This window comes from Myxocyprinus asiaticus, chromosome 9 (genome assembly GCF_019703515.2).
Source record: "Myxocyprinus asiaticus isolate MX2 ecotype Aquarium Trade chromosome 9, UBuf_Myxa_2, whole genome shotgun sequence".
NCBI classification, from domain to species: domain Eukaryota; kingdom Metazoa; phylum Chordata; class Actinopteri; order Cypriniformes; family Catostomidae; genus Myxocyprinus; species Myxocyprinus asiaticus.
This window is the reverse complement of record NC_059352.1, coordinates 40,758,593-41,046,950: the sequence shown is the minus strand read 5'-3', so window position 1 is coordinate 41,046,950 and position 288,358 is coordinate 40,758,593. Positions and strand designations below refer to the sequence as shown.

The 288,358-nt window shown below is 39.6% G+C and overlaps 6 protein-coding genes and 2 long non-coding RNA genes across 23 annotated transcripts in view; 5 read left to right on the top strand and 3 right to left on the bottom strand.

Moving 5' to 3' along the window:
* pcnt (pericentrin) overlaps positions 1-42,671 on the bottom strand; it is an 86,852-nt gene extending 44,181 nt beyond the window's left edge. For 4 of the 6 annotated variants that reach the window (XM_051707021.1, XM_051707022.1, XM_051707023.1 and 1 more), the window contains exons 1-22: positions 42,455-42,671; positions 39,918-40,091; positions 35,399-35,587; positions 21,941-22,090; positions 21,518-21,613; positions 19,329-21,341; positions 16,932-17,120; positions 16,626-16,721; positions 16,373-16,516; positions 15,768-16,023; positions 13,907-13,986; positions 12,560-12,791; positions 10,332-10,432; positions 10,125-10,236; positions 9,627-9,873; positions 8,819-8,897; positions 8,202-8,418; positions 6,734-6,933; positions 6,015-6,460; positions 4,472-5,087; positions 3,670-3,879; positions 3,351-3,503 (exon numbers count right to left, since the gene is read on the bottom strand). In XM_051707021.1, the coding sequence (XP_051562981.1) occupies positions 3,351-3,503; positions 3,670-3,879; positions 4,472-5,087; positions 6,015-6,460; positions 6,734-6,933; positions 8,202-8,418; positions 8,819-8,897; positions 9,627-9,873; positions 10,125-10,236; positions 10,332-10,432; positions 12,560-12,791; positions 13,907-13,986; positions 15,768-16,023; positions 16,373-16,516; positions 16,626-16,721; positions 16,932-17,120; positions 19,329-21,341; positions 21,518-21,613; positions 21,941-22,090; positions 35,399-35,587; positions 39,918-40,091; positions 42,455-42,502 (6,048 nt within the window). In that variant the 5' untranslated portion in view covers positions 42,503-42,671. Of the gene's footprint in view, positions 1-3,350; positions 3,504-3,669; positions 3,880-4,471; positions 5,088-6,014; positions 6,461-6,733; positions 6,934-8,201; positions 8,419-8,818; positions 8,898-9,626; positions 9,874-10,124; positions 10,237-10,331; positions 10,433-12,559; positions 12,792-13,906; positions 13,987-15,767; positions 16,024-16,372; positions 16,517-16,625; positions 16,722-16,839; positions 16,883-16,931; positions 17,121-19,328; positions 21,342-21,517; positions 21,614-21,940; positions 22,091-35,398; positions 35,588-39,917; positions 40,092-42,454 lie in introns of those variants that run through there. The other 2 variants (XM_051707025.1, XM_051707026.1) reach the window with 2 other exon arrangements.
* Positions 42,672-43,664: 993 nt separating this feature from the next.
* Positions 43,665-52,145, top strand: zgc:112416 (uncharacterized protein LOC550509 homolog). 3 transcript variants are annotated; one of them, XR_007898175.1, is made up of 9 exons: positions 43,665-43,908; positions 44,070-44,127; positions 50,045-50,118; positions 50,272-50,469; positions 50,671-50,782; positions 51,095-51,228; positions 51,322-51,531; positions 51,843-51,890; positions 52,030-52,145. XR_007898175.1 is itself a non-coding variant. In XM_051707007.1 (7 exons), the coding sequence occupies exons 1-7, from the start codon at positions 43,852-43,854 to the stop codon at positions 51,508-51,510; spliced, it is 822 nt and encodes a 273-aa protein (XP_051562967.1). In that variant the 5' UTR covers positions 43,665-43,851; the 3' UTR covers positions 51,511-51,759. The 3 variants fall into 3 exon arrangements, 2 of the variants coding, with proteins under 2 accessions (XP_051562967.1, XP_051562969.1); XM_051707007.1 differs by lacking the exons at positions 51,843-51,890; positions 52,030-52,145 and having other exon boundaries at positions 51,322-51,759; XM_051707009.1 differs by lacking the exons at positions 51,843-51,890; positions 52,030-52,145 and having other exon boundaries at positions 51,310-51,457.
* A 26,176-nt stretch (positions 52,146-78,321) lies between these two features.
* LOC127445839 (sentrin-specific protease 2-like) lies at positions 78,322-91,038 on the top strand. The gene is made up of 17 exons (XM_051706263.1): positions 78,322-78,822; positions 79,358-79,413; positions 79,572-79,678; positions 79,769-79,838; positions 79,957-80,017; positions 80,367-80,529; positions 80,685-80,791; positions 80,931-81,010; positions 81,194-81,251; positions 81,361-81,439; positions 81,641-81,796; positions 86,016-86,147; positions 86,375-86,581; positions 86,816-86,895; positions 88,206-88,290; positions 88,432-88,527; positions 89,619-91,038. Exons 1-17 carry the CDS (start codon positions 78,659-78,661, stop codon positions 89,682-89,684), a joined length of 1,767 nt encoding a protein of 588 aa, XP_051562223.1. The 5' UTR covers positions 78,322-78,658; the 3' UTR covers positions 89,685-91,038.
* Positions 91,039-99,562: 8,524 nt separating this feature from the next.
* LOC127445859 (pejvakin-like) lies at positions 99,563-107,486 on the bottom strand. 2 transcript variants are annotated; one of them, XM_051706299.1, is made up of 6 exons: positions 107,276-107,486; positions 102,552-102,747; positions 102,259-102,400; positions 101,843-101,960; positions 101,568-101,618; positions 99,563-99,924 (listed from the first exon to the last, which is right to left on the bottom strand). In XM_051706299.1, the coding sequence occupies exons 1-6, from the start codon at positions 107,484-107,486 to the stop codon at positions 99,563-99,565; spliced, it is 1,080 nt and encodes a 359-aa protein (XP_051562259.1). The 2 variants fall into 2 exon arrangements, with proteins under 2 accessions (XP_051562259.1, XP_051562260.1); XM_051706300.1 differs by lacking the exon at positions 101,568-101,618 and having other exon boundaries at positions 99,563-99,864.
* A 2,612-nt stretch (positions 107,487-110,098) lies between these two features.
* Positions 110,099-162,783, top strand: col5a2b (collagen, type V, alpha 2b). The gene is made up of 54 exons (XM_051706215.1): positions 110,099-110,423; positions 118,594-118,806; positions 119,082-119,098; positions 119,256-119,288; positions 119,428-119,460; positions 119,562-119,615; positions 125,060-125,149; positions 125,715-125,792; positions 125,895-125,939; positions 126,309-126,362; positions 126,534-126,587; positions 126,717-126,770; positions 129,740-129,793; positions 130,579-130,632; positions 130,745-130,789; positions 130,920-130,973; positions 131,111-131,155; positions 131,307-131,360; positions 131,536-131,634; positions 131,728-131,772; positions 131,892-131,990; positions 132,080-132,133; positions 132,600-132,707; positions 132,853-132,906; positions 134,170-134,268; positions 134,621-134,674; positions 135,638-135,736; positions 136,021-136,074; positions 136,452-136,505; positions 136,665-136,718; positions 138,202-138,255; positions 138,388-138,432; positions 139,328-139,426; positions 140,920-141,027; positions 141,372-141,425; positions 141,903-141,956; positions 142,135-142,188; positions 142,315-142,368; positions 142,453-142,560; positions 143,919-143,972; positions 144,116-144,169; positions 144,346-144,507; positions 145,240-145,347; positions 145,567-145,674; positions 145,797-145,850; positions 145,949-146,056; positions 146,229-146,282; positions 147,054-147,161; positions 147,243-147,296; positions 147,416-147,523; positions 148,394-148,712; positions 156,774-156,961; positions 159,799-160,041; positions 161,976-162,783. Exons 1-54 carry the CDS (start codon positions 110,333-110,335, stop codon positions 162,120-162,122), a joined length of 4,494 nt encoding a protein of 1,497 aa, XP_051562175.1. The 5' UTR covers positions 110,099-110,332; the 3' UTR covers positions 162,123-162,783.
* Positions 162,784-162,916: 133 nt separating this feature from the next.
* Positions 162,917-256,063, bottom strand: gulp1b (GULP PTB domain containing engulfment adaptor 1b). Of its 8 annotated transcripts, XM_051706286.1 has the most exons (14): positions 255,641-256,060; positions 212,627-212,714; positions 190,562-190,661; positions 186,325-186,408; positions 179,158-179,219; positions 178,554-178,625; positions 175,091-175,189; positions 172,829-172,966; positions 172,609-172,725; positions 171,875-171,970; positions 171,443-171,619; positions 169,822-169,960; positions 169,316-169,410; positions 162,917-163,997 (listed from the first exon to the last, which is right to left on the bottom strand). In XM_051706286.1, the coding sequence occupies exons 4-14, from the start codon at positions 186,350-186,352 to the stop codon at positions 163,926-163,928; spliced, it is 1,095 nt and encodes a 364-aa protein (XP_051562246.1). In that variant the 5' UTR covers positions 186,353-186,408; positions 190,562-190,661; positions 212,627-212,714; positions 255,641-256,060; the 3' UTR covers positions 162,917-163,925. The 8 variants fall into 8 exon arrangements, with proteins under 8 accessions (XP_051562246.1, XP_051562247.1, XP_051562248.1 ...); XM_051706287.1 differs by lacking the exon at positions 190,562-190,661; XM_051706288.1 differs by lacking the exon at positions 212,627-212,714.
* Positions 201,789-209,516, top strand: LOC127445869 (uncharacterized). The gene is made up of 3 exons (XR_007898059.1): positions 201,789-201,857; positions 207,685-207,849; positions 209,436-209,516. It is a non-coding gene; the product is annotated as an uncharacterized LOC127445869 (long non-coding RNA).
* Positions 256,064-257,326: 1,263 nt separating the features above from the next.
* On the top strand, positions 257,327-259,656 carry LOC127445868 (uncharacterized). The gene is made up of 4 exons (XR_007898058.1): positions 257,327-257,528; positions 258,384-258,543; positions 259,249-259,383; positions 259,534-259,656. It is a non-coding gene; the product is annotated as an uncharacterized LOC127445868 (long non-coding RNA).
* Positions 259,657-288,358: the final 28,702 nt, after the last annotated feature.

Sequence of the window (288,358 nt, the reverse complement as noted above, 5' to 3'; positions counted from 1 at the left end):
TTACTAAACAACATAACCAAAATGCAGAAAACACAAAAATCACCAATCTCTTCTGTATATACTTGCACACATACACAAACCTCAAATCCTCATTCAGTCATCTCTCACATGTCCCTACACTTCCTCCCATCTGTAGGATTATTACTGATAGAGAGGAGCTCTCTAATGCTCCGGTGGGAAAGTGGCCAACCAACAAACTAACGACCAGAGTACGTCAAAGGCCCTGAGCTGTGAGAGTTCAACTGGTCCATGGGACAGTTTTCCCCTATAAGCTCAAAACAGGTCTGAAAGCATTCCAAATCAGAGGAAGAGAAAAAAATTTCTGTGAATGGTGAGAACCACTGTACATAGTACAGGGTGGAGATTAGTATTAATTCAAGCTTAACTAGTGTGGACTGCCCCCCGCTCCAGATGTTACCACCCTCCCCCAGCATGGCAAGGGGTTTAGCTATTGTTTAGAACAGAGACTGTGAGATATAGGGCCCTATTTTAAGACTGCAAGCATTAAGTGCAGACTTATGCCTTAAGTCATAAGCACAAAGTCAATAGGCATGGCCATGAAGTTTTGGTATTTTCGTGCAAGCATGCGCCAAGTATAGGCCCAAGCAAAAAAATGCCCACGCAACGCGCAAATAGTCTGGACTGAGAGAAATTTCTTCTCCGGTTATTCCAGCGTCTGCGTCCTATTATAATGTCCATTTCCTCAAGCACCAACGATTTAGAAAATTTGGAAAAACAATTGAAAATTACGTTATTTTGTGCATTTACTGCATCCTTGATAAACGTCAGGCATAGTTCTATGACAGTGACACTCTCCTTTTGTATGCATGGAAAATGTGATTGTCAGCTGAATTTGGATGTATGCTCCATTAAGTAATTATTATTTATAATTTTCATCTACTGACACACAAATCACGGCTAATATTAACAGTGATTGTATTGGCGCGCACTTCACTTCTACCGGTCGATTTTGATTTTGAAAATTAAAATCATTGTCGAAAATATTTAACCAAAAATATTTCTAAATTAAAATTACACTTCAAATTAAACAAAAATATAATAAAAATAACGAATAAAACTAATCATACTAAACTCAAACATTTTACTCTCTCCAGTCTTCTGACTCTTACTAGTCAAAATGAAATACTGTATATACAATTGTAAATATACAAGAATAATAATACATATAACAATAAAAAAATAAAAAATAAACCAAGACCTCTAGCAAGTTTAACACAAATCTCATACTTTGTGTCAACAAATGGCTTCAACAGCGATTGAAGGGACATAATTTAATGTTCTGTACTTTCAGAATTTGGACATGAACTTCACCTGCTGATGGAATCTCCAAACTGCAAATGCAGGAACTGAATTTGGACTTTGCGCTGAGTAAAGAGATGGTACTGAAATGTCTTTGCGCAACTGACATATTTCTCCGGAAAATAGCAAATTGCACTTTGCACTACTTCATTTACATACAATACACCCTTAGTTTATGCGCCTCCACCCATAGCAGCACAAACACTCCCTCCAAGGCCCACTTTTGCAATTAGAATTAGCGCTCTCACGAAAATTGGATAAGACGTTGTGCACGGTCATAGCGCGTAGCGCTGCACTCACGAAAATAGAGCCCCAGTTTGTCTTTATGCATTTAAGAACAATAACCCTGTACATAATAGATTTCAGAGAGCCCATATCATGATGTCTCTTGGTCTTTTCAAATAGAGCGTGACATACTCTTTATATGAATGGCCATATTTACGCATCAATGCTATTCTGTAAAGCAAAGCACAAACTCAACTAAATGGACATTTGTCCCGACTCAAACTACGATCCGGAAATTCATTCACAATTCTATGCACATTGCAACAGGAGAGTTTATTTGTGATAACGTCAATAAACAGCTTAACCATTTGTCATGCAATCTGATACTTTTAGTCGCAAAAACTAAATAATGACAAGTTTTAAGATGTAAGAAGCCCTGACTAGAATAAGAAGACTATTTCCCTTGATGTAGAGCTGTTCAGGTTGTAGCCACAAATCCGGAAGAGAATTCGCCATGGGTTCCCTTCGGGATTTTCTTACGGGTTTTTATAATGGGATTTTTCAACTTATGAGTAAAATAAGGTCTTTGGTAAGCATTACTTGACAATACATGGACGTTTTGTTTTACAACATAAATGATACACTTTCATACCTCAAACGTGGATTTTGAAGCCGTATTGAATTGCATACTTTTTTTTTTTTTTAAAACACACGGTGGCTTAAAAATTTACGTATAAAAAGGTATGAAAGTAAGTAATTTATGTTGTAGAAATAAAACGTCCACATATCGTCAACCAATGTTTACCACAGACCTTATTTTACTCATCAATTGAAAAATCCCATTATAAAAACCCATAGGAAAATCCCAAGGGAAGCCATGGCATATAGGACTTCCAGGTTTGCCTACAAATTGATGTCACACCTGAACAGCTCTATTGTAATCACGATTACTATTGTTAATTTATTAGAATTTACATTAAAATACTTTTAGTGCAACTGCCTTCCATATTCTTTACGTGGGCTACATAAAAGCCGAGAATCCTCTCTGAATTACTTTATTGCTACTTTAAACATCAGTAAATTCAGTTTTACTCACCAAAAACAAAACATTTAAATACATTAAAACTGATGAGGTATCAGGAATATAAAGTCAACCTAAGTGAATCAAAATTATAATGCACAAATCACACTACATGACCTTATAATCAATAAAGATTAAAATAGGTGTTTTTACACTTGAGTGCTCGACGATTCAACATCTCCAGTCACCAATATGGCCTTAGCTAAAAAAAAATCTAACACCTGACCAAATATCTTAATATATTGCCATATGCCATCCATTTTTCATGTTTGCAGCTGAGAGACGAAGTCGTTGCTATGGTTATCATATCTATCGTCTCAGTTTTAAAAGTAACACCTGTATTTCATACACGCTTTTAATTAAGGGGAGTGTCTGGTGACGTTTCTTCAGCACTCATTTTCGTGTGACACCACAGACTAAGTAAAACAAAGCAAACATCTGTGCATCAGACCACTTGAAACTCGCTCAAAGGAACCAGTTATTACTAAAAGGCCAATACAATTCAAATGCCTCCATTTTGCTATTGCATTGTTTAACAGACATTTCAGATCTGCATAAAACAAACATTTAATAATAGCAGAACTAAACAGAACACAATTAAATGGAAGCAGCAGTAATTATAATCATTTTTTTTTTTTTTATGATACATGATACTAGATAAAAAATAAAATAAAAAAAAAAGTAGTGAATGTGACTCCTAAAACACACATTTCTTTCTTCTGACCTTTAACTGTGCAATTTTCTGCTGTAGCTGCTCCTCAGATTGGCACTTGAGAAGCTCTGCCTCTTCCAGGAAACGGAGTTGTTGTCTTGATGCCTCTTCCTCCAGTTCCCTACGCAGAGCCTCCAGCTCCCTTGCAGACACTCCTCTCAACTCCTGAAATACAGAGAGGCAGAGAGGGTAGTTTATTTATTAAAAGAAGCCCTTATGTCCTTACGGTTCCGACAGAAGACCAACACTTAAGGTTAAACATATCTGAATGAGCGAGAGAGGGTCACTAAATACCTAGGCTTTTGTTTTTATTGCCTTCCTGAACACATACCTGTATTTGTTGCTGATGCTGGGTGGTCAGCACATCCAGTTGTTGCTTTTGTTTCAGTTTCTCTGCAGTGGCAATTTCAGTGATCTCCAGTAGAGCAGCACTATGCTGCTTTTCTAGCGCAACCACCTGCTGCTGAAGAGCTTCCAGAGCAGAGCAATGCTCATCCTCCAGGGCAGCCCTCTGAGAAGAGAGAACGTCAGACATCTCTTCCTGCAAGTGCAAATAAATACACACTAAAGTTGCAAACTTAAACATTGATGTACAGCACAGCTCTATTAAAACATACAAATGTCATGAATTGAAAAATGAATTGCGATATTTACAGGCTTTGTAGTGCAAATGGTCCACCACAATAAAAGAAATGAGAGGTACTAAATTACCCAACACGCAATTTACATAGAACCAGCTTGATTACGCCTCCGGTGACAGACACACAACCACAATTATCAGGGGAGAGTGCAAGACTCTCTCTCTGTGTCTCACTCACACAATGGGAAAAATGGTCTCTCCCATATATGTGTGATGGGGAGGAAGATGATTGTGGTTGGGGAGAAAAAAAACATAACAAATGTTCTTGCAACGCAATAGAGGAGCCACAAAAATAACGGGATCACAAACGAGATCACCAATCTGCACCGCACTCTCTACACTACTTGCAGGATCAACATGTGGTTCAGTCTTTTTGAATGAAACTCTGTATAGCAATTAAACTCTTCCCAAACACTTTTAGTAAACTCAAAAAAGATCAAAGAAAATTCTGAAAAAACAAAAAACAATTTTATCCATCCTTTAAAGTGCTCACCTGATGAGCTTGACGTAGCTCCATTGCCATGGCACTGAACTTGTCCATATGGACCTTTGCAAGCTCACTCCTGAGCTCCTCTCTGATGGTTTGCTCCTCCTTCCTCACCCTCTCAATTTCTCCAGTAAAGCGTTTTTCCAACGAGGCCTGAAGGTCACACAGTTCTGCTTCCCCCTCATCCCGTACAGCCTGGATCTCTTTCAGGTAAGTGCTCTCCAGTGTATCCATGTTTGCCAACAGCCTCTCCTCAAGCTCCTCCCTCTCCTGTTTGTGCCGTGCCTGTAGCTCTGCCTCTTGAGCTTCAAGCTGCGCCAGATTGGTTTCCTGAAGGACTGCCTCCAGTTTGTCAAGTTCCACCTTGTGTTTCTCCATAAGCTCAATCTTCAAGGTATCTAAGGCTGTTTTGTGATTTGTCCTCAGGTACTCCAGTTCCGCCTGGTGGTTTAGTTTGTGTTCCTGATACTCCTTCTCAAGACATTCTAATTGAACAGCACGCTGGTCCAAAAGAGCTTTCTGGGCCTGCAGCTCCACAGCATGCTGTTCCCTCAGTTGACCCAGGGTAGCATCTCTTTGATGGGTCAACTTCTCTTCCAGTTGCCGTTGTTCTTCTTGGTGTCTACATGAACAACATACAGACAATAAGCACAAACATTCTAATGACAAACTTTCTCCATTATGTTCAACTTTTTCAATTAAAAATGTGCTTCTGAAGAAAATGTGAGTGGTGCCTCCCTGTATAAAAGCAAAGTCCCTTTCAAAGCAGGCCAGTCGATTCGGCCGCCAGATATTTTCTATGGATACAAGTGGCGTGAAAGTATAGCTCCTATTTATTTGAATGGGGAAAGTTAGAAAACTCCGATGGTCAAGATTAAGATCTTGCATATTTCAAGAGCATATTTCATTTCAGCAGTAAAATCTAACAACAATAATTTGTGCTTCTTTAGCTAATAGAAAAAAAAAAATAATTTCAGGCTGGTTCAGCTAATGCTCATGTGCATTCTCGAGTTGACTGCCAGGCAATGTCTGTATCTAAGAGGTGATTGGCTCTTTTACCTGTTAGACGGAACTTTCTTTTCTTTCCACCAAGAAAAGACCAAAATAAGCAAACAAATGGTAGCTTCAGTCTCCACCATGTTCATTTCGAGGGCTAGCTAGTCTCCAGAGTCTGATACCTCAGCTTGAGCTTCCCTCTTGCTTGTGAAATGGGCAGATTTTGGCCCAAAAATCATGGCTTGAGGTCCTAAGCTATTGGCTCCGGCTGACCAGTTGATAGCCCTGGCTCGCACTGGCCCGAGTGGAAACGAGGCTATTCATGCCAAGCGTTGCAGGACGAGTTACGCACTGAAGTTTAATAATTGGGATAAGGGATTTGTTCAAATTAATAATGAGCAAGTTGTAGTGATGCAACAACAACAACTGTTTTCATCTTTTTACATTTTTTTATTGCCACTTTAGGTGGTCTTGGTGGTTAATCCTTCAAGCTAATTCTCTGAAAAGCATTGAACAAAGGCATAAACAATGTGGTGTAATAGCAATCCCTGACCTGCAGATGGCCTCCTGTAGCTTGTTCTCCATTTGATCTTGAAGCAAAGCATTCAACTCTTTCACCTCTGCTGCCATGGCGCTCTTTGCGGTGCACATCTCTCTGTCGTACTGTGCCTGGAGTTTCTGCTTCAATGCCACCAGCTGAGGGTTCTCCTCACACTCAAGACTCTTTTGCAGGTCTTGAAGCCTCTCCCTTTCCACATCAAGAAGGTTCTGAACCTCAGCCAGCCTCTGCTCCAACTCCCCTTTCTCTTCCAAGGTGGCTCTCTGAAGATCCTCTCTCTGGGAGGCCAGATGCTCCTCAGCCTGCTTCTGAAGCTGCTCCCTCAGCTGGGCCTGCTCCTCAGCACTCCTCTGGGTGAACTCCTCACTCACACGATGTCTCTCTTCCTTCTGCACCTCCTCAAGGCGCACTCTCAACTCCTCTGCAAAGTCCTTTTGCAGCTTTAAAAGGAGGAAGACAGTTCTCAACAAAATGAACCGAATTCACAAAAATACTACTGCTGGAACAAAACAAGGTACTACGAATGTTACAGTATTGCCTAAGGGGCTCAGAAATAAGAAAATCTTCATGAGACTGAGTTTCATGAGACTGGTTTAAAGCATGACCACCATTTATTTGCCTTGTGATGGTGCTTGATACCAGCCTTCAGCAACAAGCTCCACCAAAGACCTTTTGTAAAAAGCATAAAGGCCTACTGTAATATGCACACTCACCGTCTCCTCCATCTGTCTGAGCTGCTCTCTGTGCCGTTCTGCCACTCTCTCCAGTTCCTTTGTGTGTTTTAGGGAGAGATCGGATAAGTGGGTCTCCAGCTGGGTCACCTTGGCCTGATGGTGCTTTGACCGCTCTTCCACTTCAGCCTCCACCTGCCTTGCTACTTCCTGTGCTGACTGTAGCCGTAACTTGGTGATTTCTGATGTGGAATATATTTTTTTTAATTATAAAATAATTTTTATTCTTATGGATAATAAAAGCCTGATATTTTAAATTCAAAATGAAGGTAAAAACTAAAATTTATTTGAAGATATCAGTAGCCGCTTTTCAACTATCAGGCCAGTGCAAGCCAGGGCTATCAAATAATCAGCCGGGACCAATAGCCTTGGACCGAGCTGCGAGAACAAAATCGATCTGCATTCCTACCATCAGGTCAATAGCCTCACAGCGTTGCCCTATAACCCACCCTTAATATGCCACCCTGGTGCCAACGTCACACATCCTGCCAATTTCACAAGCATGACGAAAACTCAAACTGAGGTATCAGACTCTGGAGACCAGCTAACCCTTGAGATTAACACTGATTTGTACTGTGCCTGCAATTTTCATCAGCCCAAATATTCAGAAGAGCCCTGATTTAGTCTATTGACCAGTACTGACGATTCTTCGTTGATCTGTATGAGGCAAGCTGGTAGCTAGATATGAAAAATTGGGTAATGAGTATCTTTGTGCTGAAACCTCTGAATTGACTCAGCAAAACTCCACCTTTGACTAAATCCCCAGTTTGTCTTCTTTGGCCTAAGGGTATTTGGCGGGCCAGGGCGTTTGGCCGTTGGCCCCGAGAAAGCCCCAGTGAGGCACGATGAAGCCCTGGAAGTGACAGTGGGAACACAACTATCCCTGGCACGCACAAGTACGCTCTCATTTTGCCCGATAGTGGAAACGCGGCAAATATACCCTGATATTAAAAACCTCTACTGCAGCCCATGAAGAGGTCCAAAGAAGCCTAGGTTGTGAAAGATTTTGAAAACACTTATAACAGCTGATAGTGTTGGAGTTTGTTGAATTCAGTTACATTGGCTGTAAATTATGATGTTATTTTATTATTTTAGTGTCATAAAATCTGGGATTTACCAGCATTACTGCCTTTTCCAGATTTCAGGGTTTATCGGCATTACATCGTCATGAAAGTGAAGTTGTAATATTATATATAATTTACACAGATATGGAAAAGCAATTTTACTACACTAAAATCCTGTTATCACATACGTTTATGTCTTGTGCGTGTACCTTTGAAATAGTATGCATTTTAATGTTTATGGATGCTACACTCCACTCATTGGTCTTGAGTGGATTTCTTCCAGGCCAGTGGACACATACGGTTAAGTTTTTAATAAGGACATCAATTAATTCGCTTTCACACCAGTGAATAATCAGTGCCCCTGTAGCCGGTGAATAAAGCTTCACCTTTGATATGGTTGTCTGAGAGTTTGGCACGGAGCTGCTCAAGTTCATGGGCATGTTTGGTGTTGAGCTGGTCGATGTCTTTATAGTATCGGTCAGCTAGCTCAGTGCGAGCCTGCAGTAATTCTTCCTTATAAGCCAAAGCCATGCTGGACCGCAACTGCTCCAATTCCTGCTGGTGTCTCTCCTCCAACTGCAGCCGCAGGGAGTCCAGCTCCTCCTGCACCAACACACACACACGCACACACAATTACAGTACGAACAAAGAAGAGTGGAACAAACCACGTGAGTGTATCAAACTCATTGCCAATAAATTAGTGAGATCAATACTGTTCTATTTTTTATTTTATTTTTTTATATACTTCTGAGCTTAAAGGAATAGTTCCCCCAAAAATTAAATTTTCAGTCACCATTCACTTTCATTAAATGGAAAAAATGCAATGAAAGTGAATGGTGACAGAGGCCAACATTTTGCCTAACATCTCCTTGTGTTCCAGAGCAGAAAAAAAAAAGTCATCCAGGTTTGAAAGAACACGAGGGTGAGTAAATCATGCCAATTTTCATTTTTGGCTGAACTATCCCTTAGAATTGCACAACTCGCCAATGTATACAAAATCTACCTTGTGTTTTTCCAGTTGCCGTGTGATCTCTGCCATAGCGTCACCCCTTTCTTCGTCAAGCTTTTCTTCAGAGAGAAAGCTACAACACACACAATAAGTTATTTATTAATTCTACTTTCAAAGGAGTCATCATGAGAAATCAAAATTCAAAATCTTGTGATAAGAGCTTGACATACCATGAAAACACTTCAGAACACAAAACTTCCTCCCTAGTTCAAAAAGAGCATTTAATGCAACTATGCAGCACTTCCTTCTGCAACTTTGTGTCAGATGAATACATCAACACGACCATCCACTTCCAACATCAATTATGCTTATTGGGCGATCAGACACTTGGCCTGCCCAGTCATGGTGAAGTTATTTGGAGAAAACAGGATATATGGCATTATTCTTAAACATCAAAATAACCAGCAAAAAGTTGTGCTGTTCCTGGCTGTGTGTAGCTACTGCAACTCTGCACAGCCTTCTGAAGGGATGTTAGAAACAAGAGGTACTAGCTTGGACAACTTAGTAATTTTCTGCAAAACTTGATGCATTACTAATGTAACAGTCACCATTGGATGAATCACTTTTGTACTATTCCTCACTTGTAAGTGAATTTGGTTTGTATGTTTTTAAATGCCATGCCAGCTTCTATGACAATTTTCATTAAGAAATCCATGTTAAAATCTAATAAAATGTGTAAAACAGGGTCTTTGCCTGCTAGTAAAAAGATTTTAATCAAAGCCACTATCCATACTAAAATGCAGTCTTGACCTGGACTAGCCTAAACTCCATAACCTCCAGCCATAAGAGGTCTACAGCAAACCTTGCATCCCCGGTGTTGAGCACAGAGTCCTCCAGGGCTCCCTCTATGAGTCGCAGCTGGAAGAGTGCAACCTCTTCCCGATGACTCTCTTCTGCGGCCTGGAGTCTCTGCTCGAAGTAAGTTCGGAGGTTCTCCAGCTCCACCTCGTTCTGTTCTTTGATTTCCTGCCGCTGATGAGCAAATTCCTGCTTCAGCCGCTCTATGTCATCAACCCGTGATGAGCGTGCAAGTAACTGCTCCTTCAGCTCTAAAGACAGAAATTTAAGGGCTATTTACATTTAAGCGCCGAGCTAGGCTGAGAACACAGCAAATGCAATTCATACGAATACAAAACTATATTTTGCTATGAATAATTAATAAGCAGAATGAGCTTGGCTGAGAATACAGCAACTGCAATTAAGAGGGATACAAAACTATAATATTTTGCTATAAATAATTAAGCAGAACAATACAGCCCACAAAAGCATTTCAAAACCAGAATACAGCTCAAACGCTTGCCTCCGAGCTCCTGTCTGTTGGTTCTCATGCACTCCAGCTGGGACCAAAGGTTTGAGATCTCCAGTTCTGAACTGGCCTTTATTTCTTCCCTTTCTGACTGCAGACGTTCAACCTTATAGAAAGATTGTGCCTCAGTACAAAAAGAGAGGACAACATCGCATTTCAATGTACAGTATGTGTTGCCCAAATGCAAGGTGTGCATGGTACCTCTTGCTTCAGAGTGTTTTCTCTCAGTTCCAAGGCTCGGGCACGCTCCTGTTGCTCCTGCAGTGCCACCTTATGACAAGCAACCAACTCCTCAACTGCACCTGATAAACAAACAAAAAATGTTAAAATAAACACTTTAAATGGGTGCACAGGTTAAGATAACCACATCACTGCCATTACGGCTGTCTCTTCAGCTCCAGTTTACATTCCGGGTGGATAACCCGTTTGGCCAGTGTTTTATAAGCCGCGTTTTCATTATGGGGCCGAATGAATGCAGGCTAGTGCGTGCCAGGGCCAGTTGCATTCCCACTGTCACTTCATCGTGCCTCCTCGGGGCCAACGACCAATGGCCCGCCAATTACCCTTGGGCCAAAGAAGGCCAACTGACGATTAAGGCAGGGTCAATGTCAAAGGAGGAGTTTTGCGGAGTCAGGTCAGAGGTTTAAGCACCAAGATACTTATTTCCCAAATTTTCATATCTAACTACCAGCTAACCTCAACCGATCAGAGAAAGGAGAATCATCATTTCTGGTAAGTAGACTAAACCAAGTAATTTCAGAATATTTGGGCTGATGAAAATGTGCAATGTCAGATCAATGGCATCTGCTGAATGAAGACATGATCATGTATACTGTCGCCAAACTTGCCAAGTTGTGTATTCAGTGCACAACGATACAGGTTCTGGAAAAAGTAAAAACAGCACAAATCAGTGCTCATTTCAAGGGCTAGCTAGTCTCCATAGTCTGATCCCTCAGCTTGAGTTTCCCTCTTGCTTATGAAATGGGCGGGGTGTGGAATGATGGCACCAGGACGGCATATTAAGGGCGGGTTTTAGGGCAGTGCTGCAGGGCCATTGGCCTAATGGTGGGAATGCAGATCGATTTTTGTCTCACGGCTCGAGGTTAGAGGCTATTGCCCGGTTGACCAGTTGATAGCCCTGGCTCGCATTTGGTTTTCTGCAAGTCTAGTTGGGTATAATATAGATGAGGTTTTGTCAGAAGTGCCAGAATGATGTGTGATAGGATTGGGAGAATTAGCTAGATGGGTTAAAAATTCAACAGTATGCAATGGTTTTTCAGAAAATGTATCTTGAATTTATAGTGTTCATGTAATTAAATTATAGCTAGGGGTGTAACGTTCACTCATCTCACGATTTGGTTCACAATACGGATCTCACGTTTCAGTTCCTTTCACGATTCTTTAAACTAAGCCTGAATCAAGAAAAGTTAAGATTGAAAGTTTTTATTTTATTATTATTACTTTATAGACATATGCAAAAACAGTTTGTTTCCTTAAAGTTGTAGCTAAAAGTACTGTTCTTAAAAGTGCTAAATGATTAATCAGAGAACAGCCCAGAACATGGCAATGGTGAAACCAAATGGAAATATTAGCTAATAATTCTGCTTACTAAAAATACTGAATTATGTTAGATACAGATGCTGCTTACAAACGGTCACTGATTACATACATTTACACTATTTTAAATTAAAATTGTATTTTTCTAAAATAGTATTGTCTCTGATTACATCTAAATATTCTTTTAAAAATTCATATTTAATGGAAGTGCATGCTCATCCAGTTAAACAATTATTTACTGATGAAATCAAATCACATTTGCCATTAGGATAATATTCCCCCCATAGCATTATTATACATAATATTCAGCATTATATGTAGTAGATTAATATGGCACTATCATTAAATCTCTGCAAACTTTAATTTTCTCTCGTGCAGCGTCAGAGCACATCAGTCTCGAACTTCAAATGGACATTCAATCCCTCGCACTGAAAAGGCGCATCTCTCTCCAGCTCCTGGTTTCACTTTCGGCCGAACTCATCCTACAACACCTGTGGCTGCTAGTGTGCAATTGTATTTTAGAGCTCCTTGTGCCAATGAAGCGATTTCCATTTGTATGCCCAAGTTAAGTAGGCATAGGATGTTGCATGTATTGGATAGAACTGACGCTAAAATTATTATTAAAAAAAAAAAAAAAAAAAAAAATTTCCCATCTCCAGGATGTACATAGTCACATTTTTCAACCATGATGCATTGTGCCACGATTAACCATTACATCCCTAATTATAGCTGTAAAATTTCTGTATAATTTAAATACATTTCTTTCTGACATATACAGTGAACTGAACTACTGACCCAACCAAATCCAGCAGAAAAAAAATAAGTCATTGTTGAGCTCTGAAATTGCATAACACTATTTAATTGACACTCACAAGCAGCAGCATCTCTGTCAACCAAGGCTTGGTTGAGGTCTTTCTCCAGGTTGTTGTCCTTCTCTCTGGAAAGCTGCAACTCTTCTAGCTTACCCTGAGTCTCTGCAAGAGCTTCCCCAGCCTTACTGAGAGCTGCCTGGGTTTCACTCAGCTTCTGATCGGTGTTATTTAATCGAACCTGGAGTTCTGTCCTGGCCTTTTCTGCCTCCACAAACCACTCAATCTTTAAATCCTTTGGAGACAAGAAAATAAAACTTAAGCACAGTGTGACGAGGAGGAGGGCGTGGCCGGGCCATGTGGACGCACGCCCGGCACTGAATTGTCCTAATCAGCCGGGAGGAGGATAAAGAAGAGCCGGAGGTGCCAGTTCGGGAGGGAGAGAGAGAGAGAGAGAGAGAGAGAGAGAGAGAGAGAGAGAGAGACACACACGTGGCCGCTGTGTGTGTAAGTTGATTTATGTCATTAAAAGTTTCGTCGACTGCTCAGCTGGTTCCAGCCTCCTCCTTGCCCATCCCTACTCATTACAATTGTGCCGAAACCCAGGAAGGAAGAGGGATGCACTGTTGTGGAGTCCTCTCCGCTGTCGTCCGTCAGGGGAGGAGCCGCGGACGTCCGCCAGGGGACGGAGGAGTTGCTGCCGTCCCTCCTCCGGCTGGCCTTCCCCACCTCCTGGGAAACTAAGAGAGAGACATGGGGAGGGAGATGGGAGAGAGAAAGAGCAAGCTGGAGAGACAGAACGAGAGAGAGAAAAAGTGGTTTGCCGGTTCCCTGATACACTGTTGCCTGGACCTCGGCCAGCGGTCCTCCGCGACGCCGGGCGATGGCACTGGACATCGCCTACTGGTGGATGGCAGCAGGCTCCTCCGCCTCCCGGCAGACGTCAGCGGCTCCTCCGGTACTGGCAGCGGGCTCCTCCGCCCCCTGGTGAATGGCTGCAGTACCACCGTACCATACCTCCTCGGTGTTGCGACCCTCCAACAGTGGCAAGGGCTCTCAGACAGCGCATCCCTTCTCCTTCCCGGGTTTCGGCACCAATGTAACGGGCAAGGATGAGCAAGGAGGCGGCGGGAACCGGCTGAGCAGTCAAGGAAGTTTTAATAAAATTAATCAACTTAGACACACACACAGCCGCCACATGTGTCTCTCTCTCGAACTGGCATCTCCGGCTCGTCTTTATTCCCCTCCCTGCTGATTTGAACAATTCAGGGTCGGGCATCCTCACAGCCCGGCCACACCCTCCTCATCATCACACACAGCAATTGAGGTGCATTGCACATTAGGGATTACTAATTGAAAGGCAAGCAGCAATGTTTCAAGCAATTTTCATTTAAGAGCTGAGAATTTCACCTCCAGTTTACTGGCCTGCAACCTTTCTACTGAGCTCCTTTCTTCCATAACTTGCCTCTCCCAATCCTGATTCAGATTATCTACACAATGAGAGCATACACACACACACACACACACATTACATATACATATGCTATACTTAATCCATGACACACAAGAGATTTAACAGTTTCCAATCACTCAACATACTTGAGCAATTACAGTGCATTCAGAAAGTATTCAGACCCTTTCATTTTTTCACATTGTTATGTTGCAGCCTTACACTAAAATGCTTTTAAATTATTAAATTTTTTCACATTAATCTACACTCCATACCCCATATGACAAAGCAAATACCAGATTTTTGATAACTTTGCAAATTTATTGAAAAGATAAAACTGAAATATCACATTGACATAAGTATTCAGACCCTTTGCTATGTCACTTGAAATTTAGCTCAGGTGCATCCCATTTCTCTGGATCATCTTTGAGATGTTTCTACACTTTGATTGGAGTCCACCTTTGGCAAATTCAATTGACTGGACATGATTTAGAAAGGCACACACCTGTCTATATAAGGTCTCACAGCTGAAAATGTGTATCAGAGCAAAAACCAAGCCATGAGGTCAAAAGAACTGCCTACAGAGCTTAGAGAAAGTTTTGTGTAGCAGCACAGATCTGGGGGAGGCTACAATTTTTTTTTCGGCTGCATTGAAGGTTCCCAAGAGCACAGTGGGCTCCATAATTCTTAAATGGAAGTTTGGAACCACCAGGACACTTCCTAGAGCTGGCCACCTGGCCAAACTGAGCAATCGGAGGAGAAGGGCCTTGGAAAGAGAGGTGACCAAGAACCCGATGGTCACTCTGGTTGAGCTACAGAGATCATGTGTGGAGATGGGAGAAACTTGCAGAAGGACAACCATCACTGCAACACTCCACCAATCTGGGCTTTATGGCAAAGTGGCCAGACGGAAACCTCACCTCAGTCCAAGAAAGCAAAAAAGCACCTAAAAGGACTCTCAGACTGTGAGAAACAAGATTCTCTGGTCTGATGAAACAAAGATTAAACTGTTTGGCCTCAATTCCAAACATCATGTCTGGAGGGAACAAGGGACCATTCATCACCTGCTCAATACCATCACAATGGTGAAGCATGGTGGTGGATGCATCATGCTGTTTTTTTTTTTTGTTTTTTTAAGTGGCAGGGATTGGGGGACTGGCCAGGGTTGAAGGAAAGCTGAATGCAGCAAAATGTAGAGAAATCTTTAATGAAAATCTGTTTCAGAGCGCTCAGGACTTAATGTCCTTGAGTGGCCCAGCCAGAGCCCGGACTTGAACCCAATCGAACATCTCTGGAGAAACCTGAAATTGGCTGTCCACCAATGGTCCCCATCCAACCTGATAGAGCTTGAGAGGATCTGCAGAAATGGCAGAAAATCCCCAAATCCAGGTGTGCAAAGCTTGTCGCATCATCCCTAAAAAGACTTGAGGCTGTAATCGCTGCCAAAGGTGCTTCAACTAAGTACTGAGTAAAGGGTCTGAATACTTCAGTGTGATATTTCAGTTTATATATATATATATATATATATATATATATATATATATATATATATATATATATATATATATATATATATATATATTATTTATTTATTATATAATAATTTGCAACGTTATCAAAAAATACGTTTTCTGCCTTGTCATTATGAGGTATGGAGTGTAGATTGATGTGCAAAAAACATTTATTTAAAGCATTTTAGCATCAGGCTGCAACAACAAAATGTGAAAAAAAATGAAGGGGTCTGAATACTTTCTGAATGCACTGTAAGTAACACTAAAAAGAATCAAAACTTTCAGGCAAAATCCTGTTCTCTTCACTCACCGATCTCCTGTTGGTGCAGAGTCTCAGCTCGTTCCTCCTTCTCTCGGCTCTGCTCACAGAGTCTTTCCAGCTCAAACTGTTGCCGCGTCTGCAGCATGGCGCTCTCCTGTGCCCATTTCTCCCGCAGCATGGTTTGCAACTCGCTGAGGGCTGCCTCCTTCTCTTTCTGCATGTTGGCTTGAGAAAGCTCTAGCTGAGCTGTATGCAAGTTGGTTAAACTCAAACGCAAGGCTTCAAGCTCTAGGTTGTGCTGGCTCTGTTTACAGGTAATAAAACCAAACAACCATTTAGTTGATGACCTAGCTGAAATGTGGATAGAATTTAACTGAAGGAAAGTAGATGTTAACACTAGGAGTATGTTCAGAATGGCATACAACCACACTGCTACAAGGAATGTAGTATACTCGCTCCGCACAGAACAATATCAACCAGTACAACACCTCTTACTTAGGTGACTACTTAAAATGTTTATCACTGCATACTGTATTACATTTCATATACCATTAAAAATACACAGTATGTGTTTAAGTATATTGTGTAGTATGCAGTGTTACTTTCACATTCCACAATTTCCCCTAGAACAAGCAAAAAAGGTCAAAAAGTACTTGTATTTGGAGTAGCTCAGCCTGGTGTGCAGCTTCCAGGCCATCACGCAGCTCCCTGGAGAACTCATCCTTAAGTCTGCCAATTTCCTCACTCTGTTGGGCTCCCAGCTGAGACAACTCCCTATCGTGCTCCCTTTCATGGACCTTGTAGATACAAAGACGAATGTATGTGGCTTGAAAGACAGGATTCATATGAAAGGGTGGACTAAACAGCTCAGGTAAATAGTTTAAGGTAAACAATAGGTTGTTTAACCTGTTTAATCAAGCTGATCTGCCTCTTCTGTTCATCTTCCATATGAGCTTTCTGCTCTGAAAGTTTTCTCTCAAAGAGTAGATTCAAATCTTCAACCTGAAGGTAGGAAGACATAAGAGTTCATTAGTTATGATTGTACAACATTTCATGCAAGCAATACAACTCCCATCGATTACTTACTATACATAACTTTTAAATGCAGCTTTTATTATACCTTAATAATAGTTAGATCCAGGACCTTGCCAAGAACTGGTAATCATTCATCATGCTTTCTATTGATGCTCTCCCCAGATACTGCTTTTTTACCTCTCTCTGGTGTTTCTCTTCCAACTGTCTCTGCTGCTCCTCATGTTCTCTCTGTCTTTCTAGCAGATTCTGTTTGACTACGACAAGTTCTTTCAGCAAAGAACTCTCCTTTTCCATGTACTCCTCTTCTGCCTTCTCTTGTGCTTCCCTAACTTCCTTGAGCTCTGCATCCTTAGATTTAAGATGTTGCTAAAGTGAAAGGCACATGTTATTAATCATAACAGGGCTTTCAATGGATTAAAATTATTAATCAAATTAATTATGAGATGCCGATTAATAAAAAAATAGCAATTAAATCGCATGTCAATATTTGCTGAGAAAGCCCCCCCAAATAATATATATATAAAATTATAATTAAAATAATTTAAACTTTAGATTACTGTTGCAGATGATTGATTAGACAATACAAAAAGTGGCTTTAGAAATCAATACATTGTTTATACTGTTATTGCCTTCCATTTCCATTTCATTGAAGGTTAAGCCCACTGACTTAAGGGCTGTTCTCACAGGACGCATCTTGCGTCTGCGCTAATTTTTGTTGGCTTATGTACATACGCGTCAGACAGATGCTTTTAGAGTGACTCACATCTATTTGCTATGTTAGACAGATAAAGTTTGTCAGAGCATATTTTTGCAGCTCAGCAGACGGTGCGGTGGTGGATTGTGTCTGTTGAGTGTTGATTTCACGCTATGTTGTTACCTAGATGGTGAGAGACAATGCTGGAAAGTAAATAAAGTCCATTATTTGCTCTCCGTGAAAACAAGCTTATAGCTAACTAGCTAACCACGTAGCTACTTTCATTGACTGTCAGCTGAGTGGAAGCTAATGTGTAAACATGCATTCACCAAACTGTTTTATTCAGGATTCGCAGTTTGTAACCCCCTTCAACCGAACATTTCCAGTCGTTGCATTTACAAAATGTAATATTTAAAATTCTGGTTTTCCACCACTGAAAGTTTACCCTGAACTTGTATAGCAGGATACGGTGTAACACCCCTGCCGCTGTTTATCTCTTGACTCAGCAGGCATAAATGCTTCTTGTTTTACAACCTGCCCCTAACTGTCTGGCAGTATTAAAATAGTCAGCATTTGACTGACGCTAAACAGTGCTACTTATGTTTATTTAGCTATTTCTTTTATTTTTATTTATTCTTTATTTAAACGATCAGCAATTGACTGATACTGAACATACAGTACTGATGTTTATTAAGCTATAATTTTAATTTCTTTTTTTAAATTGTCAGCAACTGACTGATCCTAAATATTCAGTACTGATTTTTATTTAGCTATTTATTGTATTTTTACTTCTTTATTTAAATGGTCAGCAACTGACTGATACTAAACTTACAGTACTGGTGTTTATTTAGCTATTTATTGTATTTTTATTTATTCTTTATTTTCTCAGTGTTCATTTTTAAAATTTGTTGACAATGTATAATAATAATGTCAAATATTCTTTGATAAAAGAAATTGTTTAAGAAAGCAGCCTTCTGAGTACCTTTGCATAGTCATATCGGTGCACAATCCACATAGAAAAGGTTTTCATTCCAGCTCAAAAATTAACAATATCGGCCACCATATCGGTAATCGGTGAATTTTCCCCCTCTAAAATTGGTATCGGTCTCAAAAATCCCATATCGGTTGGACTCTAATCACAGCAGGTGCACTGAAGGTCAGATTATACATTATCAAACATATAATATATTTTTAATGTGTTTATAATGATTGATTATGATAGATAAGATGCGATTGCGAATGCGCGCCCCCATATGGTTTACATGCAATGCAAAGTGGGATTCTGAGTTCGTGATAGAAGCATAGAAGGTTCTAAAAACCTAGCCCTTCCACTTTTCCAGCACCGGAAGTGGTTAGAATGAGTGAAGGACTGAATGGGAGAAGGCTCGAGTGTACCGACTAGTTTGTATACTATTTGTTTGACATTAGAAAACATGGCCGCATCGCTGCATCAAAACAGTGCGCTCCAATGGTAACAGCTTTAAACTTTTATTTAGTGATTGTTTGAATGTTTGTAACATAAAAATAAAGATATTGTGATGTTGAAAAGACTATGAGCAGCTGGTTCATTATGACAACCACCTGAGTCCCTCTTTTGCTGGTAAATAGCAGCAGAAATGCAGATCACACTGCTTTGATCATACACGTCTGAGCCGAGCTTATTGTAATCAAACCGGTTTGAATGAACGTGTGAAAGGGTTAATGTGTTAAATTGTCAGCCTTAAATATTTTACGCAATCTGAAACGTTTTAGATTCTGAAAAGTTTTACGCAATCTGAAAACACAAAAGGGCATTTCTGATGCATCTAGCAGTTTTTTCAGGCAGTTATTGGTTGAATATGCTAAATCTTTTAAAAGAGCAAGTTGATTAACATTCAAACCTCAAAGTCCTTCAGCTCTGATTCTAGAACCTCCTCCATGCTCTTTGCTTGGTCCTCCAAAGCTTGGAGACGTCTCTCCAGGGCAGCCTTCTCCTCCTCCATGTTTGTGAGGTTCTCTTTAAGGCATGTTAATTTAGACTCGAGGTCAGTTTTGTCCTTCTCCAAATCTTGCAACCTTACAAGATTCTCCTGTACCTCAGCTTTGAGTTGCTGAAGCTCCATATTTGCTTGGTCCACCTCTAGTGTCCTTTGACCAAGCAACACTGAGGTAGCCTGGTTTTTTTCCCTTTGTTGCTCCAGCTGAGAAAGAATATCATCTCTCTGACCTTGCAAAGATGAAAGCTGCCTCCCAAAGAGAGTGTGAACCTCACTACTCACAGAGTCACCTGCTGCTTTCTGCTCATGGACATCCCTCACTAGCTGCTCTTGTCGTTTGAGCTGTAGCACCAATTGTGCCTTTTCCTCCCTTAGTTCCTTCAGCAGCTCCTCTGTTGTTAAAGTAGAGTTCTTACCATTGGAATCAATGTTGTCAGGCAACATGCTTTCATTGTCCTGACGCAATAGTTGTTTTTGGCTCTGCAGGTGGCTAAGTATGTTCTTTAGGTTGTCTTCCTGATGCATTTTCTGGCTGATAATATCCTCACAATTTTCCCTTTTCTCCCGTTCCATCTCCAGTTCCCACTTGGCTTCCTCAAGCTCCTCTGAAGCTTTGCTCCAGCGCTCCCGCGCCTCCTCGACCTCTTCTGCAGAGCGGCGGACTTCCTCTTGAAGAACCTCAAGTTGTCGTTCCCGGTCTTCTAACTGTTCCGACAAGTCTCTGCATTGCTGGATCAGAAGCTCTTTTGCCAAGTCCACAGTGCCTGCACTCTCATTCAACTCTTCAATGACTGAGGTTGAATTTTGCCACTGGACATCAGTGAAGGACATTTCACCAGGTGGGTTCTCATCAATGCTTGGATCTACAGACAGTCCTTGCTCTGACTTATCCCAATCAGATGTGACGTTGTTAGGGTGATCTGTCATGTGAAATATGACCTCACTCTCTAGCTCAAACCTGGACATTGATTTCTCCATCAGGCTCCGTTCTTCCAGACTGCCTTCAATTAGTGAGCTTTCTTGAAGCCCTTCAGAGGCCAAGTAACGCTCCATCAGCACATCCTGGAAATCACCTGCAGAGACATCAAAGCTAAAAACGTCCCTGACAGCACACTCAATGGCCGTCTCCTCTTTGTGGTGCCCTTTGAAGACATTGCTCCATTGTATTTCTGCACCAAAGTCTTCAGAAACACTTGTATGAGAATCGACATGTTGCCGTCGGGCTTGGTCCAGAAGCTCCTGAATGCGACTGATCTCATCCGAGTGATCCTCCTGAAGCTGCTTGAGCGCAGCCTTGTGAGTGTCGGTAAGCTGGGCGAGATTCAACTCCCTTTCCTCCTCTAGAGTCTGAAGCCTGAGATCATAATTGGAAATATCAGCTTCATATTTAGAACGTAAATGGAGTCCCGATTTCTCCTCTTCCTGAAGACGATTTTGAAGCTCCTTGACATGGTTGTCCAGTCTGGCCATTTCTCGGTTCAGCTCATCTTTCTCTGCTTTATACTGCTGGGCCTCGAGGGCTTGTTTCTCAGCAAACTTTAGTTTTGCCTGAACCTCAGACAGATAAGCTTCCATCACAGTCCTCTCATTCTCCAAACTCTGCACCTTCTTATGAAAGGCATCTACTTGTTCTTGAGCTTGCCGGGTGTTTTTACGCTCTTCTTCTAGCTCGGCTCGAAGCCTTTTCAGTAAAGTGTCAGAGTTTGAGTCAAGACTGTTCTCTGGGAACAGAGGGCTCACAGTACATTCATCCAAACCAAAGAGTTGGTCAAGTCTTGGCTCCAATTGATCAGGGTTTCTCTGGGTAAAAGCATGTTGAAGCTGAGAGAGGGATTTCTCCATGACACCCAGTTTCTGTTGCAAGTCTGTGATCTCAGCTTCCTTTTGGGCTAAGAGGCACTGTTGGTCTTTGGTCACCTATAAAAAGGAAGGAATGCAAAGTCTTAGGAAAAAAAAAAGTGTCAGTGGAGCTTAATATGCTCAAACCAAGTAATCATACATTTATAAATGGCAATTCTTGAATCTAAAATTGCCAGAGATTTTGAATAATATTTTGAATAACTTTTGTTATTAAAAGACACAGGTTGACTGACCTGTTGTGACTCCTCCAACTGTAGATGCAGCTGGTTTTGAGCAGCCTGGGTCAGATCCACACATCCTTGACTTTTACTACACAGGTATTCTTTTGTCTGGGAAAGAAATACATTTTCAACATTTCACATCTGAGCATCAACACAAAATGTATTCAGATACTTCTTTAGTGCCATGGCTAGTTCAGTCAATTTCAAACCGAAACTCTTGAGAATGCTGCCATTATGAAAACATACCGGGAACTGAAATAACTGATTCATAGCAAATTAGGAGGATAAGAATAACAATTTACATTATATAATTTTTTTACATTTAGGCCAATTTAAGTTAAACTAGTGGATGTCAATCCAGCTACTAGTATGACCCGACCTCCATCTCCAGGAGAAGGATTGAGAAATATTAATGTAGACCTATTAGGCCTTTACCTGCTGCAGCTGCTGCTGTAGAGCCTTAATCTGACCCGTGAGCTGCTGTGCCTGCAGCTGTACCTGGTCTCTGCTCTGCAGCGCCACCTGCAGGTTCTTGCTCAGCTGTGAAATGATCTCATTCCGCTTTTCCACTGCAGCCTGTAATTGCTATATGAAGCATTAAAGGGTTAGAAAAATACTGCATATTCATCCTCATGTCATTCCAAACCTGCTTCTGTAGATCACAAGAGCAGAAATTAAGAATGTTAGCTCTGCTCTTTTTTCCAGTTAATTCAAATAAATAATGACAGAGGCTGTTAGTCCCAACATTCTGCCTTAAACTCACTTTTGCATTTCACGGAAGAAATAAAAGTCATGAACAACATGAGGGTGAATTTTCATTTTGGTGCAAACTAGTCTTTAACACGTCATTTCAACAGTATAATTTAATGCAGACAGCTGAATTAAGCTAACATGAAATAACAATTAATACTTTTACAGTATTTATTAATCTTGGTTAATGTTCATTTCATCATATATTTTTAAAAGTCATACATGTTAACATTAGTTAATGTATGGAGCTAAATTCATGACTAAAGTCTTTGAAGCATAAAAGCATGGTGAATTGCTCTAATCGAAAAAATTAATGCATTGTATTATCAGCGCTTGCATTTAAATGCGTTGCATTTACAGTGCTTGCATTTTGGGAGGCTGAAATTTAACATGGTTACAGAAACAAGAAAATAAAATAAAATATTACAATAAAAATAATAAATTAATGAAAAATTAATTAGACCTAAATCAATAAACAATAGGCCTACCTTTGTGCATGAGTTGGTACAAAGTGACCACATGATATAGTATTAAATTCAGAAGGAATGATGTCGATGTTATACTGCATCTACTGGGAAATTGTCAGTCTTGGCGCGTCTTTCCATTAGGGTTGCAGCAGTATACCGGTTTCACAGTATACCACAGTATGAAAATTGACGGTTATCATACCTTGTACATTTGCTTATCTACGGTATTGAGAAAGAAAAAATGCAATTGGACGGAGAATCTCACCTGTGCGTGCGCATCTCCTTTCCTCCTCGACTGCCTGTCAGACTCGTCAACTTGTGCCACACACACACATGCAGCGGAGAAAATGTCAGAGAGAAGCGAGGCGAGGAAGTGAGTGTGTGTGTATGTGTTAAAGCAGTGTTTCTCAGCTGGTGGGTCGCAGGTCTATTCGGACTGGGTCACGGACAGCAGGGAAAGAATAATGACATGGTTCTCCCATTGAGGATATTTCGGCGGTCGCCAGGGTGATAGCCTATTTAGGACTGTCAAGGCAGATTTAATGATAATCTCACAATCAGCTAAAGGCTTCTCATCTGCACTTTCGCACAAGAGTAAAGAGCTCACGATCATGATATGGTCTTCTCTCTGGCACGCGCGTGCAACAACCGGGCTTCCCTCAATATTGCGGAGCACAGACCTCAAAACCGATGTGACCAATTTAAATTCTAGTGAGACTTTTCTAGTTTAAAGTGTTACGGAGGAAGTCAAGTCAAACCCATCAAACAGTTGGCAGCCCTGACATGCCAAACAGCACTGAGGAGGAAAAGAGCAACACTGTGCCATGCGCTAAATTTTTGTTTCATTATAAAATAAATCACCTTTACGAAATTGTTTCACGATTTTACATGAGTAAAAGTAACTTATATTTTGACAAAATGTTATAGTTTCATATGAAATAATCTAAAAGGTAGAATCTATTAGACCTCATTTTATATCAACAGTGGCATTTTTCAAGATGTGTTTCAGCTAGTATTTATTATTTTTTCATAAATACTATAATTTGTTATTATTACTATTATTTAAGACTAGCTACACTGACCATGGTAATGAGGAGCCTTTTCTCCTGTGTAATATGTATGTTCTGTTTGAAATATGTTTGAAATTAGAAACAAACAGGATAATAATGGGCTCATGTAAGTAAATATGCTCTTCAATTTTTAAAAGGGGGGACAGAAAACTTCCTGTAGCTTTTGTTGACATCAACTACAAAAATAATGTCACTTGATGCATGTACTTGTACTTGAAAACCATGAACAAAACAGGAAATGCGACCCAGGATACATTAAATACAGGTTACATGTATTTACTATGGTTGGTCGCCACTTGATTTCCAATGTAAAATCTGGGTCCTGAAGCAAAACCAGTTGACAACCACCGAGTTAAAGGTACAGACAGGAGCAGTCTGGCTGTGCTGTCGCACACCTACAGTGTATGTTAATTATTAATAATCATAGGACATTACTTTAAAAGCTCACACAGCTAATGTTATTTTTCATTTAGTAGTTAATTGAACATGCTCTGCTAACATATAAACTAACATGCTTTAGTTATATAACATGTTACAGTTACATGCTTTTTTTTTCATGTTTATAATTCGGTTTATTATTATAATTTATTTTCAAAAGGGAGACTTTTTTTTTTTTTTTTACACATCAATAAAAAAAATAGTTAAGTTTCAATTATAAATATAGCTGCAAGCAGCGATACCGGGGTCAAGCCAATTATTGGCACCATGAGCAGCAAAAGCAGCTGTGACATGTTTTTGGTTAGAGTCCGATGAACAGTGTATGAGGAGTTAGAAAAAGTAAACTCTCAATCATAAAAAAAAAAAAAAAGATTTATTTTAAAATTAACAAAAAATAGCTAGTTCTCAGAACTTTTGTCCAGTATGTGGCGCTGTTCTAAAACTGCTCAGGTAGTATCTGGGCATGATGGTTATCATGCAGGAAAGTGTTCAAGAGTGATAAGCCAAAATATCCATCTCCTGACCAGTAGGGGGCAGTGCATCAAAATGCTGCAGGTAACTTCAGGGCCTAATGGTGATGACACATACCAAGTTTCGTCCCAATCCCTCAAAACGTTGCGGAGATACAGCCTCAAGTTCAATTTTGTGCGTTCTCCATCTAATCTGTTTAAGCGCCATTCGAAAACGATATGGTTTATCAAAATTCTGTGAATAACTTTGTTGTGAGTGCCTCTAGATGATGCAGGCCAATTTTCGTGCAAGTCGGACAAATGGTCTAGGACGAGTTCGAAAAAGTGGGTTTCAGAAAATTCAAAATGCCGGAAAAATTTTAATGACAGAAAATGACATCATAGGGTGCATTAAATCGTCGTGAGCCAAGGAATCAGAGGAAAACAGAATTTTGTTTCTAGGACTCACGGTTCATAAGTTATTAACAAAGTGAGTGCAAATTTGAGCAGTTGTTGGCGCTAGAGGGCTTGAGGTTGAGATGCCAAATTTGCTGTGGTAACAAATCAGACTGTCCTCTACCTGTGTGCCAAATTGCATAACTTTCCCGCAAGCAGTTCTATGGGCTGCCATAAACTCAAGAGCAGAATAATAATTTTAATAACAATAACACTAATTATGTTTTAATTAGTGTTCGTTAACTTCTTTATACTTTTTATGTAGTCTTCACAGACCCAAGAAGCTTGCACCCCGATGGTCGACCTACAGAAGATAAATGAAACTATGCAAATGCACATTTCATGAAAAAAAAAAAAACAGTGATTGTGTAAAAACAGTAGATTGTAGCCTCCAGCACAAAAATAATTCCAAAACTATGTATTTAATTATATAGTTTGATTATTTAAGAAAATAACTTTGAACATTTCTCAGTGAGCTAAATTACAAGTATTTATAAAGTTATGCACAACTCTGTGAATGAGCGACACTATACAGTCAGATTTCAGCACTTCACAAAGGACAGCAAAGAAGCATTTAAAAGTGCGTCGCATGTTTGTGTTAAGTTCAGGTTTGGGAAACGCACGAGAAAAAGGAAAGAACGTTTGCAACTCAGCATGTAGAGAACGCTCATAAGAGCTAAGACACATAGTTAAGCACGCAGCCTTTGTTTCTCATGATCATCGCACTTGGCTGGGAGCACTCTCCGTTTCAGTTAAGTGTTTAGAAGCAATGGCATGCAAAGAAAATAGTGCAAAACAATGAACATAAATTGAGATATAAAGCTCTCACTCCCTCATTACACATGCATTTTGTGTAGTGTAGGTGGTGCTCGCATCACGGTTTCAGGGGTGGCCGTTGCCATATTTATAATTAACAAGAACTCCATTGCGCTAAGTCACATACACACACATACAGTATATGTATTTACTAAAATCAAGGTAAGTAAACACAAATTTCATTATCCAAAGTTGTTTTGGATCGGTTTTACCTTACCTCAAGGAGAAATGCCCTGTCAACACACTTTAATATGCAGTTGACCACAGATTTTAAACTGGGCTCACTGTTTCTTTAACTGTTGCACTTCATATAGCCTAGTAGTTAAATAAAATCAGCAGGTAGTCAGTTAAACAATAGAAGTCAGTTGTCAGTTGATAAACAAATGATAAAATAAAAATGGCACTTGTGTTTATTATTTATATTTTTTTCAATTTTTATCCCCTTTTCTCCCCAATTTGGAATTGCCAATTCCCACTACTTAGTGGGTCCTCGTGGTGGCACGGCTCACCTCAATCCAGGTGGCGGAGGACAAGTCTCAGGGACAGTTTACACGACAACGTTTTCAACTAAAAACTTTATGCGTTTTGGCTGTTTGGGCCTGAAAACGCAAACTTTTGAAAACGTGTTTCAAAGTGCACGTTTTTGAAAACGATGCCGTTATCGTATCCATGTAAACATATGGTTTAAATAAACAATTTGGTTGCTTAGGAGACCTGGCCGGAGTCACTCAGCACACCCTGGATTCAAACTCGTGACTCCAGGGGTGGTAGTCAACGTCAATACTCGCTGAGCTACTCAGGCCCCCAGCACTTGTTTATTGTTGATTTGTCTGTCTTTGATTTGCCTACGTGAAACCCTGATGCAAATTTAGCCCAGCATTTATTTTTATTTGTTGTTTATAATTTCATTAGAATTAAGTGAAATATTTTTGGGTATGGTTTATGATTAACATTGACGACATTTAACCCATTGAAATCAATTCATTTTAAAATTAGGTTTCATTTTGCAGTTTATTTTAACCTGGCAAATCTATTTGTGCACGCATAAGCTCCCAAGCCCTGGCTTTCAAATAATCTTTATGAGATTTCCAAAGAATCGTGTTGTTCCGGAATTTTAATGACGTGTATCTTTTCTTCCATGTTTTCAGCAATCTGATATGAGCTCAGTAAATTGTTGCCTTTCAATGACTGCTGCAGCGGCTCAGAAAAATATTAAATATTTTCACCTCTTGAGCGCCGCCTCCGTGCTGCTAGCAAAACCGCCCGCGATTTGCCACTTTCCACGTGCCTCTCATTGAAAATGAACTAGATACTCATAAAAGTTAACGTTCTAAAGGCTTGCTGGTGTGGAACGGCTTTTAGAACGTTCGCTTTGACGCGTCCAGTGGAGACAGCTTCAAGCCATTGGGGCGCATTGCGCACCCGGTGTAGACAGCAACATTGCTTATGCCAGACAATTGGCCAGAAGTCCGAAAAAAAAGGACAGGCTCATGTAAAAGAGGATGCTGTCAGCCTATTACTGCTCATATGTGGCTGTTGTTTGTGTGTTGGATGTTAAGGAGCCTACTTGGATAGAGACAAAATGTGATCAATTATCTGCCGAGCGAAACAGACTGATTCGGTGAGAAGCGCATCACGACCTCAATTCACCAAAACCATATACATTTTCTTATTTGAAATAAAAACAATTGTCTAACTACATTTTCTAACAGGAATATGATGATTATCATATAAAACCTGCGCTTTAGGGACATTCACCAATCAAGAGGTCTGCTCATTACTCCTAGAGGTGATAATGGTGACAAATGTGGTGCTGCACAACGCTTGGTGCGGGTGAGAGCACACTTGGGTGTCCGAAAGGAAGAGGAGATGATGAGAAAAGTCACTGACATTTTTCTGCTCTCTCTGATTTTATCTATTCTATGCATTATTATTATTATTATTATTATTAACCTTAGCTGGGTTTCCCGAAGCACTAAGTAGGACATTAGTAGCACTTTAGTGCTTAATCTCAAAAGGTGCATTTCCCAAAAGCATAGTTATCCAAGTAGTACGTAAAAACGTTCATAAATTAACGCTCTTGAACTGCTCTTGAACTGAACTTAAACATATCTTTCTGGCATCTTTCACAGTTTATCAAAGACAATGGGACATTTAATAAATTGTATTAATATATTTTGATCATTGGAAAGCCATTGTAAACTATTTCAGAGGATAAAAAGTGTTGCAGAAAATCGCTATGAAATCAATAGGCAGTCTCCACGGTCTGTGCACGCAACGTGATAGGTCTAAATTTACATGAGATTTAATACAGTACAACATTATATTAGCCTTCATTGATTGGCATAATTGTAATGGCAATAGAAAGACGACATGTTCTTATTAAACAGATTAAGACGATATGCGAGTAATGTGACCATGCAGTTTAAAAATGTAATAAATATACCTTAATATATAATTGAAATATGGTTAAAAGAGGAGATTAGAGCGAGAGTGTGCAATGAGAGATTCCCTCTCCTCCTCTTCCTTTCTTCCTCCAATGGCTGGTTCAAAACGGCTCGACTACAGTCTTTTTACAAGGCAGTAACAAATTGCATGATGTATAATGATGCCTAATTTCTTTAATTAAATTCTGTAATAGTTAGGTAATAAATTTTGGAGCCTCGACAAGGTTACAAACAAAATGCATGTTTGTCAGTATTTCCACCTTATTTTCATGTTGAGAAGACAAACTCCTGGACATACTGGCCAAGTGATCAGCAAAAGCTGATCGTTAGGGGGCCTGGGTAGCTCAGTGGTAAAATATGCTGGCTACCACCCCTGGAGTTCACTAGTTTGCTACTTCGAATGCCAGGGCATGCTGAGTGACTCCAGCCAGGCTTCCTAAGCAACCAAATTGGCCCGGTTGCTAGGGAGGGTAGAGTCACATGGGGTAACCTCCTCGTGGTCGCTATAATGTGGTTCGTTCTCGGTGGGGCTCGTGGTGAGTTGGGCGTGGATGCCGCAGTGGATGGCATGAAGCCTCCACACATGCTATGTCTCCATGGCAACGCGCTCAACAAGCCACGTGATAAGATGCGCGGGTTGATGTTCTCAGATGCGGAGGCAACTGGGATTCATCCTCCGCCACCTGGATTGAGGCAAATCACTACACGACCACGAGGACTTAAAAGCACATTGGGAATTAGGCATTCCAAATTAGGGAGAAAAAAAAAAAAAAAAAATGAAAAATTAAGATGTTCTGTAGGATTACTCCTGAGCACTCGTAAATCTACGAGCATTTTCAAGTTATGATGGCTTTGGGAAACAGGAGGCAAAACTTAGATGAATCATAAGATGTATTCTACTATCTAGGCTTTTGTGAAACGAGGCTCAGAGCTGCGCAGTGTGCTCACATCTGCAATTTAAAATGTATGATTAGAAATTTGAACCCATTCACATGTGAGCGATAAGCTTTGTTTCTATCTTGGAAAATCCACAAATGTAGCATATTGACAGCATTGCAACAAAAAAAAAACCTGTAAAATGCTCTGATGTCTACTTTGCTATCGCAAAATCTCGGACTCGTCTTCTGGGTGGAGGTGATGTTTCCTCTGTGCTGTATCTCGTAGCTGTGCTCAAGAGACGCAATCCGTAATTTAATGAGCTGTACGCAAAAACGAGAGCAGGAGAAATTGAGAGGCAATCAAATAAAATGCAAAATATTATTCTGTTTGCCTAACAAGTCATGCATGTGAGTCCTCTATCTAGATGTGAGACTTAAGGAGAACAAGCTTAAATATGTTGAACTTTGACACAGTAACACTGAATTCAACATGTTTTTTTGTAGAAACATCATGCCATGTGTTCCTCTAATAGACTTCATATTAGTAGATGACAGATAATGTATAAATTAATATAATAACAATGAATATAATGTATAATGAATGTTAATAAAAATATTTATTAAAATGGTTGTATTTATTCTTGCAGTGTTTACTACAAAGCAGAAAATAGGAAAATACATATTCTTTGGTGTGTTGGAGTTTCAGAAATGGCTAGAATTTATCTGAACATGAATATTAATAGTAATACAAGTATGTCATTATTATTTCAAAACGTGGTATGATATGGGATTGATTATTTAGCACTCTCTATATTTTAGTTTCTGTACTTGTAAAAAATGAAACAATTTAGTCAAGAATGTTTGAAGGTGAATTTAATTTGGTCAATGCTAAGGGTTTTAGTCTCAGTCAGCAGGAAATGGCCAGAGACCATTCACAGCAAGCATGATGTAAATTGCAAGAGCTGTCAGAAAATCCATTCTGATTGGTTGGCAGCTCTTATGAGTTGCACAGGTTATCATCACTTCATCAGATAACAAAATGTTGTTTAGAATTTACCAGGCTACAACAATAAGCACCTCTGTGGAAGAACTATAGTCAAAAACGACTTGACTTTTGATTAGATTTGCCAAAGCTTGCAAAAAAAAAAAAAAAGAGCAGTTAAGAGTACTGCTTTAAACCGATAGTTAAGCAATTATTTGAATGAACTACCACTTTGTGGTATGTTATGCCACATTAAATAAAGTAAAAAAAACAAAAAAAACATTTAGGGTGCCTCCAAAAGAAATTGCCTAGGGTCTCTCAAAGTCTATAACCAGCCCTGAATCACTGATTGCTGTGTAGGTAGATATAAAGCAGGTTGACCAGTTTATTAAATTAATACGTAAAATGCAATTTTTCCTTTAATATGATTTGCTGGAACATATTTATTTTGTTTTTTTACATTGTACCATAGTGAAAACTGAGCCTTGTTTATTTATTTGCGTTTCCTGAACTACGTCAATATCTGCGTATTAATGTCCGGTGCTGAAGTAAATTATTCCAAATAACCAAGGACTTCTACACAGTTGAAGATTTTTAAAATCAGAAATGTAATTGACAGACATAAAAAATTAACAAAAACTCAAATAATCTTATCTAGGCTAACAGTATATTAATTTCTAGCAAAGACATATCTGCCTATCTTAATTAGTAAATGTCAAAGCTCAGTTTTCAGCTTTTCTAATGTTAGATAATAATAAATAAATAAATAACGTTTCTGGGATTGGCTCCAGTACCTTCACGACCTTACTTAGGATAAGTGGGAATAAATTGTTTTTTTTTTTTTTACAACAACAAAAAAGATATATAAGCTGCAACTTTTACTCAGCGCGTTTACTCGCTTCAAAATCAAAATGCAACACGGGTCAATTATCAACACAGCTTAATCATAGCAGCATGAGCGCAGAGCAGGTGCGGTAATTCGCAGACTGGTCTCAACTGCACAGATTATTTTAAATGCGCTAGTGAACCAGTGAGATGCACGGCGGGGAAAATCGCAAAGCCCGTTTGAATGCGGTACAGAATTGTCTGTTGCAAAACTCTTACACTGGCGGCCAAAAGTTTGGAATAATGTACAGATTTTGCTGTTTTGGAAGGAAATTGGTACTTTAATTCACCAAAGTGGCATTCAACTGATCACAAAGTATAGTCAGGACATTACTGATGTAAAAAACAGCACCATCACTATTTAAAAAAGTTATTTTTGATAAAATCTAGACAGGCCCCATTTCTAGCAGCCATCACTCCAACACCTTATCCTTGATTAATCATGCTAAATTGCTACATTTTGTACTAGAAAATCACTTGCCATTATATCAAACACGGTTGAAAGCTATTTGGTTTGTTAAATGAAGCTTAACATTGTGTTTGTTTTTGAGTTGCCATAGTATGCAATAGACTGGCATGTCTTAAGGTCAATATTAGGTCAAAAATGGCAAAAAAAGAAACAGCTTTCTCTAAAAACTCATCAGTCCATCATTGTTTTGAGGAATGAAGGCTATATAATGCTTGAAATTGCCAAAAAACTGAAGATTTCATACAAAGGTGTACACTACAGTCTTCAAAGACAAAGGACAACTGGCTCTAACAAGGACAGAATGAGATGTGGAAGGCCAGATGTACAACTAAACAAGAGGATAAGTACATCAGAGTCTCTAGTTTGAGAAATAGACGTATCACATGTCCTCAGCTGATAGCTTCATTGAATTCTACCCACTAAACACCAGTTTCATGTACAACAGTAAAGAGAAGATTCAGGGGTGCAGGCCTTATGGGAAAAATTACAAAGAAAAAGCCACTTTTGAAACAAATACAAAAAGAAGAGGTTAGAGTGGGCAAAGAAACACAGACATTGGACAACAGATAATTGGAAAAGAGTGTTATAGATCTTTACCCCATTGAGCTTTTGAGGGATCAGCTAGACTGTAAGGTGCATGAGAAGTGCCCGACAAGACAGCCACATCTATGGCAAGTGCTACAGGAAGTGTGGGGTGAAATGTCACCTGAGTGTCTGGACAAACTGACAGCTAGAATGCCAAGGATCTGCAAAGCTGTCATTGCTGCACGTGGAGGATTTTTTAGATGTGAACTCTGTAGTTTTTTTTATTTATTTATTTTTTTAATAGTAATTTTTTACATTATTAATGTCCTGACTATAAATTGTGATCAGCTGAATGCCACTTTGGTGAATAAAAGTACCAATTTCTTTCCATAAGAGCAAAATCTGTCCATTATTCCAAACTTTTGGCCTCCAGTGTATGTTTCGGTGACGAAACTAAACTCAGCAAAAAGAAATGTCCTCTCAATTTCAACTGCTTTTATTTTCAGCAAACTTATCATGTGTAAATATTTGTATGAACATAAAAAGATTCAACAACTAAGACATAAACTGAACAAGTTTCACAGACATGAGACTAACAGAAATGGAATAATGTGTCCCTGAACAAAGGGGGGGTCAAAATCAAACGTAACAGCCAGTATCTGGTGTGGCCACCAGCTGCATTAAGTACTGCAGTGCATCTCCTCCTCGTGGACTGCACCAGATTTGCCAGTTCTTGTTGTGAGATGTTACCCCACTCTTCCACCAAGGCACTTGCAAGTTCCCGGACATTTCCAGGGGGAATGGCCCTAGCCCTCACCCTCCGATACAACAGGTCCCAGATGTGCTCAATAGGATTGAGATCCGGGCTCTTCACTGGCCATGGCAGAACACTCCTGTCTTGCAGGAAATCACGCACAGGAGCAGTATGGCTGGTGGCATTGTCATGCTGGAGGGTCATGTCAGGATGAGTCCGCAGAAAGGGTACCACATGAGGGAGGAGGATGTCTTCCCTGTAACGCACAGCATTGAGATTGCCTGCAATGACAACAAGCTCAGTCCGATGATGCTGTGACACACCGCCCCAGACCATGATGGACCCTCCACCTCCAAATCGATCCCGCGCCAGAGTACAGGCCTCGGTGTAACGCTCATTCCTTCGATAAACACGAGTCCGACCATCACCCCTGGTGAGACAAAACCGTGACTCATCAGTGAAGAGCCCTCAGTCCAGCCTCTCTCAGCCTATTGCGGACAGTCTGAGCACTGATGGAGGGATTGTGCATTCCTGGTGTAACTCAGGCAGTTGTTGTTGCCATCCTGTACCTGTCCCGCAGGTACGATATTCGGATGTACCGATCCTGTGCATGTGCTGTTACACGTGGTCTACCACTGCGTGGACGATCTGCTGTCCTTCCTGTCTCCCTGTAGCGCTGTCTTAGTCATGTCAGGATGAGTACAGACATTGCAGTTTATTGCCCTGGCCACATCTGCAGTCCTCATGCCTCCATGCAGCATGCCTAAGGCACGTTCACACAGATGAGCAGGGACCTAGGGCATCTTTCTTTTGGTGTTTTTCAGAGTCAGTAGAAAGGTCTCTTTAGTATCCTCTAAGTTTTTATAACTGTGACCTTAATTGCCTAACGTCTGTAAGCTGTTAGTGTCTTAACGACCGTTCCACAGGTGCATGTTCATTAATTGTTTATGGTTCATTGGACAAGCATGGTAAACATAGTTTAAACCCTTTACAATAAAGATCTGTAAAGTTATTTGGATTTTTACAAAATCATCTTTAAAATACAGTGTCCTGAAAAAGGGACGTTTCTTTTTTGCTGAGTTTAGTTTAAAACAAACAGCCCCCACATTCTAAACGGCACTGACAAAGAAAACAGGAGAAAACATAAATAAGAAGGCTTTTCAATTCTCAGATCACAGCGCTTGCAAAATGTTACCATGGATTTACTGCAGTAACACTAACTGTACTGTATTACCTATGGTAGTTGTGGCAGAAAAACTTTCTAAATGTATTTAGACTGCTGTTTTATTTTCATTACAAAAACGTCATACTTCTTTATATAGAAACCATAGTTACTAACCATCATAGTGAGGAGCCATGCATGGTTTTACCTAAAGTTGCCATGAACTATTACAAATATCATTGTTAAAACTATGGCTACTATGGAAGAACTATGGTGCATTTTCATAATTATGGACCAAGCTATCAGTTTTCCATCTGTATAAAATCTGTACACTTGTAATGCTCTCTAATTGTAGGAAAATGTAAGTTGTTTTGTTTGCCTTCAGAAATTCAAAAAGATGACTGTATTTTTATCAGTAGGAGCCTGATGAAAGGAATCTGTAAAGACCCAACTTATTCACACTGTCAGAATATTTAAATTTAGCCATATAACAATGTGGTGTTTCCACAGATGTTACTGTTGTTAATATCATAATTTTCATCTGCATCCCAACCTCAAAATCAATGCTGTACTGTCAAATGTGCATTTCAATGCACATAACATGTAATATTATTTGCATGTGTGCTACAAAAGCAGGTGCTGGTGCCACATTTTCAAAGGACCCTTTGAGGGCACAAATAAACCCTGATGTGGCCCAGGCTGAAATGGAGTTTGACACCCCTGTTTTAATCTATTGTTTGCTGAAAAAAACCACTCTTAATTAGAATAATTTTGGTGACTTCTACCCTCCTGAGTAAATTTTCTCTATCATATATTTGCTATAGCTGTGGTTTGATTAAGAAAAGGGTGAATTATATTATGAAGGCAGATTTTTTTTTTTTTTCTTAGGACAAATTTATTTTACATGAAAATCTAGTGGTAGCATGTGGTCACATTTTTACTGGGGCAGGTTGTAACATGTTTTAAATGTCATTAATTTCCACAAATTATCAATTACAATATTTGTAAGCCAAAACAACATGCTACTGTTGTACGTTACCTTTGCATTTGTTTCATGAATAGTTTTGTGCCTCTCAGTTGTTTTACATTTTTCTGAAAAGTCTATAATAGGCGGTTTAATGCAGGCATAGATTTAATTGCAGCCATAGATTTAAAGAGGCGTAGATTGTTTTTGTGGTGGTGGGTAGACATGGGAAAACTATGCCACTGGTTTAATGGTAGGTTCCATTGTGACAACTTACCCCATACAGTGTGCCAACATGCCCCACTATTTGGGCAAGTTGTCACAAAAGATAAACATGTGTTCAGTGTCCAAACATGTATGGCCAAATGTCTAAAGGTTTACCTTCAGTTGTTCTTTGCCAGTGTGTGCAACTATGATCGTTTCTGCAAGTTCGTCTTCTGCCTGATCAGGCAGCTCTGACTCTGCCAGAGACCCAGAGGAGGAGCTCTGTTCCTGGGAATCATCTGCCTCCCTGTTGCCTTGATGGACCTCTGGAACACCCTTGTCTGTGCTGTCAGGTCTGAGTGACACCTAAAGGTTTAAATAAAGATGCATTTTTCCACAGTTTGTTACCATGACTACATTCCCTGTAGCAATGTTATTCTAGCTGACCTATATTCTAAAGGGGTGGGAGAAGAAACACACACACAATTGATGTGAATTTTACTGTAAAGAGACTGCATGTGCTACATGTAAGCATGTATAATGTATGCTACAAGTATGTATTAAGAATAAAGCAGATCTACATAACTAGAGCTGTCAACTTAACATGTTAATTTTGTGTAATTAATTATATTAAAAAAAAATAACAATTAATCATGCCCCCTGGAGGGGGGTGTTTCTTTTTTTTTGGCAACGCAAAGTCTCCGCTTTCAAATTCTCTCACATAATTTTTCTGCTTTCATCAAAAAAAGGTTGTGAACCATGGTCTAGTAATTAATGCTTAACTCTTCTGCCACAGTAAAGCAAAATAGTTCTGAATTATTTTTATTACAGGCCCTACATATTATATTTCTAATTATTTTGATTATTATGTATTAATTAAATATCTTTATCTTTATTCGGGGGCCTTTCTAAACAAATATTGATGTATGTGATTAACTGCGATTAAAAGGAATATTTTGCGTTCAGTACAAGTTAAGCTAATTTGTGCATAAGCTCAATTAGCATCTGTGGCATAATTTTGATTACCAAAAAAATATAATGTTGACACGTCTGTCCTTTTCTTTAAAAAAGCAAAAATCGTGGTTACATGAGGCACTTACAATGGAAGTGAATGGGGCCAATTTTTGGAGAGTTTAAAAAGGCAGAAATGTGAAGCTTATAATTTTATAAAAGCACTTACATTCATTCTTCTGTTAAAACTCATGTATTATTTGAGCTGTGAAGTTCAAATCTTCATTTTTACAGTCTTTTTAGGTTAAGGTTTGTTGACAATTACATCATGGCAACAAAGTTGTAAAATTGGCTGGACCGCCTTTAGCTTTGATTACGGCACACATTCGTCATGGCATTGTTTCGACAACCTTATGCAATGTCACATTTATTTTCGTCCAGATTTGCATTAATTTTTGGCCGGGATCTTGTATTGATGATGGGAGAGTCGAACCACTCCGTGAAGTCTTCTCCAGCACATCCCAAAGACTTTCAATGGGGTTAAGGTCAGGACTCTGTGGTGGCCAATTTATGTTTGAAAATGGATTCATCATTCTCCCTGAACCACTCTCACAGTTTGAGGCAGATTAATCTTGGCACTGTCATCCTGGAATATGCCCGCGCCATCAGGAAAAAAAAAAAAATAAAAAATCACTTGATGGGATAACCTGGTCATTCAGTACATTCAGGTAGTCAGCCGACTTCATTTTATTGCCGCATAACGTTGCTGAGCCTAGACCGGACCAATTGAAGCAACCCCAGATCATAACACTGCCTCCAGAGGCTCGTACAGTGGGCACTATGCATGATGGGTGCATCACTTCTAGGGGTTTAAATCGGACGTTTCATCACGATACGATCTTGAATCGATTTTCTTGGCCTGCGATCCGATATTTGCCTATACTTCAAAGTCTGCCGCGATATGATTCGATTCAGGGGCCTGCGATCAATATTCCAATATTATGTGCCTATTTTACATAATCAATTACAGTTGAAGTCAGAAGATTACATACACCTTAGCCAAATACATTTAAACTCAGTTTTTCACAATTCCTGACATTTAATCATAGAAAACATTCCCTGTCTTAGGTTAGTTAGGGTCACTACTTTATTTTAAGAATGTGAAATCTCAGAATAATTATAGAGAAAATTATTTCAGCTTTTATTTCTTTCATCACATTCCGAGTGCGTCAGAAGTTTACATACACTTTGTTAGTATTTGGTAGCATTGCCTTTAAATTGTTTAACTTAGGTCAAACGTTTTGGGTAGCCATCCACAAGCTTCTCACAATAAGTTGCTGGAATTTTGGCCCATTCCTCCAGACAGAACTGGTGTAACCGAGTCAGGTTTGTAGGCCTCCTTGCTCGCACATGCTTTTTTAGTTCTGCCCACAAATTTTCTATCAGATTGAGGTCAGGGATTTGTGATGGCCACTCCAATACCTTGACTTTGTTGTCCTTAAGCCATTTTGCCACAACTTTGTAGGTATGCTTGGGGTCAATGTCCATCTGGAAGACCCATTTACGACTGAGCTTTAACTTCCTGGCTGATTTCTTGAAATGTTGCTTCAATATATCCACATAATTTTCCATCTTCATGATGCCATCTATTTTGTGAAGTGCACCAGTCCCTCTTGCAGCAAAGCACCCTCACAACATGATGCTGCCACCCCCATGCTTCACGGTTGGGATGGTGTTCTTCAGCATGCAAGCCTCACCCTTTTTCCTCCAAACATAACAATGGTCATTATGGCCAAACAGTTCAAATTTTGTTTCATCAGACCAGAGAACGTTTCTCAAAAAAGTAAGATCTTTGTCCCCATGTGCACTTGCAAACTGCAGTCTGGCTTTCTTATGGCAGTTTTGGAGCAGTGGTTTCTTCCTTGCTAAGCAGCCTTTCACGTTATGTCAATATAGAACTCGTTTTACTGTAGATATAGATACTTGTCTACCTGTTTCCTCCAGCATCTTCACAAGGTCCTTTGCTGTTGTTCTGGGATTGATTTGCACTTCTCGCACCAAACTATGTGCATCTCTAGGAGACAGAATGAGTCACTTTCCTGAGCGGTATGACGGCTGCGTGGTCCCATGGTGTTTATACTTGCGTACTATTGTTTGTACAGATGAACGTTGTACCTTCAGGCATTTGGAAATTGCTCCCAAGGATGAACCAGACTTGTGGAGGTCAACAATTGTTTTTCTGAGGTCTTGGAAAAACAAAATTATTTTCCCATGATGTCAAGCAGAGAGGCACTGAGTTTGAATGTAGGCCTTAAAATACATCCACAGGTACACCTCCAATTCAGTAAACCTCATATCAGAAGCTAATTGGCTAATTGTCTAAAAGGCTTGATATCATTTTCTGGAATTTTCCAAGCTGCATAAAAGGCACAGTTCACTTAGTGTATGTAAACTTCTGACCTACTGGAATTGTGATAGTCAATTAAAAGTGAAACAATCTGTCTGTAAACAATTGCTGGAAAAATTACTTGTGTCATGCACAAAGTAGATGTCCTAAACGACTTGTGAAAACTACAGTTTGCTAATATTAAATCTGCTGAATGGTTAAAAAATGAGTTGATTTCAACCTAACTGTATGTCAATTTCGCAGGAAGCCCAGTTGATGCATGCGCACACCGCACGGATAGCAGAGCACAACTTGGCTTCAAAGACCCCACACACATCCGTGTCCCACATGAAAAGCATATTTAGTGCTCAAAGTCAAATGAACGTAATAAGGTTGCTTCATCGCCTGACGGAAGTGCATATGGTCATGACTAAGGTGCATCTTAAAAAAATGTCTACATCGATATAGACATTGTATCGATAGCATTGGATCATTGGATCGATGGATCGTTACACCCCTTATCGCTTCATGCGCTTCCCTTCTTACCCTGACACACGTGCCCATCGCTTTGGAATAGGGTATATCTGAACTCAGACCACATGACCTTTTTCCACTGCTCCACAGTCCAATCTTTATGCTCTTTAGCAAATTTAAGTTGTTTTTTTCTGATTAGCCTCACAAACAAGCAGCTTTCTTGTAGCCACACTGCTGTATAGTCCCAATCCTGTAAGTTCTCATCACATTGTGCATGTGGAAATGCTCTTACTTTCACTATTAAACATAGCCGTGAGTTCTGCTGTCGATTTTTTACGATGTGACTTCAAGCGTTTTAGTGATCTCCATTCACGATCATTCAAGATTTGTTTTTTTTTTTGCCCACATTTCTTCCGCAAAGCTGACAGTTCACCACTACCCTTCTAGGTTTTAATAATGTGTTGGACAGTTCTTAACCTAATTTCAGTGTATTTCAGCAATCTCCTTAGTTGTTTTCTTTGCTTGCTGCAGGCCAATAATTTACCCCTTCTGAGACACAATAGCATCTTTTCAACAACCACGGGATACGTCTTCCGACATGGTTGTTTAAGAAATGAGAAGCTACACACTGCTTCAGTTAGGGTTAAAAGAATTGTTGCCAGCTGAAACATTAATCACTGCAATAATGATCCAATCATAGGCTCTTAAGTATCTGCTTATTTAAATCCAAATGGCAACTTTTTTTGGTCAAGCAGTGTATATTTAATATTTATTGCTAATTTATCAGCTGTAAGAAAAAAAAAAAAAAAAGAAAAAAAACGACAACCTGGTGAATTAAATTAACTTTTGTAAAAAAAAAAAAAAAATTAAAAAAAAAAATCAAACCTCTGAGAGTCCCTTGTTAATCTCTCCATGATATTGGCTTGTTTGTGGTTCCTCTAGGAGGTGCTCTTGTGCTGATCGGTCATTCGTCTGGACAGTTTGGCCCTTCCTCTTCGCCGTCTTTTTCTGCGTGCTCGAACTTTCACTTTTCGCCCAGCGCTGTCTAAATTGAGCAAGCTGCGCCACAGGTTGAGGGACAGGTAGAGGGAAACATACGTCAGGATGAGGTAGCAAGAACATAGAATCAGCATGCTGCAGGGCTTTGAAGACATGTCATGTCAAAGGTCAAATGGATGCCTCAAAAGAACCAAGCATTTCCCGCTTGGGCTGACTAATGCCTTGCAAACTAAACTAATTAAAATAATGTCCAATGGACAGAACCCCACGAGAGAATAAGGTAACTAAAGACAAAATCATCTGAAGAGACTTGTTAGTCCACAAAGACTGAAGCAAGAAAATCAGGTTAAAAAGCCAGTATCCAAACAGATGATGTTTCTCAGAGCAGAAGAGACGGCCCTTGATCTTCTGCTAATCATACTCTCCTCTTCCTTCTTTGGAGAATTCCTTATCCTTAAACATGGAAACGTGATGACATCCAAAACACGCACAATTCTGCAAAAACGTTTCTCACAACTGCCTTAAGAAGCTTAGTTCAGATTAAAGCAAGCTCAAATGAGCTCTGCTGGGCAAAATATGACAATGGTGCTTCCATGAATAAACATCAGCATAACCACTGCAGCTGTTAAATTCACAATGATGTGACAACAATCCACAAGCCAAACAGAACATCATATGATTCCAGGGCAGGTCAACAACTAAGAGAACTAGGACCGCAAAGTGCAAAGATGTTCTTTGAATAACCCAATCAGAAACAAAGGAGAATGGAAAATGAAGAGGAGGTGGATGAAGAGGAGGAGCAAATTCACACAAACCATTCACATAAACGTGCATGCTTTGATCTAACTGGACTAGTCCTCTGACCCAGATCAGAGTACAAAAACACCTGAAATTACAGTTCTGCATGATTACATTTGCCCTGCTTTAAAAAGCAGGGAGTTTGTTTGTGTATCACCCACTGACTGTCACATCACATTAGATGGTGATATGAAGAGAGGCTGGGGGGCACAAGCCATAAACACTGCCTGAAACAGTGGCTTAGATGCAATATTAAAGACATTGTCTCAGTCACATACACCAGCATGTAAAATATAATTTCAAATGTTACACACATTTGTTTGCATTTCTTGTTCTTACATTTCCTCAGGTTTTAGCATTTTTAAAAGAATACCTGTAATTTAAATTAATTAACTGGCAAAGCTGTACTATGGGTGGATAGTTGATTGGTGACCAGTTATGAACAAAAGCCACGACAACCAACTGCCTTCTAAGGCACCCAGTGAGGCCATCTAAAACAGGGTCAACTTTAAGACAAGTGAATCTGCCAGATTACAATGATCATCCATACACATCCCATAAACTAATGTTTTTCAAAATTGAAAATTTTAAAAAGTGCCGTTTTAAAAGCATGTTTTTGGACTGAAGTTACAAAATGAAACCGAAAAAAAAAAAAAAAAAAAAAGAGTCATGTTCAGTCAGTGTTGACAGTTTAATCGTGTGGTGCCTCCTACAGGTCGCTACGTGAATAACAGCCTGAATAAAGCACATCACTGAACAATTAAAAAATATATATATATAAAAAAAAAAATTAATGAATAGTAAATACAGTATTGTACATTATTTCCAAACATTGGTCTCTATATAATTAACTTCAGAAACTTCAAATCATAAGAAAATTTCAGTCACCCAATTTCCATTTCTATCAATGCAGATAGAGTGCAGCTCCCGTAAGCTCTCAAGTTAGATTTAAACAGCAGATACCTTTGAGCTGAAGTGATCCTGCCCAAAGACAGAGCTGTCGTAGATTCCTTCATACTCAACAACAAATATCACTTCATTTGCAGCAACAACAAAACAAAAAAAAAGAAAGAGAGAGAGACCTAACCCTTTTGGTTAAAAAAGAACGCATTTTACTGCAAGGCCAATAAGTTTTGCATACCAAGTTTGGTCGGAACGTAAAACCCCAAGAAATTCAAAGCAAACATTTAAATGTATAGAATAGTAGAATAGATGTTGTTTTTCAACAAGTGAATATCAATCTTATGAACGACAACTACTGCAAACCAACTTGGCACACTAAATGTTTACATTTAGTCTAATATGGACTATATCTCACTGATAATGTATTGTGAGACATTTGGGTATATTTACATACGTATATAAATTGAAGGTAGGTCAGCTCGTCATTATGTGAGTTTATGTACTGAAACAAGTTTATTATACATTGTACATCAGGAACAATAGAAGCGACTGTGTCGTCTGTGGCTGCTGAAACAGAGGTGGTTCTCAAAAGAAAGCCAGGAACCACAGCCAAAATATATATATATATATTAATGATGCGCTTTTAGATTTTAAGAAAGCTATACGAGTCTGTTCATAATCACAAGCCTATGAGAAGATACTGTGCTAATGTTAGCGCCTACCTTTGCTCGTCCGGCCTCTAATTTTCTCTGCCTTTCATCCTGATCCATCTTCTGGATCAAGGAAATTCATGGGAGTGAGGGAACCTCTCGAGTGGGCGAAACGTAGACTGCAACTGTGTTTCTGTAAAAACTCCCAAAACAATTTTTCGCAATGTTTTGTGAGTTCGAAGATTTTCCTAAGAAGTAACTGTCACAGAAAATTTCAACATGGCCGCGAAGTCTGTTTATCCCCGCCCTTGTCGGATTGACAGTCTGCGAGAACGTATAGAAACAAAGCATGAGAACTTTCCAGCCAATGGCATTTCCAGTTGCAGAAATTCACCTGCTCCTTGAAAACTCCCTCGTTTGAACGCAATGGCCTGACTGACCAATTATAAAGCGCATGTAGTCGTGACCCTTTGATTGACAACTTCTAGACCCTATTATGGCGCAGATATAGCTGGAGGTCGTGTAGTTGTTGCGGCAGTTGTGTTTCCGAACGTTTGAATGGTTGTGATTGACAAATTAAAGAGGCGGGTAAAAGCCCGGGTAAATTAGAGTAGACCAGTAATAATAACCAAAACAGGCTTAGTTATTTTCATCCTTCAAGCAACAAATATAAGTTAAAATGTATTTATTTATATTGTATAATATACACATGTGTAATATAAAATAATATACACAAATATTACAATAATTTATATTGTTATTTAAAAAAATCTAAAAATAATAATAATAATAATTGTTTGAAACAAATAATTTAAATAAACATAGTGCACATTTAAAATGCTAGAAATATCAACTTAAATACAATTTAAATATTTTAATTAATATAAATATACCAGTAAGTAGCCTACACCTTGTATGGATATAATTGAAATCATTTTTGTGGCAGGTGCTGAATGCCAGCAGAAGATACAATGCTCTTGTCTCCGAAGTACATGAACAGCCTTATGTACATGCAGCAAATGATAGTCATTGGTGGGAAATGCTTTGCTTTGATGGCTTTAAATGCAAATTATTCTAAATGCAACTATAATAACAATATAATAGAAAATTATAGCCATGATTGAAAAAGTGTACTGTTTCTATTTATGTTCTTCTATTTCATCTGTGTTTGTTTAGCTTTGTGTTTAGAATTCGTAGAATGGGGCCATATTACAAAACGCCTCAGTCTGGCTTGTAACATAGCAACTAGTGGGTTGGGCAAGACTCCTCAAAGGAACAGGGATCTGTTTTTGGCAACGAAGGTTTTCTACAGCAAACATGGTCAAGCAGGAATTGTGAGGTACTTTGACACTGTACAGAGACAGATAAATGCAAGTGAGAATGTAGCCTATAACTCAAGAGTAACTTGAACAATAAACTGCATTAGTAGATATACAAACTAACAGAGCAAACTTAAAAGGGCTTTTAAAATGGCAGATCCAATGGTTGATCAAATGACAAGACTGAGGCTGAAACTGCTGGAAAAGGTGAGTTGGTATATTGTTATTTATATGTAACATCCATCCATTAACTGACAAATAGTATTTGAAACCATAATGATTCTGACAACATTCTCTGTCAGGAGACCACACGTGTCTATGAAGAGACTGAAGCATTATTATTCTATCTTCCTTTTGGTCCCCTTTAGAGACTGGAAAATGAGAGAAATGACAACCATGAACGAGAGGGTTCAGCATTTTCCACAAGTAGGTTACTTCTGAATACAATTTCAGATGGTTATGTTTTGTGTAATGCTTTATTGTAGTTTTAGGATTTTAGGTTTTTACATATAAGTCTCCCTAATTTTGATCCCGAAGCTTGAGATGTCATTTTCAAATCATTTAAAAAGCAATGGTCCTGCTAAGCTGTGGCTCACTGTAAACCCAAATGTTGTCATTATTTGACAAATCAAGTTGTCTTACTTGAAATGTCAAGTTTTTTTGCTCATAACTCAAATATTTATGTTCCTGGAACTTATTTTTCTTAAAACTCCATAGACTTAAGATTTTAACTTAAGACTTATGATGAGTGAAACTATTGAGTGCAAATTTAAGGCCATGGGGAATACCCATACTGCCTTGTGCTTAAAAGGCAAGAGTGGAAAATGATCAGCAAAAAATAATTTCATGTCACTTTCTATACAATTTGGACTTAAGTAAAACATATCCAAAGGAATTTTTTATATATTTTGAATTTTATGAGTTGTATTTCCCAGGATACATTGTCCTATTAAGGTACAAAAAAGTCAAAGTCATCAATATTTCTGTGTTTTATTTGACGCAAAAATGATGAGTTTCTGACTTCCCCTCTTATTTTAAAATATATCATGCGTGTGTGTGTGTGTGTGTGTGTGTGTGTGTGTGTGGTCGGGTTTGGTACAGGTTTTTTAGGTTACAAACTGGTAAATATAAGGGTATTATGCATAAATGTGGTTTATAAGGATATTTCTAGTGTCCCCATAATTCAAATCGCTTAAAAAAACATATTAAACAATGTTTTTTTGAAAATGCAGAAAGTTTTTTGTGAGGGTTAGGTTTAGGGATAGAATCTATAGTTCATACAGTATAAAAATCATTATGTCTATGGAGAGTCCTTATAAGGATAGCCGCACTAATATGTGTGTTTGTGTGTTAGTGTGTGTGTGAGAGAGAGAGAGAGTGTGTGTGTGTTGTGTGTGTGTGTGTGTGTGTGTGTGTGTGTGTGTGTGTGTGTAAGTGAAAGAGAGAGTGTGTGTGTTTGTGTATGTGTGTACCCAGTGCAGGGCAGATTACTTGTGAATTGTAATCAGATACAATCAGTAACATAATCTTGTAGATTACATTTTTGGGGGTAATCTAATCTAATTACATTTGGATTACTGCCAGCCTATTTCTGTTTTATTTCATGTCACCTACATTTGAGTAGGATAACCTTTTTAGTGAAGTAAGATTAATATTAAGGATGTAACGGTTCTCGGTAAAAAATTTAACCATACGATTCGCCACCCACAGTTCAGTAAGCATTTGCACCGCAGTTCATCTAAAGTTTAATGATCCATCTGGATCATACAGTTTGGTGAAGAAAATAAAGCGCCAAATAGACATGTGCAGTTATAACCTTCGCTAATGCACCTGTATCGCTCTGTCTGTTTCACATGGGTCAACTTTCTACAGAGAGAAGCTGTCCTACTAACTGTGAGTATGTTAAATCAGTTGATGACATCACAGTTCTGCATGCGTTAGTGTGAAGTTGAAAATGGCAAGTTGAGAAAACAGGCCGCAAGATAGAGAAGCCCCTGCATCATTCACGTCTCCAGTCTGGGAATTTTTTTCTTTTTGCAGTCAATCATAACAGTGATGGTCATAAAACCTTTACAAAACAGACATTGTTTGCAGACATTGCCCGACGCGAGTGCCGTATACTGGTAATACATAGATGTTTGATTAGTTATTTACAGGGGTGTAAAAAGTACTCAAAAATGATACTTAAGTGAAAGTAAGAATACTGAGTGAAACATTTACTCAATTAAAAGTACAAGTGTCTAGCCAGAAACATACTTGAGTGAAAGTAAAAAAGTACCATATTAAATTGTATTTAAGAATTTAAAAAGTAAAAATAGCATAGCAAGAATGAAAACAGATTTGATGGCAGATTTTTTAACATTTCCTTGGTGAGTGGGAGGCACTGGAGACACTTCATCTTGTATGAATCCTTACTAACTCCACTAAAGGAAAATAATTCACTAAGCTAGAGCCTAGGGCTGGGTATTGATACAGATTTCCCGATTCAATTCCAATTCAAAAGCTCTCAATTTGATTCTATTTCAATTCTATATCGATTCATATGAGTATATTTCAGATATAATGTCCTTTTTGCTTACATGTGAAATAAATTCTCTCTCAGCTAATGCTGTGAATTATACAGGGGACCTTCTAACTAGGTACATTATTAAGTATATATTTTTTCTAGTGAGATTTTATTAGTTTTTCATAATTTGTCACATTTTAGCTTTTTAAAACTGAACAAATCAATGTATTTAATCAATAAATATGATACTATATTGCATATATTATATTTTGTTACACATTTATTGTTTAATTGCACAGAGTAAAAGATCGATCCATGGCTTTTGAAAACCGATATCTGTAAGGGGTTCAGGATGGCAAGGAGGAGGCGGGAATTGGCAGGACAGTCAACATAACTTTAATGACATAACTGAACTTAAAACAACATAAAACAAACATAAACACACACACACACAGCATGGCCGCATGTGTCTCTTTTTCTCGAACTGGCGCCCCGGCTCGTATTTATCCCTTTCTCAATTCGATATTGTGACGAGGAGGAGGTCGTGGCCAGGCCATAAGGGTAGGGCTATGGGTGCTCTTGCTTTGGTGACTGAGCTTGGACCGTGCTCTCAGTTGAGTCATGTTTATCCATCTTCTTCTGCCAGTGATTGTTATTTGTCTCAGGCACAGGTCAAGGTGCTGTGCATTGTGGTGAGACGTGATGTCGCTTCTCAGTGACCAATGACCATGTTGTGGCCAATTACATTTTATGTTAAAACGGAACTAATTGGCAGACTAAATATAATTTAACTTAATACTAACAAACCAATCGAATTGCACTGATGCCCAGTTTAAGATAAGACGAAAGAAAATGATCTGCAAAAAATGTAACATGTACTTTTTAAGTTAAAATTGTTAGGAGTAAAAAGTACAATTTGTTCTTTGAAAATTTAATTAAGTAAAAGTGCAAGTATTCAGTTTAAATTGCACTCAAGTAAAGTACAAATCCCCAAAAATAATACTTAAGTATAGTAATGAAGTATAATTACTCAAATACTTTACACCCCTGGTTATTTTAAACCGACATCACCCGAGGATAGATAGCGCACGGTGCACACAGAGCCGCAGATGAGCCCGAAACTGCACACAGACACACCCTTCCGTCTTTAAGGAACTCAATGCTAGTTCAGACATATAACAATAACTAAAGCACTTGGAGTGTTCATTGCCAAAGTTATGTTGCCCTAATCCGTTGATGAAGATGTGAGATTTCCGCATATGATTAAAACACTCGTGTTGCGTTACGACATCCCTTCTAGCAACCATTTTAACAGCAAGGTTTTTCCTTCTATAGTGATGTACAGCTTCTGAATGTTGAATTTATGTTGAGTTGAGTATGAAATGCACTTTATGTTGATGCATGTAGCATAAATGCAGGTATTAAGTTAAATGTTGAGTTAGTAATTAGATAATTTTTTTTTTTTTTTTTTGTAGTTAAGGACACTTAGGAAAATTAACCATGATTTTATTAAGTAATACTGTAGTTGCCATATAGTAACCATGGTTTTACTATAGTAATATTGTAGTAGCCATGACTGAAGTAACAATGACTGCTGTCACCACTGGCAGAAATCATAGTTTTGATACAATTAACCATTGTTTTACAACAGTAATACTGTAGATTCAATAGAGTGTGATTTTACTATAGTATTGTAACCATGACAGTAATCATGTTAATTTTGTGGTTACTATGATTTTACTAAAAATACCATGGTTAAACTATGGTTACGGTAGTAAAACCATGGTGATTTGTAGTGAGGGCAAATCTCTTGAAGACTTCGTTACCAAATAGAATATTTTTACTTTGGATTTGGCAGTAATATTTTTTTCTTCTAAACATAACAAATACCAAACCGTACTGAAGCCGTGACCCTATAACTGTGATACAAAACAGAACAGTGAGAAATTTGAACTGTTACACCCCTAATTAATATATAATTAATTATCACAAAGTCAGCAAGTCCTGCACCATGGGTGGCCATGTTGATTTTAGGTCAGGCTGACTTAACCATCACAGAAAATTTGAACCAAGTCATGTGACCCACATACTCAAAACAGACCCAACTATGATAAATGATAAGAAGATTGGGTGAGAAACTCTTTCTCATACCTCCAATAAGAAACTAAAAAGTATGTATCTTGTGGTGCATGTTGCCTGATTTAGATTTAAATTATTTTAATATGTTTCCTTGGTCAAAGGGAACATAGGGTGGCATTTAAATAGTTGTTATTAAGAATTTATAGAGGTTTTAGACCTTTTTTGTTGTTGTATTGTTGCAAATAGTTGTTTCTTGTGATGTCACCATTAGGGTGACCTGTGTCCGCTTTGCTTGTGCTGGACCCTGTTAATGCTATTTCGTGTATCCTTGTGCATGTGCAACTGGTACAGCTGTGTGTGCATTTCTGCTGTTTATTTTATGATTGATCTAGAATCAGTTATAATCTTCTTTATTTATGCTGTGTTATTGTAACACATAAATTAGAGTCCTTTTTAATTAAAGCTGAAGTATGTAACTTTTGTTTGTTAAAATACTTTCTCCTATCCCAGCTTAATATGCAGAGACAACTATTAGTAAGCAATTCATAGGTTAATTTTCTCAAAAACGTGTTTCTGTTGCACTATGAAAATTGCTCTGATTGTTTTGAATGACCCGCTTAGACCTGCCCCAACAATGTTACTCAACCAATGGCGTGAGTTGGGGGCGGGAGTATCTCTTTGGTTGCCCAATGGCAGAGAGGTGGCATACTCAGAAATCTGTTCTAAAAACAAAGCAATTCCGTTTGGTGGTGCTAGTGGCACAGAAATCTGAGTTAAGTCTCCTTGCATCTTGTTACCTTAATTTAAATAGTTAAATTCATTCTATGATCCCCAAGTTAAGTAAATTTAATTATACAAGTTTTGAGGGGGCCTGGGTAGCTCAGCAAGTAAAGACACTGACTACCACACCTGGAGTCGCAAGTTTGAATCCAGGGCGTGTTGAGTGACTCCAGTCAAGCTTCCTAAGCAACCAATTGGCACGGTTGCTAGGGTGGGTAGAGTCACGTTGGGTTAACCTCCTCGTGGTCGCTATAATGTGGTTCTCGCTCTCAGTGGGGTGCGTGGTGAGTTGTGCGTAGAGTTGGAGAATACCGTGAAGCCTCCACATGCGCTAGGTCTCCGTGGTAACGTGCTCAACAAGCCACGTGATAAGATGCGCAGATTGATGTTCTCAGACGCAGAGACAAATAAGATTCGTCCTCCGCCACCTGGATTGAGGCGAGTCACTACACCACCACGAGCACCTAGAGTGCATTGGGAATTGGGCATGCCAAATTGGGGAGAAAAGGGGAGAAAATCAAAAGTTAATCAAAAGTTTTGGAGACACCATTACTCAATTCAATTGAGGGAATAAATGTACTCAATCGAGTAGTCATCTTATTAGGGTTTTCAGTTTAAGGGGTCATGGCAAACTTTCATGGGGCCTAAATATGACTCAAAATTAACAAACATTATGTTTTATAGTTGAGGTCTTGTTTTCTAGAAATCAGCAGTTTCTGCTGTCTAACTTAAAGGTGCTGTAAGCAGTTTTAGCATTCTGAAGCTTTCATGTGACTGAGCATTTGAATTAGCCATGCTAGTGCCATTTTTAATACTTTTCCAGGAAAAAAATAATTGCTTACAGCACCTTTAAATGTTTAAAGAGAAAGTTATTAATAGGAATTAATAAAGTTATTAGAGAATGAAAAAGCAGATTTATTTGAAGTTTTTGCATTACACACAAAATGAAGCATATGACTGAATCCTTGTTCGTCACAGGAAGTTATGATGGGGAGGCAGATGCATTACACAGTGCTCTGAGACGGAAGAGAAACCTGCTACAGAGACTAAGGGTATTGTTCCATCTGATAACTCCAACCAAACAGATAGCCACAAAATAATTGTAGCACTTCACGTAGAGTTTCTGTTTAGTTTGTATTAAATTCAAGGCAATCTTGAACAAAACTGGTGTTCAAGGAACAAGGTGTGATTTGTGTATGCAACAGGATCAGCATATGATGGAGGATCTAGGAAGGCCACACACATGGGGTGGATCTCACAGGCCATATCAGTATGAACCTCTGTATTGGCCACCCCAGCCAGTGCCTCCCATCCATATCCACCAGAGTCCACAACCTGCACCTGCACCAGTCTTTCCACTCCCTCCTCCTGCCCCCCAGCCCCCTAGAATCATTCAACACACCGTATGAAAACTTTTTTCAACCTTCATCTGTTGTCAAACTGCCCTTATTATGCATAGAGCAAATTCATCTATTCCATCCCAGTTCACCTGCCTTTATGGATGTTCTAAAAATATACATTTAAGCAAATAGTGTCTGTGTGTAATACACAGAAGTGTTGCTCGGTTTATTTCTTCCAACAAATCATATTTCTCCTTCCTTAAGGTTCCCCAGCAGCCAGCCACCATAATCCAGCAGTTACCACAGCAACAACCTCTCATAGCACAAATTCCACCCACACAAACCTCCCACTACAGATCAGGAAGTATTAAAGAAGGTAATATATCTATTACAGAGAGAGAATTTTTTTTTTGTACATTAAGCTGAGTAAAGGAATTAGAGTGAAAGAAAAACTACAAGATTTACACTTACAGAAACTTTTCTACTAAAGCAACTTATACGAGGGTGCATAAATTGTGTTTTTGACTATTATTCAAGCAGATCACAAAACATGCAAATTGTATGACTATGGCATTAAGAGATGCATAAATTGCATATTAAGATGAGGACACATCCTCAAATGTATCAGTCAAGAATTAAGCTAAGCCAAGAGTTTGTAATCTCCTCTATATTGCTGTTTTGATGACAGACATGGTGGAGTTGATGTTAATGCAGAATGCTCAGATGCACCAGATCATAATGCACAATATGATGCTGAAGGCTCTTCCACCAACGGCTATTTCCCCAGGAGGAGGTGCCGCTCAAGCCACACATTCAGGGCAGGTAATCATCTAGAGATGTTGTGTTTATCATAACCCAAGGAGACATTTAGTAGATTACCTCACAACAAGTTACAATGCAAAGTATGTTGTTTAGGAACTTTATTCCAAATTGAGAGGAGGGGCCATCCATCATCACCATCACTATGGCTCAAATGGACCACCTCTCCCTCCAATTGGCTACTCTGTTTGGCCCTCTTTGATGCCAGCAGGACAAGGCGGGACTTATCAGCCATCAGTGCAGCATGTGATTGGTCCAGGAACTCTGCCCCCTTTAAACACATAAGATCGTCAATGTATTAATACAGTATGTATACTGTATACTGTGTAAAGTAAAAATAACCTGACATTTAACATTTAAAAATGCATAAGAAACGACTTAAATCTTAAAATCTTGTCTAGTTTACTAGCAGGACCTCAACTCCACCTTATCATTAAAAAACATGGTCTTAGCATGTGGCCTTAACATATGGCCTTACAGTCAGCTGTCACCAGAAGTGAAGAAAATGCTCAAACTAATAATTTAAACAATATAAATAAATTATATACCACATAAGAGTTTTTGTGAAGTCATATTTATATATTTATTTCAACTTGTTTTACCATGCCTTGTATTAGAATGACGGATTGATGGAGTGAAATCCAGAGCTCCACTTGGACTCTAAGGTAAACAGAAACACAAAATATTCCCTTTTTTTCTATATATTTTTGTTCACATTTTTCCCATTTCTATGATTTTCTGCCATACTAGCACCTGTCCAGGCAATGCTCCTAATATTAGATTTCCTCTCATTCCCCATTCCAGCCAAATTACCAAAAGCAGACAGATCCCTTCTTTACCTGCAAAGGCAGCTTACACATTGACATTGTTTTTTAACTGTAATTTAAGGGTTTTCACACTTACAGTTTGCAATATCTGGCACAATACTTCATGCTTTCAATAGAGATGAACTGTTATTTTAATATATTATACTTGTATTAACATTGATTTTATGACTAATAAATTTTATTACAGTTATAATTATACTTACATTATTCTGTATTCATTTATTTCTTAATAAGTGACTGGTATGTCCTAGTTTTTCTGCTATTCAATAGACATATTTAAATTTTACATCTGATTATTTACTTTTTTAGCTTTGTCATACGTCATACGACTTTATCGCTTGACGTCGCTAATGGGCGTTCCTACTGCTGTCGCTCTAACATTATTGGTGGACTGCACGTCTGGCCATGTCTTTTGAAAATATGATCACAGATGAGGCATTTTGCTAGTAAAACTACGATTTCGTTCTAATTTAACAAGGAATCCGTTTTCTTGTCCCTAACATTAATAAGATGAACAAACTATCAATGAACGAATCAAACTCACTCAGACTGCCGACAATTTCTTTTCCACGCACCATTTTTTTTATTATATCCACGTATGTGGTTAAAGACGAATCATATAGAACAGTGAAATCGCCCACAGAAACGTAACTTCTCTGTCTTGCTTGCACACGACTCCATTATCTTTAAGGAGACGGATGACCTGAGCTCCACAGACAGACACAGTCTTCACTCCTATTGGTTGTCGCTCCTCATTTGCATCAAGATCAACTTTTCTTAACTTTGTCGTGTCGCTCGTGGCGCCCACATTTAGTCGCCAGAGGTCACTGTCGCTCGTGTCGCCAGCTAAAATTTCACAAGTGTCGACATAATATCTCGAGCGCATAAACTCTGTCGATACTTCAGATGTTGTGAAAAACTGGTTTGGAAACACTTTTTGTCAAGAAAATTTGCATTAACGCAAAAATATAGTTTCACATGACAGAATTTACCCCAATCGTTAGCCTGTGTTAATCATGACGAAGGCATACATCCTTGAAAGCCAATTTATTGGACATGATTATGGATTGATCTTAACGGCATGTAGATCCGATGCTGCAAACATGACACTTCCAGGAGTGCCAACGCAAATACAGGTGCATCTCAATAAATTAGAATGTCGTGGAAAAGTTCATTTATTTCAGTAATTCAACTCAAATTGTGAAACTCGTGTATTAAATAAATTCAATGCACACAGACTGAAGTAGTTTAAGTCTTTGGTTCTTTTAATTGTGATGATTTTGGCTCACATTTAACAAAAACCCACCAATTCACTATCTCAAAAAATTAGAATATGGTGACATGCCAATCAGCTAATCAACTCAAAACAGCTGCGAAGATTTCCTGAGCCTTCAAAATGGTCTCTCAGTTTGGTTCACTAGGCTACACAGTCATGGGGAAGACTGCTGATCTGACAGTTGTCCAGAAGACAATCATTGACACCCTTCACAAGGAGGGTAAGCCACAACAAACATTCATTGCCAAAGAAGCTGGCTGTTCACAGAGTGCTGTATCCAAGTATGTTAACAGGAAGTTGAGTGGAAGGAAAAAGTGTGGAAGAAAAAGATGCACAACCAACCGAGAGAACCGCAGCCTTATGAGGATTGTCAAACTAAATCGATTCAAGAATTTGGGTGAACTTCACAAGGAATGGACTGAGGCTGGGGTCAAGGCATCAAGAGCCACCACACACAGATGTGTCAAGGAATTTGGCTACAGTTGTCGTATTCCACTCCTGAACCACAGACAACGTCAGAGGCATCTTACCTGGGCTAAGGAGAAGAAGAACTGGACTGTTGCCCAGTGGTCCAAAGTCCTCTTTTCAGATGAGAGCAAGTTTTGTATTTCATTTGGAAACCAAGGTCCTAGAGTCTGGAGGAAGGGTGGAGAAGCTCATAGCCCAAGTTGCTTGAAGTCCAGTGTTAAGTTTCCACAGTCTGTGATGATTTGGGGTGCAATGTCATCTGCTGGTGTTGGTCCATTGTGTTTTTTGAAAACCAAAATCACTGCACCCGTTTACCAAGAAATTTTGGAGCACTTCATGCTTCCTTCTGCTGACCAGCTTTTTAAAGATGCTGATTTCATTTTCCAGCAGGATTTGGCACCTGCCCACACTGCCAAAAGCACCAAAAGTTGGTTAAATGACCATGGTGTTGGTGTACTTGACTGGCCAGCAAACTCACCAAACCTGAACCCCATAGAGAATCTATATTCTCAAGTATTGTCAAGAGGAAAATGAGAAACAAGAGACCAAAAAATGCAGATGAGCTGAAGGCCACTGTCAAAGAAACCTGGGCTTCCATACCACCTCAGCAGTGCCACAAACTGATCACCTCCATGCCACGCCGAATTGAGGCAGTAATTAAAGCAAAAGGATCCCCTACCAAGTATTGAGTACATATACAGTAAATGAACATACTTTCCAGAAGGCCAACAATTCACTAAAAATGTTTTTTTTTATTGGTCTTATGATGTATTCTAATTTTTTGAGATAGTGAATTGGTGGGTTTTTGTTAAATGTGAGCCAAAATCATCACAATTAAAAGAACCAAAGACTTAAACTACTTCAGTCTGTGTGCACTGAATTTATTTAATACACGAGTTTCACAATTTGAGTTGAATTACTGAAATAAATGAACTTTTCCACGACATTCTAATTTATTGAGATGCACCTGTATATCGTATCATGCACATCGACAAGTGCACGGAGAACAAATTAATGGCCACTCATTGCGATTAATTTTAATCCATCCGTTTATTTATTACAGTTTTTCTCACTCGCTTTGGCACAATCGTCGAATGACTATTAAACTTCGTCAAACTATATGACTAACTATAGGAACATTTGGTCATTTGTTCACATGACTAGTCATTTATAATTGCTTTGGCACAAAATGCATCGAGTAAGCTTTGCAGATCAAAATAGTTTGCATTCATTTGCTATTGAATGATATTACTCTCAAATGCAATTGATACACATGTTCATTTTGTAAATCCCTACATGCTAAATAGAACAACCAACAATCACAATAACCTGTTACACATATATTAGATACATAATAGTTATGCGGTATTGTTGTAATAGTTGTCAGATGGATAGACTTAGGCTAGATGGGGAACAATTCAATTTCCTCACAATTTAGAGCAACCAAAACGCAAACGCTGTCCAATTTAGCTGACAGGTGAAACTCATAACCTATCAATTCTCAAACACATTTATACTGCAAGGGTAAGACTGAATTTTACAGCTGTGGAATATGGAGCAGGCAGGAGACAGACATAGGTAAGCGTCTGCTCGTGCAAGAGGAAGGGGCATTAGCGTGTGACTTGATATGGTGAGGGGAAGAGGAAGAGCCAGAGAAAGGCACAGAGAAATCTCAGATGAGATACGGGCAACAATTACAGACCATATCATCAACCACGGCTTAAGTATGACAGAGGCTGGTCGTAGAGTGCAGCCTAATCTGGGCTGGTCCATGGTGTTGTCAATAGTCCAGACATTCAGGAGAGAAAACGGGTGTGTAATCAAATTGTACTGCAATATTCCTTAACATTGGTGTTCCAGTAAACCTCGCCAATGCATGTCTCAATTTATGTAGAATACATTGACTTTACTGTGTTGTATTTTCTGTCTAGGATTGAGCATCTGCCCTATGGTGGTAACAGAAAATCAGTTTTCACTTCTCAAGAACTTTAAATCTGTAATATGGTCCTAGCAAACAATGCTATTAGACTAAAAATTATTCAAAGTGCAGTCATACAAGATGACGGCATCTTTCAAAATGTCAACACCGTCAGCCTCTCCACAATTGGAGTAATCTTAATATGGTTGTGGTCCCTTTAAGAAAATGTCGCTGGCTCGCGCCTGTCCATTCAGTCAATCAGTGTGAGAGATTCGCGGTTCCCTCAGCTGCGTTCCGACAGCATCGGGATATCTTTCTCTCTAGAATGGAGTTGGGGAAGATGCCTACAGCTCACTTAAAGGAGCTACTTCGGTTTAGAAGTCACGGAAGAGGAGAGGAAGACGTTTGAGGGCGAGTATAAAAGTTACACGCTGAAACGTCCTTGGAAAATTAGTGTTGACCACTATTTAAGCTTTGTACTACAAATGGTTAACGGCACATAACCTTGGCCTTATAACTAAGGCCAACAGGAAAAAAAAAATCAGTTCTGGCAGTTTCTGTCTCAATTACTTTTCGTCAAACAAGAGACTCTGAAAGCAAAGGGTTGTTTAATTGCACTTTGGTGTTAAGGCGCTTGCAAGTTTTGGCGGGCAAGTGGGGCCCATGAAGGTTAAGTTTGGTACGCTTATGCTTATCAGTTTAGTGTATTTACAACTGTGTCTTAAAATGGGCAATGTATTTCTACTTTATTTCATAGTCTTGTAAAGTGGTTCTACAGGTGTGTGTGTGTCCCAAGTTTCCTGTAGCTGTTCAGACTAAGCTGGACAGAACCGATCGAATCAAAATCATAAGAACACTGTATGAAAGCATTGCTCCGTTTAAGATGCAAGTTCTTAGTAACTGTGCCCAAGTAGTAAAGGTTTACACTAAACTTGGTATTTAAAATCACAATGCTAAATATTTTTACAGGTATCCATCTAATCATTTCTGGTGATACAGTGATATGAGTTGCTCATATGAATGATATAAGGGGTCTGTGTATATTCCAAGCGCTGTTTACAAGTGAAAACCGTCCAAAACGGTTGTAAACAAAGATGTTGTTTGATTTTGATGTGAGAGAAGAGAATGCCATGTTGGATGGCATGAGGGTGAGTAAACGATAAGAGAATTTTCGTTTTTTGGGTGAACTTTTCCTTTAATGTGGACATAGCCTTAGCATTAACTTCTGGGACATTGAAACCGTATAAAATTACATAATTTGACAGGAAATTGCTTATGCTTAACTATTTGCAGCTTTATCAAGAAATTGGTTTCCTGTATAAATCTCAATGTTTGCTGCTGCTTTTGAGAAGGGTTTTGGAAACATTGCATCTAGTGTGCTACGGCTTGTGAAATGTGAGGAAGACTGTACTGTCCTCTCACCAGGTCAGGAGGCTGATTTCCAGGCACTAGATACATGTGGTGTTGACGACAAATTGTTTGTTGGCACTTGGTATTCCTGCTGAAGGGGGAAAAAAACCTGCACTATACTGTAACCCTAAAAAGGTGCAGTACATGTATTAATGTAGGGTTTTTTCTTTTCTCCTCCCCCTAATTTGGAATGCCAATGTGCTAAAGTCCTCATGGTGGCATAGTGACCCGCCTCAATCTGGGTGGTGGAGGACTAATCTCAGTTGCCTCGAGTTGCGCGTCCGAGACGTTAATCCACGCACTTTATCCAGTGGCTTGAGTGCGTTACCGCGGAGACTTGGCGCATGCGGAGGCTTCACTGTATTCTCTGCGGCATCCACGCGCAACTCTCCACTCTGTTTGTGTTCTTTGTCTGTGTTCTTCACATTTCTACAATAACTCTTGCAATGTTTTAATGTTTGTCATTTAATGCTCATTTTAAGTGACTGCTTTGTATTGTATGTAGTACTTATTGATCCACACCTGCTGTTGAGAGATGAGCAAAGTTATGAACAATGTAGTTCTTTTTGTAAAGAGATGGATAAATACAATTGAATATCTGTAAACCTGTGTCAATGCCACAAAGGATCAAAATGGCTCAGTCACTGGGGTGGTACCCTAAAGGTACCAAGTTGTACCTTTTTAATAAGGTCCATTTTTCTACCTTCTACGTAGAGCGCACAATTGTACCTTTTTTAGGGTGCAAAATTGCCTCATGGTACAAAGTTATAAGGTACAAATTTGCTCCTCAATTAAAGGTACCACCCCAGTGACAGGCTTTTGTACCTTTTTAAAAGGTACAGTTATGTTCTGAGTGTACAATGTAAGCAATTGGACAATATTTCATAGTGGGTAACTATCACACTTTCAGAGTACACTGTCATTTGACAAGATGTCTTTGCATTTTCTTGGTCTAAGATAAAGGAACATTTTGGTTATGACGATGTTTTATTCATTGGATTTATTTACATTTAAAACATGAGTTAATTGAATAATCACCTTTTGCAGGTCACAGATTGGTGTGCTGAATGTACCATGTGATGTAAGTTTTTAGTTTCAGTAAATGTGCCAAATCAATTGAGGGGGGAAAACTGTGTAGTTGCGTTTCCACACCATTCAAAATAATAGATGGCTGTCATGGAATTAGCCCATAAAACAAAATTTTATGCACAAAGATGTTTTTAATAAAAATACACAATACTAGTAAAGTGTGTTGTTTGGGGGGGGGTTAAAATACTTTTGAGAAAATGCTGGCAAAAATTCCCTGTTAAATTGGCCTACCAAATGAATAAACCATTAAGTAGAATAATTACCAAATGAAAACAATTGTATTTTAGACCTATATATGCCTTTTTTACACCAATTTAAATTTGCCTTACCCTGCTCTGTAGACGAAAAAAGTCGGCCAAATGACATTCTCAAGTTCTACTAAGTCTATAAACTATCAGAAGTATTTGTCCAATGCTGAGTTTACTTTCAGAAAATGAGCGTTTGAAAATTTTAAAAACTTAAATATTTTGAATCTAACCCTCTTTACCTCGGATTGCATTTGCTGAGCTTCTTCAGAATCTGTAAATTGCATTATGACACTAATTTTAGATGACAATCAAGTTCAGTTGGTTGTTAAAAGTTGCTGGACAAATATGCAGGACATAAAGCAGTTGTGACAATGCTTTAGATGACAAAATAGCCTATTGAATATCAGGAATGTATTCTATGTAAAGCCTGATATTACGCCGTATCAATTTCTTTAATGGCTGTGCACACAGCAAATACACATTGATGGATGGTCCTTATACTAAGACTGAAAGTTTTCCCCACTACTTGGTGCAGGTTGTCAGCTTGAAGGGCCATGATGATTCGCTTTCGAGTCGGAACCGGTGGCAACCTGCGACAGGCGCAACATCAGGACAAATATTACAGTCCTATCAGAAGGGCAACAGCTCCCTTTTGATTGAAATTCCATCTTCTGATTGCATTTATTTGTGAAATTAAAATGACAGTAAGCTGTCTAATTTCAATGAATTGTCTCAATACTCTTCCCAGTTCTCCGAGGGTGCTAAGCACCTTCAAACGAAACTTAGAGCACCCTCAATTGCAGACATGGGCAAACTACTGCCCGCAGGTTGATTTATCATGAACGTTTTTTATTAGATCTTACATTTATCTGGCTTTTGGACCTAGTGTATCCAGAAGCTTTTAATATGCTCAGGGTTGCCAGATAATATATGCAGCACCCCAATCAGAGATTTATACTGGCACAAAATTGAAATATTTAGCCTTATGTCATAATTTATGCAATCTGGCAACCATACATGCAAGTGCACATGCTTTCTCTCCACAAAAAAACAAACAACTTAGTGCTCAATAGTGCACAGAGGGGACACGCGAGTAAAACCAAGTGAGAGAGGAATATATTTTTTCTTTGTGTTATTTGTAAAATGCTGAAGTCCCTTACACCTGTATGTGAATGTTACTCTGGCAGTAATCATTTATCAGTGCCATGCAGCCTGTTTTATTCAGTGGTGTGCTGAATGGGTGCCAAACATTGACAAGACCCACATCATGACCCATGAGCATGTAAACAGATTGATAATGTTCTGAGAATAAAACAAGTAAATGGGTCCACTTTGCGGCCAACATTAAAATAAGCTTTTAGAGTCTCTTTCCTGAATATTTTATTTGACTTTTAAACCAGACTCGATATAGGGTGTTAAATTGAATACTAAATTACCATTGCATTGAAGTATGGTAAAATATTCAATTAATAATTGTATTCAGCCTTTTATTCAGTTTTACTAACACATGATAGAAAGTATAGCAGCAAAACTTCAAGCAATCGCATAATGGTCCAATCAGAATACACTTCAGAAAACTGTGCATCATTCATTGAGTGCATGTCTGGGCTTAAAAGATAAAACTATGCAGAACTTTTTATCTTTTCTGTTCCATGTTCTACTTAACGGCTGATGTGGCCCCAGTACCAAAATAATTGCACACCCCTGCTCAACTGAATATGTAAGACTAATACTGGAAATTGGCAAGCAAATTTTCTTGAATACCAGCAAACACAAAAACCCTTGTATTTTGTGAATGCACAAAATGCTGCATCAAAACTTATATGTTTTGTGTATGATTTTACAAATCAGTATGTCCTAATCTGCAAGCGCAGAATTTTGCTGTCATTTTCAGTGACCGATCATGGGGGGAAAAAAACCCAAAGTAATAAATGTTTTGTACATGGAAAAAAATGAACTTTTCTTTACATTGTTTAAGTAGCATTTAAACATGATTTAATCTATTAAAAAATTTGTAATTATGATACATCTCCACTTTATACAGAGCACCCCCACTATTTTCAGAAGCATCCTCAGTGATTTTGATCTGGAACCGGGCCTGACTCTTCCCATTTTACCAAAACTTTGGAGGAAAAACAATTAGGGACATCTGGGAGGCGAAAGGTATACAATTAGCGATAAACACACATTTCTGTATGGAAACGGCTTAAGGGCAGATTTCTTTTGCGATAAACCGAAACTTATGCGACAAAGTGGTTTTTTTAGGCATGACGTCATCACGCACACCATTTTTATCAATAAAAGGCCATTTGAATGGAAACAGGCAGAAGACGGCAAATTTCCAAATTTTTTTTAATGCATTTTCACTTTGTCGATAACAAAATAGCATGAAAAGTGGATGGAAACTACAATGAATGAGATGAGGCTGCTTTGTCGCTGGAAGTCGCTGCATGTGTGTGTGAAGCCCCGTACACTAGTGATGGGTCATTCATGAACGATTCGTTAATTTTGAACGAATCTTTTATGTGACTCAGAAAAACGAGTAGTCTCAGGGAGTGATTCGTTCATTTTGTGTTGGTCGCACATGCGCATTGCGCAACATCCGTTTGTTAGTTATGTGAGAACCGCATAGTCGCTGTACAGGAAACAGAAATTATTAGTTCACCTTTCAACTCTTTTGGTCCGAGTCGCTATGCATAGTATATTCGGCTGTCACGTGGCAAAAGAACGAACGATAGCATATACGGCTGTCCCGTGACAAAAGGACGAATGACTGGGATTCCAGAGGTGAACTAAACTTTCTGTTTCTCATTTGTCCTTGGTTGCATTATCATTTTTTCCTTATTGGGACTATAATCAAAGTTTGCGTAAGTAGACGTGTTGGAGGGGATTTGGCTGTTAAAAATTTTACATTTTAATTTAATTCTGCTCAAATGAACGAAATGACTTGAATAAAGATTCGTTCATTTTGCTGAAGGAGACTCAAGATCCAAGTCAGTAAAATGATCCGATCTTCCCATCAATACAAAGGAGACCAGTGATGTGAGCTCCACTGACACAGTCTTTACTCCTATTGGTTGTCGCTCCTGAAAGTCGCTCCTCATTTGCATAAAGTTAATCTTTTCTCAACCTTGTCTGTCGCTCGCCATGCCCACATCTAGTCGCCAGAGGTCACTGTAGCTCGTGTCGCCAGCTCTCATTGACAATAAATGAGATGAGGTCGCTTTGTCATTGGAAGTCGCTGCATTTTTATTTTATTTTTTTATTTTTTGTAAATCACTGCATGTGTGTACGGGGCTTTACATGGTACTGACGCTTTGAATCTGAACAGCTGCTGAACTTGCTTTGTGTCGAGCCACACACTCCCCTCCAAACATGAGTCCCGCCTACTTTGATTTGATTGGTCATCCCAATTGACATTGATTAGCAGCGTTAAATCACTAAGTATGTTAAATATTACATAAACATTTTAATCAATGAAATTCAAATGACATGAACTGATCGCTTCAACAAAGGCATATACAATCGATGAACAACCTCGGAGCTCACAGTAGGTCGTCCTTTAAAGGTTTATAAGTTATAGTTGAAAATCAGTTAGTTTATGGAAATAATTCATGGAATTTTTACTTTCGGAACCTTTCGCTCCAGCTGTAAAGCTAGTCACTTCACTAAAATATCAGAAATTTTAATACTATTTAAAAGCAATATTAACAGAAATCACCAAAATGTTTGAAATAAAATCAAGCACATTAAACTGTGTTTCTGTCTTAATAAAACATTTCTTCTTTTGTGCCATTTTATCAACACTTTTAGTACACTAAGTACTAACTGTTAGCTGCTCTGATGCGCCCCTACTGGCTGTACAGTGGAACGTCAGCAGTGGAGAGTGGGCGGCAGTTTATTTATTTATTTTTGTATTATTTTCTTATTGAAGACAAAAAAAAGCTAACAGATATTGCATGTATGCATCACTTTTATACAAAGAGTAAAATAAATAAATTGACAATGTACAATAAGTAAATAAAAGAGATAAACAAAGTAAATCAATTAAAAAAAACAAAAAAACATTCACATTCTTCAGGAGGCAGGGGTGATCTCATCATAACAAAATAAAATTTTGAAACAAGAATAAGAAAATTGACAGTGTTTTCCAGAGATTTATTTTTTCAAAATAACAAATAATGTCTTTGATACTAAAAGCATAATTAAACTTTAATTTGGAGAATCAATGGATACTTAAATCATGCCAAAAAGCAGATATAATACCACAAAACTTCAGCAGTAAACGAGGAGCTCGAATCAGCTGGCAGCCATAGGGCGTTTTTCAAACTGCATTTTTGCTTCTTAGAAGGGCACTGTGGGAAAGGGACACCACACTTAGTGTCGTTCTCAACTAAAGTAAGAAAATTATTTTTTCACGAATTCAGGGCCCTACCGCAAGACTGTTAGCGAAGGGTACAATCACATGCTCTATAATCAAGAGTTCTGTACTTTGGAGTGAGTATAGGACATAGGAATGATCACTTTAGATTGGATTTTGCCAACACAAAGACAAACACTGCCAGACAGACATGTCTACACACCTGCGCATGCGCAACTTTGAGGCCATCTCAGGAAAAAGGTAAGCGTAAATTTATTCATCAATTTACACAGTGGTTTGTACATTTATCATTGAGTATCACTTTTTAGTTGAAATGTTTTATCCCCCAGTGTTTTAAAAACTTTCCTACTTCGTCATTTTGTTATTTTAAATTGCCTCTTTGTGCACTGCCAGTCTTTTGTGAAACAGCAGGTAACCAAGGTAAATTTCCAGTAGATAATTCACCATGTTGGACTCATTTCAGTTATTGTACACTGGCAGCCAAACATTTGGAATAATGTACAGATTTTGCTCTTATGGAAAGAAATTGATACTTTTATTACCAAAGTGGCATTCAACTGATCACAATGTATAGTCATGACATTAATAACATGAAAAATTACTATTACAATTTGAATTTTTTTTTAAACTACTTCAGAGTTCTCATCAAAAAATCCTCCACATGAAGCAATGACAGCTTTGCAGATCCTTGGCATTCTAGCTGTCAGTTTGTCCAGATACTCAGGTGACATTTCACCCCACGCTTCCTGTAGCACTTGCCATAGATGTGGCTGTCTTGTCAGGCACTTCTCGCGCACCTTACAGTCTAGCTGATCCCTCAAAAGCTCAATGGGGTTAAGATCCATAACACTCTTGTCCAATTATCTGTTGTTCAATGTCTGTGTTTCTTTGCCCACTCTAACCTTTTTCTTTTTGTTTTTCTGTTTCAAAAGTAGCTTTTTCTTTGCAATTCATCCCATAAGGCCTGCACCCCTGAGTCTTCTCTTTACTGTTGTACATGAAACTGGTGCTGAGCGGGTAGAATTCAATGAAGCTGTCAGCTGAGGACATGTGAGGCGTCTATTTCTTAAACTAGTGACTCTGATGTACTTATCCTCTTGTTTAGTTGTATCTGGGCCTTCCACATCTCTTTCTGTCCTTGTTAGAGCCAGTTGCCCTTTGTCTTTGAAGACTGTAGTGTACACCTTTGAATTAAATCTTCAGTTTTTGGCAATTTCAAGCATTGTATAGCCTTCATTCCTCAAAACAATGATTGACTGACGAGTTTCTAGAGAAAGCTGTTTCTTTTTTGCCATTTTTTACCTAATATTGACCTTAAGACACGCCAGTCTATTGCATACTGTGGCAACTGAAAAACAAACAAAGACAACATTAAGCTTCATTTAACGAACCAAATAGCTTTCAACTGTGTTTGATATAATGGCAAGTGATTTTCTATTACCAAATTAGCAATTTAGCATGATTACTCAAGGTGTTGGAGTGATGGCTGCTGGAAATGGGGCCTGTCTAGATTTGATCAAAAATTACTTTTTTCAAATAGTGATGGTGCAATTTTTTACATCAGTAATGTCCTGACTATACTTTGTGATCAGTTGAGTGCTACTTTGGTGAATTAAAGTACCAATTTCCTTCCGAAACAGCAAAATCTGTACATTATTCCAAACTTTTGACCGCCAGTGTAGATTGACAACGTCTACATGATCAGTTTCACACCTAGAATATTCATGTTTTCTAAATATTAGCTTTAGTTCATTCATTTTTCTGACTTCCACTCGTGAATGTCCTATGATGCGCGCATGAGCCTGCATAGTGAGTCAGTAACACACAAGGTGAATAGATGTTAAAACATCTCGATTACGTACGTAACCTCGGTTCCCTGAGACGAAGGGAACGAGACATTGCATTTATTAATGCATACGGGGAGTGCCTTCTTACATGACCTAGTTGAAGCCTCTCTATAATAATGGCAATATTCTAATATTGGCTATGGTGTTTGAGCCCCGCTTGTTTTGGCACGAAACTGTCTGCTATAAAAACGGGTGCACAAACACAATTTCCTCAGAATTTCTGACTGAGAACAAGGAGCGCATCACTCGTGCCTCGAGTCTTGTAGCACAGCTAGTGTTCACACTGTCTCGTTCCCTGCGTCTCAGGGAACCGAGGTTACGTATGTAACAGAGTCGTTCCCTTACGACTCTGTAAACTTGACATTGTGTTTATTAACGCATATGGGGAACAGAATCCCATCACTGCGCACTGCACGACATAACCTCCCAGAAAGGAAGCATGACCCGCAGTCTCATGGGATGGTGACCGACATGAGTATGCCACAGTGAGTGACCCTTGTGTTGGGCCAGGAGGGGAGCACTCGGAATGAATATATGAACTATAGTCATATAGTATGAATTAACTCCTTCACGAACCCAGTCGGGAAGGGAGTTTATTTATAATGTAAGTGCTTGTGACTTATGGTAAATTACAACGGCCTGAATGCAGGCAGTTGCGTAAAAAGATGGGGAGCTCGTCCTTAAAGGGAGGAGAATAAGTATATATATTTGGCCAATGAATAGCAAGCTCTCTAAACAGAGGACTTGTGAAGAGAGAGACGTTACATCTAAGTAAAACCTTGTTTTGAGAATGTATGTCTTGTAAGAATACAATTCGTCCATGCCCATGAGGAGGCCATGCCTCTAGTTGAGTGTGCTTTAACACCAATTGGTCAAGCCTTACCCTGCGACTCATAAGCTAGGGCAATTGCATCGACAATCCAGTGAGAAAGTCTTTGTTTGGAGATGGACATTCCTTTCGTGCATCATCCTTAGCATATAAAGTGCTGATCAGACAGTCTGAACTGGCGTGTTTGCTCAACGTATGCGTTTAGCTCCCGCACAGGGCATAACAAATACAATGATTGTTCCTCATCCGAATTAAATGGAGGAGGAAAGAAGGCCTGAAGGTGAACCACCTGCACTCTGAAGGGCGTAGTTAGAACCTTTGGCATATTACCTTTTCTGGGTTTGACAGTAGCTTTTGAAAGGCCAGAGCCAGCAGTAGTGCAGTCTTAACGGAGAGCATGCACAAATCAACAAAAGTCCAAAGGCTGGAAGGAGGGCCCTGTGAGAGCTTTTAGGACTAAAGTTAAGTCCCAAGTCGGGACTGTAGCCGGCCGAGGTGGGTTTAATTGTCTTGTTCCTTTAAGGAACTTTATGATTAAATCATGCTTGCCTATAGTGGCGCCGGCTTCATGTGCGTGATGCGCAGATATAGTTGCCACATACACTTTGAGCATTGATGGAGTGAGTCCTGCGTCTAATCGCTCTTGAAGAAATATGAGGCGGTTTAATGGGTCTTTGCCGTGTGAGAGACACCAATCAGTGAACACATACCATTTTAGCGTGTAGAAGCATCTCGTGGTGTTCATGACTGAATGTGTCAGTTCTGGCACATTTAGTGTGCTCCGTTCAGGGGCCACATATGCAGGTTTCACAGCTTGGGCTGGGGATGCCAGATTGTGCCTTGCGCCTGAGAGAGGAGATCCCTCCTCAGCAGTATTTCCCATGGCAAGCTGTACAGCATCTCTGTCATTTCCAGAAACTATGGCTGGTTGGGCCATTTCAGCGCAACTAATAGAATCATTTCCTTGTCCTCTCGGACTTTGCATATGACAGAGTGAAACGGGCACACCGAGGGAAACGCATATTTGCATTTCATCGGCCATTTGTGGGCCATTGCATCCGCTCCCAGCGGGGCTTGGTACTTCGAGTACCAGAGGGGACAGTGGGTATTCCCCACTGAGGCAAATAGGTAGATTTCTGCTTTGCCGAATATTTCCCAAATCCTCAATACAGTTTGAGGATGAAGCCTCCATTCGCCTGGTATCACCCCTTGGCATGACAGTAGATCCGCGCCATAATTCAGGCAGCCTGGGACATATGTCGCTCTCAGGGAAAGGAGATGACGCTCCCTCCATAGGAGGAGGTGACGCATCAGTCTCAACAGTGGCGGTGAATGAATTCCACCTGGGCGGTTTATATATGCCACAACTGTCAAGTTGTCTGAGTGAACCAGGACATGACCGTTCACTATTTCTGACTGAAAAGCCTTTAAGGCTAGGAATACAGCCGATAGCTCTAGGCAGTTGATGTGCCATGCTTTCTTCGTACCTGTCCAGGTGCCGAAAGCCGGGCGTCCATCGCACACCACCCCCAACCTATGTTGGAAGCATCCATAGTCACCACTTTCCGCCTGACAACTTGCCCCAGCGCGACACCTCCGTGGGAAAAGGCAGGAGCTGTCCAGGTTGCTAAAGCAGTTATACAGCGGCGGGATATAGTGATGTGCATGCGCCCTTGGCGCCAAGCATGCCGTGGCACACGGCACTTGAGCCAGCACTGAAGAGGTCTTGTATACGAGACCTAATGGAATGACGGATCCCGCCGCCATAAATCCCAATGCCTTTTGAAACAGCTTCAGTGGAATTGTCCTCCCCAGTTTGAACTGAGACTGTAGGATGGCCTGAAAGCGCTCACTCGTGAGATGCACGCTCCTGCTCGTGGAGTCGAGGCGGACTCCCAAAAAGGAGATTTGTTGGCTGGGGGAGAGCGTGCTCTTTGTCCGGTTCACATTGAGGCCCAAGCTGTTTAGATGTTGAAGCAGTAAATCTCTGTGCTGGCATAATAGAGCCTCTTATTGTGCCAGTAACAGCTAATCATTGTGGTAGTTCCAGATGCGCAATCCGCTCGGTTTCAAAGAGCCGTGAACCGTATCAATGCACTTTGTGAATGTGTGAGGAGCCAGAGACAGTCCAAAGGGCAGGATTTTGAATTTATACGCTGTTCCCTCGAACGCGAATCTCAGAAAAATCCTGTGATGTCGTACAATTTGGATATGAAAGTACGCATCCTTTAGATCTATCGACGCAAACCAATCATGTGGCCATATATGCGATAAGATCCGTTTGAGTAATCATTTTGAATGGGCGCTTTGTGAGTGCGCGATTGAAATGTCTCAGATCCAGGATCGGCCGAAGCCCGCCGTCTTTGTTTGGGACAAGAAAATAACAGCTGTAAAACCCTTTTTGGGCTATCGCGCTTTTCACGAGGAGATTGTGTATTTCGGCTCGTAACACTGCTGCGTCTTCAGTTGAAGACAGAACGCTGTTGAAATGGGGTGGCCGGCATGCAAATTGGATCGTATAACCATGTTTGATCATCTTTTGCACCCATTCTGAAATACCCGTTAGGGCTCGCCACACGTCCGCGTAAAGGGACAGAGGGCAATTTGGTTTACTCGCCTTATGACATAAGGCGTCGCTCACCATAGGGAAGCGGTTGCGCATAATGTGTGTACTTTGAAGAGGAAACAGGCTCTATATTGAGAATGTGTGAGCATCTTGTGCATTTGCAATGAGTGCTGTATTATTTTTTTGCATTCATTTGAGTGCAAAACGCAGAAACAACATTTTTAACAATATTGTGAACAATATTCCTGTCCCAACAAACAGCAGTGGGGAGATGTGGAACAGTGTTTTGTGTCTCCAATCGAGCCTTCTTTGGAGCTAACCCAGAGGGAACCGCGGGCTCTCTTTCCGCTTCAAAGGGCTGTGCCCATCAGGAGCACTTTTGCTGTGTGTGGGGGGGGGGGTTTGTTCCGCCGGTGCGAGACTGATACGGCTGCTTACGTTTGGGCCACGGCTTACATGGCCTCACCGGTGGCTCGGCGGCGGCGGGTGCCAGCACTGAGGTGGCAGGTATGGGGCTTTTAGTCGGGCGTTGGCTCGAAACAGAGCGAGGGCGAACTAGCTATGATGTATTCCATTTGGGCATAAAGTGTTCCATAGCCTGTGACTGCTGCTGAGTTGCAACGTAACGCTCCGCAAACTTATACACAGAGCCGCCAAAGAGGCCGGCTGGAGACACTGGAGCATCCAACAGAGTGGCTTTTTCCCTATCAATAATTTCTGTGATGGTCAGTCATATGTCGATCCAGAACTGCCAGGATGCCCATGGACTTGCCGATGGCCTGCGCAGTGACTTTTGTGGCATGCAGCGCCAAGTCTGTAGCAGTGCGGAGCTCTTTGAATGTCTCTGGATCGAAGCCTTGCTCGTCCATTTGCCTGAGGAGCTTGGATTGAAATACCTGGAGCACCGCCATTGCGTGGAGTGCTGATCCAGCTTGTCCTGCCGCTGAGTAAGCTTTTCCAGCCAATGCAGACGTTTGTCGACATATCTATATTTATATCACACAATATACAATACACAATATACACTTGCTTTGTAAGGATACACAACACCTGCTGAAGCGCTGCGGGGAATCCTCAACAGAGCCACCTCATCACTGAATGGTAAAGGCATTGATTAAAATTTTCCAGCTTTGCAAGCTTTTGTATCTAACCAGAGATGATTTGTAAATGCATGAATGAAGCATACATGTTGCAGAATAAAACAACAGATGTCAATAGAAATAAATGTTGATTGTACACTTACAATCATCTAAATAACTTGAACATAAATTGCTACTTTGTAGAAAAAAATATTTTTAAAATATTTTGTTAGCCTGCTGATCATTAACCCTTAAAGGAATGTTCCAGGTTCAATACAAGGTAAGCTCAATCGACAGCATTTGTGGCATAATGTTGATTACCACAAAATATAATTTTGACTCGTCCCTCCTTTTCTTTAAAAAAAGCAAAAATCGACGTGACGCCATGTGAGGTTCGGATGTGTGAATGGCGAGTTCTGCGCACTTTGCTAGTTTTAACACTATTAATGAAATAAACCAGTGAGATTTGATACACTCTGTTCCATAACTGTTCTAGGAGGACAATATGTCAAAGAATTCAAAATCCTTGGGCTCTGGAGTCATTAAAAGACACTTGCGTGCTCGAGCTGATACCCCCGAGGGAGCCTTGAGCCAGGGAGCCAATCTGGTCAGAGAAATGAGGGAAATTCGGCGAACATGTTGAACATGGTGGCAATGCTGACGAAGGTCGTTGCTGACTTGGAGGATCTTGCTGTAATATGTTGATCGATCACTGCCATGGAGACTAAATTCACTGAGGTGGTTACAAGAGTGGGGGATGTCAAGAAACAGATGAATTATCTGGAGTCATCGGAGAGGGAATTAGCTGCTAATCCGCTAGCGACCAAGGTGGATTTGGAGCATATCTGGGAGAAGTTGGAGGATTTGGAGAACCATAGCCAGCCAAATAACGTCCGAATCGTCGGAATTCCTGAAGCCGAAGAGGGACAGGATATGGTGAAATTCCTGGAAGAGCTCTTTCTGCTTGGCATAACAGGCCATAAGTTGGAAATCGAGCGAGCTCACAGGGTTCCGTCTAGGCGATCCGCTGAGGGAGACAGGCCCCGATCAATTCTGGCCAAATTTCTGAGATCATCCAATAAAGATCTGGTGTTACGTGAGGTGAGGAATAAAGGAAGGCTTTTTTGGAAGAACCACAGGATTTTCTTCTTCCCAGACTTTGCGAATTCGACAAGAGAAACGTGATCGATTCAAGGAATGCAAGAAACTCTTACATCAACGGAAGGTCGCTTTTGCACTGATGTTCCCGGCCAAATTGAGAATAGATGCTAAGGTTGGCTGTAAAACATTCACATGTCCCCAGCAAGTGAAGTCAGTGGAGTAAGTTATTTTGTGGTGCTCAAGTTGTAGCCGAATGGACCAACTAACTGAACATTCACTTGACTATTCAAGGAAACTGAGCGCCTTTTTTGTTTCTTTTTGTGCTGGTTCCGCCTAGCGGCTGGAGTTTGTTTTGTAGAGTAACGCTCCTTCGGGACTGTTTTGTGGATGAATCTGCGCGTTCTTTGTGCTTATGCATCCTATTAGCTGGAGTTTGTTTTGTGGAGTATTTCTTGCAAGACATTGGAGTGATTGTCATTTGTTGCACTCATGTAGCAGCCGAATGGGCAGACTCACTGAACATTTGTTTGACTGTCCAAGGAAACTGAGCATTTTTTTTTTTTTTTTTTTTTGTGTACTGGTTCCGCATAGCGGCTGGAGTTTGTTTTGTGGAATAACACGTCTTCGGGACAGTTATGTGGATGAATCTACACATTCTTTGTGTTTATTCCGCCTACTGGCTGGAGTTTGTTTTATAGATTATCATTTGTTGTGTAACTCTGTCTCACAAAATATAGAAACACCAGACTTGAGCAATCCTATGGCAAAGTTGTCACGGGGGCTCTTGTAGGCATACATGGACTGTTTGAGTTTAGAGGGATGGACGCCAGTTGGCGCTTTCGTGCGTGGGGTTAATGCACATGTTTTTCTTTTTTCTGTTTGTTTGGTTCTGGGGTTAGTTCGAGGTTTGATTGCTGCACTAATGTTGGAATGTGGTCTTTATAATTTTGTTTTTGACACACAATCTATTTTTTCTCATATGTCAAAATGTCAAGTGTTATTATGAGTGGATTGTCTCTCTCCATGTGGAATGTGAATGGGTTGGGGCACCCCATAAAAACAAGGTAGGTTATTTCTCTTAAGCATAAGAGATATGATAGTGTTTCTTCAAGAAATGCATCTTTCCCAAAAAATTTCAAAAGCTGAAAAATTTGGGAAGATATGGGGTGGACATGTTTGCTTTAGTGCTGGCTCAAATAAGAGCAGGGGAGTCATTACACTAAGTAAGCATCTACAATTCAAATGTCTCAAACAGATTAAAGATATATTAGGAAGAGTCATCATTGTTTTAGCAGAAATTCAGGGGCAAAATCTTATTATGGCTAATATTTACACACGTAACGCTGATGATCAGATCAGATGATTTTATAGATCTTGAAGGGATGTTGCAATCCGCTGGCACCCCTCATGATATAATATTGGGAGGAGACTTTAATCTTTTGATGGACTCGGTCCTTGATCATAGTGAAGCATAAGTGTGCAAGCCCCCTAGAGCAACACTGATGCTTCACAGGATATGTAAAAATCTTGGTCTTACAGATATTTGGAGACTTTTGAACTCATCTGGTAGGGACTATACATTATTATTTTTTATTTTTTTTATCAGTCATAAGATTTATTCTAGAATAGATTTATTTATTTATATCTAAGTCCCTCATTTAATCTGTTGTTGATTGCTCAATTGGAAACATTTTAGACTCAGATCATGCCCTGGTGAGTTTAGAAGTGTTGCCACAAGGAGAAAAGGAAATCGTATAGTTGCCGCTTTAATGTATCCCTTTTTTCAAAATTCTGAATTCCAACAAATGTTAAAGGCCGAAATCAGTGTTTATATGGAGACCACCTGGTCCTCAGTATCCTCTGTGGGCGTGGCTTGGGAGGCACTTTAGGTGGTTCTTAGGGGCCGGATCATACAGTATGCCTTATTCACCAAAAAATCCAAAGTACGATAACTGGTGGAGTTGGAAAGGAATATTAAAAGTGCCGAGGCAGAGCTGAAGCGCCAAATGTCATCTGATGGCCTCAGAGAATTGACCCGATTTAAATACAGATATAATACTATTTTATTGCAGAAGGTGGAGTTTTGGCTATTCAGGGCAAGACAGTCATACTTTGAATCAGGGGACAAGGCAGGAAAACTTTTGGCTAGATATAAAAAACAGAGAGAGTCTTTTTCTACCATTCCCTCAGTGAAATCTGCTGGTGGTGATATATTTACCTCAGCCATTGATATTAATAATGCTTTTAAAGAATTCTATCTTGATCTCTATAGTTCCACGTCTTCGTCTACTGATGAGGATATTAGAAACTTTGTGGAACCATTAGAACTTCCTAAACTGACAGCTGAGGAAAAAAAATTCTCTTGATTCTGAGATAAACTTGGAAGAGCTTGGCAAGGTAATTAAGGCCTTGCCTACAAGCAAGGCTCCAGGGCCAGATGGCTTTGCTTCTGAGTTTTTTAGATCTTATGCTACAGAATTGGCTCCACTTTTGTTAGAAGTTTATACGGAATCATTAAAGAATGGAAAAAATTCCACCAACTGTGACGCAAGCCCGGATCAGTCTGATTCTTAAAAAGGACTAAAATCCAAGCGAGTGTAAGAGTTGCCGCCAATTTCCTTGATCCAGCTAGACGTTAAAATATCGTCAAAAATTTTGGCTAACCGATTAAGTAAAGTTATGAAATATCTTATACATATAGATCAGGTAGGGTTTATTCGGAGCCGTAGCTCTTCTGATAACATTAGGCGTATATCAATATCATGTGGTCAGTGGCGAATGATCAGACTCTGGTCGCTGCCATCTCACTTGATGCCGAAAAGGCGTTTGATATGGTAAAATGGGATTATCTTTTTAAGATTTTGGAAATGTACGGGTTCGGGAATACTTTTATTGGTTGGATTAAGTTACTTTTATACAAGCGGTACAAACGAATGGATTAATTTCACACTATTTTACTTTCCCCATTATTGTTCTGTCTTGCCCTAGAACCATTAGCAGCCATGATAAGAAAGGAGGAGGATTTTCCAGGGGTGGTGGTGGGAGGTGTGGTGCATAAGCTTTTGCTTTATGCAGATGATATTTTATTATTCATCTCCGACCCTACTAGATCTATGCCTTGCCTCCACAGAATGATTAATTCCTTTTCTAAGTTCTCGGGATACAGAGTTAATTGGTCTAAATCTGAAGCTTTGGCTCTGACAGCGTACTGCCTGGTAATGGCTTTTCAGCCGGGTGCCTTCCAGTGGCCCAAACAGGGCATTAAGTATTTGGTATTTTATTCCCAGCAAATTTGAGTGGTTTAGTTAGTTAATTTTGACCCTTTAATAAAAAGGTTTTCGAGCGATGTGGCAGGTGGGCTTCATTACATTTATCTATGATTGGGAAGGTTAATGTTATTCAAATGAATTGTATTCCAAAATTCAACTACCTGCTACAGTCTCTCCCTATAGATGTCCCCCTCTCTTATTTCAAGCAATTTGATAGCATAGCGAAGTCCTTCATTTGGAATGGTAAACATCCCAGATTACATTTCAGTAAATTGCATAGGCAGATTGACAAAGGTGGGCAAGGCCTACCCAAGATTTTGTTTTATTATTATGCATTCGGTCTCAAACATTTGGCTCATTGGTCGCTTCCACCTGAGAGAGCCCCTCCCTGATTCTGTATTGAACAGGAAGTTCTTGCCCTTATTTCGCTATTGAAAAGCCTTTCTATCAAACTAATCTGAGAAGTTAAGTTACACCCCGTTATCTCGCATTTGCACTCTGTATGGACAAAAGTGTTCAGTGTGTTCAATTTGGACATTTATTTAAATGCTGACTCGAGCATATGGCTGAACCCAAAATTATGTATTAATAAGTCCCCTTTCTGCTGGTCAGAGTGGATTGTGAGGGAGGTTAATACACTCGGTGACCTATATGAGAGTGGAGTGTTGAGATCCTTTGAAAATTTGGTTCAACATTTTGGGATTCCCAGATCTCAGTTCTTTAGGTACAGCTGTGCCACTGGCTCTGTACTATTTTTGGGAGTAGCATACACCCCCCTAAAGCAGAAGATACTCTGGGAGTGGTGATTACTGCTTTTGGAAAAGGTCATGAGGCATCAGTGTATTACTCCCTGTTAATTCAGAGTCTGGGGGATGGAGCTTTAACTTCTATCAAGAGATTACGGGAGAAAGATTTAAACTTGGTATTGGAGGAGGGAGTGTTGGCTAGGATTCTAAAAAAAGGTCAAGTCTGTATCTATAGATGCAAGGGTGTGCCTTATGCAATTCAAGATTTTACATGGATTCTATTGGACCCCCTCTAGATTTTATAGGCTTGACCTTAAAGACACACCCACCTGCTGGCATTGCCAATCAGAAGATGGAGACACGACACAACCCATGTTTTTTGGTGGTGTGTTAAGATCCAAGAATTTTGGTTGAAGATTCAGAGTTTTATGTGTGACGTATTGGGCACTCAAATTTCATTTTGCCCCAGACTCTGTATTTTAGGCGACGGGGCGGTCATCAAGATAGGGGACAAACACATAAAAAAAATCGGGTCCTGACCAGTGTTATGATCAGCAGACAGATTGTTTTAAGGGGATGGAAGTCGGCTGGAGCGCCCTCATTTGGCTACGTTTGATGGGAAATGGGGCAGTTATTTGGCATTTTTAGGGGGCTCTCGGGAAGGAGCAGTGGAGAGAGAAGCATAGTTTTAAATGTGTGTGATTTATTAATGTGTGTGTGTGTGTGTGTGTATACTTATGTGACCACAGGGATATTTGTTGAGGGTGGTGGTGGGGATTGGGCAGGGGAGAGGTAGTGGGTGTTATATGTTGATTCTGTGTACATATGTTTTGCTTTTCTTTGTTATCTGTATGAATCAAAAAATTTAAATCGAAGTTACAGTGTGGAAGTGGAATTCATGGAAGTGAATGGGGGACATTGAATGTGGCCAATTTTTGGAGGGTTTAAACTTTAAATATGAAACTTATAATTTTATAAAAGCAATTGCATTAATTCTTCTGTTAAAACTTGTATTCGAGCTGTAAAGTTGTTTATATCATCACTTTTATAGGGTTTGTTGACATTATTTCATCATGTAACCAAGTTGTAAAATTTGATATAACTTTACACAGAAAAGGTTAGTAAGTGATTTTATCAAACTAAAATAATTTTTACACTCATATCCTTTCTGTCTTGGGGCTATACTTTTGAAACGGTGAGTATTTTAACATTAACAATTGGCCACATTCACCTCCATTGTAAGTGCCTCATTGTAACCCATAATTGTTTTTTTTTTGTTTGTTTTTAAGACGTGGGACGAGCCAAAATAAATGTTTGTGGTAATTAGTAGTGTGCCACAAACGCTGTTGATTGAGCTTAACTTGTAGTGACCCTGGAATATTCCTTTAAAAGGACAAGAACATAAAATGCCTCACAAACTAATTTATAAAAACATGTTTTTTTTTTTTCTTCAAAGTACTACTTTTATTGTCAAATACATGCTGTAAAACTTTCATGAAAACAACATGTAAAAGCTGGGAACATTCACCACAAGGTCAGCGGACTTCTAAAGCCCAAAGTATACTTTGATTTTGACATGAACGCTCAGCGTCTGCATACAGTTGAACGTGAGCCTGTCAAAGTATGCTCCATTTGACTGCGCACATACACGGGTGGTTGGTGCATGCGCAACTGTTGTTGTTTTTACCTTTGTTTCCTTTTATTTGCTGCCGATTAGCAACGGCTCAAATTTGAGTATTGCCACCTTGTGGATCCACTAATTCATACAAATAATTCCAGGCGCATGTGCATTCAAAGACGCAGTTAGAAAAATCAGGCTGCACGTGGTCAGTGATGACGAGATTTGTGTCATGCATCCTGTGAGTGTCCGTGTCTAGCCGAACTATACTTTGAGCTTAAAGGGTTAGTTCACCCAAAAATGAAAATTTTCTTATGATTTACTTACCTTTAAGCCACCTTAGATTTGTATGACTTTCCTTCTACAGCAGAACCAAAATTAAGATTTTTATAAGCAGATTTCTGTTCAGTTGTCCATCCAATGCGTGTAAATGGGTGCCATCAGTCTACTGGCTGTTTTACAGTCCAAATGGTATGTTTAGGCAGCATAAGAGTAATCCACATGACTCCTGTTGATCAATTAATGTCTTCTGAAGCAAATCAATAGGTTGGTGGAACATACAAATCGCTAATTAATAAGTTTTTAACTTTAAGTCATTGCTTCCAACCAGCGCTGTATTTCTGTTTAAAACAAACTAACTCTCACATGACGTTCGTTCCTCTGTTGTATACAAAGCATATGCTTCCAACTTCTCACGTGAATGCGCCACTGCGCTTATGTCACTGATGTGTCGACTGCTGGTAGGAAGTTTTTTTTTTTTTTTTTTTTTTTTTAAGTTAAAAACTATTGATTTTATTTTTAACACAAACCTATCGATTTGCTTCAGAAGACATTAATTGATTGACTGGAGTCTTGTGGATTACATGTATGCTCCCTAAATATGCCTTTTAGACCGTCAAACTGCCAGGAGACTGATGGCACCCAATTACATGCATTGGATGGACGACTGTGCTGAAATCTGCTTATAAAAATCTTAATTTCGGTTCTGCTGAAGAAGAAAAGTCATACACATCTGGGATGGCTTAAAGGTAAGTAAATCATGAGAGAATTTTCATTTGGGGGTGAACTAACCCTTTAACAATGCTGTCATGTTTCTTTAAAATTAAGATTGTGAATTGATGCCAGAGTCTCTATACAAATTCATGTGACCTCACTATTTGCAGGGACTCCATTTTCAATAATATTCACAGAAATTTGGCCAACTTACTCAATGCTCTTCTCACTAGCCTCTCAAATGCTTGTGTCCCCCTGGATACAAAAACCATTGTAGGGATATTAAAGGAAGCAGAAGAGTTGTTACAGTTATTGGAATACTCCTGTGACCAGATACGATTAATATTTGAAATGAATATGGCTGTGTTTGAATTGTATTGTTTTTATTGCATGTTTGCTGTGAGCCCCAGCTGAAGACACAGAGAACTAACAGATGTTGACCTTAACATGTGTCAACCTGGACAGATGTCTATTCCAGTCCAACCTACACCACACCAGACTTCTCTCTGTTTTTATATGGATGGCTGTCTACTAGGAAGTTCTCTTTAGAAATAGATGTATGTAAATTTAACTCAGGGACATAAAGAACTGAATATCGCAAGAGCAAAGAAATTGCCTTCAGAAATAATTGGTAATTGCAAAGGGAAATAATTTTATCCATTATTGCTCTCTGTCCTCCATTTTCAAGGGTAACATTTCTTTATAAAGTGCCTACTGTGTGAGGGATAATTAAATCCTGTCATCTACTCGCACTTATGTTCTTCCTATGGAGCCCTTTCTAAAATAGTTTTGCATGCCCTTGCAATAAGTTTTCCTTGTAATACATTGACCATAGTTTTAATTGAGTAATATTGGATTAACCATAGTTAATTTTGTGGTTATGCACAAAAAAGATGCAATAAATTGAATTTTGATTGAGATTCTCTGTCCCTTCTGCCTTTTGCATGCTACAGAATAAAAAGTCATAAAGGTTCAGAACAACAAGAGGGTGTGTATATGATGACAATTTACATTTGTGGGGGGTGAACTCTTTAAATCTGTAACTGAGACTTGTTAAATTTACCCGGTAATTTGTTTATTATATGTTCATCTGTAATTGCACCAGTGTGGTTTGGTTGTTTCCAGTAGACTTTAAGATTTATGTATTGCAGGAAAAAAAAAAAAGATTAAAAGTATTTGGGATTTTAAAATGAAATTGAAAATGTATTTATTGTATAACATAGTTTTACCCAACTAAAATTAACAGTTTCAACAAGGTAAGGAAATCATTTGAATCGATTTTATATTTTCAATGGTGTTCACGTTGATTCAACGTGACGTTCAAATGATTGTTAGCGAAAGTCCCCGAATGTCCGCTGGAAGTATTGCGAACGTTCCCAGAGGCCATTCATGGGACGTTCTGGGGACCTTTTTTTTTTTTTTTTTTTTGTTAGCTGGTTAGAAACTCGAGAGTGTAATACCTGACGAATGAATTTATTATTACAGATTTTACTCAGTGAAGAAACAACGTCTAAAGTGAGTTGGGGGAGCTGTTTATTCTCTCCATTACTTAAACTTGTTTTCATCAAATGCTTTACACCCAACGGAATAGCCTTAGTACGAGAGTGGGCGGCAGTATTGTCGCAGTTGACATATCAGTGACGCAGGAAACGCATGGAAACGGAAGGCTATTGAAACACGAGCTGCTCATTATTTTGATTACAAATCCTTCAGTATAGACCTGGCACTAACAAACGAAGGAGAGTCTTATTCATCGTGGTGGTTTGTAATGTATGGATGGATAGTTGACGGATTATCGTCGCTCTTCGTGCCCTTTTCTGGTGGGAAATCCGCAGCCTGGCCTAGTGAGCGCGGTAACGCTGAAGCGCGAGCCGCGGACATAGACACGCAGCGTCAGGAGAACAGCAGGCCCGCCAAACGCAACTATCAAAGGTAAAGTATTGGTCCTTTTGTTTTCGTCTTTTCTGAATGCACCAAATCACTCTAGTTTCGATATTACTCCACAGACAACGCATTGTTTTGGTTTGGCTCTTGTCTGTTTGTTTATAACAGTCAGTGTTTGTCATTAATTCAGTTTAGTATACGCAGTTAATCATATTTGCTACAATTACACAATGACAAACTTTGAACAGAATGGAGTCACTAAATGAACATTAAACAGTCGAATATACAATAGACTGCTTGCTGTAATTAGACTGTAATATTTTTAATTCGTCATTAAATGGTCTGTATATTTTTTTAGTCCATGTACATTGTAATTTGCCAGTTGGCCAATACTGTCTTAAATAATTTGCTTTAAGAAGCCCATGTTACTAGTATAATCTAGGTTTTTAGATGTCAGAACTCTTAGCAAATGCAACTTATGTTCTAGTGAATTGTTATTGCTGATTTTGATTATATTGGAGATGTTTGGTGACCCATCAAAGTGTCCATGTCTTCAAGTGTTTCATTTTCTCTTGTATTGTAGTGTGTACTCTGCTGATGGTGCAGCGGAATATCCAGAGACCAAGAGAGCAAGACATGGTAAATATTTAGATGAGATCTACCATAAACATCTGTCCTCTAGCATTTATAGTGTTAACCTAGCTTGTCCAGAATTTAGCAAGGCCTTTGGATATTTTTCTGTCACCTGCCATCAAGACTTTTTAAAATGTATTCTCTCTCTCTCTCTCTCTCTTCAGATGTGATTGTCAGAGTTGTGAAGAAAACCTTTGCAGGGATCGCTGGGCTGTTCCGTTTGAGACGCCACAGAAGTGCTGAATATGAAAAGCAGAAAGCCTATACACAGGTGTGATTGTATGATTATCACCGAGTAGCTAATACCTCTTTGTTTACAAAATCCCTGTTTCACACATTGTTTTGCTCACTGGTGGCCCAGGTTGGCATTATGGGTATTGACGACATACACAGCAACAGCCTGATTACATGGCATGAGAGCGGTGAAATGGGTAATCCCGCATTCAAAATCCTTTTCCAGTTTCTCTATGTATTCATTCTGAAGATTAACACACATGCACAGAGTCCATATAACTAATACAGTTTCCTGTGTTATGGTTTTCCCCTCAGATACGCAAATGGGAACAGCACCCAATGTCCACCACAACCCAAATGCTTTGAGGAAACCTGAGTAAGTGTTATTTATTTAGTTAATTTATTGTTATTCTTGAGCTGTTTCTCTAAGAATGTGTTTTATAATTTGATAATGAATAAAAAATGCACTATAATTGTACTTTAAAGGATTTACTGTTTATTTTTACCTCAAAACATTTAAAAAAAAATGATTTGTTTTCATTGCCTTGTGGCGTAAATATTATTATGCCACACAATTACATAAATACAATTTAATTTGAAGTAGAGAATAAAAATCTGTAATCTCATATACTTAACGGCACTGTCAACAAGTTCCTTTTCTTTATGATAAAACTGTTGATACTCATTTGTCATTTAACAATCTTGGAATTTGTCTCCTTGAACAGTGGAGTAATAATGTACAAGGGAAGCCAGGATAGAGCCAGAGATCCGCCCCAGCGCAGATCCCTGAAGCTGATGCCGTCTTACGCCTCCCAAGGGCTTAGCGCAAGGCCGCCTGAGATGGAGCCCTCAAGCCGTACGCACAAACCTTGCCTGACCGTGGAGGAGGTGAGAACTGGATTTTATTGAACTTTTTGTCTCTCTGTCATTGTATTTATTGTTTAGCGAAATCACTTGTTTGCTTTGTTTGCTAAGTATAAACCGAGATGCCTGGGAGATTGATGACCTGATGATCTCTCTCCCTGTGTTGGCGTTTGGTGCAGGCACTGCGAGAGAGTGATCGAGAGCACTACAGGAAGCTGGTAGAGATAGCATCAGAGAAATATTCTAAGAGTAAACCGCTGCCATTCGGACGGATGAAGCCTCTGATGTAAACACATGAGTCTTTCAATTGGCATTTTGTAATGAATGTGAAAAACCTCATTCATTCATTTTTATCCAAACACCACATTTCTGTCACAGATATAATTCTAAAAGAGGACATTAACAATATTTTCTCAATTCTTTAGCACAACTTTTCCCCTCGATGGACACAAGGCCTCCTCTCTCAGTCCCACTACTGACATGGGCAGATCTGCTTCAGTGAGAGGTGAGCTCAATTATGATCTGTTGTGCACCCAGCTAACAGTGGCCCATCCCTGATATTTGTTAAATTTGTTTTTGCTTCATGTTGTTTTCCCATCTGTCCCTAAAACAGTTCTATCCTTTTGATGAAAATCTCATGATGGTTTTTCAAACAAATTAAATCAAATATTTCTATATTTGACTTAAGCCATCTCCAACATGTCTGTGTGGAGGGATCCAATATCACTGACGCAGACTAAAGAGAGGTAATGTTTACTATGTCATCTTAAGTTGTTTTACTGCCTAGTTTAAAACAGCCTACCTCCATTTTATTGGGTTTAAATTGTTTTATTTGTGTTTCTTGCTCTATTACAGAATGATGGATGTTAATCGGAACACATCAGGAAGTGATGTAAAGGAAAGAGGACTGGATGGGCAAACGGCAAGAAAAATCGTAAGTGAAAAATCATAGTGACCAACTAGATTGTCACGCAAGGGTTGGTGGCCACGCATTAAAACTATGAAAAATATTAAATTGGAGATCTTTGTTTTAAAAACTAGGTTCAGGTGTGTTTAAAAAAATAAATAAATCTATGTCGGACATGAATAGTTATTTCAAAACTATATACACACTAACAGAACTCTCTCTCTTCAGCCCGTTGATGTGGATCTGTCGGCGGAGGTTGAGGCCAGGTTGAATCTTAAGGAGAAAGACAGAGCAGCAGGGCCTCAGCACTTGTTACCATCCAGACCGGAACTGATTACAGACACAATGAGGCGCAGTGAGGAGGAGTTTCCAAGACTGACCAAGGTTAGCTTTTGCAGGCCTTTGTAACTTGTGTTGTTGTGTGTTATAGCTTTTGCATTTATTATAATTATTTTTTTTTTTTTGTGGCCCTGTTTACACCGATCCATCTCAGGTGATCTGATCACCGCCATTTACACCTGGATGCTCAGCTGTGTGTCCTGTGACAAATTGTGTTAGGATTTCGAGGGGAGGGTCTTTGATTTCATGGCAGCATAAATCACTCACATCAGAGTGTTATTGTATGATGATACTGTGCAAAAAGTACCCAAAAAAACAAAACAATCTGAGCACTTTTTTTCTAGATGTACTTGAAATGTAATCTAAAATCAAACTTTATTTTATTATTATTATTTTCTCCCCAATTTGCAATGCACTCTAAGTCCTCGTGGTAGCGTAGTGACTCGCCTCAATCTGGGTGGCGGAGGACGAATCTCAGTTGCTTCCATGTCTGAGACGGTCAACCCATGCATCTTATCACGTGGCTTGTTGAGCGCGTTACCGCGGAGACATAGTGCGTGTGGAGGCTTCACTCCATCCACTGCGGCATCCACGCACAACTCGCCACGCGCCCCACCGAGAGCGAACCACATTATAGCAACCACGAGGAGGTTACCCCATGTGACTATCCTCCCTAGCAACTGGGCCAATTTGGTTGCTTAGGAGACCTGGCTGGAGTCACTCAGCACACCCTGGGATTCAAACTCGTGAACTCCAGGGGTGGTAGTCAGCTGCTTTACTTGCTGAGCTACCCAGGCCCCTAAAATCAAACTTGAGTTTGAGCAGAAGCTATTTGGTGGAGTACCTGTTAAAAACTGAGTAGTAGATGTGGGTACTTCATTCCACGAAGTCGTTCTGTGCAGTCTTGTGCATGTTTATGCTCTTTATTTCGATTTTACCAATCAATCAGTTTTTCCTTTTTTAAGCTGCAATTAAATGGCAGAGTGTAAAACTCTTGTTTTAGTGCAGTGGTTGATTGACAGGTGAGTGGGTGATGCTTCGCTGCTGTCTGGGACGCATCTGGTTGGATTAGCATTTGCAGCTCAAATGTGATTTGGTCCCATGCATTTTTGACCACCTCCATATGTGGTTTAAGTGATCTGATCACAAAACGTTTTGGACCCAGTTTACACCTTTATTTAGCATTGTGATTGGTAGTTGCCGACCGATATTGGTTTTTCCATGGCCGAATTGATATCTAGAGAGCAGGATGGCCGATATGCAATATAAATGCTGATACACAAATGTACACAATTTCTAAAGTGAAACAAACACTTATTTTATGCCTTATTTACTCAGATTTGCATAAACATTACAGAAAGTGTTGACTATCCATTGAAAAATCGATTGGTAGATTTCGGAACTGACATAAGGGAAAGTTTACACTTTTGCTAATCAGCCAAGTGAATCCGGTTATCAGACGGAATACGGTTATCAGCCGATGGCAAAATATTGACCGATATATCATCTATCACTAGTGATTTGATCACCTGAAGCACATCTTAATATCAGGTGTTAATGGGGTCACTTAGATACAAACTGCATCCGAATTCCCATACTGCATTTGATGAATTTATTTTTAGACCATTAAGGCCCCGATATACACTAGCGACCAAAAGTTTGGAATAATGTACAGATTTTGCTGTTTCAGAAGTAAATTGGTACTTTAATTTACCAAAGTGGCATTCAACTGATCAAAAATTATAGCAAGGACATTACTGATGTAAAAAGCAGTATCATCACTATTTGAAAAGTCATTTTTGATCAAATCTAGATGGGCCCCATTTCCAGCAGCCATCAGTCCAATACCTTATCCTTGAGTAATCATGCTAAATTGCTAATTTGGTAATAGAAAATCACTTGCCATTATATCAAACACAGTTGAAAGCTATTTGGTTCGTTAAATGAAGCTTAACATTGTCTTTGTGTTTGTTTTTGAGTTGCCACAGTATGCAATAGACTGGCATGTCTTATGGTCAATATTAGGTCAAAAATGGCAAAAAAAGAAATGGCTTTCTCTAGAAACTCATCAGTCAATCATTGTTTTGAGGAATGAAGGCTGTACAATACTTGAAATTGACAAAAAACTGAAGATTTCATACAAAGGTGTACAGTCTTCAAAGACAAAGGACAACTGGCTCTAACAAGGACAGAAAGAGATGTGGAAGGCCCAGATACAACTAAACAAGAGGATAAGTACATCAGAGTCTCTAGTTTGAGAAATGGACGCCTCACATGTCCTCAGCTGACAGCTTCATTGAATTCTACCCGCTCAACACCAGTTTCATGTATAACAGTAAAGAGAAGACTCAGGGGTACAGGCCTTATGGGAAGAATTGCAAAGAAAAAGCCACTTTTGAAACAGAAAAACAAAAAGAAAAGGTTAGAGTGGGCAAAGAAACACAGACATTGGACAACAGATAATTGGAAAAGAGTGTTATGGATCTTAACCCCATTGAGCTTTTGAGGGATCAGCTAGACTGTAAGGTGCATGAGAAGTGCCCGACAAGACAGCCACATCTGTGGCAAGTGCTACAGGAAGCGTGGGGTGAAATGTAACCTGAGTATCTGGACAAACTGACTGCTAGAATGCCAAGGATCTGCAAAGCTGTCATTGCTGCACATGGAGGATTTTTTGATGAGAACTCTAAGTAATTTGAGAAGTTCTGAATTTTTTTTTTTTCAAATTATAATAGTGAGTTTTCACGTTATTAATGTCCTTACTATACGTTGTGATCAGTTGAATACCACTTTGGTGAATAAAAGTGCCATTTCTTTCTATAAGAGCAAAATCTGTACATTATTCTAAACTTTTGGCCACCAGTGTAATTTCTGAGAAATTATTCTTCGTTCAGGGTTAAAAAGAAGTTCTAAACAGCTAAGCAACGGTATACTGTTTGTGAACATTAGAGACCGGTCACACCGCTGTGTGAGGAATTTAGATGAGCATTTAAATATTAGGACGCTCAGTAAAACCTTAACTAATGTGACATTTAAAATGTGTTATCAATGACTTAATGCCTTATTCTATGAGTACAATTCACATGAGGTCAGTAAAAAGTTGTTTTAACCACTCAATGATGATTTAAAGTAATATATATGCAGTAGAAAATTTATAATTGTCTTGTTTATATTGTGAATTCATGACTCTAATGTGCGGCCAAAATATGCGCCGGTCACACTCTGTTATTGTAATTTGATGACACTGATACTATTGCAAAGATGAGTGTATAAAAGTGTTACTGTGCTGAATAAAGACAAAAGAATGATGATTGGCTTACTTTGGGCAGATGTGTGAATGGCTTTCACTGCAGATGGACCATTAAGTGAAGTAGCATATAAAACAAAAGAGTGAATGGGCACTTGAGAGAATTTGAGTAGATTTTATTCCTTTTGTAGACTTGTTAAACAAAACAAAAAAAAATTGCATGACATGGTCTTGGAAAATGTCTGTGTTAAAGATCATACAGATTTAGGTAAATTTGCACCAGCTTGCTAATAACTACTTGCCAGTGTGTTCTTGTTGACTGATTTTGACTGACTGAACAAGATAAACTGAATTAGCTGTTGACCTCAAGGTAGGTGGAGCTTCAGGTCACACCTACTGATGATGTGGACCAATGGCAGCAAGAAGGTGTTTAGCAGCTGGTTAGAAGTTTTCCTAAAATTTCACCCAGGCAAGCTGTTACAAACCATCAAAACAAACACTGTCTTTTTGGACAGAGTTTGTTCTAAATGAAGTCACCCCATATATCTTGGCCTTTAAGTAGGTTCCCTAGGTATGCAGGTGTGTAGTATAAATGCATTCCTAGGCATAATACATCTGGGAATGTGGCCATTATCCTGTCCTGTGTTGGTTCGCATTTTTTTTTTTTTTTTTCATATTTTTAATTCAATGTTTTATTCTAACAGCTCCTTCACACCTATGGCCATATGGGATTGTAAGGTGTTTAGTGGTTGCACACTTAAGAGTTTCTGCAGAATAGGTCACTTGGGTATTTTTCGTCTACTGTTTCATAAATACTAAGGATTTGGACGTTGCATGTTATATAGTAGAGAAGTATGCATATTCGCACATGGGTGTAGTTACTCAACACCTCGAGTTCGGCAAGCATTTATTCCAAAAACTGAATTTAGCAGGTGTCATTAATTACCACTTAATTTTTACTCCTGGCTTCTTTCCCTTTAGTGTGAGTCACAATGTTGTGTGTGAATTATGTAACAGGAGATGCAGCAGGAAGTGAGTGCTGCTCTTGCCCAGAGTGATCCAAACCTGGTTTTATGCAGTGCTTTCAAACTGCGCATCACACAGAGGGATCTGGCAACCCTGCAAGAAGGCAGCTGGCTCAACGATGAGGTACTGTCTGAAAGTTATATATCAAAGAGGTTTTTATGTGTCATACTTTTAAGGTCAGATAAGTCTGATCTGTCATTAATTACCTGGTTATTTCCTTAACTGTTAAAACGCAAAGTAAAAAAAAAAAAAACTTGATGCTAATGATTTGAAAGTTTTTGAGAAACATTGTTATTGATGGAACATGGAACTCTTGTCATGCAATGACGTATGAAAATGTCCTTTCTCAGGTGATCAATTTCTACATGAATCTCGTGATGTCACGCAGTGAGCAGGAAGTTGGGTGCAGGAAGGTCTACTCTTTCAGTACGTTCCTATTTCCCAAGCTGCATGGTGGTGGATATACTGCAGTACGGCGCTGGACCAAGGCTGTAGACCTCTTCCTGTATGACATCATCCTGGTTCCCCTTCACCTGGGTGTTCACTGGTCTCTTGCTGTGAGTAGTGAACTTTCAGTATTATAATTTCAAACCAACTATTCCAGCACAAATTAAAATTGTATTCTTTTCATGGTGCACAAGCTTTCACTGTTTTTGCTCAATGAATAGTGTGGTTACTCATATTCACGATCTACATTTTTTAAAAAAAAATTTTTTTTATAGCTTTTAATTTAATTTGTGTGTGCCTCATAAGGTCTCAGTTGTCAAAGTTTCATTTTCTTTCTGTTGAAGGTTGTTGACTTTATATCAAAGTCTGTACGATCATATGATTCCATGGGTCAAAGGCATGATGACATCTGCAACATGATTCTGTAAGTGATAATTAGGACTGTGCAGATAAGGTCTTACATCGATACATTGCAGTTGTTTTTCTTATATAGATATTGTTTAATGTGTGCATTCGTACCATTTCTTAAAGGAATATTATGGGTTCAAAACAAGTTAAGCTCAATCGACAGGATTTATGACTTGCCCCACCTTTTCTTTAAAAAAAAAAAAAAAAGCAAAAATCTGGGTTCCAGTGAGGCACTCACAATGGAAGTGAATGGGGCCAAACATTAAAATACTCACTATTTTATAAGTTTAACCACAAGACATAAACAATATGTGTGTGAACATGATTTTAATGTGATAAAATTGCGTACTAACCATTTCTGTGTGGTTATATCCAATTTTACATCTTTGATGCCATGATGATGTAATGTCAACAAACCCTAAAATGACTGTAAAAATTAGGATTTAAACAACTTTACAGCTCAAATAATTCATGAGTTTTAACTGAAGAATTAAGGTAAGTGCTTTTATAAAATTATAAGCTTCACATTTCTGCCTTAAAACCCTTCAAAAATCAGCCCCATTCACTTCCATTGTAAATGCCTCACTGTAACTTCGATTTTTGCTTTTTTAATGAAAAGGACAGACAATTCGAAAGTATTTTTTGTAGTAATCAGCATTATGCAACAAATGCTGTCTGTTGAGCTTAACTTGTATTGAACCTGGAATATTCCTTTTAAGATGCAAGATGTTTAAAATCGAATGTCTGAACCACATGAGACATATTGAAACTGATCCTGCCTGTTCACGCTCTCTCGCGTGGACAATCTAAGAATCTTTAGATTTTTTTTTTTAAACGTAGATTTTTATGTAGTCCAACCAGTGTTAATCTCATCAATTAGCCTAAATGACTTATGAAAATGTTCTGTGCAAAGATTACATTTTTTTTATTTGGCAACAACAACGAAGACGAGATGTAAAAGACGCATTATGACGATAATTAAATTACAAAAAAAAGAATAATACTGCAAGATATTAACACTAAACAATATATTAGAAGAAAAATCTATGAAGAATTCAAATTATATAATACAGTCTTATATATTTGATACATATTTAAATTAAAAAATGTTTATAGATTTTAAAATATTTGAATATTTGTTTAAAATTTGGGCTAAAACTGTATAAAAAAAAATAAAAATAAAAAAAAACAATAATGATCAGCATTTGGTTTAATTGTGGTGTTTGCGCTGGTGAGATTAATTGAAAGAGAAGAAAAGCACCCCCCCCCCAAGAGTGGACTACACCTCAATATCTCATTAACCAAATAGCAATTTCTGTCCAATAGGCTTTATCTGAAAGAAGAGTTCAAGGTGAAGAAGGGCAGAGATTTGGACATCTCTAAGTGGACAGTGAGCAGTCTACGACCTACCGTAAGCAATTGTATAATATATAATGCCTTAAAAGATACAGCTTGTAGTTTACAAACACAGTATTTTGTAAATGAATCTTGAGACCTGACATAAGACACATACTGTTTGAGTTAGCAAATCATAAGATGACTTTGTTTGCAGGAGATTCCTCAGCAGAAGAACGGAAGTGACTGTGGTGTTTTTATTTGCAAATATGCTGATTATATCAGCCGAGGATGCAACCTTACATTCAGACAGGTACTGCTCATCTCTCTCTCATACACACATGTTAATTAGTGGTGCTGTGGGCGATTTTTGGTATGGCACGCATAAAATGTCCCAATTACCATAATGTTACTGTAAAACGGATGTCCTGAAATATTACCCTGTCTCTGTAACAACTCTGTAAACAGCAAAACAAAACTGACCACTGGCTGCAATCAGAATCTTTTAGACAATCTGATGACTTTGAGGTACTTTCTGCCTGTCAGTCATTTGCATGTGTTTCGTTTGCAGGGCAGTCCATGTATGGGAAGCCGAGATCTTTGCTGCCATCAAATTTTTTTTAATTTTCCTTACCTTTGACATTATGATGTGCTGCTGTCCTTCATGTCTGATTACAACGGTCTCTTCACATGTTTGTGTATGTGCATCTCTTTAGAGGGTGTGGTTTTGGAAAGAGGGGACGTGTCTAATTCATTGCTACGGAGTTTTTTATGCATATGTGTTTGCGTGCAGTCGAACGCTCTAGCCTTTCAAAGTATACTCCATTTGACTGTGTGCGCGTGTGCATGCACGCTACAACTTTTATGTGATACTGGACTATTTCTCTTCAGGAGCTTAGACTCTTAAAGATGTCTTTATAGTCTTTCAGACTTCAGTTATACAAATGCAGGTATCTCCTGACCTCCTCACACACAAACTCTTAACATGCACATCCACTTTTGTGGTTTTCACCATCGTCTCCTGTTTTTCACCAGCATTTACGTCCTCTTGGACAACTTTGTGAAAGCATCGGGCATCAGCCCAACTTTTCTCACCTCGAGGACCCACTAGTTCAAACAATTACAGGCACATGCACACATATGCATACAGAGTATGCACAGTGAGAAAAAGCAGGCTATGTGCATACAGTGCTTGATAATGCTAATGATGAAATTTACATCACTCGCTAGTGTATGTGTACAAACCAAAGTATACTTTGGGCATATGGCTACTTTGGGCATAAGTCTAGCGGTAGTTCCAGAACGGCTAACATTGTTTACAGCACCTTTAACACAGCTTTAGAATTTTATTTTCATCTTGGGTTCTATAGATACACAATAATCTTTCTCTTTTTCTCTGTGTAGAATCATATGCCGTATTTCAGGAAAGCCATGATCTGGGAGATTCTCAACCAAAAGCTGCTGCAATAGGAATGTTGGAAATGACGTACTGACTGAATCCGATTGACCAATACAAAGGACCACCTATGTCATATGTCTGTCCCTCATGCTCTTTTTGTAGATGCATTTTGGCTTTATTTTAGCCTCTTGCAAAATTTCCCCCAGTTGTTAGGATAGTTGATTGCTGGTTCCAGGGCAGGTTATTCAGCACAAATAGCTGTCCCCTCTACTGTAAAAATCCAAACACTAGAAGTGCACATATGGAGCAAGAAGCAGAACACTGGACTGGGGTCAGAATGGGTGTCAGCAGATGGAAGCCTCATTAGCAGTTTTTGTGAGGCTGACACCATTGTCGTTCCAAGAATGTAGTCTTATCACCCCCTACTGGTTACACTTTGAGCAGGTCCCAGTTCACAGAAGTTGTAATAAAAAGTTACAAGATAGAACTTGTTTTCAGTATACATTATTGTCAGGAGTTTCTTAGTGGGGAGGTTGTTAGCATTAACCAGTCTATTTTTACATAATTTTTGAATTAGTAAGAGATAAGTTTGAGTTCTAAGAAATGCAGTATTGTCAACTTAGTATGACAAGACTTAAATGTTTTAAAACCAACAATCATACCCATCAGTTTCAAAGCCATCTTTAATAATGTCATAGTTTATTGTGAGTGGCAATGATTTACTTGTACTGAAAGCAGCAGTATTCCGTGGATCTGGTTTGTTTTTTGTGTTTAAAAACAACTGGCCTCAAGTGCCTTGATCGTAGCACACCATATTTTGAAGTCATAAGTAAAATTGTCGTGTAATAACATTACGGCTTCAAACCTAATATTACTGAGGCATCTGACATGCTTGTATTAAAGTTGTCTGTATAGGGAATTAACAGGACTTACTGCAAGTAAAACCAGAATTGGATGTCAGGGAGGGGAATGTGTTTGTTTTCTTTTAGATACTAAATAATATATTCATACTCCCAGTGGCTGTATTAGGCATTCTTTTGATTGAACTGGAAATGAGGAGCAGTGAAGTTGTGCCAAGCGGACATGTTAGTGGTTCATTTCTGCAATTCTGTTCCTCTGTCATCCAGTAATACAAGATCAAAAAGTGCTTTAATTCTAACTTGAAGTGAAGAGAAGAAAAAAGGTCTATATTTATTTGTTTCTATGTGGTTTTTTCAGATTTTGTTTGAGCTTGAACGCATATCCTGATGTGGATTTATTTGTGAGATTGAAGAATGTGTTTTGATTGCTGTTGAATGAGCAGAACGTGTTCTGATAAGAGCTTTAATATAGAAAATGAAAAGGCCCACTGCATATGCACGATTTGTGTCATTAATGCAGAATGTTGGTCATTATTTTTGTAAGTAATAAAGATGAGAAATGAAACAGTCTCCTTTTCATCTTTTTTTTTTTTTTTTTTATCCTTAATGTAAAAATTGCTGTTTTACTGTGTCAACTCAATGGTAACACATATCATGTCCATGACATCTTCCATCGGATGGCGCTGTTTTATCAGTTTGATTGGTAGTTGAAGTGCCTTATACACAATACAATACCACTGTATTTTCCCTAAAGGGCAATTTAGTTTCATACATTGTGCTGATGCTGTCTTCTAGGCTTCATTCAAATTAAAAAAACTATGACATTGTGAATTTGTTCTCTAGAGAAATGTTAAACTTGAAGGTATATTCTGAGTTCAATTAACAGCATTAATGGCTGTCATAATGTTGATTTCCACCAAAAAGTATTTAAAAAAGCAAAAATCGCAATTAAAGGGAAGGTTCACCCCAAAAAATAAAAATTCTTTCATTTACTCACCCTCATGCAATCCCAGATATGTATGACTTTTTTCTCCTGAACACAGATTTTTATAAGAATATTTCAGATCTGTAGGCCCTCACAATGTAAGTGAATGGGTACCAAAATTTTAAGGCTCCAAAAGGAAATAAAGGCAGCATTAAAGTAATCCATTCGACTCCAGTGGTTAAATTCATTATCTTCAGAAGCGAGATGATTGATGTGAGAAACGGATCAATATGTTATTTTTTACTATCACTCCACTTTCACATTCTTCTTTCTTTTTGATTTGCATTCTTTGTACATATCGCCACCTACTGGACAAGAAGGATAATTTATGGTAAAAAAACAAAACAAAAAAAAACTTAAATATCTTCTCACCCACACCTATCATATCACTTCTGAAGATATGGATTTGATCACTGGAGTCATATGGATTACTTTTAGGCTTCATTTATGTCATATTGGAGCTTCAACATTTTGGTACCCATTCTCTTGCATTGTGTGGACTTACAGAGCTGAAATATTCTTTTAAAAATATTCAATTGTGTTAAGCAGAAGAAAAGAAAGTCATACACATCTGGAAAGGCATGAGGGTGATTAAATGATGAGAGTATTTAGAATTTTTGGGGAATCTATTCCTTTAAGACACTTAGGGTGGAAGTGAATGGGGCCAGTCCATAAAGGCTAAAATATTTCAACAGCATAGCCACAAGATGTTTACATACCAGAACATTATACATGATTTTAGTGTGAAATTGCTAACTAACCTTATATGTGTTAAGTTATATCCAATATTACAACTCCGTTGACATGACAATGAAACCCTGTAATCCCAGTATTGGATATTATTTTGCGCAGATAAGGTTAAGCAATTTATTTACACTAAAATCTTGTTAACATGTATAAAGTTTACGTCTTGTGGCTATACTTATGAAACAATGTGTATTTTAATGTTTATGGACTGGCCCTATTCACTTCTATTGTAAGTGCCTTGCTGTAACCTCGTTTTTGTTTTTTATAAATGAGGGGCGAGTGGTAATTATTTTTTGTGGTAATCAACATTATGCCACAAATGCTGCTAATAGAGCTTAATTTATATTGAACCCAGAATATTCCTTAAAGCTGGGGCCCAAAATTACAATTAGTTTTATTTAAAACAATTAAAGTAAACCACATGATACAGCATGATAGCATGATACATCTTATCGTATTTCAATTATTTTATCAAAATACACAGATAGATGTGAACTCTTTTAATTTCATAATAAAATTGATAAAACATTTAAATACAATAAATTAAAATGAAATAAATTCCTTACAAAATGTTGCAAATGTTTTCTTCTTTAGTTGTCATTATGAATGGGCTTTACAACTTATTTTCTTTTCAATCCGATACCAATAATTTCAAATCCTAAATCGTCAATACCGATACCAAAACCAATACATATAAAAACCGATACCGATAAAATGGGTAATTTAAAATATTATTTTTTTTGTCATAATTCGTAATTTTTTTTTTTATAAACATTTGTGAGCCTAAACAGAAAATTATTAGACTTCTGTTTTGTTTACCCTTACCTACCCCCCCACCCCCCCACCATAAAAAAATAAATAAATAAAAAATAAAACATGCACCTGATCTCTAAAATTCATTTATATACTGTACATATGTAAAAAGTGTAAGAAATGTATTTTTTCCATTAAAAAAAATGACTTGTAATTATAGTCCCACATAAACTTACAAAATGTATATCAGGGTAAGTTTCTTGCTGGCATGATGTAGAGTACACTGCTAAGAACAATGGTTTGGTAACTTCATGTTAAATATGTATTTAAATGAATAGGTGTCATTAATGTTCTTTTTATTATGCTACTATGAACATGTATAATACTTTATTATTACTCTAACTAATAAACTAATTCATTATACGCAATAAACTGTTAAGCATTGTAGCTAATATGAGTGTAGTAATGTTCACATTAACACGTTATCTTGTATTACCATATATAGCCTACATAAGAATGAACAGTTATTTGTTTTATGTGCTTTTCTATGTATAGTGAAATTGTTTTCCTACTTAGAAATATAAATTTAAATGATTTGATATCACGAGAAAAAGGCACCTCGGACAGCATTAAAAGGCCAAAAAAAAAAAAAAGCATCAAAAACTAGCAGGGGGGCAATAACAGTATTTTCACAAAGTTTAATTGCATAAGTAAAATTTAAATGTACAGGTGCATCTCAATAAATTAGAATGTCGTGGAAAAGTTCATTTATTTCAGTAATTCAACTCAAATTGTGAAACTCGTGTATTAAATAAATTCAATGCACACAGACTGAAGTAGTTTAAGTCTCTGGTTCTTTTAATTGTGATGATTTTGGCTCACATTTAACAAAAACCCACCAATTCACTATCTCAAAAAATTAGAATACATCATAAGACCAATAAAAAAAACATTTTTAGTGAATTGTTGGCCTTCTGGAAAGTATGTTCATTTACTGTATATGTACTCAGTACTTGGTAGGGGCTCCTTTTGCTTCAATTACTGCCTCAATTCGGCGTGGCATGGAGGTGATCAGTTTGTGGCACTGCTGAGGTGGTATGGAAGCCCAGGTTTCTTTGACAGTGGCCTTCAGCTCATCTGCATTTTTTGGTCTCTTGTTTCTCATTTTCCTCTTGACAATACCCCATAGATTCTCTATGGGGTTCAGGTCTGGTGAGTTTGCTGGCCAGTCAAGCACACCAACACCATGGTCATTTAACCAACTTTTGGTGCTTTTGGCAGTGTGGGCAGGTGCCAAATCCTACTGGAAAATGAAATCAGCATCTTTAAAATGCTGGTCAGCAGAAGGAAGCATGAAGTGCTCCAAAATGTCTTGGTAAACGGGTGCAGTGACTTTGGTTTTCAAAAAACACAATGGACCAACACCAACAGATGACATTGCACCCCAAATCATCACAGGCTGTGGAAACTTAACACTGGACTTCAAGCAACTTGGGCTATGAGCTTCTCCACCCTTCCTCCAGACTCTAGGACCTTGGTTTCCAAATGAAATACAAAACTTGCTCTCATCTGAAAAGAGGACTTTGGACCACTGGGCAACAGTCCAGTTCTTCTTCTCCTTAGCCCAGGTAAGAACGCCTCTGACGTTGTCTGTGGTTCAGGAGTGGCTTAACAAGAGGAATATGACAACTGTAGCCAAATTCCTTGACATGTCTGTGTCTTGATGCCTTGACCCCAGCCTCAGTCCATTCCTTGTGAAGTCCTTGTGAAGACAATCATAAGGCTGCGGTTCTCTCGGTTGGTTGTGCATCTTTTTCTTCCACACTTTTTCCTTCCACTCAACTTTCTGTTAACATGCTTGGATACAGCACTCTGTGAACAGCCAGCTTCTTTGGCAATGAATGTTTGTGGCTTACCCTCCTTGTGAAGGGTGTCAATGATTGTCTTCTGGACAACTGTCAGATCAGCAGTCTTCCCCATGATTGTGTAGCCTAGTGAACCAAACTGAGAGACCATTTTGAAGGCTCAGGAAACCTTTGCAGGTGTTTTGAGTTGATTAGCTGATTGGCATGTCACCATATTCTAATTTTTTGAGATAGTGAATTGGTGGGTTTTTGTTAAATGTAAGCCAAAATCATCACAATTAAAAGAACCAAAGACTTAAACTACTTCAGTCTGTGTGCATTGAATTTATTTAATACACGAGTTTCACAATTTGAGTTGAATTACTGAAATAAATGAACTTTTCCACGACATTCTAATTTATTGAGATGCACCTGTATATACTAGGGCTGCACGATTATGACAAAAATCATAATTGTCATAACAGTCATTATTCTTTTTAATTCTTCAAATATAAAACTGATGTTACAGACAAAACAGTGGTAAACATTTGAGGCAGCACAGGTCATCAATTTGTGGAGGCAATCTTTTAAAATAACTGCTATACATTCAAGTTTTTATGGTATGCTTTGTCCATCCATTAGACTGTTCTGGCCAATAGGGTCAACTGGTGTCAAATAAGCACACAAATGTAACCTTGCATTATGCAGGCCTTCAGCTTTAAAGCGCTAATTAGAACTACTGTGCCTGGAAACAGGAACAGAGTGTACTATTCAAAAAAGACAACGAGCCATGATGCATTTCCTGCTCTGTCATCACGTGATCCACATGCTAATTTATTGATAGGCCTGAATTATTCAAATGGTTGAGTGTGTTCGAGAACTTAGCAGCTGGTCTTCACGTGTTGGAAATCTTAACAGTTTTGGCTTTTTGCCTGACTGTATCTGATATCCACTAAGGCAAGAAGCCCATCTCAAAATTCCTATAAATTCACAAATATGATATGTAAACAAAGAGATTTAGCACCAATGAAAAAGTCATGTTTTGTGTCTGGGATCAGTCTCTGTCACCATGTATTACTGTATATAAAGTATATAATTAGTAATAAAGTCACCAATAATACTGTATAATGCGTATTATATGTATGTAATTTTCCAATTACACTGGTGGCCAAACGTTTGGAATAATGTACAGATTTTGCCCTTATGGAAAGAAATTGATACTTTTATTCACCAAAGTGGCATTCAACTGATCACAATGTATAGTCAGGACATAAATAACATGAAAAATTGCTATTACAATTTGAAAAAAATGTTCAGAACTTCTTAAACTACTTCAAAGAGTTCGCATCAAAAAATCCTCCACGTGCAGCAATGACAGCTTTGCAGATCCTTGGCATTCTAGCTGTCAGTTTGTCCAGATACTCAGGTAACATTTCAGCCCACGCTTCCTGTAGCACTTGCCATAGATGTGGCTGTCTTGTCGGGCACTTCTCACGCACCTTACAGTCTAGTTGATCCCACAAAAGCTCAATGGGGTTAAGATCCATAACACTCTTTTCCAATTATCTGTTGTCCAATGTCTGTGTTTCTTTGCCTACTCTAACCTTTTCTGTTTGTTTTTCTGTTTCAAAAGTGGCATTTTCTTTGCAATTCTTCCCATAAGGCCTGCAACCCTGAGTCTTCTCTTTATTGAAACTGGTGTTGAGCAGGTAGAATTCAATGAAGCTATCAGCTGAGGACATGTGAGGTGTCTATTTCTGAAACTAGAGACTCTGATGTACTTATCCTCTTGTTTAGTTGTACATCTGGCCTTCCACATCTCTTTCTGTCCTTGTTAGAGCCAGTTGTCCGTTGTCTTTGAAGACTGTAGTGTACACCTTTGTAGGAAATCTTCAGTTTTTTTTGGCAATTTCAAGCATTGTATAGCCTTCATTCCTCAAAACAATGATTGTCTGACAAGTTTCTAGAGAAAGCAGTTTCTTTTTTGCCATTTATGACCTAATATTGACCTTAAGACATGCCAATCTATTGCATACTGTGGCAACTCAAAAACAAACACAAAAACAATGTTAAGCTTCATTTAACAAACCAAATAGCTATTAACTGTGTTTGATATAATGGCAAGTGATTTTCTAGTACGAAATTAGCAATTCAACATGATTACTCAAGGATCAGGTGTTGGAGTGATGGCTGCTAGAAATGGGGCCTGTCTAGATTTGACCAAAAATGACTTTTTTCAAATAGTGATGGTGCTATTGTTTATATCAGTAATGTCCGGACTATACTTTGTGATCAGTTGAATGCCATTTTGGTGAATTAAAGTACCAATTTCCTTCCGAAACAGCAAAATCTGTACATTATTCCAAACTTTTGGCCACCAGTGTATGACAGCAATAATGTTTCTGTATACAGTGCAACCGGAAAGTATTCACAGCGCTTCACTTTTTTCACATTTTGTTATGTTACAGCCTTATTCCAAAATGGATTAAATTCATTATTTTCCTCAAAATTCTACAAACAATACCCCATAATGACAACGTGAAAGACGTTTGTTTGAAATCTTTGCAAATTTATAAATAAAAAAAAAAAAAAAATAAATAAAAAACACATGTACATAAGTATTCACAGCCTTTGCTCAATACTTTGTTGAAGCACCTTTGGCACCAATTACAGCCTCAAGTCTTTTTGAGTATGATGCTACAAGCTTGGCATACCTATTTTTGGGCAGTTTCTCCCATTCTTCTTTGCAGGACCTCTCAAGCTCCATCAGGTTGGATGGGGAGCGTTGGTGCACAGGCATTTTCAGATCTCTGCAGAGATGTTCAATCGGGTTCAAGTCTGGGCTCTGGCTGGGCCACTCAAGGACATTTACAGAGTTGTCTTGTAGCCACTCCTTTGTTACCTTGGCTGTGTGCTTAGGGTCATTGTCCTGTTGGAAGATGAACCTTCGCCCCAACCTGAGGTCCAGAGCGCTCTGGAGCAGGTTTTCATCAAGGATGTCTCTGTACATTGCTGCATTCATCTTTCCCTCGATCCTGACTAGTCTCCCAGTTCCTGCCGCTGAAAAACATCCCCACAGCATGATGCTGCCACCACCATGCTTCACTGTAGGGATGGTATTGGCCAGGTGATGAGCGGTGCCTGGTTTACTCCAGACATGACGCTTGCCATTCAGGCCAAAGAGTTCAATCTTTGTTTCTCATGGTCTGTGAGTCCTTCAGGTGCCTTTTGGCAAACTCCAGGTGGGCTGTAATGTGCCTTTTACTGAGGAGTGGCTTCCGTCTGGCCACTCTACCATACAGGCCTGATTGGTGGAGTGCTGCAGAGATGGTTGTTCTTCTGAAAGGTTCTCCTCTCTCCACAGAGAAATGCTGGAGCTCTGTCAGAGTGACCATCGGGTTCTTGGTCACCTCCCTGACTAAGGCCCTTCTCCCCCGATCTCTCAGTTTGGTCAGGTGGCCAGCTCTAGGAAGAGTCCTGGTGGTTCCAAACTTCTTCCATTTATGGATGATGGAGGCCACTGTGCTCATTGGGACCTTCAATACTGCAGAAATTTTTCTGTACCCTTCCCCATATCTGTGCCTCGATACAATCCTGTCTCGGAGGTCTACAGACAATTCCTTGGACTTCATGGCTTGGTTTGTGCTCTGACATGCACTGTTAACTGTGGGACCTTATATAGACAGGTGTGTGCCTTTCCAAATCATATCCAATCAACTGAATTTACCATAGGTGGACTCCAATCAAGTTGTAGAAACATCTCAAGGATGATCAGTGGAAACAGGATGCACCTGAGCTAAATTTTGAGTGTCATGGCAAAGGCTGTGAATACTTGTACATGTGGATTTTTTTTGGGGAGGGGGGGATTTTTCCCCTTTTTCTCCCAATTTGGAATGCCCAATTCCCAATGCGCTCTAGGTCCTTGTGGTCGCATAGTGATTCGCCTCAGTCTGGGTGGTGGAGGACGAATCCCAGTTGCCTCCGCATCTGAGACTGTCAACCCACGCATCTTATCACGTGGCTTGTTGAGCGCGTTGCCACGGAGACATAGCACGTGTGGAGGCTTCACGCCATCCACTGCGGCAACCACGCTCAATTCACCATGCGCCCCACCGAGAACAAACCACATTATAGTGACCACGAGGAGGTTACCCCATGTGACTCTACCCTCCCTAGCAACCGGGCCAATTTGGTTGCTTAGGAGACCTGGCTGGAGTCACTCAGCACGCCCAGGGATTCAGACTAGCGAACTAGCGAACTCCAGGGGTGGTAGTCAGCGTATTTTACCACTGAGCTACCCAGGCCCTTGTTTTTTATTTTTAATAAATTTGCAAAGATTTCAAACAAACTTCTTTCACATTGTCATTATGGGGTATTGTTTGTAGAATTTTGAGGAAAATAATGAATTTAATCCATTTTGGAATAAGGCTGTAACATAACAAAATGTGGAAAAAGTGAAGCGCTGTGAATACTTTCCGGATGCACTGTACATGGCAAAAGGATTCTTTAACAGTTAAGATGCCATGTGGATATTAAAATACGCTCATTTGATGCAATCGTTATCGTACCAAATCAAGGAAAAAAATCACGTGATAATATATTATAAGATCTGTAACCAAAATCTTTTAAATCATTATTGTTTGTTTCTTAAAAAGCAATTTTGCAGGAATGTAATCACCTTTACATCTTGTGCTTATATTGCACAGTATGCAAAAAAAAAAAAAAAAAAAAATCGCTTGGACGTAACTTCAGGCCATTCCTTACCTCATGGTTTTGTGCCAGAGGTCAAAACATGGAACAGCATGAAGACGGACGTATTTGTTTCCCCCCGAAGAGCATTCCAGGCAGCCATAGACAGTCTCACGCCTTTGGTGCCCCATGCCACACAGGGCGCAGGGCCCTTTAGGAATGTTATGGTTGAGTAGATTAACGCGTGTGTGCTTCTCATCTCGCAGGTAAGTAGTGGACAGATCAGTCATGCTGGCGGCCTTCTCATAGTAGTCCGTCATAACATCATCCATGTACATGTCGGACTGAGTGAGCTCCTCAAATGTCCTGTCATCTGCAGGAAGCACAAAGGGATAGTTCAAGGGCTGTATTTGGTATATGAAATACATAAGTTCTTATGCACCGTCTGGAATGTGTCTCCCTAAAAGCTAAGGGTGTTTCTTCAATTTTAGACACATTTAGCTCTGGGAATGAAGCATTTTCACTAGTTTAATTTGTATACTAACGATGTGCAACAGTGTATGTACATGTCATTTTTTATGAAAGCCATAAAAAAAATCCCATCACAGTGTCATTTCTGTCACATCTCAAATTCTGTATTGTGTTTAATAGAACTGCATGGTGGAAATGGTCATGATGGAAATTACATTTTTATGTTTTAGTAATAATAATAAAATGGCTAACTCTTTTGTTTTGCTAAGGCTAATTTCATAGCTAACATTTTATGTATCCTAAATACACTCAATTCAATACTACACTTTCAATACACTTTTTGCATAATTTTGAAAAATGACAGCTTGATTGGAAATGACCTAATAAAAATATTCCGCTCATAAGTGATATTTACCTTGATTTTTAGTTGTCTCATCACTTGTCTCATATTTCATCTCAAGCATGTTTTTCACTGACAATTTTGTTGACTGAAATGGTTTGGTGTGGTGGAAATGATGCCACAGTTGTAGAATTAACAGAAATCATTTTAACACAATACATATTTGTTATGTTTATTTTACTCTGTTTAAATTATCATAGTTTTAACAGAGTGACTATTTGCACTAGGTGTAAATACTACCTGCCACACAGTCGGCTATTTGCATTCCAAAAGTCTGGTGGAAACACAGAAGTTAAAGCCAAATTTCCCCCAAAGTGTTGCTGCAATAGCGTAGTTGGTAAAGTTGGCATGAATGAATTTTTATCAAGCTGATGACCCGGGTTCGATTTCCCCATTTGTCCCATGTTTTCCCATCTCCACTCGTAATATTTCCTTAAATACTACTTATTATAATAAATGAAAATTAATATAAAGGTTGATTTGAGAGAAATGTCTGATGCGGGTAAAATTAACCATGATTTTACTATAGTAACATTGTCGTATCCATGCATTTTAGCCATAGTTTTAATTCAATTAACCATGGTGTTACTACAGTAATATGGTGTTAATATAGTTACCATGTTTAATTTTGTGGTTTACTATGATTTTACTACAAAATACCATGGTGATGCTGTGGTTACTGTAGTAAAACCATGGTTAATTTTTATAAGGTAAGGTTAGGGTTAGGTTTAGGGGTAGAAGTTGGTGTAGGGTGTCTGTGGGACTCTAAATAAACATAACAAATAAACTGCAGTGATGCCCCTATACTGTATGTTAGTGTTTAGGGCAAAGAAGATGCTTTTTGTTGCTATTTGCACTTAGTGTAAATAGCCACTGCCTAGTTTTAAACATGTAATAATTTGTATTTTTATAATGGATTTTTCATAGTTTAACATTAAAATTCTGTGCCTGGGACAAGGAGAAAGATAAATCTACACATAAAAAGTTTTTGAAAAGTACAAAAAAATAAATGATGAAGCCATGATAAAAAGTTTCCAAGTCAGTTTTAACATTACCTTACAAGACAGAATTACTAGGCATCATAAAGAACACAATCGACTGTATGATCTTACCAGCTCTGAAAGGATTCCCATAGATGATTCCCGACAAAAATCTTCTGAGTCTGCCCACAGAAAAGCGGCCAATGAATCCTCCAAGCTGCTGACGTATTTGTTCCCTCTCAAAACCTCCCACTGACTCTGGTGCTACACAAATGTCTAACCAAAGTTACAACAAATGTCATTCGTTAAAGGAATAAACCAGATGTACAGACTATTCTTATAGCAAAAATATTATTATAATTGGAAATAACTGAAAATGAATGTTTACATCTGAAAGCCTCCATTAATCTAAATTGGCTTTACCCGATAGACATACATAGAATGATATAGTGAGAATACTGAATATATTAATGGATTTATCCAGAGTTCTATTTACTTACCAAGACGTCCATCCAGATGAACATAAAGCTCAAATACACTGAATGCTATGGTGGTATGGGCTGGAATAACAATAGCTTTATCTCGACCTTTAGGATTTCGACCATCATCTATCTGGAACTGTTTGGGGTGAAAGAGAATAGTGCTAGAGATAGAGGGCATTTTCAGTCATTTTTTTTTACCTGAATGAGGACATATTTGTTTTTTTAACAATAGAAAATATATATTGTGTCCTATCCTTTTATGCCAGATACTTTAATTAAATGAACTTTTAAACAATTAAAAAATTCAAACAAAAACTTCAATTGATTAACAAAAATGTTCTGAATAAATACAATTAGAATTTAGTACTTCCTACGATAAAACCAACATCAACTCATTTGATTTCAAATCCTGGTTCACACATCCATTTGTTTACCCTCATGGTAGTTCCTCGCATTCCAGCATGGACAGTGAGAGAACATTGTCGAGTAGTGCGGATGCTCTCCATGACAACACACAGGACTGTCCGCTTACTCACTTTGGATTGACGGATCAGGCAGTGATCCAAGTCAACTTTCCTGATGGAAATGTAAGTAAGAGAAGAACAGAGGGAAATATTTAGGGGGGAGGTGAATGTGAGATAGAAAGAGAGAGAGAGTCATATTAACCGAAACAAGTGCCTTACAAACAAACATCTAAACATCCAAATGTTTACTCTAGGTTCTTTACCTTGAGTTGAGTTCCCTCAGTAATGTTGGAACCTCCACCTCGTGCTTGGTCACAATTCCAAATGAGGCTTTCACCGCTACTGAGTCGGAACCACTCACGTTGATGCCCACTTCATGGATCAAATGGTTGCCCAAAGGCCCATTTAGGGCTACATCAGACTTGTCTTCATAGTTGAGGAGCTGATAAGATGACACCCCTGTCATTCAGAGAGAGATACAGAGAGAATAACACCTATAACCTATATAAATGTTTCCTATAACCTTCAGTATTTATGATATACCCCTCTGACATCACTTACAGCATGTAATTCATACAAAAAGGACTTCCCTTTAGATAAACAACAGACTACGCATACTGTATAATATTAATAATTTAATAGTTCATATTAACTATTTACTTTGTATGTACATATCAAATAAACATGCACATACAATTTTTACTATGAAATTGTAGATATGATTGAAGGCATGAGACTAACTCAAGTATTTGGGTGTTTGAGTTGGGGCTGAATTTTAATAAAACAAACAGATTTCCATTTTTCTTCTCCTTTATATGATGGTCACATTAGAACTGACTTTTTTTTTACCATGCCATCATCATTTATTTTTGAAATTTTTCAAATGTTTTTTTATGTATAGATTGTATTGTTTTAGCCTCATCCAAGACCCAGACTTTAAATATTAAACTATGACAATCCATCATAAAGCATAAATTATTACATGTTTAAAACTCTAATGTTCAAAACAAACGACTTCAATATTTATTGTGTTAAAATGATTTCTATCATTAAAAAAAAAAAAAAAATTTATTCTGATTTTGCCACAGTGTCACATCATTTCAACCACACCAAACAATTTTGGCACAAATTCTTTTTTCTCAGAAGTTAGTGTACTTGTTTACCCAGCTGACAAAAGTGTCAGTGAAGAGCATGCTTAATACGAAATATGAGACTTTGAGAAATTATGCAAAAAGTGTGAAAATATTATTTAATTGTGTGTATTTACAGTGCATCCTGAAAGTATTCACAGCGCTTCACTTTTTCCACATTTTATGTTACAGCCTTATTCCAAAATGGATTAAATTCATTATTTTCCTCAATTCTACAAACAATACCCCATAATGACAATGTGAAAGACGTTTGTTTGAAATCTCTGCAAATTTATTAAAAATAAAAACGGAAAAATTCACATGTACATAAGTATTCACAGCCTTTGCTCAATACTTTGTTGAAGCACCTTTGGCACCAATTACAGCCTCAAGTCTTTTTGAGTATGATGCTACAAGCTTGGCACACCTATTTTTGGGCAGTTTCTCCCATTCTTCTTTGCAGGACCTCTCAAGATCCATCAGGTTGGATGGGGAGCATCGGTGCACAGGCATTTTCAGATCTCTCCAGAGATGTTCAATCGGGTTCAAGTCTGGGCTCTGGCTGGGCCACTCAAGGACATTCACAGAGTTATCCCGTAGCCACTCCTTTGTTATCTTGGCTGTGTGCTTAGGGTCGTTGTCCTGTTGGAAGATGAACCTTCGCCCCAGTCTGAGGTCCAGAGCGCTCTGGAGCAGGTTTTCATCAAGGATGTCTCTGTACATTGCTGCATTCATCTTTCCCTCGATCCTGACTAGTCTCCCAGTCACAGAGAAATGCTGGAGCTCTGTCAGAGTGACCATCGGGTTCTTGGTCACCTCCCTGACTAAGGCCCTTCTCCCCCGATCTCTCAGTTTGGCCAGGTGGCCAGCTCTAGGAAGAGTCCTGGCGGTTCCAAACTTCTTCCATTTATGGATGATGGAGGCCACTGTGCTCATTGGGACCTTCAATGCTGCAGAAATTTTTCTGTACCCTTCCCCAGATCTGTGCCTTGATACAATCCTGTCTTGGAGGTCTACAGACAATTCCTTGGACTTCATGGCTTGGTTTGTGCTCTGACATGCACTGTTAATTGTGGGACCTTATATAGACAGGTGTGTGCCTTTCCAAATCATGTCCAATCAACTGAATTTACCACAGGTGGACTCCAATCAAGTTGTAGAAACATCTCAAGGATGATCAGTGGAAACAGGATGCACCTGAGCTAAATTTTGAGTGTCATGGCAAAGGCTGTGAATACTTATGTACATGTGATTTTTTTCGTTTTTTATTTTTAATAAATTTGCAAAGATTTCAAACAAACTTCTTTCACGTTGTCATTATGGGGTATTGTTTGTAGAATTTTGAGGAAAATAATGAATTTAATCAGTTTTGGAATAAGGCTGTAACATAACAAAATGTGGAAAAAGTGAAGCACTGTGAATACTTTCTGATGCACTGTATTATACATACTATAAAATGTTAGCTTTGAAATTAGCCTTAGCAGGACAAAGGAATCAGACATTTTATTTAAAAAATTTTTTTAAAATGTCATTTCTATCACCGTCATTTCCACTTTATATTTTTATTAAACATAATACTGAATTTAAGATGTGGTGGCAACTACACTGTGGTGGGAGTTTTCATGACTTTCAGAAAAAGAGACAAAAATTACACACTGAAAACCCTAATATGTTGACTTGTACTCAACTGATTGTGTACACTCATTCCCTCAACTGAATTAAAAAAATGGCATCTCCAAAACTTGAGTAATTAAGTTCACTTAATTTGGTGTTCATATAGAATGAACTTAACTAAGTTTAAGTTAAGGTAACTAGATGCAAGTAGACTAAACTCAGATTTTCTATTTAAATACTGCTGTTTCTACCTAATATTTTTAACTGAAATTACTTAAATTTAGATCATACAATAACAGCACAAATACAGAAGATTATAACTGATTCTAGGTGAATCATAAAATAAGCTTAATATGCATTCTACAAAGATCACTCGAATAGCGACATCACACGAAACAACTATTTGCAACAAAAAGCATAAATAACACTACAAAACAACTAAAACCTTTTTTCTTAATATAAATTATTTAAATGCCTCCATATGTTTCAAGGATACATAATTAAATAATACAAGTGCAAGGGATTATGGGTATTCCACATAGCCTCAATTTTGTACTAAATTGTTTGAGTTATTAACACTTAGGGCCCTATTTTAAGAGTGCTAAGTTCAGCGCTGTGCAATTAGTCATGCACGCTATATGCAATGTCAGTGGGCATGGCCATGAAGTTTTGGTATTTTTATGCAAGCATGCGCTAAGTCTAGGCGCATGTAGCTTTAGTGAAATTGTGTATGCAAAGTGTTAATGGGCTGGGTCAAAGGCAATTAAATTCTGAGGTTCCTCTCCGGTTATAGCACTATCTGCATCCTATTATATAGTCCATTCCCTGTCAAGCACCAGCGATATAAGCAAAGACAGCACATTCATAAGAAATTGGTTTAGGAAATGGGCTATGCAATGAATTAGAAGAATAGAAATATGGATTTACGTTCTTTTGAGCAAGCACTTCACTTCTACTGGTCTATTTTGCTTTAAAAATTAAATTCATTTATTGAAACATAATATTTTTTAACCAAAAATATTTCTTAATTCAAGTTCACAATAGTTCACTTCAAAGAAACTTTGTTATAATATAATCAAAATTAACAAAAAATTGTATATAACCACCTTCCCAAATCCAAACATTTTACCCTCTCTAACTTTTTCCACCGGCTCCTTTTGCAGTGACTTAAAAAACACTCTACGACAACAGGTGGAAAAATACCAATACCAATTTTATCATAAAAACAATTGTGGATGTTCCTATATTTTCTGAGTTTGAACATGAACTTTATTACCACCTGCTGGTGGAATATCCAGACTGCAAATGCAGGAACTGAATTTAGACTTTGCGCTGAAAACAGAAGTGGTTCTGAAACATCTTAGTGCAATTATGTATTTGTGGCGAGCAGGGCGGGGTCGAGCAGTGTCTGGGAAGCCGGTCCCAGCTTCCTCCTTCCCAGGTCTAGGCACCAGTGTAACAATTCAAGGATGAGAAAGGAGGAAGCTGTGACCGGCTTGACAAAACACGAAGACATTTATTAACTATAAAACACTTTTCAGTGGTCCCTGACACATGCTCTTTTCAGCAGACACATTAACACACACACACACTCAGATAGCTTAGTGCGTCTCTCTCTCTCTCGTCTGCCGCTGTCTCCTCTCCTTAAATACTCCCGCCACCCCTCACTGGAATGTGAGACCAATGTGGCAGACAGGTGGAACTCATTCACCACTTATCTTCCCGGCCTCGCTCTGCCCAGTCGCCGCTCGGCCCCACCCTGCTCGCCACAGTATTTCTCAGGAAATTAACAAATTGCACTTTGCGCACAATCCACCCACAGTGTGCACATATACACCCAAAGATAGCGCAAACACTCCTGCCCATGCCCACTTGGCATGAAAATTGCACTTAGAATTAGCGCTCTCATGACATTCAAAGAGCATAGATATTTGAGTTACGAGCACAAAACTTTTCAAGACATTTCAAGTAAAGTTTCATTAAGGCAACTTGATTTTTCCAGTAATGTCAACAGTAGGGTTTACAGTGCATAAATCCCCTGTGACGCATGTATAGTACATACACTACTGGACATTGTTATGAGAATAATTAAATAAACTAGTGAGTGTGAAAAATATTTTTAAAAGAGTTTACTTTCTAGAAGACCACAGGGCTAAATGGGACCATAGTTGAAGAAACACCCTCATATACACTCATCTAGTTTGTTATTTGGTCTAGTTTTTAATCTAAAATTTCAAATTTACCTGCGGTGATCTCCTTCTCTCCCACGAGTATGTCTTTCAGTGAGAATGGGGTCGAGGCATATTTGGTCTTTGTCCAGAAATATCGTCTCCTCCTCCTTGTCACCAGGCTGAGAGGTTGATAGCGGTCCGCTTCACTTAGACTGGGCACAGGGACCAGCCGTCCAGTGTCCCCTACCTGCTTCACAAAGTTCTTAGTCGCTGCTGTGAACATGACTGCTGTTCAACACAACATACTTCTAATATGAATGTTTATTCGTAGTTGTTTGAATTTGAGATGGTGCCGGTTGTGGCAACATTGCTGCCTAGGTTTGGCCACCCTGATCATAAATAATGAAGTGGCTGTTACCTGATTAGGGTGTTCTCTGCCATATGTGCAGTGATGTCTTCTACCGTGTCTTATCAGGTTCATCTAAAGGCCTGACACCATCACTTCTATGTTACAAATAACTCCCTTCAAAGCAGAATATATTGTATTTATGAGTTTACAGTGTGTATAATTGCCTTGCTAATGCTTGTCAATTACTGTATTGTTTCATTTTGTAAACAATACTTACAGTAATTAGTTTGACAGATGTTCTGTAATTTCTGGCATAGTTTACATTACTTGTAATGAGGTTTGTAAGTCATTCAACAACAAAGCAGATCTGATGATATTTTCTAAACTCCTGTGCAGCAAAAGGTCAAACTAGTCTACATGAATAATGTTTGTGGTTAACTGTATGAGTTAAACCACATTCATAACACATTTATACATTTTCTGTTAAAAACAGATCGGCTCAACTTCAGCCAGAGAATTAATAAATATTTTAGGCAATGCCAAGTGGAACAGAAACAACATATGTGAGGGATAAATCTTATGTCAGGTTTAACTAGAATTACATCTGAGGAATAACAACTTCTGGTCAGAATGAGCTGAAATTTCTGCATGCTATGGTTTGTTATATTTAAAGATCTGGACCTGCTAATCTTCCATCTGCACTGCTACTAAGTAAATCCATTTTTAGCACAATGAACCAAAGCCTCTATGACTTTCCATCTTCCGTGGAACACAAAAGGAGATGTTGGCACTAGCAGTATGTTAGTCTCAGTCACCATTCACTTTCATTGCATCTTTTTTTCCATACAATGAAAGTAATAATACATCTATAAACTTATTTGTTATAGCTATATAGAAAGCTATGTAGTATATAATAATAAAGGTACACTAATAAAGCATGTGGGTATTCACTACTGTGGTGGCAATTACTTCTCACAGTGAAGCTGTGATGCTGCATAAAGCAATTTGTTAAAATATGTTTATTCCTCAGTCGACAAAGTTCCTCTGACTAAATATATTTATGGAACGATTCAGTCATGACCTCATGTGGCTCTCCTTTAAGTTCACTGAACTGAGGTCTGTTACTGTTGAAGCCAGGCACACTGGTTAAACATTAATGGTAAAAAAGAGCTTTTGTAAAGAGTTGTTTATAGTTAGTAGAACACAGTCTGTGCATATGTACAGTAATACTTTGTGGTGTTAGCCAAGAACATCCCTGAGGTCACTGTGTTAGTCGGGCAATTATGACGATAAAGTGGGAGAATGTTTGCAATTGGAATAAATTGCTTAGTATGAACTGTACAAACAACTGAGAAGGACATGAATAGGTAGTCTCTACTTGTCTTGAAATAATTTGCCTTTGCAGATTGCAGAAAAAGTAATCAATTAGGTAGGACTGAAGGACCAATCAGACTTTTTACAGGATGTCTACTCTGGTTTCAAAATGAACCCCCACCCATCAGCAAGTTACTTTGTTAAGTTAACCTATATTTCTTATATTGGAATTGATGCATTATACAATGATTCTTTTTTAATGAAACATGTAAGTTTTGATAAGAAATCAAACAGTAACACTTAAATGTGGCAGTGGCATATGACTCCTTTTTCACTATAAATCTGGACTTCAGCAGTCTCCTTGCGATCATAATTTCAAGCTCGATTACACTTCCTAGCGCCATCTAGTGCTCTGCGCATGCGTCAAGCACTAAGAAATGTAATCGAGCTTGAAATCTTGATCACGCCTAGAGACAACAATCGTAAGATGATGAGCAGTGAAAAAGGAGTTAAACGTTAGTCAAAACTGCTTGGATCACTTCAGAAGACATGGATTAAAGCACTGAGGTCTTATGAATTACTTTTATGCTGTCTTTATGTGCTTTTTGGAGTTCGTTTGACTGAAAGGTTGAACTGTGTTGTCAGGACAAGATCGGTTGTCACATTAACACTGGAACAAGTTGTCACATGTATATCATGATCACACAAGTAATCGTTGCATTAGTTCCGAATGTTTTCCACCTAAAGACGGACCCAATGTGCCGAATTCGGGGCAGGCGCCACGACGCGGCCAATGTTCTTGCCTCGAAAATGTTAAATGCGACAATTCACTAATTATAATTTATTTTAGCCCAAAACAACGTTTTGTTTTTGTTTTGTTTTTTTGTATGTTACCTTTTCCATTTTTGCTGTAAGCCTTTTGTTCCTGGGAAATATCAGTGGAAATGTTAATATATATATATATATACATTTTTTTTTTTAATTCTTCAAGGCTACTCTATACATCAACAAATGACCAGGCACATGACCCATTAGATAATGTTCACTGGGCTGTTCTACGCGTCTAAGATATATAATAAACCATGCGATTTCACTTGCGCTGACTGGTAAAATCATTACAGTTTTCCTTTAATTAAAAGCCTGTGGTCATCTGCGTCATGCTCGTGGGCTTTGTGTTCTGATAGTGATACATGATACATTCTATTTCATGCTCTTCATAAGCGTGCATCACGTTAGAGAGGACTCGATAGAGTTATTTTAGCTCCAGATGAGAGGCTGGAAGAAAGAACCACAGGGCGGGGGTACACGCGCAGTCTTAAATTTTCAAACTGCGAGCGTCTGCGCGGAGGCTGGCAGCTGCGCTCTCGGATAAAGTGGGCATCTCTGAGAGCGCATGGTAAAACTGATTTTCCATTCACTACCTCCTCTGCTAGGCACGGGCAAGGCCCGCGCCCCCTCTTTTGAAAATGACGGCAATTCATCACCTCAGGATATCTATATGGCTGGCGATCGCTGTAACACAGGTGTTATTGATTACGTGCCAGAACTTCAAGACCGGTGAGTAACCTGCCTCACGTTTCACTAAACTGACAGAACAGGTCTTCATCACTGATGACCTGTATGTCGAGTATTATGATATTCTAATACATGGGAACTAGATGTAGGAACAGCTTGAAAAAGATTAAATAGGCTAAGTTATGCTTTAGTTGAACTTGGTTCACACCTGAATAATTCTGCACCAGCATACAATTGTCTGAGCCCTCTTTCACTACAATATTTGCAGAAGGAGCTGGGTGAACAAGCAGCAAGTTGCAACAAACTACAATTGTGACCTTAAGGAGCTATACTTTTTTATATATAACCCTTAAAAAAATGTGTTGTTGTAACCTAATATATTCAGACTGATTCAGTGATGTTAAATCATTTTCAACTTGAAAAAAAAACAACAAAAAAACAAAACAACAACAACATCAACAACAAAACAATAATTTAAATGGTACCACATAAAGCACATTTTTTGGCTAAGATTTTTTTCAGAGTTACTATATAGGGTATTGTTACAACTGGGAAAAGGGCTTTTTAAGGACATACATTTTTTTTATTGATTTCCCAAGTATCAGCTGACATTGGTTCAAATAAAATGAAAAATTGAAATTGAAAACTCTTCATGAAATTGTCATGAAGTGGTTCATCTGCATGAAATAATAATACAAATAATGACTCCTGACAGAATTCTTAAACTTGCATTTTGCTGGGAATATGTAAGTTATGTAAATGATTTAAGTATTAATTAGGATCAATAATATTGGATGTCGATGCAGTCTATCACAAACTGCTATTAGAACAAAAAAACAAACAAAAAAAAAGATTTGTGGTGACAGAAAAGTCTAGATATTTCTGTAGGAAGTTAATGCAGTTAATAAGTACTAATGTATAATATGTAATAATATGTTTTAGTTGAATAGCATCAAAACTTAAGGTTGATTTTTAATGCATGAATACATTCCTGATTTCATCAACTGGCAAGCTCAATTGTCCGAATCTGCTTTGCCAGCTCTATTTGAATTGGAGAATTTCATGGCCTTGCGTGTAAAGATGTGAGGTTTTCATGGACCAAAGCAGGCCACCAATTGTGGTCAAACACTTCCCAAGGGAGAATGCTAGGCACACCCTATCATGCGACAGATGCATTTGCCTGAAAATCAGCTATGCTATTTTCACATTCGTTTTAGATTAATCCCATTAAAACAGAGTTTAATTGTTTAATATTGTTGAGAAGCCCAATAAGAATTGATTGAGCCTTGCTTTAAAATCTAGAATTATCTAGAATCCTAGAATTTTGCATGGTGAATTCATGCTGCCACACTTCAGCCCTTTGAGTCTAATCTACAGTCTATATCTACATCACATCGGTCTGGTCTGATATACATAAAACAATGTGTGTGACCTTCTCATAGTTATTATCCCATATGGAAACATGTCTTGAGAGCCAGCTTGTACTGTTTTAATAAGGGGAAGATGATATGTCAATCACAGGGTCTTTATACAAAATATAGCCTACAAAGTCCATTCTATACATGTCTCTGAGTATATAGTAAAAACTTTGGACAGAGGGTGTGCCTTTTTGCTTTGACAGAAATAAAAGTTGCCCACAGGCTAGAGTTAAGCACAGCCTATAATAGAGGCTGCTGTGGTTTTCCCAAAATAACATCTGCTCTTCCACTAAATTGGTACTTACTGTCTTTTCAAAATCGTGCTTTAAAAAAGGCCAGTTTCATAGAGCTGAATAGCAACAGGTGCTGCTGTTAGTAGTTTCACTGCTTCAGTGCCTTACAGTCAATACAGAAAGCTGCAAATTTAGATGTGTTTTAGGTTTTCAACATGGTTGCAGGAATTTTTTATTGTTGACAGATCACTGATGATGGATTACTATCTATCGCCTAATTCAAATCAGGGACTAAAAACTAAATGTTTTTTCATTTCGGTTTGTTCCATTATTTTTGTTGGATAATGGATAATAACATTCTTTTTTAAATTACTCGGTTGTAAGGGTGGGTGATATACTAGTTGCAGTGTAGCCAGATCTCGCAAGAAAAACAAAAGCGACCTAGTCTGGAAAAACAAGCTCAAAATAAGGGACTTGCCTCAACCAAAATAAGCAAAAATATAAGCAATTTTTTTTTCCGCATGTGGGGGAATAATCAGCATAGAAATCATAACAAGCAATGTATACAGTAGCCTATATAAAATAATGTTTTTTATTTTGCAAAATGTAAATATATCCCCAAAAATATTTCAAATTTAGCCATCTAAAATCACTTAACAGCCTAAATCTTTCTCTTTTGCATACACGCACAGACTGCATGTTTGAAATGTACTCGTGCATGTATATGTAGTAATTATTTATAGTTGCCAAAAAGGTCTTCAGCGTGTCTTGGAAGGCTTCATATTCCAGCTGCTCCCATTAGGGGTCACCACAGCAGACCATCTGTGATCTGCATATTTGACTTGGCACAAGTTTTATGCTGGATGCTCTTCCTGATGCAACCTCCAGTGGCTGGGGGACTCTCACTCACAACTATGGGGCAATTTTAGAGTCTCCAATTCAATTAACTTGCATGTTTTTGGACATGTGGGGGAAACTGGAGAACCTGGAGGAAACCCATGTGAACACAGGGAGAACATGCAAAATCCACACAGAAAGGCCTTATTGAGCCTGGACTCAAACCCAGAACCATCTTGCCATGAGGCAACAGTGCTACCCACTGAGCCACCATGGAAGACTATATCTATAACATGCATTTAAGCAAAGAAATGTGTGTTGCAGCAATTTCCATCAGGATCAAAGCACGTGATTATTATGTTCTACTAAAAAGAGTAAAGCCCCATTTTTTGGGCAACAGGAAGTGGTGTAATTCCGAAAATTTACTGTGATAAACCATTTAGACTTTGATTTCATGAAAAAATTATTGGAACGAAATTAACCGGATATTAACTGGTTACCAGCATTTAAAAATAATGTTTTCACTCTGAAACAATTGAAAGGGACTTTGTACTTGTTTACGTTTACATTCGGCAAAAACTTCCGTTTGTTTTCGGTTTACGTTTTCGTTCCTTGAACCGTTTTTAGTCCCTGCTTCGAATACATTCAAGATGAGGACTGTTAGCTGTTGCTATGTAATGTCCTGGTTTGGCCATCATGTTCCAAACGTTCATTTACAAATTGCAATCTATGATTAACTACTGCAAATTATCAGCTATTCATTTATTAATTATTAGCAAACAAATTATTCATTCAGTTTTCATGTCCTCATTTTAATGATTAATTATTAATTATCAGTAAAATGTTTGTTATTAATATGTCAAAGAAGTAATTTTACACATTGCAAATTTTAACATATGTATTTTTATCACTTAGCTTTCAGAATTTTGGAAAGCAAAGTGCACGGGAATTCCACTCAGTCTTCTTAATTACTTGGAATGTCTGTATGACATAATTTGGGGCTTTGCTGAAACAATTACAGCTGTCACAAAACTTTGATAAGAGAAGGGCCAACAAATGTTTTTTTTAAATAATACTTACCTTCCATAATGCTGTCTGGACTCCTATGTACATAGATTAAAGCATTTAAAACAGCATTAAAGACCTTTCATACCGTCATACACATTATCACATAATGACAACCCTCAGGATAAGAATTTTACTGTCATCTCTGTCATGCTACAGTGTCTAATCAAGAGTTATCCCTGTCTGGAACTGTCTCTCACAGCCACAGACAAACTCAACACAGACACTTTCTACTATGTTAGATTTATTTACCTAGTTTGCACATGCTAAATACTTCCACTGTTTTTATAAAATAGAAATAATCCTCTGTAACAGAAAGAAATGAAGGTTTCAAGCTGCTCAAACAAAGAAGTAAATTCGACAGATAGGAAGAAGCCCCATCATCTGGCGTTCATCTTTTGAAGGATGATGCCTTGAAGTGGAACAGGAATGGGGGCATTATAGGGCTGAGAGAAAAATGGCTGAAGGTCTCCAGCTGCAGACCTCAATGATAGGGTGTGGCATATGATGCGATCAACAGTTTAATGAGGGCAAATAGAGTGGTATGAATGGTGACCTTGGTCTAGCTCTCAGAGAGTTTAAAATATAGCCTACTACCTGATACTTTGATTTATAGTTATGTTACCTACATGACTTCAGAATTTGAAGGATCTGAAGAGATTCTGTATGGAGGAATGGTCTCAGATCCCTTGCCATGTGTTCTCCAACCTCATTATGCATTATAGGAGAAGACTCAGAGCTGTTATCTTGTCAAAGGGGGGTAGCACAAATTATTGAATAAAAGGGTGCCAATAATTGTGCAACACATATATTTGACAAAAATACTTGTTTTTTGATAAAACTTGTGTTGTGTTTGCAATTGTTTGATATCCATTAGAAGATATATTTTTGTGAATATTTTGAATGAAAGATCAAAAGGATAAACAATAAAGACATATTTATCAAGGGGGCCAATATTTTTGGCCACCACTGTAACAGGACGGTTACTGAGATTAATGGTTCACTGATCACAAAATCAAGGTTCTACCATGGCCATCCCAGTCTCCTGACCTGAATCCCATAGAAAACCTGTGATGTAAACTGAAGAGGAGAGTCCACCATATGGACCTCGGAATTTGAAGGATCTATAGAGATTCTGTGGTCATGATTTTCAGCATATATTGCAAAATTACAATTCATGTCTTTAGGAGTTTTAATTGAGGAACAAACTACTGAGTGCAACTTTAAAAGATATTACTTAAAAGATCTCACTTGTCTTTATATAACAAGCTCTGTAAACCAAAAAAATAAAAAATAAAAATAAAAAATAAAAATACCACAACCCACGTGTTAGTCAATCAGAAAACATGGTCTTAATGGCAGTTGCTCGGTTGGCGTATGCTTTGCTTGTGTGCACTAAGTTCCGGAGACAGGTATTTTTGAGCCAATCACCTGAGCCATAAATGCCAGTCACTCTGAACATGTTGTCAAAGTTTCAAGTTTTTATTAAAAAAATGCTTTTAAAAGATTAACTGCATCTTTTTCAACAAAAAAAGTTTGATTTAAAAAAACACAATGCAATGCATTCTTTCAGTTTTCACTTTTTTTTTTTGCTGAATAATGAAAAGTTTAAAAAAATAATCTGAATGAACTTTTTTGTAACTAGGACTACATTGTTATTTTCTGTTACATAAATACGTAAAGCTTTTAATAATGCCTGTATACTTGTAAAACATCCAAAAGTAGAATAAATAATAAGAGCAAGTGCTGTAGGAGCAATGTTAATATATAATAGCTCACCCAATTATTTACATTTCTGACATCCTTTACTCACCCTCCCACCTTAATATACAAACAGTGTTACAAATGAAGATTTTTAAAAGAATGCTTCAGCTCTGTAGGTCCTCACAATGGAAGTGAATGGGTACCAACATTTTGAATCTCCAAAATGCACATAAAGACAGCATAAAAGTAGTTCATATGACTCCAGTGGTTAAATCCATATCTTCAGAAGCGATATGATATGTGTGGGTGAGAATCAAATCAATATTTAAGTCCATTTTTACCATAGATTTTCCTTCCTGCCCAGTAGGTGGCAATATGCACAAAGAATGCAAATCACCAAAAAAACAAAAGAAAAAGAATGTGAAAGTGAAGGTGGAGATTGAGGTTGTGTCTCATTTGGAAGGATGCGTCCTCCAGAGGTCGCGTCCTTTGAAGGCTGCAGTATACCGAGTGTCCTCCTTTAAACAAGACTCGTTTAAACGAGACGGCCTTCGTAGGACAAACGGAAACGGAACTTAACATGGTTGCTATGACAGCACGCCACTCTTTAACAAGTGCCAGCACTTTGAGTGAGAAGGGAACAATGTCCCTTTAGAAGGGAATGTATGAGGTAAATTTTAGGAGAGTTATAATGATGTAAAGAGAAAAGAAAATAGATTTTACAGGTGTACTTTTAGTCTAATACTTTATTTTAATTATATATTAATATAATTATACATATTATATACTCTGCACCCAACTACTGAGGTACTTCAACTTGGGAATTAACATTCCTTGCGTTTGAACATCATATTTGCGGGCAAATTGACGTTATTTTTTTAGACATTTCCGTTGAAGCAAAGAATTGTGGGTTATGAGTGCCCACGAAGGATACACCTCATGCATCCTCCGAATTCCCATGAAAGAAGGTCGCATTTGAAGGCTGCATTCGAAGTGACCTACTCGCTTTTCTGAAACGAGACAGCCTCAATGATGTATGCAGCTGACAAATGCGACCTCCGGAGGACGCATCCTTCCAAACGAGACACAGCCTGATTGTAAAAAGGACTAAAATATTGATCTGCTTCTCACCCACACATATCTTATCACTTCTGAAGATATGGATTTAACCACTGGAGTTGAATGTATTACTATAATGCTGCCTTTATGTCCTTTTGGAGCTTCAAAATCATTCGAAATCACTGAGATCACATTTTTTCCGCATTCTGATGGTTGATGTGAACATTAACTATAGCTCCTGACCCTTATCTGAATGATTTTATGCATTGCATTGCTGCCACACGATTGGCTGATTAGATAATGCATGAATAAGTAGGTGTACAGATAATAAAGTGCTCAGTGAGTGTATATCATGCCTTAAAGTAATAGTTCACCCAAAAATAAAAATTCTCTCATTTACTCACCCTCATGCCATCTCAAATGTGGAAGGCATGGCTTTCTCTCGTCTGCTAAACCCAAATTAAGATTTTTAGAAGAATTTAGAAGTGATCAAGATTTCAAGCTCGATTAAACTTCCTAGTGCTTGACACATGCGCAGAGCACTAGATGGCTCTAGGAAGTGTAATCGAGCTTGAAATTATGATCACCAAAGAGACTGCTGATGTCCAGATTTATAGTGAAAAAGGAGTTATATTTTGTTCTGTTCTCACTCAAAACCAATGGACCTACAGAGCTGAGATATTCTTTGTTTGTGTTCTGCAGCAGAAAGTAAGTCAAACACATCTGGGCTGGCATGAGGGTGAGTAAATGGTTTTTTGGGTGAACTATCCCTATCCTTTTGAAAAGAAAATCATACAGATTTGGAACAATATGAACATGAGTAAATGATGACAGATTTTTATGTGAAATATCCCTTCAATAGTCACTGGCAAAACATCTACCACAGTAAAATGAAATAGTTCACATTTATATGTTGCTTGCAAAAATGTAATTCAGGACATATGGTATGTATATACTACTCTTCAATGGCTGTCAATGGAGAAAGATGCTTTTTACCCCCATGATGGTGTAGTTACAGGCTTACTGCCCTTGCTAGCCAAACTTTGACCACTTGGTTTGTCCAAATAACGACAGAAGGGGTATGATTGATTGATTGATTCATGACAGTGGTCAATACCAAATTCCTAGTTTTATGTAGACACAATAACTTTTGTAAACTATAGTGTTTTGGTGGGAATAATGGTTACCATGGTACATTTTGTAAGGGCTGTTTGCTGACAGCTTACTTTCAGACATGTCTGTGAATAATTGTGATATATGTCAGTGTCAAGTAATAGAGTCTGCCATTCCACACACAGTGTTAACCTCACCGAGGGAGAATATGAAGCAGTAAGCATCCAAAGGATGTTATTTTCTTCCAGACAATTTTCTGCCGCAGCCCTGGCAGTAGAAGACCAGAATGGCATCTAAGGATTAAAAAACAAATTTAAATGAAACTATGATTTTTACTGTGAACAAGAACCAAGTTCCCTGGCTCTAGAGACTGACCTCTACTGGCCCCTTTGCTGAGTAAAGACTGACTCGGTAGACAGTGCGCTTCTGTTTAGCCAGTGAAGAAAATAAACTGGACAAAAATCAATCTGACCACAAAAAGAACAAGTTACAATAGCCTTCTAGAAACTGGCTCCTTTGAATTCACAATAATCTAAATTTGATGGAGAAAGTAAACATTATAGAAAAACACAAACAAATAAACCATTTCAACTGGGAAAGAATTGTGAAGGCTGAAACTTGCTTCTGCCTTATACACTTCTAAATAAATAAATGGTGCATTTTAACTTGACATTTTGAATGTTTTGATGGGATAATCTTGTTTTTGTGCATCTTGTGAAGATAATATTATATAGGTAATATTATAAGATATGTTTGTCGGTTTTCTTTTTCATCTTTGAACAGAGGATACGAAAAGTTGTAAAGAGGGTGAGCAGACTTATTCGGATAATGAGATCTGGAAGCCAGAGCCATGCAGGCTGTGTGTATGTGATAATGGTAAGGTGATCTGTGAGGAGATCCGCTGTGAAGAACTAAAAGGATGCGAAGAATTCATGATCCCAGAGGGAGATTGCTGCCCAGTGTGTCAAACCTTTGCCAGTGCACATGGAAAGATCAGTGAGTAATTCCCGCAGTGGACGGCAGAGGGCAGGCGTGAATTTGTCAGAATCAGGATTCAGAAAGTGAATTAATGTGGATGAAGAGGGAAAGAGTCAAGTTTATCATATCAGTTATTAAAAAAACTCTTATTTAAAATGTGATTAGCAAAGTTTACTTAGTTTATTTATTATTTTTTATTTTTATGATCTAACATGAATTATGCATATTAAATGTAATCTGTTGAATTACATTCAATTATATTTTTGATATCTTTTGTGTCTTTTAATTTTCAGAAACAATTGCATTTAAGGTATGTGACTTCCTTTAAAATTCAGGCATATTGTTTAACATTTGTTTAATAATATGTTAATCAGAAATCAGTAGATTTATTAATGAAGTAGTTTTGAATAGGCCTATGTGTGTGTGTGTGTGTGTGTGTGTGTATGTGTGTGTGTGTGTGTTTTCAGGGCCAGAAAGGTGAACCAGGTGACATTCCTTATGTGAGTTTAATGCTGCTGTCTATTTTTCATGCAGTATCACATACCAGATATAAGATATAAATAAAACGGTAGTGTTAATCTTGCTTTATACGAAGTAATACTAGTTCAGTATTTTAAATGTGTGTATTTGTTTGTACAGATTGTGGGAGTACCTGGACGCCCAGGACCAATGGTGATAAAATAATGCTTTGCGTACCACAAACACACACACACAAAAAAATTCACAATACTATTCAAAGTGGTCTTCACTTCCTTTTATGCCATTTCATACAGGGTCCCCCAGGAGCAGATGGCCGACCAGGATATCCAGGGAGCAAAGGAAGACGAGTAAGTTAAGACATAACTTTTCACATATACTATCTATCTATCACCATGGTTTGATGATAAATGCAAGACAGCAATAAAAGAATGGAAGAAAGCTGAAAGATTATTCTTCAGAAGGCCAACAAATGAAAATCTTGTTAAGGTTAAAATAAGTAGGGCACAAGCTCGAAGAATAATAAATGAAGCTAAAAGGAAAAGTTGGAGACAATTTATATCTGGTCTGACATCAAGTACCTCAACAAAAAAGGTCTGGAATTTGATTTGAAGGATGAAGGGCAGGAATGATGGAGCTCAAATTCAGCACATCAAATATCAAGACTGTATTCTAACTTCAAAACAAGAGATTGCAAATACCCTAGCAGAAACTTTTGAAAAGAACTCCTCCATTGAAAATTGCCTTCATGCCTTCCAAGTTTTCCTAGCACAGGACGAGAAGAAAGGTATCAATTTTTCATCTATTACTAAGGAACCCTATAATCAACTGTTTACAATGGAAGAATTGACACAAGCTATAAACAGAGCAGTTGGACCAGCTGATATTCACTATCAGTTTTTAAAAAATTTGCCTGTCTCTACTGTTAAAACTTTTTAACTCTATTTGGATATCAGGAAATATTCCACTCTCTTGGAAAGAAGCGATAATCATTCCCATCCGAAAAGCAGGAAAAGATCATAATGACCCTAACAACTATGCCCAATAGCCCTGACAAGTTGCGTATGCAAAACCATGGAGAGAATGGTTAATGAACGTCTAGTATGGATCCTGGAATCACAACATCTCATAAGTAAAGTTCAGTGTGGCTTCAGAAAAGGAAGAAGCACTGTAGATCACCTCATCAGTCTTGAAAGCTACGTACGAGATGCTTTCATCAGAAAAGAAGTCTTTTTTGACTTGGAGAAAGCTTATGAAACCACTTGAAAGTTCGGTATTTTAAAGGATTTATATCAACTTGGCTTTAGAGGACACTTACCCATTTTTTTTGCTAATTTTTTATCAAACAGACATTTTAAAGTCAGAGTAGGTAATACCCTATCTGACACACATAAACAAGAGCTAGGAGTACCACAAGGAAGCATTTTATCAGTTACCCTTTTTAGTATCAAAATCAACAGCATTGCAAAAGCCATTGGGTTGGATATCCAATGCAGTCTTTATGTGGATGACATTGGTATTTGCTACAGAGGCAAATCCATGAATAACATTGAACAGAAAATCCAGCTGACAATTAACAGAATGCAGTCCTGGTCAGTATCAAATGGTTTTAAGTTTTCAAAGACTAAAACTGTTTGTATGCATTTTTGCCAGCTACGCTCTCTCCATCTTGACCCAGAGATATTCATGGATTGTGAACACATCAGAGTTGTTAAGGAAACCAAATTCCTTGGAATAACTCTTGACAGCAAACTGAGTTTTATCCCTTACATAAAGATTTTAAAAGATAAATGTCTTAAACCCATGAACATTTTAAAGGTTCAAGCTAAAACAAAATGGGGTACAGAAAGATCAGTTCTTTTAAATCTCTACAGAACACTAATTCGATCACGCCTGGATTATGGAAGTATAGTGTATGGATCAGCCAGGAAATCGTATATCCGTCTCTTGGACACAGTATATCATCAGGGCATACGTCTGGCATTAGAGGCCTTTAGAACATCACCAACTCAGAGTTTGTATGTAGAAGCAAATTAACTTTCTCTGGAGAACAGATGCCTCAAACTAGCCCTACAATATACAACAAAGCTGAAGACCAACAAAGAAAACCCAGCTTACCATCCTGTTTTCTCAACCCCTTCTTCAAGCCTATACGAACAAAAACCAAGACATATCCGACCTTTTAGTCTATGGATCAAACCACATTTACAAAATCTCAAAGTAGATCTGAGCATACTGGAACAGATACACTTCTGTAAAATCCCCCCTAGAACTTTAAAAAACCAAAAATAAACTTAGACATAACAACAGCCTTAGACTTTAAACCTTAGACTTTCAACAACAACTCCTCTACATTAGAGAAATATTTCCATCACATACCCCTATATATACAGATGAATCAAAATTTGAGGACCATGTATCATCTGCATTTGTGATCAACCACCAAAAAAAAAAAAAAAAAAGGAATATCCATCCCCAATCACAGATCAGTTTTTACAGCAGAGGCAAACGCTATCATCTTAGCACTGGACTTCATAAAGTCTATACAACAGAGAAACTTTCTGATAATTACAGATTCAAAATCATGTCTTCAAGCAATGTCATCTCTAAAAAATTATCACCCAACGCTTGTAAAGATTCTATGCAAACTGCTGGCTCTGGAGGCCCAAAATGTTAATATCTGCTTCTGCTGGGTACCTGGACACTGTGGAATCCCAGGAAATGAGGAAGCAGACACTGCTGCTAAAGAGGCATTATCAGTGGATCTCAAAAAGTGTCCAATACCTCCCACTGACCTAAAACCCATAATAAATTTGTATATTAACAACAAATGGCAAATTGAGTGGGATCAATGCACCATGAACAAACTCCATGAAATCAGCCCTATTGTTGGCAAAAGAAGCTTCTCTCTGTTTTCAAACCGCTGGGACCAGGTTGTCTACACCCGCTGTCAAATAGGTCACTCCAGGATGACACACAAGATTTTAATATTAGGAGAAGATTCACCAACATGTACCTTCTGCCAGAATCCATTATCTATTTATCTATCTACTGTATATACTTTAAATATTTGTATATATGTTATATATATGTTATGATATGTCTGATTTGTGTGTGTATATATATATATATATATATATATATATATATATATATATATATATATATATATATATATCACACAGTGCATTCAGAAAGTATTCAGATCCCTTCATTTTTTTCAAATTTAGTTATGTTGCAGCCTTATGCTAAAATGCTTTAAATGATTTTTTTTTTCACATCAGTCTACACTCCATACCCCATAATGACCAAGCAAAAAACTGATTTTTGATAACTTTGCAAAATTCTTTAAAAGAAAAAACTAAAATATCACATTGATGTAAGTATTCAGACCCTTTGCTATGACACTTGAAATTTAGCTCAGCATCCCATATCTCTAGATCATCTTTGAGATGATTCTACAATTTCATTGGAGGCCACCTGTGGCAAATTCAACTGATTGGACATGATTTGGAAAGACACACACCTGTCTATATAAGGTCTCACAGCTGAAAATGCATATCAAAGCAAAACCAAGCCATGAGGTCAAAGGAACTGCCTGCAAAGCTCAGAGGCAGAATTGTGTCGAGGCACAGATCTGGGGAAGCTACAAAAAATGTAGGCTGGATTGAAGGTTCCCAAGAGCACATTGGCCTCCATAATTCTTAAATGGAAGAAGTTTGGAACAACCAGGACTCTTCCTAGAGCTGGCCAAACTGAGCAGTCGGGGGAGAAGGGCCTTGGTAAGACAGGTGACCAAGAACCCGATGGTCACTCTGGTTGAGCTCCAGAGATCATGTGTTGAGATGGGAGAAACTTGCAGAAGGACAACCATTACTACAACACTCCACCGATCTGGGCTTTATGGCAAGCCTCTCCTCAGTGCAAGACACATAAAAAAGCACCTAAATGACTCTCAGACTGTGAGAAACAAGATTCTCTGGTCTGATGAAATGAAGATTGAACTGTTTGGCCTCAATTCCAAGCGTCATGTCTGGAGGAAAACCAGGCACCGCTCATCACCTGTGCAAAACCATCCCAACGGTGAAGCATGGTGGTGGTAGCATCATGCTGTGGGGGTGTTTTTCAGTGGCAGGGAATGGAAAACTGGTCAGGGTTGAAGGAAAGCTGAATGCAGCAAAATACAGAGATATCCTTAATGAAAACCTGGTCCAGAGCACTTAGGACCTCAGACTGGGCCGAAAGTTCACCTTCCAACAGGATAATGACCCTAAGCACACAGCCAAGACAACACAAGAGTGGCTTAGGAACAACTCTATGAATGTTATTGAGTGGCCCAGCTAGAGCCTTATCGACTTGAACCCAATCAAACAGCTCTGGAGAAACCTGAAAATGGCTGTCCACTGGCAGTCCCCATCCAACCTGACAGAGCTTGAGAGGATCTGAAGAGAAGAATGGCAGAAAATCCCCAAATCCAGGTGTGCAAAGCTTGTCGCATCATACCCCAAAAGACTCAAGGCTGTAATCGCTGCCAAAGGTACTTCAACTAATTACTGAGTTAAGGGTCTGAATACTTATGTCAATGTGATATTTTTTCTTTTTAATAAATGTGCAAATTTATCAAATATCTGGTTTTTGCTTTGTCATTATGGGGTTGTCAGGAATGGTAGAAGGACTCATACAAAGTGAGAAGAATGAGCTTTTATTTAATACTCAAAAAATAAACAAAACAAACAAAAATTACCCCAAAAGGGAAAACTCTCAAGGGTCCAGGGCAGAACGCTGCAGAACAGACTGGGTTCAGTGCTCCAGGCTGGAACAGACATGACAGGGCAAGACAGGAACTGACACAGGAGACCCTAACAGGGTGATAAACCACAACGAAATGGCACAAGACAAAAAACACAATGGGGTTAAATAGGAAAGAAAACGAGGAGGGTAATAAGGAAAGCAGGTGAAGCAAATTAACTAATAATGAGGTAAAAAGGGGGCGGGGTCAGGATGAGAGACAGGAGAGCATATGACAAACTACTTAACAAGAACCATGTGCTCACAAAAAACTGAGCACATGGTTGTCTTGACTGGACAGGAAGACCACATGACACTGGCCATGTGCTCAAACAAATACAAAGACAAGACAATAAAGCACATGGCAACTAAGCCATCATCAGCCATGTGCTCAAACAAAAAGACAAGACCAGACAAGAGCGCATGGCAAGAGAGCCGAAACCAAACACGAAGCCATGCGCTCACAAAGACAAGACATAGAGCATGAGTGTCCAGATTTTGACTTAGAAACAAGACTGAACCAGACAGAATAGTCAGGATCCAGACACCATGCTCTGAACATGAAACGCAGACTAGACAGATGAGCACACAGCAAAGAAAACAACCAAAGCTGTGCACTCACACAGAGACATAGAACATACATGTCAGGATTCTGTCACCACAATAAACCTAACTGACATAGGTGACAGGATCCTGACGGGTAGATTCAATATGAAAAAAAATATATCTTTTTTAAAGCATTTTAGCATAAGGCTGTAACATAACAAAATGTGAAAAAATAAAGGGGTCTGAATACTTTCTGAATGCACTGTATATATGGCTTCACATCAGAAATATTATCACAGAAACAGATCAAAGATATGTCCTGTACAATTAGCGTCTTTCTTGTTTATCATGGGATGTAAATTATGGCTCATTGCTAATCAAGTTTAATCTAAATGCACATTCTAGATATGGAAAATGTTGACTAAATCATTTAAAAACTAACGTGATAATTTTTTTTAAGGGTGTCTCAGGTCCACCTGGTTTTGATGGGGAACCAGGTGTCCCAGGCATACCTGGTGAGCCTGGTCCTTTAGGCACATCACTGCCGGGGGTGAGTCATATTACCTGTCCAGGATTGTTATTAGTGCCATTGTGTCCTGTTCTTGTTAGATCCCTAATCAGAGATTAAAATTCAAAAATGTGTTTCTCTGATCTGAATATATAATGAATATTATTATATTATTCAACAGCATAATGACCGTTCACATATGGTAGAAAAAATGATTTTGAACCAAATATGTTCCAAGAAATTATATAGAGATGTTAATGATGTATAATTTCTAATTTGTTTCAACAAAGCGCAAAAACAGAAATGCAGAATTAGTAGGCATTTAGCACGCAAGACACTTTTACAAACCCCTAAAACTTGTCCAAAATCTCTCATTTACACCATTATAAGAATTAAATTGTGCAACTGCTTCTGGTCAGTAGTTTGTGGCCTGTGTGTTCAAAATCATTCTTTGGGAAATCGATCATAAGTTTCCCACCATTTGGAATTTATTATGGGAAAACTCAGATAGCATGGATCTGTAGATCTTTAAATCTACAACAAAGGGTGTGGCAGCAAAGAGTGCCCTGTTTTCAGTTCAGATATTAATTACATTGATATTTTACAGAGTCAGTTTGCATCTCAGATGGCCTCTGGATTCCAGAATGGAAAGCATGGAATGGCAGGGATGGTCTCAGGAGCACCGGTAGTGATTTTTCCACATTCAGTAATGACTTTGTAGTAAATATTTTGATGCCAAGGCTTATAGAACCACTACACAATGATAGAATGTGTTTGTTGTGATCAGGGTGAAGCAGGAGCAAGAGGTCATCCAGGCCCAGCAGGTTCACCAGTAAGTGCACTTAAACTTTGTATAAACTGGGTGTCTATAATTATTTTGTACAGTTGCATCTTTTCATCTGTAGATCTTTTGGAATTTTTGTTCTTCACAATTGCAAGTCTCATATTGCTTTTATACTATAATGGTTCATCAAAAAAAGTGAATAATATGTTTGAGAATATGAGTGATAAAAAAGTGAAATGTCCCAGTGCTGTTTACAAATGTATTATTTGAATATTATGATTTTTAAGCGCAATAGTCAGATCTGGACAAAAAATTAGCGTCACACACTTGACCACTATAACAAATGGCCTGTTGACCACTTTGAAGTTTCTGTCATGTTTGCATGCTTATTAAATTATTATTATCTCTGTTGCTCAGGGGCCAACAGGAGCCCAGGGTGCCCCAGGAGACGTGGGTGATCCTGGACCCATGGTAAGACCAAAAAGATAGCTAATACATAAAGCGCATGATAAATAGTCAGAAACTATTTCATAACAGGCAAAAGTTTTTATTGCATTTGTAGAGTGCTAACATTCATTAGAGACATTTTCTTTGTCATACAGATGAATATAGATGCAAAACATTTTTTTTTTCTGTCTTTAGGGCTCTTATGGTCCAAGGGGACCAGATGGTCCTCCAGGGAAACCTGGTCTAGATGTGAGTTGACCAACAATTTGCCCAATGACATTGGCTCTCTTTTCATGATTTAAACATAGTAAAACTGTGAAAATAGTCCCTGTGTCCCTGTGATTTCTGATATCACAAATCCTTTTATTTCTGTAACAGGGCGAAGCCGGACCTCCAGGAAATAAAGGAGAACAAGGGTATCCTGGCTCTCCAGTAAGACCTGTTCTTATAATTTTTAAGCCCTTACTAAAGTGTTATATTTCTGTTGTTTCTTCAATTATTTGCAGATTTTCTTTTTTTTTTTTTTTTCTCAAGTCCATTTGGTTCAAATGGTTCAAATCTAGGCATTAGCTTGTCTCTAGGTATGTCAATCAGACAATAAACATTTTACAATGATGGTTTGCTACTCAGACTTGAGCATGGTAGTCATGTCTGAGTAACAAAGAAAATGAAGAAATTTATTGAAACCAGTTCTTTTAATGATTCAGTTAAAATTAGGAAATTACCTATTTAGTTACCCATTCAGATTAGTTCAAACCAATTAGGAAAGTGTTCGCAAATCACTGTAAGGCAGAACTTAGTTAACTGTGGTGATATGTTGGAACATATATAAACATTTGAAAGTGTTTTTTCCACAATCTTCTTTTAAAAATAAGACAATGTAAAATGCCAGACATGGGCCTTTGAGAACACTACTTAGTGATGACTTAAAGGGGTACTCAGTAACTTTTGTCTTTGTATCATCTTGGACTTACACTGACACCTAGCGGCTTGGATGCAGCATCATTTTAAATCAATAGTTTTCGGTTTCAGATGCCATTATAGAAATTTCATATTCACAGTCAGCCATGATTACTTTAATCAATGAGTGAAAGTGTCAAATAACAGGACGGTTACAGAGATTAAGGGAGTAGATTTCGGCGGGTCATGTGATTCGAACATGGCAGCCCCCATTCAACGTTTTGGGTAGCCTTCTACAAGCTTCTCACAATTAGTTGCTGGAATTTTGGCCCATTCCTCCAGACAGAACTGGTGTAACTGAGTCAGGTTTGTAGGCCTCCTTGCTCGCACACGCTTTTTCAGTTCTGCCCACAAATTTTCTATCAGATTGAGGTCAGGGATTTGTGATGGACACTCTTAATACCTTGACTTTGTTGTCCTTAAGCTATTTTGCCACAACTTTGGAGGTATGCTTGGGGTCATTGTCCTTTTGGAAGACCCATTTGCGACCAAGCTTTAACTTCCTGGCTGATGTCTTGAGATGTTGCTTCAATATATCCACATAATTTTCCTTCCTCATGATGCCATCTATTTTGTGAAGTGCACCAGTCCCTCCTGCAGCAAAGCACCCCCACAACATGATGCTGCCACCCCCATGCTTCACGGTTGGGATGGTGTTCTTCGGCTTGCAAGCCTCACCCTTTTTCCTCCAAACATAATGATGGACATTATGGCCAAACAGTTAAGGTTTTGTTTTATTAGACCAGAGGACATTTCTCCAAAAAGTAAGATCTTTGTCCCCATGTGCACTTGCAATCTGTAGTCTGGCTTTTTTATGGTGGTTTTGGAGCAGTGGCTTCTTCCTTGCCGAGCAGCCTTTCAGGTTATGTCGATATAGGACTTGTTTTACTGTGGACATAGATACTTGTCTACCTGTTTCTTCCAGCACCTTTACAAGGTCCTTTGCTGTTGTTCTGAGATTGATTTGCACTTTTTGCACCAAACTACGTTCATCTTTAGGAGACAGAATGCGTCTCCTTCCTGAGCGGTATGATGGCTGCGTGGTCCCAATCAGTGCTGCTTATCTGAATGGGAGGTTCTTGTCAGGAGTGAATGAACGTAAAAGGAGACGCTGTTTGATGCGCAGCGAGCAGAATGATGGTTCTAAAAGATTTTACTTCATTGCACACATGAAAACTCAGTGATTAGTACAAGGTTACAAAAACATTCAGGGGTTTTCCTGAAACATCCAGGGCTTAAGCCCGGTAAGCCCACTCCTAGTGCTGTGCCTGGTTTCAAGACTTTCTTTCTTCTGCTGAACACAAACAAAGATTTTTAGAAGAATATTTCATGTCTGTAGGTCTATACAATGCAAGTCAAAAGGGTCCAAAACTTTGAAGCTCAAAAGCATATAAAGGCAGCATAAATGTAATCCATAGTCTCCAGTGGTTAAATCCATGTCTTCAGAAGAAATATGATAAGTGTGGGTGAGAAACAGTTACATTTTTAAGTCCTTTTTTTTTTACTATATATTTTCACTTTCAAACAGCCCTTCTAAGCGCTCTTTTCTCTTAAGAGTTCTTTTTCTTTTGTTTTGGGCAATTTGTATTCTTTGTGCATATCGCCACCTACTGGGTAGAGAGGAAAATTTATAGTAAAAAAGACTTAAATGTTGATCTGTCTCTCACCCACACCTATCATAACACTTCTGAAGACATGGATTTAACCATTGGAGTCGTATGGATTACTTTTATGCTGCCTTTATGTGCTTTTTGAGCTTCAAAGTTTTGGACCCTGTTGACTTTGTATGGACCTACAGAGTCTTCGTTTTTGTTCAGCAGAAGAAAGAAAGTCACACACATATGGGATGGCATGAGGGTGTGTACATGATTAGAGAATTTTCATTTTTTGGTTTACTAATCCTTTAACACAGAATGCAAGACTCCATGGTGCCAACTAGTGGCTCACAGACTGAACTAGCCCTCATCACACAAATGAAAATACTGATGCGGAGTGAAAACAGATCATCAATATAATGCAGATACGAGGAGATTTAAAGAAGGGGATAAAGACTTATGTGGAAAATGTATCTAGAAATACTCACAGATGACATCAAATCTATAGTTCACTCACTAACCTGATAGCACACGTACATTACCCAGAGGTCTATTTGATGTATGTGTATATTTTGTTTACATTGTTTGCTCATCTGCAATACATCTATAAGACGTACAGTATATCAATAAGTATGTCTCAGATTTCAATAAGACATTCAGCAGATGTCTTTGAGAAGTTTATGATTTAGAATGTTTGTAAATCTGATCTTTTTAAGATGTTTAGTAGATGTTAATTAGATTGTGATGCTTTCCAGATGAAAAGATCTAAAACAGACATCTCAGAGATGTCCGTGTGATATCTGGCAGAGTTTAATGCATTCTAATCAATGATGCTTTGTTTCATAGGGCTCCAGAGGGTTCCCAGGATTACCAGGTCAGCCAGGGATGAAAGGTCACAAGGTGGGTTAGATAAGGAGGACCTTCTGTCTGATTACTTTACGATTCCCATGATACACTGATCACTCTTTAAAGATACTTATAATTTAACCATTTTAACATGTTATGATTCTTGATTACTGGGACAAAACAGGCTACAGAGCTGAAAATAAATAAATAAACAAATAAGTATATGTACCAAGGAATTACATTGGATTAATCTGTTGAACATGTTCAGAGGTATTCACCTACATGTACATGTATTCTACGACATTCACCTACATGTACATGTATTCTACGACATTCACCTACATGTATATAACCACCTACTTTTTCCAGTTTTTACCTATGACTCAGTATAAACTGTAATTTTTTTACACTATACTTAAATGAGAGAAATTATCAAAAAATATCAAACGATTACAATTTTGATGACTGATATATATCATGGTTGTGATGCAGAAACTGTAAGCACTATTACCTAAATTATAAAAGAACTATAAAACTTACCAGAGCCTATGTGCCCTTTTTTACTTACAGGAGGTGAAATATTAAAAAGGACCCTCAGGGTGAAGACTGACTTTGATATGACCTGATTTAAAAAATGTTGTTATAAATATTTGAAAGTTTTAACAAAAAGTAGGGACATAGCTCTGAAACCTTAAAAAAAAGTTATGTATTTTTTAAATGTACCGTCTTATTTCTGTCAGGACATGGTAATGTAACTTTTCAAATTCATGTGCTTTAACTGTGTTTTAAAAAAGATTACACACACAGAGTAAAACTGATGAATCCCATCCCTATCTTAGGGCCATTCAGGTCTGCAGGGTGCAAAAGGTGAACCAGGTGCCGTGGGGTCAAAGGTCAGAGGTCGCAGATTTGAAGCCAACAAATTCACATGACAGTTTTCATGTACTTATATGTGTCCCTGTGGTTTGTTGTGTTAGTAATGTTACTTTATTTTCATTATCAAAGGGAGAATCGGGATCTCCTGGTACCATGGGACTTGTGGGTCCTCCGGTAAGAAGCACTATCTGATTTTTATGGCAATTGATATTTCATCCAAATTGCACTTTTTTGGATTATTATTATTTTTTATTTTTTTTGTTCTAACCAAAAACTTTTATCATGCTGATATTGCTCTTTGAAGGGTCCAATTGGGATGACTGGTGAGAGAGGGCGCATCGGTCCAGCAGGACCAGTGGTAAGACAACAGTGTCCTCTATGTGTATGTGCTGTGAGGTCCATTAATTCTGACAAATGTTGATCTTGAGATGAGAGTTATGTTAATTTTGCTTCAATTAGCTTTTCATCAATAACTCAAATATTTTCTGTTTGTAGGGCAAACGCGGCCTTTCGGGAAATGTGGGAAAACCAGGTCCATTGGTATGTGAATAACAGTACCCACTATCTATCCATTTGCTTCTAATAAAATATCATTAAAGACATATGTCTGCCATTATGTTCAAAGATGTGCAGCACATTTTATGAATAAAGACTAATGTACCATCTTATAGCAGACTTCTGTTATTTACAGGGTCCAATGGGAATTTCTGGAACTCCAGGATTTCCTGGTGGTCCAGGCATTAAGGTAAGCCTGATTCATGTTCACTGTAATTGCAATAAATGCCATCTATTGTTCTAAGAAAATATTCAGGAAATTGTCATACATAAAAATTGTTTTACTTGGAAATGGTATGTTGATGCCAAATATGACAAAAGTGAATGATCTATGAAATATATCCTTTTTCTGAAACATTACGCAGGGTCAGGCTGGAGCCACAGGCCCTCGAGGTACCAGTGGACCCCAGGGCCCAAGGGGTGAACCAGGTCGGCAAGGCTCACAAGGACCACAGGGTAATCAGGTACGGGCTCACCTGTCCTGCTCTTAAGAAAAAATACTATATTCTTATTGTTTGTGCTCTGAATGATCTCTATAATGTTAACTTCATATTTAGGGACCACCAGGAACAGATGGTACTCCAGGACTTAAAGGACCACCAGTAGGTTCCTAAAAACCCTTCCAAGAATGCTACTTAATGAATTAATTATCAAATTGTGAGATTCTTTGCATCATTGGGGATTATTAATGTGCAATATCATCATCTGCTCTTTTTTGTAGGGGATCCCAGGTGTACAGGGCCCTGTTGGACTGATTGGACAGCCTGGTCCACCTGGACCTCAGGGGTCAACTGGACTTCCAGGGGCCAAAGGCCAATTGGTAATGACATATTTATCAATGTGACAGTGCAAATTGTAGTAACAGAGCTATAATGACAATCACTTTTACCTTGTTTCTTAACATGCCAGGGTGACTTGGGGTCCCCTGGATTTAAAGGAGAACCTGGAGCTAAAGGAGAGCCTGTAAGTACTAAAAAAATATTCAGAAACTTGCCTAGTAATTAACAAAAGGTATGTAGTGGTGCTTGCTAAGGCTAAGGATCTGAACAAACCTCTAACCTTAAATGTTAAACTTTGGCACATAATTTGTCCCACACTATTTGTGCTACGGACTTGAATGATACCTCAAATCTCGTTGGTTATTGAGGAGAGCTATGCTATTACTTCTCTGACTCATGTTTTTCACCTGGTGGATGATTAAACTGGTGAAAAATCCCATATACTTACATTAATGGAGGGCCTCATTTGATTTAGACTAATAAGCAAGCAACTAGCATACACACAGAAGACCCTTGCATTGTGACAGCAGGCTTTGCACCACTTTCTTCAGAAAATTAAAAAATCTATTTGGTCAATGTTAATATTTGTGCTCTGTACAGTTTGACAGAATGTTGTCATTGTTTTTGTCATGGTATGTCTGTTGTTGAAGGGCCCTCCTGGAGCTCAGGGAGAAATGGGGCCGATGGGAGAGGATGGAAAGCGAGGTCCAAGAGGAGACACAGGGGCCATTGGATCCCCAGGCCCAGCTGGAGAAAGAGTGAGTGACATTCCATCACTGTGAACGGTTAACATTCATGTTCACTCTAAACATCAAAAGCGATTCAGTGCAAGAGATTTTTTTATGTGGCTGCTTTACACGTTTTCTTCTTTACATCAATTTTCACTGTGTTATATTTTTCCAGGGAGCTCCAGGTAATCGTGGCTTTCCAGGAGCTGACGGTTTGCCAGGCCAAAAGGTTAGAAACATACAAAACAGTGCTCAACCGATATAGGTTTTTCAATTGCCGATAATGAGAAAATAATCTAGTAAAACTGTAATCTGGTAACACTTTACAATAAGGTTCTATTTGTTAACATTAGTTAATGCCGTAGGTGCCATGAACAAACAATAAACCATATTTTTAATATTTGTTTCAGCATTTATTATTCTTGCTTAATGTCACTTTATGAAAATACAATGGTTCATTGTTATTTCATGTTAATTCATAATGCATTTACATTATTAAAAGATTAGTTCACCCAAAAATGAAAATTCTCTCATCATTTACTCATCCTCATGCCATCCCAGATGTGTATGACTTTCTTTCCTCTGCAGAACACAAACAAAGATTTTAGAAGAATATCTCAGCTCTACTGATCCATACAATGCATATAAATGGTGATCAGGCCTTTGAAGCTCCAAAAAGCAGATAAAGTCAGTATAAACATAATTCATCATACTCCAATGGTTTAATCAATGTCTTCTGAAGCACTCCAGTTTGTTTTGAGTGAGAACAGAACAACATATAACTCATTTTTCATTGTACATCTTGACAGCAGTCTCCTTGGCGATCATGATTTCAAGCTCGAGTACACTTCCTATAGCGCCATCTAATGTTCTGCCCATGCGTCTAGCACCAGGAAGTGTAATCAAGCTTGAAATCATGATCTTGCCTAGAGACTGCAATGGCAAGATGCACAGTGAAAAAGTTGTTATTTTGGTCTATTCTTAATAAAACCCAACTGGATCGCTTCTGAAGACATTGATTAAACCACTGGATTCATATGGATTACTTTTATGCTGACTTTATCTAATTTTTGGAGCTTCAGAGGCCTGATCACTATTTACATGCATTGTATGGACCTACACAGCTGAGATATTCTTCTAAAAATCTTTGTTTGTGTTCAGCAGAGGCAAGAAAGTCATACACATCTTAGGTGGCATGAGAGTGAGTAAATGATGAGAGAATTGTCATTTTTGGGAGAACTATCCCTTTAATGCTATGATAACATTAACTATTAATGTTCTATTTACAATTGTAAATTTTGAAAATATATTAATATATGTTGAAATTAACATCAACCAACATTAATTAATTCTGAAGTAGTAATGCTTATCTCTAAAACAGCTGTTAACAACACCATCACATATCTATGTGAATTTAACATTATCCAGTTTATTTGTTTTTATCAATGTAATCTCATTCCTTTCCCACACTATATTCTTCCTCTGTCTCTAGGGTGCACAGGGTGAGCGTGGTGTTCCAGGCTCATCAGGGCTTAAAGGTGCAACTGGAGACCCTGGACGAACTGGGGAAGCAGGAATTCCGGGAGCAAGGGTTGGAAAAAATTTATATTATCTGTTTTTTGTTTTGTTTTGTTCTTTCTTGAAATGTGACCATGCAGTTACAAAGTATGCAACAATTCCATGCTATGATTGCAAAGGCTTGTGACTTAGTTCGCACATTGGAACAAGATATTGCTAGTAGTTCTTCAGGGCCTGGTTGCAAGAAACCCCTTATGTTAAGAAAACCCTTAGATATAATTGTAAGTGTACTAAGGGTTTTCTTAGCCCATGTGGTTACTTGCAACCAGGCCCAGACCCTTAAATGTTAAATGTTAACAGTTTTCTGGTCAGAAATTGAGTCCAATTTATATACTGTTTCCATGTTATATTCCATGTCTCTTTAGGGTCTGACAGGCGTGCTGGGAATGCAAGGAGCAGAGGGGAAAATAGGACCACAGGTAATGCACCTTTCACTTAATGTAATATTGTGATATTAAAGACATAAAAACATTGTATAAGATCTTTAAACACACATAATTAAAGGATTAGTTCACCCAAAAATGAAAATTATGTAATTATTTACTCACCCTCATGTCGGTTCAACTTTCTTTTTTCTGCAAAACAGGAGATATTTTAAAGAATGTCGCAATTGGGGGACCTGGGTAGCTCAGCGAGTATTGACGCTGACTACCACCCCTGGAGTCGTGAGTTCAAATCCAGAGCATGCTGAGTGACTCCAGCCAGGTCTCCTAAGCAACCAAATTGGCCCGGTTGCTAGGGAGGGTAGAGTCACATGGGGTAACCTCCTTGTGGTCATGATTAGGGGTTCTTGCTCTCAATGGGGTGTGTAGTAAGTTGTGCGTGGATCGCAGAGAGTAGCATGAGCCTCCACATGCTGTGAATCTCTGCGGTGTCATGCACAGCGAGCCACGTGATAAGATACATGGATTGACTGTCTCAGAAGCGGAGGCAACTGAGACTTGTCCTCCGCCACCTGGATTGAGGTGAGAAACCACACCACCACGAGGAACTACTAAGTAGTGGGAATTTGGCATTCCAAATTGGGAAAAAAAAATAAATTTTTCACAATTGCTGATTTCAATACAAAAGCAGTGAATAGTGCCTCAATTTAAAGCTTAAAAAAAGTTTGTCCATGCGAGGTGTGCATCCAAAGAGTCCAAATAAAATATGGCGACACATCTATATCCTTTTGTGTTCAGCAGAACAAAAAAGTCATACCGTTTTGAAATGACATTAGGGTAAGTAAACAATAACAGCATTTTCATTTTTGGATGAACTATTCTTTTAAACCACTTTGTATTTAAGAAGCAGAATCTTCACAGCGTTGGATTTTGCAAAGCTTGACTTAATTGTTTGTTAATGTGCATATGAAGATCAATGTAATCTGAATGTATTCTTAGGGAGCTCCAGGAGATGATGGGAATCCAGGTGTAGCTGGGCCAACTGGTACCAGAGGTGCAGCAGGACCTATGGGTCTGCCCGGACCTAAAGGCTTCAGTGTAATCTATTAATATGTACATATTTATAAAATAGCCATATAATAATTATTGTTAAATAAAATATGTGTCATGTTGTATAAACAATGAGTAAATCAATATTGAAATATGTGTGAAAAAGAATGCATAAGAAGAAGAGAAGCAATGACATTGTTGGCATTGATTTAAACACCTTTTGGTGTACAAAAAATAAAGACGTTTTTACTTGGCCTATGAATTTTCATTAAAACATTTATTTCTTTGGCTTGCATGCTCTCATTATGAACTTGTTTGCTCTAAATATCCAGGGTGATCCAGGGAAAGCAGGAGAGATAGGGTCTTCAGGAGCTCCAGGACAAAGAGTGAGTCTAGCTTTAAAATGTACTTTTTATGTATCTTCTATTTTCTTTATCATTTTTATGTAAATCACTTTGAATTGCCATTGTGTATGAAATGTGCTATATAAATAAACTTGCCTTGCCTTACCTTATAATCTTAGTGCCATTTAATGCACAACATTGCAATGGTAGCTTTGAAACTTAGGTTAAAGTTAAAACAACATTAAAACAACATACTGTTTAAACTTTTTAGACTCATTTTCTTTTTGTGTTGCTTTTTGTTTGAGGGCCTCTCCTGCAGTACTTTAAACGGCCTGTTAGTGTTGCCTGGCTATTGTGTAAAACTGTGATTTAAAAGTCCAGATCATTTTGATTTGATATGATGGATATGATTCCTCTAGGGTGCCAATGGGAAAGATGGAGAGGAAGGACCAGCAGGAACTCCAGGACCGCCTGTGAGTTTTCCAATCAATCATTTCTATTACACATTTATTTTTAGTAAATGTCTCTGGTAGAGATATATGTGACAGTACTTGAAAATACATCACAGTGTTGTGGTAAAATGTTCAGAAATTATTATTTTTTATTTTTATTTTTATTTTTTTTTCTTCCAGGGAGTGGCAGGAAAGAGAGGGGAGCAGGGACCTCCTGGACTAATTGGCTTCCAAGTATGTACTTTAAAGTTATGTTTTCAATCAGAGGAAACTTTGAACAGTACACTATACACACTGTCAATAGTCGCCTTCACACATACAGCCTTTTCCAGAAAATTACCTACAATTTCCAGTTTAGAGGTCATGTGTAAATCACCATTCACACATACTGTGGACTAATTGCAAAAAAATGGTCTAATTTTTCAGAGAACTGCCCAAATAAATAAAAAAAGACTCCAATTATTCATAAATAATATTGTATGCCTTTTTTTTTTGTCCTTACTTTGTAAACATGTTCACTCAACCTCACTTTGAAAAGTCTCATTTTATTCCACTAGGTGGCAGAAAGCACTAGAATTTGTTTTCTCTATCACATTCCATTACAATATACAGATCTGAAATGTTTGTGGCGCTCTAATGCATTTTAGCCCTCACAGATGTGCTCGTCCATAGACATTCAGTCTAATTTTCAGTTCAAGCACCACCCTTGTTGTTTCATTGAATATCTTAGCCTCTGAGTGGACTAGAAACTCAATCTAGGTGTCATTAGAGAGCTGAGATCCTCCTCTTTGCGAAAACATATTTATGGTGATTAGTTTTACATACTTTTCCTTGTGGATGGCATATTTTATTCTGGAAATTTAAGATATAACATTGGATTGTTCAGCCAAGCAATCTCACAGACATGTAAACAATGGCTCATTGGTTAGAGAACTTTCTAAGGTAAAAGCAGATATAAAGTATTTCACTTTGTGGTTCTTTTGAAAATCTTTCGAACTGTGGTATTAGAGCAACAAAATTTACTGTACAGTCACATTCCTGAGTGAGAGCTTTCATTTGATATATGACTAGTATATTTATGTGCTATGTGAAGGACGTTTATTTTTATATAAATATTTCTACCCCATTACCTCTGAGGGGCGCTAAGTTACACCGTGAATATTTTGATATTCAGATTCTAAGCTTTCAAATGATACCTCAAATGCCTGGCTTATGTATACGTAGACTTTAACATTTTAAGTGTAAACTTTTTTTCGCGATATAGAGTTTCCCTATAGAGTTTAAGGGGAAGTTGTATCATTACCTATAAATTTTCATATTGATGGTTTGTGTGAACAGCACATTTGGAACATTTACCAGTAAAGGCAACCCAACGATTTTCCTGGTTGCATGTGTGAACAGGGTTATTGTCAGGTTTGTGTGCTTTGCTTTGTGTGAGGAACAGACTGAAATTTAAGTCGATATCCACTGATAATGTTTCCATCCACCATAGCTTTAAAATGTAATTTGTATATGCGCATATTGAAATCTGGCGCATCACGATGCATCACAAAGTCCCATGTTTGAATGTGTGGAAGTGCAAATGAGACTTAAGAGCTACAGCAGAGGGGAAGATTATCACTGAAGAAAGAAAATTTGATTGTTTTGGAATGACATTAGGGGAATTTTCATTTTTGTTGAAGGGCTGAATCCATTATTAATTATGCAAAATTTGTAGGGTTTGCCTGGACCCCCAGGCCCACCAGGAGAATCAGGAAAACCAGGTGACGAGGTGAGTTCATAATTTCTCAGAGGTCAGTGACCTGATCTCCATATTCCTGTCTTTCCAGCAGAAATGACATGCAGGAGAGGAAGAACACATATGGAATGAGAATAAGAGCAGTCTATGTTTTGTTTCCCTCAGGGTATCCATGGGGAAGCTGGTGGCGTGGGGCAGACAGGTCCAAGGGTGAGATTATTATTGTATTTACACTGCAAGTAGGCTAGGGATCAATACCTTTTTCAGATATAAATAAGGCTGCTCATGGCACAATAGTCTTTTTTTTTCAAACGGCATTTCTCAACACAACTTTGGTAAAGTGTGAGCAGCAGGCTAAATTAAAGGGGTTTATAGCACACCAGACAAGTCTAGCAGATGACATGGTGCATTTTAAAATTCTGACAGACAACAAGTTACGACTCCAGAGACTGCACAATTTTGCAGTGCTACTGAACGCAACTCGCTTAGTCTTCCATTAAATTAGACCCAAATCATTATCAAAGGACAAAGATTATTTACTCTAGCCATCATTGGATGATAGTGTGTATATGTATCTTTCATATAGCCCACACAATGTATTTTCAGTTACAAGTATGTCTTTTGTGGTTTGACAGCTTGGATGAAACTTATTCAGTGCTGCACACAGAAAAATTTCATAATAAATGTCGTCATTTCTAATTGTTCAGTTTGCACATTTAAACCAGTTTCATAAACTTACTGTACCTGCAAACTCATCAACGTCATTTTTGAAAAAGTACAAAAACCTTTGTAACTTTTGTGTGTATAGTGATCCACCACAACCTAGTATGGACTGCAACTGTGTCTCTCCTACCGGCGAGCAGCGACCGGCTTCAGTAAATGTTATATCTCCCCCTTGTGGTTTCCCAAAGCTATTACTCCACTAGAAAGCACACAAATTAGGCTTCTAATTTAAATGTTGGCTAATGTTACTATATTGATGCCTCAAAAATATATCAATAACATGCCTATCAGTAATCGATATATCAATATTTGTTGACATCCCTAACTGCAATGTATCAGAACTTAAGCATTTTCACATTATTTCTACCCCTCTTCTCTGTAGGGTGAGCGTGGAACCCCTGGAGAGAGAGGTGACCCAGGATCTAATGGGTTACCAGGACCCAAAGGAGGCCCAGGCACCCCTGGACCTGATGGTCCCAAGGTTAGAGTCAGATGTTTCCTCTCTTACACTCACACCACTAATGACATGATAAAGTCACAAGTGATAAAATCTCTTTTTTCCATATCGATCTGTATTTTTGTCCTTACTGTCCTTGACTGCGGCTGTCTATCTCAGCCCAGAGTAAATTCTTATTTGTCCAGAATCCTGTGCCACATAACATTATAATAAATATCGAATGAGTACTGATATGTAGCATTTTCGCTTTCAGTGTGGACAGAAAAATTACTTGTTTCCTAAAGCTTGTGTTGTCATTTGTCTCAGTGGTTGAGCTACAAATAAACACTGTCACTTTGAAGGACTGATTTGTATAAATTTTTTTTATATACAAAAATATATTCTTTTCTCCCCAATTTGGAATGCCCAATTCCCAATGCGCTCTAAGTCCTTGTGGTGGCGTAGTAACTCGCCTCAATCCGGGTGGCGGAGGACGAATCTCAGTTGCTCTCAGAATCTCTGAGACCGTCAATCCGCACATCTTATCACGTGGCTTGTTGAGTGCGTTGCCGCGGAGACCTAGCGCGTTTGGAGGTTTCACGCTATTCTCCGCGGCATCCACGCACAACTCACCATGCGAGAACCACATTATAGCGACGACGAGGAGGTTAACCCAACGTGAATCTACCCACCCTAGCAACCGGGCCTTAGGAAGCCTGACTGGAGACGGACTGATTTGTAAAATTTCCATCATAATATATTTTTATCCGTCAAATTAGTTTTTTATTTCTTAGATTATGGCACTCCATTTGTGTGTGTACATTTGACAATAATTGAACATTATAATTCATAGTCAAAGACCATTTACCTGGGCCTATATGCTTTTCAAGACATAGTCTGTGTTTAAGCCTACAACGACCGGGACTTGGTAAAACACAGGCTACAATTTAACAAAGATTTAGAAAACTAAAGTCACGTTAAGACTGGTGAAACAAGTTCTATTTATTAATTCGCAAAGTTGGCGAATGTTACTTTTTAAAAGTAGCATATTGCATCATTACATTACTGATAACAATAATAACAAATGACATCATGTTGGAGGGAAAGTAGTTTGTTGGTTACTTTTGCGTTATTGTGTGAGTGCATACCATGTAAAGATAGTTGAATTGAAAATGATGCACTAGATTTAAATTGTTTTCTTCTTTGTTTTAAATCTGTCAGAATGATGGACATCATTTGGAATGATCTGTTAATGTTTTTAAAATGTGGAAATTAAAAAACATTTTTGGTAACAACTGCTGTTCTCACCAATACTGCCACATTACAGTCTATACATTTAGTACATAAAAGATGATAGACTAACATCATTTAACAGTAACGAATTACACATTTTATTACTGTAATCATTATAATAATCAATTTGCCTGTTTTATTTGAAGTTTGTGCACTGTGTTCAACATGTCATTAACATACACAGAGATTATGTACAAGCCTGCTTATAGCTACAATGAGTTTGGTAAATGTTCTTGGCTTTGCAGGGCAAACCAGGTCCAGCTGGATTTGGAGGAGAAACAGGACCACCTGGGCTACAGGGTATGCCAGGAGAGAGAGGGATTTCTGGACCAGCCGGGCCTAAAGGAGAAAGTGTGAGTGTGGCTCTGCATGATAAGAGAAATCAAAGGCTCTGGCATGTTAAAATGTGCACATGCATAATAAACACAGTACTTAAAATCATGCTTTTGCAATATGTGCAACAATATTGTATATATTAAAGGCATGACAGCTTTCATATACTGAATGACTTGTTCATATCTTCAGACTAAACATTAATATTCCTTGAGAGTGATGCAAGAAATTATCTGTGAAAAATTATTGTGTGAAATTACTGTGAAATAGTCTCACATCAAGCAAAATTCTCAATATTGGTTTTTTCTTATCGATTTGTTGGAAACCTTGTGTGTTTTAATACTCTTTATCTGTTTTTTTTCAGGGTGCAGTGGGAGACAGAGGGGCAGAAGGGGCAGCTGGCAATGATGGGGCTCGAGTGAGTGACAGACACATAATTAACTGCATGAACTACCAGTCAATCATTCTGTGTAAAAAATTTCCAAATTTCAAAGTCTTAATACATTTTTGAGTGCTGACCTATTTCTTAAAAGGCATAGTTCTCCCAAAATGAAAATCTGTCATAATTTACATGTTCCGAACCTTTATGGCTTTTGTTCTTCAAGGAAACACAAAAGATGTTAGGCAGAATGTAACCTTCACCTTAATTGCAATTTTTTTTTTTTTTTTTAACAATGGGTGTGAACAGTGACTGAAGCAATCAGTCCCCAACATTCTGGCCAACATCTCATTTTGTGTTTCACAGTGCAAAGAAAGTAATACAACATGAGGTTTGGAAAAACATGAGGGTGGTAAATTATAACATAATTTTCATTTTTGGGTGAACTATTCCTTTAACAAAACAGGCTTTAGGAAGACAGTATTAATAAAAAAATATATTTTTTGCTGTCTGTAGGGATTGCCCGGTCCTGTTGGACCCACCGGACCAACTGGGCCACCTGGGGAGAAGGTAAGATGATGTTTTTATAAAACTTTTCTTAAATGGCAGTTTGATCTGCCTCGTAATGGTTTATTTAGCCATACTCAGACTTAATTGTTTCATCAGTTTCTAAGTAGAACTGATTAAAAAGTAAATTGTTACTGCTGTTGCTGCTCAGATGCACTCTGAAATGATTATACAATTACAGGGTGAACAAGGCCCAAGAGGTCCTTCTGGATCTCCAGGCTCAAGAGCAATGGCTGTGAGTACAGCATTTGTAACAGTAAAGCATGAGCATATACGTAAATTATGAACCTAGTGAAAGACCACTGTAGTTGTTCTTTAGTCATTTAATAGATAATTTCATTACTCCTGTATTATTTTTCAGGGCTCATCTGGTGAGCCAGGTCCTACTGGTCCTGTTGGGTTTGCTGGACCTCCCGTAAGTCAGTCCATCCATCCATCCATCCATCCGCATTTTTAATATGATCTGATATATGTTCTAAATATTATGTTTTTTTGATAGGGTCCTGATGGTCAGCCTGGAGTTAAAGGTGAAACTGGAGAGGAAGGAGCAAAGGGAGAGGCAGGGTCTCCAGGGCCTCAGGGAATGGCGGGAAAACCTGGACCTCAGGTGAGTAAGGACATGTATATATGTAAGGAATAATTGACGACAGACCATTGAATTATTGAAAAAGAATGCACACCTGAGGTGGTAATGTGGTCACGATGCGCAGCATTATTTTTCAATAATTCAATGGGCCGGAGTCAATTATTCCGCTTATACCACGGTTACCATACCTTAAGACATCGTTTAGGGTTTTATCTCAAGACATTTTCTGGTTTTCATCCCTAAAATGCTCTTGTGAGTGGAAATACTTTATTCCGCAACGGATTCAGCATCTTGCTTTGATACAGTCTGAGCCTTCGTTGCTAGTTCGAAAACGTCACTTTAGAACTAGCAACGGAGGATAGCTAGGCTTGCGCTGCTTTACTGGAGTACTTACTGGAGTAATAAGGTAGTGTGTTTGTGTGTGTGTGTGTGTGTGTGTGTGTGCGAGAAAAAGAGAGAAATTGAGAGAAATCGCGTGTGGAATAACCTGTGTTTAAAGTGGCTCCCATCAGGAATAACATCATTTCAAATTGCCAAAGAGTAAGTTTAAGTCTCAGCAGCAGCGAGTGTCGCCATTCTTGTACAGCTTTTCCATTGCTAAACAACTGTTTACTATCCCATTGAGTCACGGGGGTGCGCTGACTTTGCTCCCGAGAGAGTTTGTGTGAGAGTGAAAGAGAGGGGGAGGGGTAGCATGGTGCTTTCCACTATAGCTATGTGAGGCTGATTAGGGCAAAATACATTGAAACATAAAAAGTTTCACATATTAAAAGTTATTTTGGATAATAGAAACTGTTGTATTGATCAAGTCGTGGGGGGTGCGGCTCTATTTGTTGGTCGCGACTCGAGTCTCAATGTGTGTGTGTGTGTGTGTGTGTGTGTTTGTGTGTGTGGGTGAGACGAGAGTGAAAGAGCGAGAGAGAAAGAGAGGGAGCCCAAGGACGCTTTTCAGTTGAAATTGAAATAAATTTAGAATATTATAGACATTGTTTGTCATTCTTATCCGATGTACTTAACCAATGTCTTTGTTTTAATTGGTTATTTTGTTGTAGTAGCCTGTAGGGCTCTTTAAAATAACAGAAATAATTTAACAAATCTTTATGCGGTCAAGACCTGGAACTACTTCATAGCTGTGCATTTACTGGAAAAATTATTGCACACCTTAGAACGTCCGTCAACCAATCAGAATCAAGCATTCAACAGACCCATGGTATAAACTGAGATATACACAGTATATGTGTATGCATATATAAATAGATTTTATAAATAGACTTTAAATACGGAAACAGACATTATTGAATAAATTAACAGACTTCATTGATAGCATTTATTTAAAGGAACCCTTTTGAAACATGTATACATTTGTTGTTAATTTTTAGGGCTTGGCTGGAATTACTGGCCTAAAAGGTGGCAGAGGAACTCAGGGAGCTGCTGTAAGTCACATACAAAATTGTTGTATCATAATTGCTATTGATCATCTTGGAAGTGCTCAGTTACTTGTGCTGAATCGTCTTGCTTTCTTTCTTTCTTCCTTTCTTGTGTGGAATCATCTTTGGTTTATTCCTCTTTCTAAAAGGGCCCCAGTGGTTTCCCAGGATTCCCAGGAGGTGTCGGCCCAGTTGGCTCTTCTGTGAGTGATTCCTTAATCATAATTCAGCCCACAAAGCACTCCTCAAAAGCTAGACCTTCAATTAGTATTTGCATTGCTAATATTGTGTTATAAAATACTTTTTTTGACACATAAAACAAGAGAGTTGGCCTCTTATGTACTATTTGGACTCTGGCTTACATTGATATATTTACTAGGGTCCGGTTGGTGAGCCTGGTCCAATTGGTGCCCCAGGTAAGGAGGGCCCACCTGGACTTCGGGGAGATCCTGGAGGGCCTGGGCGTCAGGGAGAGCGTGGAAACCCTGGACCTGCCGGTAGCCATGGAGACAAAGGGGAATCTGGAGAGGATGGACTGCCAGTATGTTTTTCCTTACGCTTGATATCAAATAAAGCACCAGTAACAAGTTCTTACAAAATCGTATGCAGTGTATTACAATCGTGTTCATTCTGTGCTTTTCATATCTAAAACAGAACTGTGATTTTAAAATAAACTATAATGGTTTAAAACTACAGAATAAATAATAATACAACTTGATATTGTATCTTAAAACCAGACCGATAGCGCTGTGAATTTTGTGACAGCAGGTCAAAAGTTATGCGGCTGAAATCAGTCTGTTCTTACCGAAATTCAAACCACTGCCCCTAGTGGCCGAAGTAGGAAGTGTTGTTGAACATATTGGCAAACTGCATATCTAGTTTCTGTGTTGACTGTCCACAGATGGCACCAAAAGCAAGTTGTATTTTTAGTTGTACATAATGTAATTCAGTCAACAAGAGTGCATATTTTATAAACTCTTCCCCCTAACCCTAACCCAAACCCCAACCATAAACCTAAAAATCAGTGGAGTAAAATTTTTATTTTAGAGCAATTACTTTAAGGTTTCCATGGGATTAGACGTTATGTCAGTAGTGCCAGAAGGAGAGGTAATCATGTTTTAATTGATGCAAAAATGTCTTATGGGGGATGTCATTTGCTAGTAATTTGGCAGAATGGGGTCAATTTCAGGGTACAAGTACTTTCGGAAGCAACATGTCGAATTCCTTTGTGATCATGTTGCCCAAAGCTCATATTCTCATTTAATTTTCCAAGGGCCCAGATGGACCAACAGGCCCTGCTGGAACACCAGGACAGAGGGGGCTTGTGGGTCTTCCTGGGATGAGAGGAGAGCGTGGTATGGCTGGCCTTCCTGGACCTGGGGTAAGTTACCACCTCTACCAACTTGTCATGCTAGAAAATATCCGGAAATGTATCTTTGTAGAAATCAATAACCCAGGACATTTGTGCTCTTCGTTGGTTTTTTACTTGGTATAGATGACTCATAGGCACAAGCAGATAAGCAGCCTTGCACTAAGATATGTTTGTGAGAAACTACAGCTTTGACACTTGATTTTAATCCATCTGTTTGGTTTTCCGAAGGGTCCACCAGGAAAGGCTGGCACCACAGGTCCCCAAGGAACCAAAGGTGGTGCTGGACCAGTTGGTTTACCAGGAGCTGCCGGACCCCGAGGAGATGCTGGCCCTGAGGTATACGGGATGTTAGTCTTGAAAAAATGTTTAACAGAGAGTCAATATTCACTGATACATTATATATATACTGTACAGTTTATATACAAATATTAGTCCTGATATATTGTTTCTTAAATTAGGGTTTGGCTGGAGCTGATGGAATTCCAGGAGCTGATGGCATAATTGGAGCAAGAGTAGGGACCCACAGAGCTAAATTGAGTTTTATCAAAAATACTTTGTACAAATATAGGTAAGTTCTAATGAAAGTTAATTTGTGCTTGGTTGCTCTCAGGGTGACAGAGGAGACCCAGGACCAGAGGGTCTCGCTGGAGGCCAGGGAGAACCAGGATCTCCAGGACCTGTCGGAACACCAGGAGATCCAGGACAGAGAGGAGATCAGGTATGTTATCCGTATCAATTTCTGATTCTTCAGAGTAACACTGACGTGTAACAAATTCATCTACAATGGCAATGAAAATGCAATGGAAATTGCTACTTTAATCTTGTACTCTTTATAAAGCTATGCTCTGTTTTTGTTCTATTCCATTTTTATTGGTTTATTTTGCTGACAGGGTGCAAGAGGCCCACCTGGTCCAGACGGACCGGCAGGAACCAGAGGGAAAAAAGTAAGTCTGCATATTCACATATTGGTACCATCAACATATGTTGCATCATAAACTAGTGGTCGACCGAGATGGGTTTTTCAAGAACCGATGCCAGTATGTAGAGATTAGGATGGCCAAAAATGCCAATATTTACTCAAAAAAATAATCAGATTCATAATGTATATCTAAGAGCATATGTATAAGAGCACATTTTCATATCAACAACCATCCAGTAATTACTGTGATTTAAGTCCTACAAGCCTTATGTACACATACAAAGTAACAATTCTAGGTTCATTTCGAGTCGGAAACAACAAAACGAATGACTTGCGGTTCAATAAGTTATTTACTAAAATGATGCAGTTGATAAGAGTTGTTCGTTCGGGAGGTAGTGCTGAATGATTTGCTGTGTAGATTCAAAAGAACTGACTTATAAGAGTCATTCGTTTGGGAATTGGACTACACTTGTTGCACTGTTTGTTTCACACTGCTGATTTGATAGCGATGTTGCAGTACCACTGAATGGTAGCACAGGAAACACTGAGTATTTTTGCACAGTGTTCTGTCCGCACTGGTGGATGAATGCAAGTTTTAGAAACACTAATGCAACCGAAAGTCATGAACATCATTCGGTTCCAGTATTAAAAAAACCCCAGGATGTTCTTATTCAGAACTGGTTCTCAACCCTACACAAAATGGCCAAATAATGGCTGAATAATTGGAAATATCTGTCAATCCTTTTCATAGACAAATCTTCACTGTGCCTCAAAAATGTCTCCTAATCAATCTTAGGGACCACAAGGACCTTTGGGAGACAAAGGTGACAAAGGAGACACAGGTGAGAGAGGTCAGAAGGGTCATCGCGGCTTCACTGGACTACATGGGCTTCCTGGAGTATCAGTAAGTATAACCTGCCACATTTCACAATGCAATATTCATCCACCTTCTTCTGATAATCATCTGTCAATATTCTCCTTCTAGGGTGCTACAGGGGATGATGGTGCAATTGGAATCGTTGGACCTAGTGGGCAAAGAGTGAGCAGCAGATTTAAATATAATTTCAAATAGCACAAAACTATGTTTTTTCGATTTCAAAGCATCAGCAACAAATGTGAATGTAGAATGGAATTTAACATTGAGAATGTCATCGCTAGGGACCCCCCGGCCCTGTTGGACCAGCAGGAAAAGAGGGTGATATGGGTCCACCTGGAGCAGTGGGGGCCCCTGGAGCTCGAGGTGCCACTGGAGATGTTGGACCAGAGGTGATGTTAATGATGTAGTTAACAAATGAGATGGGAGGGGCCTGGGTAGCTCAGTGGTAAAGACACTGGCTACCACCCCTGGAGTTCACTAGTTTGAATCCCAGGGTGAGCTGAATGACTCCAGCCGGGTCTCCTAAGCAACCAAATTGGCCTGGTTGCTAGGGAGGGTAGAGTCACACGGGGTAACCTCCTCATGATTGCTATAATGTGGTTCGCTCTCAGTGGGGCAAGTGGTAAGTTGTGCCTCAGCACGTACTATATCTCCACAGTAATGTGCTCAACAAGCCAAGTGATAAGATGCGTGGGTTGATGGTCTCAGACGTGGAGGCAGCTGAGATTCATCCTCCACCACCCGGATTGAGGCGAGTCACTACGCCACCACGAGGACTTAGAGCTATTTATTTATTTATTTATTTATTTTGGGAGAAATAAATAAATAAACAAACAAATAAATGAGATGGGTTCTCTCTGCTGAAAAAATAGTTTAAACCTGCCTTAGGTAGATTGCTGGTCTTAGTTGGTCTCTACTGGACTGGTTTTAGAGGGGTTTTGGGCATTGGTCAACATAAAAGACCAGCTTGACATCCATTAAGATGTTGTTTTCACAGAGCTGCACATCCAAAGTGCTATTCACAGGTCATCATCTCACATGCAGCAGAAAATCTCAAACAAAGTTTGTTTTCTTATCTCTTTTGTCAAATGCAAATTTTCTATCCTTAATGACTCTTTGTCAAATCATAAATTTTGTCCTTAATGATTCATAATCATGATTAATTACCCAGTGCAGCTAATGTGATTAGATGATTAGAAAACATTAGATGCTCTGTAATGTTCAACACAAATAGCAATCACTCAGTCTCTCATCTACAGGGACCCCCAGGTGAACCTGGCCCATCTGGACCCCCCGGACCTCCTGGTCCCCCTACCGCTGCTGTAGATGACCTTTTTGGTATAAACTTTGAATCTGATGGTGACTCTGAGCCAGAGGCGCCTCCACCTCCAGAATTCAACGAGGATGAGGCAAGACCCAATAATGGATCTGATGCGGTTCGGGTTGACAGTGGGGTTCAGTTGTCTCTTAAGAGCCTTGGAAGTCAACTAGACAGCATGCGCAGTCCTGATGGCAGTCGCCAATATCCTGCTCGCACATGTCAAGACCTGAAACAGTGCTATCCTCTAAAGAAGAGCGGTAAGTGAGATGAAGAAAAACTCAGTAGAAATAACTCAGAATTCTTCTGTTTTAAAGGAATATTTCATGCGAGAATGTGAATTCTGTCATAATTTACTCACCCTCATGTTGTTCCGAACCTTTATAACTTTTGTATGTCGAACACAAAAGATGGTCTGTCTTTTCAACAAAATGGCAGTGGATAGTAGGGCTGGACAATGTGATGATGTAATCGGATATCGACGATGTCTTACAAAGATCCTGATGCCGATTGCGAACAGATGATGAGCGACAATATCAGGAAATGGCAAAACCATGGATCAGGGAAGTCGCCAGATATACACTATATTGCCAAAAGTATTCGCTCACCCATCCAAATAATTGAATTCAGGTGTTCCAATCACTTCCATGGCCACAGGTGTATAAAATGAAGCACCTAGGCATGGAGACTGCTTCTACAAACATTTGTGAAAGAATGGGCCGCTCTCAGGAGCACAGTGAATTCCAGCATGGTACTGTGATAGGATGCCACCTGTGCAACAAGTCCAGTCGTGAAATTTCCTCGCTACTATATATTCCACAGTCAACTGTCAGTGGTATTATGACAAAGTGGAGGCGATTGGGAATGATAACAACTCAGCCACGAAGTGGTAGGCCACGTAAAATGACAGAGCGGGGTCAGCGGATGCTGAAGCGCATAGTGCGCAGAGGTCGCCAACTTTCTGCAGAGTCAATCGCTACAGACCTCCAAAGTTTATGTGGCCTTCAGATTAACTCAAGAACAGTGCGTAGAGAGCTTCATGGAATGGGTTTCCATGGCCGAGCAGCTGCATCCAAGCCATACATCACCAAGTGCAATGCAAAGCATCAGATGCAGTGGTGTAAAGCACGCCGCCACTGGACTCTAAAGCAGTGGAGACGTGTTCTCTGGAGTGATGAATCACACTTCTCCATCTGTCAATCTGATGGACGAGTCTGTGTTTGGCGGTTGCCAGGAGAACGGTACTTGTCTGACTTCATTGTGCCAACTGTGAAGTTTGGTGGAGGGGGGATTATGGTGTGGGGTTGTTTTTCAGGAGCTGGGCTTGGCCCCTTAGTTTCAGTGAAAGGAACACTGAATACTTCAGCATACCAAGAGATTTTGGACAATTCCATGCTCCCAACTTTGTGGGAACAGTTTGGGGATGGCCCCTTCCTGTTCCAACATGACTGCGCACCAGTGCACAAAGCAAGGTCCATAAAGACATGGATGAGCGAGTTTGGTGTGGAAGAACTTGACTGGTCTGCACAGAGTCCTGACCTCAACCCGACAGAGCACCTTTGGGATGAATTAGAGCGAAGACTGCGAGCCAGGCCTTCTCGTCCAACATCAGTGTCTGACCTCACAAATGCGCTTCTGGAAGAATGGTCAAAAATTCCCATAAACACACTCCTAAACCTTGTGGAAAGCCTTCCCAGAAGAGTTGAAGCTGTTATAGCTGCAAAGGGTGGGCCGACGTCATATTAAACCCTATGGATTAAGAATGGGATGTCACTTAAGTTCATATGCGTCTAAAGGCAGATGAATCAAATCAAATCAAATCAAATCACTTTATTGTCACACAGCCATATACACAAGTGCAATGGTGTGTGAAATTCTTGGGTGCAGTTCCGATCAACATAGCAGTCGTGACAGTGATGAGACATATACCAATTTACACTAACATCAAATTAACACAACACAATTTAAACATCTGTTATACACATAATTACACTCAATAATATACAAATAATAACATACACTGTACAGTATACAATACGCTGTTTTTTGTTTTTTTTTACTATATAGATACACATTATTCAATAAAATTAAAAATAAATATATATATATATATATATATATATATATATATATATATATATATAAAAAGTATAAATGTATATATATATATATATATATATATATATATATATATATATATATATATATATAGAATGTACAGTATTGTACTGTATTGACATTCAGGCTGTTGGTTGATAGTCAGTTGTTAAGAGAGAACATAATATAATAATAATAATAATATAATCTATAATAGTCTGGTGTGAGATATAAGAGTAAGGGTAATAAAGTGCAGTGCTGATGTATTTTGATCGTGTGAGATCAAGAGTTCAGAAGTCTGATTGCTTGGGGGAAGAAGCTATCATGGAGTCGGCTGGTGCGGGTCCTGATGCTGCGATACCGCCTACCTGATGGTAGCAGTGAGAACAGCCCATGGCTCAGGTGGCTGGAGTCTCTGATGATCCTCCGAGCTTTTTTCACACACCACCTTGTATATATTTCCTGGAGGCAGGGAAGCTCACCTCCGATGATGTGTCTGGCAGTTCGCACCACCCTTTGCAGTGCTTTGCGGTTGTGGGCAGTGCTATTGCCGTACCAGGCGGAGATACAGCCAGTCAGGATGCTCTCCACAGTGCAGGTGTAGAACCGTGTGAGGATGTGGCGGTTCATTCCAAACTTCCTCAGCCATCTCAGGAAGAAGAGGTGCTGATGAGCCTTCTTCACAACGACTTCAGTGTGGATGGACCATGTGAGTTCCTCAGTGATGTGGACACCCAGGAACTTGAAGCTGTTGACTCTCTCCACTGGTGCTCCACTGATGGTGATGGGACTGTGTTCTCTGTCTTTTCTTCTGAAGTCCACCACAAGCTCCTTTGTCTTACTGACGTTGAGGGAGAGGTTGTGCTCCTGACACCAGTGTGTCAGAGTGTGCACCTCCTCTCTGTAGGCTGTTTCATCATTGTCAGTGATCAGACCTACCACCGTCGTGTCATCAGCAAACTTAATGATGGCATTGGAGCTATATGTTGCCACAAAGTCATGTGTGTACAAGGAATACAGTAGAGAACACAGCCCTGTGGGGCTCCAGTGTTGAGGGCTAGTGATGAGGAGATGTTGCTGCCTATTCTAACCACCTGGCGTCTGCTTGACAGGAAGTCCAGGATCCAGCTGCACAGTGAGCTGTTTAAGCCCAGAGCCCGGAGTTTCTCATCTAGCTTGGAGGGCACTATGGTGTTGAATGCTGAGCTGTAGTCTACAAACAGCATTCTCACATAAGTGTTCTTTTTTTCCAGGTGGGAGAGAGCAGTGTGTAGTGTAGATGCAATGGCATCATCAGTGGAGCGGTTGTTGCGGTAAGCAAACTGCAGCGGGTCGAGATTGAGTGGCAATACAGAGCAGATGTAATCTCTGATTAGTCTCTCAAAACATTTGCTGATGATGGGGGTCAGAGCAACAGAACGCCAGTCATTTAAACAAATTATTTTTGATTGTTTTGGTACAGGCACAATGGTGGATGTTTTAAAGCATGTGGGGACTACAGACAAAGAGAGGGAAAGGTTGAAAATGTCCGTAAAAACACCAGCCAGCTGGTTCGCGCACGCTCTGATGACGTGGCCCGGAATGCCGTCTGGGCCCGCGGCTTTGCGGATATTCACCCGTCGGAAGGATCGGGTTACATCCGCTACAGAGACGGAGAGTGAACTAACCTCTGTAGCTTCGGCCGTGAGAGCTCTCTCCGCGAGGGTGGTGTTATTTCCCTCGAAACGAGCATAAAAAGTATTTAGCTCATCCGGTAGAGAGGCAGCGGTGTTCATGGCAGAGTTTTTATTCCCTTTAAAGTCCGTGATGATGTTAATTCCCTGCCACAGGCTTCTAGAGTTGGTGGTGTTAAACTGTCCTTCAATCTTGCTCCTGTACTGGCGTTTTGCTGTTTTGATAGTTTTTCGGAGGGCATAACTGGCTTGTTTATGCTCCTCCGCGTTCCCGGAATTAAAAGCGGAGGTCCGCACATTAAGTGCCGCGTGAACATCACTATTGATCCACGGCTTCTGATTCGGATAGATTCGTACAGTTCTGGTCGGAATCACTTCCTCTATGCACGTTCTGCTGAAACACATTACGCTATCAGCGTAAAGCTCGATGTCGTCATCAGAGGCGGACCGGAACATCTCCCAGTCCGTGTGATCAAAACAGTCTTGTAGCATAGTGTCTGATTGGTCCGACCAGCACTGGATCGTTCTGAGGGTGGGTGCTTCCTGTTTCAATTTCTGCCTGTAAGCGGGCAGAAGCAAAATGGAAGAGTGGTCCGATTTGCCAAATGGTGGGCGGGGGAGGGATTTGTAGCCATCCCGGAACGGAGAGTAGCAATGATCCAAAACCCGGTCCCCTCGTGTGTTGAAACTAATGTGCTGGTGATATTTTGGTGCGACTGATTTTAAACTATATTTGGCAATATAGTGTATTAAACAGTGGCCAGAGTGTGAAACTAGCACCCGCCACCAGCAAAATGCTCCTCGTCCAAATGTATTTCATACACGGTAATTTTGCTCATCTACCCGCAACAAGCAGATGACCTGTAAGACGTCTCGGAGTGACACATGACAAGAAGCGCTGTTAGTCACAAAGATACATGCTTGAAGAAACACACTGTATCATATTTTTAAGAACAGACAACAGAAAAGCTGTCAGTGCTTGTGTCTGATTTGCTGTTTGTTCAGAGGTGTGCAGCATGAGCCTGTCATGTGGAACAAATGCATGTAAAGAGTTTTCACTCTTTTTTTTTCTCTGTTTAATTTGTCTGAAAACTGTTTGCAAGAATAATGCCGTCTGTGAGAATGCTGCAAATTATCTCCGATCATCACGGGACGGGAGGTACTGTGAGTTTAGTTTAGCAACTCTGTAGGTTCAGTAATATATATCTTTATATAAAAAAAACAAAGACGAAAATGATTAAATCATAAAGTAATTCAAGACACGTTCACCTTGAACCTAAAATTGAGTTTTCTTTTCTTTTCTTTAGACAGCATTAACTGTATTACCAAAACGGAATACAAACACAAATTTGATAAGAACACATTTTGCAGCATTATTTTGGGAACACTAGGGAACAGCCAGGTCTCCTAAACAACCAAATTGGCCCGGTTGCTAAGGAGGGTAGAGTCACATGGGGTAACCTCCTCGTGGTTGCTATAATGTGGTTCGTTCTCGGTGGGGCGCGTGGTGAGTTGAGCGTGGTTGCCGCTGTGGTTGGCGTGAAGCCTCCACACGCGCTATGTCTTCGTGGCAGCACGCTCAACAAGCCATGTGCTAAGATGCGCGGGTTGATGGTCTCAGATGCGGAGGCAACTGGGATTCGTCCTCCGTCACCCGGACTGAGGCGAATCACTACGCGACCACGAGGACTTTAAAAGCACATTGGGAATTGGGCATTCCAAATTGGGAGAAAAAACAAAAAAAACCAAAAAAAAACAAATTAAATAAAAATAAACCTCGGCAGGGGGGTTGACGATGTAATCGGATATCGCGATATTTTTTAAGGCAATTATCACGAAATATTTTTTACATATTGTCCAGCCCTAGTGGAGAGTACCTCACTTTAAAGCTTAAAATTTTTTTAGTATCATAAAAGTACTCCATGAAATTTGTGTGTGATATTCCAAGACTTGTGGTCTAAGGGCCAGAATATCACAGCCACCTAACTACCACTCAGAACACCCAAGCAACCCCCAAGCAACCCCATAGCAACATGCTAAAACCTGCTCAGAACAACTTAGAAGCCACAAAGCAACACCTTGGCATCCACCGACAACCCCCTAGCATCGCGGTTGAAACATTAACAAGGAATTTTGGTAACACTTTACAATAAGGTTGCATTTGTTAACATAAGTTAATGCATTAGTTAACATTAGTTAATGACTTAGTTAACATTAGTTAATAATACCTTAGTTAACATGAACTAACGATGAACAACACTTATTTACAGCATTTATTAATCTTAGTTAATGTTAATGTATCCATATACTAACACATTTCTTAACATTAAAAAAGTGTATAAGTTAACATTACTTGATGCATTAGCTAACGTGAGCACAATAAACAACACCCTTTTTCAGAATTTATTAATTGGCTTGGTTTGTGTAATTTAATGTGAACTAACAAGAATCAGCTGCTCTTTACAGTGTTTATTTATGTTAATTTATATGAAGACCTATAATAATATGTATATATATATATATATGTGTGTGTGTGTGTGTGTGTGTGTGTGTACAACGATCAGCCACAACATTAAAACCACCTGCCTAATATTGTGTAGGTCCCCCTCGTGCCACCAAAACAGTGCCAACCCGCATCTCAGAATAGCGTTCTGAGATACTATTCTTTTTACCACAATTGTATAGAGCGGTTATCTGAGTTACCGTAGACTTTGTCAGTTCGAACCAGTCTGGCCATAATCTGTTGACCTCTCTCATCAACAAGGCGTTACCATCCGCAGAACTGCCGCTCACTGGATGTTTTTTGTTTCTAGAGACTGTTGTGTGTGAAAATCCCAGGAGATCAGCAGTTACAGAAATACTCAAACCAGCCCATCTGGCACCAAAAAACATCCATGCGATTATCTAATCCGCCAATCGTGTGGCAGTGCAGTGCATAAAATCATTCAGATGCGGGTCAGGAGATTCAGTTTATGTTTACATCAACCATCAGAATGGGGAAAAAAATTGATCTCAGTGATTTGTACCATGGCATGATTGTTGGTGCCAGATGGGCTGGTTTGAGTATTTCTGTAACTGCTGATCTCCTGGGATTTGGTAAATGCTTCAATGTTCAAGCCAAATCTACGCCTTTGCACAAGCCACATAAATAATGTAAAAACGTGTAATTTTTAAGTGTTAGTTGACTAATGCATTGAGTAACCTTTAACACCTTTTAAATGTTAACAAATGTATTATTATTGGCTATCGTATAAATTAACATTAATAAACACTTTAAAGAGGCGCTGTTGCTTGTTAGGTCACATTAACTAAATAGTTATTATAGATAAATATCTATAAATTAAAATAATGTGTTTGTATATGTATAAATTAACATTTGCTAAGATTAATAAATGCTGTAAATAAGTGTTGTTCATTGTTAGCTCATGTTAACTAATGCATTAACTAATGTTAACTAAGGCATTAACTAATGTTAACAAATGCAACCTTATTGTAAAGTGTTACCGGAATTTTCTTCAACAAACGTTAACATTTACTTTATGATTGCAAATAACTGACACAGAAAGTTTCAGACTTTAAACCAAAATGTAATTTTACATTTAGAGAACCGTGCTCTAAATGCAGCACCTTTTTTAATTATGCAACACCAGCTTGCATTTTGTGAGAAAGCAATTGTCCTCTTGTTGATTCAACTCCATTTACAGAGATAATCAGAGTCAGCACATTTATCAGTGTTCCGCAAACAGAAACACACAAAAATTATTTTAATGGGAGAGTAGAAAAACATCTGCAACCACTAACCAAGATGAAATGGTTATTTCTTACAGTATTTGGCAGAAATTACCTGCATGATTCCCAACTTTTCAGGAGAACTGGTGTATGGACAGACAAGTCAAATTAAGGTCCCATTATCTATTGCATTAAACAACAGCATCCAAGAAAGAGTAGTTGTACTGTAACAGAAAGCAAAAGGAATAGGTACTCACCTGTCAGGAAGCTGCATAGCAGACAACACTGAAAAATGTTAACCTAAAAAATGTGCTTCTTGTGGTAACATCTAATTTAACTTGTTTTATTCAAGTCAAAAATATAATTTTACATTACTGAATCAACCTGAATACATTAGGCTACACCATCAAAACAAATTGTAAGGGTTAGATCAGGTAGAAATAGCTCCTTCAGGAACCCTAACCCTTCAACAATTGCAGTTTATCACTTTTTATATTGAACCATGCAGGAAAAAAATGATTAAAATCCCTTGAAAAAGCCTAATCAAAGCCCAGACCATGCTGTGTTGAATAGGTTTGACTCATGATGAGTTATGAGGATCCATGTGAAGAGATTTATTTGCAATTACAGCTAACAATTTTCAAAATCCATAATCCAAAACACATTGTAGAGAATCCAGGAATAATAAAGTATAATATATAAGCAATAATAGGGGATATAGGGAAGGGTGCCACTGTTTATCCCTTAGGCTTTTGCACAAGTGAAGACCATTTCAACTAAATAGATTTCTGAGGATTTCACTCTTTTCAAATTGTATCACAGGTGAGTATTGGATAGACCCAAATGAGGGCAGCGCTAGAGATGCCATCCAGGTGTACTGTAACATGGAAATGGGGGAGACCTGTATACCAGCCAACCCTGCTAGTATCCCACGCAAGAACTGGTGGAGTTCACGTTCCAGCATGCCTAAACCAGTCTGGTTCGGAGCAACCATAAACCGGGGAACTAAGGTTAATATACAACAGTGACTTTTCAATTAAAAAATAAAACAAATAAAAGACATTTTGCTTTAGGGGCTATACACACAGGGTGCATTCTTGCAAAATCCTTCAAATACAACAAAAGTAGTACAGCAGAATGGAATAGAGCGCATGTTTTTAAAAGTTGGAACTATTTTAAATTTACACATCATACAAACATGCCGATCATGGAGGGAGACACTGAAAAGCAGTGAGTTGTGTCACAACCAGTGTTGGGTATAATCCAATTACAAAGTAATTAGTTACTGTAATGTAATTACTTTAAGCCAAAAAGTTGTGTAATGCATTACATTTTAAATTCTTGTAATTAGATTACAGTTACTGACTTTAAATTAATTTAATTACTTTTAAGTACATTATAGGGTTATGCTTATTTCTAATAAATTAATTATGTAGAATACATGAATGATGGCCCCATAATGAGTCATTGTGAAGGAGAAATGTAAGATGCTGTGTGTTTGACTTGTGTGTAACAATGAACAGGAAAGAAATATAGACATTATTATGAATTTGTTGAGCAGAAAGTGTTTTAGAAAGTAACTTTAATGTAAAGTGATTGTAATTTGATGTGATTACTTTTTCAATTACGTAATTAGTAAAGTATCTGATTCAGTGTTGTGGTTCGAGTCCAAGCCCAAGACCATATTTTCATGTGAAAAAATATACAGTGAAAAGCTTCGACTTATCTGACAAACATTTTTGACTGATAATATCAGAGATCTTGACGTCATGTCCCGCATTTCAATCTGCTGAGTAGAATCAGAACTAGTGATACGAAGTTCACAAATAAATAATTCTATTGAGTCTGTTCTTTTCAGCAAATTGGCCAAACAGGTTAGCAAAAAGTTCTAAATCGATTGGCTATTCAGTCAGATTCGTTCAATGGATAAAGTGGATATTTACCTACAGTCAACAAAATACTGCTTCTTTGAGAGGTAACTTTGAGAAACCTCCACTGGTGTTGTGTCTTGTTAATTAGGACATTGTTGCGTCCACCCATGCTGTTTTTCAGTTGTTTTTCTATGCAAACATGCAAAACAGATTTCTTTGACCATTGCATTACGTATCACTGTGCTTTTAGCATCTCGTGCAGGAGCGGCACAATTTTTTACAAGATTTTTGTCAAGTTAAAAAGAACATCAGCTGTTAAAAACGTGTCTCGAGACACCTGTGTTATACTCTTTTCCCTGATAGCACACGTACAACACCCAGATGTCTATTTGATGTGTGTGTTTACATCTGGAAGACATCTATTTTACATTGTTTGCTCATCTGCAATACGTCTATAAGATGTATGTCAATAAGACATTACGCAAATGAGACGTTTATGATTTAGAATGATTGTAAATCTGATCTTTTTAAGATGTTTAGCAGATGTTAGATGCTTTCCAGATGAAAAGATCTAAAACAGAGATCTCAGAGATGTACGTGTGCTATCTGGGTTCATTGCACTGCATTGGTCTGAATGGCCTCTAGTCTTTTAGAAATAATTTAACCATTAGTTACATGAATGCTACATACTGAAGAAAATGTAAAAATACTTTTCTCAATGTCATCAGAATTTAATGGTTTCCGAAAAAACAAAAACTGTTTCTGTGCATACCCCAAAATGAAATCTTGCAGGCAAAAGTAAGCAGAAATGCTTACTTGACTTACAATGAATGAAATGTAGTGCAATTGAGGAAACTGTTAACAAATTGAATGTAAATGTTTCACTCTCTGCATAAAAATTGTCATATTTAATACATTATTGTTTGGTTTTTAGGCCCATTTTAGTTATTGTACATTTATACTGTATTTTGTAAAGCAGAAATATTAAAATAATAAATTAGATTTATTTGATATATGCACCTATAGTTCTTTATTTAATACATTCATAAAATACTCATGTCTTAGACTCAGCCTTTACTGGTCTCGGTCTTGACTCGGACTTGGCCCTCTCCGGTCTTGGTCTTGACTCGTACTCGACCCTCTTCTGGTCTCAGTCTTGACTTGAACTCGACCTACTCTGGTCTCAGACTGGACTTGGTCTTGGATGAGCTGGTCTCGACTACAACACTAATCTGATTATGACAATTTTAGAGAAATAATTAGTAATTTGAAGTAGATTACTATTTTTAAGTTACTTACCCAACACTGGTCATTGTCTGGCACATTTACATACACATGCAATTAAAAAATAGTGCAGACAGATATAAGAACGCTGCTGCTTGAACTGCCCCTTATTTGTCTCAAACCTTACACAAAAATTAGAATCCTTTTTTAAAAATTTTTTTTTTTATATATAATAGCACCAGTCAGAATTTTGGACACGCCTACTAATTCTTCATTATCATTTTACACATTTTAAAATAATAAAAATACATTAAAGCTATGTAATAACATAAATGGAAAAAGTTATAACAACCCAAACTATTTAAAATGTTTGCTTTTTCAAAGTAGCCACCCTTTGCCTTGATAACAGCTTTGCACACTCTCAAACAGCTTCATAAGGTATCCATCAGTAATGCTTTTGAAACAGTATTGATGGAGTTCCCATGTATGCTGGGCACTTGTCTGCTGCTTTTCTTTTGCGCTCCGTTCCAACTCGTCCATTAAAAATTATTAATAAATAAACTTAAATACAGTGTCGGTCTTTAAGATCATGAGAAACATGTATTCATTTCAACTTTTGTGTGTCCAAACTTTTGACTGGTATTGTATTTTTAAAAAATGTGACACTAAATGTATGTCTGAGGTACAACCAGACACATTAACACATACTGTACATTTATATTATACACTGATTTTTAATTTCTTGGTTTCAGTTCACTTATGGAAGCAAAGACGCATCGGCTAACACTGTGTCAGTCCAACTGAGATTTCTTCGCCTACTGTCGAAAGAGGCAGCACAGACCATCACTTACTACTGCAAAAACAGTGTGGCCTATAAAGATGAGAAGAGCAGCAATCTGAAGAAGGCTGTAGTCCTAAAGGCTGCCGATGGACAGGACATCAAGGCATATAGCAACAACCGCCTGAAGTACACTGTCACAGAGGACAGCTGCTCTGTATGTTTAAATATATTTGGCTTTGTCTTCTTTGGCAACATGTATTATTTACATAAAATGAAAATGTTAGGATCAGTCACTGCTTTAGTTGCTTATGGGTCAAAAATACATTAAAAATGCAATTCAAACAAAAAATTTATTGAATACACCTCTATTATGATGAACAATTTTTTTTAAATTTTGGGGATTTAAAGGATTAGTTCACCCAAAATTTATAATTCTCTCATGATTTACTCACCATCCCAGATGTATATGTCTTTCCTTCTTCAGCAGAACCTAAATTAATATTTTTATAAGCACATTTCAGCTGTTTGTCCATACAATGAAAACTAATGGGTGCCATAACGCTGCTGGCTGTTTGACGATCCAAAAGGCATATTTAGGCAGCATAAAAGTAATCCACATGACACCAGTCGATCAATTAATGTCTTCTGAAGCAAATCGATAGGTTTGTGTAAAAAATAAATCGATAATTAAAACTTTATTAACCTTTAAATAACACTTCCTGCTACCAGTTGACCCATCATGGAGCTGTTGCATGACGTAAGTGCAATGGCGCGTTCACACGAAAAGTTGGAAGCGTGCGCTTTGTATACAACAGAGGAACAAACGGCAATACAGCGGTGGGCGGAAGCAACGATTTAAAGTTAAAAACATTTTAATTATCGATTTGTTTCTTACACAAACCTATCGATTTGCTTCAGAAGACGTTCATTGATCAGTTGGAGTCGTGTGGATTACGTCTACCTAAATATGCCTTTTGGACCGTCAAACAGCCAGCAGCGTCATGGCACTCATTTGCTTTCATTGTATGGATCAAACAAAGCTGAAATGTGCTTATAAAAATATTAATTTCGGTTCTGCTGAAGAAGGAAAGACATACACATCTGGGATGGCTCAAATGTGAGTAAATCATGAGAGAATGATCATTTTTGGGTGAACTATTCCTTTAAGTATAAAATATCTAGGTGGTTTAACTGTCTGAAGACGGAAATAAAAGCAGAAATTCTTGAAAAAACAAAAACTACTGGCATAAGTAGTTTGGAACAATCTTTAAAAAATAAGCAGTGAAACATTTTTGTTTTAAAATAATATTCATATTTGAAAAACATTTGTCCACCAAATCAAAGTCAGGTGGTGTAACCAACATGTAGGTATTCATTCTGTTGTCATAACCGTGAGAAAACAATTTTTTTTTTTACCTTTAAAATGTTTGAAAACTTTTTTAAATAATTGATTAAGTACACTCACGTATAGTCAAGGTGCAAAGAAAGTATTTTAAAACCTAGGTTCAATTCTTTATTATTATTTAACATGAAATAATAATGAACATTCTTTTTACAGCATTTATTTATCTTGGTTAATGTTAATTTCAACATATATTAATACATTTTTAAAATCAGAAGTTGTATATATTAACAATAGTTAAAGAAATATTTACTAACATGAACTAACAATGATCAATTGTATTTTTATTAACTTACATTAACAAAGATTAATAAATCCTGTAAAAAATATATTGTTCATTGTTAGTTCATGATATCTAATGCATTAACTAATGTTAACGAATGGAACCTTATTGTAAAGTGTTACCAATACCTTTTTTTTGATGATAACATCACTTGACCTTTTTAATGTAATCATTTTTTTTTTTTTTTTTTTTTTTTGCAGAAAACTCTATAAATGTTTTCCCAAATTGTATGACACCAACAGACACACAAAGATTACATTTCTAAGAACTTGGCACATTTTAAACTAGATTTGTACAAGATTTCTCATTTTTATCACACTGGAAAACCTTTTTTGTCAATGACCCATATGCAAAAACATAAGACTCGTGTGGTTTTTCTAGTGATCTTGATGTAATATATGAAATTAAAATTCATTGTGACCAATGAAAAGTACCTCATTGCTCTCTGTGTTCTTCTCCTCAGAAATCCAACGGTGAGTGGGGTAGGACTGTCTTTGAGTACCGCACACAAGCACTTTCACGGCTGCCAATTGTGGACTTAGCTCCAGTGGATGTAGGAGGCAAAGATCAGGAGTTTGGAATTGATATTGGCCCTGTGTGCTTCTCATGAAACTGAGGATAAAAGCATCATCATTTGGACTTTAGGGCTCTACCGATACAATATTTATTGTTCGGGACAGTTTGTAAGGGCCTTTATTTCATGATCAAGGATTTCCAATAGCCTGTGGTGTATGAGTGCATTCGAGACTATAAGGACCCTTTAATTTATACTTTATATGCCATGTGTTATTGAAAGATAAAAACACTTTTTTTTTGTAACTGGAAAAGTTCTCCGTATTACAAATTTGTGCCCTGCCTGTCTGTGTTATTCTGTTAATGTTCGGTCATGCTAACCTTCAAATCGTAATTTTAAATGGATTTGGTTAAGGTTAAGTGGATCTGGATGAGAGAAACTGTTTAAGTTGTATGAAAGTGGGATCTTATTCAGGGTAGCATTTCTACATTCAATAACCACACAGTTCTGACTTGGCCACATGAAAGAGAAACGGCAAACACTGTTTGACAAATGATTCATTTATGTTTAATCATTAATGGGAATTCTCACAGAAACCACTATCAGCGTCTCATTAAAAGGCTCATTAGCCCAAAATTAACAACACAGATAAACTCTTTGTCCCACTTTTGAAAGCAAAGACCTGTTTTTACTCTTTAGGGGGGAAAAGACATTTGTTTGTAATGAATGGCAGATTAAACATTTTAATTTCCTTCCATCGGATGTGTATTGTCAATATTTAAACTAACAAGAACATTTTCATATTAATATCTGTTGGACTAACTGTTTTGTTGTTGACAAAAGAGCATAAAGTTAATAGTGTGCTATCAGTTTTCATTTATATACCATCAAAGTGCAAATAATAAGCATTTAACATAAATATTAAAAGAGCCATCAATGAAGGGAAAGATCATCTTTCTGAACATCTGTGAAGGAAACCTCAAGGGCTGAATATATTCGAGACCCACCAGGTAGATAGATTATCTAACACCTGATTTTGATTTAGCCATTTATGATTGTACATTCTTTTATTTTCTCCCCAATTTGGAATGCCCAATTCCCAATGCGATCTAAGTCCTCGTGGTGGCGTAGTGACTCGCCTCAATCTGGGTGGTGGAGGACGAATCTCAGTTGCCTCCGTGTCTGAGACCGTCAATCCGTGCATTTTATCACTTGGCTTATTGAGCTTCACGCTATTCTCCACGGCAACCACGCACAACTCACCACATGCCCCACCAAGAGCGAGAACCACACATTATAGTTACCAAGAGGAGGTTACCCCATGTGACTCTTATCCTCCCTAGAAACCGGGCCAATTGCTTAGGAGACCTGGCTTGAGTCACTCAGCATGCCTAAGATTGTTTAATCTTACAGTAAAAGCTGATTCATCCATTATCCTGTAATATAGCTGGGATATAATAATAAGATTGCCTTTCAATTTAAATAAAAATGAAAGTTGCACCATTTATAACATAAGCAACCTACTCTGGAACTACCAATGACCTCATTGAAGTACAAAATGGTTTAAAAATGAGGATCAAAAGGAACATAACCATAACTTTTGGTGGTGAATGAACCAAACACAGGTAAATTTGGTCAAAATTCTAGAGAACTTTTAGAAAGCTAAAATAAATGTTTGTGTCTTGTCTCTTTTAACAATTTCTGGTACAAGATTTAAGACAAATCATCAAACATTTGTTCAATCTTAAATGTTTATTATATAAAAATAGATAATACCTTTACAGACCTTTTTTGAGGCTCCTCTTATTTTTCTTTCAACATCAATCCAAATCGTGATTAGAAATTTTGATCATTTGATTAAGAGTAGAGTATATACTGTTCAAAAATGTCTTTCCAAAATCAGCATCGGCTGTCCACCTGATCCAGGGAAAAAACTGTACCCTCTAGAGTTAGTCCCATTTGGAACCCCTCCTGCCAAAACAACAAACAGAAAAAATCAGAGAAATGTGAAATAAATTGTGAGCTCTGTGAAAATAAGCAAGTCAAATGGTTCTACCAGCAAAATTTCAACTTTCAGTAGTCAATTTATATTCAAATATTTGTCATTTCAATAACTGAAATGTCAAGAAAGTTGAATACAGTATATTTGATATAAATATTCATATTTGAATGATACATGAACTGCTGATTCGTTAAGAATTACACAATATTTGTTAATGACTTTAGTGAAAGTTAAAAATGTTTCACAGACATACACATAATAAACCAATAACAGATTTGGCTGAACATCTGAACATTCATATTGCACACATACACTGATGAGCCAAAACATTTTGACCACCTCCCTAATATGCTGTTGGTCCTCCGCTGGCCACCGCATGGACTCTATAAGACCCCTGAATGTGTCCTTTAGTATCTGGCACCAAGATTTTAGCAGCAGATCCTTTAAGTCCTGTCGGTTGCGAGGTGGAGCCACCGTGGATCAGATTTGTTGGTCCAGCACATCCCACAGATGCTCAATCAGATTGAGATCTGGGGAATTTGGAGGCCAGGGAAACACCTTGATCTCTTCATCATGTTCCTCAAACCATTCTTGAACAATGTGTGCAGTGTGGCTGGGTGCATTATCCTGCTGAAACAGGCCACTGCCATCAGAAAATACCATTGACATGAAGGGGTGTACCTGTTCTGCAACAATGTTTAGGTAGGTGGCACATGTCAAACTGACTTCCACATGAATGGCCAGACCGAGGGTTTCCCAGCAGAACATTTCCCAGAGCATCACACTCCCTCCACCGGCTTGTCATCTTCCCACAGTGCATCCTGGTGCCATCACTTCCCCAGGTAAACGGTGCATATGTACACAATCGTCCACGTGATGTAAAAGAAAGTGGGACTCATCAGACCAGGCGACCTTCTTCCACTGCTTCAAGGCTGCGTTTCGACCCTCACGTGCCCATTGTAGGCACTTTCGACGGTGGACAGGGGACATCATGGGCACTCTGACCGGTCTGCGGCTAAGCAGCCCCATACGCAGCATGATGCAATTCACTGTGTTGTGACACATTCCTCCCATAACCATTATTAACATTTTCTGTTAATTGTACCACAGTAGACCTTCTGTCAGTTCGGACCAGATGGGATGGCCTTTGTTGCCCTCGCGCATCGATGGGCCTTGGGCACCCAACACCCTGTCGCCGGTTTGTGGTTTTTCCCTCCTCAGACCACTGTCGGTAGGTACTCACCACTGCTGATTGGGAGCACCCCACAAGCCTTGCCATTTCAGAGATGCTCTCACCCAGTCTTCTGGCCATAACAATTTGGCCATTGTCAAAGTCGCTCAGGTCTTTACTCCTGCCCATTTCTCCTGCATTCAAATGCTGAAGAACTGATTGTTCGCTTACCATCTAATCTACCCAGACCTTGACGTGTGGCCTTGTAAGGAGATGATCAACGTTATTCGCTTCACCTGTGAGTGGTCATAATGTTTTTGCTCATCAGTGTATATTTCATGCTTCATATTTTATTTGGGGGGGGAGGGGATGATGAACAGTAAGTTTCAAATACTGTACACTGAGACAATCAATGACACAGTATGTATGCAACATATAAGCATGACAACTGAAATAGGCTACATTTTGACATGAGGTGCAGAAATGAAAGTGCAAAAGTCATGCTTAAATCTCGAAAATGTCAAAGTAAAAGAGAGAATACACTGTGAGGTGAAATAATTAACATGTACAAACCATCTCTGTCTCTGAGAGTTTGGGGGATGGCGTAGAGGGTGAAAGCAGAGATCAAGATAATTGAATTATTCAGGATTACAGACATAAAAGTATAAATAACATTTTCAGGGAATAATACTCTCATAACAGGTAGGGTTTCAATTATTGAAATTGGAATAAAAAGCACCCTGTGATATGCCAGAATGAATCCTGCCAGCCAAATCCTTTGATCTAATAATAATGTCTGCCAATCATATTGGGTGTTTCTATGGTTTATGATACAAAGAACTGACAGTATTCATTTTCCCATATCTAGAATTCCGTTATAATCCTACTTCAAGGCAATGTGAGCAATGTGCTCTAGATTATTTACAATATTTATACCATTTATATTTAGATATATAAATAGTATAGTACATTGCATCAAAATGAAACTTTAGGATTTATACACAAGTAGTGCAGCAGAGAGGTTGTAATATAAAGAGTGCATCTGAATCCTCCGATTCACTACAAGCTAACATACTGCAAAAACAGATCCTTTTTTTGCCATTTACAGAGTAAAGAGTTGTGACAGAGACAAGTTTGATTTCTCAGGACACCTATTTCAGTGATATATGTCAGGTAGTAAGGACATTTTAAACCTTGTGTTGTGTCAGTTTGTGCTAACACATTTTGTGTTCCTGGTCAAAAATGACTGGCCCACTAAGATTGTTTATTTATTTATTTTTCCTCCCAATTTGGAATGCCCAATTCCCAATGTGCTTGTGGTTGTGTAGTGATTTGCCTCAATCTGGGTGGTGGAGGACAAATCCCAGTTGCCTCTGTGTCTGACTGTCAACCTGCACATCTTATTATGTGGCTTGTTGAGCGTGTTGCCATGGAGACATAGCACATGTGGAGGCTTTACACCATCCACCGTGGCATCCACGCTCAACTCACCACGTGCCCCACTGAGAACGAACCACATTATAGCGACCATGAGGAGGTTACCCCATATGACTCTACCCTCCCTAGCAACCAGGCCAATTTGGTTGCTTAGGAGACCTGGCTGGAGTCACTCAGCACACCCTGGGATTTGAACTTGCGAACTCCAGGTTGGTAGCCAGCGTCTTTTTACCACTGAACTACCCAGGCCCTGGCCCACTAAGATTGTTAATACATATTATCCCAAGATATTGCATTATATCTTTTTGTCAACTTCTTTTTTAGTAATTATGACAGGTTTTGTACTTCTTTTTCATATATATATATATATATATATAAGGATTCATTGAACTGAGAGGGTTAAAAGAAATGGCTGGTGGGGGGCACTCCCTGCAGAAACAATGTATAATAATAATAACTTAATAAATTAAAAACTACTTACTTGATCTAAACAAAATAAGTGTCATTTTAAAGCTTAGAATCTGGACTTTACAATGCATATAGCTGATCCTACCAATTATTAAATAATGCTTTTTAATTTGCTGACAAATTAGAATTGTTTTGTTCTCATAATTTGCAAATTTGTTATCACAACAATTATATTCAGAGTTGGTAAAAACATAAAAAAGATGAGATAGCCATGTATTAAATATCGTTAGAAAGGTCTCAATTAGTAAAATGCAATGAGCAACTTGTTTCACTCAGAGGCCAATCTGCAGTGATTATTAGTGCATGAAATTCCCACTGACACACATAAATATTATAAACAGGAGTCTTTTTGTCACGTTTTTCCTTATTACTTCCTAAAACATACATACAATGGCATATCATATCTTACAACAGACAATACAATCTCGATTCAAACGAGCCCAAACACAAAATAATATGATAAGTAGATCTTGAAATATTCCTTAAAGAGTGTACATGGAAAGATGATGCAAAAAAGAGCACTCAACACATGTTGTGTGTGTGAGCGTGCACATGTCCGAGGACTTTGTATGTGCAAACACACATCCACATACAGTATGTGCTCATCTAAAGGATTGGGATGCTCCTGATCACTTAATATTTCTGCATTTTATAGTCTAATCCATTCATTTCCAATGGCTGGTCACTTTAGACCAACAACACAGGTGTAACAAAGTGAAATGAAACCTATAAAATTTTATGAAAATGATAAAAAAAAGAAAGAAAGTGTGTGTGTTCAGATGCCCTGTGTGAACAAAGTCATGGAATTTTATTCCAACTGGATGAAATAAACTACAGTTTTCAGTCAGTTTTGACAGGAACACAATATACAGGTGCATCTCAATAAATTAGAATATCGTGGAAAAGTTCATTTATTTCAGTAATTCAGCTCAAATTGTGAAACTCATGTATTAAATAAATTCAATGCACACAGACTGAAGTAGTTTAAGTCTTTGGTTCTTTTAATTGTGATGATTTTGGCTCACATTTAACAAAAACCCACCAATTCACTATCTCAAAAAATTAGAATATGGTGACATGCCAATCAGCTAATCAACTCAAAACACCTGCAAAGGTTTCCTGAGCCTTCAAAATGGTCTCTCAGTTTGGTTCACTAGGCTACACAATCATGGGGAAGACTGCTGATCTGACAGTTGTCCAGAAGACAATCATTGACACCCTTCACAAGGAGGGTAAGCCACAAACATTCATTGCCAAAGAAGCTGGCTGTTCACAGAGTGCTGTATCCAAGCATGTTAACAGAAAGTTGAGTGGAAGGAAAAAGTGTGGAAGAAAAAGATGCACAACCAACCAAGTTTCCACAGTCTGTGATGATTTGGGTTGCAATGTCATCTGCTGGTGTTGGTCCATTGTGTTTTTTGAAAACCAAAGTCACTGCACTCGTTTACCAAGAAATTTTGGAGCACTTCATGCTTCCTTCTGCTGACCAGCTTTTTAAAGATGCTGATTTCATTTTCCAGCAGGATTTGGCACCTGCCCACACTGCCAAACGCACCAAAAGTTGGTTAAATGACCATGGTGTTGGTGTGCTTGACTGGCCAGCAAACTCACCAGACCTGAACCCCACAGAGAATCTATGGGGTATTGTCAAGAGGAAAATGAGAAACAAGAGACCAAAAAATGCAGATGAGCTGAAGGCCACTGTCAAAGAAACCTGGGCTTCATACCACCTCAGCAGTGCCACAAACTGATCACCTCCATGCCACGCCGAATTGAGGCAGTAATTAAAGCAAAAGGAGCCCCTACCAAGTATTGAGTACATATACAGTAAATGAACATACTTTCCAGAAGGCCAACAATTCACTAAAAATGTTTTTTTTATTGGTCTTCTGATGTATTCTAATTTTTTGAGATAGTGAATTGGTGGGTTTTTGTTAAATGTGAGCCAAAATCATCACAATTAAAAGAACCAAAGACTTAAACTACTTCAGTCTGTGTGCATTGAATTTATTTAATACACGAGTTTCACAATTTGAGTTGAATTACTGAAATAAATGAACTTTTCCACGACATTCTAATTTATTGAGATGCACCTGTAAGGGATAAATGTGATATACAGTATGTATATAAACACACACACATACACACACACACACACAAATTTGCTTCAGCACCTTTAACAAATTGAAAAGTAAAAAAAAAGATGCTTACCTGCATCTCCTCCAGTTTGGACTGAATGTCTGGTGTTAGGACAGCAGGTCCACAGATAAATGGATCGAATGGTTCTGCTCCAAACATGTCTATATCTGAAGCACAGCCAGACAAACTAATTAGTAATTTGTCACTTGGTACTTGAATCTCCCCGCAGCCACTTATTACGGGGACAGTCATTGCTCAAGGGCACAATTGTGTTATTTCATGGATCACTGCTTGCAAAGTTTGTACCTAAACTTTCCAGACAAAATTATACATCCATACATCATCAATCTGTAAAATGGAATTAAAGATAAAATACACAACTGCATAGCAACAAATGCCTTCATAGAACTTATATGCTCCATTCTCACTCTGGCCCCATTTGTTTTCAACTCAAATGGACCCTTTTATGGATAAGCATATTTCTATGATGACATTAGCAATTATGGATTTTGCCTTAAGGTGCATGAAAATGGAAAACATGAATCTGAGTGAGACAGCAGAGATAAAGGGCTCCCCACCTCTGTCTTTTGGCGGCAGTGGGTAGTACTGAGATGAGATCCCATTACAATTCGCTCTTCTTGTTATTGGAGATGCGGGGGTGAATGGAACCATATCAAATATGTCAGTAGAGAGCGCTGTAGCTTGTATGCTCCCAGCCTAATAACATGGATGGCACACAAATGTAAGACCAGCTCAGCTGTAACCAAGATCAGACTCCATATGACTGATAAATAATTGACCAAGCACTCAACACTTACTAAATGCAAATGAAGAGAAACTCTTTTTCTCTTTTTTAGTATGGAAAAAGCTAAAGCAATAATTCACACAAAAATGAAAATTCTATCATCATTTACTCACTATTATGTCGTTCTAAACCTGTTCGTGATGCTTTTTGCTGAAAAATGTAGCTCTCTGTCAAAGCTCTCAAATGTCATCTGCACTTCCACATATTCAAACTTGCCATGTTGCGATAGGTTAAGACATGTGAAAACCAAGCGTGCAGCGGGAGCGTGTCTCGTGGAACACGGGCATGTAGAGTTCTCACTCTTTTCTGTTTCAGTCGTAAGAAAACAGTTTGCAAGAATAGTGTCGTCTATGAGAATGCTGCAAATGACCTTAGACCATCTCAGGAGGTGCTCGAAGTTTAGTTCGCTTTATTTCCACGGAGTAGTTCGTGCCTAACATGCATTGTGAACGCAACTCTGCAGGTTCACTTCATAGCCCATACATGTGTTTACAACCTAAACAAGTATACCTTGAACCTAAAATTGATTAATATTTCAATTATTATTATGTTTAAATGTATAATTGTCTTTAGATCTTAATTTGTATTAGTAATTTTCCACCTGTTGTAGACGAAGACTTGCGTGGCGGCAAATAATATGTGATTTTTTTGACCACTTCGCATTTTAATTGCTATTTCATTTAGTTTGAAGTTCAATTTTAATTTAGAAATATTTTTGGTTTAAGTTTTTCGTATTTCAAGAAATAAATTAAATTTTTATAGCAAAATCAGTAAAGCAAGAATATTCACCGATCCCTCGGCCGGGGATATGATGTAATCGGATATAAAAATGGTAAATGGTCTGCACTTATATAACACATTTTTAACCTTAGCAGTTTTCAAAGCACTTTACACTGTGACTCATTTACCCATTCACACACACCAATGATGGCAGAGCTGCCATGCAAGGCACTAGCCTGCCATTGGGTGCAACTTGGGGTTCAGTGTCTTGCCCAAAGACACTTTGGCATGTGGATTCATGTTTGCCGGGAACTGAACCGCCAACCCTGTTATTAGTAGCCAAACCACTCTACCACCTGAGCCACAGCCGCCCACAATAATTTTTTAATAAAAATTTTTTTTTTTTAAATAAAAATATTGTGAACATATTTCTTGCATATCGCCCTGCCCTAGTCAATAAAAACTAATATTATATTAAATAGATGGACCAAGATATTTATTAACATTTTTTATTTTGTGTTCCGCATAACAGAGAAAGTTATATGGGTTTGGAATGACATGAAAGTGAGTAAATTATGACATATTTTTTAATTTGTGGGTGAAACTGAATTACATGCAAAATACACAGTGTCATTTTGTGTGTTAATCTGAATGCAAGAGCACAAGACATTTACACGAGGTACGATGTAGCCGCTTGTGGGCTGTGAGTGGCTGGACTTAGCCACAGGTGGAGTGAACAAGCTTGCTGATTGGCTGGAATCGGGTGAACTGACAGGTGTTAGAGTGACAGAGGAGATCTCTAAGCTGGACAGTGATGTGACATCACCACACCAGGACAAGGCAGACGGTCTCTGCAAAATGTACAGCTCATTAGAGACATTAACATGCAGGAACTGAGAAAGGAGGCTGAGGGGTTTGGCAAGGAGACAGAGAGCAAGGAGAAAACATAAGGGGATGGAGAGAGAGAAAGATAGATAGGGATGAGGGAGTGAGTGGCAGGGTAGATAGAAAAGAAAAACAAACTAAAAGAGACCAATTCAGAGTCAATTAGATTACCAGGAAAAAGAAATATTCTACTCGAATGACAAACATGTTTAATTTCCTACTGAACACACTGGTGAGCAGCGAGAATCCATCAACTGATCCTCCAAGTCTTTCAGTTTCTTCTTCAGTTTAGAGTTCTCCATCTCTAAATCCTGAATCTTTAAATAACATAAGCAGATTGCACAACCATAATTATGTTTTGATTTTCGATCATGCGAAAACATTACATTAGTTATAAGTCACTGCAGTACACCACTAATGAAATTGGGGTTTGATTTAAAGCAATTTTTACACTGCAAAGTAAGCCGCACCTTAAGCAGTGTATACCGCGAAATCTACCCAGTTGACTACAGCAGAAAACAAGACTTTTGTTCATTGACAATGGCAAAGTTTGTAAACCACCAGACTGAGGCTTTTTTAATTGATGACAGATCGAAAACCAAAAAGATGAAATAAAAACATCTCAGCAGAGGACAAAAAGGCAAAAACATGTCCTGGTTCACTATCCCTTTGTCAACGAATATTACTCAGTAATGTCATTAACAAGATTAACACTGGGTTAAATATGACCAGGACATTTTCTTGACAATTTTCGTGAGAGTCAGCCCAGTAGAAGAGAGGGCGACATTGCAAACTTTCAAAAATGATATCACTGCTTCTGGGCAGGGCCCCACAGGTTTGAGTACTGCCCTTGCATTAGGTATCTTACAATCATTCTCTGGGACAACTGTGGGTCAGATCTCGTTTACAATGATGAAATGACTCAAGTTTGCAACATGTCAGGAGTATTTCTTACTCGTTTCTGAAGGTTTCCAATCTGTTTTCTCATCTCTACATCTTTTCCACCAGACTCCAGAAACTTCTTGTAGGCGAGATCAAAGGCTTGTCCAATAGCAAGAGTGATCTCCTCTGCCTGCACGACATTTGCATCAATTGCAATCATTAAGCAAACAGACTTCTTTGAAACATTCGTCAGATATTACTGTAATTATGCTTAGATATTTTTTACAACATACACATTTTTCACTGTCGAACACGTAACACAGGTGTTTTTTAGTCTCCGGTTCTGTACAGATAAAAGTGAAGATTCTTTTATCAGTTTTGTCATCTGCGCAGAAGGACATTCTGTGAAGTTGGCAGCTGTGCTGCATCTCCTGGAACAGGAATAAGGAGAGTGAGAACAGCTCACTGGTATGACTGACCTATTTTAAGTAAAGCAAAGATCTCATGCAAGTAAAAACAAACAAACAAATAGATAACAGCCCTGAGAAAAATTGTATTGCTCAAAGGTTGCTATTTTATAGCTCAGTAAATGAGTTCTCATCTATGTATCATTTCAACTTTTTTTCAGATGTTTCTCCTCTGGATCTTGGAGGAATTTTATGAAAAGTGTTCGACTTCATATTAAAAGCTCTGACTTTTGATTGCTGACTTTGGTGTCTTTGCAAATCTGAACACAATTTGTGACTCAGACACATGAGATTACTAAGGAGTTCCTTGGGTCTTTTCGGAGAAGTAGGAAACTCCATTTGATTTCCATTTATATCTCACTGCTTTCAAGGAGACACAATTTAGATATTAAAGAGATCTCATTGGTGATTTTTCGTGTCTATGGATGGGATGGGCATTTTGAGTAATTTTGTAGTCGGGTATACATAAGAAAACGAGTAAACGATTACTTTAAATTTGGAATTTCAGTTCAGTCTTCAACAATTTTTTTCTTATTTAAAATTAGCACTATGCATAAACATCTCGATTCAAAAATGACAAAAATATTTACACCCACACATAGAAACATACATTCCAAGACTTTTAAAGTGATACAATCACTTTAAGTAATGACAGAGTTTTCTTATTGGGTGAACTATTCCTTTAACGTCATGCATCCACAGCGCCAACCAATGCATTGAGTTGTAATGGCAAAATTTAGGTGAAAGAAGCAGTTTCATTGCTGCCCATCGAAAAATCTAATTGCAATATTTGAGAAGTGTTTTTACTAGTTGTATATTTAAAGCTGACTGATTAATCGATTACTCGTGTACATCCCTAGTCTTAAAAGAATATTCTGGGTTCAATACAAATTAAGCTCAATAGACAGCATTTTGGCATAATGTTTATTACCACAAAAAATTATTTATACTCGTCCCTCCTTTTCTTTCAAATAAGCAAAAATCTGGGTTACAGTGAGGCACTTACAGTGGAAGTGAATAGAGCCATTCACTTGGAGGATTTAAAGGCAATAATGTGAAGCTTATAAAAGCACTCATGTATTTTAGGGTTTGTTGACTTTACATCGTCATGGCAAAAAAAAGTTGTAAAATTGGCTATAACTTTACACAGAAAAGGTTAGTAAGCGATTTTATCACACTAAAATCATGTTAACACACATATTGTTTACGTCTTGTGGCTATACTTTTAAAAATGTGAGGATTTTAACATTAAAAAATTGGCCCCCATTCACTTCCACTGTAAGTGCCTCACTGTAACCCAGATTTATTATTTATTTTTTTTTATTTTAAGAAAAGGAGGGGCAAGTCAAAATGTTTTTTTATTTTTTTTATCAATATTATGCCACAAATGCCGTCGATTGAGCTTAACTTGTATTGAACCTGGAATATTCCTTAAACACCTACAGTTCACAAACATTTGCTTTCTATTCAAATCCTGTCAGAACCTCTGACAGAGCTGTTTTGTTTTGAACAAACAAATCTAATTGCATTAATCAAGTGGTAATTGGTTACTTCAGTTGTCAAATTAGATAAATTAGTTCAGAACTGGAATTAAATCATTCTGTCAATTGTGCTTACAGCACTTAACTGGCATGACATTGAACCGTAAACGTTTGAAAGATAAGGTTATTTTCTGCTTTACTGCATTTCATTGTTCTGTCAGACCAGGTGTGAGGATGGTAGTGGGGTAGTTCATGGGCTGCATAAATTAGTGTGGCTTTTCGAGTCTGAATTAAGGTAGTTGTGCATAAAATCACAACAACTATGTGGTTTAACCTTACTGTGACTGAAGAGCATTATATATCTAAAATAAAAAAAGAAACTACACTGTACAAAATGTTTTTTTCAGGTAACCTAAAGACTTTGATTCATGTGTTAACATCTAAATTAAATGGTTTTATATACAGTAAGTCAGAAATGTTATTTAATCTTACGGTATCAACCTGACTAAATTAGGTTACACCAATATTTTTTATTTTTTAATGATTAGATCAAGTAGAAATAGATCCTTCAGGTTACAAATGCAGGTTGCTACTTTTGGCAGTGTACCTTTGTTTTGGGGTCCAGTATCTTCACACCATAAATAGAGATCTGAAGCTCCACTTTAGGAGTTTTCTGCCCCTCTGACTTCTTGATGTGCTTTTGAAACTGAAAGAAGCAAAAATGATTCAGCACATGCAGCGCAAGTACATACTGTCAAGGGAAAAGAAGACAGAGCTGGAAGTGTTCACCATATTTTAAAGGCAGCTAGGGAGCAGTATAGCATCAGATGAAATGACGTGATATCAAACATGCCTCTAGAGCAATCCACTGACCTGCAGAAAGTCCAAAGCTAGACATAAAAGAGCTGGAGGTGCAATTTTAAGCAGTATGAATCAATTTGATCTGAGCAAATTGAAACTACGTATTGCAACACTTCTCATTTTATTGCTTTCGTAGCATGAAGCGCTTTTGCTGTAAAAATCCCACTGCGAATGAGCCACTGTTTTATTTTGGTCTAATAAAGTTTTAGTTACGATGTTTTGTGTGTTCACTATCTGGTTCAGTTATTACATCTAAAAAAGCAGTTTCAACTAGTTTAAACTAGATTTGGGCATTTTCTAAAGAAAATGTGCTTGACTGTGCCAAACTTGCTGTCACTATGCTAGGGTATTATGGGTTGTTTCCAAGGTATTGCTATGCAATTGCTTAAGTGTTTTCTAAGTGGTGTTTAGCGCTTTGCTATGTAGTTGACAGGGTGTTCCAGGTGGTTGCTAGGGCATTCCCTGCTGAAAAGACCAGCACTGCTGGTCACCAGCTTATGTTGTGTTTTGGGTGCTAGTCCCCCAGCATGGGACACCACCAGGCTTTTAAACTATTTTAACCAGCTTCATCAGAAAGATCATGCTGGTCCACCAGCTAGGTGTTGTAGGTGAAAAGCATGGCTATGCTAGTTCACCAGCTAGACCAGCACCAACCAGCATAAACCAGCCTAGACCAGCATGAGAATTGTATGCAGGTTAAGCTGGTCTTTTCAGCAGGGTTTCTACATGGTTGCTTCCTTGCCCAGGTTAAAAGAGCCCACCTCCAAGTCTGTATGATACCCTGGTCCCTAGATATGGCTAAGGTCCCTCTTTTAATGTAAGTCTAGGGTACTTTGCCTAGTCAATCACAAGCAAGGTGAAAATAATAAGATCTCTTAGAAAAGCACAATAGAATAGTAATTGTAATAGTGATGCTTGCTACTGAATATGAAACATAAAGACTGACAAACAGGATGGTATTCAGACATGGGTTTTATACAAGGTTGTATACGTTAACATGAACTTACAATGAGCATTGCTTTTTTAGGATTTATTCATCTCAGTTAATGTTAATTTCTACATATAGTATTTTTTAACATTAAAAGACTTTGACATTAGTTAATGAATTCTGAAGAAACATGAACTAACAATCAGTGTTGGGAAACTACTTTTAAGACATATTGTTTTATTTAACCAAGTAGAAGCAAATAAATAAATATCTGCTTAAAAAGAGAAGAGTAACTTCTGTGCAGGAACTCGTGTATTTGTGAATCATTTATTTAAAATAATTTATTTACATGGACCATCAGAACAAACCGATTCACATGATTTGGACTTTCCAACACTTTAATGAGAGACAGAGGATGGGTGAGCATGCTTAATGTATAAGTTAGTTACTTTAAGTTAGTAACATCTCTACTTTTACACAAGGTCATTGTTCGGTCTCATAGATCCATAGTTATATGCATAACATATTATCTATTTATACCTCACTTAGCTCGTCACCGCGGTCTTTACCCTTGATGACTAGTATCATCAGGGTAATGAGGGACGGAACCCTCACAACCCTGTTTAGTGACAGCTGATAAAAAAGTGGAAGCCAAAGAAGCAGAGTTTGCCACATTAACCCTATAAAATGTACAGGGTGTGCTCCAAAATGCAGCTGAGCAGATATCTGCCCAAGATGTAGCCATACTTTTGGTGGAACCAGTTTACCTGAAACTGACATGTTCTGATTAGAATATGCACAAGCAATCGTGGCCACTATCCAATGAGACAAATGTTGCAATGAGACTGGCTGACCAAGACTCTTTTTATCAAAACACACAAATAGCCATGTGTGTGAAAGTCATACAGATTGAATGCGCTTCACGAAAGCACGTAATGCTCTGAAAGGACACAAAGTGGGAATATCCAATCCCATACCTCAGTAAAGTGGAATTAACAGAAGGGGGGGCGAGTGTACAACAACCCGTTTAAACAGTGCATCTAGCCCCCTAAGGGCCTCCCTGACCATTCAGAGAAAACCACATACGGCAATCGTCTCGGCTGACGCAAACAGATGGGACTTGGCTCTCCCAAACCATGTCCATATGAGACGCACAACTTCTGGGTGAAGGCGCCATTCTCCTGGAAGTGGTCCAGTCTGGAACAGGGGATCTGCTGCCTGATTTTCAACACCGGATATATATGCTGCCCTGAATGAGTCAAGTATTGGAAAGGCCCAGAACAGAAGTTTCCTTGTCACCCAAAGGCAACACAGTGACTTGGTACCACCTTGGTGATTGAAATTGATTGAAGCTGCTGACACTACTCTGGTGAAGAATCGTGGAGAAAGGGAAAGGCCATATGGAAGGACTCTGAACTGGTAGACCTGACCTGAAAGGCAAAACCGAGAAACTGTTGATGTTCCTGACAAATGGGCACATGGAAGTAGACATCTTTGTCCAGACTGGATCCCAAACCACAATCATATGGATCCCTGAAAAAAGGGGAGAACATCGCCGAAATTGGATCTTGTATCCTGTTTCGATGGTTTCGAGTACCCAAGGATTTGAAAAATTCTTGTCTTCTGTCGTATTCCCATCATTCAGAACGAGATAAGTGGGGACTGAATGTGATTCTTCTAACAGCTGTGTTTAGACGCAAGCTACCAAACTGGTCTCAGATGAGGCAAGAAAGACAACAGGAAGAGGTCGGCTCACCCGGATGTTTATATGTGGTAAGCGAACCCCTAAGGACAGTCACCTGACTTTGTTGTTATTAGGTCTCGAGGATAGGCAGTAGAATGGTATCATTCAGGGTAAAGACTGTGGTGATGGTCTATGTAAGGCTGAAATAGATCAATAGTATATTTATAAAATAACATGTAAGATTAAGAAACGCTATTAAAAATATATGTTCATGACACCTAATAATGAACTAATGCATTAACCAATGTTAACGTAAATAACCTTATTGTAAAGTATTATCGATTATTCAGTAGAATAAATAATTGTTTTCCCTGCCTGATTTTGCCTTGTGTTTACTGGCACTCGTTTGAAATTAAAATGCAACTTGAGTATGTTATATAAACTTTGGAAGCAAACTTTGCATATTAAAATGTTTGCAGATTGGCATTTAATTAACATATTGAGATAGACTTTCTGACCCATAAACAGAGAAGAAAATGAAGGAATTTTGAACAAATTTGATAGCCCATAAATGTTCAGAATAATGCAATAAAATACCTTCAGCTTTCTGATGGCCACACGGACCACATCTGTCCCTTTGGGCTCCTCCACTTCTGTGATTCCCAAAAACTACAAAAACATTTTAACATAATGTCAGTAAAATAATATTTAATAGAATTAATTTAGCATGTAAAGGTGTCTGTGTTGATAAGTGTGTGAATGTGTATGTATGTGATCATATGTACTGGATGTTTTTGATGAAAATATGATGACAAAGTTCAAATAAAGGTAGTACAGTGAGCTCTACACACACACACACACACACACACACACACACACACACACACACACACACACACACATACATACACACTCATATACTCCCAAGGGCATTTAGTACAGCTTTGAACATCTTTACATCCATCATTCCAACAGCTTCATTGGAGCGGGCTATCCCACACACACACACACACACACCAAAGTCAAAGTCATTGTGTACTGTTTGTATTACCCACCCCTGGCTGTAATGCATGAGTTTTATGCAGTGTGCATTTTCAGTATAATACTGCACACAGTGTGTGTGTGTATTTCCCCCATTCTACAGTACATATATTAAAAACAGCTAACAGGACCACAGTAACAAATATGCATTAAACTGTACCTTTGCATTATATACAACATGGCTTCTCACCAGGGCTTCAGGTGTGTGTATGGTTGGCTTATCTGGATAAAAAGAGAGAAAAGAACAATAATTTAGGTGTAGGTTAGAGGCAGCTAACAGTTTCCAGTATGCCAACACACCTACTGTACAATCTTGAAGATGTAAGAAAGATGGGGCAGTTAAAGGTCCACTACCTGAATTCTGGGATCAGTTTGCTGTAATTTTGATATGGTGTTGGGGTTAAAGAAAGTAAAGTAACTGGTAATGTAATTACTTTTAATCTGATGACAACTTTAGAGAAGTATTTAGTCATCTTTAGTAATGGATTTATTTTTTGAGTAACTTCCCCAACACTCCTTTCTAATTCAGTGTTGACTTTGAGTAAATAAAATGTAAAATTATCTTGGTAATTTGTTCAATCTACAACCAGTGATAAAAACTTGGAATGTTCTTGTTGGCCAACAAGAGAGAAATAGATGATTCTTTAGCCTGTCAGACACCAGCATTTGAGCCTAGCGGACATGATTTGTTTTATTTCCTGCTGCCTGTGTAGGTGTTGATGAACAGCCCCCTCAGTGTTCTGTCTGTTCTCTCTGCAGCTGAGGGCGAAACTGTGGCTTGATTAATTGGCAAGAAGAGACCTCTGTGGTCGGTGCATGCTGATATGATGTAGACCTGACTTGGCAGGTCACTGTTTAAACCAAAAATTTAAAGAAACCAATAAAAACAGAGAGAGTGAGTAAGTGGAATAGAAAGGGAGAGACAGACCCTATGTCCGAAATCGCATACTGTCACAGTATATACTGTATTTGATGAAGGAAGCACTTCTTGGCCATTCTTTAAGTATGCATGCGAGCGTTATGAATAAGTTCCCAACATACTTTATCCGGGGATGTGGGTATTGACCCATGACCTGAATTTATGATTGTGGGGATGGGGGCTTGGTCATGTGTCTGTCTGCGGGAGAGGGAGAGCGGTAAGGCTCGTCACCTGGGTTGTCATTATCATTAACACCTGTCTCTCATTATAGTGATGGCGGAGGGAGACCTGAAAAGGCAGAAAAAGCGCATCAGTCAGCAGAAAGAGAGGGACCAGAGAGAAACTGTTCCTGTGGGTGCAACAAGACTGTGTGTTTATTTGGCCACTGAGGGCCCTTCTGTTTGAGTTTTGTGAATGACGCTGAAGAGTAATAAAATACTCGTGTTGACTGTTTCCGCTGCCTCCTGACTCCTCCATTTGCCCATAAAATACGAACTCTGTTACAATGATGTAATAACAACAATTGCGAAAATAATCTCTGGTTTTGTTAAACAAGCACCATTTAAGCACAAGGAACAACTTTCTTGATATTTATATATCTCTTACAATTGAGAAGAGCCATCTGACTCGCGGTTCACTGCTGTTCTTTTAAATCCAGCATTTTGAACGTGACATTTCCTCAGCACTCGAGGGATTATGGGATCGTAAAGTGTCCGGTCGATCTTCTCTCCAGCATGTCGCCGGAAATAGTAGGTCACCTGGGTATTTCTCGCTCACAGAATAATGAGGATTCGGACATACTACTCCATAAGCATAATGTTTTTGGCATAATATATATTAAGTATAGTAATTTGGACGTAGCGCATATGAAAGATGAAGGGACAGAGAAGGAGACAGAAAGAGACAGCGAGTTAGAGAGATGGCCCATGTGATCCTGTGCCAAGAAGGAGACTGATGTCTTACTGTTTATTTGACAACTTTATCACAGGACTAATATAACACAGGCACTTCAGCTTTCACTTCAGCAGTCATTTTGATTACAGGCTGTTTGTTAAGTATTTCAGAATAAAGCAAGATTTCAGATGCTATGCGATGATACTGATGATATTCTCTGAGTGAATTATGTATTCACATGGCTTCTTGAGGCAGTCACATGGCATTTTTTTTTTTATGTGCATCAATATTCCTATATACATTCTATGGGAATACACCGATGAGCCAAAACATTATGACCACCTGCCTAATATGCTACTGGTCCGCTGTGTGCTGCCAAAACAGCGCCGACCCGCCAAAGCATGGACTCTACAAGACCCATGAAGATGTTCTGTGGTCTCTGGCACCAATATATTAGCAGTAGATCCTTCAAGTCCTGTAAGTTGCGAGGTGTAGCCGCTGTGGATCTGACTTGTTGGTCCAGCACATCCAACAGATGCTCAATTGGATTGAGATCTGGGAAATTTGGAGGCCAGGGCAACACCTTAAACTCTTCACCATGTTCCACAAACCATTCCCGAACAATGTGTGCAGTGTGGCTGGGTGCATTATCCTGCTAAAGGAGGCCACTGCCATCAGGGAATACCATTGCCATGAAGGGGTGTACCTGGTCTGCAACGATGTTTAGGTAGGTGGCACGTGTCAAATGAACATCCACATGAACGGCCGGACCCAGGGTTTCCCAGCAGAACATTGCCCAGGACATCACACTCCCTCCACCGGCTTGTCATCTTCACAGAGTGCATCCTGGTGCCATCACTTCCCCAGGTAAATGGCACACACATACACAGCTGTCCATGTGATGTAAAAGAAATTGCGACTCATCGGACCAGGCGACCTTCTTCCACTGCTCCAAGGTCCAGTTCCGATGCTCGCGTGCCCATTGTAAGTGCTTTCGACATTGGACAAGGGTCATCATGGGCACTCTGACCGGTCTGCGGCTATGCAGCCCCATACGTTGCAGTGTGCGATGCACTGTGTTTTGTGACACATTCCTCCTGTAACCATCATTAAAATTTTCTGTCAGTTCAGACCAGATGGAGTAGCCTCCATTGCCCTTGTGCATCGATGAGCCTTGGGCACCGAACACCCTGTCGCTGGTTTGTGGTTTGTCCCTCCTCGGACCACTGTCGGTAGGTACACACCACTTATTTAATTTTATCAAATAAAAAAATAGCATATACATTTTGTATGCGCATTTTGGAAATTATATTCACATCTTTGTGTTTCTATTCAGGTAATGTCTATGGGATTTTTTCATTCGTTTTCTTACCAAGTGAAAAACATAAGTTGAATTGCTAAGAAAAGCTACAGCATACTTTTTCTTAACATGTTTTGAGTACTGTATCATGTTTGTAGCAAATACAGTGTGGGACGAGCTACATGAAGAAATGTATTAATTAGGGTATTGTTTTTTGTTTTCAGATCCCTGACACAATGATATTCAAATGCTGGACATCAGATATCATCATGATAATCTTCTTATGCAAGGTATCTTGACACCACAAAACCCTTTTGCTACAGAACACTGCAACAGAACTACAGATGCAATACTTGTCAAAGTACAAAAAATATTAACTATATTGCAGAGTCATGCATCCTCCACAATTCATAAAGGTGATCTGCAAGGTAATTTCAACATTTTAAATACTAAAACAAGGGAGTGAAACTCACAACAGTGCAATTAACAAGTTCATGTAGCTCATTGGTCTTTGAACTCTAAACTAATAAATGCGGCACAAAGAGCTCCATTTTGAGTGTTCACTTCTGCTTTTCCCTGAGCTACAAAAAGGTTACTGCACTGCAGGACATCTTTGTCCATATAGCTTAGGACTAAAGGTCATTTTTTTAATGTTGGCACAAAGTAGCTGTCAGTTTATATACAAACAATCATAAAGGTTAAGCATTCAAAACAACTGGTGAAAAACAAGAGCATGGACCATGTCACGTAACATGCATTAAATTAGATGTTAAAATACAACATCCTCAATATGAAATCTAGGTGATTACCATGATAGGTTTATTTAGCTTGCGAAAACTGTTATTAACTTTTACTAAAGAATAACAAACCTTTTTTCACTTAAAGGTCATTCCTAGTGAACAATCTTGGCCAACTAAGCTTAATACAGTACTGGTCAGGCTGGTTTGGTTTGATGGTTTTGAGCACTTTTCAGCTGATGAAGATAAGAAGCAATTTAAACCAGCTTAAATCAGCTAAGACCAGTAAACCACCATAGGCTGGTTTCAGCGGGGGGGTTTTTTTTTTTTGCATAAAGAGTTGATACAGTATAAAAGTACTGATTTACTTCAGCTTACCAAAATACTAACACATTTCATTTAAAGGAATAGTTCACCCAAAAATGAAAATTCTGTCATTATTTTCTCAAGCTCATGTCGTTCCAAACTCGTATGACTCATACGCAGTAAAAAATGTAGCTTATGTGTTAACTTGGTGTTAAAAACACAGAAAGTTCTCACATGAACACCTAAGCCACTGTGAACAAGCTTGTCTTAAATTTCAGTTTTTTTCTCAACAAAACCTATCATGTGTCTTCAGAAAACTTGGAATATTCTTGCTACTTTTGGGTCCTTTATTAAGCATCAAAGTGAGTACAACTGCCATTGAATTGATAAAATGAACCAGAATATTCATTAAAATTATTCCTTTTGTGTTCTGCCTAAGAAAGTCAGAAGAGTTTGAAATGGCATGATGGTAAGTAATTATGACAGATTTTACTATTCATTCAACCAGGAAGGCTTCATACACTTGATGACACATTATATAATATTATTGAACACATTCTAAATGTTTCTGGAAGATGTAATTATAGAACATTTTAATGAGAATATATGACATTTATAATACTTCCAAGGGTGGACCAAAATTATTCTTGCGCTCTCCAGCCTGAGTTTTGCATGTAATATTTTTTCTGGTGAAATTTATTACACTATAGAACACATCTTATAAACCAGCACTTCTGCACTTTTTAATTTTCCCAATCCATAATAAATATGGGTTGGATAAATACATTTTTTTCCTCAGTAAATGTTTTGTCATTTTTGTTTAATGGGGAACCATAAATAATTCAAACTCTCCGGTCTACAGTATTTATGCCTAAAACCTTTACTATTCCCTTTGAATCCTTCGCCATTAACATGGTGCATTTAGCACTTCAATTTACTCTTTACAAAGAGCAAAGTGTCCCTCAGCGGCTGTAAAGGTCAATGAATCTGAAGTCTCATGTAACTTCTAGTTCGTTAAGCAGCATCACCTTGTGGAGAAGAGAAATCATGTGTAAGAGTGTGTGTTTGGACTTGGACTGAACAATAATTTCAGCCAATAACTGAAACCAAATGGAGGGCTATGAAATATTCAAACCACACAATGCAGTGTCTGCTGCTGGAGATAAACTTGCCAAATGTAGGTTGTGACCACACAAGCAAGTACAGAGGCTATTTTCAGAATCAGAATCAGAATGAGCTTTATTGCCAAGTATGCTTACACATACAAGGAATTTGTCTTGGTGACAGAAGCTTCCAGTACACAACAATACAAAACAGCAACAAGACTTTTAAAAAATAAATAAAAATTTAATAAAAAATAAATAAATATTGAAAAGGAAAAAAGTATATAAAGAATACACAATATATACACATATATACACTACCGTTCAAATGTTTGGGGTCACTTGCCTGAAATGATTCTCATGATCTTAAAAACCTTTTGATCTGAAGGCGTATGCTTAAATGTTTGAAATTAGTTTTGTAGACAAAAATATAATTGTGCCAACATATTAATTTATTTAATTACAAAACTAAAATTGTATATTTCTATTATTCCACAGTTGTGATGACTTTACTATCATTCTAAAATGTGAAAAAAAAAATAAATAAATAAATAAATAAAGAATGAGTAAGTGACCCTAAACTTTTGAACGGTAGTGTATATACACACACATACATACATATACACACATACACATATATACACATACATACATACATACATACACACATACACATACGTAGTGCAAATCTAAATACAAATCGGTTACATACAGTGCAAGGGAATGTAATGGCAGAAGAGGTAGGATGTTTTGGATAATATAAAAAGACTAAGCTGTGTATTGCACATTAATTATTGCTCAATGGGGCAGTTTTAACTGTTCATGAGATGGATAGACTGGGGAAAAAAACTGTTCCTGTGTACCTGATGGTTCTGGTGCTCAGAGCTCTGAAGTGTCGGCCAGATGGCAACAGTTCAAAAAGGTACTGGGCAGGGTGAGTGGGGTTCAGAGTGATTTTTCCTCACTTTGGAAGTGTGTCACCAGATAATTTTGTCACCACCATTAATAAAACATTAGGCTAGAAGGCAAACTATCTGTGGGAGGTACACTCACTACAAACATGAACTCTGTCACATATGAAACCAGACCTGTCTGCGGTTTTCAAATTAAGCAACATGTGTGTATAGGGGGGTTTTGGAACTGGAAACGAAAGGGAAGACATGAGTGCCAGAAATGTGGGTTTTTGCATAATTGAGCTACAGTCTTAATCAATAATGCACAAATGCATAATTTAATATTTAAAGGAAGGAACACTTAAAAATATATATATATATTTATTTCGTCTGACTAAAATCAAACTTTTAGCGGCCGTTTACACAACAACGTTTTCAAATAAAAACGGAAAACTTTTTACGCGTTTTGGCTGTTCGTTTACACGACAATGGCATTTTGGGGCCTGAAAACGCAAACTTTTGAAAACGGGTTTCAAAGTGCAAGTTTTTGAAAACGATGCCGTTATCATCTCCGTGTAAACGTACAAAAATGATTTGTGAAAACGATGACGTCATGCGCACACGTATTACGTGTTCAGTCTACAGGCATGCGTGCGAGTACTTCAAAACAACACGCGAGACATTCAAAACTACAATGGCGGACTACAGGACTGTGTTTGTGCCGCTCAAGATTTTGAGTCTATTGACGCTTCTCCAGCAAAGTGTAGCTTTGTAAACGTGTAAAAAGTGTAAACTACGACCAGCGATCACCATCTTCATTGTTTGTATTCACTGCTCTGTGGAAGAGTGCTTATGTGCACAGTGTTTCTTTACAAAGTGTCATGCATAATACAGCATTTTTAGTCGTTTTCACGGATCCGTGTTAACAGGGATCGTTTTGACAACGTTGTCGTCTGTACGCGAAACTTTGCAAAAATGCAAAGGAAAAACGTTTCCGTTTTTAGTATATCGTTGTCGTGTAAACGTACCCTTAAAGTGCATGTAAACGAGCACCTTCCTACAGGCTGTAGTTCAACCAGCCTGCATAAACGAACATTCATCTTCATCTGTCAGTCAGTCAGTCAGTCATGTTGGCGTATTGGTAGCTGACATTGCGGGAACATCTATTTTCTTACCCTTTCTCCTGGTAAAAGCCCTGTTCATTCTGTTGAGTTTGAGAAGTGCTTGTGTGGTGAGGACAGACTCCAATGATAACCCACCTAAATAAAGCACAGAGGAACAGAATGACATGCAAAACATCCAAACAATTGCCTATTTGAAATCTAATTGAAAGCAGAGAACAGCTTTCTCCATGGTAACAGAGATCAAATGCCTGCCCTGCTTAACAGACCAGCATAGATCAGCATGAACCTAGGCTGGTTTGGTGCTGGTCTGACTGATAGATAATGGACAACCAGCATGGTTTTCGGGTGAAGCTGGTTGACCAAGGAAGTCTTGCAGGGTAAGCTACTTAACCCGCCTATGGTATTGAAAAATGGCACCTCTCTTTGTTATTTGCGGTCATTTTTGACCGGAAGGGTCAGATGTGTAACCCTTTTTTTTTTTTATGATGATAATGATACCATTTTTTTCTTCCCTGAAGAACAATAAAATGATGCATTTCTTTTGGGATTTTATTCAATTTTATGCTTATTTACATGTAAATTTAAAAAGTATAACATTAATTTGCATATACAAATAAGAATTTTTTTTTTATTCAGAACCTACACTTCTATAAGTTGAAACATGAAGAAAATATGACAATGTGACATAAATTGGAGGCAGATTGCTGCCATCTGGTGAACAAAATATAAATAACATGCTCTCTAAAACCATGTCATGGCAGTAACAGCCAGTAGATGGCTTGTTGTAACCTAATTTTATATTTTATCACAAGATATGCATTTGGATATATATTTAGACATTATCAAACAAACATTTGTCAAAGTTTAGCATTTACTTTTTGCAGTTAATGTCATTATGTTTGCAATCAAAACTGACCATGGTGTTACAATAAGACACAGAATAAGCATTTTTCTACCAATAATTTATTTCAAACATAAAAATGTAATAACTCAAAGTAAATGCATAATAATGTAAAGAAAATGAACAAAGAAACAGAAATAAACTGCAAAATTCAGACAAATTAAATTAGAGTATAAAACAGAAGAATCGGAGTAAACATTTTGCAATTTTAAACTTTCTATAGAATTTTTTATTTTTTTGCAAACGTGTGTGTGTGTGTGTGTGTGTGTGTGTCAGATTGCCATCATCAGCTGGAAAAAAACAGATAACTTGTAATGCCAACACTGACCAAAAGATGGCTGTAGAACTCAACTTATTAACGAATTTATTGATTGTATTTGACAGATTAAAAAACTCTTTCCCATTCATTTCAATGGTCGGTCAATTTTGACCATGAATACCAAAGGTGTCACTTTTTTTTTTTTTTAACGACCACATTGAATTAAGCCAAATGTTTTTTTGTTTTTCTATGTTCAGATGGCAAATAGAGGAAAAGTGTGTGGAGAACGTTTGGGAACCAAGAACTGGTTCTGAATAAGAACGTAAAATAATAATAACAGAACAGAACATACAAGCATGTTATTTTGTGATTTGAGTTAATGGGGGAAATTGTGTTTGTATATTGTTCGGCAGCCCTGCGTTTCAGAAAATATTTTCCGGAAGAAAAACACAATGTGTACGGATTGTACATATTTTGATTCAAGAATGTTATATTGTAATGCAGGCTTGCTTACGTCACCAGTTATGTTGTATTTGCCAGATGTAGTAGACACACCCATCCCTACGATTTTTACAGACATTGCTTATCCTGTGCGAATCGACGGTAAACATTACAGACGTCCACAGTAATAATTACTTCACAGACATACTTTATGTCTGGAAAACTAAAACCATCAAAATAGGGCTTTAAATGAGAGCAATTACTTGGTTGTTAATATGACAATGTGTAGTTAAAGATACACTTTATGAGTTTTGTTTTAATTAGTGGTATTTTATAAAAAAAATAATGAATATATGAAATATCTTAATTACAAAAGTCTGTGTAAACACACCTTTTGCAAGAATCTGTTCTGTTAAAATATGAAATTATCTCAGAATTTGGTAACAGGCTGCTGAGAGGAGTAAATCCAATAAGAATTGCATTTCTTATTTCCATATATTTCTTCTCCAAGTGTTCTAAAATAATCTTTAATAGATCTCAAATCATTAAGAGGAATAGGAATCTTTTAATTCCTTATGATTCCCATGATCCCTAGTGTGGAATTATATGGGTGGAACTACAACATGCATAACTGGTCATGGTGGTTGGAGATTCAATCCCAGGTTGGGTGATCCAGAAAGTAGAGAGTTAGTGAGATTGCAATACTGCAATCAACACTGCACCCTTGAGTAAGGCACTTAACACAACCCCAGGGAGAGTTTGCTACTGAAAAACTTTCCTGCCAATTAGTGCTGTATGTGTCACTTGCACTTTTTTTTGGAGTGTTCGATGACAATGCTGTGCAAAACTGACTAAAAATATTTTATACCCACTTTGAAGTTCCCTTGCACAGTTTGCAATAGGTAAAAACATATAGCTACCCTTAGTCACTGGGGTGATGCCAATTCATACTTTTGCTGTGGTGTTTGGATGATGTCTAGCCCGATGAGTAAGATGACACAGAAATAGACAAGATCAAAGACTCAAAGAAATGTTCAAAGCTGAGGATGTCAAAAACACTGAATCAAGCACACTCTCAATATCAAAAAATAACTTCCTGAGGGCCAATCCGCCTGCATGAGAATAAACATAGCTCAGAGACCCCACGCAATTGACATGCCACAAACGAAGTACAATCTAACCTTCGTGCCATGCAAAACACATTATCTTTTAGTTTTATTGCTGCAACAATTAATCACAAAGACTGAACGCTGCAAAGGCAGCAATGGAATATTTTATTCTAACGTTGCCTGCCACTGAGCGCTTTACGCCTATCAGTTGATGTGATTTGATGCTAAGCTTCCAGAGCATTCTGCTGGTTCTGTGCCACGATTGGCTCAATCACACAAGCAGGAGTCAAGTGGCTTCTGTAAAGCTGTAGTTCTCAGAACTATGAAGCCCTGAACAACTGGGGAAACACACACAACTCTTCCTCTTGTCAGAGTCAAAGCTTTGCTCTCTGACTGAACTGCAGCACTAAAGACCCTCAAAATACTTCATCTTGGGCCAGCACTTCAGGCTGTCAATCAAGAATTATCCTCAGAGGAGGGAATGAGAAATAGAAAATATTGGAAATAGGGTGATAGGAAGAGAGAAGACCAATTTGACAGTTTGTGTTTAGGAAAGTTGCTAAGCCTGAGTTTTTCTCCTTGAAGTGCAGCTCAGTCTTTTAGTTCCAGAATATCATTCATCTAGGATGAAGGTGAATGACACTATGATCTGAGAGAGAGAGAAAAAAAAAGAGAGGTGAGAGCAACATGCTAAAAATACATGTGAATGGATACATTAAAGAGGCAATTTTTAAACTCATGTGTTTGTGAAGGGATTAGCAAGGATTTATTACCCTTGAATGAGCATGACAAACGGTTTTAAAATTGCACATTAAATCTCACATCGTTGACACAAGGCACGTGTTGTTAAAGGAGAAACTCCAAAACTACTTTCAAGTTGCTGTGTATTTCACATGGCCCTAATTAGTGTGGCCCTAAATGTTTGAGTTCATACAGAAATCTCTGACTATTATTTGCAGTTTTGAGACATTGTTGAGATCTCTTCTAAAACTCTAGAGAGCAGATTCCTGGGGTCTTTTTCTCAAGAGAAATATCTGCGCAGACAGAGACATTAGCAAAAGTATTGATTTGTTTCCATTTAATCTCATTTCTGTCTAGGAGAAACAACAGAGAGATTAAAGAGATCTCCATAGTTATTTTATTCCCCATTTCTTCCCTTTTTGCAAAAGTCAAACCAAGTGGCCCATAACTACAAATCACTTCTTAATTCTCAGAAGTAAATTTCTTAACCATTTTCTGCAATTACATTCAACAAGCTGGTGCCAAGGTAATTTTTAGTGGATGTACTGTATGTCTCAAATTTACACAGGTGCCCTAATTGAGTAACAAAACGTGCAGTTCATCACATTAACTATGAAAATGCTCCACTAAGATTTACAACCAGAACATGTCCAAATACTTTATCTTAATTTTAAACAGTGTATCTACTGTACTATCTGATTTAGGTTAACAAACTTCTTTTTGTGATTTTTTTTTTCTTGAAAAGTTTGCTTAGCTTAACTTTTTTTAATAAATGCCACTTGGTTTGATATTTTTTGTATGTCATATATATTTATACATTTTTAAATGTACAAGTACCTTTGGGGGCCACTATATGTGACAGGAATTTCTGATCACATGAGATGAACTCTATGACTCACTTGACAGATGTGTTTGTTTTGAATGCTTAAAGGTCAACCTGCAATAAAAAAAAAGAGCACCATTGGGCTACACAATATAACCTTCAAAAACTGGAAATAAATTTGACATTGATGCAGAACAGGAAGCTGAAAGACTAATGGCATCTCATTATGATATGGTGTCACTTGCATAAGCAAATAGGCCTATTTTTTCTCAATATTTCTGCAGGCAGAATATGTGCATTAGAAACCACAGTAAATGTTAAACCGGTGTTACTTGTTTGTTAAGCCTACTCACACAATTAGCCTTACCCATCATTAAAGATTGCATTGCAGTATTTTCAGCTGTTGTGACAGGCAAACAAAGGATATATGTAAAATTATTCAGGAGAAATACATTTCTTCTGCTTAGGAGAATTTCCATTCTTGACAAGACCTTAAGACCCCTATTTGACTCCATTAAATTTACTTGCTCTTCTGAAGTTATACGAGCGTCTCAGACAAGCACTGTGCGAGTTCTTTTGTGATTGTGTTATCAATGAAGAATGAGGCTTTAAAAATTTTTTTTTATATATATATATATATATATATATATATATATATATATATATATATATATATATATATTTAAATAAAAGCAGAGATTTGACAAACGTAAGATAATTGGTTTAATTATATTCCTCATGCAGGCTACGGCTCAGTGGCCTGAGTCTGAAAAACATTCTTGACAAAGTCATTTAAAGTTGAGGTGCAAACCAGGCAGAGAGCACCGGAAGCAATCTCATTTCAATCATCTTCCATTACAGGATACAGATCAAATCATATTTAGCTGCAGATTTTAAATGGTGCTGGAATTAAGTGCAGTGATTCCCAAGGATCAAAGTGGAGTGGTGCACATACACACATACAGGTAACTGACACAGGGATCAAATCTTGACTAGAAGATGCTGGTGCTCTGAATCTTCATGAAGTTTTAATGGGGTGCACTTGTAATACTACTCCTTCAGTCTTTTTTGTGCAATGTATGCTAGTTATTTGTAATCTCTGCAAGGATGGCAAGCTTGCATATGGAAGATGGCTTGAATGATGGAAGCTAGATCCCTACGAACTTCTATGTTTTTATTTGGTGTCATTTTTCAACTGAAACTGTAAAATAATACAGCTGATAAGGAATGTGATAATTTTAATGATTTCTTGATACATTCAATCAAGTAATTTCATCTGAAGTGCAGCTCAATGGAAATTCTGGAATTTCTTCTTTTAGATGCCACTTTTAATTTGACACCCACAAAAACAAGGCTGTAAAAGGGGTGAGGTCCTATCTTAAGGTCTACATATATTCTAATTTTCCCAATTCATGTTTTCTGGAGTCCCCTAAAAATTTGTGAAACAACCAGGGGTGTAAAGTAATTGAGTAAAATATTTAAGTATTATACTTAAGTAATATTTCTGGGGATTTGTACTTTACTCAAGTGCAATTTAAACTGAATATTTGTACTTAATTACATTTCCAAACCAAAAATAGTACCTTTTACTCCTTACAATTTTATTTAAACTTGAAAAGTACTCACTAAATTTTTTAAGAAAATTTACTGGACTGAAACAGCCCTTTCACTGCATTTGACAGATGACAGACCAGAGGTCAGTCATTTCAAATGGAGTGTCACATGGCGGCTGTGTGGAGTTTCGACCATCTGCAGAGGCAGAATTTCAGATCTGATTTGAGCTTTGGATACGTTGAAATATTTGTGTGACTAGACCAAATGTGACTGCCTGACTTGAACATGAATGTGATGTATTCATTCAAAACTATGAGCACGAAGTGAGAAAAACCAACGGTTTTTGTCCTAAACTTTATTCGAAACGCCTGCTACTTCTATAGATTGGACAGTTATGAAGTAAAAAATGATCATTCATGTTGCAAATATATATATATATATATATATAAACAAAAGGATTTCATAATTAAATGTGTACATGTCATTTATTTCTACACTTGCCTTCATATTTAAATCATATCTATGAATTTTTACGCCATATTTACTGAATTATTATTGTTGTTGTTAGGCAACTATTAATTACAATAATAACAATAAAACCAGCGATGATAATGATGATAATAATAATAAAAATAAAGGTAAATATTAATTATCATCCATCTGCTCACCAGCCAGGTTTGGTAGAAAACCTCAGAAAACAATTCACAAAACCAACAACATTACTAACTTTCTTCAAAACCTCATTTGAATTTTTTTAATCTTTCACTGTGTCTCAATGGGCTGGGTGCTCTGACATCGCAATTCATGAGTGCCTTCTCCCATACAATGAATATTGCGTGACTGTGGCAACGTGAAATAAAATAAAATTCTGTGGTTCATTACATGTCTCAGGGTAGTTCCGAAGTGAAATGTTCTCCTGAACAGATGAGGTTTTTAAGGTTAATGTTCTATCAAGATTTAAATCAACAAAACCTACCTCCCTATCCTAAACCTTAAACCTAACCATACTGTCATAAAAAGCAAATGTGACATGAAAAACACAATTTCTGATGCAACCACATAATTTTGTGGTGCTTCTATAACACTTTTGGCTCACATGTCAACTCACGTGATCTTCAGGACACGTACCCCAGTCCTTTGTATCACATATGCAATACTCTATCAGTTGAGCTACTGCACAGTTTGATCACACTTAAAAAAGCTAGTAAATGTTGTTGGTTATGTAATGCAAACATTAAAATGAGTCATGCACTGTAGTAACAGTGTTTATTTGTCATAAAATGCCACTGTGTGAGGAACAGAGCAAAAATTATGTGTTTATGAACTGATAGTTTTGCCATTTTACTCGTGATTTGAGTGAAAGGGGATAAAAGTCATTGTTGTTTTAGTACCTCTAGTGTTAATTCCACCTGAAAATTGCTGTGATATGTACAACAGGCCACATAAAAATCATTTTGCAAAAATTTTGTTATTGTAATGTGATTTTTTATGATTTTTAAAAAATGTCAGAGACAGTAAAAAGGTGACTTAACAAACAAATCGAATTTAACAACGTCCCTCCTCAACAATCTCCTCTCTTGATTTCACTCTAGCTAGGAAAAAAGATTCTTTTTATTTTTTTAATACTTAAGTACAATTAAATGTGAATACATTTTTACTTTCACTAAAGTATGTTTCTGGCTAGATACCTGGACTTTTAATTGAGTACAATTTTCACTCAGTAACCTTACTTTCACTTAAGTATAATTTCTGAGTACTTTTTACACCCCTGGAAACAACACATAGTATGAATATCAGATGGCCCCTCTCTCCATCCTCGGGGCACCAGCTAAAATATTTCTCTTTAACAATATAAGAATGATCCAAATGGACCATTCAATAAATTAGAAATATGTAAATTTGAGGGAGTTGGTCATCTGATTAATCTGAAGGATTTGTAAGATTCAAACTAACCTTTAAGCCCTTACTGTATTAAGGAAGACACAGTTGCAATAAAATGAATGTTATTTAAAAAAAGACACACAAGAAAAATTAACAACTACTAAATGGTACTAATGTGCTAAAAGATAATATAAATGAATAGGTAAATAAAGTGCATAATATGTAAAGATGCAAGTGGTTGAATTGGAAGTAGCAGTGGAAGAGGACGACTATTATTATTTTATGGAAAGATAAATAGCTGTTTCTTTGTTAATTAATAAGGTACAAACCTTATTTCTAATTAAACAAATAACTAAAAGTTAAACAAAAAACTGAAGTATCCGTATAGTAACCATGGTTCCCTATCTGTCACTCACTCGACGTTGTGTCGATGTAGTGACACTAGGGGTCACTCTTGGGAGCCCGAAACACCTCTGGTCTTTGATAAAAGGCCAATGAAAATTGGCGAGTGGTATTTGCATACCATTCCCCCGAACATATGGTTATAAAAGGAGCTGGTATGCAACCACTCATTCAGATTTTCTCTTCGGAGCCGAATGGTCGATGCTCACTGCGCTGAATTCCCACGGCTGTTCATTCACCTCTGCTGGATCTGACAGCGCATTTCAGCGGCTTCTCCCCCTCTGCACTGGTGCACTGCAGAGAACGCCCCTGGGCGCTTCGACAGAAATAAAAGAATATATTCTAAAAAATAGTATATTCTAAAAAAAGGCACCTTTTACTGCCCAGTCCCGATCTTTCAGCTCCCCCGCCCTCACTACCCTCGATGGTGGGGCGCCAGGGGCTATACGGCGATCCCCCTGGTGGATAAGGCGCTCGTGGTGCACCTATGCCCGCGGCTCTCCTGCAAGTCCACCAAGCCAAGGCGCTAAAGGAACTGCACGAGGGTAGTTCCGCCCCGGAATTGATGCAGGAGCTGTGCTCGGCGACTGACCTCGCTCTCCGGGCGACGAAGGTCACGACGCGGTCTCTTGGTGGCTCTGGGTTGGCACATCAACTGCCTTGAGTTGCTGGCAATTCTACTCGCCCTGCAGAGGTTTCGGCCGTTGATCCAGGGCAAGCATGTGTTAGTTCGGACAGACAACACAGCAACGGTAGTATACATCAACTGTTAAGGCGGTTTTCACTCCCGTTGTATGTCACAACTCGCCCGCCGTCTCCTCCTCTGGTGTCAGCAGCACCTCAAGTCACTGCGAGCCACTCACATCCCGGGCGACCTCAACACTGCAGCGGACACGCTGTTATGGCTGGTTAACCTCAGGGGAGAGTGGAGACTCCACCCTCAGGTGGTCCAGCTGATTTGAAGTTGATTTGAGCAGGCACAGGTAGACCGGTTCGCTTCCCAAGAATCCTCCCACTGTCCGCTCTGGTACCCCCGGACCGAGGCACCTCTCGGTACAGACGTGCTGGCACACAGCTGGCCCCCTGAACTACGCAAATATGCGTTTCCTCTAGTGAGCCTACTTGCACAGACCCTGTGCAAGGTCAGGGAGGATGAGGAGCAGGTCATCCTGGTAGCACCCTACTGGCCCACCCAGACGTGGTTCTCAGACCTCACGCTCCTCGCGACAGCCCCCCCCCTGGCGAATTCCCCTGAGGAAGGACCTTCTTTCTCAGGGACGGGGCACCAACTGGCACCCGCGACCAGACCTCTGGAATCTCCATGTCTGGCCCCTAGATGGGATGTGGAAGACTTAAGTGGCCTACCACCCTCGGTGGTAGACATGACCACTCAGGCTAGGGCCCCCTTTACGAGGCGCCTGTATGCCTTGAAGTGGCGTCTGTTCGCTAAGTGGTGTTCTTCCCGACGCAAAGACCCCCAGAGATGCGCAGTCGGATCGGTGCTTTCCTTCCTGCAGGAGAGGTTGGAAGGTCAGCTGTCCCCCTCCACCTTGAAGGTGTATGTAGCCGCTATAGCGGCACACCACGACACAGTTGACGGTAAGTCCTTAGGGAAGCATGTCCTGATCATCAGGTTCCTGAGAGGCACCAGGAGGTTGAATCCCTTCAGACCGCACCTCATTCCCTCATGGGACCTCTCTGTAGTTCTTCAGGGTCTATGGAGAGCCCCCTTTGAGCCGCTGCAGTCAGCTGAGCTTAAGGCACTCTCTTTAAAGACTGCCCTCCTGACTGCGCTCACCTCCATCAAGAGGGTAGGAGAACTGCAAGCGTTCTCTGTCAGCGAAACGTGCCTGGAGTTCGGTCTGGGCTACTCTCATGTGATCCTGAGACCCCGACCGGGCTATGTGCCCAAGGTTCCCACGACCCCTTTTAGGGATCAGGTGGTGAACCTGCAAGCGCTGCCCCAGGAGGAGGCAGACCCAGCCCAGACATTGCTGTGTCCGGTGCGTGCTTCACGCATATATTTGGATCGCACGCAGAGCTTTAGAGTCTCTGAGCAGCTCTTTGTCTGCTTTGGTGGCCAGCGGAAAGGAAGCGCTGTCTCCAAGTAGAGGATCGCCCACTGGGTCATTGACGCCATAACAATGGCATATCATTCTACCAGGAGTGTGGCGGCCTCCTGGGCCTTGACCAGTGGCGCCTGTCTAACAGACATTTGCAGAGCAGCAGGCTGGGCAACACCCAACACCTTTGCGAAGTTCTACAATCTCCGGGTGGAACTGATTTTGTCCCGTGTAGTGGCAGGCACAAGCAGGTAAGTTTGGGACAGCTGGCCGGGTGTATCGCTTGTGCATAGCACCTTTCACCTCCCCTGAGCTGAAGACGTGTGCTGTTAATTCCCAGCAGTGTTCACAAACTGTGTTCCCTGGATGATTTCCTCCAAGCCCTGTGGCAGACGAGTTTGCGGAGAAAATCGCTGCCGGCTCAGTACATGTGCTAACTAAGCCCTGTACTGGGGTAGGTGCTCTGCATGTGTTGGTTCCCCATAGGTAACCCCATGTGACATATAACTTCCGCTAATTCGTTTCCCTGTTGGTAAACTGCGTCTTCCTTGGGCAGAGGCCCCTCTGCCCCAGTCACCATGTTTGTAGAAACTCCTCCCCCGTAGGGTAGGACCTACCATGGGACTTCTCCACATGACATACTTCCGACAAAGCTCGGCAAGACCATGTGATGTATTTCCACTCAAATACCCCCAACATCTCTGGGAGGGGTGTGGTCTCCACGGTGTCTTCCCCTTGGGAGGGACACCCCCCCGACGTAGACCTGGTGGCGCCAGTCGGTTAACTCTTTTTTTCTGGGGAGAGGAAAAAAAGAGAGGATAAGAGGCCACAACTGGGCTAGCCTGTCTCTATCTTTTGGGCAGTTGACTTCCGTTCGACACTCATAACAGCGTTGGGGGAGGTTACGTGTCGGCCTGGTGCGCTGGCTACGAGGCACTCGGTGGTCTGCCCATCACACACCGCCAGTTCAGGTAACACAGTTCAGCCAGTTGTGGCGTTTCTTATAGGGACCCCTAGTGTCACTACATCGACACAACGTCGAGTGAGTGACAGATAGGGAACGTCCTGGTTACTTGCGTAACCTCCGTTCCCTGATGGAGGGAATGAGACGTTGTGTCCCTCCTGCCACAATGCTGGACTACCTGCTGAAATGGCCAGGACCTTGTCTCGGCTCCTCAGCACAAAACCTGAATGAGTGGTTGCATACCAGCTCCTTTTATACCCGTATGTTCGGGGGAGTGGTATGCAAATACAACTCGCCAATTTTCATTTTATCAAAGACCAGAGTTGTTTCGGGCTCCCAAGAGTGACCCCCTAGTGTCACTACATCGACACAACGTCTCGTTCCCTCCATCAGGGAACGGAACTTACGCAAGTAACCAGGACGTTTTATTATAGTAATATTGTAGTAACCATGACTGTATAGACTTAATTTTGTGGTTACTATGGTTTTACTAAAAATACATGAACCATGGTGAAACTATGGTTACTATAGTAAAACTGTGGTGATTATTTGTAAGGGCAAACTTGTTGAAGTGTTTACCAAATTTAGTATTCTTTCTTTGGATTTGGCAGTAGTATTTTTTTTCTGAACATAGCCAAACCATACTGAAACAATGACCCTAAAACCATGATACAAACCAAACCATTACAAATTTGCACCGTTACACCCTTAGTATATCTATAAGTACATTGTATCAAATGCTTAAGTACACAGTAGTTAACGACACCTAATATAAATGTGATCCGAGAAAGTAATTTGTCTACTCTCAACATCACATGGGAAATCATGGGAGCCCAGAGAAATATACAGTCAGGGGGCCCATAATTCCTTGCTACAATCCTGCCTGTTGTGCTGAATTCCATGCAGGTGCCACCAAACGGTGATTGTTCATGCCCCGAAAATCGCTTGCACTGTGCTTTGACATCACATCTCTTTTGATCTCTGGCTATTGAGATATTATATTTGCACAGAAGTGAAAGAAAGCTGTTTTGGTCTCAGTATTGTTAAGGTTAGGATAAGGTTTAGGGTTTCAGAAAATCGGACGCTCTGTGCCTTTCACGTTACATCCATTCAAAGAAGTAAGTGAAAGAACACTTTGATATAGGATTACCACATTAACATACCATTGAATTTACATGGTGCTTTCAGGTAATGGTACATGTCTAAAAAACATGGTAATGCCATGGTGTGCTTTCATGTAAGCTACTAAGTGTTTTGATACACTTTTGGTTGGAAAATGTCTTTATCTGCAGTAGTCATTCAGAATCTGCACACGTGTTGAACTTAATAAATACTTTCTTCATCACTGGCAAATGATAGGGTGCATTTGCAGGTTTGGTTTCCATTGATTGTAGATAAATATCGACTGTAATGAAGTATTTTGATTCAGCAGCGTGAACATGAGCATTCTGAGTCATTCATATTTAGGCTACTATTTTTCATAATCATTTTCAAAAATTCATTCAGATTAATTCCAATTAGATTCGAGGACCGGAACTAACTGTTTTATATATATATATATATATATATATATATATATATATATATATATATATATATATATATATAAAACTTTTTTTTTTTTTTTTTGCAGTGTAATTTTAGGCTACATGGGTTCCTTTCCTTGTCGACTAATAGCTCAAACAACACATCAACTAATCGATTATGAAATTGGTAGTTTTGCACATCCCTACATTTTACCTGCAATTTCTGTATTACAGAGTGAAAGAATTGTCATGTTAGAATCTAATGTCAAATTGGTGAATGCATTAATTGCGTATAAAAAACAACATGTTATATAAACTAATTGCATGCGTTAAGGTGTTAATTTCGACAGCTCTAATATGAATATGTGAACTAGTTGTTCACAGAAAGTGACAGTCAAAACGCAACCCACTGTTGTATGCATGGTAAATAAGAAAAAGTCTACAAAAGGTATGCATAGGTTGGGTGCAATGTTAAGTTTCATCTGTGGAGCACCACACAATTAATAAAACAGTAAAATGAGTTTACATTACAGCTATGGAGACCAAATGTGAAGCATATAACCTCATTATCAGGACAGTTAAGAAAGTCAATTAGGCTGTAAATCAGCAGACAGGATAATTCAGAGTTGAATATGTAGCATGATGTCCTGCTGTATTGGCAGAAACACTGAAGACAATTTTAAAAAGTCTCATCAAAATCTTCAGCCAGTACTTCCTCAGGTAGGGACAAGGACTTTCCAGGATGCAATACATACCTGTAGTTGTAGTATATTTTCCATTTCCATACACAGTATTTACAAAATAATGTAACATTTTTCTGTTGGACCTTGGACCTACATAAGTGTATTAAGCGGCATAATGTACAGTCTGCATGGTCATTATCTCAAAATAAACAAGACCCCACTGATCACCCTTTCAGGGTTTATTTTGTGTTGATGGTTAACTTTACAATATTCTGCTTATTCCACGGCTAAAAGTCATTATTTAGATTTTTTTTTTTGGGACCAATCGATTGACTAATCATAATCAAGTATTCCAAAGAGCCATGCAGTATAAACTTTAAACAGGCTTTGTGTTGTATAACAAAAAAAGAGTTGCTGGTTGGACAGAGGGTTTATTTAGCAGTTATGGCTCATAATAAGGAACTGACCCTAATCCCGCATAAAATGTTACTAACCAATCCTACTTTAGCAATTATTGTCATCCGCCATTTTCATCAGATAAGCTTTTTCTAATAAGAGTCTATAAAAGTGTGTTTGGGTAGTTTTAAGCAGTATTATAGTAGGAAAAATAAACGAAAATTAAAATGTGTAACATCAGTAAGGACTAGAGATGTTCCGATAATGGTATTGGAATTGGGTTCAATAATGCTCTCATGTACTTGTACCCATGCATGTACAAATGTCTTTGCGCAAACATTTTAACAATTTCTTTGAAGAAAATTTCAAAATGCTTTGCAATGTCACTTATTCCAGCTCACCTAAAAATAACATCCATTCAGTTTATCAGAATGTTTTGCCAAAAAACCCGCAGTTCATTGCAATCTACCATTGATTCCTATGGGAAGTTCAGCAAAGCTTGTCTAAGCGAGCAACGGTAACGATAAAAGGTCAATTGACACTTCAGTGTAGTGCTAATAAATCGGTCAGTGGGACAGTGTATCGATGAGTAATACTTGCATGTTTATTGGCCCCAGTGCATAACTGAACACAAACCAGTCGACACTCCAGTGCTGCTTAGGTCTCGTGGGCAGTGGCATAATCTTGACAAGACAAAGCGCTCTAGAATAATGAAGCAGGTTCATAAATCTTAGCTGGTGACTGGGAGCACACGTTAAATTTGTTTTTATAATTTTGCTCTAATCTTCATGGCTGTTTCTGCATGATAAGGACTTCCCCTGGTGAAATGGTGCAACTTTTCTAGTCACTATAAATATGCCCATATTTTACTGTCAGGCATTGATTTCTGAGGGGCCTTTTCCTCTCCTCCACATGAAGCAGTAAAACAGCTCAAGGACACACTAAACCAATTTCAGCCATTCTGCTTATATTTCTTCAAATAAATTCGAATGAGTGTGAAGCAGGGGGAAAAGGCAAAGCAAACTTTGTCTGAAGTGGTCCTGTCAAGGTTGATAGAGCTGTAAGCCCCTGCCAAAGCAATAACTGTTTTGTTCTCATTAGTCAAAAAGGAACCTCAGATAATGAGATTTATTGAAGCCATCTAAGAGAAACAAAAGTTTACTGCATAAACAAGGAAACAAGGGGTGTATCGGACTTGACATAAACCAATAAGTAGTGTAGACAGTCCACAGCTGTTCCTTGCAATACATTATCAATGCAATAGAGGAAGCCTAGACAGAAACAAAAGCAGGAATTACAGAACTAATATAACAAGTGAGTTTAGCATAATCAGTCTATAAAGGTGTGATATTGTCTCTAACAGGAAAATAAATAAATATCAGAGCATGTCAGAGCTGCTTTCAACTGCAGTTTGCTAAAAGTGAAATGGCGCAATTACATTTACGTAGATGCACATATTAGATCAATATTTGTATTAGCGTTCTGCACCAGCTAATCGACAATTAAAAACACTACTCGAATATCGCAAATTTATTTTCCTTTGCGCATTTACCTGCCGTGGGCAACACTGAATCTAACGCAGTTACATTTTAGTTCACTGAGGGGTGCTGTGGATGTGTGTCATTGTGGTGTTGGATGAGAGAAAGAGACATGATGGTATCTTTGTGTACTTTCAAGCAAAGCCAAGTGTGGCAATACTTGTAATATTTTGATTCTTTTTGAATTCTAATCTGTTGGTATTCGGTTCTTGTTGGATTCATGCAACCAACAGACAGGGATCTGTTTTTACGGTGGAAAGGAAATGCAAAGCGGTATGAGAAACACGGAAGCTTATAAGACCGGTATGTGCATTAAATATCTGAAAACGGTCAGAGCTCATTTTATAAAAAGCCAACTTTTATAACTTTTTTATTCTAAATAATAACATGTGAAATGATAAATGTGATAGCCTTTATGTACAATCAGAGTTTATATATGTGCATTACCTTAATGGCGACATAATTGGTTTCTATGTAAGCTCTGGGTGAGTGCAAATGTTTTTTACTGTTATTTTAAAATCTTTTTTATTATTATTAATGCATATAGTTCATTTCATTTTTTCCCAAAAGAAAAGTGGTTTGTTGAAGTTAGTTAACTTTTGTGAATAAAACAAAATATAAATTTCACCTTGAGCAATTGATTTCTAATTTTTTGTGGGTAAATTGGTCCCAGGTACACCTGAAATTTAATCTAAGCACAAAAGTGACTTTTCTAGCAGAATTCTCAGACTACCTGTGTTAACTGAGCGTCTGATGTGCATGCTTCTCATCTGTGTCACTCCATGTTGATATCAACGTTCCGATTCCTCTTAACGATTCTAGTTCCGATTCCTCTTAACATTTCTTTCAGTACTTTTGAGGAAGAATTATTTGAAAATAAGAAATACTATTCTTATTGCATTTACTGCCCTCAGCAGCCTGTTCCCAAATGATGAGATAATTTCAGATTTCTACAGAGCAGATATAACAAATAAGAAATAAATTTAATACAATTATTGTAAATAGCATATTGCCATACTTTTTAGAGGTATAAATGCAATCCAATAATTGATCCTAACTATATAGAAATAAAAAATCTAAACAAACAACAATGTGATAACATACAGTATTTATATCATACATTTTTTATTCTATAAACTTCCACTGGTAACATAAAAACTGTGTATCTTTAACTAGGCTACACATTGTCATATGAACAACCAGTCAATAACTACTCTGCCTGAGTGAAGTCTCAAAGGTCTGGAGTACAACATTAAATAAACACAGTAACAGTTCCAGAGACAGTTTTGACTGTGTTATATAACCTAATTTTGTCCTTTAGGCTAGTGAGAATTCAACAGTTCTTATTTATTTTCTAGTTGGACATTCATAACTTGTGCATCAGTATACACTGCTGAGCCCAAATAGTATGACCACCTGCCTAATATGCTGTTGGTCCTCTGTGTGTCGCCAAAACAGCGCCGACCCCTGAAGGTGTCCTGTGGTATCTGGCACTAAGACATTAGCAGCAGACCCTTCAAGTCCTGTAAGTTGCCAGGTGGAGCTGCTGTGGATCAGACTTGTTGGTCCAGCACATCCCACAGATGCTCAATTGGATTTGGAGGGCAGGGCAACACCCTGAACACTTCATCATGTTCCTCAAACCATTCCAGTACAATGTGTGCAGTGTGGCAAGGCACATTATCCTGCTGAAACAGGCCACTGCCATCAGGGAATACCATTGCCATGAAGGGGTGTACCTGGTCTGCAACAATGTTTAGGTAGGTGGCACGTGTCACATTGACGTCCACATGAATGGGCGGACCCAGGGTTTCCCAGCAGAACATTGCCCATAGCACCACACTCGCTCCACCGGCATGTTGTCTTACCACAGTCAATCCTGGTGCCATAACTTTGCTAGGTAAACGGCGCACACATACACGGCCATCCATGTGATGTAAAAGAAAACGGGACTCATCGAACCAGGTGACCTTCTGCCACTGCTCCAAGGTCCAGTTTTGACATTTGCGTGCCCATTGAAGGCACTTTCGACGGTGGACAGGGGTCATCATGAGCACTCTGACCGGTCTGCAGCTACGCAGCCCCATACACAGCAGGGTGCGTTGCACTGTGTGTTGTGATAACCATCATTAAAATTTACTGTGACTTGTGCCAGAGTAGACCTTCTGTCGGTTCGGACCAGACGGGATATCTTTTGTGGCCCTTGTGCATCGATGAGGCGTGGGTGCCCAACATTCTGTTGCCGGTTTGTGGTTTGTCCCTTCTCGGACCACTGTTGGTAGGTACTCACCACTGCTGACCAGAAGCACCCCACAAGCCTTGCCCTTTTCAGAGATGCTCTGACCCAGTCGTCTGGCCATAACAATTTTGCCCTTGTCAAAGTTGCTCAGGTCTTTACTCCGGCCCATTTCTCCTGCATTCAACACGTTGACTGCGAGAACTGATTGTTCGCTTACCATCTAATCTACCCAGACCTTGACATGTGGCCTTGTTAGGAGATCAAATTTATCCGCTTTACCTGTGAGTGGTCATATTGTTTTGGCTCATTTGGTGTAAGATTAATTCATTGACTGCCCTGACTGATGTATAAGTGTTTTTTATTCACTAAAAAGTACCTGCTCATAAAAGTCATTTGTTAGGGAATCGGACTGTACCGGAAGCTGCGGATGTTTTGTGCTGTATATTCAAAAGAACTGGCTCATAAGTGTAATTCATTTGGGAATCGGAAACACTGGGTGTGCTGTGTATTTCATGATGTAGATTCAAAAGAGCTAGCTCATAAAAGTCATTAGTTCGGGAATCAATACACTGGCCACGCTGCGTGTTTTAAGCTGTAGATTCAGTAGGGGGCAGCGCTGCCGCTAAAACGCGCTACAGGAAACACTGTCAGAGCATTTTAGTACAGGGTTCAGCCCGCATCGGCAGAAAATTGCACATGTGAGAACCATTAATGGAACCGAAAGTCATGAAAATCATATGGTTCTGGTATTTAAAAAAAATAGGGCCAGTTCTGAACAAGCTTTTTTTTTTTTCACCCCAATTTGGAATGCCCAATTCCCAATGCACTTTAAGTACTCGTGGTGGCGTAGTGACAATCCGGGTGGTGGAGGATGAATCTCAGTTGCCTCCGAGTCTGAGACCGTCAACCCGCACATCTTATCACTTGGCTTGTTGAGCGCATTACTGCGGCGACATAGCGCGTGTGGAGGCTTCATGCCATCCACCGCGGCATCCATGCACAACTCACCACGTGCCCCACCAAGAGCGAACCACCATGTGACTCTACCCTCCCTAGCAACCGGGCCTATTTGTTTGCTTAGGAGACCTGGCTGGAGTCACTCAGCACGCCCTGGGATCGAACTCACGAACTCCAGGGGTGGTAGACAGCATCTTTACTCGCTGAGCTACCCAGGCCCCAAGTTTTTTTTATTTTTTTTATGGCCGATGCGGATGTCTAGAGAGCAGGATGGCTTATAAGCCGATATAATGCGATAAATATATATCACACAGTACATGACACGTATATAAAATTGCATAAAAATGTAAGTAATTTTTATTTGGCATAATATTTACTCAATTTCACACAAAACTTTAACTTTGATGTTAAAATAATAAAAATGTTAAAATCTGTAAAAGAAAAAAAATAAGTGTTTTAGATAGTACATAGCAGCTTCTCTTGGTATCTGTTTAGTCATCCCATATACATGAAGAAATTGATAAAACATAAAAGGAAGGAAATAACAACAGTACACATAGTAATCCAGTCACCACGACTGATATGTGCACATTAGCATTTTTCTCACAAATACAACTTATACACTTATAATAACAGCTAATAATAATAATAATAATAAAAATATTTTCCACAATCGCTTGCAGAATTGCTATGCAGTCTGGTTAAACCCTCAAGACTTGTTCTGAAAACTGAAGGAAGTATTTTTGAGTTTCTGTTTGTAGCTGAGTTGATAATGGCCTTTTTATGCATTGAAACACTCTCATTCATTCTACTATCCACAAAAAAAAAAAAAAAAAAAAAAAAAACAGTGTTATGGTGTATTTTAGATCCAAATAGTTACTTTTAGTGGCCAAGCATATTTGGAATTACGCAAATGTGCAAACAGAGATTCTAGAGCACTGTACAGTATTTATAATGCGCTCAGCGAATGTTGGAACACCGATCTGAACTCAAGAAGGAATTTGTGTGTTTTTACGCACAGAACCACTTTTAAAACACTACCATGAGCCTCATGCATGCTCAGAGTATGTGTAATACACTACACTGGACAGATCTGCACACATACAGTAAGCACAGCAAGCAGCACCTGCAGGATATTTATTCAATTAAATTATAGCCCTTGCAGTTTAATAATTGCAATTTAATAAAGGTCATATCGCAATTTCGATTTTATTTTGATTAGTTGTTCAACCCTAAATATTACATATTGTGGCCACTGTAAAAATAATAATATTTATTTATTTATTTATTTTTACAGTTTTTACCAATAAATGTACATTTTTTAACAGGAAAATGTTATTAAAATTACAAGTATAAACTGTTTATCTAAATGTGTCACGTGATTTAACAAAAAAATTCTGTATAAATGGAATACATTAATATCTGTTTTTTAACAGCTTTTAAATGACAATTTTAACAAAACTAACCATAAAAACAAAGTATTCTTTATTGACAAAAGTAGCATAATTTTCTCTAATTTTGCAAAAAATTGCTTTTGTTATGGTGATATATCACTGTCAAATACATAAAAATACTGATAATAATACATTTAAAAATTTATAATTGCAAGAAAATATATGACTAAAGAAATAAATATTTTGTAATTTTGCATAACTTAACCTCTACTTTATATACATAAACTGAAAAAACACAGGTATTGACTATCCTATGAGAAAAAAAACTACATTTTATCACTACATTTGTATTAATTTATAGCTTTCCATGTTATAAAAACCTGTGTAAAACCATAGAGTTAAATAAAATAAAAAAGTTAATAACTGTGTTTCACGCTTCCTTACATTTATGACATGTAAATCAAGCATAAATTACCCATCACTACATTCCCCTATCACTATCATTCCAAAATACAACGCATAATGCCAATTAAAAAGGATTTGGCCTGAATGAACAAAATTAACTTGCTGTGTATTGAAAGAATCAATTAACATTTTTATGTGATGTGCAAAGCAAAGCAAATATCTATTTATTTATTGTACCATACGTGAAAAAATCAGTTTGCATGTATTTAAGGTTTACATGCATGTAGTTTCTAATTAGAGGAGTTTTATTTTGGAGAAGGAATATATTTCTGTTTAAACACATGCTTATGATTGGATGCTGTCTCTTGAATGGATTCAAAAGTAAGTAATTTCATGTTCAATCATAACTTCTGTTATTACTTTTGTAATACGGGAACTACACAAATATTACATTTAGATGTATTTACATAAATATCCCAAACAGTCCTTAATGTTGGAAGGAGACATACAGCAAGTTGCTGGTTTAGGTAACTGAAGTAACTTCTTAGTTTAACTTCAGTTTAATTATTATATTTTAGGATATGTAGAATACAAAATGAACAGCAACAGTTATCTAAAGAGCGTTTGTTTTGTCCGTCTACAGGATAGTATTTTAAATGATGCAGCACGTGCTAAACTTTAGCAGCTCCTCTGTGTATCGACAGAGGTACAATTTCTACATTTTACAAGCATTTTAACATTGAGGAATTTTTGTTTAGTGGAGTTAGCCTGTGATTCTTTAGATTAAATTACGTTTTTTTTTTTTAAGGTTACTGTTGTGTAATTTAACTAATAGACTTATATGCTATTCATTTTTCTCCCCATTCTAAAGAATATTGAGAGCTTAAAGGACTTGTTTGGACTAGTTTCCCACCCTAGTTTGAACAAGGTGGATGTATTTTGTTGTTCGCATGGTACAAGTTTCCGAAGTAAGTAACAAGTGTGTGTGTGTGTTTACTGTAAAATAGCCATATTTCTTTATTTGATCTAAATGGGCAACATCAACTGTTGTGTACATGCACAAGTTTGATCATTTGTAGGGATGTCTTTCAATCCACTGTGAATGTAACTAGCCTTTCTTATCTCTCTGTTTCAGGTTTTTGCTAAGTAGCGCTTTACAAACCAGAATCGACCAAACACACGTATGCAGAACTTAATCGGCACAGTCTTCGCTGATGACTATATATCTCGTCAGAATACATTGGAGTTGGAAAAGACTTCTGGAGAACTAGCTGAGATTCTCTTGATTCGTTACTTATAGGTATTATGGTCTTAGTTGTTTAACATTGTTCTGTGGTTCAACAGACCTTCATTTTACACAGAATAATTTGAGCCTGTCCCAAACTTAAAGGGATAGTTTATTCAAAAATAAAACCTCTCTCATTTACTGACCCTCATGCCATCCCAGATGTGTATTACTTTTTTCTCCTGTACACAAGATTTTTAGAAGAATATCTCAGCTCTGTCGGCCCATACAATGCAAAGGATACCAAAAATTTAAAACTCCAAAAAGCCCATAAAGGCAGCACAAAAGTAATCCATACGACTCCAGTGGTTAAATCCATATCTTCAGAAGCGATATGATGGGTGTGGGTGAAAAACAGATCAATATTTAAGTCCCATTATTTTAACTATCGCTTCAGAAGATATATATTTAACCACTGGAGACCTATAGATTAGTTTACCCAAAAATGAAAATTCTCCCATCATTTACTCACCCACATGCCATCCCAGATGTGTATGACTTTCTTCTGCTGAACAGAAATGAAGATTTTGAAAAAGAATATTTCAGCTCTGTTGGTCCAATCAATTCAAGTTAATGATTGTTGATAAAAGTAATCCATTTGACTCGAGTGGTTTAATCAATGTCTTCTGAGGTGATCTAGTTGGGTTTTGGTGAGAACAGACCAAAATAAAACCCCTTTTTCACTGTGCATCTTGCCATTGCAATTTCTAAGCCCAATCATGATTTCAAGCTCGATTACACTTCCTGGTGCTTAATGCATTTATACAGCACTAGATGGCGCTATAGGAAGTGTAATCGAGCTTGAAATCATGATTGCCAAGGAGATTTATAGTGAAAAATTCATTATATTTTGGTCTATTCTCACCTACAATAAAACCAACTGGATCACTTCAAAAGATATAGATTTAACTACTGGAGTTGTATGGATTACCTTTTATGTTGCCTTTATGTGCTTTTTGGAGCTTAGGTTTTGGTCCCCATTCACTTGCATTGAATTAACCTACAGAGCTGAGATATTCTTCTAAAAATCTTTGTTTGTGTTCAGCAGAAGAAAGTCATACACATCTGGGATGGCATGAGAGTTAGTAAATGATGAGAGAATTTTCATTTTTGGGTAAACTATCCACTTAATGGTGAGAGTACTGAAAATTTGTATTCACATGTTATGTTAGAATATGTTTATGTTATAAGCCCAGACAGAATCTGTGCGTGCAGAAAACTCAGCAGAATTGTAACATTACTCATTTCTTAAATGTTCTACATGTTCCAAATTACTTGCATGTTGTTTATGACATAGTTTGGCTAATTGTGTGATGCTTTTAGAAACCATTAAGAGTACAGTACTTTCAGGTTCATTTAACACATTTTACCATGTTTAAATCCCATCCACAAAATTCTGCAGATTTTCCCAAAACATCAGCCAAAAATGTCTATAGATTCTGTCTGGGCCTAAGCTTACCTATCTTCAGACTAGTGTGAAGGTTACAAAAGCTATGAACTTGGGTGGGAACTGAAGGGTTTTAGATAATTCACAATGATTAGACTGAATAACACATTCAGCATGTTCAACATTTAACACTAGATTAAAAATGTACTTTCAGGATCAAAAGTGTCCACACAAGTCGAACCACTGTGCTTCGTGCACGTCCTGTGCTGCTGAGAGAAGGCGCTTCAAGTTTCTTCAAAACATGCAGGGTAAATTACTTTATTCACACATTTCTAAATCATTTAACCACTTTTGAAACTTAAAGGAACACCTCGCCCAAAAATGAAAATTCTTTCATTATTTACTTACCCTCATGCCATCCCAGATGTGTATGACTTTCATCTACAGATCACAAACAAATATTTATAAGAGTATTTCAGCTCTGTAAGGCCATACAATGCAAGTGAATGGGTGTCAGAACTTTGAAGCTCCAAAAAGCAGTTAAAAACAGCATAAAAGTAATCCATACGACTCCAGTTGTTAAATCCACGCTTCTGAAGTGATATATTTAGTGTGGGTAAGAAACCGATCAATATTTAAGTCCTTTATTACTATAAATCTCCACTTTCACAAAAGCATGTTTAGTTTCACTTTCACATCTGAAAGTGAAAGTGGAGATTTATAATAAAAAAGGACTTAAATACTGATCTGTTGATCTGTTTATTGTATCTGAAGATACAGATTTAACCACTGGAGTCTTATGTATTACTTTTATTCTGCCTTTTTGTGCTTTTTGGATCTTCAAAGTTCAGGTCACCATTCACTTTCATTGTATGGACCTACAGAGCTGAGATATTTTCTATAATCTTCATTTGTGTTCTGCAGAAGAAAGTAAGTCATAAACATCTGGGACGGCATGAGGGTGAGTAAATGATGAGAGAATTTTCATTTTTGGGGGAACTATCCTTTTAAAGAAGATGATTTATAAAAAAAAACAAAAAATAAATAAAAAAAAACAAAGCTTTTGTCTTCCATGGAAGAAATAAAGTCATACAGGTCTGGAACAAGTGAGTAAATAATGACATAATTTTTGTGTGAACTATTCTTTTATGTAGGTGTGTATTTTGAAACAGATTTTAATAAATTGTCCTTTCATTTTTTCTATTTCTGCATTTCAGGGCTGAAGATTCAGAAGAGCCAAATGTTGGATATTCACCAGTTGCCCTGTTAACAGCGGTCAGAGAACTCACAGATGATGCAATTCACCACAATCTGGTCAGAAATGTCATTGTTCTTGAAAGTGAAGTCATCACCCACCTGCCCAGGCTTTTCAGATTTATTTTTATGTTTGGACTGATTTATGCATTTGATCTGAGTTACCCAAAAGAGTTTTAAAGACAGGCTTTATAAGGTTTTAACATTGAAGGATGTGCAACACTAATGCAGCTGTAGACAACTTATCAATTTATCCTTTTTTTTTTTTTTTTTCCAGTGTTGTGCTTCATGGGTTCAAAAACCACTGTCCATGACTTAATCATGTCCAGCCAAAGTGCTATTTTTTGTGTGTGTGTGTAATTTGCTGCAAAAATTTCACTATTTCAGTGATTTTAAAGTATTATGCAGGCAAATCTTATCCTGCTACAATAAGATTAGTTTTTTGCAGTTTATATTTTTTAAATGAAGAATGACACAATGCAAAAGTACAGTTAACCTACATTTAGAGAAAGAAAATGCATTTATTTTGACAGTTTATTAATGTATTTGAATAAAAAAAAGAAAGAAAAGAAAATGGACAGATTTTTTTGCAACACTTCTGACAGTTAATTTAAACCTGGGTAAAATTATTTTAGTAAAAATAGTAAAAAAAAGTAAAAAAAATTTTTTGTGTGTTTTATATATAAATGGTCTTAATTTACAGTATTTGTTTGTAATAACAATAGTAATTATCTGTACTTAAACTTTTTTTATCATTCTTTTAAAGATAATTATTCTGTGTTTTAGAAATGTATGACTCTATTCTAACAATTAATATATGTTAAAAGTAAAAGATTTCCTCGAATTATAGGGATATTTCTTGTAGAATTACAGTAATAGATATTAATTATGGTAAAGCTAATTAAAGTTTTTTTTTTTTTTTTTACAGTTTATCTATGTTTTAGATCTGACAGTACTTTTCTGTTTTTCAATAGACATTTTCTGGCACCCCTGTTTTTTTTTTTAATACTTTTTTGGTTTTTACAAGCGCATTTGAAGCCTTTTCATTTTAAACTTGCTCTCTTGCGGATTCAGCAGCAGCAACTGAGTCAGAGGGAGACAGTTTGATCCAGGCTAATATAAGCATGTTTCACAGCACAGGAATATGCACTTCACAGGAAGAAATCGCTGGATTTGCGCAAGTTTTGAACGGTTCGTGAATTAAATCTTTGAAAGATATTAAATCCACATTTGTAGACTCTTTTAATATTAGTACTATTTGCCTTTTTGTCATTAGACAAGACAGTTAAATGTTACAGGGAACGTTTATGAGGAGACAGAGGGAGAATGAAAGCATGAGCATTTAACATCATGAGCTTGTGCATGTGCATCAAATGAATGATTTTCAGTGCCGTCGCGAATTGCTAAACTAATTCGCCAAAATGGGAAAATTTATTAGCCAATAATTTAAAACTACCAAATATCAGCTAATTTATCGGCCGCTGCAATAGCGGTTGTCCACTAATAAATATTTTAGATTCTGAACTATTTCTAGGTCACTGAATAAATAAGCAAATTCGAGATTAAAGATGCTCTTTGGAACATTCTCAAATCATGCTGGCATAATATGGATCAGGTTTTGCATAAGCTTGCCAGTCCATGCCAGCTCGAGTGCATGCTGTCATTCAAGCAAAAAAAGTGGACATACCAAATTCCAAAGACATCATGAAATTCATGTTAATCATTCAAATTAACTTTTCACTCAAAATGTTATGCTGAGAACATAATTTGTAATAATAATTAAAAAAAACTGTATTAAATTAGAAAAATGCAAAATAATAGCATTTTCACAAGAAGACTCACAAGAAGAAATTCGCCATAGGCCCTTGCAGAGCTGCATTTCTGGAGCAAAACATTAAACCGAGCATATTTGGTAAATCTCTTAAGATGCATTGTCACGTTGTCCATGTAGGCTAAATGAGTGTACGCTTAGCTAAATTGTTTTTCCCATTCTCTAACAAGGGGCAGTCTGTGGGCAAAATCTTTTTTCCCTTCTATCTCTGGTCCTTACGTGTTGTTAGTTTGTATTTTTAGTCAGTTGCATTCCATTCCTTTTGATGCGTTAAAGGGATAGTTCACCCCAAAATTAAAATTATCTGATAATTTACTCACCCTCATGCAATCTGAGATGTGTTTGACTTTCTTTCTTCTGCAAAACACTTTTGAAGATTTGTAGAAATAGATCCAGGCTCAGCAGGTCCTTAGAATGGGAGAGGATAGTCATTAGATACTGTATGTATAGGTCCAAAAAGCACAGATAGTCAGCATAAAAGAAATCCAGCAGTGACATTAATGTCTTCTAAAGCGAACTGATCACTTTGTGTGTGAAAAAGAACAATATTTAAGCATTTTTAACTATAAAAGATTGCTTTCAGTCAGGCGTTGACGAATGTCTGAATTAACCGAGCGCTCCTGTGACGCAAGCGCATTGGCACGTTTCCTTCGACTCATTGGTTGTGTGTCTGTCACGTGTCAGTTCACGTGCCATCGAGCTTACATCACGGGAGCACTTGGGTAAATTCGGCCATTCATCAATGCCTGACTGGAAGCGATCTCTAATATTTAAAAAGTGCTTAAATATCGTTCTTTTTCGCACAAATATCTAATCACCATCCTCTCCCATTCTAAGGACCCACTGAGCCTGAATCTTTTTCTACAAATCTTCAAAAGTGTTTTGCAGGAGAAAGAAAGTCATACAAATCTCAGATGGCATGAGGGTGAGTAAATTATAAGATAATTTTCATTTTTGGGATAACTATCCCTTTAAGGGCAAAAACAGTGAGACAAACACAATTTATGGTTAATGAGCATGTTTTTCCCTAGAACTGTTAAAACAAATGTCACAAATTGTGACTCAGGACAAGCAACAAACAACAAGAACAAATGTCTCTGTGCATGCTGCCATTCCTTAGGCAGCAAAAAAAAAAAAAAAAAAACATTGGCAAATGGCAACAATTTATAATTCACCATCTTGAATAATGAAAGGTCCTAAAATAAGCTCAACAGGCAGACAGAACAAAGGCCATGTTAATACCTTGCACATCATCTTAGTCATGTAAATAACCAACACAATGGGTAAAGATTAGCAAATGCCTGCATGCAGCTTCTTCCATTTTTTGTGGATGAAAAGTGAGTTTTGATTCAAACAATAAGGCTTATTTCTAGTCACATCTCTCTAGCACAGTAGGTCATGCATGTTGTATGCAAATATGTAACTTTCATGTAATGAAAGGTGATGTAATGGGCAGTGCCAACTGTTTTGTCATTTTTGGAGGGGAGTGGAGTGGGGTTGCGAACTAATAGGCTTGAAATTACTTTCATCCATCTTAGTTTGTGCAGTGCACCTATTCATGTCAACCAAATGCCCGTGTGGATGCTGCTTCATAAAAGATCTTAATACATCATGTAGCTTTTTAACAATGCTGGGGGTGTCTGTTATAGGGATGCACCGATCCGATACCTGGATCGGTATCGGCTCCGATACTGAAGCTTTTAGATGGATTGGGTATCGGTCCGACGAGCCCGATCCAAATCCGATACTGTGTGTTAGTCATGTTCGTTACTGTCAAGCTTCAAAAATGACATAAAAAAACACCATTAAAGCAGTTCATATTACTCGTGCATTTTATTCAAAGCCACTTGAAGATGTGTGATAGCTCTGTGAATCATAAAAGGCTGTGTTTAATAAGTAAATGTATAGTATGCGCAGCACCAGCGTGTTAGTGAATGGTGCTGCTCTGTTGACACAAACTCACGCACATGCTGGTGATGCACTCGTGGCTATTTTTAGCCTTCACAGCAGTGCGCAATATTTGAGCGCTACTCAAGAACAGCATCTCAGATGTAGATGCTCAATAGTTCGGTTCACTTATAATATGCATTTAGAACGGCACCAGAGGTGCATTTTACCAGAATTTGAATAAGAAGCTAATTAAACTACTGTGAACTTGCCTACAAACAGACACATACAGGACTTCCTGGAGAGTTTAGAATGTCAAAATAAAAGCGTGAGGGTTTAAAAAGTGCACGGTTTAAATATATTTCTGTTGTATTTAAAATTACAATTAAAAGTCAATAATGATAATATTAATAACAATTTATTATTATTATTATTGTCATCATTAGTATTTGTTTACAATTTATAACAATATTTAAGTTGAATGGGTTCCAAAAAATAACTGTGTGAATGAAAAGAGGACTGAAGTCTTACAACTAAATTGAACAAAAAAAGAGACCTGAATCCTTCAGTCCAGATGCAAGTAGAAACAAAAAAGGCAAAAATAAAACACTCGTTTCTTTTCTACTGAAGACTTGAAGACTGGAATTACTGTTAATTTTGCTGCTACATTATCCAGTATACTAGTTAATAATAAAGTGTTTCTTAATAGGCAATACATTTATATTGAAATAATGTGTAGTTAGAGGTTTGTGTTTCTTTACATATTAAAGAGTACTCCCAATTAGTTCCACACAATAATGTAAAGATATTCTAAACTTATTATGCAAAAAACAACACTGGTATCGGCTTGGGATCGGTATAGGCCGATACTGAGATTTCCGATATCGGAATCAGATCAGAAGAGAAAAAGTGGTATCGGTGCATCCCTAGTCTGTTACTAGATTGTACTTTACTGTTACTGTAGACTGCGTAATCTGCGTATAGAGAGCTGCGGCACTGCAAATCTGTACATATTGTAAATGGATCATTCCTACAATTCGGTGACATTCTGGCTTTGAAACTTTTGAAAAATAAAACATACTTGTAAGTTTCTTCATGTTTCATCATTACAGGGACATATTAAAGATTTTATTAGTCATACTGGTCAAGCTGAATTACTAAAAAATGTCCATCCATTTAAATGGGCAGCATCAGGGTGGACATTCAGTGGATAAATTAGCCACTACATGGTCTGAGATTGATATCTAGGAAACATATTTGTAAACATGACATAACAGGGTGTGCAATAATTCAAGGGACACACAAAAAACCTCCACTATCAGTGTTAAAATTACACATTTACCACAAATGAATACATGTTAGTGAGAGAATGTAATACTAAACTGTAAATTGTATGTGGGGGAAAATTAGGAATTTGATTTTGCATTTATTTTTGTCAAAGATGTTTGACGTGCAGTTTTTTGGACATGAGAAAATTACACAGTGCAATAGAAAAGGATTTCAGTTATTTAAAATTTAACTTTTAAGCCCACAGAAGTGTGTAACATTATAAAAAGTCTTTATTTTTTTTAACAAGCCTATCAAAATTGTAATCGGGTGAAATTAAACTATTTAAATACCACACATACACTTGTAATGGGGACTTAAATGACACAGAATTGTAGGAATTATATTTATAGGTGTTCCTGTGTGAGACACTGCTTTACATTGAAAAACAGCTTGGACGGATGCAAAAACGCATGTCTGTGCGAATGTCCCCTATTAAACTTAAAATGAAAAATGCTTTAATACAATCACCAGGAAGAAGAGAGAAAGGTAGAGAAAAGGCTTAACATGAAAATAGTGTATTTTCCTTGGATTAGTGTCATTGTTTTGGCAGTAAATAGTGTTTATCGTAAGAGAAATGTAAGAAAATCACGTTAAGTGTTTTAACTACCCCGTACTACTGTACTTTTATTTTGAATTAATGCAGTGATCCAGTTTTTCTTACACCCCTCTCTCTCTCTCTCTTTCTACCAGAACGAGCTCTGACATATGCAATAAAATGTAATGGCATGTCATGAATAGGTGCGTTTACTGGTGTTTTAAAATCCCAATGGTGGGAAACAATTAACATGCACTCGTATCCTATATGATTTTGACAAAATTATCTTGCTCCTGACAGAAAACGTGCTGATTGTCACTGATCTTTTCCCCAGCTGTTTCTGTGTCAATTGTAGCATCCATGTAAAGCAACAGCCGATATCTCACACAACCCACGCGAAAGGTGCATGTGTTTCAGGTCAGTTTCTCTCAATTTGTGAAACATTCTCAGCAGTTTGGGTGTGTGATACTAAAATACAGTACAAATGGCATCGCGTAGGGATTTCATACGGAACGCAATTTTTTCCCTTAATTACGGGACGATTCCTTAATTTACAGGACGTACGTTATAGGCATATTTTGTTAATTAATTTTACCTGATACTGCTTCAGTGTGATGGTGACTCTCTCCACTCACTGTCATAAATTCCCTCAGTCAATGATGGCGGCGACAACGGTTGTCAGGGGCGGGGAATGGCAGAATTCAAGTGATAATGCACCAATTACAAAAAATAATCTTCAGTTTCACAAAACAGCATCCAATACAGTTAAAGGGAAACTAACGACAGTAGATTATGGACTTCTGAAGCAGCAAAACAAGTGGGTATACCGAGGGTATACGCAAATATTGATTCTTAGAAGTCTTTATACGCAAACAGACCTGGGAAAAGAGTAAGCATACGGCGTACACGTGTGTATGGCCCTGACTACACCACTGGTGAGGAACAAAGGCAGGCTGTGAAGTCAAAGCCAAACAGAGAACAATAAAGCATTTTCCAGCCACAAAAAAGGTGGCCCAATGCATGCACACACATACATTCTTTCTACACAGATAAAACAGGAGACATTATGAAAGTGAACCAGGCCAGCTCCAGCTCTTCAGAGCTCACATCAAAAGCAACAGATTTTTCTTGTCATAAATAGTGGCGCCTTTGCTTTAGTGCTTTCTAATACAGATATACAAAGGCGAGCGTTTGTTTGGAGGGATAAGTATGTCACCACCAGTAAATTAATATGTCTTCCAAACCATATCCTCTCTGGCTCTGATTCAAAGAAGACCTGGAGGAAAGACAAGAAAACCATGCAGGCAACGAAGACCAAACAACCCATGCTTCTGTGCAAACAAAGAACACGTAACTAACAAATGGAAGATTATCATTATGGACAATAAAGCACCAGAGACCATGATTAAAACTAACTGAGTAGGCTTGATAGGAAACGGATGGAATGGAGCAGCTAAACAGAGGATACTGGTGATATTTATGGTCCTTTCTCTCTAGAGCATTTCTGGTACAGGAGAGATAAGACTACCCCCTGCACAGGTAATACAAAACACCTGTAAAGTCACCCTGTGAGCTGTTTCAAGGGATATGGGTTGAAAAAAAGGGTTACAATATGTCTAAGTCATTACTGACTAAAGACCCTGTGGTCCAGAGCATGCTTATATAAACAAAGGCAGCAAGCACTGGAATGGACAGACAGGTACCCATGAGGACCAAAATGCTACTGTCTGGTACAGTAGTCTTAATGTACCTTGGCTGCAAAGTTGACAGCACTATCATTATGGTGGTGGTAGTGTGGCGTAGTGGTTAGACATATGGACTGGTAACTGAAAGGTAATAAGTTTGAGCTAGGGATGCACAGATACAAAATGTATGTACCAATACCGATACCCAATCATTTAGAACAACACCTGCTGATACAGATACTGATAGTTTGGTGGTTCTGATAACTTGTTTTAAAACCCTAATAATAGGGCTGCACTATAAATCTAAATAAAATCGAAATCACAAATGAATTTGTGCGATTATTAAACCGCAAAGGGATGAGATTTAATTAAATAAATAGTCTGCTTGCGATGCTCACTTTAAAGTTTACGTGCGCTGCTCTGTCCTGTCTGTATTGTGTTAATGCATTATTACAGATTTTTCAGAGGGGTTCTGAGCTCCACAACTCCATCTCGTTCTCAGAGTAACCGATGTGTTCTGATTTTACTTTTGCGTAATTCCATATATGCTTGGCTGCTATAAGTTAATATACAAATACAAATAATAGGCCTACACCCCATGGCACTGGGTATTTGTAGACCAAAGAGGAGAGGACATTAAAATGAGGAATGCATTATACAGCTGTTGTGAATTCAGCTACACAGAAACTGGCAAAATAAAAGCTTGATGGTCTAGAACCATTTAGAAAGGTAAATCTTTGGTTTACCTCGATCGCGTAGCAATGCTCCGTGCAAGTTAAGATTTTATTATCTTAAAAATAAACGCAATATGACTTTTTTACCAAATCGTGCAGCCCTTTTGCACGTATCGTGGCAGACTTTGAAGTATCTGCAAATATATTTGAGTAATTGATTGCACAACTTTGAAAGAAATTGAAACAATAATTTTAATCTCTATAACATATTTTCAACATTAATTTAGGTGTTTTACGGGTGATTTGCATGAAACCTGCCAAGGAAATGTCCTGGTCATATTAAATACAAAAGTCCTGGTCAGTCAACACAAAAACATATGTAATTATATTTTGTATAAAGAAAATTAGGTCTATAATTCAAGAAAAACAGCCCAGCTGTCCTCCGAGAGGCAGGATGGAAAATGGACCAGTTAGGATGGACTCTACAGATACGAATGGAATGGAGATGCTTAATGAGCAAAGGATCCTTAGGAAATGCAGTTGCGGGTGGATGAGGGTAACAACTTACAAAGGCCTGCGGATTCATCAAGGGAGGATGAAATGTGGTGGGAACAGACAGACACAACCTTGTGCTGCAGCAGCAAGTCAGACAAGAAGGATACAGAACCTGACTGAGCCCCATAGCTCTACTGAATCCACTGTTGTAGAGGGGCACCAAGAAGACCATGAGAGCATGAGGAGGAGGGTTTGAAGGTGTTGCGGTATGGCATAAGTGCTAGGTTAGCGATATTGAAGAGGGTAGAGAGAATTCAACAGCAGAGAAGGAAGGAAGGAGCTTGATATGGCGAAGTTCATCAAGGACCCTTTTAAGTTTGCCAGAAACATGCTAGAAGAAAAGAGAAGTGGGAAGCTGGTGGTGGTGGAGGAGGAACTAGAGAACCATATGAAACAGCAACTTGGTGACCCCCATAAACACAGCCTGCTCATCTCCCCTGGATATATCCCACGGCCAGCAGAGCAAGTAGTAGAATTTGATGTAGCTCCGCCTAAGTTGAGTGAGATCAAGCAGGTGGTAGAAGAGCCAGGGCAACTTCAGCCCCAAGCACGAATGAGATACCATATAGGATGTGTGAGAAGTGCCCCATGGTTCTGGAGACTTCTGAGAATTACCTGGAATAAGCAGTGTATACCCTTGGATTGGCAAAGGGTGGTGGCCATCTTTATAACCAAGGACAGGAATCAACTAACATTAGTCAATTTAGGAGTATTGCTCTACTAAATATGGAGGGAAAGATTTTATTTTCGGTGGTAGCAATGCAAAGGATGTCTGACTGCCTCTTAAAGAATGGATACACAGACACAAGCTGCCAGAAGGCAGGTGTCACAGGTTCCCTATCTGTCACTCACTCGACGCTGGTGTCGATGTAGTGACACTAGGGGTCACTCTTGGGAGCCCGAGACACCTCTGGTCTTTGATAAAAGGCCAACGAAAATTGGCGAGTGGTATTTGCATGCCACTCCCCCAAACATACGGGTACAAAAGGAGCTGGTATGCAACCACTCATTCAGATTTTCTCTTCGGAGCCGAACGGTCATGCTCACTGAGCTGAATACTACTGTTCATTCACCTCTGCTGGATCTGATGGCGCATTTCAGTGGCTTCTCCCTCCTCTGCACTGGTGCACTGCAGAGAATGCCCCTGGGCGCTTCGGCAGAAAAACTAGAGAGTATATTTTCTGAAAGAGCATTTTTCCCCTCTAAAAGAGTATATATTTCTATAAAAGAGCGCACACATGGAACGTCTTTGTAAGGGGGTTCAGTGGAAAGGAGGCGAGAACCGGCTTAATAATATAAATAATAATTTAATAAACAATCCAAACAAAACACACAACCAAAAACACACAGCACAGCTGCCTGCAATTCTCTCTCTCTCGAACTGTCGTCCCCAGCCGCCTTTATCCCTCGTGCGCCCCATCAGGCTGACTGGGGACCGGGTGTGTCTCATTCCAGCCCGGCCCCGCCCTCCTCGGCTCTACACTCCTCCCGGCGTTGCCTCAGGCCGGGGAGCCCCCGGCGTGACGTAAATCCCCCACCCTTCCTCTCCGGGGGGGGCGTGCCTTATGCCCCGACTGCCGGCGGGTCCTCCCCGCCTTCCTCAACCTGGGAGGAGACAGGAGGGGAAAAACATAAAAACAAAATGGCGAGGGAAAGGCCAACACGGAGCGACAGAGAGAGAGAGAGAGGAGAGAGAGAAAAGGAAACTCACCGGTTCTCTGATGCGCCGTCGCGTGGTCCTCGATCACTACTCCACCCTCTCAGGCGGACTGCAGCCGCTCCTCCCCGAGTGGACCGGAGTCAGACCTCCGACCCCCAGCGGACAGAACACCCCTCCGCGTTCCCGGCGTCCCGTGGGGACACTCCTCCGCCCCTGGCAGCAGCCCTACCACTCCTACCACAGCAGAAAGGAAGCGCTGTCTCCAAGCAGAGGATCGCCCACTGGCTCGCTGACGCCATAACTATGGCATATCTCGCCCAAAACATGCCGTCCCCGGTAGGGCTACAAGCCCATTCTACCCGTGGTGTAGCGGCTTCTTGGGCCTTGGCCAGGAGTGCCTCTCTAACAGACATTTGCAGAGCAGCGGGCTGGGCAACACCTAACACCTTTGCAAGGTTCTACAACCTCCGGGTGGAACCGGTTTCGTCCCAGGTAGCGGCACGCAACAAGCGGATAAGCCCGGGATAGCCGGCCGGGTGTATCGCTTGCACATAGCGCCTTCCACCTCCTTTTGAGCTGAAGACGTGCGCTGTTAATTCCCAGTAGTGTTCACAAAATTTGTTCCCTGGTTGACTTCCTCCGAGCCCTGTGGCAGTCGAGTTTTCGGAGAGACTCGCTGCCGGACCAGTACACGCGCTAACTAATAGCCCGGTTCTGGGGTAGGTGCTCCGCATGTGGCGGTTCCCTGTAAGGCTAACCCCATGCGATCTATATCTTCCGCTAATTCGTTTCCCTGCTGGCAAACTGTGTCTTCCTTGGGCAGAGCCCCTCTGCCCCAGTCTCCATGTTTGTAGTAACTCCTCCCCCGTTGGGCAGGATCTACCTTGAAGGCTCTCCACATGGTTGGAAAGACCATGTGACATATTCTTCCACTTAAATATCCCCTCCCCTCTTGGGGCGAGTTGTGGTCTCCGCGGTGTCCTCCCCTTGGGAGGGACACCCGCCAACTAGACCTGGTGGCCCAGTTGGATAATCCCCCTTCTTTTTTAGGGAGTGGAAAAAGAGAAGGGGAAAAGAGGTCACGACTGGGTTAAGCCTGTCTCTATCTTTGGGTAGCCAAAAAGGGCCGTTCGACACTCATAACTGTGTTGGGGGAGGTTATGTGTCGACCTGGTGTGCTGGCTATGAGGCACACAGCAAGTCTGCCCACCACACACCGCCAGTTCACGTAACACAGTTCAGCCTTGTGGCGTTTTGTATAGGGACCCCTAGTGTCACTACATCGACACCAACGTCGAGTGAGTGACAGATAGGGAACGTCATGGTTACTGGTGTAACCTCCGTTCCCTGATGGAGGGAACGAGACGTTGGTCCCTCCTGCCACAACGCTGAACTACCCGCTGAAATGGCCGGACCTTATATCGGCTCCTCAGCGTAAAACCTGAATGAGTGGTTGCATACCAGCTCCTTTTATACCCGTATGTTCAGGGGAGTGGCATGCAAATACCACTCGCCAATTTTCATTGGCCTTTTATCAAAGACCAGAGGTGTCTCGGGCTCCCAAGAGTGACCCCTAGTGTCACTACATCGACACCAATGTCTCGTTCCCTCCATCAGGGAAAGGAGGTTACACCAGTAACCATGACGTTTCCCTGGGAGTGTGGAGAATGCGTCAATTATTGGGAGCAGATCCTGTCTGCCAAGAGAGACAAGGAAGACCTCCACACAGTCTAGCTGGACCTGGCAAATGCTTATGGATCAGTTCCACACCAGTTTGTCAGCTATGCACTGGAGTTTTGCCATGTACCAGAGAGTATTAGGAGTTTGGTAGACAGTTACTAAAGGGACCTGAAGATATGTCATTCAATGCAGGAGTACACAACTAATTAGCAGCACCTTGAAAAAGGAATAGCGATGGGATGTTCTATCTCTCCCATCTTGTTCACAGCTGCATTTGAGGTCATCCTGATTAGGGCAAGACAGATGGTAAGAGGAATCAGTGCTCAGTCTGGAATGAGATTGCCAGCTCTGCGCAGCTATATGGATTACATCACAAGGATCCTCCAAACAGCTGCATGTACAAACTGACTCTTGAATAGGCTGGAAAAGCACTTGGAATGGCAAGATGATGATTGAGCCAGCAAAAAAGCGTGGAAATTTACTGGTTGGCGTTTTCAGCCAATTCACATGAGTAACTGTATGGCTTACTGTGAAAAAACACAATAAGGCAACACTATCCGAATATTGATTACTCATAAAATGAAAACACAAACCACTCCAGAGAAATATGAATGAATGCAGAAGGAGAAATCTCACAAAAACTGAAACAGAATTGACATCCCAGTCTCACAGATTGACAAGCAAACTCCTGCATCTGAAAATTAGAAATGTATAAAAGAATTCAGTATTCATTTCATAACAAATACTAGGGGTGTAACGATCCATCGATCTGGATCGATGCATCGATCCAATGACCAACGATCCAATGTTATCTATGCAACGCATAAATGTCAATATAGACATTATTTTAAGATGTACCTTTATGTTAATACTCTCATGTCAGCCACGTCTGTACGCATTTCCATCAGGCGATGAAGCAACCTTATTACATTCATTTGACTTTTAGCGCTAAATATGATTTTCATGTGGGACACGGATGTGCGCGGGGTCTTTGAAGCCAAATTGTGCTCTGCTATCAGTGCGGAGTGCGCACGCATCAACCAGGCTTCCCGCGAAATGCAAGCTCCATTGACAGGATCCGTGCGAGCGCATCAACCGGGCACTCCTTAAAATGTGAGCTCTTGTGACAAACGCAGAGCGGCTCACATGCACGATTAATTCGAGCTTCCATCAATACTATTGCGCATGCGACCCATTTGAATTTTACATGAGAATTTGCTATTTTAAAGTACCATGGGGAAGTTCAACCATGTAAAACATCTTGACAATGCCGACATTCTGAACAGCACAAACAAGGGAAATAGAAACACCTGCTCAGCTCCAGCATCAGTTATAAGACTTTACACATCTACACATCAACACCCTTATTAACATTTAAATCCCAGTTAACTGTAACAGAATTTTTCATTACAGCTGTGGAAGTTGTAGCCAAGAAAACCACGGACAGCACGGATAGTTGGAAACAAGTCATGGGTATATAAGTATTTTGAATTAGACAAAACAGAAAAATTAGCTGTCATCAAACGAGTCATGATCACTTATGTGTGACATTATTTTTTATATTATTTATCTGTATAATTTTTTTCAACATCTGAAGTACCTTATTTTGCTGTGGATGTCCCAATGTGTATACAGAGAGCTAAATAAAATCAAATTATATTTTGGTTGCATTTGGGGCAAAAAAATATATATATATATAATTTATTGTTTAAAATAGGCACATAATATCGGAATATCGATCGCAGGCCCCTGAATTGAATCGTATCGCGGCAGACTTTGAAGTATCAACACAGAAGGTGAACAAACTGCAGTGCATTCTGTAACTCTCATTTGAATTGCCTTGAACTTGAACAGAATGTCAACAGTAAATAAACTGCTGTAGGTTCAACTGTACTGAACCCAGACTTGCACCTACATAGTTGGACCATGTTGCAAACTTAAAGGCTTCTATTCAACAGCAGCATATAACAAATAGGGTATAATGCCCCTTTCATACCGCCAGCGACTTTGTCGCTTGATGTGGCTAGTCATGGTACCGCAGGTCACTAGTAGGCGTTCCTACTGCTGATCGCTCTATTATTGTTGGTGGACTGCACAACTGGTCATAGTTTTTAAAAAAAATCTGAGTAGAAATTAGAAATTGCCAGTAAAAATATGATACTCTAATTTGGCAAATAAATCAATTTTCATGATGCTAAAAATGAACATTCTGGAGGGGAAAGTGTTTTTAATCTGCATCAGTGCTTTGTGCTGTGAACAGGGCTTAAAGGGGTCATGACATACTCTTTGTTTAATAATTGTATAATTTTCCCTGAGCTCCACTCATAATGTTAGTAAAGTTTTGGTTTTTTTTGCACCAAAAATTCATAATTTAATAATATACAATAATTTTCCATGCTGTCTCTGGCCCTCATTTAAACTTCACTGTAAACGCCCACTGTTATGATTGGCTTACATCGTGCAGCCCCTTAAAATACTGTAATATATATTTGAAACTCAATCAGAAGAAAATGATCCAGCTCTGCAACAATAAAAAACTAAATTTCAGGGTCTACACAATGCATTCCCAACACATTGCATCCGAATGTAAACTGTTCACTCAAGCACAGCAGCACCATAAACTACTGTATAAATATCAAACAGTCATGACATATGAAACATTCATGAATGGAATTGGTTACTTATGGTTTTGCGGTTGGGTCCAACAGTGTTTTTAACTGCCCTACCTTTCAATAACAGTTCCATTGCAAAGCTTGAATCATACTGTGACTGGTTCACAAGCAATCCACACACAAAAAAAAAATGCTGAAAAAATATTCTACAATCCACGGTGAAACATGATGCACACACATAATCCAATGCATGGTGAAACATGATTCACGCACATAACATCCTGCACTGATGCGATCAGGAACTGTGTTAAACTTCAGTCAATATTTCCTGATTTTGGGATGCTTTAGCAGAGGCCAAAGCAGAGATGCTGATCTTCACAGACACAACCTCACCCATCTTCCATCATCTGTTTTCACTGGATGAGACCAGGTTCTCTGAACCAGCAGCAGCAATGGAATGGAGCAGAACATACCCATTTTTAGAAGTTAAGCTTGTACCGCTCTTAAAACACTTTTAAGAGTTATTACTTCACTGCAAAAAATTATTTTCAAGACAAGTATTTTTGTCATTTTCCTGTAAAAATATCTAAACATTCTTAAAATGTGATTTATTTACTTGACAAGCAAACTGGCAAAAGATTTTAAGTCTTGTTAAGAGAGAAATCTAATCAAATTTAAAACAAGAAAAAACTTTTTGTCAATGGGGTAAGAAAAATAACCTTAATTCAAAGGGAGAACAAGCTTATTTTGCTTACCCCATTGGCAGATTATTAGGTCTTCCATGTCCCGTCCAGGGGCCAGACATGGAGATTCCAAAAGTCTGGTCACGGGTGCCAGATGGTGCCCCGTCCCTGAGAAAGAAGGTCCTTCCTAAGGGGAATTCGCCGGGGGGGGGGGGCTGTCGCGAGTAGCGTGAGGTCCGGGAACCACGTCTGGGTGGGCCAGTAGGGTGCTACCAGGACGACCTGCTCCTCATACTCCCTGACCTTGCACAGGGTCTGTGCAAGTAGGCTCACTGGGGGAAACGCATATTTGCGCAGGCCAGGGGGCCAGCTGTGTGCCAGCGTGTCTATGCCGAGGGGGGCCTCAGTGAGGGCGTACCAGAGCGGGCAGTGGGAGGATTCTTGGGAGGCGAACAGGTCCACCTGTGCCTGTCCGTGTCGACTCCAAATCAGCTGGACCACCTGAGGGTTGAGTCTCCACTCTCCCCTGAGGGTAACCTACCATGACAGCGCGTCCACTGTAGTGTTGAGGTTGCCCGGGATGTAAGTGGCTCGCAGCGACTTGAAGTGCTGCTGACTCCAGAGGAGGAGACGGCGGGCGAGTTGTGACATACAACGAGAGCGCAGACCGCCTTGGCGGTTCACATATGCTACCGTTGCCGTGTTGTCTGTCCGAACTAACACGTGCTTGCCCTGGATCAATGGCCGAAACTTCCGCAGGGCGAGCAGAATTGACAACAACTCGAGGCAGTTGATGTGCCAATGCAGTCGCGGGCCCGTCCACAGGCCAGCGGCTGCATGCCCATTGCAAACAGCACCCCAGCCTGTTTTGGAGGTGTCCGTCGTGACCACGATGCACCTGGAGACCAGTTCAAGGGGAACACCTGCCCGTAGAAACGAGAGGTCGGTCCAAGGGCTGAAAAGACAGTGACAGACCGGCGTGATGACCACGCGATGTGTCCCGTGGCGCCATGCCCATCTCAGGACTCGAGTCTTAAGCCAGTGCTGAAGCGGTCTCATATGCATCAACCCGAGCAGGGTGGCTACCGCTGAGGATGCCATATGCCCCAGGAGCCTCTGAAAAATTTTCAGTGGAACCGCTGTTTTCTGTTTGAACGCCTTCAAACAGGCCAGCACCGACTGGGCGCACTCGTTCTTAAGGCGCACTGTCAAAGAGACTGAGTCCAGCTCCAAACAGAGAAAAGAGATGCTCTGAACCGGGAGGAGCTTGCTCTTTTCCCAGTTGACCCGAAGCCCTAGTCGGCTGAGGTGTGAGAGCACCACGTCCCTGTGTGTGCACAACATGTCCCGAGAGAGAGCTAGGATTAGCCAGTAATAGTTGAGTCGAGATAGTTGAGAATGCGAATGCCCACCTCCCTTAACGGGGCAAGGGCTGCCTCTGCGACCTTCGTGAAGACGCGAGGAGACAGGGACAGGCCGAAAGGGAGGACTTTGTACTGATACGCCTGACCCTCGAATGCAAACCACAGGAAGGGTCTGTGTCAAGGAAGGATCGAGACGTGGAAGTACGTGTCCTTCTACCGCCGTGAACCAATCTTGATGCCGGACGCTTGCCAGAATGCGTTTTTGCATCAGCATCTTGAATGGGAGTCTGTGTAGGGCCCGGTTCAATACTCATAGGTCCAAGATTGGCCGCAACCCACCACTTTTTTTCGGTACGATGAAGTAGGGGCTGTAAAACCCCTTCTTCATCTCGGCTGGAGGGACAGTTTCTAACACGCCCTTCCGTAGGAGGGTAGCGATCTCCGCGTGCAAGGTAGCAGCATTTTTGTCCTCCACCAAGGTGAAGTGGGTACCGCTGAACCTGGGCGGGCGCCTGGTGAACTGAATCATGTAGCCGAGTCAGACGGTCCGGATCAGCCATCACGACGGATTGGAAAGCGCAAGCCACGCATCCAAGTTCCGCGCAAGGGGGACCAAGGGTACAACGTCGTCGGACGTACCGGCAGGTGGGGCCTCGCGGCGCGGCGGAGCTCGAGGTGCCAAACCACGTTGTGGCTGTGCTGAGTCTAGGGACATCGAAGCACTTACCTGGCTCCTTGTGTCCTGTGTTATTGAGGCCTGTCCTCATAACCCGTGGAGACTGCCACATCGGGGGCGGCTGTGTGCCACAGCTGGGCGCTCAGGGGCGGAAAGACCACCACTGGAGTGCCAATCCTGCAAGGAAAATCCCGTGGACGGTAGTCGTGATGACGACCGTGCACACCAGGTATGTGACCCAGGGAGGAAGGAAACCGCTCTTTTGCTGAACTGTTGGGTACCGCAGCCACTTGGGCATGCGGCGAAATCAAACAAAAAGGCAACAAAAGATTTTCCACCCGGCCCTCCACCGGGGGATGGAGTGGTCTCTTTACCAGCTCCAGGTGAGTGGGTTTCTTTGTCCCTGGGTCGCCCATCTCATGGGCGCTTTGACGACCTTCGTGGGTTCTTAGCAGCTGATTGTGAGACGAGTGGCGTCTGCTTCCTGCGGTGGGCTCCAGGCCGGGGCCTGGCCGAAGGGGTGGGCTGCTGCGGAGCCGGTGCAGTCACCGCAGGGGGACGTCCTTGGCGACGAGCAGTCAGGGTGTGGGATCTTGAGCCGCGCCGGGGCAGGATGTGCCGGATAGCCTCCGTCTGCTGCTTCACCACCGAGAACTGCTGGGCAAAGTCCTTGACGGTGTCCCCGAAAAGGCCAGCCTGGGAAATGGGTGCAGCAAGAAACCGTGTCTTGTCGGCTTCACCCATCTCGACCAGGTTGAGCCAAAGGTGGCGCTCCTGGACCACTAATGTGGCCATCGTCCGCCCAAGAGACCGTGCCGTGACCTTCGTCGCTCAGAGAGCGAGGTCGGTCGCCGTGCGCAGTTCCTGCATCAAATCTGGGGCGGAACCACCCTCGTGCTGTTCTTTCAACGCCTTGGCTTGGTGGACCTGCAGGAGAGCCATGGCGTGCAGGGCAGAGGTGGCTTGTCCAGCAGTGCTGTAGGCTTTAGCCGTCAGGGACGACATGAACCTACAGGGCTTGGACGGGAGTGTAGGGCATCCGCGCCAGGTGGCGGCGCTCTGCGGGCATAGGTGCACCGCGAGCGCCTTATCCACTGGGGGAATCGCCGTATAGCCCTTGATGGCCGCCCCGCCATCAAGGGTAGTTAGGGCGGGGGAACTGCGGAATCGGGGCCGGGCAGTAAAAGGTGCCTCCCATGATTTAGTCAGCTCCTCGTGCACATCCGGGAAGAAAGGCACTGGAGCGGGCGTGGCTGCTTTGAGTGGCACCGCGAGCCCAAGAACCAATCATCAAGCCGCGAGAATTCAGGGGAGAGCGGAGGGTTCCATACTAACCCGATGCTCGCGACTGCCCTGGAAAGCATGTCCGTCATTTCGGCATCAGCCTGTAACTGGGCAATCGTCCCCGAGTGGGGGAACCCAGCTGAGGCTTCTGCGTCGAATGGACAAGCTCGCTCTCCGATGCTGCACTCGAGAGCTCATCATCTTCACAGGCTCTGAACAAGAGGCCAGACTCACCGTGAGACGAGCCGACGGACTCATCCGGAAGCCCGACTGGGGCAGACAAGCGTGCTGGGGAATGGGAGGTCCGCGGGGGGATATCCGGCGGAAGCGATCCCATTGGGGTCCCCAAATCGCCCCCAGTGCTAGCCGTGCTGACCTCATACCTGTAGGTAGATGGACCGAGGCGGGGAGCCGCTGGGGTGGCAAGCCGCGACCGCAACGTTGCCATTGTCATGTTCTCGCAATGAGAACATGAACCATCCACAAACGCTGCCTCCGTGTGGGTCGCGCCCAGACACGAAAGACAGCGATCATGACTATCCGAAGTTGAGAGATAACGACGGCAACCAGGAATAACACACATTCGGAAAGGAATCTTTAAAAAGACGCATCTTTAAAAAGATGTTCCGTGTGTGCCGCTCTTTTAGAGAAATATACTCTTTTAGAGGAAAAGGCTCTATCAGAAAATATGCTCTCTTTGTTTTCTGTCGAAGCGCCCAGGGGCGTTCTCTGCAGTGCACCAGTGCAGAGGAGGGAGAAGCCACTGAAATGCGCCGTCAGATCCAGCAGAGGTGAATGAACAGTAGAATTCAGCTCAGTGAGCATGACCGTTCGGCTCCGAAGAGAAAATCTGAATGAGTGGTTGCATACCAGCTCCTTTTATACCCGTATGTCCGGGGGAGTGGCATGCAAATACCACTCGCCAATTTTCATTGGCCTTTTATCAAAGACCAGAGGTGTCTCGGGCTCCCAAGAGTGACCCCTAGTGTCACTACATCGACACAATGTCGAGTGAGTGACAGATAGGAACCAAAGTTCACAAAATTTTGTCAGATTTATTTTAAAACAAGACTTATAATATCTTAGCCCATTTTGCTTGACAAGTAAATAAATAACATTTTAAGAATGTTTAGATCATTTTACAGGAATACAAGACAAAAATACAGTACTGTGCAAAAGTTTTAGCTACTTGTGAAAAATGTTGCATAGTGAGGATGTCTTTAAAAATAATTACATAAATAGATTTCATTTATCACTTAATGTCATACAAAGTCCAGTAAACATAAAAAAATCTAAATCAAAATTTGGTGTGACCACCTTTGCCTTTAAAACAGCCCCAATTCTTCTAGGTACACCTGGACAACGTTTTTCTTGGTTGTTGGCAGATAGGATGCTCCAAGCTTCTTGGAGAATTCGCCACAGTTCTTCTATCTTTTTAGGCTGTCTCAATTGCTTCTGTCTCTTAATGTAATCTCAGACTGACACGATGTTCAGTGGGGGGCTTTGTCTGTTCTGTTTTCAAAAGTAATATTTGGGAGTCTAACATTTATATTTTCTATTGACACACTAAAGCTGAAGATATAAATAACCATCTTAAGACAAATGCTTTTGTGAAACATCTTATGTGCGGACTTTTGCACAGTACTGTACTTGAAAATAATTTGTTGATGTTGCATCTTTTAAAGGTGGTGCAAGATGCATGATAATGATTGAAGCAGTTTGACTACTGCATGTTTATGTAGAATTTTTAATTTTTTTTTAAATAAATAATAGATGGGCACAACAAGGTGTCCTGTGTAAGTCCCCTTCAGTGTGCAGGAATATTAGGCCCATCTGTCTTGTTCTCTTTACCTCTCTGACTGAGCACCAGTGGACGGGCTAAGTAGGCATTGATGTCTTGATGCAGAGGTAGTCATGTGCTCATGTATTCATCTGTGTGATGTCACAAAGTAGGGAAAATCCAAACATACCATTTTTGAAGCTTGGTTTAAATTAATGCTCTTTTTGTATTAAGGAAGAAGTTTTGAGTTCTGAAACTTGCAGAATGAAAAGATCAAGGAAAATTAATAGTCAAAAATCTGGCTATGTGAGACTTGACCAAATACTTTAAAAGCTGGGATGGCTTTAGTAAACTGTACACAAACACTTTTGTTTTTGCCAGACAACACACAAACACAGCAATGTCCTAAATCAATACTGTTTCGCTCCATCTAGCCACAAGTAATAACCTTGACATGTCCAATTATTTCTGCGTCACAACACACTGTGGGTAATATTTCCTTCATCCAAATTGTATTATTAATGATATCTAGGTGCAACAATGCAGGTTAAGTGGCTGGCATGGATTCTCTTTATGGAACAAACACAATGATGTCAAGTGTTATGTGCAGAGCAACCCCAAAGCAGTGCCCCTTCAAAGGATTTGTAATTTGACCAAAGAAATTATATCCTGCTGTGGACAAAACCAGCACTGACCCTGTAAAGGCATGTGATAATTTACTTTACAGTCATGCAAAATATCTGTCATGGGAGCCGAAATACTGTGAGAGGGATTATAATTTTGTTATCTCAGCCTCATTCCACTGCTTTTTATCCCCAGGGTACACTTCCTGTTTTCTCCTAGAGAGGAAATGGTGTAATGAATGCATTCTAAAGGAGACGGTAGGCGTCTATGGGATCAAAATAGACTTTCTTGGCAAAAGGGACAATTTTGTTTGGACCGCACCCAGAGAGAGACTCTCTGGCTTGTCTCAGGGTGGACGCCTTACATGACTCCCGGAAACTCTTCCTGCACACATCCTTAAGCAGCAATACCACAGGCTACGCCTTTAATCTGACACAGCTCGTGTTCCTCCAAAACACCTCTGACTTTTCAAAATCCATCATGTTGGCTTTTTGTCAGACTGTGGATCTTTTAACAATTTGATGTGGCTTCTACAGTGTCCTGAATTTTGCTTGATGGTAAATTCCCCAACTTCCTCTTGGGATGGTCCTTGATTTGGAGGATTATTTAGGACACTAAGCTTGCCACCTCAGTTCACAAAGATACTTCTGTTTACATTTTCTCATAAAAAACATGGCCCTGAAATATTTACAGCAAGTCTACTATCTGTCTAGTAACTCATCATCAAAGAGACCATTTAAGTCTCTATGCCTAGAGCTGCTTCCGATACCATCTTAACGTTATTGAAACTATTATTGTACAGTTATGAATCTTCAAAGGGGAAAGGCATTTCTCATGGTTTACTGAGGCCAAATTAAGTTCATTAACACACACAGACAAGAGCAATGTTGTCTTTAAGATCAGGGTTAAGAAAAGTTTTCAAAATAGGATAATGATGCAACACCTGTTTATGGATAGTTGACATGAAATAGTTTTGGAAAGTCCTGCATTTGACGTGCTACAATCCATCAAAAACAATTTTTCTATAAAAACTATTTTAAACGGGGTCTGGGTAGCTCAGTGGTAAAGATGCTGGCTATCATCCCTGGAGTTCGCTAGTTCGAATCCCAGGGCGTGCTGAGTGACTCCATCCAGGTCTCCTGAGCAACCAAATTGGCCCAGTTGCTAGGGAGGGTAGAGTCACATGGGGTAACCTCCTCGTGATCGCTATAATGTGGTTCATTCTCAGTGGGGTGTGTGGCGAGTTGAGCGTGAATGGCGTGAAGCCTCCACACGCGCTATGTCTCTGTGCCAACGCACTCAACAAGCCATGTGATAAGATGCGTGGGTTAATGGTCTCAAATGCAGAAACAGCTGGGATTCATCCTCCACCACCCAGATTGAGGTGAATCACTATGTGACCACAAGGACTTAAAAGCACATTGGGAATTGGGCATTCCAAAAGGGGAGAAAATCAAAAAAAAAAAAAAAACTATTTTAAACAGCATTTTCTAGCTATTTTAAAGTTATGCACACAGCTTTTATGTACATTTAAAAATGTATATTTATCACATCACAGGACCATTTAAAATGAAATGGTGACTGCAAAAAGGTGATTAAAATGGTGCAAAACTTAAAAGAAATGGTGACTAATCACAACAGCTAAAATATAATAAATATATAATAATAAATATAATAAATAAAATGTTGTTGATGTTGATTTTAAGAAAAAGGTCCATGAATGTGTTATGCGTCAACTACCCTTATTCAGGTAACATTTATCCATCACGAGGCTATTACAACATATTTATGAGGTTTCAGTGAGCATCAAAATGTTTTATTAGCATTGAAGCCGAAGCAGTATACAAATCACAAATATTTGGTTGTGATTATGAACACCAGACTAAAATAACTTACTTTGATGTAGCTCCAAAAGAATTAATGAAGTTAATAAACATAAGTTCGGGAGGAGCACACCCATCTAATCTTCCAATTAATTACCAGTATATAAAAGCAACCTCTTACCTCATCATAATGCCAGCTCTCCCAGCACCCCACCTCCTCCCCTACTCCTCCTTTTACATCGGCCCAGACTACTATCTCCATCCTTACTAGTCTGGGGGGGTTATAAATTTGCTCAAGTTTCAAGTCGCCTCCTCGAGCTCCTCCACTGCAGACAGCAAGCCAAACCAGTTTTACCATTCAGGCAAAGATTATAGGGGCACGTGAACTGGTGAATGATGCTATATTGACAGCCCTATGATGAAACTGGGGACATTTTTTGACCCACCAGTCAAAATAACAATAAATTCTTAGAAAGGCATAACACTTCCTCGTGAAGAATAAATGCATGAGATGATGCAACCCAGACAGCTGTTCACTTCAGTGCAATGAGAGGTCACAGAGGAACAGAAAACTGAAGACCACTCACACAATGAGACATCACAATGAAATCACCCTCTTTCCCCACATTTAGGCATGTGAATCACATCCAAATGACTTTTCCTAGAAGTTATTACACAGATCCCCACAGCATCTCTGTGTCTTCAGCTAAATGATCAGAATTTATAAGTCTGTTAATCAGCATACAAAAATTACTATTGTGTTCTCCCACATCATATCCTAAATGATGTGTGAATAATGCAAGCATTAATGAATCATATCAATCCCATAACAGACTCTGCCTTTTTTCAGAAAACAAAATGTTGGCTATGAGGAAAACAATTAAAGGTAATTTTTTGTCCTTATTTAAAAAGTTTGACTTCTAAAGAAATGAATTGTAATTTTTAAACATATGTATAAAATCATGACCACTTACATAAGATGAAGACTCCAGTCATATCAGTTTTAATCTGCATGGAGAGGGTCCCCTCATGGGGGCTGCCATGTTACAACCTTTGCATAGTCATATTGGTGCAAAATCGGTGAAATATCCACATAGAAAAGGTCTGTTTTCATTCCAGCTCAAAAATCAAATATATCGGCCACCATATCGGTAATCTGTGAAATTTCCCTCTCTAAAATCCCATATCAGTCGGGCTCTAATTAATACCCACCCCATCACCCAAAATACAGAGTCTGGGGCAGAATAAAATCTGAGTGCTCAAGACCTCACAGATAAAATTCTGAACCCTTGACCAAAACTCTTGAATCTTAGTACAGAACCAAAAAACATGGACTATGTCCCCATCCCCCAACTGGCATCACCAGCAAGTAAGTGTGTCTTTAAGGCCAAGCCTATACGATCTAGAAGGAGTCCAATAAAAACAATGCAGAATCTTAAACTGAATGAGGGGCACCCTTGCATCCCAAGACAAATCCTACCCATTCTCCATCTTCCAGCACTAAATTCAAGTCTCTCTCCCATAACTCCTTAAGAGATGTTAAAACCCTGTCCCCTAGACTCTGAATTAGCCAGGAATAGTACGCTGAAGCTTCATGACCTTTTCTACCATCTCAAGAGTGTCTGCCACTTTAGGGGGGTGCGTACTACACCCAAAGGTGGTACAGAGTAGATGGTGCAGCTGTAAGTACCTGAAGAATTGAGATCTGGGAATCCCAAACCGCTGTATTATATTTTCAAAGGATCTCAACGCTCCTTTTTCATACAGGTCTCCCAGCGTAGCAACACCCTTCTCAATCCATTCTGTCCAGCAGAAAGGGGACTTATTAATGCATTATTAAGGGTTCAACCAAATACTTGCAGCAACGTTCAGGTAAATGTCCGAATTGAACACGCGGGAAAATTTTGTCCACACTAAATGCATGTGCGAGATAACGGGATGTGTCTTTAATTCTCCGATACATTAAAGCTCCAACTATATGATTTCCTTTTCTCCATCTGTGGCAACACCTCTACACCAGGGCGTGATCTGAGACGAAAAGGTTCCCAACTGAGCAATCAACAACAGATGAAATGAGGGACTTAGATATTTTAAAAAAATCTATTCTAGAGTAAATCTTATGGACTGCTAAAAAAAATTTATTGTCCCTCCCAGATGGGTTCAAATATCTATAAGACCAAGATTTTTACACATCCTGTGATTGTGTTGCTCTAGGGGGCTTGCATACTATTGTTTCACTATGATCAAGGTTAAAGTCTCCTCCCAATATTATATCATGAGGGGTGCCAGCGGCTTGCAACATCCCTTCAAGATCTATAAAAAAGCCCTGATCATCAACATTAGGTGCATAAATATTAGCCAAAATAAGAATTTGCCCCTGAATTTCAGCTAAAACAATAATGACTCTTCCTAATTTATCTTTACTCTGTTTGACACATTTGAATTGTAGATGTTTACTTATCAGCGTAATGACTCCCCTGATCTTACTAGAGCCAGCACTATAAAAAAATGCCCACCGCATATCTTTCCAAATTTTTCAGCTTCCTGCGGAGAAAGGTGCATTTCTTGAAGAAACACTATATCATATTTCTTATGCTTAAGAAGAGAAATAACCTTCCTTCTTTTTTACCCATTCACATTCCATGTGGAAATCCATATTAACATTTGACATTTTGACATATTGATAGATTGTGTGTCAAAAACAAGATTATAAAGACCACATTCCAACATTAGTGCAACCATCAAAACCCAAACATCCCCCAAAACAAAACAAACAGTAAAAAGAAAAACGTGCGCATTAACCCTGCGCACGACAGCACCAACTGGTGTCCACGTCCATCCCTCCAAACTCAAACCCCAGCGACGGCTTTGCCATCGGATTGCTCAAGTCTGATGTTTCTATACAAATTTTGTCAAACAGAATTACACAGCAAACTATAATCTATAAAACAAACTCCAGCCAATAGGCGGAATAAACACATGTAAATTCATCCATAAAACTGTGCTGAAGGTGTGACACTCCACAAAATAAACTCCAGCCACGAGGCGGAACCAGCACAAAAAACAAAAGGTGCAGATTTCTCAAACAGTCAAACGAATGTTCAGTGAGCTGGTCCACTCGGCTGCAACATGAGTGCAAGCAAATGACTTACTCACTCCAATGACTTTGCAAGAAATACTCCACAAAACAAACTCTAGCCAATAGGCGGAACCAGCACAAAAAGAGCATGCAGATTTTTCACACAGTCAAGCGAATGTTCAGTGATGTGGTCCACTCGGATGCAACGTGAGTACATCAAGATGACTTACTCACTCCATTGGCTTTATGAAGGACATCTCTTGCTGTGGGCATGTGAATGTTTTACAGCTATCCTTAGCATCTATTCTCAATTCAGCCGGGAATATCAGTGCACAAACGACCTTCCGTTGATGTAAAAGTTTCTTGCATTCCTTGAATCGGTCACGTTTCTTTCTTGTCGAATTTGCAAAGTCTGGGAACAAGAAAATGCTGTGGTTCTTCCAAAAAAACCTTCCCTTACTGCTCGACTCGCATAACACAAGATCTTTATCGGATGATCTCAGAAATTTCTCCAGAATTGATCGGGGCCTGTCTCCCTCCGTGGATTGCCGGGCAAGGACCCTGTGGCCTCGATCGATTTCCAACTTTTGGCCTGCTATGTTGAGCAGATTCGGAAAGAGCCCGTCCAAGAATTTCACCATATCCTATCCCTCTTTGCCCTCAGGAATTCCGACGATTCAGACGTTATTCCGCTGGCTATGGTTCTCCATGTCCTCCAACTTCTCCCAGACACGCTCCAAATCCACCTTGGTTGCTAGCGGATTAGCAGATAATTCCCTCTCCGATGACTCCAGATAATCGATCCATTTCTTGACATCCCCTACTCTTATAACCACATCAGTGAACTTCGCCTCCATGGCAGTGATCGATCGACGTATCACAGCAAGATCCTCCAAGTCAGCAACAACCTTCGTCAGCATTGCCAACATGTTCAGCATCTCTCGTCTCATTTCCCACACCTCTCCAACTAAATCGACTCCCAGGCTCACAGCCTGCTGTGGGGCGTCGGCTTGAGCACTTAAGTGTCTTTTAATGTCTCTAGAGTCTGAGGATTTTTAATTCTTAAACATAATGTCCTCCTAGAACAGTTATGGAACAGAGTGTATCGAATCTCACCAGTTTATTTCATTAAAAGTGTAAAAACTAGCAAAGTGCGTAGAGCTCGCCGTTCACACGTCCGATCCTCACATGGCGTCCTCTTTTCACTTTGTTGATAAGAAGTCAACAGCGGAGAAAATGTATCCTTTTCACCGTTATGGCTCGGCAAAGACAGATGTCCAGAAATGGAGCACCATGAACTACAAATAAATGACAACATCATGTAGGTGTGTGTACATGTGCTGAAAGTTCATTCAAAAGTATGTACAAATTCAAGTTTAAGAGTATATTATTTTCTATTCAGCATCAGTCTTTGCGAATGCTTCACATGTTTTGAAGTGACATTATTATCAGTATTAAAAATGAACTGTGTCACTCCTTCCAGATGAATGCAGTGAAATGAGTAGTGATGAACTTTCAACCATTTCATGCTGTGATGCTCAGTGGATGAATTCTACATTGCAAGACCATAATAATTTATGTGACATGTACAGTAATGAATTGTATTATGACATTTTAAATTATACAACAGTTAGTTCTGGTCCTTGAATGTAAGAGCAGTGCAGATCTCTAAGAGCAGCTAGATGTATGAATTTTCATTCATCCCTGTGACATTAAAGATTTGAGCCAGCAGGTGGCAAAAAAAGACTGTCTCGTGTGTGCTATGAGCGAGTAGAGCTTACATTGACGAACTGTGTGTCGTTAGTCAATGCTTGAATTTCTTTGAATTCATCCGGAATTGTCTCTCACTCCATGATCGCTCGGATTACTACTACAATATAGCTGAGAAATAGAGTTAAACTAAAAGCTTCAGCATTACTGCCAATCACATGTCACCACAGATATTATTTCAATGTTGCTTTACAGATAATACTGAACATTTTGTGTATAATGTTTATAATGTATGCCCAAATAAATGTATTTCTATTAAATGTGGTTCTTTCTGAACGGTATAGTTTATTGTGTGGCCACAAATACATCCTGGTTTTCCACACAAGAACAAAAAATGTAATCTGTCAACAACAGGCTCAGTCGTTTTGTCAACACCAAAACTTTTAATTAGGCAAGTATTAAGAAACAGAGATTATCAATAAAAACTTAAAATTATAAAGCTAGAATGAGCCTACTACGCAGTCATCTCCTGCAAAATAATTGTATTTTATCCAAATAATAACAGCAGCATGAACGTTTCATCTCCTGAGCCCTGCAATGCATGAGCATCCTGCTGTATGGACCACCCCTGTCTCTGCAGTTAAGTACACAAGCTCAGTATAATGGACTCTTCAGGTTCACGGAGACAACCTCACATAAAGTTCCCTAAATTATACTAACATTTACTATTAAACTTTATTTCACTATAAATCATCATCTACTCGATTACAGCTCTGTGGAAATTAATTATCTTGCGACACCGTTCGAGTAAAAGTATCGCGTAAACGCATAGACATTCATGAGGAAAAATACCTGTCACAAACGTGTCTAAAATAGCTTTGTGTCGGGTGACAATGATAGATTGATTTGCGTGTCATTTGCTGCAAGATATGCTGCAGATGTGCTGCTCTCTGTAAAACAAATAATGTCAGCAGGTGTTTCGTGAGGCAGATGTTTTAATCTAGAGACTGATGAAACATTATTAATAATTCTGATGCCATTCAGGGTGGACTCTGTAATTGCAGTGATGTATTTATTGTTTTTCACTTTCCTGAGAATGTATACTAATTCCAGCGAACTATTTACCTTTAGCCTATTAAATAACACCTAAACCTTTAAACTGTAGTTTAAAATGGAAGGTTACATTCATGCATTGACACCTTTGTCGTTTATTTATGTTCTCTGTTTGAAATAAGACATTGACAATTTTGCCTATTATTATTTTTGTTGTTGTAATTATTATATAAAAAAACATGGTATGTGATTATTGTTGTAATATAACATTTTTGCAAATATTTTCTCTGTTACATATTTTCTCTGTAAAATAAAGATGAAATAAAAATGTATTAAATGAATACAAAAAATCTGTTCTGCATATCGGTTATCGGATATGTAAACATACAAATAATCGGCATCGTATCGGTTTAAAAAAAAAAATTCAATATCAGTTGATCTCTAGACAGAATTTCTCCAGATTTGGAATGAGGAGCTTATAAAAAAAACTTAGGAACTCCATGCCAACTGATTAAAACAATGCAAAAATAAACATTTAGAGAGGGAGAGAGACAGAGCAGATTTAGTCACGCAGCTTCTGGAATTACAGTTTGATACTAAAACATGTTTATTGATTTGATTTGTTCATCTGTACTGGTTTACTAATTCGGAGCTGCACTGTAAAGTGAATAAAAGTGTGCAGGTATTTTCCGCATTATGAACGTGGAACATGTGGGAATTATTAAAAAATATGCGCAATACCCACAATCCCGCATTTCAGGCCCTGCGATCTGTATTATATTAAAATATGAAAGCTGCCCTGGTTTCCTTCCTTTATTATTTCATTATACAAAAAACATCACTCTCCAATCTGCTGAATTAATGCAATGAAAAACTGTGTCAATGGCATTTTGTTTTCTTTTCCCCCCCACGTCATATACGCCAAGGCGGGCCAAATCAAAGGTCATCACGGGCCAACTTTGGCCTGCGGGCCCTGGTTTGGGCATCTCTGGACTATACTAGACTGGACTAGACTGCTTTAAAGCAGTCCTAATTTTGATGGTAATGTCTACTCTGAGTGCTGTTCGAACTTCATTCTCAAAAGTTTGAACAAAATATCCAAATCTTTTTGCAGATTTGCTTTAAAGGGAATACATTTAGAGACACATCTTATCTGAGATTTAGCATGCTGACATGACTTTGAGTTTTCAGTTTTCATCATTGTCTTTTGTTTAAGAACAAGCCATTGTGTTATTCAGTCCATCATCTGGCGTACAGAGACTAAGTGATGGAATCAGTCCTCCGTATAATAGCCTCCCCTCATAAACAGCATGTTTGGAGCGCGAGTAGCAGTACTGCAGCCAAGAAACATTTGTTTGGCGCCGGTTGAATTATGGACTGTGGTCCATTCTGAGTGATTTCGTTCTCATCATGGTGTTTAGAGTAAAATTCAGCTCTCAGGTCTGTTCCGCGAGTGCTGTTAAAGTCTCACGCTTTCCCGGAACAGCTGTTACGTCCATGAGTTAGAATTTTCCACTGTAATGTGAGCTCAAGCATGAGGCAGCACTGTGATTGGATGGAAGCGTTCCTTCTCATGAAGAATATGTAGAAATGCTTAGAATCTACTGACTTACATGTCTACTGTCCTACCAATCACAACTCAGAGTTTACACATAGCCTATACCTAATTTTTGTGACATTGCTTCAACTTTCATTTTTTAACCCAAAGAACTTCTCAAAAAATGTGTTTCATGATCCTTCATGAAGGAATATTCCAGGTTAAATACAAGTTATGCAATATCGAACATCTGTGACATACGTACTATTGATTACCACATAAAAAAACTTGGACTCGTTTATACAGAAACACACTTGCAATGGAGGTATATAACGCAACCGTTGCTTGCCCCACTGACTTCCATTCTACTGTAAGTGCATAATAGAGCTGTTCAGCCTTGATGTCAATTTGTAGGTGAACCCGGAAGTCTAATTCACCACAGGTTCCTATGGGTTTTTATAATGGGGTTTTTGAACTTACAGTATGTGTAAAATAAGGTCTGTGGTAAACATTACTTGACCATATGTGGACGATTTGTTCTAAAACATAAATTACACACAGTTTAAAAAAAAAGTATGTAATTCAATACGGCTTCAAAATTCACTTTTGAGGTATGACTGTGTACTGTGTAAATTATGTTGTAGAACAAAACATCCACGTATCAAGTAATGTTCACCGCAGACCTTATTTTCTCATAAATTCAAAAACACCATTACAAAAACCCATAGAAAAATCCCAAGGGAACCCATGGCGAATTCTCTTCCAGGTTTTTGGACTACGAGCTGAACAGCTCAATTGTCTATGCATTTATTTAATTTTTTTTAAAAACTGAGACATGAGTTAGTCCAAATAATTTTCTCTTGTAATCAACAGCATGCCACAGGTGCTGTTGATAAAGTTTAACTTTAATTTAAACCAGAATATTCCATTAAAAATAATTCCTAATTCCTAGAATTATTAATTTGAGAAACATACCATACAAACATGAGTGTCCAACATGATCACACATGAAATCAACATGCTGCTTCCAAAAGTTCAAGTACCTTGAAAACCACCCCATTCTGACAAATTACTGACAAGAACTGCCATCCCCCATCAGTAATTTTTGCATAAATTCAGACATGTTCAAATGGCTGTGGGAAATAAGCCTACATTGCACTCCCCCGATGAATCAATACCAACAATCCAGATAACAAAGTGGTATTCAGAAGGTAAATATAATAGAAGAAGTGGCCATAACTTATTTATTATTCATTTATTTTCAGATCGATACAGCTCCATGCTGAAAGCAGCTTTGTAATGATCATGGGATTCATGTGCTAAACCATCGGGCATGGACCTGTTCTCCACATCCAAAGCTTTAAAACTGTTGCTTTATTTAAAAATGCATGCTGTCAGCGTTAGAGAAGCCTGTTAGTTTCTACGCTTCAATGGAATCAAAAGCACAAACATTTGGATTCACAGAGCACTTGCTCCAGTCAATTACAATTTGAAACTCAAAAAATGAAATCTAATATGAGGATGAAGACAGCATGAAGACAGTCAGATGCTGATGCACTGGTGAGAAATAAATCATCAGACACCGTGGAGTGATTATCTCTGTCTGGATGTTTCGAATGAAAGGACAGTGGTCCCTCACAGCATTCAGTCTTTGTTGAGTCATTTTAGAATATCTGTATTGAGTACATCAGAATCCTGTTTGTGACCTGGAATGTGTTCTTTGGTAATTACAGCTAGCAGACTGATTAGATTTTTATAATCATTGGAGTCATCTGGAAAAGAAGAACAGGACTTAGAGATGGATCATTTGTATGTTTCTGTGAGATCATATTGCCAGAGACATCTGCTTAGATTGGATTTGTTTGTCATCTTTGCAGAAATATTTTCATATTTTCAATTTGCATGAAAGTTGCAAAACATGTGGTGGTAAAAGCTCCCTGAACAGCAGAAATGTATTTAAAATTAGTATTCCTTGGCAGAAGGTTTCTTTGAGGCAACACTAATGTGCTCAGAGTAAAATTTGCTGGCAAGCACAATAAATAAATACCTCCCCATTCACTAAGGACATCATGGTAAAAAAAAAAAAAAAGAAAACAAACTTAATCAAGGAAACATTCAGAGGTTCAGCTGCATCTTATTTGCTATTCAAATTATTATCTCATTATTGAATGAAGTGTAATAAAAAAATAAAAAATTAAAAAAAACTCTCTGTGCAGGGTTAAAAGCTGACTAGTCAATTTATTCTCACAATCACTAATTTTTACTTCCATATAGTAAAGTGTTGTTGTAGAACTCTCATATCACTGAAAAAAAGTTATTCCTGAAGCTCGGTTGTTTTGACTGCACGTCTATACTCATCAAGTCCTTTAACAATGAGAGCTAAAGAGGCTCTTAACTAAACTAGAATACGCATTCAAAAAAAGTATTCACTTTGCAAAAAGCATCTTTGCTTAATTTTGGTATGTGACTGCAGGAAGTTATCAGCAGCCAGTGGTCATAACAACTCTCCTAATACAAAGGCAGGCAGGGTACCAATGGGACAGGAATCTATGGGCACTTTAAAACCTATAGCTCATTTGATTTGCTTCGAAACAGACTGAAATTGTTACAGTTGCACTTTCTCCTTGGTTCGGTTTGCTTTCACAAGGTAACATTTCAAAGCGGACCAAAATTGTGTTAATAAAAGTCACATGTGAGCAAACTGTCCCCTCATTGGTCAGAATATTTGTACGCTGTTCCGGGATTTAGCTCATAAATCAATATAGCCTACCAGTTAAAACAATATAGCTAACAGTAAAAATTTGTCAGCCGGTACACATGTTCGAGTATTGTTTATGTCACGGTTATGCGAAATGTTCCATGCCAAAACGAAACAAACTAAGGAAGAGAACACACCAGGTTCAGGAACAAATGCTGCAAACGAGCCAGATGTAAAAACACCATATTAAGGACAGGTCCATGTGCATTAGACCTCTTGTCAAATCTGCAACCCTTTGCGAGACCTGGGTGCTTTCACACATGGTTCATTTTAAGGGTCTGAGAGCAGTTCACGAGAATTTTGACATTAAATTTAAACACTCCAAACATGCTCAGACCTCAGACAAACCGAACCAAGACCATACTGGGAGGTTGTCTGAGTGCGGTTCTCTTTAAATCTGCTGTGCAGTTCGTATATATCGTGCATTGTGAATGTTTTAAAACCCTTGATTTTGACATTTACATAATGCCAAATATTCTTGGCTCGTACAGGTTACTGTACACTGTAGGGCTGGGTATTGATACAGATTTCCCAATTTGATTCCAATTCACAAGCTCTCGATTCGATTCCGATTTTGGGTATATTTCAGTTATAATGTACCTTTTGCTTACATATGAAAGACATTCTCTCCCAGCTAATGCTGTTAATTATACATGGGACCTTCTAATTAGATACATTACGAAAATATAAATTTTACTAATCATATTTTATTAGTTTTTCATCACTTTGGTCACATTTTAGCTTTTAAAATGAACATATCCATGTATTCAATCAATAAATATGATAATATATTGCATATATAATTTTTTTCATGTTTATTGTTAAATAACATAATTTGTGCTATTTACAGGTATTTCCATAGATTTGTTGAACACGTGTGAACCGGTGCTGTCTCTTTAAGAAAGATGGCATTTCAAAATAAGCGCATGTTAACGAGAGAGACTCTAATGGCTTTATCTTATCTGTCCTACGCTTAATTTGAATTAAATGTTTCTTTTTTTTAATTTTTGTTCAACAACTGACTATAGAGAACAGAAAGGGTTTTAAAAGAGACATTATTCTAGGGCTGAACGATTTGGACAAAAAATCAAATTGCGATTATTTTGAAAAAAATTGCGATTGCGATTTGAACTGCGATATGATAAACAAAAAACAAAATCAAAAAACGTGTGATTCCTTTTAACCAAAATTAAACCATGTTTTGCCCATGCTTTACTGTCAACCGGAAATACTGTTCTAGAAAGGGTGTTCAGTCATCTATAAAAAAAACAAACAACTAAATAAATAAAACAGTGAAACGGGGGGAGAGGGGCGCATCACAATCAGTTTTCATCATAATTTTTTTGAAACCCAGTCAACTTTAATTTTATATTATTGCAATAATAATAATAATAATAAGAAATTGTTATAGTAATATATTATGAGACTATTTATTTATTTAAATCGCAGCCCTCACGGTTTGAAAATCGCATAGGGTCATATCACGATTTCAATGTTATTTCAGTTAATCGTTCAGCCCTACATTATTAAATGACAAATGGGTAGCCTGGATCTCGTATTTGGACACACACAAATTGCATGGAACAACTTTTACTCTTAACACGCAGTGAAAGGATCTCGCTGCTGAATACTCCACCACTATATTTAACTATCACTGGTAAGTGAATCTAAATATTTACCAGCCAGTTGCCAATATACATTTTAGTCGCATAGTGTGAAATTTGGTTGCTAATGTGAGCGATTTCCTCTCATTGTAGTAGAGGGTTGCCCATAGATTAAAAGATCGATGGGTTTAAAAATCGATATTGAGATCATTCAAACGAAGATTGCGATGCATTGGAAAATCTATATTTGTTCCCACCCCAAGTACACCAACACACAGAGGACAACATGAGAAACGTTATCTCTATAGAGATGACAGAATTGACATGTTAACACATGCGATTAATTAAAAAAGTTTAACGCGTTCATTTTTCTTCGCGATTAACGCATTTACCGTTAACACAGCATAAACACAGGTGTGAAGGGCGGAAACTTTGCAATGTGTCCGCCCGGAGTCATTATACTGATGCACAAGCCACAGCGCCAGAGCCCTTGTACCAAAGTGTGCCTACAAGCTTAGTATAAAATATCATAAAGTGACGGTCCCATAGACATTCTGTGGGCAGAAATGTCTTAACTGGCTAATGACTGTTACACTCTCTCCTATGATACAGCCACGGAGGTTGTTATTAGGGGTGCACCGATCGATCGGCCACTGATCGAAATCGGCCGATCTTCGTCTTAATTCCGTGATCGTGCCTAGATTTAGGGCTGATCTTTTTTGCAGCACCCAGGGAATCAGACATACACTGCTCCTCTAATGAATGAGCGCTTGCTCAGCCCTTGAAGCATGATAGAGTGGCCTTTGGACGGTGAGTTGTTGGAAATTCTAAGCATTCATGAATTTTCAGACATGATGTACTTCACATTAATATCCTGTTTTGTTTTTAATAATGTGTAAGAATTACATGTGTATGAATATTAAGTTGCCCATTTTCTAGAATCAATACGGTAGTTATTCTGATTCGCTTCACAGTGAGCATGAAGAGGATAAAGAGGCTGCTAACGGGTATAAAAATGAATTAATCAACAAATAAACAGGCAAATACAAATCTGAGTGCACGTGATGTAACGGGAGTCGTGACAATCAGACGCTGTGTGGAGCAATAGAGACTGTTTGAGCCTTCATGAGCACTTTTACCTTCTCCCCTTTCAACATGAGCGCTCTCGGTGTCAATCAAACATGCATGCTCTGCAGGTGCTCTCAATATCTCATCATCACTCACTCATCCCATCGCTATTCTGTGAGGATCCCAATTTAAATCATCAGATTAATGTTGGTCACAATACCACTAATCACAGCAATTACATTTTAACCTTAATGGCACTGCGTCTTCACACATTTGCTTAATAATTAGTGATTTGTACAGTAAAACGCCAAAGACAGTAAACAAATCATAGATGTTAATGATTTCTCACTGGAGCAGTTTTAGAGCTTGTAATGGATATATTTTTCTTATTTTTGAAAGTTTCTCTGCTGTGTGTGATTCTCACTTGGTTTTTAGTGGTTGCCAGTATGTCACAATGACCTTTTGATATTGACAACAGAACTATTCTTAACTGTTTTCAATACAAATAAATGTTAGCAATTCACAATTAATGTAATTTTAATGTAAATTTGGTAATACTTTATAAAAAGGTTGCATTTCTTTAATATTAGTAAATGCATTAGGTATCATGAACAAACAATGAACAATAAATTTTTTACAGCATTTATTAATCATACTGTTAGTTAATAAAAATACAGTTGTTCATTGTTAGTTCATGTTAGTTCATAGTACATTAATGTGTCATGGCTCCGGCGTTTGCTGGTTCATTCTGTTGTTTGTTTTTTTCTCTCCCCCTAGTGTTTCACAGGTGGAGTCGGTGAGCATAATCGGCATTTCCATGGGAACGCTGATCACTCGATTATTAGGAGAGGCGTCGATTATGGTAATGGGTTACTCTCATGCTCCACCTGTCTTCCTCTGATTGCATGCCCTATTTTGTCCCATGTGTTTCCCCTGTTTGTTTGTTGGTTTATTGTTTGCTGTACCACTCACGTTTGTCTCCTGTTTAGGGTGGAGTTGGCTGCGCCATTCTCAAGGTGGTGTTTACCCCACAGATTTTTGCCCTGTTGGTCGCTCCTGAGGAGGATTCCTTGGATTATCTACCCGCGTGTCAGGGAACTTGTGTCTTGGGTGTTGCTTCGCATCTCACCTATCTTCAGCAGATCTTTTCGGACTTCCACTATAACACCTACTGACGAACACACTCTCCTCACCCTCCTGGCTTAATTATTTTGAGCTCGACCAAGCTGGCGCTGAGTGCTTTTTTTGTTTAATAAAAGACTGACATTTATCTCCTCTGCTCTTGGGTCCTGTTTTCCCCAGCTCACTGACAAAATAAACCAGCCAGTTATGGACCCAGCAGAGGAGAGCACTATTCGTTCCGCTCTGGCCCAGCAAGGGGCTCTACTTGATATCTGCGTCGAACCGCACCATGAAGATGATGGCATCACAGCTTGCTAAGCTTACGGCGCTGGTCCAACAACTCCGCCTTCCTCCCAATCCCATTCCGGCACATGATTTGCCTCCTTCCACATCAACTGTTTCCCACGCCTGTGCGAGCAGGTCAGACTGTGAATTCTTCCCCCAGCTCCATCCTCGGGAGAGGGATCTGTCAGGGCATGTCTCTCTCATTGCACTTTGTTTTTCTCAATGCAACCCTCTACCTTCACTTCTGACACCATAAAGGTTGCCTGCGTAATCACGCTTCTTTCCGGTAAGGCTGGAGAATAGGGAATGGCTGTTTGGGATAACCATCATGCGTGCTGCGCATCCTGCGAGGCTTTTTCTTCAGAGCTTCGCCGGGTTTTTGACCACACCGCCCAAGGTTGGGAGGCAGGGAGAATTCTGACTTTCCCAGGAAAACCAATCAGTTGTGGATTTTGCGATCAAATTTCGTACTCTGGCTGCCTCCAGTGACTGGAGTGACCATGCTATGTGGGACTGCTTCTGACTATCCAAGATCCAGTCTATTCCTTGAACTTACCCCACGATTAAAATATTTGGTGGACCTGGCCATTCGGGTCGATCAGCGCCCGGCACAGTGCCGAGAACCTCGCAGGCGCTGCCACCCGTCTGCCTGGCCCGCTGATTTTCATTATCTGCCTGCTCCTTTGCCCACATCTCCTGATCTTCACTCCAACCCAGAACCCATGCAGGTGGGTAGACTCCCGGTCTCGTGTCCTCAAGGGGCTATGTTTCATTTGTGGCCAAGCTGGTCATTGCTCCACTACGTTAAAAGACCCTGCTCGTCGGTAGGTAGGAGGTTACTGGCGAGCACAATTCCCCTGGACAAAGCACCCTCCTCCTGGTCCGATTACTGAGTGTTACCGATAGGCATGTTATCTTGGCTCTGGTGGATTCCAGCGCAGAGGGGAAATTTTTCGACTCAGATTTAGCTTTAAGGTGACGGCTTCCCATATGCCGACTGAAGGAACCCATCACAGCCCACACTCTGAGTGGTACATCCTTGTCAGTCATCACAATGCCACTAGACCTGTCACCATGGTCTCTGGAAATCATTCTGAGCAGCTATCCTTCCTCCTCATCCGGTCTCCTACTACCCCGGTGGTGCTAGGGCATACGTGGTAGGTAACACATAACCCTCACATAGATTGGGCAACCAACTCTGTTTTGTCTTGGAGCTGTTCTTCACATTGTCTTAACTCTGCTGTCTCCCCGTCCAGTCTTGTGTTTCATTGCAGGATGAGCCGGCAGATGTTTTGGGTGTTCCGCAGGAGTATCACGATTTGAGTGTGGTATTCAGCCGATCCCGCGCCTCGACCCTTCTTCCTCATTGCCCGTATGACTGTGCTATTGAATCGTCCTGGCACCTCTCAGCCTCAAGGAGGGTTGTATTCACTCTTGGGAGGCCATGAACAGGTATGTTAACGATTCTTTAGCAGCCGGTCTCATCTGCTCTTCCTCTTTGCCTGCAGGGGCGGGGTTATTCTACATGAAGAAGTCGGCACACTTAGACTCTGCATAGATTATCAGGGCTGAATGATATCACAGTAAAAAACTGTTACCCTCTGCCGCTGATGTCTTCTGTTTTCGAACTCTTGCAGGGGTGTCCGTCTTTACGAAGTTGGACTTATGGAACATGTACAATCTAGTCCGTATTAGGAAGGGGGATGAGTGGAAAACAGCTTTTAACACCCATAGGGGGCACTTTAAATACTTGGTCATGCCGTTTGGATTGGTAAATGCCCCCGCCATCTTCCAGGGCTTGTGAATGACGTGCTTCGAGACATGATCAACCATTTTGTTTTCATTTATCTCAAAGATATTCTGATCTTCTCCCAGTATATGCAAGACCATGTGTGGCACATCAGGCAGGTTCTTCAGTGACTGCTAGAGAATCGGTTGTTTGTCAAGGTGGAGAGGTGCACGTTCGTCCGAGGGAGTGCGTATGGACCCGTCTTAGGTTAAAGCCGTCGCTGAGTGGCCAACCCCAGATTCTCGCAAGACTGCAGAGGTTTCTGGGGTTTGCTAACTTTTATCGAAGATTTATAAGGAACTATAGCCAACTCGCCGCTTCTCTGACGGATCTCACCTCCATGCACATCCTTCAGTGGTGTCATTTGTCCAACGTCGCCTGCCAGCCAGGGGTGACTCGTACTCAGACGCTCATTTGACAGCATTTTTGGTGGCCATCGCTTGCGTGGGACGCTCGTCAGTTTGTCTCGTCAGAAGCACCACCTTTGGCTTAACTTGGTTAAGATGAAGGATGCCGACAAGGTCTGCTTTCTTGATGCCCCATCTCCCATATTCGGCGACACCGTTGAGGACTTTACCCAGCAGTTCTCAGCGGTTAAGAAGCAGATGGAGGCCATCCAACATATCCTGCCTCGGCACGGTTCAAGGTCCCGCACCCCGTCTGCTCGCCGCTGAGGGTGTCCCCCTGCGGCAGCAACTCAGGTGGCTCCGCCGCAGCCTGAGCGAACTGCTCGGTCCCGGCATAGAGCCCCCCGCAGGAAGCTGATGCTCACTGTCTCACGATCTGCTGCTAAAAGCCCCAGGAAGGCCTCCAAGCACCCCTGAGATGGATGACCCAGGGATGAAGAGACCCGCTGGAAAAGGTGGTGCACAGACCACTCCATCCCCCGGTGGAGGGCCGGGAGGAGAATCCTTTGTTCCCTTTTGTTTTGATTTCGGCGCATGCCCAAGGGGCTGCGGCACCCACATTTTCTAAAAAAAAGCGGTTTCCTCACTCCCTGGGTCATACACTCTGTGTTTACGGCCGTTGTTGTCACGATCGCCATACATCGAACACTCGTGGCCAGGGCACTACGAATGCAGGCTCCTCACCTTCGCGCACCTGGCCGCGGCACACACACACCCACGGTCAGGCGGTTGTGACGAGCCGTGAGCTGGCACACTGCGCAAGTATGCGTTCCCCCCAGTGGGCCTGCTTGCACAGACTTTGTGCAAGGTCAGGGAGGATGAGGAACAGGTCATCCTGGTGGTGCCGTACTGGCCCACCCAGACTTGGTTCTCAGAGCTCACGCTCCTCGCAACAGCCCCTCCCTGGCAAGTTCCCCTGAGGGAGGACTTCTTCTCTCAGGGACGGGGCACCATCTGGCACCCGCGCCCAGACCTCTGGAATCTCCACGTCTGGCCCCTGGATGGGATGCGGAAGACCTAAGTGGCCTACCACGGCCGGTGGTAGACACTATCACTCAGGCCAGGGCTCCCTCTACGAGGCGGCTGTATGCCTTGAAGTGGCATTTGTTGGCGAATTGGTGTTCTTCCCGAGGTGAAGACTCCCAGAGATGCACAGTCGGGTCAGTGCTTTTCTTCCTGCAGGAGAGGCTGGAGAGTCGGATGGAGGGGCAGCTGTCCCCCTCCACCTTGAAGGTGTATGTGGCCGCTATAGCGGCACACCACAACCCGGTGGACGGTAAGTCCCTGGGGAAGCACGACCTGATCATCAGGTTCCTTAGAGGCGCTAGAAGGTTGAATCCTCCTAGGCCGCGCCTCGTTCCCTCGTGGGATCTCTCCGTGGTCCTGCTGGGCCTGCGGAGAGCCCCATTTGAGTCTCTAGAGTCAGTTGAGTTAAAGGCTCTCTCGTTGAAGATGGCCCTCCTGACTGCGCTCACGTCCATCAAGAGGGTTGGGGACCTGAAGGCGTTCTCTGTCAGTGACACCTGCCTGGAGTTCGGTCTGGCGTACTCTCATGTGGTCTTGAGACCCTGACCGGCTATATGCCCAAGGCTCCCACAACCCCTTTTTGGGATCAGTTGGTGAGCCTGCAAACATTGCCCCGGGAGGAGGCAGACCCGGCCTTGTTGTTGCTGTGTCCAGTGCGCGCTTTGCGTATCTACTTGGACCGCACGGAGAGCTTTAGATGCTCTGAGCAGTGCTTTGTCTGTTTTGGGGGACAGCAGAAAGGGAACGCTGTCTCCAAACAGAGGATTGCCCACTGGATCGTGGATGCCATCACTTTGGCATACCAGGCCCAGGGTGAGCCGTCCCCTTTGGGACTACGAACACACTCCACTAGGAGTGTGGTGTCCTCCTGGGCACTAGCCAATGGCGCCTCTCTAGCAGACATCTCTGGAGCAGCGGGCTGGGCAACACCCAATACCTTTGCAAGATTTAATAATATCCGGGTTGATCCAGTTTATTTCCGTGTGTTGACAGGTACGAACAGGTAAGTATGCGGACAGCTGGCCGGGTGTACCGCTTGCACACAGTGCCTTTTCCCTCCCTGAGGGGAAGACGTGCGCTTTTCCCCCATGTGAGTTCCCGAGACGGGTGAACCCTGGATGTCCTTCCTCCTTAGCCCTGCTGCAGGTGAATTCAGTGGAGGAATTCGAAGCCAGGCCCAGTACATGTGCTTGTATGCCCTGTACTGGGGTAGGTGCTCCACATGTGCTGGTTACCTGCGGTATCCCCTTATGATGTATTTTCCATGGTACGGTTTCCCTGAGGGCAAATCCGTGTCTCCCTTTCGGTAGGGCCCCCCCTGCCACCAGTCACGGTGCTGTAGAGTTCCTCCCCTCCGGGTAGGACCTACCACGGGGCTTCTTCCACATGCGGCTGGTAAGCCCATGTGACGTATTTGCCACATGTTAACCTCCTTTTCGGCAGGTTGTGCTCTCTGTAGTGTCTTCCCCTGTGGGAAGAGCACCTTCCCTGATGCAAATACATATGGCCCCAGCTGAATCAATTTCATTAATTTACAGTAAAAAAAAGTCATAAACGATATTAACCTTCTGAAACTGTAAAAATCTGCTTTTTACTTTATAAGGTATTGTTAATCACCGTAAAAATTACAGAAGAGCACATGATGACATGAAGTTCTCCAACAGTGGCTATTCCAGGAGCAATGACCAATAAACATTTAAAGACAGTGCTCAGTTGCACTCACACAAACACTAAACACCATCAGGGTAACACATGTGAAATTTAAATAATGCAGTAAACATTAACTAAACTACATTAAATATAAAACAGAACACCCCAATGTACATAACTGATATTAAAAATAAGAAGAAACATAAACATTCCCATAAAATATAATGAAATATGATGGGTCATGCAGGGAATTGTGGGAATGCCCGATTATTGTTTTTTACTGTAATTGTAACAATAATTTACTGTAAAATTACATGTACTCTCTTGTTAAACAATGTACATTTTTACCATTAATTATACAGGAAAATCATACTTTTTACATCTAAAAAATGTATACTCGTTAATCAATTAACTTTTTTTTACAGTCTTTTACCGTTACAATTACAGACATTTATTACAGTGTAATTTTACTGTGTGGGGCATAAACATATAACTGCACAGTATAACTTGCAAAAGTGTGGCAAAGTGCACTTTAAAAAAAAACGGTATCGACCAATCATAGTGTTAAAAAAAAGAAAAAACGGAGATCGGTATCAGCCTGAAATTTCCTGATAGTTGCACCACAAGTTGTTAACTCAGTAAATAAAAGAATCTCTGACACCGCTTTCCTATCAGTAAAAAAATAATAGAGAAAGGACCTCTTAACACTATTTGATGTACCAACAAGCCCAGATGGGACTTGTGGTAGAAATCAAGTGTTTTTCAGCCTATGTAATGCACGTTTTAATTACCACAGAAGCACACCAAATCTTAACTATTACCAAAACGCAGAATGAGACGTTTTTGTTTACAAGCACATTTCATGGTGAGTTCAAAGCGGCGTATGACGCTGGGATTGCCGCGAATCATGAACCCGGCTTCATGATTGCTGTAACAAAGCGGATAACATTGTGGCGGATGACAGTTTAAGGGATTTAATGCCCATTGCAATGAATATGCAACCTATGTCGGGTCTAGTTTTTTCAGCTAGTCAAACTCCCACTTAGACTTTGGGAAACGTTTAATGTTACTTGAATTGGTGCTATTTTAGTGCATCGTCTTTGTTTGGAAAAAGTCAATAAAGAATTATATTGCTACATATTGTTTTGTTATCTTTCCTAAGATGGAAATAAATGAATTTTGACAAGAAAATAAATATATATAGTGTCAAATTTCAGAACTTTTCAAATCTGCGATTAATCGCGATTAACTACAAAAACAATCATGCAATTAATCGCAATTTTAAAAAAAAATAATCGACTGACAGCATTAATTAAAACTTTTATATCATGTAAACTCCAAACAGATCCTCAAAGGTCTTCTTTCAGTGGTCTGTGTAATTAAAGGCTTTATGCAGAACACTGTTAAAAGTCTATTCAAATACTTGATTCTGATTGGCTGGTATGCGTGCATTAAAACCGTGTTACATTAATACGCCTACATTGCTGTCCTCTGTAACTGAGTTCGACCTTGAGAAAATACAGGAAAAGAAATGCACCTGCAGTATCCCCTTGGACACCCATAGAGCTTGTAAGGAAAGTATAATTTGACATTAATCTGTGTTTTGCACGGAGGGAGGAAAAAAAACAAAAACGGGACCTATCAAAGGCGCCTTTTGCTGTCCGGCAAGACGATTTGAATTGTAATATAGTTAACAGTATCTAATATTGCTGCTCTGAACCCAAGACCTGAACCAGAACACTTCAGTCCAAAGGAAGACTATTTTATTCTGACAAATCATATGCAAAATGGCAGAAGGCATAATGCAAGACTGATTGATAATTGACAGGATTCTTGCTGGCCATGGCAAAGCTCCAAAGCAAAGATTTCACATATGCTCAGCTCTAAATACACATTAGCAGGACAGGATTAGACAGGACCATTCTGTCATTACATTACAACATATATTTTTTTAGATCTGGAAACACAGACATTGTGCCTCAGTCCAGGAGAACTAGGATAGCAGAAAGTGACGCTGACAGGGCTCAAGCTTTCTGCTACACTTCAGCTATTTTCATGTTCAAGAAATAACATTTCTTATGAGTTATGACCCATTAAGATAATGTGATAAGTCACGTGTTAATAGCTATTTGATTAAAAAACATCTGCAGATAGTGCGACAAAACGAGAACTTTTTCTATTTCTGATAATCTTTCTGTTAAAATACATTCAATGCCTTATGAGGCAATCTTCTGATGGGGAGTGTTCTGCGACTGTTATAGGGTCCTTTAATAATGTATAATGTGCAAGAAAGGGCAGCCAGTGCACTTTTTGTTGCATGTGTGGTACATTTACCAGTAAAGGCAACCCAAAGATTTTCCTGTAATTGACCTGGTTGCATGTGTGAAAGGGGCTATAGGGGAAGATGCATAAGATTTAATGACTTAGGGGCAGAGTGCCAGATTTCAGGTAATACTGACTAAAATATCAGCTGCTTCCTTACACAAAACTATCTTATCACATGTCAGAACATTTGGAATTTAGTGCACAAGTCATACTGACAACTTTTTGCTTTTAGTCATTTTTGGAGCTTGACAACCACTGATCACTGTATGCTTTCATTGTATGTAAATGAAAGCTTGGACATTCTTCAGAATATCTCATTTTATGTTCCATGGAGAGAAAATCATACAACAAGAGGGCGAGTAAATGATGACAGGATTTAAATTTCTGGGTGAGCTGTCTCTTTAATGTCATTACAGGCTGGTATAGTCATGAAAATTCATTTTTGACTAGATTTGTAGAAGTTGTATTTTAGAGGCTAACATTTGATTCAGGTCACTCTCTTCACAGGTAAATGGATTTCAGTAAGAGAAAAGAGTCTGGAAAGACTCAACAGTTATTAAATACAGTAGCTCGTCAAAGAATGTCCGAATGCCATGTTGTTCTCTCGTTTTCCGCTTTTAAGGACAGCAAATGTCGAGAGACACGGCGTCAGCAATATCATTATGAACATTATTTTGTCTGAGCGCTGGGTCAATGCATTTTGCTACTGCACAGCAGAACAATGCTGAAAGCAGTAAACAGTAAACAGCCCGGTGAACTGAATACAGAGATGAAATACAAGAGTTACAAATGTGCATATACGAGCTTGACCAAGACACCTGTCATTCTACAACTTATAAAGTAATAGATGTTTTTAGCACACAATTGCCATAATCTTTCGCACAAGTAAAATAAAAAAGCAGTGGTCATAGAATAAATGCAACACGTAAACAAGAAACAATACGCCACAGATCCACACTCTAGCAGTCTAACTGGATGAAAAACAATGTATTTCTGTCCTTATTTTGAATGTTTGAAAGATTCATAAGACAATAAAAATAATATATACAAAGAAATGTAAGTTCTCTTACAAGGAAGGATGATTTTGTAGTAATTCTCTGCAAACCTGAGCCTGTCCAGGCGCATCTGCAGCGAGTCACTGTGAGAACGCGCGCTTCTTGTGTGTGTTTCACCTCCACGGGCACTCCAACAGCTTAAAAAGTTTAATGACGTCAGCCGGGCATTTAAAACGCCGCTTTTTTTATTTTTTTTTTTTTATTTTATTTATTTATTTATTTTTTTCACATGAATGTACGAAATACTGTCTGTCTTAAAGGGACAGCGCACGGCAAATAAATATCTGTCACTACACATCTGCTAGGGAGCATATATAGTGATTGAACTCTCAACTGTTGAATGTTACACCATATAAACGTTAAACTTTACCATGACAAACTAATACAATCACCTGCTGAAACTAAATAGCACTGAGCCTGGCCAGTATTCTTCATGATAAGATGTGTAAGGGCAGGCTATGTTCGGATTGGAATACAAGCTTACTACTTACTGATTACTGCACGGGCTGTATTCACCTTATTCACCGCCGCCACGGTAGGAAAGCTCCGCAAAAACCGCTTGAGGGGGTGACATGATGTTCTGGGTGCACGCGCGAATACGCCTTTGTCAGCGCTCTTAGAGCGGTTCACGTTAGAGGTCCGCAGGGTTTGGGTCAGTTTTTCAAGTAGGATTTGGGTTCGGGTTTGTAATTGATGAAAAAATATACAGGACTTCCGAACTTGTTTCACCCATGAGTCAGGGGCCGTTCACACTTAACGCGTTTTTGCGTGCCTCTGCTCTGTTTTTCCATTGTTTTCCTATGTAAACATGCGCTGGACGAACGTCCTTGACTGCTGCACCGTGTCTCGCTGTTTCTTCAGTGTCTCAAGCAGGTCCAGCACATTTTTAGACACGGTGTCAAGTTAAAAATAACTTGTTCTGTTTCATTGGTTGCGCTGTGCCTACATTGTTTTTAGCGCAGCCCAGGTAGCCAGCGCAATCGGGCCAGTTGCGGATGAGTGTTGGCTCACTCGGCTGTTCTGGCAGCGGCTCACCAGAAGTGAGCCAACTCTGGCCCAGTAATGGTTGCCAGATTTGGCTAGGCTTTGGATGTGCGGATTTGGCCCGATTTGGGCTGAGACACGGCATATTTTGCCACATTCGGCCTGACTATGGACCAAAGTGCTGGCCTCATGTTGGGTGAGATATGGCCATACAGACCCGGACCAGTTTAGCTTGAGTGCTGGGGGTGGACAGATCAGGGACTGGGGCACAGGGTAGGGTAGAGATGCCTTTCAAGGTGGGTCACCTTTTAATAATGTGGCAAATTGGTCTGACTTTGTCATAAAATTATGTAGCAGTGACCCCTAAACTTAAACATCATATCTTTTAACATAACACACACACACACACACACACACACACACACACACACACACACACACACACACACACACACACACACACACAATTAACTAGGCTGAATTACTAAATTGTAGAATGATTTATCTTTTTAAAAAATATACTTTGGAAGATCAGTTGTAAAGCCCTTTCCCTGTCAACTTTGTTATTTTTTGTATTTCATTATTATTTTAATTCCTATTATTCATTTATTATTTTAGCTTTTTTCCACATTCTCTTTTTTCTTCTTATCTTTGGTGATTTCATCATGGAGGTTGTTTGTTTCTTTAATTAATCCATTAAATGTAACTAAATTAGGTAATTAATGATTTTATCCATATAATCAAATAAGCTTAAAGTGGTTAAGGGAACTGTGGTTTTGAATAATAATTAAAAAAACACCATCTCTGAGTTTCAAGACATGCGCACTAGCTACGACATCTAGTGACGACACTTGGCGGGCTTTTGGAGCTGCTAGACTAACCGCCAGAACAGCAGAAGAACTTCTAGCTTGCTACAGTGGTGAGTATATCTTTGATAATCTAACATATCATTTTAATAAACCATTCTACACATATAATATCGACGTAATGTTTATTTATAAGGAAGCTAAAATCTTGGGTTGGCTGATATAGCGCTAGATATGGTAGCCAATTTAAAAGCTTATCACTTAATGAATCGACAGCCTGTCTGCTAATCTTCAAATTTTTTTACACTAAACAGTACACTTTTGTAGTGAACTATATGTAGAGTTTGCTACGATAAAAATGCTGTTTAATAAGACAAAGCGGTGTAGTGTGTTGCGACAGGACTCATTTTTTAAATGACCACCATCCTATATCAACAAATGTGTAGCATTACAATTTTATAATACATGTTGTATACTGTGTAAAGAAAATATAAAAATCGATGTTTTTGATAAAACTCTGAAGGCCGTTGTTGGTGCCATTATATGATTGGTTTACATGACCCACGTCATCCAGCTTGACCGTTACGCTTTCTCCAAAAGCTATATGGCCCTATCTCCTATCTAGACGTATCGGGGGAATTCGGCAATTAAAAATATAACATTCTAATTTAACTCAAATGAACGAAATGACTTAAATAAACATTTCTTAATTTTGCTTAACGAGATTCAAAGATCCAAGTCAGTCTGGAGCCCTGATTTAGTATTTTATATATGTAATTAATTTAGATAACTTTGTAGACATTTGTTTTCAGTTTGATATTAAGGGATTTTTCTGTTAATTATTGTCATAAAAACCACATTTAATCTACTTTGATTCTGTGCTGTGAGACATGAAAACTTCTTAGGAAGATGAATACTTTATAATTTATATGCACTGTACCATTATAACTGACAATGTTGTCTTTCAGGTCACCTATTTTGGACTGGCAGGGGGTCTGTCTGTAAAAGAAACTGTCTGGAGAATAATGTCAAAACTAATGACGAACCAACTGGCGAAACAAATTAACTGGCGCGGAGTGAATGGGAAGTATGGCTTTGAACCACTTGCCATTAAAGATATTGTCCTCAGTAAGTTTTATTTGTGTATCATAGTGTTAATTCATTTTCATCATTATAGGAAACACATTTATGCTTTCTTGCAGAGAATTAGATGAGAAGATTGATAACACTGTCATGTCTATATACTAGATATGAAGCTGGAACCAGGAGATGGTTAACTTAGTGCAGCGTAAAATAATAATACATTTTTAAATAATAATAATAAAAACAATTTAGTAATGAAAAAGAACCAATAAGAGTATCAATAAAGAACCGTATAAGGCATATCAGTAAAATAAAGATAAAATTCTAACAATATACACAGCTCTTTAATAAGTAAAAGTATTTCTTATCAGATTACTCGGTTAATCAATATAATAATCGGTAGAATACTTGATTACTAAAATAGCTGTAAGCTGTACCCATTTACAGGTTGTGGTACTTGCCAAAGTACTGACCATGCAGGGTGCCCAAACTTTTGTTATGGGCCTTTTTCTTTTCTGTCATTTTGAAACTATAAAATATGTCAATTGTATTCATTTAAAATTAAATCTACAACACAATAATGTCTGCAAAAATTGAAGGGGTCTGAATACTTTCTCAAATGACTATATATAACCCCGTAAAGTGCTAGTTTTTTCCCATCTTTTCCAGTTTTTATGCTAAGTTAGGATAACCAAACTTGTGCCATATTCACCTGATTGATCAATTATTTTTCTTTCTTTTTTTTTTAAGAATCTGCAAAGAAATGCAAGTACTGCCAGTGTGTCGGACAGAGACATTGAAAAGTTAATAAAAAGATGCAGCCTGCATCTGACAGAGATGGGCGAAGAAGAAAGCGGGCCCTAAAGCAAGCAAATTCTTTCTAAGGTATGTTCCAAATGTTGTTACCATTTACCAGAGTTACCATTCATGTCTTCAGTCTGAGATTTCTGAGATCTATCTGACTAACTAACCATAAGTGTCATTGTCTGTGCCCCCTCTTATCTCTCTCTTTCTGTCAATCTGTCTCTCTTTTAGGGTACACTTACTTGAGGAGGGTCCTGAGTTTTTCTAGTTTTTTTTGTTTTTTGTTGTTGTTTTGCATTTGTTCATGCCACATTTTGCTAGTTCATATAAAGCTGTATGTTAATGTAAGGGTTCAAATAAATTCTCTTATTTCTCATATTTTCATGGTGTCATTTTTACTTGGGGGAAAAGGAGCACATATGGATGTTATGGGGTAGGCATGGGGTAATACATGGGGTAGTAGGTGGGGATGCCATGAAAAAAAAGAGGATGAAAGGGCCAAACCCTCAATCCTTGTAAACTTGACATATTTTCAAAATTCTTAAGGCCAATATAAACTCATTTGTTTAAGCTTATAGTCCCCCTCTACTCCACTCCAGTTTGTTTTGCTTATTGTTTCTTCATATAGATGTTAAAACTGATGTAATGACGTATGTTCAGTGTTGCTAGAAGGCCCTGAGCTCACCTAAAATCTGAGTTTAAGGCATGTATCTGCGAGGAGGATTTGACCATCACAAATAGTTTAGAGCCAACCACGGTAAAGCTTAACACCTGCATTATACAAGCGTGAAACTTAAAGCCTCCGCATTTAAAGCCCCCAAAGCCTCACAAACACTGAGAATGGATTTTACATTGAAAAAAGCTTCCATTCTGCAGTTTAACTTTTGAAATGAAAAATATTTGCATATTAAGTTTGGTTACACTTTATTTTAAGGTGTCATTGTTACAGTGTAATTATACATTTAAGTACTGAGTAATATTAATTAACAACGTACTTATTATAGGGTTAGGGTTAGGAATACGGTTTGGTTTAGGTTTAGTTGCATGTAATTATGCATAATTTATAGTTATTACTACAGTAAGTACATGTAACAAGGACACTGAAAATAAAGTTATTTTTTTCTACATTTTTTTTAAGAAGGTGGAAGTAGATGCCATCTTAAGGATTTTAACAAGGTAATAGAATGTCGTTTTGTGGAAAAACAGAAAAATTATTCAAAGCTCTGTTTTTATATAAAAACTGGAAGGAGTCTTTTAAACAACATACATTTTAGTAGTTTTTGGTAACCAATTCATTACAAGAAGAGTTATACTGAACACAAAATGTTTTCAATTCTGTTTTAGATTAAGTGCAAGTATATACTTAGTTTAGCAAACAAACTAATATTGCTTTGGCAAAATGTCTGTTGTTCTTATTAAATAGATGTAGTTTTGTTTTTTATATACGTTTCCCTTTGGTACCCAGACTCGGGCCAGTACCGGCTAAGTGTACAATTTTTGTTGCCGTGATTGTGGCCCTATGCTGGCAGTGTCAGCTCAGTTTTAGCACCCGGACTCGGGCCAGTGTACTTGGGCCGATTCTGGGGCGTCATTCATTGCTGTGTTTCACAAGAGTCCAGCAACCGCAAGTGGGCCGAGTTATTTATTCTGGCCTGCCGGATCTGGGCCATTATCAGGCCAAACCGTTTTGGCTACCTGGGAGGTGTCACAAAGATTTAACATTCTGAACAAGTTCAGGTTGCAAAGAGGTGACTGTTAGGCTACAATGTTTAACATTATTGCAGATTATTCTGCAACAAGCAAAGTTTCAGCGCTTGATAAGCAGATGTTTTTCCAACTTCTGCTCTAGTGTGCTGAGGGGCTGCCATGCCTTGTATGTTTACTTTTACTGTTACTGTTACGATTGTTGCCTTCGATGCTTACATAAAATACAGCCTTTTGCAACATGCATTTCGCTTGTATTACTACTACACTACTAAAGCTAGGAAATAGCTTTAAACAAACAGCTTCAGCATTACGGCTCATCACAGCTGAGAGACACAACAGACTGATTAATTACACAAACTCAAGGCGCTTACCTCTTACCGGACTTTCCACATTGGAGAGGACGTACTGTTTAAAATGGTGGAGAAGTTTGCGGTTTCTAAAGTGAATGACTCTTGTGCACCGGCTACCGAGAAACGGAGAAATACCCCCGCTTGGACAGCTATTTTTCCACTGAGAAAGCTGATCTTCAGAAAGCTGACAGCATCTCTGCTTGGAAGTGGCAACAGGTGATGGTACACCTCTCTCTCTCTCACACACACACAGACACACTCACTCACACACACATCCATCCTTGTTTATCCAATAACTTGGCAGAAACAGCACAAGCCGTGATACTGTTTCTGAAGTGGCATTTTTGAATTACTAACGAAGGCTTGGACGCATCATCTGGTTTGAACCAGCAATGGCAGATTCTGATCCATCGTGTAAGAAAGTAGTTCCACGCACAAATGCGTATTTTATGACCGTACTCAGTTTTAAAATGTACTTGTTCACTGAACTGTTATAAGCAATGTCATACTCGCAGTCGTGCAATATGGCCCTAAATCAGCGCTGCTGTGATTACCTACAGCACTCGGCAGTGCTGATGTAGGGCCATATCACACTCTTGCTCCTGTGATATTGCTTAAATAACTTTTTTTATCCCCACTGAGATGCAGGAGTGCGCTGATATGACGACTCTATTTTTCTCTCACAAGTATGTTTGGGCCTTAAGTGTGTGAGTTATGTGTATAATGTCTGTGTGTGTGTGTGTGTGGGGGGGGGGGTGTTAGTGTGAGGGTGTTTCTCACAGATATTTCTGATAATATAGAAACTGTTGTACTGATCAAGTGTATCTAGTTTTGATACAGCTCAAGTCTTCGTTGCTAATTCGAAAATGTCACGTTAGAACTAGCAACGGAGGATGCGCTTCTTTTCAGCATAGGAGTAAAAAGGTTGTGTGTTTGCGCGAGAGTGTGTGAGTGCGAGCATGCGTGTGTGTGTGTGTGTGTGTGAGTGCGTGCGTGCGCGAGTGTATGTGTGTGCCAGCGTGTTTGTGTGCGAGCGTATGTGTGTGTGTGTAGGTGCAGGGAAGACGAGGGGCTCTTTTTAACTGAAATTGAAATAAATGTAGGATATATTAGACATTTTTTGAGGTTATTAACTGATTTACTTTAACCAATGTCTTTGTTTTAATTGGTTATTTTGTTGTGGTAGCCTGTAGGGCTCTTTGAAATAACTGAAATAATTTGATGAAGTGATATGGAACCGTTATGCGGTCAAGACCTGGAACTACTTTATAGCCATGCGTTTCCTTGGAAAAAAAATTGCACACTTTAGAACGTCCATGAACCAATCAAAATCAAGCATTCAACAGACCCGTGGTATAAGACAGAAATATATTACTATTGTATACAACAAATCCTCAAAGTAATAATAATAATATGTCATACTGTATTATAATGAAAAACTGGACAACAATTAATAATTGTTGGGTTATAATAATAATAAATAACAACTGAATTCCAAAATGTTAGTGAGTAAAGTAGTAGGTTTTGCACAAATTGTTTATATTAAAAAAGTGTTTTATAAAACTATGTGTCATGGCTAGTTGCTGAGAGGAGACGTAGGATCTAAGTGCAGGCTTTAATAAAAATGATGACAGTCAAAACAACAAATGGCAACTCAACACAACAACAAACAAGAACTGACAAGGGAATGCAAAAACTAGAGGGTATATATACAAGAGCTAATGAGTGAATGGAAAACAGGTGAAAACAATCAGGAACAGATGGCAGTGATGAGGGCAGTGCATGATGGGAAACGTAGTCTGGGGTTAACACTTCAAAATAAGAGTCCTAGGAAACATGAGGGAGACAGACTGTGACATACCCCCCCTTTAAGGGGCAACTTCTGGCACCCCAAAGATGGCTGAGGAGGGCAGGAAGATACTGGTGATGAAGGGGACCCAGAAGATGACCAAATGGCCAGGGAGGAGACCCCAGGGTAAGGATTGGGTCCGGAGGTCTGGGAGGCAGCCTCAGGATGTGAGTACAGGCAGAGACTTGGGAATGACCTCTGTGGTCGTGAACACTGGCAGAGACTCGGGAACGACCTCCGTGGTTGTGAGTACAGGCAGAGACTTGGAAATGACCTCTGTGGTCGTGAACATGGGCAGAGACTTGGGAATGACCTCTGTGGTCGTGAGCACTGGCAGAGACTTGGAAATGACCTCTGTGGTCGTGAACATGGGCAAAAACTTGGGAACAACCTCCGTAGTTGTGAACATGGGCAGAGACTTGGGAACGACCTCTGTGGTCGTGAACACTGGCAGAGACTTGGGAATGACCTCTGTGGTCGTGAGCACTGGCAGAGACTTGGAAATGACCTCTGTGGTCGTGAACATGGGCAAAAACTTGGGAACAACCACCGTAGTTGTGAACATGGGCAGAGACTTGGGAACGACCTCTGTGGTCGTGAACACTGGCAGAGACTTGGGAATGACCTCCGTGGTCGTGAATACTGGCAGAGACTTGGGAACGACCTCCGTGGTTGTGAGTACAGGCAGAGACTGGGGAAAAGGTGTCCCTTTCCTTCTCCTCCTTTCCCGGACAGCTGGGAGCATGGTTACGGGGACAGTCGAGGCTATAGGCATTGGCTCTGGGACAGTCGAGGCTACAGGCATTGGCGCTGGTTCATTAACCGTGGCAAGCATGGGTGCTGGCTCGGCCGGCATGGGCACTGGCTTGTTAACCGTGGCCGGCATGGGCGCTGGCTCGTTAACCGTGGCAGGCAGTGGCTCTGGGACGGACGAGGCTGGCAACGCTGGCTCTGGGACGGACGAGGCTGGCAACGCTGGCTCTGGGATGGACGAGCCTTCAAGCTCGTTGGCCGTGGCAGGAGTGGGCTCATTGGCCATGGCAGGCATGGGCGTTGGCTCTTTGGCCCTGGCAGGCTTGGAGCAAGGAGCCGTGGGAGGCTTGGAGCAAGGAGCCACGGAAGGCTTGGCTATGACACGGCGTGGAGCAGACTCAGACTTGGCTGTGACATGGCGTGGAGCAGACTCAGGCGTGGAAGGCTTGGAAGCCGTGATCAGGGTAGGGAGAGGAGGATCCTCTGAAGCTAGAGCTTCTAATGTTAACCTCACATATTCCTCCCATGTGTAGTGTCCCGTCTCCGGCAATTCCCTCCACCGGTGAGCTGTTAGTCCGATCTGGTAAATTGACTTGAGATGTGAGTCAGCAAATCCTGTGATTCTGGCAATGGCGCTGAAACGAAGGGAGTATTCCTTTATGGGTAGATCCGCCTGGCCCAATTGGATAAATAAACCCACTAGATTCATCTTGTATGGTCAGTTCTTCTGTCACGGTTGGTTGCTGAGAGGAGACAGAAGATGTAGGATCTAAGTGCAGGCTTTAATAAAAATGATGACAGTCAAAACAACAAACGGGAATTCAACACAACAACAAACAAGAACTGACAAGGGAATGCAAAAACTAGAGGGTATATATACAAACAAGAGCTAATTAGTGAATGGAAAACAGGTGAAAACAATCAGGAACAGACGGCAGTGATGAGGGCAGTGCATGATGGGAAATGTAGTCTGGGGGAAACACTTCAAAATAAGAGTCCTTGGAAACATGAGGGAGACAGACTGTGACAATATGTAGGTAAATATTGCTTTTTGTTATCACTGTATAGTCAAAAAAACTGAATTTTATTTAATTAAACATTTTGAATGTACTTGGCTACAATGGCTAATAAGTGTGGAGGACAGGAACTGCCGTTATTAAAAATAAATAAATAAATAAATATATTTTCAAATAAATGTAAAGAAATGAAAAAAGTGTATATATAAATACATAAATAAATGTTAAAATCTGACAAAAATTGGCATTTATACTTTTATTTCCTTATTTATGTATAATTGTATTAATTTATTTCCACATTTATTTATTCCCTTAATTATTTATTTCTACATTTATATATTTTTACATTTATATATTTCTACATTTATTTATTTTTACATTTATTTATTTCTACATTTCTTTGTCCGTATGGTAATGAGGGGGGTGTGCTTTATCCCGGAGGCATAGCAGTTGAATCTTAGAGTGCTCCAGAGTGGAGCTTGGAGGCCACAGTGACATCTTGTGGCTGACAGAATTAAATACAATTGAAACATAGGGTGTGGGCGTGCATTAAGAGATTGTAAAATGTACCTGGCTGTGAGTTGAGGGAGTTCAATGGGAAATTAATGTATGTGTTGAATGAATTACTTCTTATATCTTATATCACTACTGTTTAACAAAATGTATATCTCTTTACAGACTCTTTTAAAAATCCCTGCGGGGGGGGGTGTCCCTGGGTCATCCGTCTCAGGGGCGCTTTGATGACCTCCGTGGGTTCTTAGGTGCAGACTGTGAGACGGGTAGCATCTGCTTCCTGCAGTGGGCTCCACGCTGGGGCCGGGCCGAAGGGGCGGGCTGTGGCGGAGCCGGTGCAGTCACCGCAGGGGAACACCCTTGGCGACGAGCAGACGGGGTGCGGGATTTTGAGCCGCGCTGGGGCAGGATGTGCCAGATTGCCTCCGTCTGCTGCTTCACTGCCGAGAACTGCTGGGCAAAGTCCTCGACGGTGTCGCCGAATAGGCCAGCCTGGGAAATGGGGGCAGCAAGGAACCGTGTCTTGTCGGCCTTGCCCATCTCGACCAGGTTGAGCCAAAGGTGGCGCTCCTGGACCACTAGTGTGGCCATTGTCCGCCCGAGAGACCACACCATGACCTTTGTCGCTCGGAGAGTGAGGTCGGTCGCCAAGCGCAGTTCCTGCATCAAATCTGGGGCGGAACTACCCTCGTGCAGTTCTTTCAACGTGGCTCGGGACGACATCTTGGACACGTCCCTGTTAACCAACTTCCATGCAGACCACCCCCAGCGTCCTGTGCCACGTGGACGGGGCCGGACTCGACATCGGGAGTTCCGGGCCTCTGGAGCAGCCCGTGGAGACGGGGGTAATGTCACATCCACACCGGACTCCCCCTCTCACTCCACACTCCGTTCTTTCTCCCCAGACTTCTAATCATATTCACCTGATCCCAATCCAGCACTCAATCCATCACCCCTATAAATACTCACCCCACCACTCCATCCTTGTCTAGTCTCCGCAAGGAACACTCAGACTTACCTGTCCTTTCTGTAAACTCTATCTACGTGAAGCTCTATTCGTTTCCTTGATATTCCTCATCTCTGCGGTTCCAAGGACTCACCTTCTTCCTCTGACTTCCTAGTTTGGGACTCCTTCCGCAAACTCCCTGGAAACACGAAGTTAAGTTACCAATCTCTCCTATAACGTTTGACTTACCTAAAGATCTTCTTCTTCAATAAAGCTCCCGCTAGTGGGTTCAACCCTTCTTCCGTGTCTGTGTTGTGTCGTGACACTGGATACACACTACTCATACTTCTTACACTGCAAAATGCCATAGAATAGAGCAAAAGAATGCGATTTTGACAAAGTTACTTACTGTATAGTTGTTTCTGCATAATAAGCCGGAATAGGACAAAATATTTTAACATAAAAAAATGACACGCATCAGCTTTAAAAAAATAAATATTATTTTAGTTGATAGTACTTCTGGTTCCCTATCTGTCACTCACTCGACGTTGTGTCGATGTAGTGACACTAGGGATCACTCTTGGGAGCCCAAGACACCTCTGGTCTTTGATAAAGGACCAATGAAAATTGGCGAGTGGTATTTGAAAACCACTCCCCCGGACATACGGGTATAAAAGGAGCTGGTATGCAACCACTCATTCAGATTTTCTCTTTGGAGCCGAACGGTCGATGTTTGCTGATCTGACTGTTCATTAACCTCTGCTGGATCTGACGGAGCATTTCAGCGGCTTTTCCCTCCTCTGCACTGGTGCACTGCAGAAAACACCCCTGGGCGCTTCAGCAGAAAAAAGAGAGTATATTTTTCTAAAATAGTATATTTCTCTAAAAGAGCGGCATGCACGGAACATCTTTTTGAAGACACATTTAAAGAACGGATGCCTTTCCGTTTGTGTGTTATTCCTGGTTGCGGTCATTACCTCTCAACTCCTGACAGTCACGATCGCTGTCTTTCGTGTCTGGGCGTGACCCAGCCGACTAGGGCCACGGGTCAACTGGGAAAAGGGCAAGCTCCTCCCGGTTCAGAGCATCTCTTTTCTCGGTTTGGAGTTGGACTCAGTCTCGTTGACAGCACGTCTCACGAACGAGCACGCACAGTCGGTGCTGACCTGTTTGAAGGCGTTCAAACAGAAAACAGCGGTTCCACAGAAACTCTTTCATAGGCTCCTGGGGTATATGGCATCCTCAGCGGTGGCCACTCTGCTCGGGTTGATGCATATGAGACTTCAGACTCAAGTCCCGAGATGGGCATGGTGCCGCGGGACACATCGCGTGGCCATCATGCCGATCTGTCACCGCCTTTTCAGCCCTTGGACCGACCTCACGTTTCTACGGGCAGGCATTCCCCTAGAGCAGGTCTCTTGGTTACGTCAGACGCCTCCAAAACGGACTGTGCACTGTTTGCAACGGGCACGCAGCCACAGGCTTATGGACGGGCCCACGGCTATGTTGGCACATAAACTGCCTAGAGTTGCTGGTAATTCTGCTCGACCTGTGGAGGTTCCGGCCGTTGATCCAGGGCAAGCACGTGTTAGTTCGGACAGACAACACGGCAACAGTAGCATATGTCAACCGTCAAGGCTGTCTGCGCTCCCATCGTATGTCACAATTCGCCCGCCGTCTCCTCCTCTGGAGTCAGCAGCACCTCAAGTCACTGCGAGCCACTCACATCCCGGGCAACCTCAACACTGCAGCAGACGCGCTGTCACGGCAGGTTACCCTCAGGGGAGAGTGGAGACTCCAGCCTCAGGTGGTCCAGCTGATCTTGAGTCGATTCGAACAGGCACAGATAGACCTGTTCGCCTCCCAAGAATCCTCTCACTGCCTGCTTTGGTATGCCCGGACCGAGGCAGCTCTCGGTATAGACGCGCTGGCACACAGCTGGCCCACTGGACTTCGCAAATATGCATTTCCCCCAGTGAGCCTACTTGCACAGATGAGACGAGTTTGCAGAGAGATTCGCTGCCATCCCAGTACACGTGCTAACTAAAGCCCTGTACTGGGGTAGGTGCTCCGCCTGTGGCGGTTTCCCGTAGGTAACCCCATGCGACGTATATCTTCTGCTAATTCGTTTCCCTGTTGGCAAACGGCGTCTTCCTTGGGCAGAGGCCCCTCTGCCCCAATCACCATGCTTGTAGTAACTCCTCCCCTGTAGGGTAGGACCTACCATGAGACTTCTCCACATGGCATACTTTTGACATAGCTCGGCAAGACCATGTGATGTATTTCCACTTAAATACCCCCCACTCTCTGGGCGGGGTGTGGTCTCCGTGGTGTCTTCCCATTGGGAGGGACACCCCCCCAACTAGACCTGGTCGGCCCAGTCGGTTAATCCCCTTTTTTTGGGGGAGTGGGGGAAAAAAAGGGGATAAGAGGCCATGACTAGGCTAGCCTGTCTCTATCTTTTAGGTAGTCGACTTGTCCCCAAAGGGCTATTCGACACTCATAAGAGTGTTGGGGGAGGTTACATGTCGGCCTGGTGCGCTGGCTACGAAGCACACAGTGGTCTGCCCGTCACACACCGGCAGTTCACGTTACACAGTTTAGCCAGTTGCGGCATTTTGTATAGGGACCCCTAATGTCACTACATCGACACAACGTCGAGTGAGTGACAGATAGGGAACGTTCTGGTTACTTGCGTAACCTCCATTCCCTGATGGAGGGAACGAGACGTTGTGTCCCTCCTGCCATAACGCTGAACTACCCGCTGAAATGGCTGGGACCTTGTCTCGGCTCCTCAGCATAAAACCTGAATGAGTGGTTGCATACCAGCTCCTTTTATACCCGTATGTCCGGGGGAGTGGTATGCAAATACCACTCGCCAATTTTCACTGGCCTTTTATCAAAGACCAGAGGTGTCTCGGGCTCCCAAGAGTGACCCCTAGTGTCACTACATCGACACAATGTCTCGTTCCCTCCATCAGGGAACAGAGGTTACGCAAGTAACCAGGACATTCATTTATCACACTCGAAATAAAGGTCACTTTGTGGGATACAGTACTCCATATATATTGTACACTTTGGTAAATGTAGCAGGTCACTGTGTCAATCAATTAGCTACATCACTCTCCTCTTTACTGATAGCCAGTGTTTGGCGAGTGTTCTGGTGCACTATGGCTGCTGGTGCATAATCCAAGTGGATGCTGCATACTGGTGGTTGTTGAGGAGATTCCACACCCTCTCTGGAAAGTGTTTTGAAGGGAGCCACATGAAACTCATTTGAATATATGTGAAATGTCTTTAAATCTGAAAACAGATAATCTAATCAATCTAAAGATGGTTGTAGATTGCAAAGAATACTTATGCAATCTGCAAACAATTATATTGGCTTTTGAGAGCGGCTGCTAATCAGAAAGTGAGAGAGCAATCGTTGTCTGATTTCCCTTCACCTGAAACTGTGTGATGTCTGATCACAGAGTATATCTGTGCCTGTTAATTTTTGGCATAATCAATCTCTGCTTGTGTGCCTAATCAGTGATGTGTGCCATTCAGGCAGAATGTTCCAAAACCTGGATTCCATTTGTAATTTGTTAACTATGTCATATTTACAATCAATTTAACTTTCAGCTCCAGAAGGAAAAGCATATGTTTATCAAGGCAATGCATCAGGCAACCCATGTGCTTGATGGGTTGTGTCCCAAAATGCTATCCTGTTTTCTGTTTCAGTGTTGAATATATGCAGCATCATAAAATACACATAATTAATCATAAGAAATAAACAGCTCAAAGGGGATTTAAGGCCAACCGAACAGGCTGTCTGAATGAAAAAGTGATTGATAGCCTAATCCTGAGGAACTATGCAATAATATATTTATGTAATGACAAACATGCAGCAAACTGACTTTTGTCAATTTGTTCATTTATTTATCTGTCCATCCATCGATTCACTCGTCCATACAGTCAGCAAACCTACCAGAAATGGTGTCATTCTATATAGCCTACATAAAAGCTTAAGCCTTGAATCTGAAATGCACAGAGCTGTAATTGTTGCCTTTTTTTCTTCTAGTAATTTTCAATTCAATTCTCTTTTTAACACACAGCAGGTGTTGTTGCTTTGCACTTTTATTTTTTCAACAGTCGTTAATGAGGTACAACAACTAATCTCCTATTTGCCATCAGGGAAATCATAATTCATTATAAAATGCAGTTAGACCCTCTAATCTTAAAAAATAAAATAAAAAATTATAAAATTAGCATCAAGAGCTGAAACACAACAGTGACACATTTGAATGAATATTCCATATGAATCATCAAGGACATGAAATATACTGTTTGTGAATATAAAACACATTGTGTAATAATAATCACATTCTCATGTCTGTAATGGCCTCATATGGTGGTGCAAACAGAAAAACAAGTCAAGCACCATATCACCAGGTGCGTTGGAACCATTATCACTGAGACATGTCCCCCTCACTTTTAGAAATAACTAAATTTGTCCCTCCAATTTTTTAGAAATAATAATTACATTTTAATACATTTATTTTGCTTAATTGTAGTGCCAGGGAATGAAGTGCAGATGATTGCCTAAAACAAAGCCTTTAAGACCCAGCCTCTGCCAGCTGGTTGCTTTTTTAGTGGGTGGAACTAACTCAAAAGCAATAATTAGTTATTGCTCACGTCACAGTCCTGCGTTTTGACGCAGACAACGTAATTAATATTAATGAGCCCAACAGCCTACCAGGCAATCTACCTTAGACAAGATGTGAGCAGAGAAGTCCTCTTTGACTATTCTAAGTTAATGTTGTTAAACATGAAAACATTTAACATTTTAGTAACTTTTCACGAGTTTTAAATCACTGACCTCTTTATTGTTAGTCTTCTTCCCTAAAACATTGAATGAGCAGTAATGTCTTATAATAATAATAAACTTTATTTTATATAGTGCCTTTAACCCTGTGATGCCCACTGTTGTAATATTACAACATCAATTTTAGCTCTACTAAAATAAACCTGCATATGTTTTTTTTCTCTCTAAGACCACATTTACACAACTAATAGGTCCTATTGTTAAGCCTCGCAATGCTATTGGATGGTAAATTTTGTAAATAGGCCTGTTCAGCTGGCCATGAACTCACACAATCTGCAGACTTGCCTTGAAGCACATCATCTTGTTTTACTGGACTGGATAAATCAACATTCAAGTAAGTAAGATGTCTAAAATATTTTTTTCTGTGATTAGTAATATGTCTAGATCATGCAGATATTAAGGTACTCTTGAATGCTTTGATCATATTAGATTTTGAGCTTGCTATGTCAATGTTGTAATTTTACAACACTGGGTGAAAGGGGTAGCAAAATTTGCCTGTGCACCTTGCACATTACATGGATGAATTGTACTTCTCACCTGTTCCATGTGAAAAAAAATACTAATAGAAACATACTATTTTTGATCATTCACAAGTTTAAAATGTCTTCTTTGTTACCATTTTGAGTTTCAATCAAAATTAAATGATTATTAAATGATAAGTTCAAGTTGAATTAAAGAATAAATTATTTCTTTGAGAATTTGAAAGTATTTGTGTAGCAATATTTGAAACTATCTGTATCTTATCATTTATAAAATATACTTAACTTGTCCTGTTTTCTTTTCTGGGCTTTGCTTGTTTGCCCAAATATCTGCTTGCTTAATGAGGGACAGGTGATAATGTTCTGGAATGTGGGGGGTATAAGTGCTATTAGCATGATAAGTAGAGGGCACAATAAGCTAGCCAGACAGTATTGTGTCAATTCTGTGGAATGGGTCAATTCTTTAAAATGTGTAAGTATGATTGGTATTTATTTGCATTGAAATTATTTAGCCTGGAAAATAATCAGTGATTTTGTTTTTACATTTCAGAATGCCACCAGCCAGGAAAGACCATCTTATCTACAATGTGTATGATGTCATTGATGCCGTCCAAAATGGGAACAGTGACTTTGAGAAGGACTCTGATACAAGTGATGAAGAGGAATGTGGAGATGCCTGTGAACTGGAAAAGGAAAATAAAAAACCCAATGACTGCCCTCGGATGATTATGTGGACATCATGCCAACAAAACCAAGCCATTCAAGAACACAGACCATGCCCCGTGACAGGTATCGTTGGCTGAAAAAGGATTTTATCAGTACCAACACTGATTTTTCAGGACAGGGCTATGAACTGAGCTAAACATAGTAAATGCCAAAGTTTTCATTCAGTTCATCAGGTTTTGTAAATACAATCTGAACATATTTTTTATAATAAACAATTTTTCATAAAAATATGACTTGTCTGATTATCATTATTGTGTGATTATTAGTGTATAGATATATAGGCTACTGTTATGGGGCTACATAAGCAGTACACCCTGCAAATGAACCATTAGATGTTCTCTACATTTGTTCAGACAGTGAGTAAAATCACTGAAATTCTGCTACCCAACAGGCCCAACGTTGCAATATTACAACTTTTCCCTAAAAACTCACTAAAATGTAAAAAATGTAAAAACCCATTTATTTCTGCATTAGAGGCCTCCTACAACAACATATAAAAGGTGAATTTTTTAAAAAAAATTTTTATGTTTCTATATTTGGGTCTCACAGGGTTAAAGAGGCCTCTCAAGGCGCTTTACATAGTCAGGATTCTATCAGCTGAGTTTTGCACATATTGCAATTTATTTAATGAGATTTTGAGACTCCAGCAAGGAGAGCATTGCAATAATCAATGCGAGAGAAAACGAAAGTACTGATCAGCTTTTCAGCCACAGAGAATGATAACATAGTGCGCAGCCTTGCAATGTTTCTGAGATGATAAAATGATGTTTTAACAGTGTTTTTTACATGTGGATCAAATGACAAATTTGCATCAAATATAACACCCAGATTTTTCATTTTTGTTCATTTATGTACAACCCCCAGCCCAAAATCTGAAGGGGACAGACATTCGGGATTTCTTTCATATACCCTGTTTCTACCTAGTATTAAGATGCTGTAACGGGTAAGGGATGGGTAAGGGATTAAACTTTTAATTGCATAAATGAACTTAAACAAAAACACATGTGTCTCTCTCTCTCTCAAACTGGCATCTCTGGCTTCCCTTTATCTCTCTCTCCCACTGATTAGTTGACTCAGCGCCAGCCGTGTACCCTCATGTCCCGGCCACGCCCTCCTCCTCGTCACACTCCTCCTCCACCCGATTCAGGCTGGGGCGCAATACGGACTGGCCTTTATTGTTGTTTATATCACCTTATTATCATGCAGTAACACACTGACATAGTGACTGATGTATGTCGTCATGAAACAGAGATCCTCCCCTCCAAATCCGAACACAAGTGGTCACAGGAGACGCATTTAAGTGACCAGGTGTAAACAGTGATGTGTCTCACCTGACCATATGTGATCGATCACCCGAGATGCATAGTAATCCCCCCATCTCCCCCTCCAGTTTTCAGATCGTTTCTACGCCCCTTGCTGTCACGCTTGCATATAAATTCTCACAGGCACACATATACCTTAAAACAGATGTAAATAATCAGCCATACATGGTGTGAGCTCATGTTAGCCGATGGGAAGACAGCAGTAAATCAGACCGAATGTCTTCTAATGAGTCTCTCTATCGGTCTTATCCCTCTAAAGTTCTGCCTAGAGCAACCTCATTAAACAGCTTCTCTTCATTTGCAGACACCTCATAAACAAGAAGTCCATTAAAACAGTCTGCTAATAGGTGTCTGTCTCATTCTTCTGCCTCTGCTTGTCATTTGAAAACACACAAGACTGGTAATTGAAAAAACGGATGACAGATCTAGTTATGAATGGATGACACATAATGGATATTTTATTAATTTATTGCTCTTGATCTGAGAGGGCATTTTTAATGCATTTGTCTCAGTCACTTTAGGTAAATGTTGTAATATTTTGTTTACATGTGAATTATAATATAAAAATGACCCTGCTGACACTCATTGCATGGCAATGGAAGCGTAAGTGGTAGTTCTGTTAGGGAGACTTGCACGGTACACGTCATCGGTTTATTCATAATTTTCTTTCAACCAATCACTGTTCACCTCTTGCTTTAAAGGTCTGCCAGCAGCCATCCACTACTGCGGTCAGGCCAGCCTCCACCTGGTAAAACATGGTCAAGCTAGCCCCCACGTTGTTTTGCGGTACGTGTATATACTATGTATTATGGTAAGAACGTGTATGATTTCAAAATAAAAGCGACGTCCCGGTAAACATCATTTCACATTCAGTCAGTCAATCAATAATGATTGAATGAAAAAATAAATAAATGAATAAAAATACCTAAATAACTACATAAAACAAAATTAATAAATATAAAAAATATACTAATTAAATAATAAAAAAGCCTGCAATCTTAATAATAAATTAATAATAAAGAATACATTTCCAAAGACCATCTGACTTTTAAGCACCAAAATGACAGACTGTCATTAAGAAATTTCCTGTTGAATTTCAAAATTAAAGCCCTCTAAAATTGCATATGAAATGTATAGAAAATACAGCATATACAGTGCATCCAGAAATTATTCACAGCGCTTCACTTTTTCCACATTTTGTTATGTTACAGCCTTATTCCAAAATGGATTAAATTCATTATTTTCCTCAAAATTCTACAAACAATACCCCATAATGACAACGTGAAAGAAGTTTTTGAAATCTTTGCAAATTCATAAAAAATAAAAAACGAAAAAAAATCACATGTAAATAAGTGTATATATATATGCTGTATTTTCTATACATTCAGATATTTAAAGGAAACTCCCTGTTTCCAAAGAACAATTTCACTTCAGAGTGATAGTACACCACCTCAGAGTGCCACTCACATACTGTCAGGGCAGTCTGATGTTGAATTTCAAAATTAAAGCCCTCTAAAATGGCATATATATGCTGTGTTTTCTACAAATTCAGATAGATATTTTAAGGAAACTCCCTGTTTCCAAAGAACAATTTCACTTCAGAGTGATAATACACCATCTCAGAGTGCCACTCACACAATGTCAGGGCAGTCTGATGTTGAATTTCAAAATTAAAACCCTTTAAAATGACATTGTAGTGGGCTTTAATTTTGAAATTCAACATCAGACTACTCTGGCATTGTGTGAGTGGCACTCTGAGGTGGAGTACTATCACTCTGTGAACAAAGTGACATTTCAGAGAAAAAAAAATTAAAATAAAAAACTTAGAATAACTTAACTGCATAAGTGTGCACACCCTTTTATAATTGGGTATGTGGCTGTGTTCAGAATCAACCAGTCATCAAGCTCTTGTGAAATAGTACACACCTATCTTCACCTGAAGTGACTCTGATTAACTCTATATAAATCTCAGCTGTTCTTGTAGGATTTTTCTGACATCTTCTTGGTTGCATGCTACTACAAGAGCCATGGGCCACAAAGAGCTTACAAAACATCAAAGGGATCTCATTGTTGAAAGGTATCGCTCAGGTGAGGGCCGTACACAGGAGATGCCCTGGCAATCTGACAGATCTGGAATGTTTTTGCAAAGAAGAGTAGGAAATATTCCCAAGTCAAGATGTGCCAAGCTAATAGACTCTTATCCAAACAGACTGAGTGCTGTAATAAAATCAAAGGATGCTTCAACTCCATATTAGTTCAGGGATGTGCATACTTATGCAGTTTTTTTTTTTTTTTTCTCTGAAATAAGTCACTCTGATTTTCAGTGGCATTGCATAGGTTGTAATTTTTACATTAAAGGTGCAAAATTCTGATATGATTTATCTTTCTTTAATTTTTTACATCACAAAAACCTGCTGTTTTAACAGGGGTGTGTAGGCATTTTATATCCACTGCATGTGCCATTTAGAGGGCTTTAATTTTGAAATTCAACAGGAAGTTTTTGTCTGTCATATTGGTGCTTAAAAGTCTATGGTCTTTTGAAATGTATTGTTCATTATTAATTTATTATTAAGTTTGCAGGCGTTTTTTTTTTTTTTAGTTTTTTTTAAATTATATTTATTTTTTATATTCATTTTGTTTTATGTAGTTATTTATGTATTTTTTTTTTTTTTTTCATTCATTCATTATTGAAAGACTGACTGACTGAAATTTAAAACGATATTCACCGGAAGGTCACTTTTATTTTATTTATTTATTATTATTTTATCCCCTTTTTCTCCCAATTTAGAATGCCAAATTCCCACTACTTAGTAGGTCCTCGTGGTGGCGCAGTTACTCACATCAATCCGGGTGGCGGAGGACAAGTCTCAGTTGCCTCTGCTTCTGAGACAGTCAATCCACACATCTTCGTGACTCGTTGTGCATGACACCACGGAGACTCCCAGCATGTGGAGGCTCATACTACTCTCCTCGATCCACACACAACTTACCATGCATCCCATTGAGAGCGAGAACCCCTAATTGCTGCCACAAGGAGGTTACCCCATGTGACTCTACCCTCCCTAGCAACCGGGCCAATTTGGTTGCTTAGGAGACCTGGCTGGAGTCACTCAGCACACCCTGGATTGAAACTCACAACTCCTGGGGTGTTAGTCAGCGTCAATACTCGCTGAGCTACCCAGGCCCCCTAGTTCGCTTTTATTTTGAAATCAGTTCTTACATGCTCTTACCATAATGCATAGCATATACGCATACCGCAAAACAATGTGGGGGCTATCTTGAACATATTTTTCCAAGTGGAGGGTGGCCTGACTGCAGAAATGCTAAAATACACTTGCAGTCACAGACAGCGCTCACCCTTTTCAGTCAGTAGGCTTGTTTGACAATTTTTACAGGTTTATTAAAATTCAGAGTTGTTAAACATTGATAGCGATATTTATCCTCGTTAATAAATGATACCCTTATAAAAACTTGACATTGATTTGCCGTAGTAATATTGTTTTAACCATGACTAGTATCCATGTCTGTAGTAACCATGTTTTTTCTTCTTCTTTCTGGCAGTAACCAAGGTTTGATACAGTTAACCATGGTTCCCTATCTGTCACTCACTCGACGTTGGTGTCGATGTAGTGACACTAGGGGTCACTCTTGGGAGCCCGAGACACCTCTGGTCTTTGATAAAAGGCCAATGAAAATTGGCGAGTGGTATTTGCATGCCACTCCCCCGAACATACGGGTATAAAAGGAGCTGGTATGCAACCACTCATTCAGATTTTCTCTTCGGAGCCGAACGGTCATGCTCGCTGAGCTGAATACTACTGTTCATTCACCTGCTGGATCTGACGGCGCATTTCAGCGGCTTCTCCCTCCTCTGCACTGGTGCACTGCAGAGAACGCCCCTGGGCGCTTCGGCAGAAAAACTAGAGAGTATATTTTCTGAAAGAGCATTTTTCCCCTCTAAAAGAGTATATATTTCTCTAAAAGAGCGCACGCACGGAACGTCTTTTTAAAGACGCGTCTTTTTAAAGATGCTTTTCCGATTGTGTGTTATTCCTGGTTGTGCTCGTTATCTCTCGCCTTCTAACGGTCACAATCACTGTCTTTCGTGTCTGGGCACTGCTCACGCGGAGACAGCATTCGTGGATGGTCACATTCTCATTGCGAGAACGTGTCCATGGCAACGTTGCGGTCGCGGCTCAAGATCCCGCACCCCATCTACTCATCGCCGAGGGTGTCCCCCTGCGGTGACTGCACCGGCTCCGCCGCAGCCCGCCCCTCCGGCCCGGCCCCAGCGTGGAGCCCACCGCAGGAAGCCGACGCCACCTGTCTCACAGCCGGCACCGAAGAACCCACGGAGGTCTTCGAAGCGCCCCTGAGACGGGCGACCCAGGGACAACGAAACCCGCTGCTCTGGAGCTGGTAAGCAGATCTTCATCTTTTTGTTACCTTTTGCATTTAATTGCACTGCATGCCCAAGTGGCTGCAGTACTCAAGAGCTCCGCAAGAGTGGTTTCCTTGTTCCCTGGGTCACATATCCGGTGTGTACGGCTGGCATCACGACCACCGTCCACCAATCCATTTGGCAGGTTGGCGCTCCAGCGGCGGTCTCCCGCCCTGAGCGCCCAGCTGTGGCACAAATCCGCCCCCGATGTGACAGTCTCCATGGGTCATGAGGACAGGCCTCTTCCTCCCCTGTCCCAGGCTGTTCCGGGGATGGTCACAAGGAGCCAGGTAAGTGCTTCGATGTCCTCGGACTCAGCACGGCCACGATGTGGTGTGGCACCTCGAGCTCTGCCCCGCCGCGAGGCCCCACCCGCCGGTACATCCGATGACGTTGTCCCTTTGGTCCCCCTTGCACGGAACTCGGACACATGGCTTGCGCTTTCCAGTCCGTTACGAGGGCTGGTCCGGACCGTCCAACTCGGCTGCACGATTCACTTTGCCGGACATCCGCCCAGGTCCAGCGGTGTCCACTTCACCTTGGTGAAAGACGGAAACGCTGCTACCTTGCGCGGAGATCGCTACCCTCCTACAGAAGGACGCGATAGAACCTGTCCCTCCAGCCGAGATGAAGAAGGGGTTTTACAGCCCCTACTTCATTGTACCAAAAAAAAAAAAAAAAAGGCAGTGGGTTGCGGCCAATCTTGGACCTGCGAGTACTGAACCGGGCCTTACACAGACTCCCGTTCAAGATGCTGACGCAAAGACGCATTCTAGCGAGCGTCCGGCATCAAGATTGGTTCGCGGCGGTAGACCCGAAGGATGCGTACTTTCACGTCTCGATCCTTCCTCGACACAGACCCTTCCTGCGGTTCGCGTTCGAGGGTCAGGCGTATCGGTACAAAGTCCTCCCTTTTGGCCTGTCCCTGTCTCCTCGCGTCTTTACCAAGATCGCAGAGGCTGCCCTTGCCCCGTTAAGGGAGGTGGGCATTCGCATTCTCAACTATCTCGATGACTGGCTAATCCTAGCTCACTCTCGAGACGGGTTATGCGCACACAGGGACCTGGTGCTCTCACACCTCAGCCGACTAGGGCTTCGGGTCAGCTGGGAAAAGAGCAAGCTCCTCCCGGTTCAGAGCATCTCTTTTCTCGGTTTGGTGTTGGACTCAGTCTCCTTGACGGCGCACCTTACGAACGAGCGCGCCCAGTCGGTGCTGGCCTGTTTGAAGGCGTTCAAACAGAAAACAGCGGTTCCACTGAAACATTTTCAGAGGCTCCTGGGGCATATGGCATCCTCGGCAGTGGCCACCCCGCTCGGGTTGATGCATATGAGGCCGCTTCAGCACTGGCTCCAGACTCGAGTCCCGAGACGGGCATGGCGCCACAGGACACACCGCGTGGCCATTACGTCTTTTCAGCCCTTGGACCGACCTCTCGTTTCCATGAGCAGGTGTTCCGCTAGAACTGGTCTCCAGGCACGTCGTGGTCATGACAGACGCCTCCAAAATGGGCTGGGGCGCTGTTGGCAACGGGCACGCAGCCGCCGGCCTCTAGACGGGTCCGCAGCTGCGTTGGCACATCAACTGCCTCGAGTTACTGGCAATTCTGCTCGCCCTGCGGAGGTTCCGGCCGTTGATCCAGGGCAAGCACGTGCTAGTTCGGACAGACAGCACGGCAGCGGTAGCATATGTCAACCGCCAAGGCGGTCTGCGCTCCTGCTGTATGTCATAACTCGCCCGCCGTCTCCTCCAACGGAGTTAGCAGCACCAAGTCGCTGCAAGCCACTCACATCCCAGGCAACCTCAACACTCCGGCGGACGTGCCGTAACAACAGGTTACCCTCAAGGGAGAGTGGAGACTCCACCTTCAGGTGGTCCAGCTGATTTGGAGTCGATTCAGTCAGGCACAGGTGCACCTGTTCCCCTCCCAAGAATCCTCCCACTGCCCGCTCTGGTACGCCCTCACCGAGGCCTTCCTCGGCGTAGACGCGCTGGCACACAGCTGGTCCCCTGGCATTCCCAAATATACGTTTTCCCCAGTGAGCCTGCTTGCACAGACCCTGTGCAAGGTCAGGGAGGACGAGGAGAAGGTCGTCCTGGTAAGCACCCTACTGGCCGGCCCAGACGTGGTGCTCGGACCTCACACTCCTCGTGACAGCTCCCCCCAGGCAAATTCCCCTGAGGAAGACCCTTCTTTCTCAGGGAAGGGGCACCATCCGGCACCCGCGCCCAGACCTCTGGAATCTCCATGTCTGGCCCCTGGACGGGACGCGGAAGACCTAAGCTGTCTCCCACCTGTGGTGGTAGACACGTTCACTCAGGCTAGGGCTCCCTCTACGAGGCGCCTGTATGCCTTTAAGTGGTGTCTGTTCGCTAAGTGGTGTTCTTCCCATCAGGAGGACCCCCAGAGGTGCACAGTCAGATCAGTGCTTTCCTTCCTGCAAGAGAGGTTGGAAGGGAGGCTGTCCCCTTCCACCTTGAAGGTGTACATTGCTGCCATAGCAGCACACCATGACGCAGTCGACGGTAAGTCCTTAGGGAAGCATGATCTAATCATCAGGTTCCTAAGAGGCGCCAGGAGGCTGAATCCCTCCAGGCCACGCCTTGTTCCCTCATCGGACCTCTGTAGTTTTTCAGGGTCTACAGAGAGCCCCCTTTGAGTTTTGCAGTCAGCCGGGCTTAAGGCACTCTCCTTGAAGACTGCCCTCCTGACTGCGCTCACTTCCATCAAGAGGGTAGGTGACCTGCAAGCGTTCTCTGTCAGCGAAACGTGCCTGGAGTTCGGTCCGGGCTATTCTCACGTGATCCTGAGACCCCCGACCGGGCTATGTGCCCAAGGTTCCCACCACTCCTTTTAGGGACCAGGTGGTGAACCAGCAAGTGCTGCCCAAGGAGGAGGCAGACCCAGCCCTGTCGTTGCTGTGTCCGGTGCGCGCTTTACGCATCTATTTGGATCGCACGCAGAGCTTTAGAATCTCTGAGCAGCTCTTTGTCTGCTTTGGTGCACAGCGGAAAGGAAGCGCTGTCTCCAAGCAGAGGATCGCCCACTGGCTCATTGACGCCATAACTATGGCATGTCTCGCCCAAAACATGCCGCCCCCGGTAGGGCTATGAGCCCATTCTACCCGTGGTGTAGCGGCTTCTTGGGCCCTGGCCAGAGGTGCCTCTCTAACAGACATTTGCAGAGCAGCGGGCTGGGCAACACCCAACATCCCAGGTAGTGGCACGCAACATAAGCGGATAAGCCCGGGATAGCCGGCCGGGTGTATCGCTTGCACATAGCGCCTTCCACCTCCTTTTGAGCTGAAGACATGCGCTGTTAATTCCCAGTAGTGTTCACAAAAGTTGTTCCCTGGTTGACTTCCTCCGAGCCCTGTGGCAGTCGAGTTTTCTGAGAGACTTGCTGCCGGCCCAGTACACGTTCTAACTAAGAGCCCGGTTCTGGGGTAGGTGCTCCGCATGTGGTGGTTCCCTGTAAGGCTAACCCCATGCGATCTATATCTTCCGCTAGTTCGTTTCCCTACTGGCAAACTGCGTCTTCCTTGGGCAGAGCCCCTCAGTCTCCATGTTGTAGTAACTCCTCCCCCATTGGGCAGGATCTACCTTGAAGGCTCTCCACATGGTTGGAAAGACCATGTGATGTATTCTTCCACTTAAATATCCCCCCCTCTCTTGGGGCGAGGTGTGGTCTCCGCGGTGTCCTCCCCTTGGGAGGGACACCCCCGACTAGACCTGGCGGCCCAGTCAGATAATCCCCTTTCTTTTTTAGGGAGTGGAAAAAGAGAAGGGGAAAGAGGCCACGACTGCGTTAAGCCTGTCTCTATCTCTGGGTAGTCGACTTGTCCCCAAAAAGGGCCGTTCGACACTCATAACTGTGTTGGGGGAGGTTACGTGTCGACCTGGTGCGCTGGCTATGAGGCACACAGCAAGTCTGCCCACCACACACCGCCAGTTCACGTAACACAGTTCAGCCTTGTGGCGTTTTGTATAGGGACACCTAGTGTCACTACATCGACACCAACGTCGAGTGAGTGACAGATAGGGAACGTCATGGTTACTGGTGTAACCTTCGTTCCCTGATGGAGGGAACGAGACGTTGGTCCCTCCTGCCACAACGCTGAACTACCCGCTGAAATGGCTGGACCTTATATCGGCTCCTCAGCGTAAAACCTGAATGAGTGGTTGCATACCAGCTCCTTTTATACCCGTATGTTCGGGGGAGCGGCATGCAAATACCACTCGCCAATTTTCATTGGCCTTTTATCAAAGACCAGAGGTGTCTCGGGCTCCCAAGAGTGACCCCTAGTGTCACTACATCGACACCAACGTCTCGTTCCCTCCATCAGGGAACGGAGGTTACACCAGTAACCATGACGTTTTACTACAGCATTACTGTAGTATCCATATGGTAACTTGGTCTTAGTAATAGTAACCATATAATAATATCTATGATTAATTGAGGTTTTATATGTGGCTTATACTAACAAATTTTTAAAGGGTAAACAAAGCAGCCTAATCATTTTCTGTTTAGGCCTATAAATATATAAAAACTTTAAGTAATAAAGTTACTTATTTTATCCAAAGAATTCGTGAAAATTAAATTTAATAGAGGTATTGGTCTTGTATTGGCATTGATATCAGCGATATTGGCCTAAAAGTACTTGGTATCAGATCGAAAAGAAAATAAGTGGTATCGCCCATCCCTATTCCACAGTCACGTTTATGTTTCATTACTTATTCAGGTGTCATTACAGTGCAGAAATCTGTATTATATGGTGCTCCGTTCTGTTATTACTGTTCGGACAGTAACCCTAACCCTATTTTCAATCAGTGGGGACTTTCTAAGCATTGGGGCTTTATCAATGTTCCAAATTTTAAAGCTCATTACGAGTTTAACAACTATGTTAGCCTAACTACATTACATTTTATTTTAAGCATCAATGCATTTTAGTCTTTGCTCCGTTCACTTTTAATGTGCTTGTGGTTGGGGCAGTTACATTTAGTAGCAGGTAAGTAAGGTTTTGTTTACTCATGGATAAACCTGTGCGGGATTTGTTTTTTCACAGGTTCGAAATTTCAAAAGCTCATTATTTAAATTCCGATAGTTAATTTCCCACATCTGCTGGTAAGGCATATACTTCCTCTAACACTTCTACATTATTTCTACAACTATGTTTGCCAAACGCATTATTTTTTAAAGTTACAATGCATTTTGCTCTCCGCTCCTTTCACTGTTAACATATTTGCGGTCAGGGAGTTTACATTTAGCAGCAAGACTTGTTCACTCTTGATAAACATGCCAGATTAGCGTTCTTGCAAAGCAGATACCGAATATTCAGTTGACTGAAGCTTTCCATGTCATGGACCATGCATCGTGTTGCTGGTTTTATGGGCTTTATCAGAGCTTCAACTTCAAATATCACATCATTCGCTTCACATACTTTAACCCTATCCAAGGCACCCTCCTCACCAAAGCAAACATCAAGATGCTTCCAAAATCTATACCCACTCACCCTGCTGACTGGCCTATTTTGGCTTTATGTGGAAAAATGTATTCACTGTCTGGCTCACAACTGAGTGTAGAAGAAGTCCCCACATTTAATTCTCTGTTGGCAGGCTTATCTGGATCCTTCCAATATTTTAAGCTTCTGTCCGTACGCACTTGTTCTGATTCTCTGCTCCTCTATTCCTGTGCCTCTCACAGCTCCATACTGTAAGTTTAAACCCTTTTGCCCCTGCTAGATCTGCTAAAGATTTAAAAAGGTGTGGTATTTCCCCCTCTACGCTCAAAGCTTATAATTACACTTGGTCTCAATATTCTTCATTTTGCAACTCTCACAAGACCCTACTATTCCCAGTGTTCATTTCAACTGTCATGCTTTTATTGCTTTCTGTTTTAATGTCCGATTATTGAAACCTTCATTCATTAATAAAATGGTGGTGGGCATTCAGTTCTATGCTAAATGTCATTCACCCGAATTCCCCAGTCTCTTCTCCTTTCCATCCATCTGGCTAATTCTAAGAGGTATCAGAAAAAATTTCCCCTACCATTCCCGTTAAACGGCTTCCTATCACTTTAGACATTCTACACCTCCTTATTCCACTCTCGGAGCAGGTTGATATTCTAAATTCGATGACATTCTTTTAGAAGCAGTTTTTCTCATGGCATGTTATGGCTTTTTGAAGAGTGGGGAATTCACGTCATATTCTGTAATATCCTGCCTTCTTGACTTTTAAAATTTTCTGATATTTCTTAAACATTCAAAAACCAATAGTTTAGATCATGGTCGCTCCATATCAATATCTAAAATTCCCGATAATTCATTTTGCCTATATGCCTCTGATAAATTAAGTCACGCCTCAGGTTTCAGCTGCCTCCCCCTTATTTGTTCATTCTTCAGGGGACCCATGACTCACCACTGGTTCGCATCTTGTCTTTCTGATACATTAATACGCTGCGATCACTCCCCTCAGGTGGTAGGCTCCTTGCCCAAGCCATCTTGACGGTTCACTAAAATTTTCCCAGACCATTAGACGGGGGCTTACGCCAAAGAAACTTTACTTTATTATTTTATTGTTTATCAGTAAATTGTTATTCCCTTTATGCTATGCTGTTCCGAGTCTTTCTGGTAGAAATATTTTTCTTAAACATGATTAAAAAGTGTTTAGTATATATGAAATATTAAAACAATTTGTAATAAAAAATATTTTATTTGATGTCCTTCTAGAAAAATCACCTAATGTTTCTTGATGTTTTTTTAAAAAAAAGAAAATCAATCAATTACTAAAGTAATTATAAAATAATACACCTAATGTTCATCCTTCCATAAAACATGCTGAATTGTGGTGTCAGACATTTTTAAAAGCCCAGGAGAGGAAATTTTCATCACCAAAGCCATCAAATACTGCTGCTTTTGCAAGAGCCCTGCGTATCACTATATAGACACCAAAAGCAGCCTTCAGCATATTTATTGCCACATGCTGATAAGTCTATTACTTTCATTGAGAAATTTTTGGTGTCAATACACTGACACGAAGTGCATCAGAATCATCATTAACTTATATGTTGAGGTATAATTTTGTCATCATGACACGTTTAGATATAATTTTAAATTTGATCTCAGCAAAATTTAGTTTGTTTCTTACCACCATGCCGGCTTCGATGGCTATTTTCATGGCAAAAATCAGGTTAAAATAATAAAAGTAAAACTAAAGATGTTTAAGATTAATTTTTTCTAAAAACTCAAACTAAATTTTGACAAATGTTTTTTGGAATAAAAGGGTTTTCTCACAGGAGTAGGAATATTACAATCCAATAAAATATGTTTGATAGACAGTGGGCTCTGACATGATGCACATATGGGGGAATGCTTCTTTGGCAGCATTATCTGCTTGCTCATTTCCAGAGATTCCACAGTGGCCAGGTACCCAGCAGAAGATTATGTTAAAATTTTGAGCTTCAAGGGATGACAATTTGATTAAAACCTTCACAATTGTTGGATAATCAGTTTTATTAGATTCTAGTGCTTCAAGACATGATTTTGAATCAGAAATAATAATAAAAATCCCGTTGTTGTGCAGTCTCAATGAACTTCAGTACCAACAGTAGAGCATTGGCCTTTGCAGTAAAAATTGAGTTTTGGTCAGGAATACGTATACCCTGACGTAGTTGATTTGTTGCAAAAGTCACAGACACATGATTTTCAGATTTAGATCCATCTGTATAAAGTGGAATATGTAATGGGAACATTTGTCTAAAATCCAGAAGTTGTTGGTGATAATCATTTGGATGAGTTTTTGACTTTTTGTTTTTTGTTAAATCTATTAAGATTTTTGGTTTTCTGAGGTCCCACAGAGGAGTGAGTTTGTTCCAAAATGTTTCAATCCACTTTTAAATTCTCCAGATGAGATTTAATGTGTAGATCAAGTGAGCGTATGTAACTTTCTTTTTTTTTTTTTTCATACGTTATTGAAAGTTGAGGTGAAAACACTGCTGGATAGGCCGGATTTTCTTTATTTGTGTTAAGCTTGATTACTTATAGTAAAGCCATTTTCAGGCATCTGTTTTCCAAAGAAAGCTCATTAGCCTCCACATATAGACTTTGGATCGGTGACGTTCTGAAAGCTCCCAAAGCCAGTCGTATACCTTGGTGGTGTATAGTGTCCAAAAGTAGAATGTATGATTTTGAGTATGAGTCATAGAATATATTTACATAGTCCAGCTTTGAGTGAATAGGTGTTCAATATAGATTTAGGAGGATTGAGCTGTCTGCATACCATTTTGTCTTAGATAAAACCTTTAAAATGTTCATGGCTTTAAAACATCTCTCTTTTAATAACTTATTATGAGGGATAAAGGACAGTTTGCTGTCAAAGGTGATGCCAAGAAATTTGGTCTCTTTTACAACCTTTTACAACAGTTCCCTATCTGTCACTCACTCGACGTTGTGTCGATGTAGTGACACTAGGGGTCACTCTTGGGAGCCCGAGACACCTCTGGTCTTTGATAAAAGGCCAATGAAAATTGGCGAGTGGTATTTGCATGCCTTCTCCTGGACATACAGGTATAAAAGGAGCTGGTATGCAACCACTCATTCAGATTTTCTCTTCGGAGCCGAACAGTCATGCTCACTGAGCTGAATACTACTGTTCATTCACCTCTGCTGGATCTGATGGCAAATTTCAATGGCTTCTCCCCCCTCTGCACTGGTGCACTGCAGAGAATGCCCCTAAGAGTAAATAAAAGAGTATATTTCTCTAAAAGAGCAGCACACACGGAACGTCTTTTTAAAGATGTGTCTTTCTAAAGATGCTTTTCTGATTGTGTGTTATTCCTGGTTGCGCTCATTATCTCTCACCTTCTGATGGTCACGATCACTGTCTTTCGTCTGGGCACTGCTCACGTGGAGACAATGTTCGTGGATGGTCATGTTCTCATTGCGAGAATATGTCCATGGCAACGTTGCAGTCGTGGCTCGCCTTCGTAAGAAAGCAAGCCACCCCAGAGGCTCCCCGCCTCGGTCCTTTTACCCACGGGTATGAGGCCAGCGAGGATAGCACTGGTGGCGATTTGGGGACCCCAATGGGACCGCCTCCGCTGGGTATCCCCCCGCGGACCTCCCATTCCCCAGTACGCTTGTCTGCCCCGATCGGGCTTCTGGATGAGTCTGCCAGCTCGTCTCACGGCGAGTTCGACCTCTTATTCGGAGCCCGCGAAAGTGATGAGCTCCCGAGCGCAGCATCGGAGAGCGGGCTCGTCCAGTCAGAAGCCTCAGCTGGGCTCCTCCCTTCAGGGACGATTGCCCAGTCACAGGCTGACACGGAGATGACGACATGCTTTCCCGGGCAGCCGCGAGCGTCGGCTAGAGTGGAACTCACTGCTCTTCCCTGAACCCTCGTGGCTCGGTGATTGGTTCCTGGACTTGCGGTGCCGCTCAAAGCCATGCCCCGCCCCGTTCCTTTCTTCCCGGAAGTGCATGAAGAGCTGACAAGGTCGCGGGAGGCACTTTTTACTGCCCGTTCCAGATCTTTTCAGCTTCCCCGCCCTCACTACCATCGATGGTGGGGCGGCCAAGGGCTATTCGGCAATCCCCAGTGTATAAACGCGCTTGCGGTACATCTATGCCCGCAGAGCGCCGCCACCTGGTGCTGGTGCCCAAAGCCCCCGTCCAAGGCCTGTAGGTTTACGTCGTCTCTGACAGCCAAGGCCTACGGTGCCGCTGGACAAGCCGCCTCCGCCCTGCACGCCATGGCTCTCCTGCAAGTCCGCCAAGGCGTTAAAGGAACTGCATGAGGGTAGTTCCGCCCCGGGATTGATGCAGGAACTGCGCTAAGCGACTGACCTTGCTCTCCGAGCGACGGAGGTCACGGCGCGGTCTCTCAGGCAGACGATGGCCACACTAGTGGTCCAGGAGCGCCACCTTTGGCTCAACCTGGTCGAGATGGGCGAGGCCGACAAGACACGATTCCTTGCTGCCCCATTTCCCAGGTGGGCCTATTCGGCGACACCGTTGAGGACTTTGCCCAGCAGTTTTCAATGGTGGAGCAGTAGATGGATGCTAGCCGGCATATCCTTCCCCGGCATGGCTC

Coding starts and splice junctions, on each gene's coding strand:
- zgc:112416 (XM_051707007.1), top strand. CDS start 43,852: ATGGCAGATCCAATGGTTGATCAAATGACAAGACTGAGGCTGAAACTG. Junction 50,119..50,271: donor ACCTGCTACAGAGACTAAGG/GTATTGTTCCAT, acceptor TGTATGCAACAG/GATCAGCATATGATGGAGGA. Junction 50,470..50,670: donor CTAGAATCATTCAACACACC/GTATGAAAACTT, acceptor TCCTTCCTTAAG/GTTCCCCAGCAGCCAGCCAC.
- LOC127445839 (XM_051706263.1), top strand. CDS start 78,659: ATGTATGGATGGATAGTTGACGGATTATCGTCGCTCTTCGTGCCCTTT. Junction 81,440..81,640: donor GGCAAACGGCAAGAAAAATC/GTAAGTGAAAAA, acceptor CTCTCTCTTCAG/CCCGTTGATGTGGATCTGTC. Junction 88,291..88,431: donor TGAGCAGTCTACGACCTACC/GTAAGCAATTGT, acceptor CTTTGTTTGCAG/GAGATTCCTCAGCAGAAGAA.
- LOC127445859 (XM_051706299.1), bottom strand. CDS start 107,486: ATGTTCACAGCAGCGACTAAGAACTTTGTGAAGCAGGTAGGGGACACT. Junction 102,401..102,551: donor CTGAGGGAACTCAACTCAAG/GTAAAGAACCTA, acceptor CATTTCCATCAG/GAAAGTTGACTTGGATCACT. Junction 101,961..102,258: donor TGCGAGGAACTACCATGAGG/GTAAACAAATGG, acceptor CACCCCAAACAG/TTCCAGATAGATGATGGTCG.
- col5a2b (XM_051706215.1), top strand. CDS start 110,333: ATGACGGCAATTCATCACCTCAGGATATCTATATGGCTGGCGATCGCT. Junction 135,737..136,020: donor CCGGACCTAAAGGCTTCAGT/GTAATCTATTAA, acceptor CTAAATATCCAG/GGTGATCCAGGGAAAGCAGG. Junction 147,297..147,415: donor TTGGACCTAGTGGGCAAAGA/GTGAGCAGCAGA, acceptor TGTCATCGCTAG/GGACCCCCCGGCCCTGTTGG.
- gulp1b (XM_051706282.1), bottom strand. CDS start 255,695: ATGCGCCTGGACAGGCTCAGGTTTGCAGAGAATTACTACAAAATCATC. Junction 171,620..171,874: donor GCTGCTCACCAGTGTGTTCA/GTAGGAAATTAA, acceptor TACATTTTGCAG/AGACCGTCTGCCTTGTCCTG. Junction 169,961..171,442: donor GCGGCTACATCGTACCTCGT/GTAAATGTCTTG, acceptor CCATGTTATTAG/GCTGGGAGCATACAAGCTAC.